The 288,358-nt window shown below is 39.5% G+C and overlaps 1 protein-coding gene across 4 annotated transcripts; it reads right to left on the bottom strand.

Moving 5' to 3' along the window:
- Positions 1–51,870: 51,870 nt before the first annotated feature.
- Positions 51,871–274,983, bottom strand: LOC149146967 (uncharacterized). Of its 4 annotated transcripts, none has more exons than XM_089440630.1 (12): positions 273,632–274,982; positions 272,207–272,288; positions 272,016–272,093; positions 244,472–244,536; positions 179,311–179,582; positions 179,089–179,174; positions 129,652–129,693; positions 119,346–119,419; positions 119,076–119,134; positions 84,098–84,265; positions 83,941–83,997; positions 51,871–52,154 (listed from the first exon to the last, which is right to left on the bottom strand). In XM_089440630.1, the coding sequence occupies exons 1-12, from the start codon at positions 274,371–274,373 to the stop codon at positions 52,056–52,058; spliced, it is 1,824 nt and encodes a 607-aa protein (XP_089296756.1). In that variant the 5' UTR covers positions 274,374–274,982; the 3' UTR covers positions 51,871–52,055. The 4 variants fall into 4 exon arrangements, 3 of the variants coding, with proteins under 3 accessions (XP_089296756.1, XP_089296758.1, XP_089296757.1); XM_089440632.1 differs by having other exon boundaries at positions 272,207–272,280; positions 273,632–273,821; XM_089440631.1 differs by lacking the exon at positions 129,652–129,693 and having other exon boundaries at positions 273,632–274,983.
- Between the last annotated feature and the right edge of the window lie 13,375 nt (positions 274,984–288,358).

The following is a 288,358-nucleotide window of genomic DNA, read 5'->3' as shown; positions in this document are numbered from 1 at the left end:
CGTTTCTGGTCTGAGTTTTGGTTACTGTATTCTGAATGATTAGATTGATGGGTTGTCAAAGTGATTGATTGTTTCGGTTGTGGTTGGTTCAAAAGGTGATTGGTTGATGCAGATATATTTGATGATTGAATTACACTTATGATGGTGTTGATGGATCCAGTCTGAAAATTCATGAAACGTGGTCCCTGGAAGAAAAAGAGAAGGTCGTAGCCTTTTGTAGGTCAGCGCCTACGTACTAAGCAAAAATACTGACTAGTACAAGAGCTAGGGGATTGTAGCTCCCTTCCAGCAGAAGCTAGAGAACGAGAGAAGGTTGTAGCCTTCTGCAGGTAGAAGATTGCACCAATACAAAAATTGTAAACAGAATTTTCTTATTATTAAAAGAAGACAGAAACGCTAGTAGCAGGTGGTTTCACCCACATTGGGTTTCCACCTTATATCTTGTTGTTCATGTGTGATGCTTTAATCTGTTTTTACTGCACTGTCTAATGAATTCCTGATATGCTGATTAAATTTCAATACATGATAATTTGGGTAAATCAACAGATCTCTGCATATATGCTGGTTGCATTAAGTACAGTTGCATATACATGCTAGTTCACTGAGCTGAAGTAACGTATACAAATCACTGTTGAAAATTAAATTATTGATCTGATAATACTGATTCACCCCCCCTCTCAGTATTATTTCCAACATGATGCTATACTTGAGTATCTTGTAACAAGATGCCCTCTTCTTGAAAATTTGCCGGTCTAAAGTTGTAATGGGCTTAATACGAAAATTTCTGCAGTGAATCTCAAGAATTTAGACTTTACAGACAATAACTGTCCAAGCTCACTGACACTGAACTGCCCACAGATGATGCGTATCGAAGTACAGGGTTTTCACCCTATATCGAGGTTTGAGCTTAATTGTTGTGGGTCTTTACATTTGTCCACAACGAAGATTCAGTTGCTTGAAGGGATTTTGAACAGGAACCTGCTGAGAAAGCTTACCCTTTGTCGATTCAGCAAATACTTGTCTTCTCACAGTTCTAAATAGTTTTCCCAACCTTGAAGAGCTCTTCATAGAAAATATTTCCCCATCTAAAGAATTTTTCAGTATTTCCCATCTTGAAGGACTTTCGTTTGAAGAGCTCTTGCAAGAACATTTCATTTTTTTTTCTCTTGAAGAACTCTCCATGCAAGTTAATAGTTTTTCCAATCTTGAAGAACCCTCCATGGAAAACAAGCATCTGAAGAAACAAGGAACAAACTTGGTGGGATCAAGCTCAACTCTTTCACTAAAAAAAATGAAGAAAGTGAATTTCAGGGTTTCAAGATTTAATGGAGAGGAAATTGCTCTGCTCAATTCTCTTCTCAGAAGTGCTCCACTGCTGCATAAAATGACAGTTATTCTACCGAGATGTTCTCAACATATCTATGTGCAGAGATTCGTGAAGCATTTTGTGGATTTGAAAATACTATATGATGAAGTAAGTATAATTATAATAGAAAAACATGACAAGGACTGCGGGGATGCGTGCCTTAAGATGCCAGATGGAAAACATAATAGCTTGAGAGAAATATATCCCAACAGTTTTGAGGAATGAATGCGTATTTCAGGTTACCTTCAATCTTTGGATGCTTTAGTCGTACATTGTGATGATTATTTTCTTCTGTTATTTTGATTTTCTTTACAGTCAATGTAGTGCAACATTTTATATGTATGCAAAGACAACTTTGTTTTAAGATATTTTGGATTATGTTTTATGAATTGGTGAATTATCACGTACAATAAAGGAGAAGATTAAAAAAAAAATGAACACAATACCGATAAATACCAATACACTCAAAAAAAAAAACCGCTATTGGCAGCATGTGAAGATTCCTATTGAATCGTTTTTAGTAAAATTGCCAAATCGTATGGTGAGCACTTTCTTGAAACAAATGTGAATTTTTCTAAACATTTGATGTACTTGTAACATGTGTAACGTGCTCGAAAATATATTATTTCTATGTTTTGTTTTTATAAATAGTTTAGGAACTTTTCTAAACATAGTCGCTCCTTTATCATGGGAATTTACCCATCACAGAGATGCACAAATGGAAATCCTTATAAAGAATTTTAGGGTCTATGACCCAGTTTTTAGGAATGGATTGGTTGGAACGACATGAGGCACTTCTAGACTGCAAAGACAAGATTCTACATTTCATATACGATGACAGCCAAAGAAAATCATTAAGGGGAAGGAACCGAGGGGTGTCCCTGAGGTTCATCTCCTCCACGCAACTAATGCAATTTAGGCGAAAGGGATGTCAAATGTTCTCGGTGTTAGCTCTAAATGATAAGGGTGATTATGAAAACCTTGATAAACATCCATTTCTTGTTGAATTTAAGGATGTATTTCCTGAAGAACTACCCAGGCTACCCCCAAAAAGGGAAATTGATTTCACCATTGACCTTAAACCAGGCACTGAGCCTATTGCAAAGGCACCCTATCATATGTCAGCTCCAGAGCTAAAGGAATTGCAGATCCAATTAAAGGAACTGTTGGACTTGGGGTTCATACGACCTAGCATATCTCCGTGGGGAGCCCCTGTGATTTTCGTTAAGAAGAAGGATGGGTCTTGGCAACTGTGCATTGACTACCGCCAGTTGAACAAAGTGACGATAAAAAAACCAATACCCTCTGCCAAGGATAGATGACTTGTTTGATCAAATGAGGGGGGAGACTATGTTTTCAAAGATAGATTTGAGGTCGGGATATCATCAGTTGAGAATCAAGGAAGAAGATATCCCAAAGACAGCCTTTAAGACAAGATTTGGGAATTATGAATTTGTAGTTTTACCCTTTGGACTGACAAATTCCCCGGGTGTGTTCATGAGTTTGATGAACATAATATTTCGGGATTACATAGAAAGTTTGTACAAGTATTTATCAATGACATTTTGATCTACTCAAAGACCCCAGAAGAGCATGATGAACACTCGAGGATAGTTCTACAATGTCTTAGAGAAAACCAATTATACAGGGAGTTGTCAAAGTGTTCCTTTTATCAAACCGAGATTCATTATCTTGGGCACATTATCTCTGGGGATGGTATCGCAGTAGACCCAATAAAGATAGAGGCCATCATAGAATGGCCAAAACCAACCAATGTTCATGAAATACGAAGTTTCATGGGCATGGCAGGGTATTATCGTAGATTTGTCGAAGGGTTTTCGAAGATAGCAAGCCCCATTACCGAGCTCCAAAGAAAGAACAAGAAATTCATTTGGAATGAAAAATGTGAAGAAGAATTCCAAAGGTTAAAGGTGTTATTAACGACAACACCAATTTTGAAGGTGCTAGATATGGAAAAAGAATTTTTGGTTTGCACTGATGCCTCCAAGAAAGGGCTCAGTTGTGTGTTGATGCAAGAAGGAAGAGAAATTTCTTATGCATCAAGGAAACTCAGAACCCATGAAGAAAACTACACAACCCATGATCTAGAAATAAAAACAATTGTTTATGTACTAAAGATTTGGAGACACTACCTTCTAGGAAGGAAGTTTGATCTTAGGACTGACCATTGTGGGCTACAACACATATTCACTCAAGAAAACTTAAATGCAAGACAAAGACGATGGTCTGAGCTAATTAGTGAATATGATTTTGATATCACTTAGATAAAAAGAACGGTAAATAGTATGGCTGATGCTTTAAGTAGGAGGCCTCAGATATTTTTAATGATTCCCTTAAAAACAAATTTGAGGGAGAAACTGCTTGATTTACAAATTAAAGACACCTAGTACCAGGAGGTTAGAAAAAGTTTGAGGGAGGAAGAAATGAGGGTCCCAAAATATGAAGAATACTCCCTTGATAATGATGGGCTACTATGATTTTGGGGAAGGATATATGTACCACCGAATGAATATATATGCCAATTAATCTTGAATGAAGCACATCGTGCAGTATACATGGCACACCCTGGTGTTAAAAAGATGAGTGCAGACCTGAAACCACTCTTCTTTTGGAAAGGGATGAAGAAGGACATCGTAAACTTGGTAGAAAGATGCTTAGAGTGTCAACGAATAAAAGCTGAACACAAATATCCAGCAGGATTATTGCAACCCCATGAGATACCAAAATTAAAATGGGAAGTTATATCAATGGACTTCATTGTGGGACTACCAATGACCTCAAGAAGACATTATTCCATATTTGTAGTTGTGGACACGTTGACCAAGAGCACCCATTTCATACCAGTTAAGACTACATATAAGGCACCGGAAATAGCCAGAGTTTTTATTGATGAGATTATGAGATTGCATGGAGTGCCTAGGAAGATCATATCCGATAGGGGGCAATGTTTACAGGAAGGTTTTGGACCAATTTCCAAGAAGCCTTGGGAACCCAGTTGAACTTCATTACTTCTTATCACCCTAAGACAGATGGGAAGAAAAAGAGGACTAATCAAATCCTCGGAGACATGCTTCAGATGTATGTGATGGACCAACAAAAGAGATGGGAGGAGTTTTACCTCTCATGAAATTTTATTACAATAATAGTTATTAGAGTTCCATTAAGATGGCGCCATTTGAGTTCTTATATGGAAGACCTTGCAGAACACCTCTCAGTTGGGACCGACTAGAGGACTGAGTATTAATAGGACCAGAAGTGGTGCAAGAGATGGAAGAAAAAATAACTTTGATTCGGGGAAGGCGAAAAGATGTACAAGATTGACCAAAGAGCTATGCTGATGCTCATCGAGTAGACCGAAGTTATAAAGTGGGAGATAGGGTGTTCCTGAGAGTAAGGCACCAAAAAAAAAAGGTCTATAAGATTTGGAAAGGGAGAAAAATTGTCTCCACGACTTGTGGGACCTTTTGAAATCTTAGAAAGGAAAGGGCTAGTGGCATATAAGATTGCCTTCCCTCCATCTTTAGCACGTATGCATGATGTGTTTCATACTTCTGTTTTGCGTCATTATATTTCAGATCCTTCGCATGTTATTGATTTTGGTCATTTGCAGGTTTCAGACGAGGAAACATTAATGGCCGAACCAATTCGCATACTAGACCAAAGAACCTTGCAGCTTAGATGATAGTTAGTGGACCAGGTTAAGGTCCAGTGGGACAACTATAGTCCCAGTTCAGCTACTTGGGAGGACACTGAGGAGATGCGTCACCGTTTTCCTTACCTATTCCAAGGACTTCGAGACAAAGTCTATTATTAAGAGGGGGTGTATGTAGTGCCCCGCTCTAGTTGACTGACAGTGATATGACATTAACATTTATTTAGCCCTAAGGCCCACACATTATTCTTTGAGGATCTCAGGTTGAGGATCCAAACACATGACTCTATTATTAGTGGTTGTGATATTAGTAGTTGTGATGTTTAGGTATGTTCTCCATTGATATTATGATGAAGATAACATTAATGGTTGTGCATGTTATATATTGGTATTATGATGATTGTAGCATTAATAGTTATGCATGTTCTCGATTGATATTATGATGATTGTAGAATAAATGGTTATGTTTGGTCTCTATTGAATTTATGATGATGATAGCAGTAAAGGATATGTATGCTCTCTATTGATATCATGATGATGATAGATTTGATGGATAGGTATGTTTTCTATTGATATTACGATTTCGATAACTTTGATAGATATGTATTATGATGATGATAGTCATGATAGATGTGTCCCCTATGTTACCTACTTGCATTAGTTCTGGTTCATAATGAACAATGATGCGAATGACTAGATGTTGTTGATGATGACTAACACTGACAAGCCTTATTACTGATGATTATTGAGTATGGCATGAAACCACCAGAGGCACTCGCATATGACGAGTTGACTGTTGAGCTAATTTATTAACACAAATATTTAATTATCAATCCAGGTTTGTAAAACTTAGAGGCAAGTCCACAGTGTATGGATATCAGATGTAGCCAAGCTTAGAAGATAAAATTTGAAGAGTTAAGGAAGTACATATTACAAATATAAACCTATTTTAACAATTTCTAATTCATTTATGTAATATGTGAGGGATGAGGCTCCTAACTTAGGAGAACCAGGTTGTCCTTCCCTACAATACTACTTTCATGGAGATAAATCCAAATCACTAATTAACAATGGTTTATGATGCAGAAGATGTAAGAGAAGAGGCTCCTAACTAAGGAAGACCAAATTGTCCTTCTTCACAATTCTACTATATCATAATCACCATTGCTTCAAACCAGAAATGAGAAATAACTTCAAATAAGAAAAATAGAATGAAATTCAGTTTTAGTTCAAGATCAAATAGAAGGGGAATTTAACTTAAATTCCTGTGTGTCCCTTCATATGTAGATTAGAATTAAACCAATATTCATTCAACAATTATCACACATCTAAATACATTTGAAACAAGAACTAATTTATGAAAACTATGAAAATTTAACCAAGAAGTGCACTTAGCTTGGTGTGCGGGCCCCCACCCTTGCCTTGCACATTTGAAGAAATCTCAGCTACAACAACTTCAGTAAATCAACCAAGCATGAACAACAAATTGAAATGAAACAGGTCCTTCAATTATCTTTCAATATTCAAAGAGTCTCAAAATCAAATTCTACATAAATTCTCCATTACATAAGCCTTCAAAGTTTTGGCTTAAATAGAAGGTAATGAAACAAACTGATCTACAGTCTCTCTAAAAACTATATATATTCATATCCATCTATCCAAGTCGAATCAATCCAATCTATCACTAGAAATATGGACAATCCCATGAAATCATAAAACTGCCCTATTTCCTAGGGATTTTCTAAATGACTAGTCATGTTTGACCAGCCTTGACCGGGCCTGATTTAGCTTGTTTTGATCGAACCAATTGGAATTAATTCAGTCCTAGTTCCCAAGATTTCCATTCATGTATCTAGCTCGAGCCCAAGTGTCCTGCAAATATGTCATCCACATAGCCATTACGAGAGTTTCTGATTCTGTCCAAAAATACTCTTAAAACCCAATTTTTGCAAAAATATCTAAAAATTGAAAAACATAATTTATTTGCTTGAATATGCATAATAAGGTCAAAATAAGGTATATATGGATGGTATATGGTGGAAAATGATAGAAATTAGGTGGATTTTAATAAGCAAAATTTGATAAAAAACGAGGGCCAACATTGACGACCCCTGGTTTGATGAAAATTTATATTTTGTCTTTGAAATTATAAGTCAATTTTGAAACTTGTTATATATATGTTTATCTATATTATGATGATATGTTAGTGGTTGCAAGCACATATTAGTTTCTTGGCTGAATGACTCACATATGGGTGATGGGGTTGTACAATTGGATGGAACTGCATGGTGTAGAAATTTTGAATAATATGACACTTATTCACAGAGATTATCCCGATTATACACTATTGCGGAATACATGCATAATACATAACCTCCTCTACGTTGATCATAAATTTAGCAGCATTAAAAACAATGAAACATCAATCGCATGTGCACATTAACACAGTATGTAACCCGGGGGAAGCATATAGCTGAAAACCCCACACTATCTGTATATTCTAATGATAGAGAACATCTAACAATACATAGTACAATACTCCTCCCAAGTACTCAGTACTATCTCCACCTGTTACACACAAACTAGCTCAGATCTGATGCCTCAAATCTCCTCCACTGTTTTCCTGCCTCCACTGCGCAATCCTGCAAGAGAATCAATCACTATGTGAATTCGAATTCCCTTGGTTATACTACACAAGCCTCATTGGCAATCTCCATCCATGCATGTGCAAATCTCATGCACAACTATAGTCACAACTGATAGCAATCTCAACCTCTAACACTTGTCTCCACTGAACTGTCCATGCACTGAGTTAACTGATGTATTCTTCAGTTGCTTTATGAGTTAATAATTACTGAATTAATTAATAATTAATTCACACAACTCATCACTAGTGTATTATTTAGTTAGACTAAAATACAACTAGTTTAACCAAGTCAAACTGAAAACAACTCCATCAACTCCACAATCAATTCCACCAAACTCAACCACATGAGTTCTAACTGAAGTCCTGCATGCAATAGCTCAACTGACCCACAAGAAAAGTGTATTTCCTTATGACAGCTGCATGTGCCACATCTATAGCTCAAACTAAAGTGCTCCAAGAGGATAAGATAATGTTTATAGTCCAAATATTATTATGAGCTAATAATATTCGACTGTTCTATTTTTCGCCTGGCAGTCTAAAAATAGAAACCGCCCATATGTCTAAAAATAGAAGTCCATCTATTTTTACCAACATGACCAATCATCCACAAATAGCATCCTGCAACTCATAGACCATGATCCATATGTCTAAAAATAGACATAGTCTAAAAATAGACTTTGCGCCAAAAATAGCCTGCGGGCCCACTTAGTGAAGGCGACTTCTTTCCACTAAGCTCCATCATCTTGTTGCATTCTCAACACTCCCTCTCAACAAGATATGGATTATATCAACAACCCCTATCCTGCCTCGGTGGTATTCAAACTTGCTCCTGGTGAGCGGCTTCGTCAAGATATCAGCATCCTGATCCTTCGTTGGAATGTATGAAAGTAACATGATTCTCCGCTGCTCACAATCTCTGATATGATGGTACCTGATGTCAATGTGCTTGGATCTATCATGAAATACTATATTAGCAGAGAGTTTAATGCAACTCTGGTTATCATAATAAATCACAGTAGGCTCCAAGTATGAACTGAACAACCCGACCAGGATCTTCCTCATCCATATAGCCTCACATGCAGCCAAACTAGCTGCCATATACTTGGCCTCTACTGAACTGAGTGCCACGGATCTCTGCTTCCTGCTGTACCAATAAACTGCTGTCGACCCGATACTGAAGACCCCTCCAGATGTGCTCTTTCTGTCCATTGGACTCCCTGCCCAATCTGCATCCGTGAAGCCACATAGATTCACCTCATCCTCTTGTCTGTACCACAATCCATATCCCGATGTGCCTCTAAGATAACGCAATACATGTTTGCCTGCCTTCCAGAAGAGCTTGGTTGGCTTAACCATAGCTTGTGAAAGCTGGTTAACAGCATAGCATATATCGGGTCGTGTATTGACCAAATACATAAGCGACCCCACCAACTGTCGATAAACAATGGCATCCACTACTTCCGCTGAAGTAGCATCCTCCTTCCTCCAACCTCCAGGAAGAGGAGTATCAACAGGCTTGCAGCCATGCATGTTGAACTTCTCGAGTATCTCCCGAGGATACTTACCCTGAGAAACAAATAGTCCATCATTGCGCTGCCAAATTTCCAATCCCAGGAAATAATGAAGGAGGCCCAAGTCCTTCATCTTAAACTCCTTAGCAAGATCATCCTTGCATGAAAGTATCAACAGCTCATCACTTGTTAGAATCAAATCATTTACATAAAGTACAATGATAAGCAACTTACCCTCAACCACAATCTGGTATAGGTTAGGATCCGCCTCACTCTTGGAGAATCCAAGTCCGGTGAAATAATTGTCTATCTGTGTGTACCAAGCACGTGGTGCTTGTTTCAACCCATACAACACTCTCTTGAGCCTGCACACATGTGACTCGCTGCTGAAGATCTCGAAACCTTCGGGCTGCTATATGTACACCTCCTCCTCAATGACTCCGTTGAGGAACGCAATCTTCACATCCATCTGATGAATGTGCCATCCCATCTGCGCTGAGAGAGAAAGAATCGTCTGTATGGAAGAATACCTTGCGATAGGTGCAAAGGTCTCCTCATAATCGATCCCCTCTATCTGTGAAAAGCCTCGGGCAACAAATCTTGCCTTGTACTTCTCCACACTCCCGTCAGCTGCTTGCTTAACTTTGTAGATCCATCTCGAACCCACCACTGATTTCCCTTCCGGTCTTGGGACAATCTCCCATGCACTATTTCTGACAATCGAATCATACTCTTCCACCATGGCATCTACCCATGCGGGATCCTCCACAGCTTCCTCGAAAGAGGATGGCTCAGTCACAACACATTTTCTCACAAGAGCCATGTATCCAGTGTACCGATCAGGTGACTGTCTCTGTCTACATTGAGCTGTAGGTGGTCCTACAACCTTCTCTGCATCTTGAGCCAGTCGCTCAGCTTCTATCAAGCGCTTTCGCCCTCTGATGGTTGGCGCTGCATGAGTGGTCTCTTCCACTCCATGAACTTCGTCCTGTGGCTGATCCACGTCCTGAAGCTCATCCTTAGGAACTAATAGCTCCTCATCTGCATGCAAGTGTGGCTCCCTCTCAAGCGAACACTTCATGGCTTTCTCCTCCTGAAATTTTATATCCCGTCGCACAATAGTCTTACCACTGTCTGGAAAATACACACGATAGTTGTGGGGCGTATTAGTGTACCCCACAAATATCCCAACCTCTGCGGTCGGCTCCAGCTTCTTCCTGGCATCCTTTGTCACATGCTTGTAAACATTAGAACCAAAAATCATCAAACGAGAATATCAGTCCTCTTACCAGAATAAGCCTCCTCGGGTGTACTCATGCCAGGTATCATGTGAGGACAACGGTTCTGCACATATACTGCAGTATTGCATGCTTCCGCCCACAAGTGAAGGGGTAGGCTCTGATCATGCAACATCGCCTGTGCAGCACCCACGATCGTTCTGTTCTTCCGCTCAGCAACCCCGTTCTACTGTGGGTTATGGGGAGCTATGAGCTCTCTTCGAATCCCTTCTGCAATGCAGAAGTCCTTGAACTCGCCAGAGATGAATTCACCACCATTGTCGCTCTTAAGAGCCTTCACCTTCTTCCCCGATTCCTTCTCGACCAGTGCTTTGAACTCATAGAACTTAGAGTATGTCTCGCTCTTCTTCTACATGAAGAAGATCCAACACTTTCGAGAGAAATCATCAACAAATATCACATAATACATGTGTTTTGCTATCGAAGCTACTGAGAAAGGTCCACACACGTCTATGTGAATTCTCTCAAGGATCGTCGTGGCGCGACTATCCTTCTCGTGAAAGGTGGCTTTCACAAACTTTCCCAAAGTACACCCCTTGCACTGATCTGACTGCGCAAGAGTGCCTTTAGGAAGCCCAGTAGTAATCTGCTGCAGTATCTTCAAGGCTCCATGGCGAAGGTGACCCAATCTCCTGTGCCACAGCTCGCCATCATCCCGACTCACCAATCCTTCTGCCTTGCATGCCATTGTTGCGCAACCATCTACATGCAACTGATAAAGGTTCCTCACTCGAACCCCTATCTTCTGGGTTTCTCCAGTTGTCTTACTGCGCAGGAAAGCCTTTCCCTCACTGAAAAAAACATCATATCCCTTGTCTTCTAACATCGCCACAAAGATAAGATTCTTCTTCAATCCTGGAACATGCATCACTTCCTTCAATACGAAGGGTTTACCAGACTCCCTCTCAAAGGAAATGGTACCAATACCAGTCGCACTGTATCTACCATCATCGCCCATCTCGATGTGCACTCCAAGATCTTTCTCCTCCAGATCAGAAAACAAATCTCGATCTCCTGTCATGTGAAAAGACACACCACTGTCCAAGAACCATACCGATCCCATCACACTTGATACCAAGCATGCGATCAATGAAAAATCAAGCTCAAACTGCGAGTCTAAGGCCTCTCCCACTGCAGATCCAGCAGCTTGCTTATTTTTCTTCTTCTGCGGACAATTTGTGGCATAGTGTCCGTGCTGGTGACAGTGAAAGAACTTCACCTTGGACATGTCCTGCTTCTTGCCTTTCGCAACGGAATGAGAAGCTTTCTTGTTCTTCCCCTTCTTTTCTTTGGCAGCCAAAGCGCAATTTTCTTCATCAGGTGCCTTTGATGAAGATTCGTCCCTGGTATTCCGCCTGATCTCCTCTTGCACAAGATCTGACCAAAGTCTCTTCCATCCTGGCAATTTCTCCCGACCATTGACAGAGTCCTGATAGGAATGCAAACTCTTCGGAAGACCAAGGAGAACCAAGCTCACCAAGTCCTCATCATCGACAGTCACCCCCACACTTCCCAGCTCATCCCTGCACTAAGTGAACTTCGTGAGATACTTGGGCATACTGTCTCCCTTCTCGCACTTAATGTTTCTGAGTTTATCCTTGAGCACCAACTTCCTCTGGTCGCTCTTGCTTTGGAATAGATTTGTCAACGCTTTCCACATCAAGTATGGAGAAGCCTTTCCATGCAGGCTGGACAAAATGTGATCCTTCACGCCCTCCAACGGAATCCTTCGACACTTTGTTGTCTTCTTTTGCCAAGCATCAACTTGCGCAGTATCAGTAGGCTTTGGGACCTCAGCCTCTATGAACTCCTTCAGCCCATTATCATTTAACACCACCTCCATCCTATCCTTCCATGCAATATAGTTCGAGCTGCCCTCAAGAGCATACTCTAATCGCAATCCGTTGAAAGACATTGCAACGTTGACACCAAGAAAACACTGCTGCAAATTCGAATTCCACCAGCTCAAAACTCAACCGCCTCTGATCTAAAATTCGTGAGAACAAAGTATTTCTCATACAGAGATTGACTATATGGGCTTTTACCGGATATCTCACCTTCCAAAGGAAGGATGAATCCAGAGGCTACCTGGCCCGATTACAGACTCTGCCTGAAGAAATAAAATGTAAACACTTTCTGAATAATAGATCTGATGATCAACAGCTCTGATACCATGTAAAATTTTTGAATAGTATGACACTTATTCACAGAGATTATCCCGATTATACACTATTGTGGAATACATTCATAATACATAACCCCCTCTACGTTGATCATCAATTTAGCAACATTAAAAACAATGAAACATCAATCGCATGCGCTCATTAACATAGTATGTAACCCGGGGAAAGCATACAGCTAAAAACCCCACACTATCTGTATATTATAATGATAGAGAACATGTAACAATACATAGTACAATACTCCTCACAAGTACTCAATACTATCTCCACCTGTTACACACAAACTAGCTCAGATCTGATGCCTCAAATCTCCTCCACTGTTTGCCTGCCTCCACTGCGCAATCCTGCAAGAGAATCAATCACTATGTGAATTAAAATTCCCTTGGTTATACTACGCAAGCCTCATTGGCAATCTCCTTCCATGCATTTGCAAATCTCATACACAATTATAGTCACAACTGATAGCAATTTCAACCTCTAACACCTATCTCCACTGAACTGTCCATGCACTGAGTTAACTGATGTATTCTTCAGTTACTTTATGAATAAATAATTAGTGAATTAATTAATAATTAATTCACACAACTCATCACTAGTGTATTCTTTAGTTAGACTAAAATACAACTAGTTTAACCAAGTCAAACTGAACACAACTCCATCAACACACAATCAACTCCACCAAACTCAACCACATGAGTTCTAACTGAAGTCCTGCATGCAATAGCTCAACTGACCCACAAAAAAAGCGCATTTCCTTCTGACAGCTGCATGTGCCACATCTGTAGCTCAAACTAAAGTGCTCCAAGAGGATAAGATAATGTTTATAGTCCAAATATTATTATGAGTTAATAATATTCGACTGTTCTATTTTTAGCCTGGCAATCTAAAAATAGAAACCACCCATATGTCTAAAAATAGAAGTCCATCTATTTTTACCAACATGACCAATCATCCACAAATAGCATCCTGCAACTCATAGACCATGATCCATATGTCTAAAAATAGACATAGTCTAAAAATAGACTTTGCGCCAAAAATAGCCTGCGGGCCCACTTAGTGAAGGCGACTTCTTTCCACTAAGCTCCATCATCTTGTTGCATTCTCAACACATGGAAGGGGTGGCACAATGTCCCCGATCTCACCCACTAGCACTCCCGCCGTGACTTAGGTTGGAAAGGTTGAAACACCTTTGCCTTGAAGATTACGATGTCATGAGGGCAGGTCCCAAAGTTGGGTCGCTCATGAGGATTTTACCGGGGGGCGCACATCAAGGCGGATTCCTTGATCCCTGACACCATTAGTCTCACTATAGCAGGCAACATAAGAGATGATAATGGTCTCTGTCGTTGCACCTATACTTTCCCCTCATAGCTACTGAATGCTTGAAGGGAAAGTGGCGTGGCACCCTTGGAACTTCAAGGGAATTTCTTGAAGGGCATCACCAACTTGGCACCCTTGGCATCACAAATAAATTGTTAGGCGTGGCACCCTTGGAACTTCAAGGGAAGTTTCTGAAGGGCACGACCAAACATGGCACCCTTGGAATCATTATAAATAAATAAATTAATAAATATAATCAAGAGGACTTTAGAGAGGGGACTCTTGAGCCAAAGAGTGCTCTCTACCAGCTAATACATTCCTTCATTGTACAACCCCATTGCAGCTTGAGGGTCCGCGGGGAAGGAAAGTACCCAAGGAGTAGGCTGGGAGGTCAACTGGTGGGTCATTGCATTCGGATTAAGCACGTCACTTGGAGGCGACCGACAACAAAGGAGGGAAAATAGCAGCAAGTCAAGTTGAATCTCATCTCCTAGTGAATGGTACCTATGTTGCTATAATATTCTTTTGTATGACTTCATTATGGTTTTAGTTAATAACATGTAAATTAGATGATATGTTCAATAAAGTGAAATTCATGAAAGTTTTATATAATGCTTAATAATTTTTGAGTTCCCAATGCTATTTTCTTATGGTTGTATTTTTAACATTTAAAAGAAAAGAAAAAAATTATAGGGTTGGTCCTTACAGAAGTAATGGTATTGACATTATCAAATCTGCTCACCAAACCAAGGTGGTTTCTTATAGCCAAAAGCTGTAATACAAGAGGTCTCATCACGAGACGACTTGTTCAATATCATTAATACTTGTGAATGACATTGTCAACATCTGGTTACCAAGCCAAGGCAATGACTTAAAAAAAAAACAAAATTTAAAAGTCTGAACTTGATGTCTCTAAAATCTGTTCTAGTGGATGGGATACTGGTATTTCTTGGTTAAATGGTAACCATGTCAACGCTATGGATGCCTACTGACAACAGTGTCACTACCAGTGATAACTGAGTCCATTTTAATTCAAAACTTCAAATAGTCTTTATTTCATCATTATAACTGATATTATCAAATGACCATAAGAGATAAATAAATTCTTTCATACCAACAAGTTGTGAAGTTTATAAGTAATGACTTATTTTATTCAGATTTTTTTTTATCAGAAATTTGGATTTCAACATTCTAATATTTTCATTTTTATTCCTTTATTTTTAAAATTTCATTAATATATTCAAAGATAATTGTTTTGCCTAGTGCATCACCAATTGTTGTAGTAAACAACAATCCCCCATTTTTACTTAGTTTCTAATAAATAATGGAGACCCTTTTTATTTTATTTAGTTTTTCAATTAAAAATATTTTGCTTTTATTCGATAAAAGGCAATAGGGAAATAAGTTATAAGTTCACTTGATTTTTTTTTATTATAAAAACTTAAAGTTTTTCCTTTATCAGAGAATATATCATCAAAGTTCCTTCATCAGAGCTTATTTCTAAAAGGTCATGAAATATAAAGTTGTGATGGGTCCGCTCTTCCAAGTTCCCTTTATACTTAAGTTATGCCATTGGGTCATCCATGTATCGGAACATATCATTTCATAAGTTTTATTTTAAATATGCTACAAAACTATTTTTCTCTTAAGTCTGACCCCCGATGTTATTATTTAAATGTTTCTTTATATCGGAACTTATGATATCGTAAGTGGAACTAAATTGAAACTTCAAAATTATATTCCCGATGTTATAATATCAGGCCCATTCATATCAGAACCTTTTTAAAGAATGCTCTGAAATGCCATCTTCTAAGTTTCAAACCCCCGATACTTTATGTTTAAAAGAACTTCAATTTGGGGAATTTTATTTCAAAACTCTACATTTCGGAAACACTATTTTTAAAATACTTGCGAAAACTATTTATTTCATATCATGAATATTCATTTCAAGATTTTCTATTATCAGAGCCTTTTGGAATTTCAGAGCTTCCCATTTTGAAGGACCGCGATATCAGAAGTTCAATTCAAATTGTTCCCCAATATTTCACTCCTGAAAATTTGACGTGGCCTCCTTCACATGGTTTCCCATTATATTTCTTATTAGATTTAAAGGTGATTTGAATGCGTCTAGAAAGAATAAATGATTTACATTTAATTCACTTTGATATTATTAATTCATTTCGAAAAGGGGATTTATTATTGTAAAGTTATTTTAACCAATGCTAATTTATTGATAGTTATTGTTTCTACTAAGTTCCTGTGCCTATCTATTACAGGTAAACTCTGATTCTCAACATTACGAAGACATGAAGAAGGGAGTACTGGGAAGGATGAATTGAAGAACAAATCAGATAAAATTGTTGTAATATCTTCTATTCCAGATAAGAAGGATGTTGAGGTTATTCTTGCTTTTCCCACCTCCGAAGTGATCCTAAATGTGGAAGAGATTCCTCCTCTAGACATTTTTTATAGTCCTCAACATAAATTTGTGGTAAAAAGAGGAAGGAAAAAGAGAAAGTTGGATCAGTCTCAGTCATTGATTTCTGATAAGGCCTCTTCCTTTGAAGTCTTATGGAGAGGATCTACTGCAACCCCAACAGATGAGTTGGGGAAATTGACTCAGTTCACTGATGCTTATGCATCAACTACCATTGATAAAGCCATAGAAGTCCAGGAACTTCTGAAGAAGAAAGAAGAAAGGATTTCCTTGCTTGAGCAAACTCATGAGGTTGAGAAACAAAAGGTCAATGAAAAATGGCATAACTAGGTGACAAAGTTGCAATAGAATCTTAATTCCCTGCAAATTCAACATGAGAAAGAGACGTAGATGAAAGATGATCAGATCAAGGGAATGCAAACAGAATTGAATAATTACATTTCAATCCCCAACTATCATAGTTCAAGAAGGAAGCCAAAGAATTAAATTCTTTGCTAAAGTATCAAAAACAAATGTTTTGCAATAAGCTTACAACAATCCAAGGTCAATATAAAACTGCAAATTGTTACGAATAAATATATAGGAAACAATGTAAAATAATGTAAATGATAATAACCATAAATAATTATTAGTTAATTAGTAATTAGGCTGAAGAGTCATGTATAAATGAGACATGACTCTCCATGAAGAGACACTTGCTTGGTATATAAGCAAGCCTCTCGTTCTCATTATAAATCATTCTCATTCTTATTCACACATTTAATATATAATATTTGTATCCTCATGGATATATTGATATCCCAAGTCTTTTGGAGTAATTAATCTCAGAATGAACTTTGTTCGCTTCATTTGGTATCAAAGGAGTCGATCCTTTGGCCGCTTTACTGCTGCACAGAGCTCGTTCTCCGGTCACCAGCGCTTGGCCATCAATAGTCATCAACCTTGTTGTTGTCATAGTCAAAGCGTTTCGCTACACATTGGAAGATTCTCCAAAAAATCAGAAAATTAAGTAAAAAGGAAAAAATAAGTATTAAAAACCATTATTCAACACCCAAGCCAACACCTCCGTCATAACATCCCTTGCTGCCGCCAGCAGCCAGCCATCCATTTGTTGCACCCACCACTGGAGCCCTAATCCCCATCGACAACGCTCAGCAAAATAGATACGTTGTCGCTATTCCATTAACCCTTCATTGTTCCATATGCTCGCTCCCCTATCGACTACCTGTACTACCATTCCTACGCTTCTTCCATTGTTTCCCATTCTCCCACGTTGTTGCTTCTACTTCCTCTGTTCCACAACCAGCCACCAGCATCACAGCCGCAATTAACCCTGTCAACGCTTCTCCCGATTGTGACACCGATCAGAAAGACAAAGAAATTTCGCTTCCCTGCTACTGCTCTAGCCTGTGTCCACGCTCACCACCTTCACGACCTGCGTACACAAACTCCTGCGACATCCCCGTCCACGTCCACGCTGCCTGGTCCACACTTTGTGTCGTGCTCCTCTGCCCCATCCTCGACCTCTTCCGCTATATTCCCATTTCAAAATAAAATCCACATTATCCATCCACATTTCAAAATAAAATCTCTCACATCGATTGGAGAATCGATGTCACCGTTTCATTAAAAACTATAGCTGCCTCTTCTGTGGGTAAGTCAAAAATTCATTTCCATGTGCATGAATTGAATTCTAAGTGGAACGATAAAATTCTAAGTGGAACTATTGAAGTATTAAAAGTATTAATTTTAAAGTTCAACTTAAAAAGAATTATAAACTAATTCCAAGCTCACTAGAGAAAAAAGTTAGAAGGGAGTAATTAAGTATATAAAAAAGGGACCAATTTATTAAAAAAAAAAATGAAAAATCAACATCTCAAAAAAAAAAATTAAAAATTAAATAATATTTAAAAAATTAAAAAAATATATAAAATTTGGAAAAAAAATATACGAATTCATATAAAAAAAAATGGAAGAAAAAAAAAATTGAGAAAAAACAAAAAGAGCAAAAATGGAGTCTAATACAAAAATGAAGGCCATAAGATTCCTAGAAACCTTACCCAAAGACGGTAAAGCGTTATTTAACATTAAAGGAAATCTCACAGGAAAAGATGTTATTATTTCTATTTCTCCGGCAGAAGATGCAAATTATATAACTCCTAAAATCGCAAACCAATTAGTGAACCCGGAGTCAAATATAACTGAAAAATTAGACTTTTTTCGCAATAAAATATATGACATAGCCAATTTACAGTTAAACATTGAAGATTATATATTTGTATCGCAATTATCAGTTCAGACCCTATGGAACAATCAAGGTGACATTATTTTGGGATCACCCTGGATGGAAACAGTAAGATCTGTCATCTTAAACACGAAGAAAAAGTTTCTAACATTTTCTTACAAGAAGAAGAAAATAACATTCCAAGATGTTACACTGAAACCAAATTCAGTAACGCCAGAAGATATATCAGATATTTCAAAAGTAATCTCTCAAGAAGGTAAAAAAGTATTACAAAATATGCAAAATGAAATTGACAAAATCACTATTGACAAAAATGAAGAAGTTTCTCGACTTAAAATCCATAGTGAAAAATTACTGAAGCAAATTAAGAAACTTAAGAGGGATAAGAAGTCATTAGAAAACAAGGTACAACAACTTATCGAGAAGGAAGCATCAAATGTAAGAATTCAAGTTGATGACAAAACAACAAATACCGATCCAGTGAATATCACAACTCAAGAAGAAGACAAGTCAGTTGAAGAAACAACACACTTAGATGTTGCAGTTCAGACAATGAATATCCGAAGTGAATGTTTCATAACCAACTCAACAACATCTTTGTCAGAAGAAAATATAAAAATTATCACATTCCCAATAATGGAAATTCAAACCAAAAAAGTTCCATATTGGCATCTGAATCACGAGAATATAAAAATCAACCACACTACATATCGGGACCATTCAAACCAGAAACAACAAACTAATGTTCCAGAGAATTGTGATGTAACCTCAATCAAGTCTTATGATGACAAGTCGTTACAAAATTCCAGTGATCATAATATTACACGGAAGATTAATCTGGGATGGTCTGATCCCTTCTCAGTGCGACAATTTTGTTTGTCACTTAGAAGATCATATCAACATGTATCGACAAAGATGACTTTTCCAAGACAGAAAGACTTTCGAAGCCAAAAAAGAGATCAAGCCTTTTTCATTAACAAGCTTTGAGGACAAAGCTTTTTGAGGAGGAAGACAATGTTACGAATAAATATATAGGAAACAATGTAAAATAATGTAAATGATAATAACCATAAATAATTATTGGTTAATTAGTAATTTGGCTGAAGAGTCATGTCTAAATGAGACATGACTCTCCATGAAAAGACACTTGCTTGGTATATAAGCAAGCCCTTCGTTCTCATTGTAAATCATTCTCATTCTTATTCACACATTTCATATATAATATTTGTATCCTCATGGATATCTTGATATTCCAAGTCTTTTATAGTAATTAATCTACATAAGGAACTTTGTTCACTTCACAAATTCTCTAACTGATTAGTTGTCGAACATGAAAATTTATTCTAAAGAAGTAAATTAACAACTTTATAATTTCTTGAACTGACAAAAAAGTGTTGAAGGCTCTGCAAACGAGCCTAAAATGGCTGAAACTCATAAAGTCATAATCTTTAGAGAATGGGAAATCAGAATGAAGCAAGCTCAAGTTGTTGTGCATGAAGCTTGAGACATTTCCAATTCAATCATAGAAATAGTCAATGATACATTGTTGTTATCGAATCTCATTCCCAACTGCTCCGAAGATTTGTTGCCAGATGCCAAGTTATTACTGAATACTTGGCAAGAACATAGTGCAACAATGGCATAAAGGATTGAACAATTATCTAAACTACATCTAGAGAATAATTGACAATTCTTGGTCAAGCCACATAGTCAATGGCTAGTTCTTTGATGCCTCTCAAATGCTTCCTCTCATATGTTGCCATCATTAAAGAATGATATTTTTACAAGTCAGATAAGGATTGAACCCAGGCACCCTCCGGAACTCACTATCTTGTCAGATATCTACAAATCATGACAACTAACTCTTGGAAAATCTTCTTCCTAAGCTTGGAAAGTTGTTGTAACTATTTCTCAATTTGTCTATTATTGTTGTTTTGTTTGAAGAGTTGTTAGGATAGCTTATCTTTATCTTTTGTATGTAAAGTTATAAATTCTGTCTCCGAGATGGAGAAGGGGTTATGAATTTTTGCAAGAACATACTTAAATTGCACTATTGTATTTAAGTTTTTCTTAATATTAAGCTGAACCACTTTCATTTCCGTGATGATCAAAGCTACAACGTATCAGGTGCTACTATCCTATTTATTTGTGTATTTTCATTGAATGGAATTGTTATATGTTATCGTTCACATATATATGTGTAAGTCAACGAGATCTGCAACGTGTGATGTGATAACAAATTAATTTAATTAACTATTTAATTAAATTAATTTTCTTTAATTGTGTTAATATCATGATTGCATAATGATCTATATTATTGTGTTAATTGTGAGATCTTTGTAGCACATATGTCACCATCTTATTGGGTGTAATAAGTACTTTATAATAGTTCTTATTTCAATTATTATTATATTTTAGAATACATTATCACCTTCCATCTCACTCCATATAATTTTGTTTAAGGGAAACCGGTCCCACAATTCCAGTCGGAGCACCATTCCAAATGGAAAAGGGTCTGATTTAAGATCCTGCTCGGGTAGTTTTCCCCAATGTTGATGAAGCCATTTAGGACCATCAACATGTTCTTAACCTCTCTGACAAAAATCAAGACTACAATACCTGTATGATGCTACAAAGCCTAACATTGTCAAGTTCTCTATAAAAGTGGTCAATTTCATTTCATCTACCCGAATTGTGTTATGTTTTACTTCTACTATGCTAGAAATTATTTGTCATGGAAAATTGTTCTTATACTACTTCAAGTCCTATACTATATTATTCCATTGTTGATAATCCATCTTTTTACTTTTAAAATGCTTGGTCCTATCTTAGGCATTTTTGTATTTTTAGAGAAAAAATGAGTATCACTCCAAAAATCGAGAGGTGATATTTTGATAACAAGGAATAACAAATCATAGATTGCATCCATAAAGAAAGAATTGAATAAGACTTTTGAAACGAAAAACATGGAACATATTCACTACTACTTGGATATTGAAGTAACTCAAAATTGAAAGCATGTATTCATCTCCCAAAAGAAGTACATTGAAGAGTTGTTGAATACACTTGGCTTTGTTGATTGTAATCCTAGCAATAGCATAGACTGGTTTTCAACTTGAACACCAAAATATTGATCACATCTTTACACTCAAGGGCATCATTGAGGAAGTTCATCATCACTCTTCAAAAGTTTATTGTTGTTTTCTACACTCTTAGAAAGTTTTGAGTCTCTCCCTTGTTGAGAAATCTAGGGTAGCTAGATTAAGTGATTTCTCTTACTTTGATAATTGCTTGTGATGTATTTTTACTTAACTTGATTAGCTTCTTCTTTCACTTGATTATTATTATTAATGTTCTTATCATCAAACAACTACCAAACAATGAAGGAACAATGAGACAAGAGGACACAAGATATAGGCTATTAGCCAAGACCAAAACCTCTCCTATTGAGAGGAAAACCCACAAGAACTCTTCTCTTCTTATAGAACTTCAAATGGTGAATTCGAAGACCTGTGACCATTGACCAAGACCAAGTCAAACTTCTCCTTTGAAGAAATTTCTTCTAGCAAAGTCAACCCAAGTCAAACCAACTTCACATTTGATGCAACTCTGTTCTTTGACCTTAACTTCAGACCTGCAATTTATGATTGCAATTTCAGCGACTGTAGAAACCCTAGTTTCTGCACGTGTGGGAGAATATAGTGTTTTTACCCTTCTCTCTTCGCTTGAGATGGCTTCTTCTCCTAGGTAATTCGACTTGCAAGGGAGATGCTTTTAGAGACAAATATCTGCTTCCTAGTGTGACTAAAATTCTGTACTTGATGCAGCAAGATTGATGCCCTAACTTCGCATGTGTGAGGAAAGAAATCCCAAAACAATCCTTGAAATACTTCGATTTACCTCTCTTCTTGTCTCCTCCTCCTCCTTCACTTGATATAGTACTTCTTCTTACCTTTGTGATCAAACTTCTTGATGAATGATTGATGTCCTTTGAATGAAGCCGAGTGCTTCTATTTATAGGCTTCTTTGAGTGCCCTAATAGGTCGACTTGTTCCTCGTGGAAGGTCGACTTGTTGTAGCACCATGACAAGGTCTTGGAGGGTCTTTGATTCAAATTTTAATAAATTTTCTTTACAATATACAATATGCCCAAAAAGGGTCTTCCATACATGACAATGACTCAATTGACTTGTTGAATTAATGAAAAGCCTTAAAAGCACTCAATGGGTGCTTGACCTATAAATCAAATAACCTTGAGCATGAAACCCATGCCTCAAGGATGATAATAATAATTTTATTTTTCTCTTTACATAAAATCATGATTACATATGTCATTATGAAGACTGAACCTAGTAACATATTTCAACACTCCATCTTAACTAGGGAGGTATTCATAATCCATACAAGGTACTTGGACACTCTCATACTGAATAATTCTCATAAGAAGAGTCAGATTGGCAAGCCATCTCATAAGCTATCTTATCAACTTATACTAGTGCATTTAATTATATCAACCAACATTGTCACATATCAAGGCTTGATTAACAACTCTCTCTCTCTCTCCACAAGATCAGAGCACAATGTTGGCGAGACCAATCACTGATATACACCATCATCATTGTCTCTCAAGGAACATACCCCACCTGGGTGTTCAAAGGGTATATCCTTTTAGGAAAATTCCTATCTAGAAATAACATATCCTAAAGGAATTTCCTCTTCGACTACTCTTGCCTATTGGATGCCCTACCACATCCTCAAAGAGTATCGAAATCAATCTCAGATGCTTAACCCATCCTCCATTATTTCTTCATAAAATGAAGACAAGAATGATGTGTCTATCTCTCCCTCTCAACTAGGAAGGATATACTCATTCCTATAAAAAGGATTATACTCAAGCTCCCTCTTAACTAGGGTCTTGTTTCAACAACAACTCTCGGCTCTTTGGTGGATATCAAGGTACTGTTAGTTTCTTGTAGGGCTCCTCTTCCCAATGTTATGAACTTGAACTTTTTCATCATGGAGCCTTCATCTTTTAGATGTTCTTTGAAGGGCATCAACCATCTCTTCATCACTTTCCCTTTAAGGAACCATGGTGTTAAACCAATAGCCATGTCATCCTTCTTTTCATCAGAAAGTGATATTTTAGTCCACATTTGGCTTTTCTTCATACAACTACCTCTTCCAAGTCATGTTTCTTTCAGGATCTTTTATCCAATCACATGAGTGCTAGTTGTAGGTGACATCTACAACTCTTTTTTGGTAGCCCTGTAACAACCTAACCAAACGTTTGCAAAAATAAAAAAATGAACATAAAATCAAAATTACCTTTTTATGATGGTCTTTCATCACGAAATTAGCTTTATGCAACATCAATATCTGCACATGTATGACTCTATCTCCAAGACATTCAATATCAAGAGTCTCCTTTTTTTTTTTCTTTTCAGACTTCATCAAGGTCTTCATATCTTCTCTATGGAGATGTCATGGCTAATTCTTCTAGTTATTGGATGTTGATCACTTATCATATCTTACTATAGTTTCGTCTTTTCACAAACTCTTCTCAAGAACTTTTTTTTTTCCAAGAAAAAGGCACAATTTTCATTAATAATAAGAAAATTACATGTTGTATCTTCAACATGTGTGATATGCAGTCACCAGCAAATGGAAAAGGCATTCAGTTCAGTACAATGTCATAGTACAATATTTACAATAACAACCTTTCTCAAGAACTTTTATACATAGTTCCTTCATCATAGGAACCATCATTTTCAACCACCTCATCTTCCATATGAGGTCATATTATGTTGATTTCATCTTTATCAATATCTAGAAGAGTTTAAGGCACATTATCTATATGCCTTCATGCTTCATTCGAATGGAAAATATCCTTCTTCTCCGATCATGCTCATGAGATCGAACATTCAACCATGCTATCTACAACTATATGATGACATGACACATACCTTTTCCTTCTCTTGGTCATCTAGACTTCCTTCTAGCAACTTCCTTTCCTTGCTTGAAGATGAAAGTACTTCAAATAACTCAACATGTTGCACATCTTTGTCATCATACCTTACTAGTCGACCCCAGACAAGGAGGATCATAGATTATCAACGAGACACTTTCTTCTTCCAAGTCAAGGTGAACCTTCTAATGAAGATTCCAATGGAGGATCTTGATTATCCTCATCCTACAAGGGCTCCTTCCTAATGATGATGATGGTGTCTTTTTATCTTCTATGCTAGATGACATTCTCTAATCTTATAGATTACTACTTTAGTTGTCCTTATATGATTCCAATGGAGATGCCATGAGCTACTTTCTTTCTATCACGATGACTGCCACAACCATGTAGACTTATTACTTCAGCTATACTTCCATGCTTATGATGATGTCATCTCTATTTCAGCTCTAATGCATCCTATCATTCTTGTGATGCTTCCTATCATGATAGCTATCTTTTTCAAAATTGAAAAGAACTAAGTGAGGGAGATTATCTTAGTCATAAGTAGAGATCTTTCACTTGCTCCTCCTTTGATTTCTTTTTTTCATATTCTTCCACTTCTTCGGTGATATGGGCTCCATTTCTTTCCTTTCTCTTCTTGTTGTCCTTCTTGAGTTTGGGACAATTCCTTTTAAAGTGCCCATATTCGTTACATTCATAGCATTGTATCTTTGACATATCGATCTTCTTCTTTTTCTGAGGACCAAACTTCCCAAACATTCCTTTTCTCTTGCCCATGACATCATATGCTTGAACTTGTTCGTTTGATCCAACATCGCTCTTTGCCTTCAACCTAGTTTCTTCAATCTTACATAATGACCAAAGTTCACTAAATGGAGTAGCTTCATGCTTATGATGATGTCATCTCCATTTCAGCGCTAATGCATCTTATCATTCTTGTGATGCTTCCTATCATGAAAACTATCTTTTTCAAAACTGAAAAGAACTAAGTGAAGGATATTATCCTAGTCACAATAGAGATCTTTCACTTCCTCCTCCTTTGATTTCGTCTTTTCATATTCTTCCACTTCTTTGGTGACATGGGCTCCATTTCTCTCCTCTCTCGTCTTGTTACCCTTATTGAGTTTGGAACAATTCTGTAACGAACAAGGTTCGTTCTTCACGTTAAATACTCTAGAAGACTTGGAATATATAGATCTCCATTGAGATACAAGAATATATATTAAATGTATGAATAAGAATGATAATACAAATGAGAGGGATGATCCTATATATATAGCCAGGTAAGTACCCTTTCATGAATAGGCATGTTTGTAGAGAGATGCCTCTTTGTTCAACTAATTATTATTTAATTACATATTATTATGATTATTATTTATTATCTTATTTTTATTATTTTTAGATAAATTATTTCATAACATTGCCTTCCCCTTCAAAAAGCTTTATCTTCAAAGTTTTGTGGATGGAGGAACTTGATCTCTTGTTCTGTTACAAATGTATTCTTGTCTTGGGACAATCATCTTTGTCGATACAAGTTGATATGATCCTTGGAGTGATATATAAAATTGTTGCACAAAGGAAGGATCTGACCATCCTAAATTAATCTTTTGCGAAATTTTTTGATTAGTAGAGATTTGTGATGAATTATTATCACTGTACTGAGTTGTGCGCACTTCAGTATTCTTTGGAACATAAGTTTGTTTTTTTATGTTCTGAGTGATACAAATTCGTATATAGATTGAAATGTTTGTCCTTGTGATTTGGATGTAGATAAATAGTTATCTTGGTTTCCCTTATCATGTGTGTGGCAAGATTCTGATTTACTTCAGGTTCCGATGTCATCGAGTTGGTTACAAAAGCTTCACTGGAATTTCCTTCATTTGAACTGCAACATCTGAATATGTCTTAACTTCTATTGGTTTCTCATTTTCTTGAGTTGTGATATTTTCTAAATCGGTATTCGTTCCTCTTTCTTCCACTTGGGCTAAAGATTTTGACACTTCTTTTGTTATAAGTTCTTGTAATTTGTTTTTCAATGATTTCTTATCGTCCTTAAGTTTCTTAATTTGAGTGAGTAGACTTTGTTTATGGCTTCTGAGACATAAAAGTTCCTCATTTCCTGAGTCAACTTTATTTTAGTATTCAAATTTCTCATCCTTTAAACAATTTGTTCTAATAATGTTTGATTAAGGTTCTTTAAATGTAAATTTTCTTCTTCTTGTTCCATCAAGTGTTTCTTGAGTTCCTTTTTTATGGCCTTAACTTTCTTGACTTGTTCAAGTAGTTTTTTTTTGTGATCTCTGAGATGTGAAATTTTTGTCTTTACTGCAGATGACTTCTTCAAGCACTTTTTGCTTCTTTGATATAGTTTTTTTATTATCTTGAAATATCAATTCTGAAATATCCGTAAAGTCTTCTAATGAAGATGTTATTGATTCTGATTTGCTTGTTATGTCTCGAAATGTGACCATCTTCCCCTTACAAGGAAACGTCAAAATTTGTTTCTCTATTTTTAACATGAATGTACCCAATTCCTTAAACCAAAGTTGACCAAGAACGATGTCAATCTTTCTATTATACATAGTTACAACACGAAATCGAGATATGTATTCATAATGACCTACTGTCACTTGTAAATCACTAATTTCATACTCTTTTTGGCCACAAATATCTTTTCTTTCACCAATGTTTGGCTCTAGAATTAATCATTGATTTACCAAATTAATGTTGATATAATTTTCCTCGTTGCTTGTGCTGATGGCAATATTAATTTCTTTTCCTTGGATACTTCCTTTTAATGTAATTAATCTGTGATCCACAACTGGAAGACTTTTATAGGAAAATCGTCCTTCCTTCAATTATGACTTGGGCCCCATGTTGTTTGTCAACTTTTCATCAAACAATATTTTGACTATGTTCACCAAAATTCATATTATTTCACTTAATCTTTAAACCTTTTATAATTTTAGGTATTTATTTATTTAATACCTTTTTTTTCTCTTTCACTTATATCACTATTATCCAAAAAAATATCTCTATAATGCTTTATATGTATATATGCCTTGGAAACTTTTTTTAACTATATGTCTTATGATTTTTCACATAAATTTATTATAACCCCTTAAACTCTTTAATAATTGTCGTGTTTGTTTTTTTTTTTAACTCTTTTAAAAATAAATTCTTAGAATGACTTCATTATTTTCTTTGTTCACTTTTAAACTACAGGTATTTATTTTCTTTCAATTTGGAAACAATACTTCTCCTCTTTTTTCCTTTTGATTTTATAAATACGTGTAAGTTTTTTTTTTAATCAAATACGTGTCATTATCAAAAGTTGCAAAGTTTGAATTTTCTTTGTTGTTCCTCTTCGAATTCGATTTAGAGAGTCTTAACCCGTGGTTAGATGGTAGAAAACTTTGGTGGAGGGAGTACGAAATCCGGTCGTGGATTAACAATAAGGATGGATGGTCAGCTGGAAATCAGCAGAGAGGTCAAGGTGTCAGCATTCAACAAGGCGTAGGGGTTCAATAGTGACGATAGTGCTAGCTTGTTTAACACCGTAGAGTTGTGGTTCACGATGTGAAAGGGAGATGATGGATTTGTTGGGAAGGGATGCAGACAAGAATGGATTGTTTGGTGGCGGAAATGTGCAACCGGTGCGGTGGATAGAGGCCTAACAACAGATATGGAGAAGGTCGGTTACAACTACAGTAGTGGAGAAGGCTAGTTGCGGCTGCGGTTTGTTGGACGCGCTATGTTGTCAAGGTTGTCTCTGGTGCTACATACAGGAGCAACGATCTAAAGGGAAGTTGTTGTTGTTGTTGTTTTTAATATATATATATATATATATATACTAAATTCAATTATATTTTTTTCTCTCTTTAAATGGCCAAAGTCCTTGTAGAATGGAGAATCCCCAAGATATGTAGTGAAACACTTCGATTATGATGACAACAAAGTTGACGAAAGATTGATGGCCAAGGGCCTAGTGATCAACTAATGTGGCTCTGATATCAATGTAATGAACAAGATTAGTTATTCATGTTAAATACTCCAAAAGACTTGGAATATGTAGATCTCCATTGAGATATAATAATATATATTAAATGTTTGAATAAGAATGATGATACAAATGAGAGAGAGGGTCATGTATATATAGTCAGGTAAGTACCATTTCACGAATAGAGATGTCTATAGAGACATGCCTCTTTGTTAACTAATTATTATTTAATTACATATTATTATGATTATTATTTATTATCTTATTTTATTATTTTTACATAAATTATATTCATAACAAATTCCTTTTGAAGTGTCCATATTCGTTACATTCATACCATTATATCTTTGACATATCGATCTCCTTCTTTTTTTGAGGACCAAACTTTCAAAACTTTCCTTTTCTCTTGCCCATGGCAGCATATGCTTGAACATGTTCATTTGATCCAACATCGCTTTGTGCCTTCAATCTTACATAATGACCAAAGTTCACTGAATGGAGTAGCTTCCTTCTTTCCATAAATACTTGATACAAAGTTACCCCATTCATTAGGTAGTGCATTGAGCACAATGGTGGTCATTTCTTTGTCAGACATTATTTCCCCTAACTCTTGTAGTTGGTCTCTTATTTGTGACACCCTCATAAGATATGAGGCTATCCCTTCTTCCTTTGATACCTTCATCTTGTATAGTTCGGTTCTCAAAGATATAACTTCTCCTGCAGTGCTTACGAAGAACAATTCTACCAACTTATCATAGATTTCTTTCGATTTCTCCAACTTTGCTACATAAGGGATGAGGGGATCCTTGATTGATTCTATAAGGATTCTTTGAGCCCTTATTTCTCCTTTCATATACTTCGACAATGCTTGAGCTTCCTCTAGTGATGGTTTGGAGATTGAACCCTTAACATGTCTAATAACGTCATTCTCTATGACGATTAAATCTATTCTCTTCTTCCATGTAAGGAATTTGATGACTCAACTAATTTATTACTTTCCTTGCAGAACGAAGTCAATTTGATAGGAGATTCAGACATAGATATAAATATACTTACTTGTTAAGTGAAGATGCTCCTTTGACGATGATATCTTCAATTTGATGCTTTCTTGATTTTGATGATGATTGATGATGCATGCTTCCTTGAAGATGACAATACTTCTTCTTTTAGAGATGTCTTTCTTCAGATATGCTTGAAATGTGATATTTTCTTTAAAGAGAGGGAGACCACCTTGATTTCTTTGATGATGATGGCAGTGTTTCTTCTTGTTTCCTTGGGATGTAGAAATGTCGAATATGGAGACTTCAAGATGCTTCAGATGTGTAGTCCTTCTTTCTTTGAGTGGAGGTAGAATCCTTGAAAGTAGAGTCTTTGAGGTCTTCTTCTTGTTGATGCTTCTAGATCGTATGATCCTTGAGATGAGATGGGTAGTCCTCCTTGATGCTTCTTAGATCCTTTCTTCAAGCTACCTTTTCTTGTCTTGTCACCTTAGCTCTGATACCATGTTGAGAAATCTAGGGCAGTTAGATTAAGTGTTTTCTCTTACTTTGATAACTGCTTGTGATGTGTTTTTAGTTAACTTGATTAACTTCTTCTTTCACTTGACTATTATTATTATTGTTCTTATCATCAAACAACTACCAAACAATGAAGGAACAATGCGATAAGAGGACACAAAATATAGGCTATCATCTAGGGCCAAAACCTCTCCTCTTGAGAAGAAAACCCAGAAGAACTCTTCTTTTCTTATAAAACTTCAAATGACAAATTCCAAGACCTATGACACTTACTAAGACCAAGTCAAACTTCTCCTTTGAAGAATTTTCTTCTAGCAAAGTCAACCCAAGTCAAACCAGCGTCACATATGTTGCAACTCTCTTCTTCAACCTCAACTTCGAACTTGCAATTTATGACTACAATTTCGGCTATTGTAGAAACCCTGGTTTCTGCACGTGTGGGAGAATATAGTGTTTTTACCCTTCTCTCTTCTTCACTTGAGATGGCCTCTTCTCCTAGGTAATTCGACTTGCAAGGGAGATTTCTTTTAGAGACAAATCTCGACTTCTTAGTATGACTGCAATTCACTATTTGATGTAGCAATATTGATGCCCTAACTTCGAACGTGTGAGAAAAGAAAGCCCAAAACAATCAATACTTTGATTTATCTCCCATCTTATTTCCTCCTCCTTCCCTTGATATAAGACTTCTTCTTGCCTTTGTGATCGAGCTCCTTGATGAATGATTGATGTCATTTGAATGAGGCTGAGTGCTTCTATTTATAAGCTTCTTTGAGTGCCCTAATAGGCCGACTTGTTGTAGCACTATGACAAGGTCTTGGAGGGTCTTTGACTCTAATTTGACTAAAATAAATTTTATTTACAATATACAACGTGCCCAAAAAGGGTCTTGCACACATGAGAATGACTCAATCGACTTGTTGACTTAATGACAAGCCCTAGAAGCACTCAATGGGTGCTTGACCTATAGATCAAATCACCTTGAGCATGAAACCCATGCCTCAAGAATGACAATAATAATTTTATTTTTCTCTTTACATAAAATCATGATTACATATGTCATTATGAAGACCCAACCCTAGGGAAGCTTTATTCTAGAGACTTGGAAACATTGACATCTCACATACCCTATAGTCATCCATCATGGATCTATATGACGCAGACCTTGGTCAAATTTCATCTAAAGTATTATTGGGGTTAAATGATGTTGCCCCCTATCCCTTGCATTATTTGGGATCTACATTGACGAGTTATAGTCTTTCTTGGCTAAGCAAATCCAACATAGTTATGGTTGTCTTCTACACCATGTCTTGATTTCTATCCTTTTGTTTTCAAATGTTATAGCCCTCCTAGCCTCATCCTTGGACAAATTGCAACAATAATTGTATGCCTCAACCCTTTTCTATGATCATCGTCAATTGATAGTCAACCTAGATAAAACCAGGGTCGTGATCTTGAACGCATCAAAGTAGATTCTCCTTGATCACCACTTCTTGTTCAAAGGTGAGGAGATCGAGATTAACATCACATATACCTATTTGGGGGTATTATTCATAGGTGCTCACTTCAGTTTGGGGCATGCACTTCAACCCTAAATCAATAAGGGTTATGGGTCATTGGCTCTTCTCAAGAGACAACGTTTTCAACATCACTTTTAGGACATATCATCCATATATCGCTCATGGACACTTTTGTCCACCCCACAGTTCCATATGGATTTGAGGTTTAAGGACCTAGTTTACTAAATTCTAATTAGGCCTCAATGGAGAGAATATAGGCCATCCTCCTTCGTTGTTTCATACAATGAAAATAGACGGTTCCGCAACAATCCATGCTCATAAAGTTTGGAGCTCACCCTTCCGACTTGAGGTAGTATTCAGTTTCGTCTCACTTCTACACCATGTTCTAAGTTTTGCTAACACAATACAAGTGTGACAAATATCCATACTTGGTCTAACATTCATTAAAGCCCATTGCAACAACTAGTCCTCCAGCTTGGTTTCGATGCTGGTACATCAACATCTTAGATCTTCTTACTTCAGTTGGTATTACATTGGATCAACTTCCTACATTTAGATATTCCTTAAGTGCACCTGACCACATCTTACCAACCAACTAGAAGATGAATGCAACCATTCACGAGGTTATCTACATGAAATATGTACAAGTCACTTGGATAAACCCTTAGGGTGGGTTACGTCCAAATATGGCTTTCTATGTCGAGAGACAAACTCATTGTTCATCCCCACTACATACTTCAACATTGGATAGTTAGGAGTTGGATCTCAACAACAACAAATTGAGATGAACCACCAGATAAACCATATAGATAGGATCCGCCAACTATGTCATCTCCAAGAGATTGAGTTAAGGGAGTACTTCATCTTCTATTGCCTTATTTATTATGAGATCTATGGAAGATTCATTGCTTGTTTAGAGAGATCCATACTCTTTCTAGTTTCTTCCAATACTCATACCAGAGATTTCTAACCCGTTGCATGTAGCGAGCCCCAAACTTCCTACACCCACTCTCTAACCTCCTCCTAGACTAAATCATGTTTAGTGGATTCCCTCCTTTATGATGCTCCCATCAATTAGGAGCACTAACAACATTGTTTCTAGCATCTAATCAATGTAGACCAAAGGGATCATTCACCCTCATCAAAGACCTTAGAGGCATTGTCAAACCAGATCCCTTACTAGCAAGGAAATTAGATCACCTAGACATCAGTAATCAGTTATAGTGAACACACAAAAGCGCAATAGAGGGTCCATATCTTTCCCTAGCTCTTCCTGAAAGCATCATACTATCCCGGGCTTTCTTCCCTTGACCTCAAATGTTAGCAGAGGTAGATCTAGTGGATCACAACCCAATCCCTAGATCATTTCTCTTTGCACATCTCCCTCCAATTGTAGTTGCCCTCACATAGATTTGAGGGTTTTCTCATGTTTTCACATATAGACTTCAAATTTTTATTTCTTGTTCTTTATATAGGAGAATCGTTAGTACTCCTATTTTGTATTGACATCATTGTACTCAACAGTCTCATTGACCTACTTTTGTGGTCGTTTGTTTAATATAATTATCTTATCTCTTCTTATATATTCCAATGCAAAAAAAAAGCTAACATCAAAAGAAAAGAATGAATTGACGATGCACCTAAATGTGGACAACTTGTGAGGAGTCCTATCTACCTTACCACTACTAGACAATATATTTCATTTGCAATTGGAATCCTTTGTAGGTTCATGCAAAAAGCTTGTGAATCCTAAGGTGGAGGACTTCAAACTAATTAGACATACAGATTGTTAAAATTGGCAACTAGGGCCAAACTCCATGTGGGTCATCTTATTTATGGCGGCAGACATTTTTCTTGGATTCCTCTTGTCGAGAGGTGTAGGATTGATCTAAAGATCATCTGATTCCGACATGTATTCTTGGAGATATGAATTTATTTGTGTTATGGGACAATTCGTCAAGGTCGGCAGCGACCAAATTTCCCCCACATGTGCTCAATGTTTTAGTATAAAAAGAGGTGGCTTCCTAGTCATTTGCACACACCTTCTTGTGATCTCTTCCTCTCCACTTGTCTTTGGATTTTGGTGGGAGGAGAGATCCTAAGAGATACGTTGCTCTAAGAAGAGCTTCCCTAGATGTTGCCATGGGGAAGAAGGATCTACGCAACTCCTAGAAGATGATGCCCTAGCTCTACGCGCTCTAGATCTAGGACGCTATCATGATGAAGCTGCCTAGGACGTGGTCATGTTGAAGATGCCCTAAACACAGTCAAGGTGGAGACCTAAATGCAACCCTATATGCAGTCAAGGTGGAGACCTAAACGTAGACCTAAACGCAGTCATAGTGAAGAATTTATCGTTGTACACGCTGCCTTATCTAGGCCCTAAAAGAGATCTCTCATACGTTGTTTGAGGAGGGTTTTCATGTGCCCTATCTGCCATCTCAAAGTCTGCCCTAGCCACAGTAAGGAAGTGTCTTATCTGGCCGCTATCCCAACCCTAGACACAGTTCCCTAATCCGCATTTAAGAGGGACACCTTCACGCAGGTAAAGGAGTTCTAACACAACATTTTGATGTGCCCTGACTTGTAACTATGATGCAACGTAGAAGGGCTGATAAGCAATAATCTATTCACTATAAAAGGGACCCTAAATACGCAGTTTGGAAGGACTTATATTTGTTGTCCCTAGCCGCAGCAAAGTAGCCTAAGTTAAGGGTCTGTTCCTTCTTAGGAGGCCGAGCATTGGATCAACTTGTTGGGGTATCATTGTGCTTCAAGAAAATTGTGTGTTAGGCCACAGGCCATAACACCACAATTATATATCTCTTATGGGCATTTGAGGGCTCAAATGATCATGATCTAAGGAGCTGTCAATAGACAGACAGTAATGATAGATGCAACATGCTGAATATAGCACATGTATGTTGGGTACAACATAGTGTAAATGGTAGCAGCATTATATTGCAACAACATGAGTGCAGCTAGTAGGATGTAGCAGTATGATGATAAATGTTGCAACATGATGGGCATAATGATGAAGTGTAGCATAAGAATGATTGGCACAGTGATGTACAACATGATGATGCAACATAGGGAGGTGCAACATGATGATAAGGTACAACAGGGTGATGCAGTACAGGGAGGTGCAACATGATGATGAGGTGCAACAATATGATGTGTGCATCATAGTAATGAGGTCCAACATGATGATTGGGTGAAACACAATGAGGTGCAACATGATGATAGAGTCACCTTGGATCAGTGGAAGCAGTATGCCTTCTACCTCATATGCCATCTTCTTAGAGAAGATCTATGCTCTTATTTAGATAAGTCAAAAGGTTGACTTCTGATGTATATGTACTATCTCTCTCTGCTGAACTATTGAAGAACATATAAGAAGAATTGATCAAGGATTTCCCCACATTGGGGTTTGTCCTTGGCTGGCGCCACATCTTGTGCCCTCTTGTCTTGGCTTGTCTTCTGCAATTTATGTTTATGTTCTATTTGCATTTTACTATCATGCTAAAGGTGATTGCTAATTTGGAATTGATATTGAGTTAATATGGAAAATTGAAGTAAATTTTCTTTCAGCATAGAACATAGCTAAAATTAACATGGTATCAGAGCTGAGGCGAAGACAAAGCCCAAGCAAGAGTGTAAGAGCAATCACCGAAGACAGTTGGAAAGGACAAAAGGCTCAATGGGTTCCTCATCCCACTTCAAATTCACCAAGGGTGAAGTCGAAGTAGAGAATATTATCCAAGTTGCGCAGTGGAAGCATTTGATGGCCTACCTAAAGATCACTTGAATGGGAAGTCTGGATCTAAGGATGGAAGGAAAGGCAGATGCCTTGCTTGCAATGAGTTCGACCATTATGCGAAGGCGTGTCCTAATAGAAGGGACATTATCACTTGATGATGATAACAATTATTCTAGGGGCATCTTCAATGATCAAAGAATGACAAGTACCACGACAAAGGAAAAAGGAATGCAGGTCATCAAGAAAATGGTCTACTCTTCAAAGAAAGTAAGGAACTCTGGGTATGAAGAATCAAATGTTGTTTCCGATAAGCTAATTAAGTATTATCTTATATTAGCCCTCTCCACTACTTCTCCTCCAGACTCGTTGGGAATTTGGCTTATTGATTGTAGTGCTTCAAGGCACTTCATCGGATATAAGGAAGCTCTCTCTAATTTGATAGAGAAAGAGGCCCTCAATTGAATGAGGGCAACACGATTCATTTACAAGAAGTTCTTTATGTACCTAATCTCAAGAAGAACCTGGTGTCCATTTCAGCAATGGACCCCAAACGATCGACAACCTTAAGCGACATATAAGTCATTGTATTTCAATACGTGATTGAACAAATCGTGGTTCATCGATGGTTGCGTCCGCCAGACAGGTAAGAAACTAATGACCAACAAAGTTCCACCTTGTTGACACCTAATCTTCATGATTGGGGAATTTGTAAATAAATAAATCAGGAATGTGAATAGTCATCGAAAGATGAACTGAACAATCACTCCTAATGTATAAAACAATAACCTACCTATGGAATAATCAGACGAATCAGTTTTTTCTGCCTTTGGAGAGTTACTGCCTGGCCTGACATGGTATCAGAGCCAGTCCTAAAAATAGTTGTAACTCCCTTCATTTTTGCCACTGCCTCTGTCCTGAGCGCTGCTCTGCCTCCATTGCATTGCATTCACCTGATTACTCTGTCCTATCTGACTGTTCTGCTCTCTGACATGCTGCGACTGTTCAACTTGTCGGATTCTGGTGAGCTGGTTCCGTTGCAAACTCACCTCTGTCCATAACGTGCTGCCTTTCCAGCGTTGCCTCTGCTGCAAACTCATCTGCTATCCATTTCCTGTTGAATGCTCATTGGAATATTCGTGGTGAAAGTGTCTGTTGGCTTTGCAGCTAACGAAGACATCGTGGAGGGCGCTCTGGAGAGAAGCCAAGGGCGTAGAATGTTTTCCATGGAATTTTATCAAGGGAAAACTAGTCGTCTTCTCGGCCTCCTCGGTGTTCTTTTCGTCATCTGATTTTTGGTTTACAGCAGATACAACAAGCCTTCTATGCTTTAAACGTAGAGGAGGGTGCCCGTTCCTATTGCAATTCCAGATAGGCAAATGCTCCGGGCAAGCATCTCTTCATAATTTCTGTACGACTGCTGCTTTTCCAATTTCATCTGTTCATGAAATTTGGCTATGAAAGCATCCGCCAATTTGTCAACCTCCTCCTCCCTCAACAATATACTGTTGTCTTCATCAATTCTCTGCAAATAACACGACACCGAATCCGGGTCTGCAGTTGTATCGACTGAAAAATTACTGTTGTACTGCTGACGACGATGAAACCAAGTTTCAGACATTACGGCAACGGCGCCCGAGCATCTTAAGGCATTCTTCTGCACTGTCAGCTACGATTTATTCTGCGCTCATCTCTGATTTGTGGATAGTGATAGTCTACTCTAAATACGTGGTATTAACGTTTGAATATTGAATGCGCAGTGGTATTATCGTTTTATTGAATGCGCAGTCGTATTAACGTTTGAATGCCTTTGCATTATTAACGTTTGAATGCCTTTGCATTATTAATGTTTGAATGCGTTTGCATTATTAACGCCGTTTTAAAGCTGAATCCGCTCACTATATTCGAGTATTGAATGTGTATTAAAGCTGAGCGCATCCGGGGAAAACACTGTGAGTATTAACGCTGAGCACTGTGGGTGTATATATATATATTGTCCAAGTTTGTGGTCCAGAGTATATATATATTGAATGGTTTTCTTGCTTAAAAGAAAATAAAAGGGGAGGTGATATGGAAAGGGGAGGATATTTTATAAATTTTGGAGACATTTGAAGAAAACTTAGTGCATAAAGAATTTGAAATCTGTTGCCCTTTTGAGTACAATTTCACTGTATATCAGCAGAAAGATTTTTATCAGCAGAAGTTTTTTATCAGCAGAAGTTTTTTTTATCAGCAACAATATTTTTTACAGAATGCATTCAATCATCTCTATGGTAGGAATAGTTCTCACTGGCAAGGAGAACTATCCTGAATGGTCCCGGATGATAAAACACACCCTCATCTTCAATGAGTTGTGGAAAGGAGTGTGTGTCGGAGAAGGAGACAATGACCCAGTACAGCGTACCTCAGAGAAAGAACTCGTCATTTGGGAAAACAAGAACAACAAAGCTTATGCATTAATCACAACATCTGTAAATGAAGAGGTGAGTCGCCATATTTCACCATATTCAACTGCCTTTGAAGCCTTACAAAAGCTGAAAGAACTCTATGACTCACATTCTGCACTTGAAGTTGTTCAGCGCATGATTAAACTCTTCACTCTTGAACTGAAAAATAATGATCCTCTTGCTCTTGCATCTGAAGTAAAATCTATAATGCATGATATCAAATCCACTAAGGTTGAGCTGGATATCCCTCTTATTGCTTTTCTCAAGGCACTTTATCCTACTTACTCGAATTATCTTGAGTCTTTACAAGCAAATGGAAATCTTAAAGATATAACCTTTGACTCTCTTGTGAAAAAGTTTGCTGAAAGAGAGAAAGCCTTTGGAAAGAACACAGTCCCTGAATCTTCTTAAGAGACTGTTTGCCTTGCTCATAAAGAAAAGCATCCTGCTCAAGATTCTACAAGAGGAAGAGGTGGACGAAGAGGAAGAGGAAGATACTTCAGAGGCAGGGGGGGCAGACATTCTCAAGGAGAAAAGGCAGATCTGCATTGCATTCGCTGCAAACGAAATGGATCACATGATGCTTCTACATGCAAGCTACCATGGGACAAAATTGAGCAGAAAAGAAACCAGTAGAAAGGTAAAACTGATGATACAGACAAAGGTAAAGCACCTGAATCCGCTCACTATATTGAGGCACAATGTAACATTGGAGTAAATGAAGATTTGTTTAATGCTTCACTTGCTTCTTCAAAAAATGATTGGTTGCTTGATTCAGGAGCAACCTGTCACATGACTCATAGAAAAGATTTTTTTGAAGATTTCACTGACAATGTTGATGGAGCAGTATACTTTGCAGATCAGTCAAAAATCAAGCCATCAGGGCTTGGCACAATCAGGCTTAAACTGCCTGGTCTTCCAGACTTTCTTCTGGATCATGTTCTATATCTCCCACAGCTCAAGAGAAACTTGCTGTCCTTGATCCACATCCGCCAACAAGGTCACTCCATTCATATGTTTGATGGCAAGCTTGACGTAAGAAAAGCATCTGACCACTCACTTGTCATGAGGGGAATAAAAGAAGAAAGACTTATCAAACTGCAAGGAACCTCTGCTCATGCACAACATTTCTCATATATTTCTCATCATGAAGAAGGTACACTTCCATCAAGTTTATTATGGCATGCTAGATTTGGACATTTAAACTATGACAGTGTCCGCTTATTGAAGAAAAATGGTGTTGCTGGTTTGCCTACAATTCCTAGGAAACATAAGCAATGTGATGCTTGCATTCTAGGAAAGCATAGCAAACAGTCTTTTCATGATTCACATTCAAGAGCACATAGAAGCTTGAACTCATTCATTCAGATTTATGTGGTCCAATGCCTGTTCCTTCTGCAAATGGAAATAAATATATCATGACATTTATTGATGATTACACCAGAATGTGTTGGGTTTATTTATTGAAGAACAAATCTGATGCTTTTCAAACATTCAAGAATTTTCATAAATGGATTGAAAATGATGCACAATCTCATATTGGGTCTATTCGCACTGATAATGGAAAAGAATATACATCAAATGAATTTGAAAACTATCTTCGCCAACGTGGGATCAAACATCAAACAACTGTGCCTTATAATCCCCAACAGAATGGTGTAGTTGAAAGAATGAATAGAACGATCTTGAATATGGTACGATCCATGCTTTTCTTCAAAAATGTAAAGATAATGTTTTGGGCTGATGCTGTTCTATGTGCTGCATATATAAAGAATAGATGTCCATCTAATGCTATAAGAAACAAGACTCCTTATGAATTGTGGTATGGACATGCTCCTTCGGTAAAACATCTCAGGATCTTTGGTTCCACCTGTTATGCTTTGATACCAAAGGTACATAGAAACAAACTTGGTGCTAGAAGTCGTAAGTGTATCTTCCTGGGGTATTCAAACACCTCTAAAGCATACCACCTCTATGATGAAGCAAATAAAAAGTTTGTTGTATCTAGAGATGTCATTTTTCTTGAATCATCCAAATCTGACAATGTTGTTGAGTGGCAACTTGATCGCTTGGATAGATTCGCAAAAACGAAATCATTTCAAGAATTTGATAATCAGATTCCACATCTTGAAGGGGGGATTCCTATACTAGATCAACATGTGAAATCTTCTTCTGAAGAACAATCTCCTCTGCATGAAACTCCAACAACGGATGATGCTTTAAGTGATGTAATTGATAGAATTGGGAGATTCAATCTTGATTCAGTCCCAACTCAATCAACAGAGCAGCCTGGACCATCTCAGAAAGGTCCCCCAAAGTGGCTGACAAAGACACTTGAAAGTGTTCATCCTGATGAAATTGGAAAAACAGGAACCAGAAATTCAAACGACAAAATGGAGGTGATGTAGATGACTCTAATTCAGCTGTTGATATGGATGTTACTTATGATTGTGAATTGAACTTGTCTACAGATTTTGAACCAACTTCCTTCAAAGAAGCTGCTTCTCATGATGAATGGAAAGAAGCGATGCAAAAGGAGTATGATGCCCTCATAAAGAATGGCACTTGGAAGCTGGTTGATCCTCCATTTGGAACCAAACCAATTGGCTGCAAGTGGGTCTACAAGAACAAGTACAAAGCTGATGGCTCCCTTGACAAGCACAAAGCTAGGCTTGTGGCAAAAGGTTTTGCACAGAAGGAAGGGGTCGATTATGAGGAAACTTTTGCCCCCACAGCAAAATGGGCCACCATTCGGACACTCTTTGCACTAGCAGCTCAGAACGGTTGGAAAGTCCATCAAATGGATGTAAAAACTGCATTCTTGAATGGAGATCTAAAAGAGAATGTTTTTATGTCCCAGCCTGAAGGATTTGCTGTGAAAGGACATGAACATAAAGTATGCAAATTTGTGAAGTCCTTGTATGGCCTCAAACAAGCATCGTGAGCCTGGTATGAAAAACTAACTGAGCATCTTCTGAAACTCAACTTCAATCATTTTGATCTTGATGATGCAACTTTATTTGTCAAGAAAGTTGGCAAAACAGTTGTGTATCTTGTGGTATATGTAGATGATCTTTTAATGACAGGGAACAATGAAAGCTACATTGCATCCATAAAGAAGGAATTGGGGAAAAGTTTTGAAATGACTGATTTGGGCTATGTTCATTACTATCTTGGCATTGAAGTAACCCAACATCCAAAATCCATATTTCTTTCTCAAAAGAAATACATTGGAGATTTGTTAAACAGATTTGGCATGACAAAGTGGAATCCTCTTTCTACTCCAATGGAACAAAACTTAAACCTCACATCTATTGAAGGAAAGGAATTTGAGGATGCAACAAAGTATAGACAGCTTGTAGGAAGTCTCATCTACCTCACTACTACCAGACCAGACATTTCATTTACTGTTGGAATCCTCTCCAGGTTCATGCAAAAGCCTTGTGAGGGACATTGATCTGCTGCAAAAAGAGTTCTAAGGTACTTGAAGGGAACTCAAGACCTTGGAATCAAGTATACACAGGTGGACGACTTCAACTTGATTGGATACTCTGATTCAGACTTCGATGGAGACAAAGAAACTGGGGTATCTACTTCAGGATATGCTATGAGTCTTGGATCAGGAGCTGTCTCCTGGAGATCACGCAAACAATCAGTTCCAGCAGATTCCACAACTGAAGCAGAATACGTGGCAGCAGCTGAAGCAATGAAAGAAATTGTGTGGCTCAGGAAAATTCTTGAAGATTTGCAGGTAAAACAAGTACAATCAACTCCACTCATGATTGATAACACCTCTGCAATAAAGTTGGCCAAGAATCCAAAGTTCCATGATCGAACAAAGCATATCAATACTAAATATCATCTGATTCGACATCATGTTGAGGCCAAAACAATCCATCTCCGTCATTGTTCCACAAATGAGCAAATTGCAGACATCTTCACCAAAGCACTTGGAAAGGAAAAGCTTGAACTATTCAGAATGATGCTTGGACTCACCAACATCCCTTCAGATTAAGGGGGGGAATGTTGACACCTAATCTTCATGATTGGGGAATTTGTAAATAAATAAATCAGGAATGTGAACAGTCATCGGAAGATGAACTGAACAATCACTCCTAATGTATATAACAATAACCTACCTATGGAATAATCAGACGAATCAGTTTTTTCTGCCTTTGGAGAGTTACTGCCTGGCCTGACATTCCAGTAATAGGATGATCCACCTTGAATAGAAGTAGCATTAGTTACGTAATTATCCAATCGTTGATGCCAGTGTAGGGGTAGGCTCTCACATCAATATAGACATTAGTACAGGTTCACAAGGGCTACCTTTCACACCGGTAGAGATCCGATTTCTCTCAGAATGCAATTAGCATGTGCTGTAGCCTTTAAGTATCAGAAATTTGTATCTATATATCAATCTTATAGCTGGTATCTAAATCACCGTGAAGGAATGATTGAATCGGACGACAGTTGCATTGACTAGGTACTATGACTGGGGACTACGACTAGGTCCTATGACTGGGGACTATGACTAGTTGCACTGAGTATAGCATCATTCATTCATGCACCATCAAAGGTTTCAAGGTGGCATTCATCGATGAAAAGGTACGTGTTTGAAAATGGAATTTTCAAAGATGCTTTTGAGTTCAAGGTTGGCAATTTGTATCAAGTTGCAGAAAGTCCATTGGGGACCATGTCAATTGACACATCTCTTCTATAGCACCGAAGGTCTACTTATTATGGGGCCCTATCCGATGTGAGTCAAATGGTGATAGGGATACCTGAATTCAAGAAGAGAATGAAGGTACATGTTCGAGATGTACCGAAAGAAAAATCTTACAAAGGGACCATTCCCCTCATGTAGCAATTCCACAGGTTTGGAACAACTCGAGGGGTTTGAGGTTCATGATCAAGAATCTCATGTACGTAGGTTGAAGAAAGCTCTCTATGATTTAGAGCTAACACCCCGGCTTGATATGAGAGGATTGATAGCTGTCTGATGAAGTTGAGATTCACTAAGAGTGAAGCCGATCCAAACCATTGCTTGAAGGTTATGGATGATAGACCAGACCTCTCATACCGGCACCTTATGAGGATGACCTCTTTTTGAGAGGTGCAGACCCTCTCATTTACAAAAGTAAGAGGGAGTTGGATTCCAGATTTGGAATGGTGAACTGCAAGCCCGTGACCACCTAGATGAAGCCTAACTTTAAGAAGTTATGCAGTAGTGCTGCTTGACCTGATTTGGGAAATGCCTCTGAGTTTCGTCAACTCATAATAACATTGATGTTCTTGGTGAACTTCCGTCCGGATATATGTTTTGCAGTTAGCATGCTGGGCTCATATATGGATGAGCCTCACTGAATTGGTGCCAAGAATCTTTTGAGATATCTTCAAGGCACAATCTCTCATGGAGTGAAATACACTGCTGGAAATGTGAAGCTACATGATTATTCGAACGCTGACTGGGCAGGCAACGTGGAGGATCGCAAGAGCACTTCTGGGTGCTGGTTCTCTTTAGGTTATGCTACGATATCCTGGATGAGCAGGAAGCATAAGTCAATTGCTTTGAGCACCATTGAGATCGAATACAAGGCTATGAATATGTCCTCGTGTGAAGCTGCCTGGTTGAGGAAGCTTTCCAATGCACTGTTTAGACACATGTTGGATACCACCGTGATCTTTTGTGACAACTAGAGGGGGATTTGATTGTTGAGGAATCTTGTATTCTATGATCGCTCCAAGCATATAGACATCAGGTACCACTTTATCTGGGATATGGTACATCGAGGTGCAAGAAGGCTCCATTAGATTGGGACTGATGTGCAAGTCGCCGACATTCTATCGAAGCCCCTAGGAAAGGTCAAATTTGTGACTTTCCGAGAACGACTAAGAGTCGTGGAGAGACTCTCTCCTAAGGGTCCTGTGTGATATGGACATTGAGCTCTGGGAGCTCTGGGGGCTTAGGGGTACATCTTGGAACAATGAGCAACCATAGGGTGAGTGGTTCAGCCTTCCCCTAATGGTTTGCTATGTAGGCAAAATGAGTGGTTCATCCTTCTCCTACTGAGACACAGTCATAGGGTGAGTGGTTCAACCTTCCCCTAGTGATTTGTTGTGTACAGGGTGAGTGGTTCAACCTTCCCCTAGGATACCCCTAGCGACATGTAGGCAAGATGAGTGGTTCATCCTTCTCCTGTCGAGACATCCTACCCATGTAGTTTGGGACTAATGGGAAGTACCTCTCATCTAGCCAATGAGCAAGGAAATGAGGATAGGGACCATAGTAGTACCAATGGACGAATTGTGTTACTACCATACTCCCTACGCTAGGATGATATTGATCTGGGATCAATTGGCACTGACTTCGGGTCAGTAAGAGTGATATAACTCACTCTCTTTTGGAACTGATTTCGGATCAGTAAGAGTGTTATGATACACTCTCTTTATTTGGAACTAATTTCATACCAGTAAGAGTGGTATGACACACTCTCTTCATTGGGACCGACTTCGGGTCAGTAAGAGTGGTATGAGACACTCTTTGTTATATGGAATTGACTTCTGGTCAGTAGAGGATGGTATGATACATTCTCGATCACTTCTTCTTCTTCTTCATGGTTCAATAGAGCACAACAGTGCAGGGCACTGATGGCAGAGATAGTACAGTCTGGCAGATGGATTAGTAGATGGAGTTCTCCCTAGTTGAGAGGGAGTGTTAAAACTGGCAACTAGGGCCAAACTCCATGTGGGTCATCTTATTTATGGCCGCTGACATTTTTCTTGGATTCCTCTCATCGAGAGGTGTAGGATTGATCTAAAGATCATCTGATTCCGACATGTATTCTTGGAGATATGAATTTATTTGTGTTATGGGACAGTTTGTCAAGGTCGACCAGCGACCAAATTGCCCCCACATGTGCTCAACGTTTTAGTATAAAAAGAGGTGGCTTGCTAGTCATTTGCACACACTCTTCTTGTGATCTCTTCCTCTCCACTTTCCTTTGGGTTTTGGTGGGAGGAGAGATCCTAAGAGATACACTGCGCTAAGAAGAGCTTCCCTAGATGCTGCCATGGGGAAGAAGGATCTACACAGCTCCTAGAAGATGATGCCCTAGCTCTACGTGCCCTAGATCTAGGACGCAGTCATGTGGAGAAGACATGCCCTAGATCTAGGACGTTGTCATGATGACGCTGCTTAGGACGTGGTCATGTTGAAGCTACCCTAAACACAGTCAAGGTGGAGACCTAAACGCAACCCTAAACGTAGTCAAGGTGGAGACCTAAATGCAGACCTAATGCAGTCATGGTGAAGACTTTATCGCTGTACACATTGCCTTATCTAGGCCCTAAAAGAGATCCCTCATACGCTGTTTGAGGAGGGTTTTCATGTGCCCTATCTATTGTCTCAAAGTATGCCTTAGCCGCTGTAAGGAAGTGTCTTATCTGGCCATTGTCCTAGACCTAGACACAGTTCCCTAATCCGCATTTAAGAGGGACACCTTCACGCAGGTAAAGGAGTTCTAACACAACATTTTGATGTGCCCTGACTTGCAGTTATGATGCAGTGTAGAAGGGCTGATAAGCAGTAATCTATTCACTATAAAAGGGACCCTAAATACGCAGTTTGGAAGGACTTATATTTGTTGTCCCTAGCTGCAACAAAGTAGCCTAAGTTAAGGGTTTGTTCCTTCTTAGGAGGCCGAGCATTGGATCAACCTACTGGGGTATCATTGTGCTTCAAGAAAACTGTGTTAGGCCATAGGCCATAACACCATAGTTATATATCTCTTATGGGCATTTGAGGGCTCAGATGATCATGATCTAAGGAGCTGTCAATAGACGGACAGTAATGATAGATGCAGCATGTTGAATATAGCACAGGTATGTTGGGTACAACATAGTGTAAATGGCAGCAACATTATATTGCAGTAGCATGAGTGCAGCTAGTAGGATGCAACAATATGATGATAAATGCTGCAACATGATGGGCATAGTGATGAAGTGTAGCATAAGCATGATTCCCACAGTGAGGTACAACATGATGATGCAACACAGGGAGGTGCAACATGATGATGCAGTACATGGAGGTGCAACATGATGATAAGGTGCAACAGTATGATGTGTGCAGCATAGTAATGAGGTCCAGCATGATGATTGGGTGCAGCACAATGAGGTGCAGCATGATGATGGAGTCACCTTGGATTAGTGGAAGTAGTATGCCTTCACCTGAGCTCAGATCAGCTAACTCATATGCCATATTCTTAGAGAATATCTCTGCTCTTATTTAGATAGGTCAAAAGGTTGACTTCTGATGTATATGTACTATCTCTCTCTTTGCTGAACTATTGAAGAACATATAAAAAGAATTGATCAAGGGTTTCCCCACATTGGGGTTTGTCCCTAGCTGGTGCCACATCTTGTGTCCTCTTGTCTTCTGCGATTTATGTTTATGTTCTATTTGCAATTTACTATCATGCTAAATGTGATTTCTAATCTGGAATTGATATTGAGCTAATATGGAAAATTGAAGTAAATTTGCTTTCAGCATAGAACATACCTAAAATTAACACAGATTCAAATGTCGATGGAGATAAGGTGAATGATGTATCTACTTCAAGATACCTTGTGAGTCTTAAATTAATAACTATTCTTGGACTATGCAAACAATCCATTCCAACAAATTCCATTACGAAGGTATACTATGTGGTTGTTGCAGAGGCAACAAAGGAGATTGCGTAGCTCATGAAGATACTAGAGGATTTGTAGGAAAAACAAGTGAATACAACTCTACTTTTTATTGACAACACTTTTGTAGTCTTGTTGGCCAAGAATCCTAGATTCCATGATCAAACAAAGCACATCAACATGAAGTACCATTTGATTCAACATCATGTTGGGGTTGAGACCATTCCACTGATACATTCTATAAGTGATCAAATGGCAGACATCTTCACCGAAGTGCTTGGAAGATAAAAGTTCGCAAAGTTTAGAAAGATGTTTGGACTTACAAACACCCCTTCGGATTAAGGGGGGAATGCCAAATATCTAATCCTTGAGATTATAGTACATACATATTAATTTAGAAGAAATATGAAGAATCATAGGTGAATAGAAAGAGTCACTAGACTTCTTGGAAGATGAAACCAAAGGCCACTTCCCATTGTATCGATGTATGGCTCACTTTAATGAAAATCAATTCAATGCATGGAGCTACTCATTGCCCAACTTGTCATTCATTGACCCAAAACTCCCAATTCTATGACACTTGGGGAAAATTCCACCAGCCAACAGTTTCACAAATCACTTAAATAACCAAAAAAATTACACTATTAGGACATCATTGAACCAAATATGAAAAGCGGGCCTCGCTAAAAGGCCTAAAGAAGAAATATGGCAAACGCTAAATACGCAACCCTTAGTGCAATTGTTCTAGCCAATAGCCTCCCGGATCTCTTGTAAAAGAATAATTCTGAATTCTTATTTTACAATGAGAATGCCACTAGCAAAAGCCTCAACAAAAAGCCCTGAAAAACAAGAGAAAACCACTCAAATACAGTGGAAAAACCAAGAACACCGAAAAGAGGAGGGTGTTGGTGATGGAAGGGGTAACAAACCATTAATAAAACGTTGTTGCCCTAAAGCACAGTTGAAAAAACACTGTTTCTATGTTACCTGGGAGCGGGAGCGAAAGCGGGGAGTGGGAGCGACATTTTAAGAAGCTTCCAGTTTGGGAGCAAATCCCGGAGCGATTTTTATATATATATATATATATATATATATATATATATATATATATATATTTTAATTTTTGATACATATATGTCAACAAAAACATGTAGAATGATGAATTAGATATAAAAAACATAAAAAAAACATAGATTGATCATTGAACCATATCACATCAATCATCTAGATTCTAGAAGTTATAATCTTCATCAACCATGTCCACAAGTTAGTAAAATACATATTACAACTGCAACATATTGAGGCTTATGAATCATGATTCATCAAATTCAATCTTAAAGTTTCAACTTCAAGCTTTCAAAATTGAAAATTCAATATCTAACATTTATCATCATTGATCACCAAAGTTGTACTTGTAAGCTAAGTTTAACCATTACAACAAATAATATCTTAGTCTTTAGATATTTCTAAGTCCTAACTTCTGAAACTGTTAACATGAAATGAAATGTTATAAAATGAAACATGAATAATGAAATGAAATGAAACAACTTTAGTCTTTCACAAAGCATCATATTCATAATTCACAATCATTACCAATGAGTTATAATTGCCAACTTCAAACTTCAAATTTTCATTGTCACAGTCATATATTGTTTACAAAAAATATCATTATGATATGAAAGAGTCAAGGACTCAAGACTCAACAGTTATGAAAACTAATAGAAACTAGAAAACACAATTAAACTGTAAATCTACATGTGGCCCTTGCCACGAGAGTCTCCAGGAGTATAAGCAGGCCATGGTGGTCTTCTAAGAGTCTCCTGCACAGACCGACGACCATAACTAGAAGGCACATGCCCTCCACCTGAGGGTGTAGATGGAGGTGGCGACAACTAAGGAACAAGACTTGAAACTCGAGCACTACTATTGGATGGTGGAGGTGGCATGGCTGCTGCAGCTGCTTCATTTTCATCCCTTATAAGTTCCTCTTCCAGTTCTTCAAGATGTATAGTGCCATCCTCCAAATTGTCATCCTTTGGGTGATTGTCCCAAATTTTATATGTGGGATCCTCATAAGCCCGATCACAGTAATGACTCAACAACCTCAAGTTGTAGTGCACATAAACCAAGCTTTTTGCTCGGTTTTCATTGAGTCTGTTTCTTTTTACATTATGTATGACGTTGTAGGTGCTCCAACACCTCTTTGCAGAAGAAGTATTTACAACATGTGATAGAACTTTTTTTGCCAATTTTGGCAAAAGTCCCTGGCCGCCATATGTTTCCCACCATGTAAGAGAATCAAATCTGTCTCTGTCTTCCATTGCATGGAAGTTACCAAACAAACTAGTGCCACTGAAGTATTTGCCTATTTCAAGGCGCACCACTGCACATTCCTCCCTGTCAGGTATCAACTTTTCTAATGCTTGCAAATATCCACTAGTTACCTGTGCATCTAAATGGGGTTTGGTCCTAATCCCACCCCCTAGTGCAGGTTGGCCCAACCAAGATGTAGAGTAGTATTTTGGCGTAAGGATATATGCCAAGCAATGTAGTGGAAGATTAAGTCTATTCCACCGTTCACACACAATCATGAATCAGTTTGTACAAGTCGGGATCTCTGTTATGAACAGTATCTTTTATTTGCCCCAACATGGTATCTATCTGCTCATACACCTCGCCAATCATTGGTTTATCTGTATCTGCAAACCGAATCATGTGATAAATGGGCTTGGTGAAATCCAATACTTGCCTCACACTTGTCCAAAACTGACCATCAAGAGCGGCCTCCTCCACCAGTTCAAAACCTTGCCTGTCAGTTGCATTTGTAGCCCTTTCCTTCAATACCTGCCAATGTGGACTTGATACCATGCTAGCCAATGACTCTCTTACCTTCAAAAGGCGCCTGAAGGTGAGGTAATAGCTATCAAATCTGGTCTTCGCAATCTTCAACAACTCCAATCTCGAGTGACTGCGGAAAAGGCCATGGGTATTGCTATGATTTGTAATAAATTTTATCATTTGTTTGCCTTTCTTGTACAAATCACCAATCCATTTGTATTGTGCATTTTTGTTCTTGACAACATCATGCATCAAAAGGTTCAATGTGTGAACCAAACATCTAGACCAAAATATGTTGGGTTATTTATCCTCAATAATTGCTCCCGCTGCCTTACAATTAGGAGCATTATCAGTGATGACTTGGATGACATTGTATGGCCCAATACGGTCAATTGTTTCAAGTAATGCTTCTGCAATGTTGATGGCGGTCCTGAACTTGTCTGAGTAATCATGTGCAGTTAGAAAGATGGCACCACTAACAGACACAGCATGAACATTTATCAATGGCTTGCCTTTTACATTTGTCCATCCATCAGATACAATGGACACCCCATGGTCAGTCCAAGAACTTGTCATTTTATTCAAAGAATGTGATATTTTTGCTTTTTCATGATCAAGTCCAACGGTTCTTGCCTTGTCATACCCAGGGCTCTTGTATCCTTTAGGGGCATCATTTATGGCAGAAACAATTTCGTGCCAATAAGGTGAGCGAAGAACATTGAATGGTATCTCACATGCATAGAGAAACTTGTAAACCTTTGAATCCACATCATTCCTACACCCCTCATCAAGGAAATCTGATATGGTTCTACGCCTTAAAGCTGATGACCCTGTGCCTCCATATCCACTGCCTTGGAAGGACGCTGAAGGAGTTCTTTGTGCTTGTGATTGTGAGCTTGGTTCAAAGAAACCCCTTGATTTTTTAGATTTGTATTGCATTTCCTCCTCTTCCCTTATGTATTTGGCTCTATCCGCTGCTGACACCGCTGGACAAGTTTTGATTCCTATTTGTTTATCTCCATCCCATGGCCTTTTCCCACAGAAGTGTTTTCTGGCACGGGTGTATGAACCTGTGTAATTATTGTTGCAATGGGGGCAATGAAATTTAGTGGTTCCACCCCCTCTCCCTGCTTCAGGCCTGTTAACATATTTCCACAATGGGGTTTGGTCTTGTTTAGTTTTTTGAGAGTCATGTTCACCCTCCTCCAGCTCCTCTTCACTGGGGTTTTCATCAAATCCACTTTCTCCAGCTTCTTCATCCCCCTCTTCATTTTGGCCCCTCCGTTTCCTACTCTCCAACACCATAATAATCATAAAAGGGACCAAGAAAAGGAAAATGTCAAGAAATATAGCCAGGTCCATGATATTTGATATTTGTAGGCTTTTGAATCTGCAAAATTTAATGGGAATGGGAATATGAATGGAAAATTTAATTTAATTAATTAGATTAATTAATTTAATTTAGATTCATGATTTTTTTACTAAATAAAGTTAATAAATTAAACTAAACTAAACTAAACTAAATTACTACCTAACTAAGATTTAAAATACTAAATTACTAAGTTACTAACCTCTTTGCAGGCTTGCTCTTTGCTCCTCGGCCTTTGCTCCTCGCTTCTCCTCGCTCCTTTGCTCTTGCTCTCCAGCTTCTACTCAACTCATTCAAGTGATAATTAAATTTTTTTTTGCCCCAAAGTGATTTTAAAACATTTTTTTTTTATTTTTTTTTTTCACGTTCGCGATTTTTTTTCCACGCGGAACGCTCCCCGCATCACTCAAATCGCTCCTGGAGCGAAAATTTAACGCTCGAGAGCAATCGGGAGCGATCGCAACCTGATCAATCCCAAGCTGTAATTTTCGCTCCTGGAGCGACGCTCCCGATTTTGGCAGGGAATGCAAATTTTTTTATCGGGAGCGCGCTCCCGACCCACTCCCGAGCCGGTCCCCCCCCGGAGCGCAGATTGGGAGCGGGTTCGAGGGGGGGGGGGGGGGAGCGCTCCCCCGCAACTCTGCGTTGTTTTAAGACTATTTTTCAAAGCACCATCTCTCTTGTTCTCTTCTTCATGGTTTCAATTTCATTTATGTGCTTTATGTTCAAAATTTATCGTGGACTAGGATTTGTTGTAGTGCTCACTGTAGATTTGACAATCTCTTTATCAAATCAAAGCCGTAAGTGAAGACTACCATCATCGAACAAAGTCGTCAGTTTTAAGGAGGCACTTACATGCCATAAACACACATTAAGTGTTTCTTTATAGTGCTCAGCTAACCATATGGATATAATTTCTGGCCAGTGATTTTGTTTAGATGCAATATGATGATCATATAGGACTAGAATCCCATTTAATTTGGCTTTAGACATACCGAGGTTCATCATTCACCATATGTTAAACCTGTACTACTACTAATCTTATGTCTATCTATGTGCATAAGGAGAAACCACAATATATACATAAAATAAGAAGCACTGACCCAAAATATATTACAGAAGGGATGAAGGGATGCCTGCGAGCACTTGTATACAATTTCAAAAGCAATCAAATGCTATTTCAAAAGCAATCAAATTGCTTTATTATTACTATAACTTAACTTACTGGTCCTGTTTCATTACATATATACTATATAGATACTTCATGCCTCGGGCTATATTAATAAAAAAGCATCCTCCCTTGAGGTTGGATCTAAATCATGTAGCATTGCCCCAACTGCTCCAGCATGTCCTCCATGTCGTAAGAATATTGCCTGGAACATATGTCAGTCAATTACTGCGTATTGAATCTATACAAGTTGCCAATGAAAATAAACACAAAAAATGGCAATACAAGAGAGTCCAGCATGGCAGAACTGGGTGGAAAGTTGCAAACAAAAGATCCAGAATAGATAACTAAGCCTGTGAAATTTCATAAAAAATAAAGTGTAATGTTATTTACGCAATTAAAGAATATAAAGATGAGACATAGATTGAAAAAATTGTCATTGTAAGTTGTGAAGACTAAAAGTGGGGGATTTCAACAACTTTCATGAACCGAGGACTCCATACTTGTAAATATTATAAAGAATTGCCAATCCTGGAACTCAGTGCAGTTGTAGGTGTATTATGGAGCAACATCAATCCCGTGAAATGTATACTCCAATTTCTTGTATGAATAATGTCAAAATGACATGTATAAATGTCTACGGAATAGATGCAGAAAATATTTTGTTATTCAAAATTTACCCAATATTCAATGAGACAAAGGTGTTACATATATGCCTTCACAAACGTGAAGCAACTTTTGTTATTCTAGCTGGTTAGGAACCGTTTTTTTTTAATGCAGCATAACTACTTTATTATAATGTCATGTCATAATAGTTTAATGAGGGTAACTTGACTTTATAACATGCCCTAAGACTCGATATATAATACAATTGTTGATGTTTGTAGCTTGGACAAGAACTTCCAAACAGGTTTTGTGTCAAATGTGCAATTGTAGGTGTATTATGGAGCAACATCAATCCCGTGAAATGTATACTCCAATTTCTTGTATGAATAATGTCAAAATGACATGTATAAATGTCTACGGAATAGATGCAGAAAATATTTTGTTATTCAAAATTTACCCAATAGCTAGGACAAGAACTTCCACACAGGTTTTGTGTCAAATTTGCAGTTGTAGGTGTATTATGGAGCAACATCAATCTCATGAAATGTATACTCCAATTTCTTGTATGAATAATGCCAAAATGACATGTATAAGTGTCTACGGAATAGATGCAGAAAATATTTTTTTATTCTAAATTTACCCAATATTCAACGAGACAAAGGTGTTACATATATGCCTTCACAAACGTGAAGCAAGTTTTGTTATTCTAGTTAGTTAGGAACCGTTCTTTTTTTTAATGCAGCATAACTACTTTAATGAGGCTAACTTGACTTTGTAACATGCCCTAAGACTCGATATATAATACAATTGTTGATATTTGTAGCTTGGACAAGAATTTCCATTCTATTTTTGAAATTCAGTTTATCAAAGTGGAGTCTTTTAATTTTAAGTTAACCAAAAATCTAATAAAGTGTAATTTAATTACACTAGTCATTTAGATAAATCTCCACCATTGATCTCTAGTTAAATTGGGATTTAATCTCAAGTGTTGATCTCAATGAAAGATTAGGTTGTGGAGACTTAGTCATCATCTCAAAATTGTGAAGGCAATGCAAGAAGAAGGAAATGGGACACAGTAACTCAATTGCACAAAGAGATAGAGTTCACTCAGTGTACAAGCCACAAAGAAGAGGGAAACAGAGCAGCAAAGGGAAATAGACTTCAGCCAGATTTATGGAGGCAATACGATTTCAAGAAAAGAGGAGGCTGTCTGAAATGGGCGTAGAAAGAGAAGTTCAACTCAGCAGTAAGCCATATGATCTCAGTTGATTTTCAGAGAGCAGGTCAAGTTTATCTCAGCACCATATAGGGCTGTATGAGTGCCAGGAATTTGTTGTAGATTTTCTTTTTCAGTGGGCAGAATTTCCTTATTGAAGAGCCCTCGTAAGTTTTGAGAAAATTAATGAAAAACTGATTTGAAGGACAGTAAAAATTTATCTTTTGGTTCTGCTGATTTATTTTCCAGCCAGTGTGCGTAATTTAATTCCATGATCTGAATTTTTTTTGTTTAAATTAAAAATTCAGCAAGTTTTATTTCCTAAGATCATAAAAAAGTTATTCACCTAGGATCTAGATAGATATTTTTTTAACATGGTATCAAAGCGAGCAAGTTTTATTTCCTAAGATCATAAAAAAGTTATTCACCTAGGATCTAGATAGATATTTTTTTAACATGGTATCAAAGCCACGTATCTGATTGAGATTTGCAAGTTTCCAGACTCCAGCAGAAGGATCTAGTGCAAATCTAGATTTATAACAGGCAAATCTTACAGACCTGAGTGACTAGTAGACAGATCTTGAAAGATCTAGTGCACATTTGTGCATAAAACACACAGATCTAGCAAATATGGGGACCAACAGTTATTTTTTGTTTGGTGCTTGAAGGACTAAATACATTTTCAGGGCAATTTGTTTAGATATGGGAATATTGCAACAACAAAGTCTTAGATTTGAGGACAAACTGGATGGAACCTCAAATTTCTCATCATGGAAAGCTAGGGTTACATTGTTGTTGGAGGAAAATGACCTCTGGGATATTATTGAGCACGCAGTTACATTGTTGACAGATCCATGGCAGTTGGAAGCCAAAAAGGAGGTTAAAGCCAACTGGGTGATCTTGGATGCTTAAGTATCACTTGATTCCTCACATTTCCAAGAAGGGTACATCCCAGGAGATGTTTGATGCCCTGGTAAGCCTCTACTAGAGTAAAAACACTGACAGGAAGATAATCCTGAAAAACAAGCTCTGATACATAAAGATGTTCAGATTTGACATAGTTACCAGTTACCTATGAAGATCACTTAGATCATTGATCAGCCTGCAACAGTCGGGGAGAAGGTGGAGGATGTTGAGCTAGTGAACATGGCATTGAACGGTTTCCCAAGTTCCTAGGAACCATTTGTTTAAGGGGTTTGTGCTCACGAGAAGCTTCCAAATTATGAGACTATGGGTTGTCTATATCAGGAGACTCAAATAGAGTCAAAAGCCAACAAGAAGGAAGGTGACAAAAACCTAGCCCTAATTTGTCAAATGAAGAAGGACAAAGCAAAGGGTTCTAGTAAAAGGTAATGGTAAAGGTGAAGAGTTAGTCTCATAGCAAGAGAAGGACTTGAGTAAAATCAAGTGTTTCATTAGACATAAGTATAGACATTATGCATTGTAGTGTCCAAAGAAGAAGAATGACAAAGTGAAGTAGCAGTAGAAGCAGGGGGCAGCATCAACAAAGAACTAGATGAGCAAGTTTGCTACAAAGTTCGAGAATCTCATTGGATTTTTGTCTTTCTACGAGCATAGTTCCAAGGGACATGTGGTATGTGGAGAATGGAGCATCTCCTCATGTGACATCAGCTTGATAGTTGTTTAGGAGTATAACAAAGCAAGGCTTAACAATGTAGTTGGATCTTGGTGATGATGCCAAGTATTTAGTAGCTGGAGTGGGTTCGATTTCATTCCAACTCGAGTGAAGGAGCTGTTTGGACTTGAAAGATGTATTGTTTGTTCCAGGGCTCAATAAGAATTTTCTTTTAGTTTTGATCATGGAGGATAAGGGTCTTGTAGTGGAGTTCAAGAAAGGGCAAGCATCTATCAAGCCGAAAGGATCTAGCCAAGACACAACTAAGGTGATTGGGGTTAGTGTTAAAATTGGCAACTATGGCCAAACTCCATGTGGGTCATCTTATTAATGGCAGCTGATATTATTCTTGGATCCCTCTCATCCGATTCCGACAAGTATTTCATCTTTTAGATCTCCGATTTGTTCTAATAAATTTTTATTAAAGTTCTTTAAGCGCAAAGTTTCCTCTTCTTGTTCTGATAAGTGCTTCTTGAGTTCTTTCTTTGTGATTTTAGTCTTCTTCACTTGTGCCAGCAATTTTTCGACATGGTCCTTGAGACGAGAAATTTCTTCGTCCTTTTCCATTATTTCTTTGTAATGTATATCCACAAGATTTGTATGTTCACCTTCTAACACTTCCTTGCTTTGTTGAATTTTGGCTATTTTGTCATTCTCGTGATCTTTTAGCTTCACTTTCTTGGTACACTAGATAACATCATTCTGTGGGAGTGATGATAGAAGTAGAGAATCGAAGAAGGAATCCATTCTCTTTCTCTTCTCAAGTCGCTCAAATATTGTAATTAATTGTTCTATATCTCTTGTGATTGATTGTCTTTGTTCCTTACTCATGGATTCCATTTTTTTTCTTTTTCTTCACTTCTTTTATCTTCCTTCTTTTTAAATTTTTATATGATATATTCTCTCTCTTTTTTCTTCTCTCTTTTTATATAGTTTATTTATTTATTTTAATCTATAAAATATATTTCCACTTCTTTCTTATAAAAATCTAAGATATATATATATATTTCAAATATTCTCTTCTTCTTCTTCTTTTGTTCACTCTTTTAATAAATTTTTTATATAATAATAATTTTTTTTAATATATATAATTATAAATTATATATATTATATAATTTTAATTTATATATATTATCAAATTTATATATACTTTTTTGAGACCCACTTTTCCTTTTTTTTTTTTCCAAGGAAAAAACGGTAACCTTTTATTAAAGAATTAATGAAAAAGTTACACCAGCTTATGCAATAGAGCAAAAACAGAGAGATGCCATATGGCCCGCATCGTTAGGAAACTAACGTGCACAAAGAAGTAAGAAGAGAGAAATAGAAGGACAAGAAAAGAGAAAAAAGCCTGAGTTTAGGCTTCAGGTTTTCCTCCCCTTTTTCTTTTCAACCTTGCGCCAATCTCCCACAATGGCCTCGGTTGAAGCAATGACTAACTGTGTTGTTACATTCGGATGTCCTGTTTCTTTATCTGAATCTGAAGTGTCTGAGTGATGTTGCCGTTTGATGCCTCCCATGCTTTGATCCACGCTTGTCATCTCTGCCTGATTTTGCTGGGACTCTGCCTGATTTGAGAGAGGCTGTGAATCCTTGTTGACTACTATTTTTTCCTTCTGGTTCTCTGTTTCAACTTCCTCTAGTGTGATATCATCCTCCTTTGCTTCTGTTTCATCTTCTTCTGATACTGAGGGAGCTTTCTTTCCCGCGGTTCTCTTCTTTGTTACAGAATCTATGTTCTGCCATCCTTTGTGCTTCCTTTGTTGTGGCTTGCTCTTGTTAAAGCTTTTGCATGCATTGAACAAATGGCCTGTTTGTTGACATCCTCTGCATCTGAAAGCTGTATTCTCATAGTCCAGAGGTTGTTTCCACTGAGTATTGTTGAAATGCAGAATGATGCTTTCCGGTAGACCTTGACTGAGATCTACCTCAACACATATTCTAGCAAAAGTAAAGATTCCTTTTAAATGTCTCTCAGTATCGATCTTTAACATCTTCCCCAGGGAGTTTCCTATAACTGATAAGGTCTTGAAGTGCCAAAAATGTATCGGAAGGTTATGCAACCTTACCCATACCGGCATCCCTGATACCACCATGGTGTTTGGATCAAACTCCGGAAACCAAGGGGTAACAAATAATCCCGCACTGCCCTAGAACCATGGTCCTTCAGTGAGTGCTTTTTCCCTTTCTTCTTCAACACGGAAGATTACTATGAAGAAACCCTTCGAGCATAGATGGATCTGGCAGTTTGTTGTCCAGACCGTGTGGATCCATTGGTACAAAGCATCCGTTTTGGGCCAGAATCCGTTAAATCTACAAATAACTGCTTTTTTTTGTAGATCTAAGAAAATGCCCTGTACCTCTGGGATATCCAGAGGTATGGAGGGGCTCTCTGGTACTTCATCCACGATATACTGCCCTGGAGGTGTATTAACAGCTGAGTGTTCTTTCCCCTTTTGAGGTTCTTTCCCTTTTGCTGCGTCGCGATAGGATCCTGTGGGTTTTGATGTAGATCCTCCCCTTGAGGAGTTTGACTGTCCCTGAGGCAGAGCCCCTCCTCTCAATCTGAGATTTAAAATAATGCTTGATCCTGGCCCAATCTCATAACTTCCCAGAGATCTACAGTCCTGAAGGGACCGTCTTCCACTGATCAGATGCTGGGCCTGAACTGGGTACCCCATTTCTGCACATATTTGTCGTTTTAGCTACATGGGGGTATCACCTGCATGCACCCATAGTAATCGAGATTTCCCCTGAGGGGGTTTAATCAGAATCTGAAAACAATTATTTGTTACCTGTCCCGTTTTTACTCGTTTGTCCTTTTGCATGACTGGTTCTGCGAAAGTTCTGCACGATCTATTGTTTGTGCCTTCGATCTTCTTCCTGGGCTTTGGCTGTACCCACATATGGGCTAGATCTTGTGATTCCAAGCCCATTCTGCAAAATTTATGCCCCTGCGTTACTGGGAGGAGCGGATCTACTCCATGCAGTCCCCAGGCTTTTTGGTCCGGCCCCGATCTGCTGTCTTTGTGGACAGGGTAGGCTGGATCTGAACCGTGCAGCCTAAAAATGCCAAGAAAGGGCAGATAAAACCAGATCTGCATTGTAGAGGGCTTGGGAAACTCGAGACGCCGTGGAGCCAGGGCCCTACACCTGCCCTCAGCTTGATCTGCGGCTTTTCCTCTGAATAAACTTCCTCGGTCGATATATCGAAACCACAGGGTGCCTAAATAGGCCATAAAGGCTTGCAGATGCCTCTTCCCTTCACAGTCGCCAGCAGATCTTCCATTGCTGTGCCAGAAATTCTCGTCCGACGGCATATCAAGACGTAACAGGATGAAGACCACTTGTCTTGGAGTATAAAACACCGGAAGAAAAGTTCCTGATGCCGCCGTGGAGTAGTCTCTCTACACCTTCGATGCATGAGAAACCTTTCCATCCGCATATTCGATCCAGTACCCAGAGGGGGCTCCATGCTCATAGCGTCCATCGATCAGATCTCTAGCCGATCCGGGGCGGATCTGTTCTTTTGGGTCCGCGGCGGCACTGTGAATATCTTCTGAAAACCTAAACGCCTTCATCGCCGCGCTCTCTTTAGGGAACATTGGTGTTGTTTAAGTCCTTTAAATTCAAACTTTTTTCCTTTTATATGTAACTATATAAGGCTTATATAGTATCCTTTTTTATAATTATAATAATTTTTTTTTCTCAGAGAATTTGGAGAATTTGGATGAGACGTGACTAATTTGGATGAGACATGACTCTTGGTACGGTCATAATCTTTAGATTTGAACAATTAAAATTATTTAGATCACACCTTTTTTCTCCAATGTCATCAAAATATCTTTTACTTTTAAAATACCATGGGCAATTACCATGGGTTGTTTTTAAAATTGCATGTAAAAAGTAATATTTACCTTTCACGTAAGAGCTTTTGTATCCTTGTTTTTTCTTTAACTTATAAAATACCATGGGCTATTACCATGGGTTGTTTTTAAAACCTTCGTTAAAATGTTCTCCACGTAAAAAGTTTTAAATATACTTGGTATGATATTTTGTATCCGTTTTGTTTTTTCTTTTACTTTTTTTCTTCTTCTTTTTTTAATTTATTTACTTATATATATATATATATATATATATATATATATATATATATATATATATATATATATATATATATATATATATATATTTTTGGTTAAAAAAATTTTATGGCCAAAGGCCTAGAAAAACGGAGAAAAGGAGAAACTCCCAAATATTGAGCAAAATGCTTCAATTATACGGCAACAAGATTGACGAATTTCGATAGTCAAAGACTTGGATAGGAGAACGAGCTTTGTGCACCGGTTAAACAACCTAGAGGACCGAACTGCTTTGATACCAAATGAAGTGAACAAAGTTCCTTCTAAAAATTAATTACTCCAGAAAACATGGAATATATAGATATCCATTAAGGATATAAATATTATATTAAAATGAATAAGAATAGAATGAATTACAAATGAGAACGAGAGGCTCGCTTATATACCAAGCAAGTGTCTCTTAATGAAGAGTCATGTCTCATTTAGACATGCCTCTTCAACCTAATTACTACTTAACTAATAATTAATTATGATTATTATCATATACATTATATTTATATTATTTATATATTTTATTCGTTACAGGAGATATGAATTTATTTGTGTTATGGGACAATTCGTCAAGGTCGGCCAACAACCAAATTGCACCCACTTGTGCTCAACGTTTTAGCATAAATAGAGATGCCTTGAAGGTCATTTGTACACACACTTCTTGTGATCTCTTCCTCTCCACTTGTCTTAGGTTTTGCTGGGAGGAGAGATCCCAAGAAGACAATGCTGCCCCTAATGGAGAAGATGCCTTAAAACACAGTAATGGAGATGATGCCCTAAAAAGCAGTCATGGAGAGGATGCCCTAGCTCAACGATGTCATGGAAGAAGGCATGTCCTAGATCTGAACGTTGCCATGGGAAGGTACAGTCTTGGATGTGCCCTAGCCGCAGTCAAGAGGGGCAGTAAAAGTGTAAGCCCTCAATGCAGCCAAGAAAAGGGTCTTATGTCTAAGGGAGTTTCAACGCTATCTAGGGAACCCTAAAGGAACCCTAAAGAGATCAGCTACCTTATATGTTATCTTCTTAGAGAAGATCTCTGCTCTTATTTAGATAAGTCAAAGGATTGACTTTTAATGTATATGTACTATCTCTCTCTTTGCTGAACTATTGAAGAACATATAAGACGAATTGATCAAGGGTTTCCCCACATTGGGGTTTGTCCCTAGCTAGCACCACATCTTGTGTCCTCTTGTCTTGGCTTGTCTTCTGCAATTTATATTTATGTTCTATCTGCAGTTTACTTTAATGCTGATGTGATTACTAATCTGGAAAAGATATTGAGCTTACTGTGAAAATTGAAATAAATTCCTCTAGCATAGAACATACCTAAACTTAACAGTTAGAGAAGGTAATTTGTACAAGTTACAGTGTGAGCTTGTTCAAGCTCTGGCTCATAGTAGTGACAACTTTTGTCAGTTGTGGCAGAAGAGGACGGGGCACCTTCATTATAGAGAGTTTCCTATTCTTAGGTACATGGCTATTGGACTTCCAAATTCCAGAAATGAGCAACAAGGCACATGTATTGATTGGAGTTAGAGCAAGAGTTTTGTCTAGTCTATGATACCTAGACTAGCAAAGGGACCCACAGATTTCCACTATTGCGGACCTAATCTATTTCCTATGTATTGACTTAGAAAAAATTTTATTTTCTTGTCAAATTATAAAGAGATTTCAGCCTTACAAATTAAAGTAAATCTCAACCATTGACTTTGCTAGGTGGGCCCCAGTCGAATTATAAAGAGGAGATGAAGCAACTAGTGGAGATATTGACTTAGTGCATCAAAAGTGTGTGTTCTGCTCAACAATTTCACAAGTGTGTTTAGCAATTAGGGCACTCAGACTAGTGCAGTGAGGGCAAGGAAAAGAGGTCATTCAACTCTCAGATTCTCCATCCAGTCGTCACTTTTAGCCAAACAGACTTTATCAACACAAAAGGGTCATATAGAGGGTTGTACAGACTCATATGAATTTTGTACAACATGCAAGCAAAGAGGGTCATGAGGGCCAAGACAGAGTCCACTTGGGAATTAGGTGAATTCAAGGGTTGCTAAGGCAAAGGGAAAGATTGCTGCCTTATGATCAAGTGGAAGACATCTTTAACGATGATCCATCGGGAGATATGCCTCATAGCATCACTGTTCATGTGTAACTCATTAGGGTTTCATAGGGCTCTTCACGAATAGCTTCTGCAAGAATAGTCAAGAATCACAAGCTCCCCCTAAGAGTATGCATGGTCTCCTTGTTGGCAGAATTTCATCCTCAAAACTTGGAATATCATATATGCCAAAGATGTACTCATTAGATCAACAGCATGAGTTGATGTCTTAAGTGTTCAAGAGGCTTTTTGATCCAATTTGCTTTCTTCTCCAAACTTGTTTGACTTTCTTCTCTTGCTTGGTAGTCATGTTTTTAGCTTGGCTAGGAACCCATGTCAAGTTACAAGAATGAGCCATATGTCCAATGTTATGACATTTGAAGCACTCCATCTTGTTCATTAATGAGGGAGCATGAATTCTTCTTGAAAAGTTGCTTCTAGAAGACTGATGAGGACCATTATATTTGTCCTTGTGGTATGCCCTACAATCCTTTGCCATATGCCCAAAATTTGTACAAGAATAGCAATAACCAAAAAATATACTTTTGTACCTAGAGGATGGAGATTGCCTTGATGTACTTCTAAGGTCATTTTGTCTTGGGATCCTTTGATCAAATTTATTGCCTCTTACATTCTTGACACCATCTGCATATCTTCTTGGAGTAGGGTTTCTTCCAATGTCATCTTGATTCTTCTCCTTGCTTTTGTTGGAACTGGGGGCATCAATATTTCTTCCAAGCTTCTCCACATCCTTGTTGTTTGAAGCATTAGGGTTTGCATCATTTTTGTTTGAGGGTTCACCTGCATATCCAAGACCTGATTTATCAAGAGGAGATCTTTGATGACTTAGGATGTCATCTAGGGTTTGAGAGCTCTTTAGACTCTTGTTCAGTTGATCAATTTCTTTCTTTAGGATATCAATTTCTTCTTTCATCATCTTGCATTCTTCATCCTTCTTTGCTTCCTTTCTCCATTTCTTCCTTCATTCTCGTTGCTTCACATAATTGGGCCTTAAGTGAGATGACTTCTGATTTTGATTTGGTGATGTCTTCATCCTTTTCTTCTAGTTGGCATATCATGGTATTTCTTTCCTTTTTAGCTTCATCGACTTGTCCTTCCAAGAGGTTCAAAAATTTGATCACCCTTTCAGCTCCTTGTGCTTGTTTCTTTGCTTCTTCTAGTTGAGATTTAAGGGAGGAGACCTCTTCCTTGTATTGACCAATTTTTGCTTCAAGTTTGTTCAAGTCTTCATGTCTTTTTTGAAGATGGCTTGACAAATTGTCTTCCCTTCTTCTTGCTTTGTCCAATTCATTTGTCATGGATATGACTTCTTCATGATGTCTTTTCTTGTTTTGATGAAGTTCTTCCTTAAGCTTGGTTAGCTCCTTATTTCTTTTATCAACTTCCTTCCTTGTCTTGTTATGGTCATGGTCACCATCTTGCGCTTGCTTCTTGAGCTCCTCATTTTCCCTTTTCAAACTGCTTATCTCTTCTAGTGCAGCTAAGAGTTTTGCCTTCAGATCTCTTCATTTTCTTCATCTTCTAGGTCCTCCTTGGTCTTGATGTCTTCATTCTTGTTTTCAGTTTCCTTCATGGGTTCTAGATTTCCTTCTTGCTTCCATCATCTTCTTGATTAGAGGTCATGGTCAATGCTCCTTTTCAGTGAAGATCTTGAAGTTTGTCCTACATACCTTTTGTCGATGAACATTTCTCCGTCTTGGCCTTTATAGGATCTGATAGCCCACTCAAGATTGCTTTTATTGCTTTTGCATTATATTCTCTGGATTCTTCTTCCATCGCGCTTTCAATAATCACTGATTCCCAAACTTCAAAACCTTGAGCCATTAAAAAATTCTTCATTCTTGCCTTCCATATATCAAAGTTTCCATTGAACAATGGAGTTTTCCCAATTTGATTATCTTTAGTTTTCACGGTTGAAGAAGAGACATCTTTAGAAGGATTGGAGGCCTTCCTCCTTGACTTTTCCATTTGTGTTATAAGGATCTACCTTCAAGTTGTTAGGCTTTGAGTGAAGGTATTGGCTTTGATACCAATTGTTGGAAATACTGAGAGGGGGGTGAATCAGTATTTCTCTTCAATTGTTAATTTTACCAATTAAGATTACTTATAATTAGAACACAAACTGAACAATGATAGAATAATAATTTTATTACTCAGAAATAACGAGGACTCCAATCCTCTTCTTTATAACAAATCAAGTACAATAATAATTAGAGCTCCAACCCTAGACGAAGACACCAATCTCTAATCCACCAAGCTCCAACCTGTATTTTGCCAAGCACCAACTTGGATTTCACGTCACACCAACCTCTAGGGCTCCAACCCTATCTTCCCAAGGTACCAACCTTGTCTCTATGAGGCCCCAACCTGGTCTTCTTGAGGACTCCTATCCTCTAGGGCTCCAACCCACTACTTCAATTTGTCAAGATAAGTTTAACGGTTCTTCATGGCTCCCAATATCTTCTACAATAAGCCCTGACAAAATCTTCACCTTCAACAATGCCTTCACTTAATCTGCAAATCACTTCATCAATGACAACTTTATCTTCTCAGAAGTTGTCACCACAACTCTTCATTTCACCCAAACAAATTCTCCAAGGTCACTTCATGATGACTTTAGCAATGCATCATGGTCTACAATTAATGTCTCCAAGAGGCTTCAATAGGTCTACATACAATGTCCTTCAACAAGTTGCTTTACCAAGACTTCAAAGATCCTTCAATAATGCTTTGGTGATGTGTCAAGCAAAGCCCAAACTGTCTTCAGATGTCTGCTCCAAAGTACTCTCCAAGGTATGCTCAAGGATATCTTCACAAAGTGTCTTCAACGGTACTCCAAGAGAAAACTTTTGAAGATGGTCCAAAATCTCTTTATAGACAATTCTGAGTCTGGTCCAATGTTTGCTTAAAAAGGGACTTCAAGACTATTCTAGAAATCTTCTAGGAACACTTCAATAATACTGCCTTTACACAACAATTCTCCTCCACCAAGTCCTCACATAGTCCCTTAACGTTCTTCAAAATCACTGTTCTAGGGCACACTTAGCAGCTTCCTGACAATGGTATTCACTCTCCAATATCACAGATAACTAAGCCTCTGCAATGCTACAGGTCTGAGCTTGTTAAAGTGACTATCCTTAAGGTTGCAACTTCTCCATAGGTGGGGATCTGATGTATAGGTGCTAAGTCTGAGATATCTATGGTTAGGTCTGAGGTAAGGTAGCAAAGAATATCCAATAGGTCTGAATCCTAAACCCGAGCCTCTTATTTTCTCCACAGAACTGTCCTTCTGCAATCCGAGTTCTTTAAATACTTCTCCACAACCAGGTCTGAAGCCAACACTTCTTCAACAAGTCTGAGATTCTAATCTCCAACAAGGGCTGCAATCTGAGCCTCAAAAAATTGTTTGTTCACTGGTCCGGGGTCTGCAAATTGAGCCTTTTATCACAGGTCCAAGAAAGTGAAACTACAGGTGCACAGGTGTAGGAGCTTCCAGGTGAATGTTTTGTTGTCCGAGCTTCTAGAGGTGACAGTCTATCACAGGTCCGAGTTTCATTAGCCTTCACACAAGTGTATACTGCTATATAGGCCGAATTTCTGAGCTTACAAAAGATACTCAATCACAGAAGTATGCCCAAACATAAATCTCTTTTGTTCTCCCCGACCTCTATTCTCCTTTTGTACTCTTCTCTGAATTTTTCACCGAATTAGATGGCTGAAATGATGAATTTTGACTTTATATTTATACACAATTTGACCTAAAATGAAGGAACGTGTCTTTTTGGAGGAGAGGCCGACTTGCTCATGTTGGATCATGTCAGCTAGCATAAAAAATGAATTATTCCAACTTGCAAATTCATTTTCTCTCAATCCAAGACAAGTAATAACTCGTTGGAAAGAGAAAAAAAAAAATCCTCTACAAGCCTATGCCAATTTCACCTTTAATGAGGTCATTTTTCCATCCATAAAATTATATTTCGTGAACTGTCATAATTATTTTATTCATGGCAGCCTTTAGTATTTTATGTCTATATGTTTTTGGCATTCAAGGTAAAGGCTCCATTAAGGTTTGACATTAATGGAATGGACCTATTAGGATTAGGGCTTCCAGAATCATGAGCATCATTAAATAAGGCTAGGGTGCCTTTTCAATATGTGTCTTCATGGGCATCATCTTATTTTCCAAGAATTTATAACAATGCTAGGGCTTCTTAGGGCTCCACGTGAGTTCTTTATTAGGATTAGGGCTTCATCTTATTTTTCAACCAACATAAGTCTTCATAAATCAAATATCATGGGCATCTTTAACAAAGCTAGGCTAGGGCATCATGAAACTAGAGCTTTAGGGTTTTATGATTTATCATGTAGCTAAGGAATATGCATCATCTTCATGCTTAGGGTTTTCTCCTAGGGTTTGCATGAGGTTATGGTTATTCCTGTATCACAAGAATATTTTCCATCTCAACAATGCCATATTGACATCAATGACAACTTTGACCAACATGTTTCCTTCTTTTTTCATTACATTGTTGTCAAATTTCCTCTTTATATCGAACATTATTTTTGCCACTTGATTATAATCCTTTACCTTGCGTTTTCCTTGGAAAGAAGGTTTGCAGGTATATTCTAAAGAACGTTTGAAAGTAAGGATTATGGCTAGAATCCAGATTTAGAGGAAGCCTTTTCAAGGTTTGTAGAAAGAAGAAACTCAAGGTATGTTTTAAGATTTGTAGAAAAAAGGTACGACCATTTTGTCTCTAAAATTGCTCCCTCATCTCTAGGGCTTTGCTACAAAATCATGAAGATTCGTATATTGTGAGGGTGTTTGATCTTTAGACTAAATCTACCCTTGTAATACCTATCTTTTGTTATTTGTTCACTTTGGTAAAACCCCAGCCTTTTGATTTTTTTTTAATTTTTGTTAATGATATCTAGGGCACACGATAAAACCCTAACTTTTTAGTGTTTGATGATAGTACATAAAGTTTATGACAAAACCCTTGTAGAAGTTGATAAAAAGGTCCTAGGGCATGAACAATGAAACCCTAGGTGTAAAATGCTTCTGACATGGTTAAAACCCTAACATGGTTTATTTGTTGAAGGTTTAATATTAAAGTTTTGATGATAATATCTAAGGTTTGTGACAAAACCCTAGCAAAGGTTGTTGTAAGGAACTAAGTCCCGAGGATGTAGTCCAATGGATAGGTGGGGAGATTTGGTCCCCCACAGGTCTTGTGGTCCAATCTAAGACAGGACTATGTATGCTTGAGAGCGACTCCCGACACAATTTCTTCAGTTGAAAAAAAAGGAACTAGGGCATGAAAGTGTAACCCTAGTTGATTTTTTCTACTATAATTAAAACCCTAACTAGGTTTAGGTTTCGAATATCTAATGTTTAAATTCAAAATTTTGATAACCCTAGATGCTAACCCTAATTTTATGCTCTTGTACATATATATTTGTGCTTTGTTGTACTTGTTAATGAGATTTGCAAGTACATAGTTTTCAAGAGGTTGTTGACCTCATACTTTATAATAACTTTATGATGATGTTGAGCATGCTAGAAAGAGGGAGCTGTAAGAATTCTGATGACATTGAAGTTTACATTGGTGATTGAAAGATGACTTTGTTGTCATATGAAGATAAAAGGAATGATGTTTTGGAAGATCGAAGTCCTTCGATGATATGATGATGCAAAAGAAAGAGCCCATGTAGCTGGAAGAATAAAGTTGTTGATGATGGACTCCCTAGTTGAAAGGGAGCTTGGATGAAGGAAAGTGTATATCCTCCATAGTTGAAAAGAAGAACATGATGTATAGTAAAGACTATGAAGAAAGAATAAGATTGGAGAATAGCTAAGGCACTATTGGTGGTTGATATTGATGTACTATGAATAAGATTCGGTTGTTTTGAGAAGTGTTGAAGCCGAGTTTAGTGCTACTGAAGAATTTGGAGAAGGAAGCTTCCGTCAAGATTTGTTTGGATATTATGATGAACTAAGCAGCATCAGAATAGTTGAAGACCCTGGAGATTGTGCTAGCATATCGATAATAAGAACAAATATATTGGAAGTGATTGGGGTCATGAAGCTACAGTATGTTCAAATGGATGAACAAGTAGCTGATGTGTTGATCTCTCCCTGAGAAGTTTGTGTATTTTAGAAGCATGATTGGATTGGTGGATATCTTTGATTTGGTTGAGAGGGAGAGATGAGTACCATAAGTTGCCTGTATGATGGTACTTGGGAGGACATCTTGGCCTAGTTGGTGTTGAGATCTCAATTATAGTTTGGCCTTGATGATGTCTAGATCTCGGTGTGGGAGGGTATCTTGGTCTTATGGAGCTCTGTTTTAGTGTTTGACCTTGATGATACCTAGATCCCTGTAAGGGTTGGTGTCTTGGCATGGAGGCCTAGATGGTATCTATATCCAGTTGGATTGATACCAGGGTTGTAGCCTGATGGTACTTATAGTGGCAAGTTGCCTTGATGACACCTTAGTCCTTGTTGGGAGGATACCTTAGTAGTATTGGTATCCTTAGCATTGCGTATGTTGTACTTTTCTTGGAACATTTCAAATTGTGGTCAACCTTGTACCAATTGAACAATTATGAATACCTCCCTAGTTAAGAGGGAGTGTTGAGAAATGTAACTAGTATCAGTCTTCATAATTGTTGTAATTCTCAAGTATTTGTCAAAAATAAAGAAAAAATAAAATTTATTGTCAAAGAAAAATGATTTATAAGCATGGATTTCATGCTTTATTTATTTTGTTTCTAGGTCAAAGCACCCATTGAGTGTTTTTTATGTCATCAGTCATTATGTACTAGACCCTTCTTGGGCTCATTGTATCAAAGAAGAAAATTATTATGTAAAAGGTGTCTCTTATCACTCCTCCACTAAGTCGGCCTCATTGAAGGATGTGACCACCTTGAAGAGACTATATATAGAAGTGTATTCAACCTCATTGTGATTCCATCTATCCAAGGAATTGGATCTAAAATTTTCAAGTGAAGAGAGAAGTGCAAAGAAGCCTAAAAGAGAAGTCTTTATCATTACAAAGGAAGAATAAACATAGCGAAGAAGAAAGGGATCGAGATTCATTGTTTTTCTACCACAAGTGCGATGAGGACTGAGGTGAATTGCAAGGCCGAAGGTACAGGCCTAATTGCAGAGTTGCAGAGAGGGACGAGACCCTTGTTGACTTATCTTGAAGAGTTGACTTGTGAAGAAATTGGCTAGAGTTTGAATGATCTTCATGGGAGGCTGACTTGGTGGATTGGAGGAGTTCTTATTGTTGGTCAAAGGGTCTCGGTTGTTTCATTTGATTTGGTTCTAAAAGAAGAGAAGAAGATTTTTTGGGTTTTCCCCTAGAAGAGGGGTTTTGCCTTGTCTAATGCCTATATCTTGTGTTATTTTGTTGTATTTGTGATCTTCATTATTTGACATTTGTCTTGATGATAAAAGATATAATAATTGCAAAGAACAATTAATAAGGAACATCACAAGAAAGTTTCAAGAAAGAGAAATCAAATTAAATAAAACCCTAACTATGTTGCCCTAATGATTTCTCAACACTTCGGTCTTCGGAGATTTTGATTTTATCCTTAATCTAAAGATGCCATAATCATCTTGTACCGGATTACCGTACTTAGAGAGGAGAAACAAACATAGATAACACAAGGACTCGACCCTTTTTCTCAGACTTCGGATAGACTTCATCATCAATATCCTCTACTCAAGTTACAAGGGATTTAATATACTCAACCTATAACAGAATTTAGGAGTATCGACCTTTCTTCAATAGCACAATCATTCCCCATACTTGGATACCTAGATCTTAGATATGATTCTTTTGGATCTCCTTAGGTTTAGATCTTGGATAGTCATGGAACAATCACTGAGAGATGTCAATCACGGATGTGTGTGTGTGTGTATATATATATAGCTTTAGACTTCATGTATAACAGGGGGATACTTAGGGTTCTTCTCCTCAATCATCATCAAGATTCTTCTCTTGTCATTTTACTTTGAGCGATCAAGACCTTCTTCACAATGGCTCAGCTACAGAAGAGCTTGGATCAACATACATCAACACTCGAATTATCATGATGCCACAGGACTTGTGTAGGAGGGGCATACGATGCCACAAAGATGAGTCTCAGAGGGATAATAATATCTGACATTTCATCAATTCAACAAAGATTCGCATGATAGAACTCGGTCTTCTTACTAGCATTAGAGGAATGATAATATCACAGAGAAATGATGGTATGATTGTAACTTATTTTGATTAGATTCTCATAAATGTGTATGGTTCCACAAATAGATATGTGGCCTCAAATCCACAAACTTTACGCAGAGAGTAGATATCTCAAGTCCGCAATTTTCATGGACAATTGGTGCCACAGGTATGCATGTATAACAAAGATATGGTGCCATAAGTGAGCTCGTATGAACGACAACCAAACTCGGCCTTCAAATGGAAAGAAAAACATGGACAAAATTGACTCTCAGTCCAAAAGAAGCTCAGAGAGTTCTAGTTCGGACAAGGAGCAACAGACCTTAGACTTGATCCATAGTAGCCCAATAAACGAAGACCTCTTTAACACTTGCAACTTGTAAACCTTCACATAAGAGGAGCCACAAAGCTCACATAAAAGAGATATTACAAAGCTTGTATAAGAAATCACCGAGCTCGCATAACACAAATTATTGACCCTTAGAAACTTGCATATCCATAGAGAAATGTGCCTCTGAAAATTCGGCCAAAATCCATAAGCCTTAGAAGACAATTCAAGGTGTTTTCTTCCTAAAACTGCTCTTCAACCCGCTTTGATACCATGCTGATTTTTCTAGGGCACAAGATAAAATTATTTTTTCTTCAACAAATAACTACTTCCAATGATCAGTTAACATTAGTTCCACATAATATTCAATTAATATTATTCAGAAGTTATACAGAAGAAAAATATCAACCATTTAAACATGAAACAATAGTAAAATAACCATGAGACAATGAAACAAAAGACACTAAGTTTTAGGCCTGAGGCCAGGGCAAAATCCACAAGGGGAAAACCCATAAATCTTTCCTTATGTGTGGAGAGAATTCAATGTTCATCAATACACCAGAAGTAACAACATCAAGAGAACAACCAAACCAGTTACCAAGATCAAGTGCCAAGCCCTCCTCCTTTTGATTTCATCCCCCTTCTTCATGTCTAATGCATTGGAACAAAGATCATTATTAGAGAATTCAATGTGTCCAAATGAGGAGAGGTGGTCTCCTTTTTATAGTCTTTCAAGGGGGGTCGAATGGGTGCCTCTTAGGGGCCCAACCGACTTAAACAAGGAGGCCCACTTGAATATTTTAGGAGGAAAATTTTAAATTAAAAATTTTCATTTCTTCCATGATGAAAATACTGACAATGGCTACTATTTTTCCAACAACAAAATCCTTAGAATGGCACTTGTTATCCTTGTATTTTATAATGCTCCATGTGGGGTTGCCTTATTGGTTACTCGTATGGAACTAGGTCTATTTTATGTTGGCCTCCCTCACTTGGTATATATATAAAGGGAGGAGAGAGCCTTTGTTATGACTACTATCGTTGTAGTCTTTATTCTATCTTTGTAATTATGTTGGAGAAATCTTTTAAGAAGAAAAACTTTGAGTTTGTGATAAAAGACCATGGGAGAAGACATGGAGAAGAAAGAAAACACTTGGATACTATTGGAGAGATTACTCTCGTGAGATGGATGAGGACACTATGGTTTTTACTATGCACGTAAACCATAGAGGAGAAAATAATGGTAAAGGAATTGTTGGTTGGTCTTGTAAAAGCCTTGGCTCTTGTTGTGAAATAAGAAGGTAGCACTAGTGTTCTGACCCTTGAGAATACATCTACAAGAGAGCTAATGCCTTGGCTGATATTGCCACCCTGTTCTTGTGTGATGCCTGGAGATTAGGCCAAGATCATGGAGGGCCTAACTCGATGAGTCTTGAACTTGGTGTGATACCTTTGTTGGAGGAAGACTCATTTATTATACTCCTGATGTTTCATGGAGGTCTAGGTGCTTATGTTGATTCAAGAGTTGAAGACCTAGGGTTTAAGGACTCAAGCCCTAGGATGGGCATCAAAACTTGCAAGCTAGTGGTGGAGTTGTCTTTTAAGCCATGTGCTTGTGTGATGCAAGATGGATAGCATTGGTAAACTCTAATGAAGACAAGAGCGTTGGTGTAGACACCTTGAGCTCGGTGAGATGCCTTACTTGCAGGACTTGAGCTTGATGTGATGCCATGTTTTGATAGAGCTTAGTGAGATGCTTTACTTGGCAAGTAATTGTCATGTGATGTGATGATATACCGTACACTTTATGTGAAATGACTGTTTTGAGTGGTCAACTTTAGTTGGGAATTATTCATAGCTAGGAGTTGGTGGCTAGGGTTTTCTTATAATTTTCATAGCTAGGGTTTGGAGTGCTTGCCTTGTACCAAGTTGAGATAAGTCGTTGGTATGTAAATGTACTTCTATTTTGTAATATTGTAGGGAAAATTTTTCCGTAGTTTTTTTCCTTTAAGTCACTAGGGTTTCAATACAATTCCATACGTTGTGTATAGTGATAGTGTCGCAATATGAAATTGTAATAATATGAATGCAATAACTTCAATAATGTAGTTCAACAGTTTATCAACAAATAGAGATCCAATGTAGTTCAACAGTTTATCAACAAATAGAGATCCAATGCCACCCAACATGCTACAACAAATTAGGAAATACAACAGTGCTTCAACAGAGAGTAAAACTACCTATAATTTAAATTCCAAACTGAGTTTTGTCTATAATAAACCCTAGGACCTGTAGTTATGACTAGGATCTTCAAGAGGACATGAATTTGCTTGTTGGGAAAAGACTATAGGAGACTTCTCACAGCTTTCAGAAGTTCGGATTCTGTAAACAAAGAGCTTTAGCCTTTAACGACCTTCTATTTGCCTTAGGAACATTCTTCACATTGACCTGCTACAAAAGAGCCTCAAGGATTGCGGCCTGATCTAAAAAGGTTCTAATTTGATGCTAGGACTTGACTTAACCGTTAGAGAATGTGGATGACCAATACGAAAAAAAATTGTCTGTCGAGAATCTTCCCTAAGCACTTCGGAAGCCACATAAAAGCCACAAGAGACCCAACTTCAGTCCTCCGCAGGCCTTAGGGCACGACGTCTGCATCAGAAATGGGTACAAAAGAATGTGTATGATTCTGGCTAAGTTTATTCACAGAAAATTGCTTCGATCTACCTCTCAATCACTTCACTGGCCTCAGAAAAGAATGTGAACTACTAGCAACGAATCCCAACAACAGAACAAGTCATGAAGAGCTTACTTCTAGAATTCGATCTACTTAGAAAATAACGCTCCTTGTTCTGCCCAAACAGAATCATGATAGGAAAGAATTGATCAACTAGAGTGGAATCTTTCACCACTGAAATCAATAGGGTGGAAGGGGTCTTAAAACCATCAGAGCTAATGCTCAAGAAAACAAATGAATTAATCAGTGTTCCACGAGGTCACGTCCCCCCACCTAGGGGTCGAGTTTCTTAGCTCCCTCGCGCTCCAGGGACTTGGGGACGACTAGGTGTCGTTTCCCCATGCTCCCAAAAAGCAGGGTATGCAAGGAAACTCGGAAGGGGTCGTTTTCTCTAATTTCGGGGTCGAATCCTCAAAAGGGGGTCGTTTGGGGTCGTTTTCTTGGACAAAATTCGAAAAAAAATTAATGAAATAATTTTTTTTAAAGACAACTAAGTATTTGAAGGGACCGACAAGACGATGGGATGTTGATCCAGAGAATGATGCACAGGTAGATATGGAGGAGAGCCTTAATAAACACAGATGGGATTGGTTGGTGTGCCACTTAGCATGTTTGAGAATGCAAGTGATTCTGATTCAGATGGTGACATGGTTGATCCCAATGTTGCTTGGGAGCGGGAGCGGGAGCGAAAACGGGAGTGGGAGCGACCATTTTCAGAAGCTCCCGGTTTGGGAGCAAATCCGGGAGCGATTTTTTAAAAATATATATATATTTTATATTTTTTAATTTTTGATACATATATGTCAACAAAAACATGTAGAATGATGAATTAGACATAAAAAAACATAAAAAAACATAGCTTGATCATTGAACCATATCACATCAATCATCTAGAAATTATAATCGTCATCAACCATGTCCACAAGTTAGTAAAATACATATTACAACTGCAACATATTGAGTCTTATAAATCATGATTCATCAAATTCAATATTAAAGTTTCAACTTCAAGCTTTCAGAATTGAAAATTCAATAACATTTATCATCATTGATCACCAAAGTTGTACTTGTAAGCTAAGTTTAACCATTACAAGAAGTAATATCGAAGATATTTCTAAGTCCTAACTTCTAACTGTTAACATGATATGAAATGTTAAAAATTTATAAAATGAAACATGAATAATGAGATGAAATGAAACAACTTTAGTCTTTCACAAAGCATCATATTCATAATTCACAATCATTACCAATGAATTATAATTGCCAAGGCCCAACTTCAAACTTCAAATTTTCATTGTCACAGTGATATAATGTTTACAAAAAATATCATTATGATATGAAAGAGTCAAGAGTCAAGAGTCAAGGACTCAAAACTCAATAGTTATGAAAACTAAAGTCTAATAGAAACTAAAAAAGACAAGTAAACTGTAAATCTACATGTGGCCCTTGCCACGAGAGTCTCCAGGCGTATAAGCAGGTCGTGGTGGTCTTCTAGGAGTCTCCCGCACAGACCGACGACCAGAACTAGAACCTCCACGCAAGGGTGTAGATGGAGGTGGCGACAACAAAGGAACAAGACTCGGACCTCGAGCACTGCTACTGGATGGTGGAGGTAGAGGTGGAGGTGGCATGGCTGCTGCTTCATTTTCATCCCTTACAAGTTCCTCTTCTAGTTCTTCAATATGTACAATGCCATCCTCCAAATTGTCATCCTCTGGGTGATTGTCCCAAATTTTATATGTGGGATCCTCATTAGCCCGATCACAGTAATGACTCAACAACCTCAAGTTGTAGTGCACATAAACCAAGTTTTCTGCTTGGTTTTCATTGAGTCTGTTTCTTTTCACATTATGTATATAGCTGTAGGTGCTCCAACACCTCTCTGCAGAAAAAGAATTTACAACCTGTGAAAGAACTTTTTTTGCCAATTTTGGCAAAAGTCCGTGGCCGCCATATGTTTCCCACCATGTGAGAGATTCAAATTTATCTTTGTCGTCCATTGCATGGAAGTTACCATACAAACCAGTGCCACTGAAGTATCTGCCTATTTCAAGGCGCACAGCTACACATTCCTCCCTGTCAGGTACCAACTTTTCTAATGCTTCCAAATATCCTTTAGTTACCTCTTGATCTAAATGGGGTTTGGTCCTAACCCCACCCCCTGCTGCAGGTTGGCCTAACCAAGATGTAGAGTAGTATTTTGGCGTAAGGATATACGCCGAGCAATGTAGTGGAAGGTTAAGCCTATTCCACCGTTCACACACACAATCATGAATCAGTTTGTACAAGTTGGGATCTCTATTATGAACAATGTCTTTTATTTCCCCCAACATGGTATCCATTTGCTCATACACCTCGCCAATCACTGGTTTGTCTGTATCTGCAAACCGAATCATGTGATAAATTGGCTTGGTGAAATCCAATACCTGCCTCACACTTGTCCAAAACTGCCCATCAAGAGCGGCCTCCTCCACCATTTCAAAACCTGCCATGTCAGCTACATTTGTAGCCCTTTCCTTTAACACCTGCCAATGTGGACTTGATACCATGCTAGCTAATGCCTCTCTTACCTTCAAAAGGCGCCTGAAGGTGAGGTAATAGCTACCAAATCTAGTCCTCGCAATCTTCAGCAACTCCAATCTCGAGTGACTGCGGAAAAGGCCATGGGTATTGCTATGATTTGTAATAAATTTTATCATTTGTTTGCCTTTCTTGTACAAATTACCAATCCATTGGTATTGTTCATTTTTGTTTTTGACAATATCATGCAACAGAAGGTTCAATGTGTAAACCAAACATCCAGACCAAAATATGTTCGGGTATTTATCCTCAATAATTGCTCCCGCTGCCTTACAATTAGGAGCATTATCAGTGATGACTTGGATGACATTGTATGGGCCAATACGCTCAATTGTTTCAAGTAATGCTTCTGCAATGTTGATGGCGGTCTTGAACTTGTCTGAGTAATCATGTGCAGCTAGAAAGATGGGACCACTAACAGACACAGCAAGAACACTTATCAATGGCTTGCCTTTTACATTTGTCCATCCATCAGATACAATGGACACCCCATGGTCAGTCCAAGAACTTGTCATTTTATTCAAAGAATGTGATATTTTTGCTTTTTCATGATCAAGGCCAACGGTTCTTGCCTTGTCATACCCAGGGCTCTTGTATCCTTTAGGGGCATCATTTATGGCAAAAACCATTTCGTGCCAATAAGGTGAGCGTAGAACATTTAATGGTATCCCACATGCATAGAGAAACCTGTAAACTTTTGAATCCACATCATTCCTACACCCCTCATCAAGGAAATCTGATATGGTTCTACGCCTTAAAGATGATGATCCTGTGCCTCCATGTCCATATCCACTGCCTTGGGAGGATGCTGAAGGAGTTCTTTGTGATTGTGAGCTTGGTTCAAAGAAACCCCTTGATTTTTTTGTTCTGTATTGGGCTTCCTCCTCTTCCCTTATGTATTTGGCTCTATCTGCTGTTGACACCGCTGTACAAGTTTTGATTCCTATTTGTTTCTCTCCATCCCATGGCCTTTTCCCGCAGAGGTGTCTTCTAGCACGGGTGTATGAACCTGTGTAATCAGTGTTGCAATGGGGGTAATGAAATTTAGTGGTTCCACCCCCTCTCCCTGTTTCAGCCCTGTGAACATATTTCCACAATGGAGTTTGGTCTTGTTTAGTTTTTTGAGGGTCATGTTCACCCTCCTCCAGCTCCTCCTCACTGGGGTTTTCACCCATTTGACTTTCTCCAGCTTCTTCATCCCCCTCTTCAGTTTGGGGCCCCCTCCGTTTCCTACTTTCCAGCACCATAATAACCATAAAAGGGACCAGGAAGAGGAAAATGCCAATAAATATAGCCAGGTCCATGGTGTTTGATGTTTGTAGGGTTTTGATTCTTGAATCTGCAAATTAATTTAATTTATTGGGATTAATTAATTTAATTTAAATACATGATCTTTAAACTCAAACAGCTATTTTAAATTAACTAAATTAACTACCTAACCAGCTAAACTAACTAAATTACTAAGTTACTTACCTCTGCAGGCTTGCTCCTTGCTCCTTGGCACTTGCTCCTCGCTCCTCAGCACTTGCTCCTCGCTCCTTTGCTCTTGCTCCAGCTCCAAACTCAAGCTCAATGAAGTTAGAATGAATTTTTTTTGGCCCATTGGGCTTATAAAACCAAAAAAAAATTCTAATTTTTTTTTTATTTTCGGGTCCGCCTCCCGGCCCGGCTCGAATCGCTCCTGGAGCGATTTTTAATGTCCGGGAGCGATCAGGGAGCGATCGCTCCCCGATCGCTCCCGGGCATTAAAAATCGCTCAAGGAGCGCCGGAGCGATCGCTCCCTATGTCGCTCCCTAACAGACCAGGGAGCGCAAATTTTTTTAAGGGAGCGCGCTCCCGAAAATCGCTCCCGGACGGGAGCGATTTTCGGGAGCACGCTCCCAAGCCGCTCCCGCCAGGAGCGCGATTCGGGAGCGGGTTCGAGGGGGGGGGGGGGGGCGCTCCCCCGCAACATGGGTTGATCCTCATTTATTCATGCAACAGCTAGATCCAGAGACTAGAGTAGCATTACCTTGAGCAATTATGCTCATTTATCTTTTGATATGTTCTTATGTTATTAACTTATTTGCTTTTTTGTTTCAGACTTCAGTTTATTTTGAATCTTGATATATGAATCATGATATATTGGACTTGAGTCTATAAAATTATCTCTTAATGTATTAGACTTGATTTTTATAATTTTATTTCAATAATCAGTATTCAATGTTCATAATTGGAACATCAATATGGTTTAAACTTTAAAACTTTAAACATTTATAATTTTATTTTCATTGTACATTGTTAGTAACTTAGTAGTTACACTGTAGAGTTACAAACTTATATGTATGATGTATGATTATATGATATCATGTTTTTTGTTTTAAATTTGTTTCAGTTATATGATTCATCGATTTATCATTTATCCTTCATGATGTAAGTGTTGTATTATATATATTATATAATGATAAAGACAATTAAATTATAAATATTAAAATTTCAATGATATATATTTTATATTTATAAGTTTTTAAGACCTTGACGTCCCAACACATTTCCTAAAAATTGGTGGGGAGCTTTTGCATAGGCCGCTCCTGTGTATCCCCACTCCCTCGCCTCCTCGTCCCGGAAACTTGGTGGAACATTGGAATTAATCCACACTTGATGCTCCAAAATGAATTCAACCCTCTTGTATTTATAGATTTTAGAGGAGTTTCTTCTTAATTGATTGAGTAAATTTTACTCCAAACCCCAATTTTGGGCTTCATTGCCCAACTACTCCAAAACTCGCCTAGACATTGGGTATTTTAGGGGTTTTCACCTTTATTAAGGATTGTAGCCTACGAGGATTGATCGACTATTTCGTCCTTCATTCATCCTCAATTAATAGAGGAAATTACAATCCCCCTTGTCCGAAATTGCTTGCCCTCAAACAATTGCAAATTTGAGTGTTGCAATATTCATTCTCCTTCCCATGTTGCGTCCTCTAGTAGATTCTTCCATCTGATAAGGTATTCTAAGATTACTCTCCCTCTTAACTTCTTTTCTCGCACCACCATGATCATTTCCGGAATCAGTTCCAATTGTCCCTCTTCGTCTAATGGCAGCAATTCGATAAAGGTGGTGACTTGCTATCCCACAACCTTCTTGAGGCATGACACATGGAATACATTATGGATTATGTTGTCCCTCGACATTTCTAACTCATATGCCACTTCGTCAATCTTTCGAAGAACTTTGTAAGGCCCATAAAGCCCAGGCTTCAACTTTTCTACACCACTTTTTCTTGAGTGTAGACTGCATATAGGGTTGCAATCTCAAGAAAACGAGGTCTCCTACCTCAAATTTGCGTTTTGTTCAATGCTAGGTTGCATACATCTTCTGCGGATTTTGAGCAACCTGCATATTTTCCTTGAGTACCCTGAGAATGTCCTAACTCTCCTATATCCAATCTTTAGCAATATGTGCCTTCTTGTCTCCAAAAATCGCGTCCATAAAGGATGGTCAATCATACCCATATAGTGCTTTGAAGGGTGTCATCCTAATGGATAAATGGTAGGTGGTGTTGTAGCAATGCTCCCCAAGGTACAACCATTTGATCCATGTCTTTTGCTAACTTGTCACGTAATTACGTAGGTACCCTTCAATCCACTTATTCATGATTTCTATCTGACCATCTATTTGTGGGAGATAGCTAGTACTAGGGGCTAATTATGTCCCCACTTTTCTGAAGAGCTCTTACCAAAAAGCACCCATAAACCTACTATCCCGATCGTTGACTATATTCTTTGGTAGTCCATGAAGTCTGAAGACCTCTTTGAAAAACAATTACGCTACTTGTCTAGCCAAATAGTCAGTTGAGATGGCAAAGAAGTGTGCAAATTTGGTCAACTTGTCCACCACAGTGTAGATGCAGTCCTTTCCTTGCGCTTTGGGTAACCCTATGATGAAATCCATCAAGATGCTCTCCCATTTTTGTACTGGGATTGGTAGAGGTTGGAGAAGACCTGCAGGGTGTGTGTGTTCGACCATATTCTGTTGGCATGTCACGCATTCTTTGACGTATTTCATCAAATCCTTCTTAAGACCTTTCCACGAAAAACGTTCCCTAATCTGTTGGTATGTTTTGAAGAACCCTTGATGTCCAGCTGAAGGAGTGTCATGCGTGATCTTCAAAATCTTCTCTTTGAGGGAAAATTCCAAAACCAAGTATATCATGTCCTTATAGTAAATGATGTCATCAATTACCTTGTACCAGTCATCTTGAACGAGCCTGTCAGTTAGTGCACAAGTGAACTGGTTTTTGGCATACTCTGCTAAGAGATGAGTCTTCCAATTTTCCGTAAGCGCCATAAGGGTACATGTTGCAGGCTTTCCGGAAAGTGCATCGGCCACAATATTCTATTCCCATTCACATACTCAATATCAAAATCATAGGCTTGGATCTTACTTACCCACTTTTGTTGTCGCTTGTTAGATCCCTTTGTCCCAAGAAATGACGCAGGTTGTTATGGTCTGTCCTAACTACGAACATGTTTCCTACCAAATATTATCTAAATTTTTCCAAAGCATGCATGATAGCTAACATCGCATTGTCGTATATAGAGTAAATTTTCTCTGAATCTTGGAGCTTTCAACTTTCAAATGCAATGGGATGGCCCTTTTGCATTAAAACAGGCCCAATTCCCTCTCCTGATGCATCACATTCTAATATAAAAGGTTGACTAAAGTCGGGGAGGGCCAAAACTGGACATGAGCTCATCACTTCCTTGAGCTTGTTAAACGCCATGTCGAATTCTTTTGTCCACCTGAATGTTGCCGTTTTGGTTAAATCCATCAAGGGTGCACTTAACTAAGACAAACCTTTGACAAACCGTTGCAAATCCCAAAGAATACTCGTAACTTAGTTAGGCTTTTGGATGTAGGCCAGTCCAATATTGCCTGAATCTTCTCTTGATGAACCTGTTCTCCCTTTGCACTAATTATGTGTCCCAAGTAAAGAATCTCTGCCAATCCAAACTCACACTTTGATGCCTTGGCATAAAGTGATTGTTCCTTCATGATGCTCAAGATTTTATCCAGATGTTCCAAATGATCATCCCAGGTCTTGGTATAGATGAGAAGGTTGTCAAAAACTACTAATAAAAATTTCCTTAGTTGCTTGTTGAAGATGTTGTTCATGCAAGATTGGAAAGTGGCAAGAACGTTGGTTAGTCCAAACTACATGACCAAAAGCTCAAAGTGTATGTAGTGGCACTAGAATGTTGTTTTTGGCATGTCTTGCACTTGAACTCGGATTTGATGATACCCTGATCGTAAGTCGATCTTCAAAAAATATACTGCTACATGAAGCTCGTCCAGTAATTCATCGGTCTTGGGAATAGGATACCTGTTTTTGATGGTTTCTTTTTGAGAGTTCTGTAATCAATACACATCCTCCATGTGCCACCCTTCTTCTTCACCAAAACTACGGATGAGGTGAACGGACTTGAGCTAGGTCTGATATGGCCCATTGCTATAATTCCCGAATGGTCTTCTCTATCTCATCCTTGAATTTCTTTGGATGTTGATATGGTGTGGTTATTACGGGCTTGGCCCTGCTTCCAATTCTATAGTATGTTGATGTTCAAACCCTATCTTAGGGGATAATCCTGGAGGAATGTCACCAAACACCTGAGCATGCTTCTCTAACACTTATTGAATATCTATCCTATATTGCAGTTTGTCATTGCTAGGGGTCTTTTGGCTCATAATCTTGCATTCTACTATGTATGCTACATCTCCATGCTTGAATAGGGCTTCCATTTCCTAGTTGAAACGATTTGTGGTTTGCCATTTCCATTTGGTGCTTTAAATTCCATCTCCTGTGCTTGGTAGTCCATCATCTGCTTGCCCAACAAATACAACCATTAAACCCCTAATACCATATTGAGGTCTACAAGATCTATTACATAGAAATGACTACTAAAAGTATAGTTACCGAGAGTTACACTCAAACTTGGGATCATTCGTGTGCAATCCAAGTTGTACCCATCTGCTACTATCACATTAAGGCCTTTGATTTCTTCTGTGGGAAGCACTCTCTTTGCTACTAATGTTGCATCAATGAAGTTGTGTGTAGCTCCCCCATCAATCAAAGTTATGATGCGTTGTCCCTTGATGACTCCCCTAACCCTAAAGGTGTAATATCTGGGTGTTCCTGATAGAGTCACAATCTTAACTTGTGGTTGGGATTTCTTTTCTTTTCAAGGTTTTTCCTCCTCTTTAGCTTCTTCTTGTGGTTGTTCTTCCTTGGGACTGTTAGGCTCAACGGGTTCTTCATTGTTAGGTGTGGGTTCTTCTCCTTCCTCTTCCTCGTCAAAGAGCACTTCGATGTAGTGAATCTTTCCCTTACCTAAACAGTGATGCCTAGGTTCCCATGGTACCATGCAAGTAAAACATAGCTTCTTCCTCCTTAACTCGGTTCAGGTTTCCCCATCTAATCTGCTTTTTGTGGGCCAATCACGTTGCAACTTGAAAGGCCTTTTTCTCCTTATCTTTTTGGGGAATGAAGGGCTTGGATGGAGCCTTACACTTAGTTGTTGCATTACCCATATCCCGAGTCTTCTTGATAGCCTCCTTAAGGGTGGCATGGTTGAATGTCTTGACCCAGCCTTGTAGAGTTGCGGCTAATGCCTCTGTGAAAAGCATGACTAATCGTTCTTCAGATATATCTGTCACCATGACTGTGATTCGATAGAATTCTGCAATAAATTCTTTGTGCTATCCAGTTTGTTTGAGCTATGGCGATTCTCTGAAGTGTATGTCTGGGTTCTTATTATCAAATCTATTTATCAAACTTTGTGTAAAGTCTTCATATGAACTGATGTTTGTATGCCCCAATGTAACTAGACCATGGTACCACCATTCATGCGCTTCTCCCTCAAGATGTAGAGTGGTGAATTTGATAGCGTCTGCCTCCAACATAGGGTTAAGCCTGAAGTAAGTGTCCAATTTTTGCACCCATGCTCTTGCTAAACATTTAGATGATCCATCAAATGAGGGGAGGGTAATTTTACTTACCTTGCGTGTGAGCTCAAAATTTGGTTGTCCTCTAGACCTAAAGTTGTTGTATATATTGAAAGTCATGGTTGCTCATGTGTTTTCTTCTTGTGTTGCATACTCCCGAAAGTATTCATCCAACAGTCTATTTGGCTCAATAACTTCTTGGTTTGTCACGGCTTGGTTATTTGTGAATCGAGGAAGTAACAGTTGATGACTCTTCTTAGTTGTCCTAGTGTTAGGGTGTATAGGGGAACCGGGGTTATGATTCCCACTACCTTCAATGGTGGTTTTCGATCTGCCTCTCAATCACTTCGCTAGCATCAAAAAATAATGCAGACTACTAGCAACGGATCCCAGCAACAGAGCAAGTCAGAGAGAGCTCAATTCCAGAATTTGATCTACTTAGAAAATAGTGCTCCTTGTTGTGCCCAAATAGAATAAATATAGGAAAGAATTGATCAACTAGGGTGGAATCTTTCACCACCGAAATTGATAGGGTAGAAGGGGTCTTAAAACCATCAGAGATAATGCTCAAAAAACAAATGAATTAATCCACACTTGACACTCCAAAATGAATTCAACCCTCTTGTATTTATAGATTTCTTAGAGGGGTCTCTTCCTCTTAATTGATTGAGTAAATTTTACTCCAAACTCCAATTTTGGGTTTCTTGGCCCAACTACCCCAAAACTCGCCCAGACATTGGGTATTTTGGGGGTTTCCCCTTTATTGAAGACTGTAGCCTACAGGGATTGATAGGCTATTTTGTCCTTCATTCATCCTCAATTTGTAGAGGACATTACATATTTATAGGAATTGTTCCAGCTGTCCAAATATTGTGTAGTTGCAGACTATATTTCAGCTTATGTTATCTTCTTGATTAAGTAGACTCTAGTCGTGGTTGTGCATGCTGATTTTGCATGACATAGAGCTGAATTGTCTAAGTGATTTAACACACATTTAAAAGATAAAACAGCAGATTTACTGATATTATAATATGTTGTAATAAGACATTTCAAAATCCAGATCCAGTATATATTCGGAAGTGTGCCCTAAGGACTGTAGAATTGTGGTATTGAAGTACACATGCTCATATTTATTTTCTTGAGCTGTCTGTTGAATTGGTTGGACTGTGAAATATACAATGTTGTAATTTATATTTCAGATTCGGCCCTAAGGCTGACGGTTCACAGAAAGTAGATCCTGCAAACCTCATGGTTGAGGTGAAATTTCTGAATCTGCAATAAAATTCAGATCCTCAAAATTTCAACTTTATTATTTTTTCAGCTCCTGCACACCATTTTTTCCTTTCTATAGACGCACTGTTTTTCCCTTTCTACACCCACAAACAACTTATAAAAAAAATACTTTTTGTCTCACCTTAATCAGGCCTTTGGACCAAAACTCCATGGCAACTGCTAAAAGCCTCATAGCTACCTGCCAAGAAATATATGTTATTGGCAAGAATAAATATAGTTGTTAAAGAAAACTGATAAAATTTAGAGATTCAAGTTTAATATGGTAAAAAGAATCCCACCTTATTACCATGCAGAAAACTGCCTGTAAACAAAACACGATCAACTCCTGCTGCACGAGCATGCAACATGGCAATTGAGCCAATATTATTTGTAATCATTAGCAATACTGCTTTTGCTAGATGCTCTGGTGTCTGCATTGCAGCATCCCTTTTCCTTGGTTCGACAAGCTAAATTCCATGAGAAGCCGCAAAGAAGTTATTACAAATAATATGAAAGATAAGGTTCCCTGGTTGTAATTGCATGTTACAAATTTTCTAAAAAGCTAGAATGCTGTGATATGATCGATGGCTTTATTAGCCCTCTACTGTACTATTCTATATATCATAACTTCATAGATGATCATTAAATTTGAAATTGAAGCATAATTACCAACTTGATCACAGATATGTTCAGATAAATTCCAAGTCATATCATAACTTCATAGATGATCATTAAATTTGAAATTGAAGCATAATTACCAACTTGATCACAGAAATGTTCAGACAAATTTCAAGTCTTCTCTCTTTGAAATCTTCAAGGTAAAGGAAAGTCATTATCTGGTTGTAACAGGAAACTATACTTTTCTTTTAATTTTTTTCAATAAAATGCTTCTTTTGACAATTAAACAGAGACTTACATATGTATATTTTATACAAAAAAAAGTGGGTCGCAAATGCAAATGCAACTGTCACAAGCACTAGCTAAAGCCCAAACACTGGGCTGCTTATAAAGTATAAACCAACACTCATTAAATTAATATTGGCCCTTGAGAACACATATAGCTTAAAAGCTCATGAAGTGTCCAAGAAACATCATAAACAAACAGCCTGAAGCCTGAGATTGAACACGTGAATTCATCAGGCTGCAATAGTGCTGCAGGGAGAGGCATAACAGTGGGCTGCAGATTATCAGTCCTGGGGGGTTCCAAGAACAACAAGCTTAAGGTCAGTAATGAACAGCTCAGAAACTATACTTCTAATTGAAACTTCTATGAATAATTCAACTGGCATTTGCGTCATCTCAGTTATTTTCTTTGACAAAGTAGCATGAGTCATGACAATGGGGTATGGTGTTAATCTCCAATAGTAAAGGTAAGTACACATGTTTTGATGCAACTCTTCTTAGTTATTCTATATGAAATAACTGTGAGCTTCAGATTTATCCTGTCATTATTAAAGGTGTCTGCAGGTATTCCAAATTCCAGAATAAGGACTCTATTTTTAATCCTGAATGAGTATTCAAGGACATGCCAATAACTCTACCTTTTTGTTCAAATGAGAGTGTTAATAGAATCTCAAGAAATGGAGATGAATGGAGAACCTTGGAACCCTCCCACTCAAAGAAGTCCTACTCTATTTGGGCCACCTTTCATTAGAAGCCACTTCTCCTTTATAAGGTAGTGTTCACTTAATTCCTGCTCATTGCAGAAGCAGCATGAATCAATTTAGCCAAGTCACAAATCTTGGCATGATTTGGTCAAGGGCTGATGGACATGACTTTAAACGCTGCAACAGGTGTCATGTTTGGATTCAGAAAAGAGCTCCAAGTGGTGTTCTGTGCTCCCAATTGATTAGATAAGAGTGGATTAAATTTGTCTGCAGACACAAGTTGCACAAGACGCCAAAACGTCAAGAAGTTCCCGAAACGGAGATGGCCTGAAATGTGGCCCCCAGAAAATGGAAAAACAGCCAAAACATCATAAATATATATATATATATAGTCAATATTAAATAACACATTATTCTGCAAGAAAATAAAGAATGAGATATATAAATGACATTTTAGAAGGAAATTCAAATTTATTTTAACTCCAACAGATGATTACATGATGCAAATGTCCAAAATTAGCCTTTATATGTGAGGCTATATGTGCTAAAACTGAAATAAAACACGAGCTAAAGACAATTATGGCTACATTAACATATCATTGCTAATAAAACTCCTCATCCACGTCAGCAAAGATAGAACAAGATGCTTGTTCAGAAGAAGAGGCAACTCTACTAGTACTTTTAGTTGAGCTTGCATCGCCATTGGCACAAATATCAAGAGCAGAAAAAGAGAGCTCTAAATCAGGACATTCTGCATCCACATCCCAATCTTTATGAGGTCCACTTGTATATTCTTCACCCCTACGAGACACAAGGCATAGGTTTGAATGCACATGTACAAGGTCCTCTGCCTTCTGCGATCCCAACTTGTTGCACTTCACACTATGAATGAAACTGTAGGTGCTCCAATTCCATTCTGTTGATGAAGAGCTTACCACTTGTGATAGAATACGAGTGGCAAGACTTTGCAAATGAACGCCACTTGCCCGATGACGTCCACCACTTAACTAGGTCCATGGTCCTCCTCATCCAAAGCTGATATTCTGCAAAATCCTCTAATCCAGCAGCAAAACAGGCAAATTCTTGCCTTACATCAGTTTGTAAAGAAGCTAGAAACATCCTTAGAAAGTCTGTCTTCACTCCATTGGCCACCTCCTTGTCCTTATGTGGAGCCTTCCTCTTCCCATTGCTTTCAACAATGAATTCTTCATCATAAAATTTTGGATTCAAAGCATGTGCCAAAGTGTGCAATGGAATGTTGAAGCTATTCCACCTAGTAACAATAATGGACCTCACTTGTTCAGCAAAATCAAAATCTAGAAAAAGAAGAGTGGGAGCCTCTTGTGTAATAAGTTCCATAGTTTTTTCAACCATGGTATCCATGCCATCATAAACCTCTCCTAGGAAAGGTTTCTCTATGTCTACATCTCGGAGAAGATCAAATGCAAGTGATGAAATATTCCAAATGGGAAAATTACCGTAGATAACAAAAGCAATGAACTAGCTACAACTACAAAATTCAAAAATGCATAACCATCTAAGAAACTGGATTTGCTGAAAAGGGGCCACATGTCCGAATCCCGCAAATCGAACACGATTCATTGGGGATTCGAATCCTAGAAGGGGACACGTCGTGACCTAACGGGACACGTACGAATCTCGTACGTGTCCCGTTAGGACACAACGTGTCCCGATTTTGGGATTTGAATCCCCAAAAATGAAACCCGCGGGCATAAAAAAGGCGTTGTTCTTTATGTTTTTTACCATTTCTCTCTTTCACTTTTGCATACTTTGAGCTGTGGGCAAGGAGCTAAGGGTTTGGAGCAAGGAGCTAAGGGTGTGGAGCGTTCGGCAAGGAGATTCAAGCACCAGGTAAGTGCATTTCATCTCTATTTTTTTGCATTTCTATTACAGCAGTTTGTATATGATTTTTTTTTACAAATTTGTGCATGTTTTGTTTATTTTTTTTACAGTATTCATGGCTCAATCAAGGGCAGCAGTTAGGGGGCAAAGGAAGGGGAAGAATGTCTCCATTGGAGATGCCCCTCCTCCCCCAATATCATCAGAGTCTGCTGCAAGTAATGTTGAGGGAAGAGGAGGACCTAAAGACAGCATTGAGAAATATCCCTTGTGGAAATATGTCACAAGAGAGGATGGGACAAGCACCAAGGGGAAGGGAGGAGGCAATGTGCAATGGAGATGCAACTTTTGCCACATTTCTTTCAAAAGCACATATTACCATGTGAAAGGCCATTTGTTGGCTTTACCAGGTTGTGGAATTGGAGCTTGTAAAGTTGTTCCTTTACAAAAGAGGAAAGAAATGGAAAAGGAGTTCACTGTTGGTATGGAAAATGTGGCTGCAAAATCAAGAAAAACCAAGAATGAAGACCCCCTTCCATTTTTGAGGAAAGGCACCACCAAATTTCCATTTGAGAGTTCTATTGGGGGACAAGCAGCAAAAAGAAGAGCAATTACACTTGGTCCAATGGACAAGATTTTTCAAAAAGAGAAACGGGAAGAGCTTGATCTCACCATTGCCTTCTTTTTCTATCAAAACTTCATATCATTTAATGTTGCACGCTCACCTCTATTTATTGAGATGTGTCGAGCTCTAACTCACGGGTCTCCATCATGGTATGTGCCTCCTGGTTCAGAGAAGCTTAGAACCACATTGTTGATGAAGGCAAAAAAAGAGGTGCAAAAAATGCTTGAGCCTATTGTAGCATCATGGCCAACATCTGGGGTTAGCATTGTTTCTGATGGATGGACAAATCCAGCATGACACCCAATCATCAACTTCATGGTGTCTTCCTTGAATGGTCCAGTTTTCTTGAAAGCAGTGGATACACTTGGAGAATACAAGGATGCACAATTTATGGGTGAGTTATTTATTAAAGTTATTGAAGATGTAGGTGTTGATTCTTGTGTGCAAATCATTACAGATAATGCACTTGTTTGCAAGGCTGTTGGCATGATTGTGGAAGCTAAATAGCCACAAGTGTTTTGGACACCTTGCATTGTCCATTCATTGAACTTAGCACCGAAATCCATTGCTTTTGATGTGCTTTAGATTGGTAACATTATTGAGGATGCACAACATATCCATAACTTTGTGCAAAATCATACAAATGCCCTCACTATCTACGAGGAGTATAACAATCTATCATTGTTGAAGATTGTCGATACACGGTTTGCCTCTTCATTCATGATGTTGAAGAGGTTGAGGGAGGTCAAGACCGCTCTTGGGGCCATGGTTATTTCTAAGTTTTGGTCTTTTTGGAGAAAGACAGATCAAGTAGCCTCTAAAAGAGTGAAGGACACAGTGCTAGATGATGCTTGGTGGGAGAGGGTAGATCTAATTATTCAGATCATGGACCCTATCATTTCTTTGCTTCGATTTGCAGATACAGACAAACCCATCCTAGGAGAGGTTTATGAGGGATGGGATTCCATGATTGAGTCTGTGAGGAGCATTATTCTACAGAGTGAGTGCCCCGAGTATGAGACATCACTAGAGGCCTTCTGTGGTACTATACAAGATATTCTTGTCAGCAGATGGGACAAGAATTGCACACCTTTACATTGTTTGGCTCACTCATTGAACCCAAAATACTACAACCATGAGTGGCTGAATGGTGGACCTTCCCGCAAATTCCCTCCTCACATGGATGGTGAAATCTCACAGGGGAGGAAAGATGCATTCAGGGGGGTTTTCTAGGACAGAGCATCCCTTGATGAGGTGGAGGATGCCTTTGCAGAGTTTTCCACTGGCACTAGTCAATTTGCAGGATATGATGTGATTAGAGACAGGGGGGCTAAGAAGCACTATTCTTGGTGGGCAAATCATGGGGCAACAAGCCCTCCTCTTCAGCAGTTAGCCATGAGGCTCCTCTCTCAAGTGACTTCATCCTCTTGTTGTGAGAGGAATTGGAGCACATATGGGAATTTGTATAGTGTGAAGAAGAGCAGGCTTGAGCAGTCCAGGGCAGAGACAATGGTGTATGTGCACACCAACCTTCGTCTTATTTACAGGCAGAGGGAAGAGTGGTTGAGGGGAAAGACAAAGATGTGGGATGTGTTATGCTTTTGACCTGCGAGAAGATACTAGAATACCAAATATGCGAAGAAATATACCCAGAACACAGAACTATAAGAAATAATAGCATGTATTTTATTATTCAGAAAGGAAAGCAGTGTTCACTTGCCTCTTCGAGGGGGCAACCTCCAATAGAGTTGGGCTCAATTACAAAATAAGACACGATGCTCCTCGAGGGGAGTCTCTATCCTTTATATAGGATTCATACATGCAATACCATGGGTCAATACCATGGTTCTTATTAATACCATCTATCTAATACCATGGCCCATTTGCAACTAACTGTGGTCCCTTCTTTAAATGCGGGTCAACCACTTACAATTATTAATATGGGCTTTATTGACTCTTTACTTAACTATAACTATGACTCGACCCTATTACATAAATAAGGGGGTTAGGGTTGGACCCTAATATGCCCTCCCCCATAAAAATAGCCTTGTCCTCAAGGCTGAAGCTACGGAAACTACTGCAGGATAGTGGCTGGTTCCCAAGTCGCATCTTCTGGAGAGGTGTCTTTCCACTTGACGAGGACTTCCTTGATAATGCAGTCGCGCAGGTGCCGTTCTCGCGTGTCAAGAACCTGTTCAAGTTGGAGCCATATTGAACCTTCTTCATCCAATTCTGGTAGACTGGTTTGAATTCAGCAATGGTTCCCAATCACTTTCTTGAGGCATGAGACATGGAAGACTGGATGGATTTTTGCAGTGGGTGGCAAAGCTAGCTTGTAGGCTACTTCTCCGATGCGCTGAAGTACTTGATACGGTCCATAGAATTTTGGAGATAATTTCTGACAACCCTTGTCTTTGAGTGATGTTTGCTTATATGGTTGCAGCCTCAAAAATACCTAATCCCCTTCTTGAAATTTGCGTTCTGAACGATGTTGATTTGCCTGTTGCTTCATGCGGTTTTGAGCTTGATGGAGATTCTCTCTAAGGTGGGCCAGCATGGTTGTGCGGTTTTGTAGGAGTTGATCCAATGCTTGTACCTTCGAGCATCACTGGATATAAGAAGTAGGTGAAGGAGTGAGTTGACTATAAACTGCTTCATATGGAGTCATTTTGGTGGTGGCATGATAGTTAGTGTTATACCATCATTCAGCTAGAGGTAACCACTGTACCCATAGATGTTGCTTTTTTGAAGTGAAACACCTAAGGTAGGTCTCCAGACATTTGTTGACTGCTTCAGTTTGACCATCAGTTTGGGGATGATAGGATGTACTGAGTTGTAGTTGGGTACCTTGTAGCCTGAAGAGTTCCTGCCAAAAGTTACTGATGAATATCGGGTCACGATCAGACACAATGGAAGTGGGCATGCCATGCAATTTGAAGATCTGGTCCATGAAAGATTGAGCCACCAAAGCCGGTGTAAAAGGGTGGGGTAGGGCGCAAAAATGAGCATACTTAGAAAGTCTGTCCACAACCACCATGATGACTGACTTGTTGCCTGACTTCAGAAGACCCGTAATGAAGTCCATATAAACCTCCGTCCAGATTGAGGCCGGGATGGGCAATGGCTGTAATGTGCCTGGGGATTTGACTGTTTCTCCTTTGTGGCACTGACATACGTCACACTCAACTACAAAAGTAAGAATGTCCTTTTTCATGCCTGTCCAAAAGAATGAACGTCGAGTGCAAGCATAAGTCTTCTGAAAACCTGAATGGCCTGCAGTGGGAGATGAGTGCAACTCTGCCAAAATGCAACTTTTGAGGGTGGATGTTGGTGATATCACGACTCTGTCCTTGTAGCAAAGAATCTCATCCTGCCAAGAGTAGCCCGCTGTGGAATTTGGATCCGCCTACAATTTATTAGTGAGTTGGGAGAGCAAAGGATGTGAAAACCATTCCTTGCAAGCCTCTTCAATCCATTCTGGAACGGGAAGGGAGATTGCAAGCAGGGTGCTTTCCTCCTCAAATTGGCGTGATAACGCATCTACTACAACTTTTTTGCGCCCTTTCTTGTAAATTATCTCATAATCATATCCCAACATTTTGGCGAGCCATTTATTTTGTTGTGGCGAGGATAGGCGTTGCTCCAAAAAATATTTACGGCTTTGATGGTCTGTGCAGATTTGGATAAGTCGCCCCAATAAGTATGGTCGCCAAGTATCTACTGCATGTAAGATGGCCATCATCTCCTTCTCATAGGTAGATTGTCCCAGATTTGTCCCACTTAGTTGTTGGCTAGTGAAGGCCAAGGGTCGACCTTCCTGCATTAAGACCACCCCAATACCCGTACCTGAAGCATCACATTCAATCACAAAAGATTTGGTGAAGTCGGGTAGTGCTAATACGGGAGTGGAACACATGGCATGTTTGAGAGCTATAAATGCCTGTTGCGCTTCATCATTCCAGAGAAATGAATTTTTCTTGAGAAGGTGAGTGAGGGGTCTAGCAATGCGACCATAATTGCGGACAAATTTGCAATAGTAGCCCGTGAGACCCAAAAATCCTCTCAAGCTCTTCAAGGTCTTTGGTTGAGGCCAATCCTGCATTGCCTGGATCTTTTTGGGGTCCACCCTGACACCTTCACGCCCCACAATGTGGCCCAAATACTCAACTTCTTCCATGCCAAAAGAGCACTTGGACATCTTGACAAATAATTTATGCTTCCGGAGCAGTTGCAAAAGCAGATCTACATGCTGAAGATGTGTGGCCCAGGTGCAGCTGTAGATGAGGATGTCATCAAAGAAAACAAGAACAAATTTTCTGAGATATGGTTTGAGCAGGTGGTTCATGAGGCTCTGAAAAGTGGATGGGGCATTACAAAGACCAAATGGTATGACCAGGAATTCATAATGGCCTTCATGAGTTCGGAAAGCAGTGTTTGGAATGTCTACTTCTTTCATGCGAATTTGGTGATAGCCTGAGCGAAGGTCGAGCTTAGTAAAGAATTGAGCCCCATTTAGTTCATCCAACAAATCATCGACAATCGGGATGGGAAATTTATCTTTGACCGTCAGCTTGTTGAGGGCCCTGAAGTCTGGACACATACGCCTTTCCTCATCTTTCTTGAGCACCATGACCACAGGGGATGAATAAGGACTAATGCTAGGACGAATGACGCCTGCTTCCAAGAGTTCCTTGATGATTTTTTCAATTTCATTCTTTTGGGCGAACGGATATCTATATGGGCACACATTTGGTGGTTGGGCCCCTGGGACCAAAGTAATGCTATGATCATGTTCCCCTCTCGAGGGTGGAAGCTCATGAGGCTTGTCAAAGACCGGAAGATGGTTGTTTAAGATCTGTTGCATCTCAGGATGAATATGAAGAGAAGTGGGTTTGAAGGCCTGGATGGCATTAAATTGGGCTATAACTCCACTGTGGCCCTTTTTTAACAATTTTTCCATCCTATGCGAGCTGATGATAGAGGGAGCACCCGCCTGGAGTCCGCGGAGGGTATGTGTGTGGTTGTTCTGCTTAAAGCTCATATATAACTCCTGGAAATCCATTGTGATTGGGCCGAGTGTGCGGAGCCATTCAGCACCCAAGACAATGTCACACCCTCCCATGTGTATGGCAAACATGTGGGTCTTTAGCTAATAATCCCCCATTTGAAGTTTGACATTTTCACAGTGGCCTTCACATTTCATTGTCCCCCCATCAGCAATTTGGACCTGGAAATTAGAGACTGCTCTAACAAAACAATGCACTGCTTCAGCGACTCTTTGATGGATAAAGTTATGCGTACTGCCACTATCAATCAAGACTACTACAGGGCGATGCTTAATAAAACCTCTGATTTTGAGAGTTTGGGGAGAAGAAATCCCTGCCAAAGCATGAAGCGAGATAACTAGTTCGTCAAGTGTAGCTAGGAGCGCATTGTCCGACTAGTTGTCCTCATCTTCCTCCTCTGGTTCCTCAAATGGTGGGGCTTCCTCCGATGAACTGTGATCAGTAGCATCAATTTGAAAGAATTTGGGTTCCTTGCATTTATGCCCCGGGGAGTATTTCTCATCACAGTAGTAACACAATCCTTGCTTTCTTCTTTCCACCATTTCTGCTGGTGACACGTTTTGAACCTTCAGTGTTTGGGTAGTGCTTGGAGCCTGGGTGGGGCGCCCCCTGGCTATGAAATTTGGACGAGTCGACTAGGCCGCTAACGTGCGTTCTACTTCACGAGCTATCTTGCAAGCATCTAGCCATGAGATTGGGTGTTGCAGTCGGACGTGGGCTTGTATGGCTTCTTTGAGACCACTGACAAAACATTCCAAGTAGAACTCATCTCGTAGACCTCTTGTGCGGAAGGCTAAGGCTTCAAAGGTTGTAATATATTCTTGCACTGTTCCTGTCTGTCGAAGCTTAGTAAGACGACCCAAAAAATTAGATTCATGGTCGAAGCGATCCGAAAGGGCTTTTGCGAATACCTGCCAAGTCACGGGCCTTCCATAGCAATGTTGATGCCACTGCCACCATTGCCATCTTTCATTGTCCAAGTACATGCTACCCACACTTAGCTGAGTCGCATCATCTCTGATGTGATTCAATGTGAAAATTTGCTCCATTTGTGCTAGCCAGGTGGTTGGATGAGAACCATCAAATTTATACATGTCCAGCTTAGGTGGCTGCCGCTGGGACTGTTGGTGGGTTCCAAAGAGGTGAAGAGAATGGCTAGACTCGCCCTCAATGTTTTCATTAAAAGCATATGCCTTCGATTGTTCCCCCGACTTGCCCTTTGTGATTGTGTCAGCTAAGGTCTGGATCGTCTTCATTAATGCGTCCAACTTTTGTTCAAGGGTGTCGATCTTCTCATTGGCCATAGCTTGAGCTCTGGTTTGTACCATGCACCAATCCGGTGCACTTGTCGTTACTGCGAAAAAAATAAATAAAATTTGGGACCACCCGAAATTTTGACGCTAACAAGTGAATGGTACCACCTTGCTCAGCCCGTCAACCTGATTCTTATGGGCTAAGTCTCCTATAAGCATCCCAGGAGGGTCTCAGACATTTTTTTTTTACTCCGAAAGGAGTTTTACTCCTCGCTTAGGAATACTGCAGTAGCCGAATCCTAGAAAAGTAAATTCTGCCCAATGTCCTGCGAGAATCACGCCCAAGTATAGGGGCCCACACAAATAGTCAGATCTGTCAGCGAACCCTCAACTGCAAAGTATGAGTAGGAATGTGGCAGTGATCGAACCCCTGCTGCTAGATCTAAATGGCAGATCTGATTGTGGCCATTGCTACAGAACCCAACGGCTAGATCTGAATGGCAAATCTGATAGATCTGAATGGCGGATCTGAGAGATCTGAATGGCGGATCTGAGAGATCTAAATGGCGGAACTGATTGTTGCGGCTACGACAGAACCCCACCTACTAAATCTGATCTAGCAAAGATGATGCGTGATCTAGAGAGAGACAAGGGAACTATGGTCTCAAGGAGTGTAAGGTGCTACAGATCGCAATATACATAAGGGTCTAACAGTAGTACTCGGCCTAATATTTCAGGGCACTAACCAAGGAGGATCAACCGTACCCTTAGCCGTACAACCTGACTACCCTATCGTACGCGCGAGTAATCTCCCCGAGTGTTGTTCTCGGTGTATTGTAGCAGCAAGACGACCGACGGTTTATCTATAGCGAGATTTCAAGAGAGCCTAAGGGGCTTCCGATATACCCAGAGGGTACTTGGAAGACAGTCTGTGCGCGGTTCTGTCTAATGCGCTACTACTAAAAGGGGTACCCACAAAGGTTACAAGGGAGTCCAACAAGCGTGACCACCTCTTGTATTTCATGTGTGCATGCCTCCCCAAATCCGCAAGTTTGTGCGCTCAACAATAGATCCCATGGTTTAAAGACGTCGGAACACGTCTCTAGCCAAAAAAAAAATTTGCTAAAAATGGAGATCCCACCGGCCCTGGAAAGTGCTCTAATACCACTTGTTATGCTCTTGACCTGCGAGAAGATACCAGAATACCAAATATGCGAAGAAATATACCCAGAACACAGAACAATAAGAAATAATAGCATGTACTTTATTATTCAGAAAGGAAAGCAATGTTCACTTGCCTCTTCGAGGGGCAACCTCCAATAGAGCTGAGCTCAATTACAAAATAAGACACAATGCTCCTCGAGGGGAGTCTCTATCCTTTATATAGGATTCATACATGCAATACCATGGATCAATACCATGGTTCTTATTAATACCATCTATCTAATACCATGGTCCATTTGCAACTAACTGTGGTCCCTTCTTTAAATGCAGGCCAACCACTTATAATTAATAATATGGGCTTTATTAACTCTTTACTTAACTATAACTATGACTCGACCCTTACATAAATAAGGGGGTTAGGGTTGGACCTTAACAGGATGTCTTTCCTGATGATATGGGTCTGGACAGCAGTGTTGAGTTGGCATTAGCCAACATGGATCTCAATGATCCAGTGCTAGACCCTGTTAGATTTGATGATGGTGATATTTTCGAGGGGTCATCCTCCACACCAGCGAATGCAGAGGTGACTATGGATACAGGGGAGGAAGACGATGCAGAGGAGGGCAGTGGTGACCATGATGATGAGGGCATTGATGTTGATTCTGATGATGACTATGAGGATTGTTGACTCATGAGTCATGGGCTCCGGCTACCTATTGCCTTGAGGCTTGTACACCTATAGTTGTTTTATATTTTCTATTTCTATTTGCCATTGCGGCATTGCCATTGCACTACCTATGTAACACATTTTGATTTGATGACTTAATGAGAAAACTACAGTTGTCAGTATCTTTATCTTACTATCTTGTAACTATAAGTTGTCTTTCATTTATGAATCATGATTTATCATTTTATGTGACATGTTGATGTATTTGAATTTGGTATGTACTATGCATGCTAATTGCTATAATGTTACTATTACTAACTTACTTTGTAAACAATAAAACTAACATCTAGATGATCTATGTTTGAAATCAATGAATTTGTAATTTTGTATCATTAATGAGAATTTTTGTAAGAAATATCTAGTTTTTAATATATATATATATATATATATATATATTTTAATAAAATAATATATAACGAATTGTACGTGTCCTGTTCCGGGGGGTCAACGTGTCCGAATCCGACTCTCGAATCCCCGTATCCTACGAATCCCAAATCCCCGTGTCAGGTGACTTAGATGACCATACATAATTGAACCCAGAAATATGGGCAAAAACTCTGAGATATTGTATTAATTCTAATAAATATGAGTACAATGAATGAGATCAGAGGAACCTGGGCTTGCTACTGCAAGCTATAGTAAGAACCTAGGTGTGACTACAATGCTCAAATGTTGGAAAGATTCCTCATGAAGAATTGTGCATGCCCAGGAAGAATCGTTAGCTATTGCTGGGAGGAAACTAGAAGAACTGCTCTAAAGAGTGCCTGGAATGAGTTGAAACTTTGATGGTGGCCTCCCCACTAAATATTCGGCAAGAACCAAAAAAATCTCAGGAACCCAAGTGGCGGAAATGGTCCCAGGTTAAATTGTGCCCTCCTCCAACAATTTCTATTGCTAAATGATGAATGGGACTAGAAATTCTACCCTCATAAGTACTCAAGAAATTCTGTAAAATTAATCCTAGCCTCCTCTCACCAAATCCACAAAATTGCAGAAAGGGCTTGGGCTGAATCCAACGTGCCTCGGTGACCCCAAGAAATGTGTATGGTTCTAAGTTCTAACTAGCTACAAAAACGCCCTGTAGAAAGAATTATGCTGTAGAAGGGCAATCAATATTTGGAAAAATCTCCTCCAACCCCTGCAAATCACTCCTCCAAACCTCCTTATTTCTCCTTAGCCCGAACTCCCCAAATCTCCCTGTCAAAATGTTTGCACAGTAGTTATCTAGAAACCCCTGCGCAGGCCCTAAAATAGATAAATTCGGCCCTCCAAAATGCAGCACTCTCGGCCCTGCAAATCACCAAGGAAAAACTCATCCTCCCTATGGATAAATCTCTGCAAATTCTCTGGCCAAAACTCCATTGTTTTCTAGCTTCTCTCAGCCCCTTCGAATTTCCTTTTGCACCCTAAGAGAAGCACGCTCCAGCTAGAAATAGTCTGCAATGTAGCTCCTAGAGAAGCCCTAATATGGACTCCTTCTTACTCCCCTAGGGTGACATTCGAAATTCACTGAAGGTAGAGTTGGAATTCCAGCTCAAAAATTCCTTGTGTTGAACAACATGGTTGTCTTGGCTAAGCAGCTCAAGAGAACTAACGTTGAAATTGTAAAATGGCAAAAGATACAAATGAAGGCCTCTTCTCCTTATTTATAATTGTTGGCCTCCTTTTCTCCATTGGTGCCCCCCACTCTTTCTCTCTCCTAATTCACACCCCCCTCCTCTCTCCCTCCTCCAAGAATGCAGGTTCACTTCTTGGGCCAATTTTCTCTCTTGTGGACCCCACATTCCACTAGAGCGGTGATTTCCCTTTTTCCTCCTAAGTCATAATGTCGAAATCGCCTCCTCTTCCAAAAATCATCACTAATGCAGAAAATCAAAATTAGGGATATTATAGTCCTCCCAGCCAAAAATTGTTTGTCCTCAAGCAATGCCTGAACAAGTGCCCCTCTGACTGTTGATACCACTGTCACCACCAGTAATACCTGGGTCCCAAATATGCCTGAGTCATCTCCGATCTCTGCACTGTCTGGTCATGAAGGAATCCCTCAATACCCAGATCCCAAGCCATCCTAATCACTGTGAAGCACACCTTGCTCCGCTCACTGTCCACCCAGGTATAGGTACCAAAATCCCTCTACATACTATCAATAAGTAGAGCATCATGATAATGTACGACTCTATTCAACTCCCCATGAATCTGCCCTATTGAGTAGTCCACCTCTTGCACTCCAAGGGTAAACTTCTGAAGATACAACCCACTCCCCGTGGGGATGACATCTCTCCCGCATGGGCTTCCCCTAATATCCTCTTGTTGACCAACCTGCCATGCTGATGAAGACCCCCATGCCATCAACGAGTCACAAAAGCCCAATTGAAGATCTGAATGATCTTTCCCTATAGAATCAACTCATCCCCAAGAGTAGTTGTACTGTCAAGTCCTACGATGCTCGGATCCCATGCTAGTCTAAAAAGGTTGCCACCATATTGTCGTTGTGCAACTCTGACCATGACGATATGCCCATCATGCGCAAGTTGTATCCTCCTCTTTTGGGACCTAATGGCAAAATATCTATAAAGTACCAATGCATCTGGCCCAGGCATCTCCACGATGTCACGGCCTACCCATCCAACACTCACCCTAATTCATAGCAACAAGGAGAACCAGCCTTGCTATGTGACAAAGGCCTCACAACATTCTCCCGCATGTCAAACCAAGTGCGAGTTCGATCATCCTCTGTCTTGATCCCGCTCATCACGAAACAGAGTGTCCAATCAACTAACCAAATCCCTAGATTCCACAACCAGAACGGCTACGACATAGTCCTGACAGCTGTCAACACCAACCTGTACTACATCTCAGGCCCTTGTGTGCAATCGATATATGGACTCCATACATCATGAACCAATCTGGTACGTGCGAAACTGCCCTGTGTCGGCCATACCACACAGTGGGATTTGTCATCTTGCCTCCTGAAAGCGCTCCCCAATACTCACTGGAGTCTAAACATTTGCCTACAAGTAAGGTCCACCAACCACTATAGATGCTCTTGAGACAAATTGGAATGTCTCGCCAAAAGGGGGTCATGCATTTCCCTGAGTGTGGGCTCAAGGGTGGTGCAAGTGCTACCTATGCAGAAGATTGGACTATGCCCAAGCCTACATCCACCAATTCGCGCCCTGACCATATGCCACAACTAGAAAGCCCCTCTCTCGATGCACCATGTCCCGTCCAACTGTCTAAGATAAACCTCCTAGGTCCTGTTTCTCGTGATGAGAGCATCAAGAGACGATATCCAAGTCCCCTGTGTCAGTGTACAATGTTGGAGATTGATAAATGGAAGTTCACAGTCGGCCTTGTGATCAACTCGCTCTCCAAATCAGAGTGTGCCAAACCCAATGGTGTGCCTAATGCGCCCATCGGGAGATCTCTCTGGTGACAACACTCCAACAACCTGTTGTGCATCATCATGCTCTGCTGCACACAAATACGTACCCCTACACTCCTCTGCATAGCACTAAATTCCGTGGCACAACTCCATGCACCATTGGATACCAACGCTCAATGCCATGACACCATGTACCATAGGACATCCCATATGCACCCATGCATCCACCACTTTGCTAGTACACCTACCACAATGGGATCTACACCTCATTTTCCCAAGTACACCTAAGTGGCCCAACTCCTCACATGCAATCAGGAATAACGCTACCATGTTGAACCTTAGTAACTCCGGTGCCCAATACATCAATGAGAGAGCACTATCTCCATATGATGCCCTGTCTGGTGGCCTGTCGATGCCACCTCCTCCTACCAACTCTTGCCAAAGTAGGCTAATCACCCTGTGATCCCACACTCGATCAATGTTTTTAAAATCGGAACCGGTGACCGGACCAGTCCACCTAATGAACCGGTTTACCAACCAGAACCAGTCTAACCGGGACTGGTTTGGTCTAAACGAACCGGTTTTAGAAAAATACATTAAATAATTAATTTTTAATGAAACAAAACTATGTTTAAGATTTAAAACCATGATTCCAAGCCAATAGAGACAAAATATGCAAAGTTTGCTCATTTATATACCATGTAAAGGTGAATATATCAAAATGGCACCAAGTGCTATACATATCATCGACAAAATAGCAAAATACATAAGCAATGAGGCTCTAAATGGCCTATAAAGTCCAAAACCAATGCTGCAAGCTATGAGGCCATTGGCCTACTACAAGTCTACATTGTACACATGATCAATCATCAAGTTCATCACCACTACTAGCCACAGGATAATCATTGGGAGCTACATAGACATCATCTGGTTCAGAGTCTGAGGATGCCTCAGCCTGATCTGCAACCTCAGTAGCAATGCCACCAATAACAATAGAAGTGGACCTAATGGAAGCATGAGTTTGTCGTCCTGCACAACTAGTGCCTTCCATTGGTTCTTTGCCTTTCCTTGATGCCACTACTGATCCTGGTTCTGATGCCGCCACAAAATCTGCTTCATCCCCCGCTAAAGCCATGTCAATGTCAAAATCATCCTCAAACACAGGATCTTCAGTCTCCTCCACCTGTTCTGATGTTGGAACAATATCGTCCAACACACTGGGATCTATATCAGGTGTTTTGTTCATCATTTGGTTCCTCCTCAGTCGAAGGTTGTATTGCACGAAAACAAGATCATTTAACCGTTTTTGTTCCAAACGGTTTCTCTTCTTCGTGTGTATGCGCTCAAAAACAGACCAATTGCGCTCACAACCTGAAGCACTGCAAGTTTGACTGAGGACTCTAATTGCAAACCTTTGCAATTGAGGACACTAGCCACCAAATGACTTCCACCAATGTGTTGCAAAGAAAAAGACATTAATTAGTAACTTAGTTTATAATTTGAATTGTAAAGAACGTAAACAATTTTAACTTGAAAAGAAAAACAAATTGGAAATTGGAATTGCTTACCTGGTTGATCCACATCTCTTGCCATCTTTGCCAAGTTTTTGCCAAAGGTACCACCTGCCATAGTGAAAACAGTAAGTTGTCTATGTATTTCCAACTAGTCTACATGGGTAGGGACCATGCGCTCCAAGCAATCAATCAATCCAGCTCTGACCTCCCCATCATGTAGATCTCCTAGCCGATCTTTATAATGATACTTTGGGTTCAAAAAATACCTAGCTGCATGTATAGGATGATGGAGTTGATTGTTCCATATGTTATCAATGATCTCCCATATACGACCACATTTAGCTAACCTGTCCTTGTAAGTTTCTCGTATCTGCTCCTTTGCCTGATCCATAGCCTCATAAATGTAGCCCATGGCCAATTTTTCCCCATCCACCATCCTTAGCACCTTAACAAGGGGCTTGGTAATTTTCATAAGCTCTACAAACCTTTTCCAAAAATAATTGTCAAACACTTTCCTTTTGGTGTCTTTTCCATCTTGTCTACGAGCCCACTGAGATTCAGACCATTCTTCAGAAGAAAATGTTTTCTACAAGTTTTTATGTTGACCATTAAGACATTGCAACGTGAGGAAGTGAGTTGCAAATCTCGTAGTTGCAGGCCTAACAAGCTCTTTGCCCCCAATGTTTTTCCTCATTAGGCTCAATACCCATGAGTAGTTGTAAATGTATTTTGTAATGCACTTAGCATGCTCTACAGTGTTTTTTACTCACTCCACTTTGCCTATGTCCTCAAGCATGAGGTCTGTTAGAGTCGGTCTAGTAGCCCTCCATCAGCGATCAAAGCTCTTTGCATTTGTATAAGTAGGTGTCTCATCAGTGTCATCTCATTGCATTCCATTAGGCATGCCATAACCCTGATGGAGGAGCTGGTGTCTTTATTCCCCTCTTGGCACTGCTGGATCAAGTTGTTTCAGTCAATAAACTCTTTCAAGGTTTCTTGTCTTGTCTTGAGGTCAAAAGTCCTAGGTCTAGGGTTTAGGTCCAATTTGTCTTTGAGGTCATGTCTTTAAAAGTCAATAAATGCCCAGCAGGCCAGAGGGATGACTATCAAAGTTTTTCTTCAAAAGATTTCATCTTGTACAACTAATTTTTACCTTGGATTTAAAAACCCTGTTTTTAAAGACAAGGTCATTTTCTCATATTTGTAAAAAGTTGTAAAAATTCAAAATTCTTCGAAAGTCAACATGCAGCCCTGGTCCCCTTTGCCAAGATTCCTCAGAAGCTATCCCTGCAAAAATTTTCAAGAAAAAGCATCAGTTCAACCAATTTCAAGACAAAAGGAAACCATAAAGTCAGCAGCATTTAAATTTTTAAAAAGTGTCAAGTTATAAACATTATAAAGAGGGTTTGAGGGGAAATTAATTTAAATCAAGCCTATAAATCCCCTCTCTCCCTCCATTTGATCATCATTTGCCTCAAAGCAATAGTGAAAAGCGATTTGGAGAGAAATTGAGTGAAATTGCAGACAGAGCCCGCGCGCGACCTGTCAAGACCTGCGCGCGACGTGTTGGGCAGGCGCGACCTGTTGGGAAATCATCCACAAAAAATTGCCTGTGAACTGCCAAACGATCCCAAATTTCTTCAAGATTGCAGGTAGGCCTCTAATCATCAAAGTATTTTGCTGGATAAAGAAAAATGGGCATGAGAAATGTGTTTTAATGTCATCAAGTTGAAATGAGAAGTTCATGTATATTTGCTTTAAAAATGTCAAAGTGCAAGTAGAGATAGGGTTTTGTTTTGCTGCTCTCAAGGTCATCCCTTTCACTCCCATTTTTTCCCCCACATCCCAACCATCTCCCTTATCATTTTTACCTAATCTCCCTACCAAAAAATATCAAAGTCCCTAAACCCTACCTCCTATGAAACCCCTACAAAATATGATTATGTGATGGTATATGTTTCATAATTGCTTCCCTAAATTCCCCTTTCATATGTATTTTCCCTAAATCCCTTCAAAAGTCCCCCTCCCTAACATCTCCCTTGTGTTTTTGTCCCCTTGGAGCAGCATTTAAACAGTCAAAACAGCAGGGTATCCCATGGGAGGATTTTATCTCTCGAGAGGCTATGCTTCTCCAGGTCAATGCTCATTTGGAGAGGTTGCTGGCCAAAGCACTAAAACGAAGGAAAAGGCCCGATCCCCTCCACATCTTGGCTGAGGCTTCCTTGAAGGAGCATGATACTAAATGACTTAACTTCAGCACAAATTTCAAAAAAATTTGAGCATTTTTGGTCACTTGTGAATTTTTGGGCAAAAAACAGGTTTTCTCCACCAACACGTCGCGCGCCGCGTGCGACCTATTCGATGGGCAACTCCATTTTGGGAAAACTCAGTATTTTTGGATTTGTCATGCAAAGATACACCTGCTCAACAATTACCAAGAGATTTAATCAAGTTTTGAGCCTCCAGAAGGTCAAAAAACATGCAAAAAATGACTTTCTGCCACCTTTTTGACACATAGGAAGCAGTCTTGGGAGATCGCAATTTTGGAGGGGCAAATGGCCACCAAATTCAGAAATTCCACTTGGGTTGGAAAGTAGACATCCAGACCTTTCCAACAAGCCCACTTTTGCCTCATTTGAACACCTGGAAGTGCCTCAAAAGCAGCTCCAAAGGCGCGCGACCTGTTCAGGATCAGGGCGCGACGTGTTGGGCAGTTTTCACAGAAATTCACCTACAGCTCAGCAAAACGCAGTTTTGACTGGATTTGACTTTTTGGAGTAGATTTTGATCCTCCTTGTTGTAAATGATGTAATTTTGTGATATTTTGACACTTATTTATCTCTTCTAGAAGATTCATTCATGAGATAGGCAAAACTTTAATGAATGAATTGGTTTCCTAGCTTATAGAGGCAAGTTGTTTTGACTGCCTAGTTTTTAGTGCTCAGTTTAGAATTGGTTGAAACAGCTCCTATGATAGTGAGCTCGACTCCTAGAGGCAAGGAAAGATGTTAGATTGCCTATATTATGTACTTTCTTGGTCATTTTCATGGTTGGACTCTTGAGGGAGAAGCTTCTATTGTATTACTCATTGTATCTCTGCAATTTTGGCAAAGGAAGAAAGACCAGGGTTTTGCAGTCCTTTTTGGGATTCCTGTGGTTACATGTATTGATGGTGTGTTTCTCTTTGTACTTGTAAGTTTGTTATGTGATTCATCTTCTTACTTTTCCTTCTGCAAATTAGGCAAATGAAGTGTTAAAGTAGAATTCATGATTGCAATGCTCTGCTTTTAAGTTTGCTTAATATTTATGTTTTCATCTATCTAAAGAGAACCCTTGAAGGTTTCTTGCTCTCTTTAGCTCCTCACCGGTCATTCCTATCCATTCACTTAATTCAAAGGCATCAGTACAGTCTCCTACCTTTCCCCAAAGAAACCCCTGCAAAAACTGTGTCCAATCCCCGCACCCAAAATTGCCTTTCCCCAACTTTCCACCAAAACCCTAAAAATCGCAATTCAAACCTTTTTATCAGTTTACTAGCCTAAAATCAGTGTTTCCTTATTGGTTATCTCACCCGTTGAAGATCTTTACCGAGATAGACCGGAGAGAGCCCTCTCCTGCCCCGTAGGGCTAGCTACGAGGCTAAGTGGTTTGATGTTGCCTTGGAGTTTACCTTTTTCAGCCTGAGGTGAAATTTCAAGCGCTAACAAGGTCTATGCAATGTGTAGCACATGGAGTCCAAAATAAGGTCTTATATTTGGACTCAAGCATATTTCCAGCAAGAACATAGTTTGAGGCATTATTGGTGATGACCTACACAACATTTTGCTCCCTAACTTCCTGAATAATGTCATCCAAAAGCTTAAATAGAAGGGCTGCATCCTTCACCTTATTAGATGCATCAACTGATCTCAAAAACATGGTTCCTTGAGGGCAAGAAACAAGGAAATTAATGATAGTGCGGTTCTTTCCATCGGTCCATCCATCTGACATGATGGAACAACCTGTTTTGAGCCATGAATCTTTAAACTCAACCAAATACTCATCAATGGAAGATATCTCTTTTTGCAAAAGAGCTCCCCTCAAGTCATGCATATTAGGGCCTTTGAAGCCCTTTCCTGCAGCTATAACAGAGTCCCACATAGCTTGGCCATAAGGTGAGCGAGTAGCATTAAATGGGATATCTGAATCATACCACCATCTAGCAATGTACTGATGAGAAGTTTCTTTGCATTGTGTTTTCCAATGTTGATCCAAAGTGGGTTGACGACTTGGCTGGGAGGAAGTGGGATTAGAAGAGGCAATGTTGGCAGAAGATGAGAAAAAACTTTGGATGTTTGTTCTCTTTGTTCCTTTTGATGGTTGGCCACAAGAAGGATGAACATAGTGAAAGGGGTCATTGGTGGAAGGCATAGAAGTTGAGTCTTGAATCTCATAATCATCATACCCACTCTCTTTCATGGCTTCTAATAATTCCCTCTTCCTTGCAATGTCATCTTGGATGGCCTTCTCCCTAGCCTTATCCTCATAAAACTTTTCAAGCTTGGAAATGTATTCTAATTTCTGCCCTAATAGGACCTAACACTGCATTTGGTGCACCACATGGCGTTACTTGGCCTCTTATCCCAGCCAAGTGTTGTTTAAATCTAAGAATACCCCCACCTCCAATAGATTTATGACATAATTTGCATATCATTTTTCCATCAATTACATCACAATTAGCCCATGCACTGTCCTTTCCTTTTGGAGCCATGTTTGCTTGAAATAATTACAATTTGCAAAGAAAGTTGCCATTAAAAAAAAAAATTGCAGCTAAGCAACATGGAAAACCAAAGCTAAATTTAGGAAAACAAATGCACATGTACGCTACAAAATTTGATAGCACAGAACTAGAGATTTGATAGCATAGATGATAGAAGTGAGAAGTTTATAAATTTATAACACAAAAAAAAATTAATTCATAGACAGCAGTCAAATGAGGAATTCTCAAGAAAATCCTTACCTGGAAATGCAAACTAGCTTCCTTAACCCCCTCTTGAAGATGCCAACTCCACTGACAGCGACAAACTATCTCCAAAATAGCTCCAACTCCAACTCCAAGATGACTACTCCAGCTAAAACTCAACACTCTCCAAGCTCCCAAGCAAACTCACAAACACTCATAAACACTCCAAATCAGATGTGTGAGACAAATGAGAGGGAGAGAGGTCTCTTAAAGGCTTGGAGAGGGTATTTTGGAGGGAAAGCACCCTTACTTTCCCTCCAACACCCCTAAACTTCATTGGAAAAGCTGCTCTGTGGGTCCTCAGTGGGCATGGCAGGTAACCGGCCGGTTCCATCCTAAATCGGACGGTTAGGACCAGTTAGGGCCAAATTCTCGCCAAACAACCTCCTTAACTAGGTTTTTCAACCGGTTCCAACCGATGGCCTTGCTGACCAGCCAGTTAGACCGGTAACTAGTTAGCTAGGCCGGTTTTAAAAACTATGCCCTCGATCAATCTACCAATATAACTTGTGAAATCTACTTGCTCTCCTGTCAAACCATCCTGTCACTAGTGCTAATGTAGATCCAAAATTGTGTGTGTGCCCAATCATCAAATCCATCACGCAACTACTACTACAACCTACCAGCTTTATGATGTGATGGGAAACCCCACCTGGATCCCAACAACAATCTGGCCCTCGAGCCCCTCCGGTAATCCATGGCCTTTGTTGAAATGCGGCCACGGATGTACCCAACTGCCTAACCTACTCCCTCGGGTACCAGCTCAGTACCTTTCACCATCCAATCTCAAAGGAGGGATCAAATGTACAATCTCCTATGTACGAAACAAGCCCTCCATGCTGACATTGTTCCATACTCAACTCAAATCGTTGGCCCCTACTGACCTGGTCATCCCCTATGATCTATCTCAACAACTCTACCTCTCTAAGTCCAATGTATAAGGGTGAGATAATAATAATGTAGGCCCCGTCAACGTGCTTCTGAAGCGAACTATGCTAAAAACCCAATGTGTGCTCTCCGCAAGGCCCCTCGTCAATGTCCAACCCAAAGGACAGTTGTGCATCCTCCTCCATCACGACCTCAACTTGAACCTCCAACTACTCCTCCATTGACAACCCATCATACAAAACATCCCCACCGGTCAGCTATAGGTGATTGTCGTCCGGTAACTCTGTCATAGATCTGGATCCCTGTGTACATATCAGCTCCTCGTCAAAGGTGGAGATGTCTCTTGACTCCTCATCAACTTGTTGTGAGCTGCTATCGACTGAAAACTCGATCACGACCCTGGATACTTCAACAACGGATGGGACCTCCTCAATGGTGAACACCTCTGTCTCCTGGCACCTCATCAATGAATGGCCCTATGGGTGTATGCTCTACTCTCTCCCCCAAGTTTTTAGTCAAAGCTATCAAAGGAATCTCCAACAAGGGTGATTTGTGCGTAACACTAAGTGTATCTACGTGCCCCTCACAACCGGGCGTGCCCTCAGCCTCATGCTCAACCTCTTGCTTAGGCTCTTGATATTTAAAGCCAAGTGTCCACTAGCAAAAGCGCCTCCTTCTCTCAACCTATAATTGTCCCCATCCTACCTGCTCATTTTGAGGAGATCCAGTGCCCTGAGTCCGTCGACATTCCCCACATGGTGTAGATGGTTGCACCCCCCACGGCCTGCGCACCTCTAGTGTCTCTATTGTAAGGATGACGATGGATCTAGTTCGACACCTTGCTCAATTGAGCCAATCTCTCATCGTTCAAATGGATTCCACCCCAGAATTCATACATACTAAATTTTCCTTAAGCCATGGGTTGTTTATGCTTTAACCCGTCAGTGTGCATACATGCCCACATCTTCAATGACCTAGTTGGCTATCCCACAACTAGCCAAGATCATGGCTCTGATACCACTGTAATATTCCAAATGCGAAAAATATCATAAATAACAGAAGTAACAAACTAGCTATAGCTACAAAATTAAAAAATGCACAACCATACATAATTGAACACAGAAATATGAGCAAAAACTTTGAGTCATTGTATTAAGTCTGATAAATATGAGTACAATGAATGAGATCAGAGGAACCTGGGCTTGCTACTGCAAGTTATGGCAAGAACCTTGGTGTGACTTTCCCCACATGGTGTAGATAGTTGCAGCCCCACAGCTTGCACACCACTAGTGTCTCTGTTGTATGGATGAGGATGGATCTGGCTCGACACCTTGCTCAATTGGGCCAATCTCTCATCGTTCCAGTGGATTCCACCCCAGAATTCCTACATACTAAATTTTCCTTAAGCCATGGGTTGTCTATGCTTTAACCCGTCACTGTGCATACATGCCCAAATCTTCAATGACCTAGTTGGCTACCCCACAGCTAGCCAAGATCATGGCTCTGATACCACTGTAATATTCCAAATGGGAAAAATATCGTAGATAACAGAAGCAATGAACTAGCTATAGCTACAAAATTCAGAAATGCACAACCATACATAATTGAAAACATAAATATGAGCAAAAACTTTGAGTCATTGTATTAATTCTGATAAATATTAAAATATGAGTACAATAAATGAGATCAAAGGAACCTGGGCTTGCTATTGCAAGTTATGGCAAGAACCTTGGTGTGACTACAATGCTCAAATGCTGGAAAGATTACCCATGAAGAATTGTGCATCCCAGGAAGAACTGCTAGCTGTTGTTGGGAGGAAATTGGAAGAACTACTATGAAGAGTGCCCGAAACGAGTTGAAACTCTGATGGTGCCCTCCCAACTAGATATTCAGCAAGCCTCAGAGAAATCTCACGAACCCAAGTGGCGGAAATGGTCCCAGGGTAAACTACGCCCTCCTCCAACAATTTCTATTGTTGGCTGCTGAATGGGACTAGGAATTTTGCCCTCAGAGGTGCTCAAAAAATTCTATAAAATTAATCCTAGTGTCCTCTCACCAAGCCCAGAAAGGGTTTGGGTTGAATCCAACATGCCCCAGTGACCCCAAAAAATGTGTATGGTTCTAACTAGATCGAAAATTTCCTGTAGAAAGAATTTTGTTGTAGAAGGCCAATCAATATCTTGAAAAATTTCCTCCAACCCCTGCAAATCACTCCTCCAAACCTCCTTATTTCTCCTTAGCCCGAACTCCCCAAATCTCCCTGTCAAAATGTCTGCGCAGTAGCTGTCCAGAAACCCCTATGCATGCCTTGAATTCGGCCCTCCAAAATGCAGCACTCTCGGCCCTGCAAACCACCAAGGAAAAACTCATCCTCCCTATGGATAAATCTTTGCAAATTCTTCGGCGAAAACTCCATTATTTGCTAGCTTCTCTCAGCCCCTTCGAATTTCCTTCTGTGCCCTAAGAGAAGCACGCTCCAGCTGGAAATAGTCTGCAATGTAACTCCTAGAGAAGCCCTGATATGGACTCCTTACTCCCATAGGGTGACACTCGAAGTTCACCAAAAGTAGAGTTGGAATTCTAGCTCGAAAATTCTTTGTGCTGAACAACATGATTGGCTTGGCTAAGCAGCTCAAGAGAACTAATGTTGAAATTGTAGAATGACAAAAGATACAAATGAAGGCCACTTCTCCTTATTTATAATTGTTGGCCTCCTTTTCTCCCTTGGTGGCCCCCACTCTTTCTCTCTCCTATTCCCACCCCCGTCCTCTCTCTCTCTCTCCTCCAAGAGTGCAAGTTCACTTCTTGGGCCAAATTTCTCTCTCTTGTGGGCCCCACATTCCACTAGAGCTGCAATTTCCCTTTTACCTCCTAAGTCAAAAAATTGGAATTGCCTCCTCTTCCAAAAATCATCTCTAATGCGGAAAATCAAAATTGAGGATATTACAGGTGATGTGAACTTGAGCAAGAAATCAACCTTCATCAACCAACACCCTTCTCACCATACTTCCCTTCTTTGAATCTACCTATCTCCACTCAGACCAAGTTGGACCCACCACCATACTCATTAATGCATTTTCAACTTCAACAAGGCAACACAAGATGATGAAGTTTGAGGCATACCTTGTCTCAACAACTTTCAACAACTCCAATTTGGAGTATTCTTGATATATTGCTTGAGATTGGTGGTGGATGGTGATGAATTTTATAATCTCCCTAGCTTGTCGTGTGACCTCCTTAATCCATTCCGTTTTTGCCTCAATCTTTTCTGAAATCATATTCAAATTGTGGACAATGCAAGAAGTCCAAAAGATGTGATTGTGTCTACTCTCAACAATTAAGCCTGCATCTTTGCAAACAGATGCATTATCTAATAACTTGCACCACAGTTTCTGGCCCTACTTGTTCAATGGAAAAAATTAAAATATCAGCAATGAACTTACTATCCTTTATCTCACCTAAACAAGCTTCTGCTTTGATGAACATGGCTCCTTTTGGTGATGATGCAATGACATTAATCAAAGGCATACGTCTTGTACCAGTCCAGCCATCTGAGATAATGGAAAAAACTATACTACCCCATGAGTTATGAATTGGTTTCAGAACATCGTCAAGAAGTTGCCTCTCTTTCTTCAGCAAAATTGTTCTTACTTTTTCATAGTTTGGCCTTTGTAATCTTGAGGGGCTTTGTTAGTCGCTCTCACCAAATCCTGCCAATATGGGGATCAAACCACATTAAAAGGGATGCCACAAGCAAAGATGGCCCTTGTCACTCTTGAGTCAGCTTCTCTCCCTTAATTATCAAGCATTTTCAACAATACGTTGTCTTGAATTGGAGTTGATGGCTTTGATAACTCCGCTTCTACTTCTGGTGCCCTCCTATTTCTTGCTTCCTGAACAATCTTTGGCTCAATGTTATTAGACATGCAAGGATTGGTAGTGCCCGTGCCAATTTTGTTTCTTTGATCCTTCAACCTTTGAGCATCATCCCTCTCTTTCTTGAATTTAGCCCTCATCTCTAGATTTTTGGTATGTGCCAGGGAAAATTTTAAGAACCCCCTCTAAATTTATAAATATAATAAATGGGCGAATCTCCATGGTATATAGGAAAAATGGAAGGCGATTTTATCAATAATATAATATGTATATATAATTTTTTGGCGAATCTCTCACCAGGCATGGCGAATATTTTACTCAATTATAAAATCTTGTAAGATCTTGGCGAGTCTTTCACTAAATAATAAAACTTTGTAAAGTCCTAGTGAATCTTAGCATAGGCTACATGCTGGTTTAATTCCCCCATTTAAATAGGCTACATTCCAGGTGAATACCATGGGTCAATACCATGTGCCATTTTGGTGAATACCATGGGTCAATACCATGTGCCATTTTGGTGAATACCATGGGTCAATACCATGTACCATTTTTATTTTTATTAATTCTAATATTAGGGTTAATAATGGTTTTTTGCATGGTATTAATAACAATCTAGTCCATGATATTTGTCCCATAGTATTTTGGCCATATGTTTCACCTAAATATAACCCATTTTTGAGTGTTCGTAAATATAAGGTGACTTATGGAGTAAATATAAAAAAATGTTTTATTTGTTTACCATACCTCTTGTTTATTTATATTTTTATTAATTTACCATACCTCTTTTACTAATATGGTATTTGGCCCATAGGATTCACTTAAATAAAACCTCTTTCTTGAGCCTTCATAAATAGAACGAGGGTTATGGACTAAATATAAAAAGAGGTTTTATTTATTTACGATACGTCTAGTTTATTTATATTTTTATTTATTTACCATACCGTTTGAGTAAGTATAAAAAGACGTTTTATTTATTTACCATACCTCCACTTTACTTATATTTTTATTTGTTTACACCGTTACATGTATATAAGGTGACTTATGGAGTAAATATAAAAAATGTTTTATTTATTTACCATACCTCTCATTTATTTATATTTTTATTAATTTACCATACCTCTTTTATAAATATGGTATTTGGCCCATAGGATTCACTTAAATAAAACCTATTCTTGAAAATGGGCGAATGGATTCACTTAAATAAAACCTATTCTTGAAAATGAGCGAATGGAAGGTTGTAAGTCCTAATTTCAAGGGCTAAATTTACCTTTTTTACCCTCTCCCTTAAAATAAGGTGGGCTATTTGAGGTGATTTGTAAAAATGTACTATGATACAAAATATTCGCCCACTAAAAATTTAAAACCCCTTAATTTCGCCAAAGGGCGAACATTCGCCCCTAAAATTATCCTTGGTATGTGCACACACATCAATACCCTTTATCTCTTCATGCAAAATGTGAGCCTTCACTCTCGTGTAAGAGCCCTTGAAGGTCTTTTCATTTTTGCATAAATTGCACTTCCATTCCCATGTACCATTAGAACCCATATGTTTCACTTTGGTAACATACTTCCATAGAGGATAATATTCTTGTTGCCTGGTTGCTTGAGTGGATTTAGGGGCACTTGGAACACAACTTTGAGAAGCCATGAATGCTGCAAAATTACAAAGTGAAAAACTCACCCAATTTAGGAGCACTTGAAACACAACTTTGAGAAGCCATGAATGCTGCAAAATTAGGAAATGAAAAACTCACCCAACTAGCTGTTGCCCAAGTGTTAAATTTAGGTATGTTCTATGCTTAGAGCAATTTATTTCAATTTTCATAGTTAGCTCAATATCTTTTCCAGATTAACAATCACATCAGCATTAAAGTAAACTGCAGATAACATAAACATAAATTGCAAAAAACAAGAGGACACAAGATGTGGCGCTAGCCAGGGACAAACCCCAATGTGGGGAAACCATTGATCAATTCTTCTTATATGTTCTTCAATAGTTCAACAGAGAGAGAGAGAGATAGTACATTTACAACAGAAGTCAACACTTTGACTTATCTAGATAAGAGCATAGATCATCTCTAAGAAGATGATACATGAAATCAGTTGAAGACATGCGGCTTCAACTGATTCTCCAAGGTGACTCCTTCACCTATCGTTGTGTTGCATTTCGTCATCATGTTGCACCTCACCGCGCTGCACCATGCTGCACCCATCATCACTATGCTGCATCTCATCACGCTTCATTAATCATGACTGTACCCATCACTGTACTGCATTATGTGCCATTGCTGCACCATGTTGCCATACTGACCTATGTGTAGGCTGCACCTTGCTTGCTTGTTGTCCTTAGCATGCTTGTTGTTGCATGCTAGCTGTAATACTGCATGCTTGGTGTATTTGCTGCTAAGTACCATACAACTGTCCCAATGTTAGTTAGTTGTCCCTTGCATGTTGCTCTCCTTTGGAGACAGATGCTCCGGCTGTTCAGCAATTCCTGACAGTTCCGGCTTCTACCCTCTGCATCAGCTTTCTCGGCAATTCTGGCTTCTGCCATCTACGTCAGCGTTCCCAGCTGTTCCGACTTCTACCCTCTACGTCAGCGTTCCCGGCTGTTCTGGCAGTTCCCGACAGTTCCGACTTCTGCCCTCTACGTCATCGTTCCCGGCTGTTCCGATTGTTCCGCCTTCTGCCCTCTGCGTCAGCTTTCCTCCCTATTTCGCCAGTTCCCAACAATTCCGGCTATTCCCGGCAGTTCCGGCTTCTGCCCTCTGTGTCAGCTTTCTCGGTTGTTCCGACAGTTCCAGCTTCTGCCCTCTGCGTCAGCTTTCCCCGCTGTTCTGGCAGTTTCAGCTATTCCCAGCAGTTCTGACAGCTCTGGCTTCTGCCCTCTGGATTAGGGCAGCATTATCCCTTAGGATCTCTCCTCATACTAAAACCCAAAGACAAGTAGAGAGGAAGAGATCCCAAGTGTGTTGAAATGACTTGAAAGCCACCTCTATTTATACTAAAATGTTGAGCACAATTGGGGTTTATTTGGTCGCTGGCCAACCTTGAAGAATTGTCCCATAACACAAATAAATTCATATCTCCATGAATACTTATCGGAATCGGATGATCTTTAGATTAGTCCTACACCTCTCGATGAGAGGGATCCAAGAAAAATATCAGCTTCCATTAATAAGATGACCCACATGGAGTTTGGCCCTAGTTTCCAATTTTAACACCAAACTCTTCCTCTTGCTGCCCATGCTCCAAAACACAAATAAACTCCTTGTTGCTGCTATAGGCCCTAGTTGCCAATTTTAACACCAAACCCTTCCTCTTGCAAGTTGCTGCCCATGCTCCAAAACACAAATAAACTCCTTGCTGCTGCTATAGGAAGCTCCTCTTGCAGGACAATGTGTGAGAAATGAGTGAATAAAGTGTCTTTTTTTTTTTAAAAAGAGGGTCATAGGGTTCTTAAAGAATTCGATTTTTTTCATCTTCTAGAGAATTCTATTTGTAATTTTTTTTATTAAATTTAGCGAACAGCCACATAAAAACTGTTATATTAGTGTATTTGAGTGTTAGAAGGGGACCACACCCTTCTTCACCCCTTGAGCTTTCCGAAAAAGGTAAAAAAAAAATCGCATTTCTGTTGCCCGAAACTCGGCCTATAGTGGCCGAAACGGCACCGGCCATACCGGACGACATTTCGAAAACGTGAAATGCCGTACGGTAGGGCCAGTGGCGTTTCAGGGCTGTTTCAGCATTTCGTGCTGTGCCCAGTACTAGTAGGCCACCCTTTTAGGCGTTTCCTGCAACAGAGTTGCAAAATCATTGAGAATAGATCTATTTTTGAAGACTCTCCTATTACTAATGAGATTAGCAATAGAAGTCAAGAAAATTATATATGGACTCGTTCCAGAAGATACAAATTTCATGACATTATGTGTAAAAGCTAAATTTAAGGTAATTGGGCACAATAAACAATTAGAAAAATCGAGGCTATTTTTATCTAATGAAGCATCTTTTACAGCCTCCTAATTGAAGTTCATAATTATATTTGAACTATGCTGGATACGGACAGAAGATCACAATAGGACTCGAAGTGTATTGTCTCCTTTTCTAGAGAAAAGTTATCTTTTTAGGTATGCTTTACCATGATATATATATTCAAAATAACTGTATAAACTATTATAAGATACCTGCATTTTACCTATAGAGACGCCTAGAAAATTAACCATTCAAGATAGAAATTTCATTTTATTGGTGAAAGAAAAAGGTACAAAGGACAAGCTTGTTTTTTCTAGCAACAAAATATCTATATATTTAGACCGGCCAAAATGTTTTCAACTTTTCTCCCACTCTGCAGTTGATATACCAAAGGGAATTCAGAGTCACTACTTACTGTGTTTACTCTTGCAGTTGCCATCGAAAATGTTGATCCCCTTAAATGAATTAAAGTGACACTGAAATGTCTTCGAAGTTGAAAAATTTGCTCTTGTTACACCAAAGGAAATTTGAAAGTTATTTTGTTGTTACACATTTTCTATGCATTTTTTTGATTGCATTTTAAGGTGTCAAGTGGGTAACTTGAGGTTGTGATGGTCATTACGGAGAGGTCGGCATTCAATCAACAACTCAGTTCACTCAAACAAAGATGTTCACTACATTGGTCTCAGTATATTATGAATTCACATAGAGGCCCCATTCTAAAAGTACATTGAGAGTGTTAAAATACCACTGTAGAGAACTAATTCAAAGACATACTTGTCAGTTCGTAAATGAAGTGATATCTATATAAGCATTGTTGTACAAGGAGTTGTGAAGTAAAATCGTAATAGGAATTATTACACAATTCCTATATTTTTTTAAATCCTCAAACAGAATAGGTATTATTTTTGAACTAGAGTAGATCACTTGTTCTACTATCACCACAGCACATTCTAAAATGCCAATTCGATTCAATGCTATTTTCTCCAATTCTTAGCAATGGGAGATGTAGCTAATATGATAATCAGCACAGACAAGGAGAGGTCGTGGGAGTGTACATCTTCGTCACATAGAACAAGGGACTGGACATACACAGTATGGGTCTTAGAGACTGCATTTATAGTATTTTGAGAAATAGGGTAACAACATATTTATAACCTTTACTGGCTCCTGTTGAAGGTTTTCTGGTCCGTGATTCTCCCTCTAGGGACCTTACTGATGCTCCAGTGGATCAAGGACAAACTCCCACTATTATCTCCTCTGATCAGGATTAGGCTAGATAGAAATTCAAGTTTTTTTGCTGTTATTTTTCGCTTAAAAGACTCATAGCTACAGTTAATATGTGAGTTCTCTTGTCTCAACATGTTCTGTTAAATTCAATTGTGGAAATCATGTTTTGTACAACTCTTCATAGTCTGATCAATGATGGTAAGCTATGTTGAACGAAACTTCTAGGAACCCGAGTCCCGACGTTTCGGGACGTACCCGTACCTAAAACTCCGAAACTTGACCAAAACTCGACCATTATGTAATCATCTATGAGAGTTAATATAGAATTGGTTTTCCTTCTAAATTGTCATCTATGGGTCTTATTACCTTTTTTCTTGCAAGATAATGTGTTATTCACTTATTTATAAATTTATTTTTATATATATCAACATATATTGCGTTTCAGCCAACGTTTTGGCCGATGTTTCCATTTTTGGGAGGTGACGTTTCTAAACGTACCCGTTTTGGAAACTCTGAAACGTTTCAGCATTTCATGCAACTTAGGTGGTAAGAGTATCTGGAGTGGCTCTATTTTGGTTTCGCTGTACTTGCTCTGGAGGTGGAGGTTTCCCATTGTTGGTGCAGATATAATGTTTACCTAGTCTTTTGCTGGTGGTTTATGTCTCTGCTTTTAATGACTCTGGGGGTTTTGCACCTGTAATTTGCATTTTTTCCAGTGTTACTTGGGATCAGGAGCAAAAGTGGAGACCAGGAGCGAAAACGGGTGTGGGAGCGACATTTTCAAAAGCTCCCGGTTTGGGAGCGAATCCCGGACCGTTTTTTATATAATATATATATTTTTTATATTTTTATATTTTGATACATATATGTCAACAAAAAACATGCAGAATTATGAATTAGATATAAAAAAACATAGATTGAACCATATAACAACAATCATCTAGAAGTTATAATCTTCATCAACCACGTCCACAAGTTAGTAACATAGTAACATACAACATATCGAGTCTCGTGATTCATCAATCTTAAAGTTTCAAGCTTTCAAAATTCAATATATAACATTTATCATCATTGATCACCAAAGTTGTACTTGTAAGCTAAGTGTAACCATTACAACAAATAATATCTAATATGAAATGAAATGTTATAAAATGAATGAAACAACCTTCAACTTTCATGAAGCATCATATTCATTATTCATTACTAATGAGTTATAATTGCCAACTTCAAACTTAAATTGTCATATATTATTTAAAAAAAATATCATAATCAATATGAAAGAGTCAATAGTTATAAAAACTACTAAAAACTAGAAAAGACAAGTAAATCTATTATCTATTTCTTATGCTTGGGCCTCTTGCCACCACGAGAAATGTCTAGTTTTTTAGTCTTGTTGGAAAATCAGGATCTTTGTCATTAATATCACCCTCTAAGCATTAATATCCAGAGGTATCTTTGTCATTACCTCTGTATCTGTGTAGGGATCTTTCACATTAATATCACCCTCTAAGCATTAACATAAGATAGAAAAGCATAGCATGTCAAGTCAAGATTTTGTTTGAGTGATGCGTACATTTTTAGGAGGGTCATGATAGAGGAGTTCGACAACCAAAGTCACTAACATCAAGGTACATAGAGGGATTGGTGCTCTGGATTAAATACGAGTTCCATACCCTAATACATGACAAAATTCAATGGAAACATTGCAATCCTGAAATCCTGAAAAACTAATAAGTCCACTGGATTTTGAATAAAATCTAAAATTCTACTTTCTCCATATGAAATCCAAGGAGATCGAAACCACTCTCAAACATCTTGAGTCATTTCATGGTACTGTTAAAAATTTAAGTAAAAGGATGAAAATGAAGATTAAGGAGAAGATTAAGGAGAATGCATTCTCCTTAATCTTCATTTTCATCCTTTTACTTTAAGAATTTAACATTACCATGAATCGCATATCAACTAGGGCCATAGGCTTGATCATTAAGTTGCCCCACTCAAAACTTATTTATTTCTTTGAAAAAAAATTGCATTGGAACATTACTACAAAAAATTTGCAAAAAAGGCTAAACACTCCTGAAAAGGCAATGAGCATTTTTTTTTTTTAGGGAGCGCGCTCCCGATTTGCTCCCGCCCGGAGCGCGGATTGGGAGCAGCATCAGGGGGGGGGGGGCGCTCCCCTGCAACACTGATTTTTCCAATTGAAGCCTTTCATTCAATGCTTTCAGCTTGGGTTGTTTTGGAATGAATGGGTATGTGTGCCTCTGAGTCTGTGGTTTCTCTTTTCATGCTGGAGGGAAGTCGAGATTTCATGTAATGGACACTCACGAAGACCAGTGCGCTCAGTGCGCTCATGTTATTCTCTGTCAAAGGATGCCCTGGATTCGGAGCTCTCGTCTCTTCTGGGTTTGGAGCTCTCATTTGTTCTGGTCTTCAAGACAATTAGTACTGAAGCGCATTTGTTTTCAGTTTATGCGCAGTCTTTCTCCGAATTTGTCTCATTTTAAGAGGAGCCTAAACTCCTGCTGCAAATCTTTAGCTACTGTTAAATTGGGACCTTGTTATTGTTGCAATGGCATTTTGGTGGTTCTGGAATCCTGCGACTGTTGGAGAAGCTGGTCATTTTGGAGATTATGAACTTGATGTTCAAGCGATCTATGTAAACCTGTTTTGAGATGAATATGAATTTGAAGTATTCTTATTCACAGAAAAAACCTTTTCCTCACTACATTAAGGTAAGGACCACCCCTTTTAACTAAAGTAATAAGAAATAAATTATTTATATATTGTGCCTGCAGACAGAAGAATTGGCAATGTTTTAAGCATTGGTTCTTTTACTGTTTTATTAAATTTTTCCCTTTTTTCAGTTTCTGAATTGTGGGGCACACCAATGCTTAATTTATAAAGATTAAAGAAAGATTGTTTTGCAGAACTAGAATCTCCCAATACAGAAAACTTTCAGAACACATTTCCTGTAACCAAACAAGCCCCAGAAGTTCTCAATTATACAAGTGTGCTTGTGTGTAATGAGAGAGAAAGGGTGTGTGTGTCTGTGTTTGCACGTGGGCGTGCACAAAAGAGAGAGAGAGAGAGAGAGAGAGAGACCTTCCCAAATGAGCTGGCCACTGTGGTTGCTGCTAGACCGATCTCTGTATAATCACCACCTGAGATAATTTCCCACATTTACCTCTTTACCTTTAATATCCAGGAAAACTGAAATTAGACAAATAGATAGATTGTAATAATAATGCCAGATGTGGAGATCTGAGAAATTTATCTTACTTCTATGGACATCTTGCAAATCATAATATCTTAAGGAAGAAAAATGATTACAATAATCCTATATTGAAAGACATGAACCAATACCAAACTAACCATAAATATCCCCAACTAGCATATCAATCTGTGTTGAGTCTCCTCGTGTAGCAAGATTAAGGGCTTCCTCAAAGCTGCATATTATAACACGTTTCAATGAGTCTCAAGAACTCTGAATTTCAAAATTATGACAAGTTATTAGACAAATGGAATTTACAAAACTAAATACTATGCTTATGTTTCGAACGAGTTTCTCTTTCTTTTTTTTCCTCTCTCTCTCCAAGGAAAGTCTCATGGGATCCCCCCCTCTTCCCCAGAATATCCGGATGGATGGCAGCTCAACGCCAGCCACAATAGTAACTGCTCACCCTGAGGGTCTCGACCGGATATGAACCTGCGAACTATCGCCTTCCCATTGGCAACATGTCTTAGGCAGATGGTTCAACTGATTAAGCTAACCCTTGGGGCTGTGGAACAGATTTACCTTATTAGACATAGTCACTCTTTAGAAGATGATGCTATTTTTAGGATCAATGATTACTAATTTCAAACGTTGGCTATTTTTAGCTGTGCTCTTTTTTTTTTGCAGAATGTATTTATAGCATGTGTATTTAGGTCATGTATATCATGCACATCCATGTCTTTCTATCGTATGTATTTGTGGCTAACTATTCAGTTAATTTGATCAGTATTGTAGGCAAACTCCAAAAGGGAACTTCACGTCCAAATCAACAACCATAATAGCAATGATAGAATGAATAACTCTATTTCTCTCAAGGCCTTCATTTATTAAATTTGTACGTAACACTTTCCATGCAGAATATTGGCAGAGAGAAGCAAGATATGATAAAATAAATATATTAATGTGCAGTGAAAGGAAAAAGTACAATAATCAGTAAGAAACTAAGGCTCTCTGAAAACATAAAGTAGGCTAAATTGTCCAATACATGAGAAATGTGTAAAAAGAGCATGATCAAGTAATGTTGGAAGAAAAAAAAGCAAGAAAAGGAGCAGGGGCTATTATTATTCCCCATATGAAAATCAGTACATAGACATTAATAAGTTTTAGGTGGCAGAGATACATTAAGTGGCCTCCACATCCTAATTATTAACCAGCGTAGATCCATCTTAATTCCAGATCTACCAAGCACTGAGAGGGATCAAATCTCTTTTCACTATAAAAAAGGTTTGCATCTCAAGAGCTTTGATCCCTTTCAGCGCTTGGTAGATCCGGAGTTAAGATGGATATAGGCTAGTTTAATTCCTTGCTTTAAATAGACAATATTCCACATGTATACCATGGGTTCTCATAAACTTGGAGCTCAAAAACCACCAGTAACTTGACCAAGTCAAGTTTATCTTACTATTTTAGTTTAAAATTATTTTTATTTTAACATAGGGTTATTTTTATTTATTTTGACCAAGTAAAAATGTTTACAGGACATTATATTACATTACAACATCTCTATCATAGTGGGCTGGAGAGCGCCTCTCAGCATTGTTGACACCTAATCATAGGGATTGGGTGAACAACTGTAAATAGTGTAAATAAATAATAAAGAAAATGGAGAGTCATGGGGAGATGAAACTCAACAGTCACTCCCTCTTGTATATAATAATGAACAGCCTACATGAATAATACAATCTCATTTTTGAGGATTAACCCCCTGGCCTGACATGATATCGGAGCCAACCCCATGTTTGTCTTCCTTTCTACTCTTGTAACTCCCTCTTTGTTCTGCATATTTTGCAGACTAACATCTCTGTCAAATCCCTGCAAAAGCCCATGCATTGTTGAATGCATTGGTCGAAATCTCTCTCTCTTTGCCTTGAGTGCGTTAAACACTACATGTCATGTTCTATTTTATCGCACTGTTGAAGGGGTCGTATTGTTGCATTGAGGCATTGCTTTGCAACCTGGTGCGTTGAAAAGTTTGAATCAGGTGAAGAATCGGTGTGGAGACTGGTCCATTAAACCCCTGATATGCATTGGAGATCGGTTTGAGGTATGCCAATCTGTTCGTTGTCTCTGTGTCAATGGTTGTTCTACATGATTGCTAGTAGAGCGCAATGGAAGGTCGTGGCTTATTTAATTAATGGTGAGTGTGGTGCATTGAACCATCGCATGATGTGTTGAATCGATATGTTGTAATTATCTCTGCACGCTGTGGTGTGTGTTGGTCTCTATCATACACTTTTTTCTTGTGCTGAATAATTTTGAAGGCAGTAAACATGAGTTTGGCATGCAAAAAAAAAAACTTTGTCCCTCTGCATTGATTCCTGAAGCATTGAATATCTTCCTACAAACTAATTTGTTGTTGCATTGAAAGGGCCATGACTATTACTTTCAATGGTGTGTACCTCTATGAAATTTAAACAATTAAATGGGTCAGTTTAGCTATTGAAGTCGTTGTTGCATTTAATGGTGCATTAAACTCTGGTTCCATCGTCGGGACACTGTGAAATTCTTGACTGGTTATATGTTGGAGAGTGTGTTAGACTCTGGTTTCGTTGGCGTTTAATGATATATGAGGCGAGGGTATCTTGTGCGTTGAATTTTTTATTGAAGGCTGATAATTACCCCCTGTTCGTGCAATAATGTTGGGTATGTAACTTCCCTTGCATTGCTGACTTTCTGCCTGAAAATATCTCCTAGTGTGGTCATTTATATATGGTACGTATGGTTTATTAAGAAGTGCGTTGAGTTCATGGTATATAATGTGTGATGGGCACATATATATGGAGAGTTTTTAAAGTAATGGCACATTAATATATTAAAAGGTGACATGATATGGTATAAAGGTGAAGTGAGTGGTATATAAAAGCATATGAAGTGTTATGTTATGGCATATGATGGTATAAAGTGACATTGTAAGGTTTTTAAAGTTTGGTGCTTTAATGAAGACTATGGCATATATGTGCTCTTTTACTTTATAAAGACCCTAAGTGGTATATGGTATGGTATGAGAGCATTATAGAGGTATATTTGAGAGACTACATATTTAATTGATGTTTTTTTGAAGACATAGTCAATCAACTTTACAAATACATCATTGTGTTGCAACCATTGTAATTATTTTGGGCCAAATCAGTTTTTATGATGCGTTCACCCGAGTCTACTCACTATGTTGTGGCCCATTGCAACATTGGAGTAACTGAAGACCTATTCAATGCTTCACTTGCTTCATGGAAGGATGATTGGTTGCTTGATTGAGGAGCAACTTGCCACATGACTTTCAAGAGAGATTTCTTTGAAGAATTCACTAACAATGTTGATGGAGCAGTATACTTTGCAGACAAATCAAAATCAAGCCATCAGGGCTTGGCACAATCAGGCTTAAATTGCCTGGTCTTCCAGACTTTCTTCTGCATCATGTTTTATATCTCCCACAGCTGAGGAAAAACTTGTTGTCCTTGGTCCACATCTGCTAGCAAGGACACGCCATTCACATGTTTGATGGCAAGGTTGAGGTGAGAAAAGCATCAACCCACTCACTTGTTATGACAGGGATAGAAGAAGAAAGGCTTCTCAAGCTGCAAGGTACCTCTACTCGTGCACAAAATTTCTCATACAATTCTCATTATGATGAAGGTACATTTCCATCAAGTTTATTATGGCATGCTAGATTTGGACACTTGAACTATAACAGCCTCCGCTTGTTGAAAAAAAAATGGTGTTACTGGTTTGCCTACAATTCCTCAGAAACATAAGCAATGTGATGCTTGTATTCTAGGAAAGCATAGCAAACAGTCTTTTCATGATTCACATTCCAGAGCACATAGAAAACTTGAACTCATTCATTCAGATTTATGTGGTCCCCGTCCAATGCCTGTTCCTTCTGCAACTAGAAATAAATATATGATGACATTTATTGATGACTACACCAGAATGTGTTGGGTTTATTTATTGAAGAACAAATCTAATGCTTTTCAAACATTCAAGAACTTTCATACATGGATTGAAAATGATGCACAATCTCATATCGGCTCTATTTGCACTAATAATGGAAAAGAATACACTTCAAATGAATTTGAAAACTATCTTCGCCAACATGCGATCAAACATCGAACAACTATGCCTTATAATCCCCAACAAAACGGAGTAGCTGAAAGAATGAATAGGACAATCTTAAATATGGTGCGCTCCAGGATGTTTTTCAAGAATGTAAAATTGATGTTTTGGGCTGATGTATTTCTATGTGTTGTATATGTAAAGAATAGATGTCCATCTAATGCTATTAGAAACAAGACTCCTTATGAAATGTGGTATGGGCACATTCTTTCGGTAAAGCATCTCAGGGTCTTTGGTTCCACATTTTATGCCTTGATACCAAAGGTACATAAAAACAAACTTGGTGCAAGGAGTCGTAAGTATATCTTCCTTGCGGTATTCAAACACCTCCAAAGCCTACCGTCTCTATGATGAAGTCAATAAAAAGTTTGTTGTATCTAGAAATGTAATCTTTCTTGAATCATCCAAAGCTGACAATGTTGTTGAGCGGCAACTTGATCGCTTGGATAGATTCACAAATGCAAAATCATTTCAAGAATTTGATAATCAGATTCCACATCTTGAAGGGGGGATTCCTATACTAGATCAACCTATGGAATCTTCTTCTAAAGCACTCTCTCCCCCGCATGAAACTCCAACAACGGATGATACTTTGAGTGATGTGATTGACATAATTGGGAGACTCAATCTTGATTTAGTCCCAACTCCATCAACGGAGCAGCCTGGACCATCTCAGAAAGGTTCCCCAAAGTGGCTGACAAAGACACGTGAAAGTGTTCATCCTGATGAGGTTGGAAAGACAGGAACTAGAAATTCAAACCAACAAAATGGAGGTGATGTAGATGACTCTGATTCACCTGTTGATATGGATGTTTCTTATGATTGTGAATTGAATTTGTCTACAGATTTTGAACCAACTTCCTTCAAAGAAGCTTCTTCTCATGATGAATGGAAAGAAGCGATGCAAAAGGAGTATGATGCCTTGATAAAGAATGGCACTTGGAAGCTGGTTGATCCTCCATTGGGAACCAAACCAATTGGCTACAAGTGGGTCCACAAGAACAAGTATAAAGTTGATGGCTCACTTGACAAGCACAAAGCCAGGGTAGTGGCAAAAGGTTTTACACAGAAGGAAGGTGTCGATTATAAGGAGGAAGGGGTCGATTATAAGGAGACTTTTTCCCCCACAGCAAAATGGGCTACCATCCAGACACCCTTTGCCCTAGCAGCTCAGAACGGTTGGAAAGTCCATCAAATGGATATAAAAACTGCTTTCTTGAATGGAGATCTAAAAGAGAATGTTTCTATGTCCCAGACTGAAGGATTTTCTGTGAAAGGACATGAAAGTATGCAAACTTGTGAAATCCTTATATGGCCTCAAACGATCACCAGGAGCCTGGTATGAAAAACTAACTGAGCATCTTCTGAAACTCAATTTTAAACATTATGATCTTGATGATGCAACTTTATTTGTCAAGAAAGTTGGCAAAACAGTTGTAGATCTTGTGGTATATGTAGATGATCTTTTAATGACAGGGAACAATGAAAGCTACATTGCATCCATAAAGAAGGAATTGAGGAAAGGTTTTGAAATGACTGATTTGGGCTATGTTCATTACTATCTTGGTATTGAAGTAACTCAACATCCGAAGTCCATATTCCTTTCTCAAAAGAAGTACATTGGAGATCTGTTGAACAGGTTTGGCATGGCTGAATGCAATCCTCTGACTACTCCAATGGAACAAAACTTAAAGCTCACATCCATTGAAGGAAAAGAATTTGAGGATGCAACAAAGTATAGACAGCTTGTAGGAAGTCTCAACTACCTGACTACTACCAGACCAAACATTTCGTTTGCTGTTGGAATCCTCTCCAGGTTTATGCAAAAGCCTTGTGAGGGACATTGGTCTGCTGCAAAAAGAGTTTCAAAGTACTTGAAGGGAACTCAAGACTTTGGAATCAAGTATACACAGGTGGGTGACTTCAGCTTGATTGGATACTAAGATTCAGACTTCTATGGAGACAAAGAAATTGGGGTATCTACTTCAGGTTATGCTATGAGTCTTGGATCAAGAGTTGTCTCCTGGAGAGCACGCAAACAATCAATTCTAGCAGATTCCACAACAGAGGTAGAATATGTGGCAGCAGCTGAGGCAAAAAAAAAAATTGTGGCTTAGGAAAATTCAGGAAGATTTGTAGGTAAAACAAGTACATTCGACTCCACTCATGATTGATAATACCTCGGCAATAAAGTTGGCCAAGAACCCAAAGTTCCATGATCGAACGAAGCACATCAATGCAAAATATCATCTGATTCGACATCATGTTGAGGCCGAAACCATCCATCTTCGCCATTGTTCCACTCATGAGCAAATTGCAGACATCTTCACCAAAGCGCTTGGAAGAAAAAAGCTTGAAAGATTCAGAACGATGCTTGGACTCACCAACATCCCTTCAGATTAAAGGGGGGAATGTTGACACCTAATCATAGGGATTGGGTGAACCCCTGTAAATAGTGTAAATAAATAATAGAAAAAATAGAGAGTCATCGGGAGATGAAACTCAACAGTCACTCCCTCTTGTATATAATAATGAACAACCTAAATGAATAATACAATCTCATTTTTTAGGAGTTACATCTTGGCCTGACAGGCGCAAACATGCATGACCTCCTTAATTTTTGGGCCACAAATTATAACATAACATAAAGTTCCTGACTTGAAACTTTTAAGCTAATATTTTATTACATTATATAATCATTATACTAAGCTAGCTCCTTGTGTTGTTGACATTCATATTAGAACATCCAGGTAACTAAATCTAAACTTACAATCATTGATGCAAGATCTCATGTCTATGTTCTAATATTAATGTTGTTAATTTTTGGTTGCTCCAAAAGTGCTTTCACCTACCTAGGAGAGTGCTTCATGGGATTTGAGGGGCTTGTGCTCTCCTATAGGCCCTTTGTTTATTTTTAACCTATATTTGGAGAGCTTAGATTGGGTGTCTGTTAACTTAGGGATGAATATCACAGAGGCACACTTATTGAAGTGGTAGTAGGCATTTGGCATATTGGTCTCTTCTACAAGGGCACACTTGTTGATGAGGATGGGCACTTGGCACATAACCACATTACACACAGTTTGAGGAGGAAAGCTTAAGCTAAGAAGCTATTGGTTGGAGGGTGCAGCATCTTGTAGGTGGAGCGTTTGACATGTGGACAAGTAGCTTGGAGGGAATAACACTTTGAGGGTTCAACAAACCCTAGAGTATTGTATGACATGTGAACACCTTCCTTTGAAGAGCACCCCATTTGGGGCTTTCTTTGGTGACTTTGGCTAGGGATATTTGTGGCCTTAGTTCATGTTTCGTTATTGGCCTCCCTCACCTTAGTCTATAAAAAAGATTGTTATGAAACCAGCTCACAAAAAGATAGAAAAGAGAGATCCACACCTTAGAATTCAGCCTCTTCGAGGGGGCAACCTCCTTTACATTACATAAATAAGCAATTCTTGGATGATACAAATGAAAAGACCTCAAAAGACCTCTTTTCTATATATAGGAGTCTAAGGGGTCATAACATAATCAGAGCCGACATAACAAAAATAATGTAAGGGCACAATAATAACAATAGTGGGCTTCTATGTGGCACAATAGTAACAATATGGGCACTACATGGGTACATCAATATAATAAGTGGGTTGTACTAATAACAATAAGGGGTTACACTAGTAGTATAGGGGCCTAACATGCCCCTCTCCTTCAAAAAGCGTTGTCCTCAACGCTTGAGTAGTTCTTGATGCTTCTGTATAAAATTCTTGTCCTCCCATGTGGAATATTCAGCAGGTAAGTTCTTCCACTTGATGAGATACTCTGGAATTGATCGATTTCGTAGTTGTCGAGTTCTTGTTTCTGTGACTGCTCCAGGTTCCAATATGATTTTTCCTTCCTCTTCAATTTCTGGCAATATTGTTTGAATTGGGATTTTTTGAAACTTTTGAATAAGTGGCCATACTTCTTCGTCCTTCTTCCATTCATACCTTGCTTCGTTTATCCAATCTGGTTGGATAATAGAAATAGCACAAAACAATGCTTCCACATCCTCATCCTTGAAGAGTCTTCCCATTCGGTAAGGTCGCCATTTTTTAAGTGCATGTAGTATTGCCAACATTTCCTTCTCATAAATAGCTTGCTTGAGATGTAGCAGTAAAAATACCCAATCACCTACATCAAAACATTTTTTACTACGATGTTGATCTACCTGTTGTTTCGTTTGATTTTGCACCGAAGTGGCGTTATCCTTTAAAAGTTGGAGAACTTGTTGTTGATGCTCGATGTGATCTTTCTCTGCTTGAACCTTTTTCTTCTTGATATGTCCTTCTATCTCTAGAGTTTGAGGAGTGGTAATTTCTTCCAATCCTTTACAAGATATGGTCGGATTCATTTCTTGATGCTCGATGTGATCTTTCACTTCTTGAACATTTTTCTTCTTGATATGTCCTTCTATCTTGATAGTTTGAGTGGTAATTTCGACCAATGAATTACAAGATATGGTTGGATTCATTTCTTCTTTCTCGATGTGATCTTTCACTTCTTGCACCTTTTTCTTCTTGATATGTCCTTCTATCTTGAGAGTTTGAGGAGTGGTAATTCTTGCCAATGCTTTACAAGATATGATCTGATTCATTTCTTCTTTCTCTGGGGTGGGGTCCTGGCGTATATCCTCTTCTTTTAATGTTTCTTGATCCTTTTCTTCCCCCTCTTCATATTCTATGTAAAATAATTTCTTCTCAGCACACTTATGACCTTTAGTGCATTTGCTATTACAATTGTAACAAAGCCCTTTTTCTCTTTTTTCTTCCAATTGTTGTGGTGTAACCCTTGAAGGTTGTGGAAGGCTGGGAGAAACAACACTTCCATCTTTATAGTTGTGAGGGGTATGCTTCCTAGTTTCCATAATTTTGCTTTCCAATATGTCACAAAGCTCTTTTACTCTTTCCAATTGTTGTGGTGTTGCTCTAAAGAAGGTGTTGCTCTTTGTATCCTCATAATGTGCTATCATTTCCTCTGTGAAAATTGACCACGTAACAAGTTGTTTACGAAAACAAAGCCCTTCATACCATAAAAATTGATCCGATTCTAAATATGAAGATGCAATACATACCTTTTGTAACAGTGGTACACCATGTAAATCAAAATATTGCTCCATCTGAAGTATCCAATTTATCGGATCCTTGCCATCAAACTTCCTCATCTTGTTTTTTCTTGATTTTAGGAGCTCGATCTTGAAATGACTGTAACTATGTACTTTCGGATCCTTAAGTTCTGAAATTTCGACCTGTAGTAGCCCTCTATGTCCTCTTTCCAATGCCACCAGTTTGATCCAAATTGGATTCTCCAAGAAAGAGTTATGCACAATCTCCCACAGTGACCTGATTATAGACTAGTTCAGTAGAGCGAACTTGTACGACGTGCCATGAGTCACTGTTTCGACCTTTGGCTCTAAAAAATATCTACAAGAAACTATAGTCCGACCTCTTTCTGTACCTTCTTACGAAATTTCAATCTGATGCTCAGAGAGAAAGTTATGACAATTTTCCCCAGGTCACCTGTTTGGAATGTAATTCAGGAGTCTGCAAAAAGACCAACTTCCTTAGATCATATCTCCGCAAATATAGCGAGAAAAACTCTGAAATTCGGCCGAGGTTCAGCGCGATTTCTTTTCAAATGGGTTTTTTTTGCAACTTCTGAAACGTCGCAGAAAAAAAGTTATAGCGAAAATGCCACGATGACCTGTTTGAAGCAGCGAAACCCTAGAATCCAAAGCTCTGATACCAAATGTTATGAAACTAGCTCACAAAAAGATAGAAAAGAGAGATGCATGCCTTAGAATTCAGCCTCTTTGAGGGGGCAACCTCCTTTACATTACATAAATAAGCAATTCTTGGATGATACAAATGAAAAGACCTCATTTCTATAAATAGGAGTCTGAGGGGTCATAACATAATCAGAGCCGACATAACAATAATAATGTAAGGGCATAATAATAACAATAGTGGGCTTCTATGTGGCACAATAGTAACAATATGGGCACTACATGGGTACATCAATATAATAAGTGGGTTGTACTAACAACAATAAGGGGTTACACTAGTAGTATAGGGGCCTAACAAGGATAGAGAGTGCCTTTGTTATCAACAACTACTTGTATTGTGTCAGACATTTAAGACTCTTGTGAATGAAACAAATATAAAGAACTGATTAGGAAAAGGATTCATTTTCAAAATAATTTTCTACTCTCTTTCTTATAAAATTCTCAAAATAACTCTGAGTTGAATTACAAAAAGAACTAACCTGTTACATCCTGTCAATGCTGATACAAGCCCCAAAAACGTGCTGCATATAAAATAAATTGTATTAAGTATACAATGGAAAAGATCACCACCTAACTCTTTATGCTGCTCCAAAAACATACATTGCCAAACACATGAATCTAATAACAAAATGTAAATCAACGTGTACGAATCTCCCAGCAAAAATTGCAGTCTAAATAATAATAGCAGTTCCACAAAAAACAATGAGAACAAAATATGTGGATATAGTAATAAATTTTAATTGAGAAGAACTATATAGAAAGTTTCTTTGTATTTCAAAAAATGATGAGACAATATGAATAGAGTTTTTCCAAAATACAACCGTCCAATGTCACCTTCCAATAACTTGATTTGTTGAAGAATCTAACCAACATAGATCCATCTTAATTCCAAATCTACCAAGCTCCGAGAGGCATCAAAACTCTTTTCACTCTAAAAGAGGTTTGCATGTCAAGAGAATTGATCCCTCTCGACATTTGGTAAATTCAGAGTTAAGATGTATCTACGTTGGGCTATATTCCACATGAATACCATTGGTCATTTTGATTTTTATTATTATTTTATTTTTATGTTGTTATTTTTATTTTTATTTTATTTTGACAGAGCTAAAATGTTTACATTACGTTACAACATTTCTACCATACTGGGCTAGAGAGCGCCTCTTGGCACAATGAACAAAGATTAACATACAAATGCATGTTGGACATCCAAAAATATCAACAATAGATGAAACATGCTAGACAAAAAAGATACGATCATAAGGCCAACATACTCCATTCGAAGTTGGATACATTTAGATAAGACAAGATAATTTTATTAATGTCCAACAAATGACCACAAAAGTAGGTCAATGGGACTAAAGAGTACGCCCGGTATGAATACAATATGGTGTTGGAGAATGTAACTAGATTTAGTGTTCATAATGACTTTTGTAATCATGACATTGTATATTTTATATAAAAAGAGAAAAATAATTTTTATTTATTCAAGCATGGGTTTCATGCTCAAAGTCTAGGTCAAAGCATGTTCTTCATGCTTCTAGGGCTTGTTGAGTCAAAGAAGAATTTTTGTCATGTATTGTAGTCCTATTTGGACTTAAAAGAAAATCACTATTTTTGGGTCTAGAAAGTCAATTTGTCCTCCAAGACCAATTCGCCCCTACCAAGGAGAAGTCGACCTAAAAGAAGCCTATTTGACCTCTTGAGAAGTGTATATATAGAAGAGACTTCGGCTCATTTGAAAGACACTTCACAAGTGCGATCTAAAGCAAGACAAGAAGGCATTTCAAGAGCAAAAGTTAAGGAAGAAGAAGCAAATCAAGAAGAAGAAGATGATTTGTCTTTTCAACCCATTTATGTTCACACGTGCAAGCAAATATAAGGTGTATGCAGTGGCTGGGGGCCAAAAGTTGTAGGTCGAATTGCAGACCTAAAGTTGCAGGACCGAAACTTTGATTGGGGCGGATTTTAGAGAGTTTAACCTTCATTGACTTTGGGAGACTTTGACTTGTTTGGAAGAGATCTTATTTGAGGGTTGACTTTATGCTTGGAAGGAATCTTGACTTTGGTCTTTAGATCTTGGAGGTCTCATTTTGTTTTTATTCTATAAGAAAATATCTATTCTTTTTGGGTTTTTCCCTTGGAGGTGTTTTGCCCTAGCTTGGAGCCTATATCTTTGTGACCTTCATTGTTTTGGTAATTGCTTGATGAAGAAGAAATAAAATTAATAATAGGCCAACTAATATCACAAGTAATTATCAAGTAAGGAAAGTCAACTCTAATATACAAATACTTTGATTTTCCAACATGTGGGAGTACCAACGCAACTGCTAGAAAATGCCAAAAAATACTACAAAGAAAGAAACCTACATAAGTATACCATAAAAAGATATGTATAAAACCCTGACAAAGGAATGGTGATACAAATCACTACTTGAGCTTGTCCAAGACTAGAAAGGTGGACAACCCAACCCAATAACTTATCAAGATAGAAAGTGAGAGAGGGAGATTGGACAATGGGGCTGATGATGTCAAGGTCTCCTAAGTCTTATGGTCAAGGGCGAGGGGTTGAACTATGCACTGACTTGCTATCAGAGTCTTCTAGAACCATTGAGGAGTCTAGCCACACAATCTAGGGGGTGGGGGGCTGTACGAGCGAGGTATACTTCTAACTTTCGAGATCAAAAGAAGTAAACTCCAATGGATCTTTGGTTACTCCTCTGGACTTGGGAGGTAGTCCAACAAGCAAGGCGTGCTCTAGTTTGGATCCATCTGGAGTTGATTTATCTAGTGCTCTGAGGACCTATGAACATGTCTCAATAGTATTGGTGGTCTACCAGAGAGGAAGGTTGATGATCCAGGTCTGGGTGTGACAAAGAACCCTTCCAAGACCTTTTACTTTCGTGATGTGTTAAATTGCATTTTAAAAGAACATAAAGGAATACATGTGCATGTTGTAAAGAAGAGGAACATGTCAATCATCAGCAACATAAAAACATAAGCCATTGATAACGAAGTTCATCTAGGAGGGGCTACGTCTCCGGGCCTCGGTGTCAAGATGGTGTAGGCCACTGCATTAAGTGTTGTCAATAGTGATGATGTACATAAGAGGTGATGTCGTTATCATACAAGGAAAATGCCCTCACGCCGGAGTGGCTCCAGGAGATGTTCCGCTATAGGAACTCTCAGTAAAAAAAGGACTCCTATTAGTATGACAAACTCATGCATGATGAGCATCCTGCCAACATGGCATAAAAGGGATCTCAATGCAAAACATGCATGACGACAACATGAGTATCCCATCAACATACAACAAAGGGATCTCAAAACATAACATGACAAGTCATGACAACAAGTACATCACATAAACGATTCTGTGTCACATCAAGCAGGAACCATAAAAACAAGTAATAAACAAGATCCCACATCAAACATCAAACAGGGATCTATGCAACACAATGGATAACAAAAGAAGTACATGAACACACTGCATATACTTCACAACCAAGGGCCATTTGAAGAAGCGGATGTCAAACTGCTAAAGCTGTTCGTGCCATCGATCTCACGGCATCAATCGCATGGAAATGGATGCTCACACCTGCATTCCACTTAGAAAAGTGGCTGGAAAATGAAATGAGCAAATGAGAAATCTGAATGCACCATCAGATTTGTGGCGTCGAATAGTGCAAAATCAACTGTCGAATTTCTAAATTCTGAGAAATTGAGAATCTGGGGCTCAAGGAATCTTTTAGATTCCTCAAAGATTCTGCTCCATGGGTGGACTGGAAATCTGCAACTCAAATGGCGACTCTGACCTCGCCATTGCGATCCCTGCGGAAAACCGTGAAAAACGACTATAAACTTTACTATATTCCGACATGGAGAAAAATTACCTCCTCGGGAAAATTTCAAGGATCGTCGTTCTGCTCCCTGTTTCTGTTAGGATATTCCGACACATAGGAAATAGTTAAGTTCAACTTGGTCTAGTATAGAGTTAGGTATAGAGTTAGGTAAAGTGTGTTTCTTTACCGTTGTACATTTTGTAACTTACAATCCGACGGTCACGATATGTAGTGATCCGACGGTTCATTCTCTCCTCGGTATTACCGACACTTGATCCGTGGCTTGACACCCGATTGGTCCATGAGTTCTATTTAAAGCGCATGGAGGGTCATTGTTCGGGTAATCCGTGCATGAGAGAAGCTTATGTAAATTTTCATTCTTTGATTAATAAATTGCCTGTAGTACCCACGTTGGGACAGGCCGTGGACTGTTTCCCTCTTTGAGGGTTTTAACCACGTCAAAAATACTGGTGTATTGATCTGTGATCTGGTTGTGAGCGGTGTCCTTTTGGTGTTCTTTCTGAGGAACTTACCCTGTAAATTCCTACATGGTATCAGAGCTATTTGAGGGCCGCGTCCGTTGGTGATCCAAATCTGAAGCCGGTAGAACTGCATGCGGCTGTCGTTTCCTAGATCTGCTGTTTCTGACTGCTTTCGGGCCGAGAGGACTGCTCTGTTGCGTTCGGAGCATCTGTTCCAGTGAGGAACCCCTTTCGTTTCACGCGAAAAGGTTTCCGGTAGCCCTAGCTGCGTCATTTTTCAAATCGGGAGGTATACAGTGTTTTTGCAGTTTACTGTTATTTTCTCTCTGCTTATTTCGGTTTCGGTTTATTTAGCCTTTTTTTTAACCGGATCTATACCTTTCATTTCTGCGTATGCTCTTTGCCCTGCGACTCTGTGCGATCTGGGCAAATCAGAAACAGAAAGGAAGGATTTTTCTCATGCGTATGCTCTTTTCCCTGCACCTTAGTGTGATCTCGGAAAATCAGAAACATTGAGAAAAATATTTAGTTTCCGGCCAAAGCTAACTTTGAGCCGCAAGGTTCATTTTTGAAAATATCTAGTTTTTTGGCTAAAGCTAACTTCGAGCCATAAGGTTCGTTTTCTTTGCATGTCCGTGTTGGGTTTTGTGTTTTGTGTTTTGTAGGGAAAAAGAGCTTTCTCAAGCCAAGCACGCAAACCAAGGCCCCCCCCCCCTCTCTCTCTCTCTCTCTCTCTCAAATTTTTTGTATAGATCAATTGGTTCAAAGCTATTTTAAGAGAATAGAGGTCTTGGGTTCAAGTCTCCATTTTGTGGGGGCGGATTTTTTCATTCCCGCACATTCGCGCACCTTGCCGGCAACTTCAACAATTTTTTTTCAAAAAGCCATAACTTCTTCATCCGGAAGCCTTTTTCAGAGCCGTTTTTTTTAAAACAGCCTAATTTTTCGAGATCTATCCATTGGAACACTTACTTTCAGCATCTTCAGCTTCAGTTTTTTTTTTTTTTTAAATGGAAAGTCCATGCCAAGTCATTCTTGACAGCACTAACTACTTCCAATGGATAGCCTACATGGAAGATTTACTTAGAAGTAAAGGTCTCTACAGAATAGCCACAGACCAAGAGAAGAAACCAAAAGATGAAGACAACGCTGCAAAATGGGAAAATAGACAAGATCAAGCCCATGGTTTGATAGGGATGTCTATTTCTCCTGATCTTAGATTCCATATTGCAGAACTTGAGACTCCTCATGAAGCATTGGAAAAAATCACTAAAGTTTTTGGGATTAAAAATGAAATTAGAGCCCATCAACTTGAAAATGAGTTGCTTACTTTGGATCCTAATAATTTTTCTTGCATTGAAGATTTCTTGTCCAAATTCAAGACCCTTAGATATCTCTTGGAAGGTGTTAAGGTTAAGAAAGAAGATAGTAACCTTATTTATTCCATCCTTACTAAGTTGGGACCAGCCTACTCTGTATTTGTTTCCACTTTCCATTCTACAAGGGAAGCTTTCATTTGTCAAGGAAAAGACTACAAGGCCCCTTCCTTTGACTCCTTTTGTGATTCCTTAATAAGAGAACAAGAAAAACTCTTACACCTTGGTCTTCTTAATCTTGGAAACTCTTCCAAGAAAGCGTTAGCCGCCCAGCAGCAACCAAATTCAAAGAATCCTAAGTAGTCATATCCTAAAAAGAATGGTCCTAAACCAAACAAGGGTCCTAAGCAAACTCAGCCTCAAAATGAAAGATCATTTCAGCAAAATGATAAGACCAATAAAAACAAATGGAAGAAGACTGATAGACATTGTAACTTTTGTAATCGAGATGGCCACTTAGAATCTAAATGCTTTAAGAAGATGGAAGCCTTGGAAGCCGCAATGAAGAAACATAACATCCATGTGGAGCATACTTCAACTTCAACTTCCGGAATGGCACTTTCTGCATGTCGTTGTCAATCATCTCAGTCTGGTTATGCATTAAATGTATCTTCTTCTTCTCCTTCTCATGAGTGGCTCATTGATTCTGGAGCCTCTTATCACATGGCCAAAAACCAAGCCATGTTTTCTTCTTTAAATGATTGTAACACCAAAAATATCTATGTTGGTGATGATAGATCTCTTAATGTTGTAGGGACTGGAACTGTTCATCTAGACAATGGTCAGTTTAATGATGTATTATGTGTTCCAACCTTATCCTGCAACCTTCTATCTGTATATCAGATAACTCATTCAGGTGAAGGTAAAATTGTTGAATTTTCACCTCATGATGTTGTAATCAAGGATCTAAGAGATCCTAAACAGATTCTAGCTACTGGTATTGCTGATGATTCCACAAGGTTGTATAAGTTTCACAACTTTGGGTCATCAAATCTTCCCTCAGTATTTGTTGCTCATAATGATGAAGTGAGCAAACTTTGGCATGAGCGATTTGGTCACTTAAACTATCGCTCCCTTCAGCATCTATGTAAAGAAAATATGGTGACAGGTCTTCCTATGGTATCTTGCAGAGATGGTGTTTGTTCCGGATGTGTACTCGGAAAACATCATCGGGACAGTTTTGAAAAACGTGCCTCTTGGCACGCCTCAGCCCCTTTACAGCTTGTGCACAGTGATTTATGTGGTCCACTTCCTGTTGCTTCATTCTCTGGCTGCAAGTATTTCTTAACTTTCATTGATGATTTCTCCAAACGCACTTGGGTATACTTCTTAAAACTCAAGAGCGAAGTATTTAACACATTTTTGGCCTTCAAAGCCTTTGTTGAAAAACAATCTGGACATCAAATTCTTAAGCTAAGAACTGATAATGGTGGAGAATATGTTAAAAACACATTCATCAACTTTTGCACCGAAAATGGAATTCAAATGCAACATACTGTTCCATACACTCCACAACAAAATGGTGTAGCTGAAAGGAAAAATCGCACCTTAAAGGAAATGGCTAATTGTATGCTGCAATCTAAAGGACTCAGTCTTAGTTTTTGGGCCGAAGCAATTAATTGTGCAAATTATATAATCAATCGCACTCCTACTAAGGTTCTAAATAATATCACTCCAGAAGAAGCTTGGAGTTCCATTAAACCAGATGTAAGTCACTTTCGTGTTTTTGGAAGTGAAGCATGGGCCCATATTCCAGATAAAAAGCATAAAGCTTTAGAACCTAAGAGTGAGAAATGTACTTTTGTTGGATATTCTGAAGATGTAAAAGGTTATAGACTTATTCCATTTAAGTCCAAAAATGTTATCATTAGAAGAGATGTAAAATTTGATGAAAATAAATCGGCCTGCGAGCCTAGTCCGGCGGATGTGCCACCTCTTCCTATCTCTTCTACCTTTGAAAACATTTCTTCTTCAGATGATGAAAGTGAGGATGACAATCCTCCCCCACCTTCTCAGGATCCTCAACTTCCAAGATGGGTCCGTGCTACTCGGGATGCAGCAGGTGATCTTGCCGGTGATCCTACAGATCAGCGACGTACACGTTCTCAGTTTGAAAGAGCCTCTTCTTTACTGGCTCAAGCTCCAGTAAATCATGATCCTGACACTTTTGCAGAAGCTTCAGGCCATCCACATTGGGAAGCAGCTATGAATGAAGAATATCATTCATTGTTGGCAAATGATACATGGGATCTTGTTCCTCTACCAAAGGGACGCAAACTTGTTAGATGTAAATGGGTTTACAAAACCAAGTATGGACCAGATGGGAAAGTTGATAAACATAAAGCTCGTCTTGTTGCTAAGGGCTTTTCACAGGTTGAAGGCATTGACTACACTGAAACCTTCTCCCCTGTTGCCAAAATGAACTCTATCCGCCTTGTTCTTTCCCTTGCTGCCTCTTTAAAATGGGAAGTCCATCAGATGGATGTTAAATCTGCCTTCTTGCATGGGGACTTGCATGAAGAAATCTATATGGAACAACCCATTGGCTTCATCCAAACAGACTCCAGCCTTGTATGTCGACTTAAGAAATCTCTCTATGGTCTCAAGCAAGCTCCTCGGGCTTGGTATGCCAAAATGGATAGCTTTCTTTTAGAATCTGGCTTTTCTAGGTGTTATTCTGACAATACTGTCTACACCAAGAAAGTGGGCAACTCTCTTATCATCCTTGTTCTTTATGTTGATGATCTTATTCTTACTGGTAGTGATCCCAACCTTATCAACCATGTGAAGTCCAGCCTTAAAAAGAAATTTGAAATGACAGACTTAGGACACTTACACTATTTTCTCGGTCTTCAAGTCTTGCAATCCAAGGAGGGTATTTCCCTTTCCCAGTCCAAGTATGCTTGTGATATTCTTCGTCATTTTCACATGGAAGACTGTAAGCCAGCCCCTTCTCCCTTTCAGTCTGGAGTCAAACTTTCAGTCTCTTGTACTTCTCCTGAAGTTGATGCTACCTTATACCGTCAACTTGTAGGAAAACTCTTGTATTTAACCCATACTCGTCCTGATCTTTCCTTTGCTGTTGGCCTTGTTGCTCGTTTTATGCAAAACCCCCGTGAAAGTCATTGGAAAGCAGCTAAAAGAATACTTCGTTATGTTCGAGGTACAGTACAGTTTGGGATTCATTACAATGCCAAAGCAGCTCCTCTATTAGTTGGTTTCACTGATTCTGATTGGGCTGGTGACCCTGATGATCGGAAGTCTACTGCCGGTTATGTCTTCACTCTTGGTTCAGGACCTATTACATGGGCTTGTAAGAAACAGGCTGCCATTTCTCTTTCGTCAGCAGAAGCAGAGTATCGTGGTGCCGTGGAAGCTAGTAAGGAAGCCTTGTGGCTTCGTCAGATCCTATCAGAGTTTGGCTTTGAGCAGCAGCATCCAACCACACTTTGGTGTGATAATCAAAGTGCCATTCAGCTATGCAAAGATCCAGTCCAGCATCAGCGCAGCAAACACATTGAACTACACATGCACTTCATCAGAAAGCTCATTCATGACCATGTTCTTGAAGTGCAATATTGTTCAACAGATGATCAGGTTGCAGACATCTTCACAAAGGCTCTCACAGAGGCGAAGTTCACTAAACTTCGATATATGCTTGGAGTTCAGGAAGTTGTCACTAAGGGGGGATAGGCTCTAGTGCCTCCTTCCTTCTCCTATTGTGTCATATTTGTAAATCCTTCAATCCTATCCCAAGTTGTTCTTAAGGGGGGATGTTAGGATATTCCAACACATAGGAAATAGTTAAGTTCAACTTGGTCTAGTATAGAGTTAGGTATAGAGTTAGGTAAAGTGTGTTTCTTTACCGTTGTACATTTTGTAACTTACAATCCGACGGTCACGATATGTAGTGATCCGACGGTTCATTCTCTCCTCGGTATTACCGACACTTGATCCGTGGCTTGACACCCAATTGGTCCATGAGTTCTATTTAAAGCGCATGGAGGGTCATTGTTCGGGTAATCCGTGCATGAGAGAAGCTTATGTAAATTTTCATTCTTTGATTAATAAATTGCCTGTAGTACCCACGTTGGGACAGGCCGTGGACTGTTTCCCTCTTTGAGGGTTTTAACCACGTCAAAAATACTGGTGTATTGATCTGTGATCTGGTTGTGAGCGGTGTCCTTTTGGTGTTCTTTCTGAGGAACTTACCCTGTAAATTCCTACAGTTTCTGCAGCAATCATGGTTCCACCTGCATACTGAAAAATGGCCAAAAAGTGCAGAACTCTGATGTAGAAACGGACAGCGCCATTGCGTGCGTGGCATCGAGAAGAGTTGAAACCATATAAAATTTGTCAAAATCTGACAAAGTGAAATTTCACCCCTCCTACAAAATGTTGCCTTGAACTGCGTGCCAAGATTTTGCCTCCTCTGTCTCGAAATCCGTGCCCGCTCCTGGTTCCTCCATCTGTCCTGTGCACTGTTCAAATGAGGTTAATATACATTTCTAGGTGAATTAACCAAGTGGATTGGTTGGCACAGTGGTAAATTTGGTAATTTGTTGAGGAGGGGTCAGGGGATCAAATCCCGCCCTTCCCTATTTTATCACATATTCGTTTTGGTTTAAAAAATGAACTTAAATGGGGGGGTTCGGGTCCACATTGGGCGACCCGCCTCCATAATTCCCGCTGCTCCTTGTTGATTTGTTTGATTGTGCGTTGGTTTTCATGGGCCGTATTAAATGTTAATGGTTTTGTGTCACATGGGGCAGCCACGTGGGTGGGGTCGGACCTCTCGCTGGCCGTGGGTTCAACTCCCACCGGCCCCCTCAAATTAATGAGTTATGTTTGGTGGCTGGTTGGGGGGTGGCGAGGTTGGTGGCCCGCCACCCAAAACTTTATTATTTTTTTATTTTATTTTTAATAGTAATGGCCCATTTTAACATTATTCGGATTTTAGGCCGAAGGAGTGAATTTAATGAGGTGACAATTTTGCCTAGAATTTGGCCGGAGTTGGACGGATTCCGTCTGCCAGAAAAGTCTAAATTGTGGCCTCCTTAAACCTGCCCAGTGAGCAAAAATTCAACCCAACTTTGACTGCTTCTAACTTTCGCATACGGACACGGTTTGATGAACCATTCGCACCGCCGCGATCAGGACGAGGAGATCTACGCTTTGGCCCTGGTTCGAGCATAATCCAAACACTTTGATTTTTGAGCTTTCCTGAGTCCTCTTTGTCCTATGTGTGTCTCTGGAGCCACCTAGATCAATCCTCCCCACTGAGGAGCTTTTGGTCCTCCAAAAGCATGAAAACACTCGTCTGCATCACAAGCGTCTTGAAAGGTCTCGCTTCCCTCTCCTTCACCTTTGTTCTTCGAAGCCTTAAGCGATGAACTGACACCTGCAACCTCTGCAGACCTGTAGTACAATTCTGCAAATTACATGCTTACATGACCAACTAATGACCCAAGCATCCCATACTTGCCACGAGTTTATAACACATACTCATTGGTCAGGTTTACATCAAATGGAAACAATACCCCAACTGCGACAACAAGGCCGAAATTTCATTGTTGCTTCAACAAGTGATGGAAAGCACATCATCACTGCAACACATGATTTACAAAGATAAGGCCAAACACTATTTTTGTTTTGACAAGTGATGGAAACACAACATCACTTTCACAGTTTATCATGTAACTCAAAATAAAACCAAACATCATTGTTGCTTAACAAGTGATGGAAACACATCATCACTTTTACATCTTAAAGTGCAACAAAATAAGACCAGACATCATTGTTGCTTAACAAGTGATGGAAAACACATCATCACTTTTACATTTTAAAATGCAACAAATGATTTACAAAAGTACGACCATGAAATGCTAACATGTCTAGAAACCATTTTTCATTTATCAAGGTGAATCGGTTGCCTCTTTGTGGTGGTTTTGCTTGTCGAACAACTACTTCACCTGGTTCATGCACCGATACTTTGTCTTTCAGGTGTTGTTCTGGATGGAGCCTCCAACAAGTGGCTCTTTGATGGCCATTTCTATCGCAATGACTGCAATAAATCTTCTTCCTCCATATTTTCTTAACATGTTTCTTTACCTACTATTGAGAGGGTCTTTCACGGCTCATCCTTTTGTGTGCTGCCATTCTTTTCCAACACTTAGAAAATGTAAGGTTATGTAATCCACAAAAGGTACATGTTTTTCGATGCCATGATTTACTTTCATCTTTAAAAACATGATTATAATTGAAATGAACATTCGAAGATCGAGAGTGGTTATACCTTCCCTTGCTATCTCTGGTGTAAGTATGGTGATGAGATCTTTCCTCAGCTCTTTCCCTGCAATGGAAACTGCCATGGGATGATGGGGATGTGTTCCCATCATTCTCTTTTCTCAATGATTTCAACGATGTCTCGAAAGAATCTGACACCTTCGAGCATTCTCCTTTGGTGTATCTCGAGCCTGCAAATTGAGGTCTTTGCCCAACCTCCAATGGTTGAGTCATGCCTTGGTTATTAACACCAATTTTTTCTTCCTCCTCGTGCCTCGTCCTTGTAAGGAGCCTCATGTTTGTCCCTGTAATTGGGATCTCCAAATCTCCCACAGAAACCATACTATGTGAAGACGAAACCGAAAGGAAATCAACATCTTTTACCTCCTCTGTCGATTTGGAAAGAACTGATGAGGGCTTCTCATCATCTGTTGTTGGTGGTTCACTGGCTATCACGGTGCATTCCCCAACTTCTTCCCTGACATACCCAAGTCCTGCCTGACGAGGTAATTCTTCTACTTTGATGGGGTTGACAATGCCTTGGCCATTAACGCCCAAGCCCTTTCCTTCATACCCCATTTTCTTCAACAATTTGGAGCCAATTCCAGTGGTATGATTTTCGAAAACAACGAAATCATCATCAGGACACATACATGAATTTAGAAAATTACATTTTACCTCACATGGGTCATGCTGCAGCGTTTCCAAGACCTCGTCCTTTGCTTACAACTGTTGTATCAAAATATGTTTCTCCTCTTTCTCTTCATGTAGACGCATCTTCAATTCAGCATTCGTTGTTTGAAGATTCTGCTTGTTGTGCTTTAGTTCTTCTAGTGCCTCTTCTGTGGTTTGCAATTGAAGCTGCAATCACTTCTTTTCCTCTATCTCTTTCTGTAGAGTTACATACATTATCTCCACTCCTTTGGAAATTTTGAGCATGGTTTCGTACATCGCTTTTTCATCCTATGTCGCTGCACGTTCCATTGTTCACGCTGCAATTCACATCAACGCAAAGACCGCTCTAATACCACTTGATCCAGGTCCGGATGTGACAAAGGACCCTTCCAAGACCTTTTACTTTCGTGATGTGTTAAATTGCATTTTAAAAGAACATAAAGGAATACATGTGCATGCTGTAAAGAAGAGGAACATGTCAATCATCAACAACATAAAAACATAAGCCATTGATAACGGATTTCGTCCAGGAGGGACTACGTCTCCGGGCCCCGGTGTCAAAATGGTGTAGGTCGCTGCATTAAGTGCTGTCAATAGTGATGATGTACATAAGAGGTGATGTCGCTATCATACAAGGAAAATGCCCTCACGCCGGAGTGGCTCCAAGAGATGTTTTGTTACAGGAACTCTCAGTAAAAAAAGGACTCCTATTAGTATGACATAAACTCATGCATGATGAACATCCTGCCAACATTGCATAAAAGGGATCTCAATGCAAAACATGCATGACGACAGCATGAGTATCCCATCAACATACAACAAAGGATTTCAAAACATAACATGACAAGTCATGACAACAAGTACATCACATAGACGATTCCGCGTCACATCAAGCAGGAATCATAAAAACAAGTAATAAACAAGATCCCACATCAAACATCAAACAGGGATCTGTGCAACACAATGCATAACAAAAGAAGTACATGAACACACTGCATATACCTCACAACCAAGGGCCATCTGAAGAAGCGGATGTCAAACTGCTGAAGTTGTTCGTGCCATCGATCTCACGACATTAATCGCATGGAAATGGTTGCTTGCACATGAATGCTGACACCTACATTCCACTTAGAAAAGTGGCTGGAAAATGAAATGAGCAAATGAGAAATCTGAATGCACCATCAGATTTGTGGCGTCGAATAGTGCAAAATCGACTGTCAAATTTCTGAATTTTGAGAAATTGAGAATCTGGGGCTCAAGGAATCTTTTAGATTCCCCCTAGATTCCTTAAAGATTTTGCTCCATGGGTGGACTGGAAATTTGCAACTCAAATGGCGACTCTGACCTCGCCATTGCGATCCCTGTGGAAAACCGTGAAAAACGATTATAAACTTGACTATATTCTGACATGGAGAAAAATTACCTCCTCAGGAAAATTTCAAGGATCGTGGTTCTGCTTCCTGTTTCTACAGCAATGATGGTTCCCCCTGCATACTGAAAAAAGGCCAAAAAATGCAGAACTCTAATGAAGAAACAGACAACGCCATTGTGTTCGTGGTGTCGAGAAGTGCTGAAACCATATTAAAATTTGTCGAAATCTGACAAAGTGAAATTTCACCCCTCCTGCGAAATGTTGCCTTGAACTGCGTGCCAAGATTCTACCTCCTCTATCTCAAAATCCGTGCCCGCTCCTGGTTCCTCCATCTGTCCGGTGCACTGTTCAAATGAGGTTAATATACATTTCTGGGCGGATTAACCAAGTGGATTGGTTGGCGCAGTGCTAAATTTGGTAATTTGTTGAGGAGGGGTCAGGGGATCAAATCCTGCCCTTCCCTATTTTATCACATATTCGTTTTGGTTAAAAAAATAAGTTTAATTGGGGGCGTCGGGTCCGCATTGGGCGACCCGCCCCCATAACTCCCGCTGCTCCTTGTTGATTTGTTTGATTGTGTGTTGGTTTTCATGGGCCGTATTAAATGTTAATGGTTTTGTGTCACATGGGGCTGCCACGTGGGCGGGGCCGGCCCTCCTGCCAGCCGTGGGTTCAACTCCCACCGGCCCCCTCAAATTACTGCGTTATGTTTGGTGGTTGGTTGGGGCGTGGTATTATTATTTTTTTATTTTTAACAGTAATGGCCCATTTTAACATTATTCGAATTTTAGGCCGAAGGAGTGAATTTAACGAGGCGACAATTTCGCCCGGAATCTGGCCAAAGTTGGCCGGATTCGGTCCGCCAAAAAAGTCGAAATTGCGGCCTCCTTAAGCCTGCCCAGCCAGCAAAAAGTCAACCAAACTTTGACTGCTTCTAACTTTTGCATACGAACACGGTTTGACGAACCGTTCGCACCGCCACGATCAGGATGAGCATAATCCAAACACTTTGATTTTTGAGCTTTCTTGAGTCTTCTTTGTCCTGTGTGTGTCTCTGGAGCCACCTGGATCAGTTGATGTCTCACCATCCTACTATTTGATGCGCTCTGGAACTCTACTTATTGTTTGTTGCTCCGATCTAATGGATCAATATGGAAGTGTGAGGTAATCGGATTGGTCATCCTAGGGTGGGGCATGGTGCATAGAAAATAATATCTATGGTTGAACATCTCTTTGATGAAGAGGGCTAAGCATTTCTAATCCTGGTATGGGAAGAGAGTTGTAAGGGAGCCTCCTGAATCCCTATAGAGGCAATGATAGCATGATCTCATAGTATAGGCCCTAAAGGGCACTGAGAAATGAGGTGCATCACAGTCTCTGACTCCTTAAGGTGACACATGTAGCAGATCCTATCAAATAGTGGTATATGGTGATTTGTCTCTATCCAAATTCTATGGGAGTTGACTTGGAGTTGTCCCAAAGACATCCTAAGCGAGTGCATCCAATGTCTGCATGTATAAGCAAGGCGAATGATCATGCCATCACATAGCTCCAAAAAGTTCTCTAGGTAGAAAGACATCTTTGAGCCAAGGCTCATCAGGGATGAGATTCAAATGACCTATGTACAATTTGTAGATATCTCCAGTAATAGCCTAGTTCAATACCTGTCTAGTGGGCAAAAGATGGCGTGGCTCATAAATTTATTCCTAAAAATGAGAAGAATACCAGTTGAACTTCCAATTAATTTAAAGCAAGAAAATTCAAAAATTGATTTTCAACATTCTCCAAAAATGGCAACAATTATGGCATGAAGGATTCATATATCTATGGCATGAAATAGTAAATTCGAAATATAACATATATGCCTTTTATAGTAGTAGATTCATGATAGAGTTTGAGTTTTGTAGTGTGGAAACAATTGCAGAATATAGAAAGAAGGGGGACGAAGACACAACCAAACGAATCACACATCACCATTACACAAGAATAAGTAACCCTGATATCTTTTTATTATAGTAGCATATATAAGGGGATCATATTTGCATCATATAATCTCAATACAAGACAAACAATAACAACTGTAAAGATACTAGTACAAGGAAAAGTAATGGATGTCAATTTTCTCTTAAAACTTTGCAACTACTTAGATGAATCACTGAAAACAAGGAAATTGAGATCGGAAACCAAATTTACTTTCGCCAAGATACCGAGTTTCTTAAAAATTTATAAGCAGCGGAAAATAATCGAGAGATAAAAACACAATCACACAAATTGACACACTTGTTTACCTAAGAAACCCAAAAGGAAAAACTTGCTTTTTTTGTTGTGGTATTTTATTGATAGTTCTTGAGCAATTGGATCTATTACAAAGCAATTTGTCTCTCTAAGAATACACTTGTTTTCGTGCTAAACTAGCCTTGACTTGCCCTGAAAATCCCTTAATACCTTCTCTTATTTCCTTGTGCACTTCCTCCTATTTCCTCGCGCACAAGGGAGCTCATATTTCCCAACACAAATCCCCTATTTCTTTGCGCACTTGCCGCCTCCTATTTTCTAGCGCACAAGCTCCTCAAATCTACACACACACAAAGAATGATCTCACAAGAATGATGATCATGTGCCTTCATCCTCCTCTTTATAGACCGAATTTGAGCATCCAAGAAGGCCCAGTCCAATTTAGAAGTTTGAGTTCTAATTGCGAGCTAACTGAGGGTTCTACTCGTCCTCTCTCCAATCAACACTTCGAGTCTTAACTCGTTCTCTCTCCAATCAATGTTGAAGACTAATTCATTTTAACTGAACTTGTAATTGCCACCTCGTTATGTAGTCAAACTGAAGAAGACTCCACATAACTGAAGCTCCAACTCTACGCATGCAATCTAGATGATCATTCCAATAAACTAGAAATAAACTCATTGTAACTAAAGTCTATTTCATGAACTCGCACTCATGCTAGATGTTGTCGTGCAGAGTGTCTAGGCACCGCGACAATGCTCAGATCGGGGGCTGTCACCCTGATCCCCGATCTCTACGTTTAAACCGTCTCCCTAGGCTAAGGGGGGTAGACCCTACGGGATAAAGGAAGACCAACTGGTAATTAGCTGGCTTGGGAGACACAGCGAGGGAAACAAACACTTGATTGATTTTAAAACTTGGTTAGATCTTTAGATGTTTAGTACCAGTGCCTTTGCTAGATGAAGTGGAAATTGAATAATTGATTCGCTGCTTAGAAAATATAAAAATGAACAAATCTTTCAACAATTGCTTGAAAATATTTACTGAAATGTCTAACATACAATGAGCATTAAAACATTCAAGAAATAACGATCAATTTCAATGACTTAGCAAGGCTCCAACAATAAAATTTTCAAAAGATAGAATACTTTGGACGACCAGACAATGCTAACCAGTTCATAAAATGAATCCCCACTTTCAGATAGCTAATCTTCAAATAAAATCTTTAAGCACTTTTAGCTATATCAAATACCACAAAAAAATTTCTTTCAAATTATATATATATATATATATATATATATATATATAATCTGAACAAAAAAAAATCAAAACCCTAACAATAACTTTTATGCCTTTTTAAGGATTTTTATATTTTTTTATTATTATTTTTATGAATAAACAAAGCTAAACCTAAATATATCTAAAAAAAACTAGAACTTAAGCTAAAAAAAATCAGAAGTAAATAAATAAAAGTCTAACTCTAAAACTATATAACAAGATGAAAATCGAATTTTTATTTTATTTTTTATATATTAACATACTTCATAAAAAAAGAAAACATAGGCTAACCTAAAACTAAATTAATCTAAACCAAAACCTAAAAAACTTTTTGTGATTTTTATATTTTCTATTTTTTTTTTTTTATGATATAAAGTTCTAGATTTAAAATTAAAATGAACAAAACTTAAAATAAAATAAATCTAACTAAAATTTTATTCTAAACTAAAATTTAATTCTAAAACTAAGACCTAAACTAAATAAAATCAAACGATGAATAATTAAAATCTAATTCCAAATCTAATCATATCAAATATATGAAGAAAGAAGAGAGTAGAAATGCGTTGAGTTTTTATTGTGCAGGCTTGGATGCTTGATGGTGGAATGGCACCAACAGATCAGCGTGAGGAGCTCATATGGCAGAGGACGAGGAGATGGACGCTGCGAGACAGCACGCTGGTTATGGCAGCGTTGGATCTGCGTGAGGGAGTGCATGGAGAGGGTTTGGAGCAGGGAGGACGCAGGTAAGGAGGCACAGCGTGCAAATGAGTATGGCAGTGTGGAGCGTAGCAGCAAATGAGTGTTTTGGAAGGGCTGCGGGCAGCATGAGACGCAGCGTTAGGAGCTTGGGGATGATGAATGGAGGGGATGAGGCTGCGAACAGCAAGGAGTATGGGTGCGGATTTCTGGCAGCGTGAAGATGGAGACAATGACAACCAGAAAAATGACGTGGAGGAGCTAGATGACAGATGGGTGAGGGTGCCAGGGAGAGGAAGTCGCAGAGAGGTTTAATGGGGCAGCGGATCAATAGATTCGCTGTGGGTGATAGTCGAGTTAGAGAAAACCACAGCACTGAAGGCGAGTTGAGGGAGCAGCATGAGAATGGGGAGAGAAAACACGTGGAGGTGAAACAGCAATCCCACAACTGTCTTAAAAAAAATTCAAAAAATTTTCTATGAAATGAAACCCCAAGATGCAACAACATTAACAAACAAACAAACAAAAAATCAAAAAAATTTGTCGAAATGAAATCGCAGGCAGCAAACAGATAGCCTGGAAAAGCCCCACAATTCTCCAGAAACCTTAAAAAAATTTGAATCTTTTCGCTTCAGATTTCCTTGATGAAAACTCCACAAGAAATTTCCAGATCTGAAGTAAATATTCCTACCAAAGCTGATCCTGAGGCCAGATCTTACCCTCCAGGGCCTAGATCTGGCTTCAGACAAAATGTTTTCTTCCGACCTGCAACCTGCAATAACAAAAACCGAACACCCAGAAATAAAATGTGCAAGAAACAAAACTAAAAACCCTAAAACCAGCTAAATAATTACAGTATTCACAGTTTAAAGGCTCTAAATAGCCAGATTTGTCAGTATGCCACAGAAATATTTTTTTAAGATTTTAAGTTCGATATGAGGTGCTTCAGAAAACCCTTCATGCATCTGCAACAGAAATTCTAATGATAAGCCCGGGATCAAAACCAGCTGGGCTCTTCAGAAAATGCAATCCGAGAGTTGGTTGGTTCAGCCGAGAACTTCCCCGAACGCCCGATAAACTCGAAATCAAGATTTTTCTGCACAACTTACTTCAACCATTAACAAAGAGGGAGAAAACAATACTAAAATCCAGATCTAATGGAGATACCTGCTATCATATTCAGAAATTTAACTACCATTCAAACCCTAGTGACTAAACAAGATACCTATGTCTAAAATCACTCTTCATCAAGCTATCATCAACGGCTGAAATTAAATTTATGCACAGAAATAAAACATCTTACAGCATCTCCAGAAGAGTAACACCAGCAAGATTTCAACCCCAAAGTCTTTCTTTATTGCACATGAAAAATGACTACAAGAGAGCTTTCTTTAACACAAGACTCCCAGATCGAATGATCTCAAATGACCCCTGACACCCTATTTAAAGGAAAATTTCCCAACGGCTAGTTCGAGTGATCCATGTCAAAGTGATCTCGACCATTGATGAGGATCAAAATTTCTTTTAATCTCATCCGTCGAAATTTTAAATGTTGAAGAAATTTCACATTTTTTTAAATTAAATGCATTTTAATATATTAAAAAAATATAATTTTTCATTTATTTCCTCAAAACTGACTTATTATTATTTTTTTATTATTATTATTATTTTTTTTTTTTTTATTTTATATTTTATATTTTTTAATTTTATTAGACCCTCAAACTTAGCCTTTGGAAATTTTACCTAAGACCTATGAGGGGATTAATTATTTTCTAACCCTCAAGATATTTTACATCATGATTTTTACATTTTTACATCTCAAGGGGGAAATCCATTTGACATAGACCCTCATAGACCGCCCAGTTCTGCGACACAAACATAATCTAGCAGATCAAGCAATTTGTAATAGAATAACCTAACCAAATAGTTAAGATTATTCCCAAATCACTTTTACATAGACTCGATCTAGCACACCAAGACTCCCCTAAGATTCTAATGACAAAATCCATTTCGGCTTTGGGGTTAAGCTGAAGGAAAACTCTACCGATCATGGATCGGTGAGACAAAGAACCTTTCGGAATGTAGATCATCACTAGAAAATTAGGTTTACCTAGGCAATTACATGCATGACACAGATCTACTAAGATTATTTACAATTTACACATGCAGACTGGATTTACAAAATAACATGAATAGGCTGATGATGATAGTTGAATGGCACAGACACGTTGATCAAGCAATATCCCCTTTGTGAAAAAAGGGGTGTACTGCTATGGGTAGTTGACACGTAGTGGTCAACATTTGGCTCTACTTGGCGACACGTTGCTGCACTGTAGGAATGTGAGAATCCAAAATCTGCATCTACGCAACACACAATAAAACATCAGTAGCGTCCATCCAAAAATCATCACATAACATTAAGCACAGGAAAGATATAAGCTCTTCATTTATTAACTATCTAGTAACATGAAAAGTAAATCTAATCCTAAAACAGAAATGAAAATGCTGAAAAAAACAAGGAGTAGGGTTAAAAATACAGAGGATGCCCCATGGCATCAGATGCGTTCAATATAGTGTATACTGAGCATTTGCCTGCTTTCAGGCAAATCTGTCGGCTGCTTCTCGGATGTGCCATGTCCAATCCTGCATATCGTAGGACTTTTTCCTATCCAACAACCAAGTTGCTCGCGGCCATCTGATGCATCAAATCTTTTTCTCATTCTCTTGCGCTTTTTCTTTGTGGCACGCTGTATCACTAATGATGTGGAACATTCTGCTTCGAAACTCTCAGATGAAGTATGTAAGATATGCATGACATGTCTTTCTTCATTCTGCATCTGATTATTAATTTCCATTTTATCCAGGTCACCTTCAATTAGCCACTTTTCAATGGAACAAAGGACCTCATAATAAGATGGAGCTTGTTGCAGCAGATAATGAGGCTTCTGATCTATTGACATCTTGTTTCTTTCATCCTCTGATTGATGCTAATATTTTTGTACCTGTATTGTTATGGCATCCATCTGGCTAGAGTGTTCAACCTTCATATTACTTATTTCCCTGGCATGGTCTTCCTCCATGGTCAATAACTTATTCTGAAGACTTATCTGACTAGCTTCCATATCTTTTATTACTTTGTCGTCCTTTGCCTTTATGGTCATCAAGCAACGTTGCATAGAGTTTATCTCTTTCTTATGATTTGCTTGCATGGTAGCCAACTAATTATTATAATTGAATCTCATGATGGTCATTTCATCATCCATAGTTGACAACTTGTTCTAAATAGCACTTATTTCTTCCTGATAACTTGCTTCCATGGCAGTCACTTGATTTGAATGATTGAGTTCCATGATCGTCATATTTTCCTCTAAGCCTGATAACTTGCTTTGCATAAAATTAATTTCTCTGTCATGATTAGCTTTCATGGTCTCAATTTCCTTAGCATGCTGACTTTGCATGTCGATTACGTGATCAGAGTGTTTAATTTTCATGATTTCCATCTCCTTATCACGTTTTTCTAGGTGGGTGCATAAAGTTCTCATATCATGTAATCAGTTACAAATTTTTCTTGATTGATCTCCATATTTTTTACCAGCCACATTAGTTCTTCTATAATTTGCTTCTGATTTTCCCTTTCATGGATTTGATCTGCAATGGTACAGGTGGATGGCACATTCTGATATGAAGAATTGTCTTGAAATCTTTCATTGACAGCTGGACCTTTCATAAGATTACTTTCATTCTGTTGCACAATTTTAGGGGCACAATGCAAGTTGTCTTGATAACCATATCTATCTTTAAAAGCATTGACAATGTCTTGTAAAGAAGTGAAAGAGTCTTCAGGGCAATTATTAAACCAATTCAAAGCATCACCCTCTAAAGAAAAGACAAATACATGCATTTTGACATCTTCATGATTATACTAAGGAGGTCTACAATATATGAACATTATACGAGAAAAATTGCGTAGATGCTTTCTAACAGCGACTAAATCACCACCCGAGAACAAAGACAATTTAGAAATGGACACTTCCAGAATATCATGGAGAACATCAGTAAAGTGACACGGCATAAACGAATAATCCATGATGAATAATGAGGGACCAAATGGATGATATAGAGAGATCTCTGCTCAAGAAAATCAAGAGATGAAAGAAGTGGAGTCACCACTTGAACATGAATCTAACTCTAGGATCCAAAAAGCAACAAACAATCAGATATGAGAAAGGGCTTCTTGTCTGAGAATAAATGAATGAAAAGAAATGGAGTCGCCACCCAAACAAGAAATGAACCGAGATGTCCAGGTGCTAAAGGTACGATTAAATGATATGACGAAAGAGAGGGCGATGAAAAGATCAAATGATGCCAGGAAATGTTGGCCGATTGACAAGCTAATGAATGGCAGAAAAGATGAGATGTGCAAAAAAATGTTGACTTTGCCGGCTCGAATGAGAGATGAGAAAGATGAAAGATGAATGGTGAAAAGTCATTGAAACACTGAGAATAAAGTGTCCCCAGCAACAGCGCCAAAAAATGTTGTCGCGCAGAGTGTCTAGGCACCGCGACAACGCTCAAACCGGGGGCTGTCACCCTGATCCCCAATCTCTTCATTTAAGCTGTCTCCCTAGGCTAAGGGGGGTAGACCCTATGGGATAAAGGAAGACCAACTGGTAATCAGCTGGCTTGGGAGACACAGCGAGGGAAACAAACACTTGATTGATTTTAAAACATGGTTAGATCTTTAAATGTTTAGTACCAGTGCCTTTGCTAGATGAAGTGGAAATCGAATAACTGATTCGCTGCTTAGAAAATATAAAAATGAACAAATCTTTCAACAATTGCTTGAAAATATTTACTGAAATGTCTAACATACAATGAGCATTAAAACATTCAAGCAATAACGATCAATTTCAATGACTTAGCAAAGCTCCAGCGATTAAATTTTCAAAAGATAGAATACTTTGGACGACCACAAAATGCTAACCAATTCATAAAATGAATCCCCACTTTCAGATAGCTAATCTTCAAATAAAATCTTTAAGCACTTTTAGCTATATCAAATACACAAAAAATTTCTTTCAAAATTTTTTTTAATATTTTTTAATAGATAATCGAACAAAAAATAAATCAAAACCCTAACATTAACTTTTATGCCTTTTTAAGGATTTTTATATTTTTTATTATTATTTTTATGAATAAAACAAAGCTAAACCTAAATATATCTAAAAAAAAACTAGAACTTAAGCTAAAAAAAATCAGAAGTAAATAAATAAAAGTCTAACTCTAAAACTATATAACAAAATGAAAATCGAATTTTTATTTTATTTTTTATATATTAACATACTTCATAAAAAAAGAAAACATAGGCTAACCTAAAACTAAATTAATCTAAACCAAAACCTAAAAAACTTTTTATGATTTCTATGTTTTTTATTTTTATTTTTTATGATATAAAGTTCTAGATTTAAAATTAAAATGAACAAAACTTCAAATAAAATAAATCTAAAACCAAAATCTAACTAAAATTTTATTCTAAACTAAAATTTAATTCTAAAACTAAGACCTAAACTAAATAAAATCAAAAGATGAATAATTAAAATCTAATTCCAAATCTAATCGTATCAAATATATGAAGAAAGGAGAAAGTAGAAATGCGTTGAGTTTTTATTGTGCAGGCTTGGACACTTGACGGTGGAATGGCACAAACAAATCAGCGTGTGGAGCTCGTATGGCAGAGGACGAGGAGATGGAGGCTGCAGGACAGCACAAGGGTTATGGCAGCGTTGGAGCTGCATGAGGGAGTGCGTGGAGAGGGTTTGGAGCAAGGAGGACGCAGGTAAGGAGGCACAGCGTGCAGATGAGTATGGCAGCTTGGAGCATAGCAGCAAATGAGTATTTTGGAAGCGCTGTGGGCAGCATGAGACGCAGCGTTAGGAGCTTGGGGATGATGAATGGAGGGGATGAGGCTGCGAAAAGCGAGGAGTATGGGTGCGAATTTCTGGCAACGTGAAGATGGAGGCAACGGCAACCAAAGAAATGACATGGAGGAGCTAGATAACAGATGGGTGAGGGTGTCAGGGAGAGGAAGCAGCAGAGAGGTTTAATGGGGCAGCGGATCAATAGATCAGCTATGGGTGATAGTCGAGTTAGAGAAAACCACAGCACTGAAGGCAAGTTGAGGGAGCAGCGTGAGAATGGGGAGAGAAAACGCGTGGAGGTGAAACAACAATCCCACAACCTATCTTAAAAATTAATTCGGAAAAATTTCTATGAAATGAAACACCAGGATGCAACAACATAAATAAAAAAAAAAATAAATAAAAATTAAAAAAAAAAAAAATCGAAAATTTCTGTCAAAATGAAATCCCAGGCAGCAAACAGATAGCCTGGAAAACCCCCACAATTCTCCAGAAACCTTAAAAAAATTTGAATCTTATCCTGAGGCCAGATCTTACCCTCCAGGGCCTAGATCTGGCTTCAGACAAAATGCTTTCTTCCGACTTGCAACCTGCAATAACAAAAACCAAACACCCAAAAATAAGATGTGCAAGAAACAAAACTAAAAACCCTAAAATCAGCTAAATAATTACAGTATTCACAGTTTAAAGGCTCTAAATAGCCAGATTTGTCAGTATGCTACAGAAATATTTTTTTAAGATTTTAAGTTTGATATGAGGTGCTTCAGAAAACCCTTCATGCATCCGCAACAGAAATTCTAATGATAAGCCCGGGATCAAAACTAGTTGGGCTCTTCAGAAAATGCAATCCAGGAGTTGATTGGTTCAGCCGAGAACTTCCCTGAATGCCCGGTAAACTCGAAATCAAGATTTTCCTGCACAACTTACTTCAACCATTAACAAAGAGGGAGAAAACGACACTGAAATCTAGATCTAATGGAGATACCTGCCATCATATTCAAAAATTTAACTACCATTCAAACCCTAGTGACTAAACAAGATTCCTGTGTTTAAAATCACTCTTCATTAAGCTATCATCAATGGCTGAAATTAAATTTATGCACAGAAATAAAACATCTTACCAGCGAGATTTCAACCCCAAAGTCTTTCTTTATTGCACATGAAAAATGACTACAAGAGAGCTTTCTTTATCACAAGACTCCCAAATCGAATGATCTCAAATGACCCCTGACACCCTATTTAAATGAAAATTTCCCAACGGCTAGTTCGAGTGATCCATGTCAAAGTGATCTCGATAGTCGATGAGGATCAAAATCTCTTTTAATCTCATCCGTCAAAATTTTAAATGTTGAGGAAATTTCACATTTTTTAAATTAAATGCATTATAATATATTAAAAAATTAAAATTTTGCATTTATTTCCTCAGAACTTTGACTTATTATTATTTTATTATTTTATTTTATTTTTATTTTTTATTATTATTATTTTTTTTTATTTTTTTTATACCCTCGAACTTAGCCTTTGGGAATTTTACCTAGGACCTAGGACCTATGAGGGGATTAATTATTTTCTAACCCTCAAGACATTTTACATCATGATTTTTACATTTTTACATCTCAAGGGGGAAATCCATTTGACATAGACCCTCATAGACTACTCAGTTCTGCGACACAAACATAATCTAGCAGATCAAGCAATTTGTAATAGAATAACCTAACCAAATAGTTAGGATTATTCCCAAATCACCTTTACATAGACTCGATCTAGCACACCAGGACTCCCCTAAGATTCTAATGACAAAATCCATTCCGGCTTTGGGGTTAGGCTGAAGGAAAACTCTACCGATCATGGATCGGTGAGACAAAAAACCTTCCGGAATGTAGATCATCACTAGAAAATTAGGTTTACCTAGACAATTACATGCATGACATAGATCTGCTAAGATTATTTACAATTTACACATGCAGACTGGGTTTACAAAATAACATGAATAGGCTGATGATGATAGTCGAATGGCACGGACAAGTTGATCAAGCGATATCCCCTTTGCGAAAAAAAGGGGGTGTACTGCTATGGGTAGTTGACACGTAGTGGTCAACACTAGAGAAAGGCAAATTGAGGTCTTCACTGGCTAAGGTACAAACCAGAAGACCTTCACTCGCTACATTTTCAACACAGCCTCTTAGCAAGGAAGGGATTCTATACAACTCCCAACTTATCTCTGAAATACATGAAACTGCCTATTGCCAATGCCTTGGTTTAGATATTTGTTGTCTCCTCCTCTATTAGAATGTACGGTAGCTTCACTATCCCTTTCTGTACACAAATCCTGAGATGATGATACTTGATCTCGATACGATTGGAACGATCATGAAACATTGGATTCTCAAACAACTTAATGCAACTCTGATTGTCACAGTGTATCACGATAGGCTCCATCCCCAGCCGGAAAAGTCCCACAAGCAACTTCCTCATCCATATAGCCGCACACACTTTTAAACTAGCAGCCATGTATTCGACCTCTGCTGAACTGAGTGCAACTAATCTCTGCTTCCTGCTAAACCAAGAAACAACTGTTGACCCAATGTTGAAGACGCAACCTAAAGCACTCTTCTGATCTATGGAGCTCCTTGCCCAATCTGCATCTGTGAAGCCCTCAAGCCTCATTCCATCTTGTTTGTAGCATAATCCATAATATGTTGGGCCTCTAAGATACTGTAGGAATTTACAAGGCAAGTTTGTTAATTTTAGGTATGTTCTATGCTAGAGCAATTTATTTCAGTTTTCACAGTTAGCTCATTATCTTTTCCAGATTAGCAATCACATCAGCATTAAAGTAAACTACAGATAGAACATAAATATAAATCGCAGAAGACAAGCCAAGACAAGAGGACACAGGATGTGGCGCTAGCCAGGGACAAACCCCACAATGTGGGGAAACCCTTGATCAATTCTTCTTTTATGTTCTTCAAAGTTCGGCAGAGAAAGAGAGAGAGAGAGATAGTACATTTACAACAGAAGTCAACACTTTGACTTATCTAGATCTAGCATAGATCATTTCGTATAACGATGAGATTAGTAGAAGACATTCTGCTTCAACTGATTCTCAAGGTGACTCCTTCACCTATCATCGTGCTGCATCTGATCCTCTTGCTGCACCATTGCATACTGCACCATGTTGCACTAATCATGATAATCATCATGCTGCCCATGTCCATGATCTTATCATGCTGCCCTTCGTGTTTATGATCTTATCATGCTCAGTGTTGCACGAAGCGCCCCCCCCCCCCGGTTCCAAGCCCCAAAGCGCGTCCCGTACGGAAGCGCCTAGGAAGCTTGGCCGGAAGCGGCGCTTCCGAATTCGGAAGCGCCGCTTCGGCTTTTTTAGCCGCTTCCTGGAAATTTGGAAGCGCTGTACGGAAGCGCCGCTTCCGAAGCGCCGAAGCGCGCTTCGGGCGTCGGAAGCGTGGCGCTTCGGAGGAGGAAGCGTACGCTTCCCAGACGCTTCCGTACGCTTCCAGAAAAGCTTTTGGAAAAGCGTTTAGAAAATCGTTTTTTTTTCAATTTTTTTTTAAATTTTAGGTGAGTTTGCTTGTTGGAGGTGGGTCCACCTTGGGTTAGGGTGACGAATGAAGGCAAAAAAAATATAAATATAGCAGATGCTCTCTCATGGTAATGTTAAATTCTTAAAGTAAAAGTGACATTCTCCTTTATTTTTCATTTTCATCCTTTTACTTAAATTTTTAACATTACCATGAAATGACTCAGGATGTTTGAGAGTGGTTCCAGCCTCATTGGACTTCATATGGAGAAAATAGAATTTCATATCCTATTCAAAATTCAACAGACTTAACAGTTTCCAGGTATCCAGGATCAATGGGATTGTGGCATTTCATTAGATTATATCAAGTATGAAGGTATGCGACTAGCATTTAATCAAGAGCACCAAGCCCTATATGTACCCTGGTGTTGGTGGTGTTAATTGTTGAACTCCTTTGTCACGCAGCACGCCCTTAGCAAAAAATTACCTTTCAATCAAGTCAAAATCATCGATCAAACATGTTAAGCTTTTTCTACCATATTTTAAGTCTTGAATTAGGTAGTTTGATCAAAATTGGGCAAGTTTGACTAATATCCCTAGACAATCGAGGTAGAGGCAAAGGCTAGACAAGAGGAGAAGAATCTAGATTCTAGATCATTAATGTACAATGGATGTTATATCTATCTTGATTTATGCAAAAATATGCATGTTTTCATGTCTTCTACAATTAATTTGGTATTTGGGATGTTTGTTTTGAGTATAAATGCAAAAAAATATAAAAATATATATATATATAGCAGACGCTTCCGCGGACGCTTCGCTTCCTAGATTTTTGGAAAATGACGCTTCGGCGTCCCCGCTTCCAAAAAACGCTTCCGCTTCGTGCAACATTGATCATGCTGCCCATACTAATATGCATCATCATCATGCTGCTGTCCTTACAGATGTGTATTATCATTATGTTGTTGTCCTTACAGATGTGTATTATCATTATGTTGTTGCCCTTGCAAATGTGCATCATCATCATGCTGTTGTCCATCATGTCCATGTTCTCATTCAACTTCATGCTGCCCATGTCCATGATCTTATCCATCATCATGTTGTCCTTCATGTCCATGATCTCATTTATCATGATGTTGTCCATGCTCCATGTCATCATGCATCATTATACATCATGCAGTCCATTCATACATCATGCTGCCAACAGACCTAATTTGACATGCTGTTACCTACAGCAATCCTTCCTCTGCCTGCGTATAAGGAGTTACTATTTACAGCAGAATAGGTGACTATATATATCAGCGTATATGCCTCTATTTACATTGGAATATCCTTATGATGAACAGCGTATATTTTCTCTTCATGAACTATATATAGGTCTCCATGATTAGCATAAGAATATTCCATAATGAACAGCGTATAAGTGTCTTCAAGGACAGCGTGTAAGATAGCTTCATTGACTGCGTTGAGATGCCTTCATGACTGCAGCTAGTATACTCGGAGGCCAAGTGTTACATGTTTCCCTTGGCTGCGTTTTACTTCTGGACAGCGTAGTGTATTAGGCTTCTTGACAGTGTGTTAGGGCCTGTTCTTGACAGCAATAATTCTTTTCTTAGCTGCGTTATAGAGGCTTCATAGACAGCATAGATTAGGCCTCACTTTAACCACATATGAGCTCCCTTCACTGTGGCTAGGGCATGGCTAGGTGTCTCTGTTTGCTGCATATATCAACCTGCAGCTAGGGCATGGCTAGGTGTCTCTATTTGCTACATAGATCAACCTGCAGCTAGGGCATCACCATAAGGCCAGCGTATTACTTTTGGTGTCTCACTCCTTCTCCAAAAACACAAGACATGGAAAGGAGGAGATCACTCAAGAATGTGTGTTCAAATGACATCAAATCCTCATCTATTTATACCAAAAACATATAGGTTGAATAAACATGACGTTTGGGCTTCTAGAGCCTACATAAGCGTTGCTCGGCTTGATAATAATTACATAATCAAAATAAATTCATATCTCCATAAATATTTATCGGAATTGGATGATCTTAGGATCAATCCTACACCTCTCGACGACAGGGATCCAATAAAAATATCAGTTGCCATAAATAAGTTGACCCACATGGAGTTTGGCCTTAGTTGCCAATTTTAACAAAGTTCCTCAGATAGAACACCAAAGGACACCGCTCACAAACAGATCACAGATCAATACACCAGTATTCTTGACGTGGTTAAATCCCTCAAAGAGGGAAACAGCCCATGGCCTGAGCCAATGCGGTCACTTCAGGGAATTTATTAATAAAAGAAAGAAAATTTACACAAGCTTCTCTCATGAATGGTCACCTTACAAATGACCTTCCACGCTCTTTAAATAGAGATCATGAACCAATCGGGTGCTAAGCCACGGATCAAGTGTCAGTAATACCGATGAGAGAATGAATCGTTGGATCACTTCATGTCTAGAACATATCGTGACCGTCAGATTGTAAGTTACAAAAGTACATAGTAAAGAAACACACTTTACCTAACTCTATATTAGACCAAGTTATACTTAACTATTTCCTGTGTCGAAATATCCTAACATCCCCCCTTAAGAACAACTTGGAATAGGATTGAAGGATGTACAAATATGACACAATAGGAGAAAGAATGAGGCATTAGAGCCTATCCCCCCTTAGGGACAACTTCTTGAACTCCAACCATAAATCGAAGTTTAGTAAACTTCGCCTCTGTGAGAGCCTTTGTAAAGATGTCTGCAACTTGATCATCGGTTGAACAATATTGCACTTCAAGAACATGATCATGAATGAGCTTTCTGATGAAGTGCATGTGTAGTTCAATGTGTTTGTTGCGCTGATGGTGGACTAGATCTTTGCATAGTTGAATGGCACTTTGATTATCACACCAAAGTGTAGTCGGATGCTGTTGCTAAAAGCCAAACTGTGACAGGATCTGACAAAGCCACGGGGCTTCCTTACTAGCTTCTATGGCGCCACGATACTCTGCTTTTGCTGAAGAAAGAGAAATGGCACTTTGTTTCTTGCAAGCCCATGTAATAGGTCCAGAACCAAGAGTGAAGACATAACCTGCAGTAGACTTCTGATCATCATGGTCACCAGCCCAATCAAAATCAATGAAACCAACCAATAGAGGAGATGCTTCTGCCCTATAATGAATCCCAAACTGAACTGTACCTCGAACATAACGAAGTATTCTTTTAGCTGCTTTTTAATGACTTTCATGTGGGTTTTGCATAAACCAAGCAATAAGGCCAATAGCAAAGGAAAGTTCAGGACGAGTATGGGTCAGATACAAAAGTTTTCCTACAAGCTGACGGTATAAGGTAGCATCAACTTTAGGGGAAGTACAAGTGACTGAAAGTTTGGCTCTAGACTGAAAAGGAGAAGGGGCTGGCTTACAGTCTTCCATGTGAAAGTGGAATAGAAGATCACAGGCATACTTGGACTGGGAAAGGGAAATACCTTCCTTGGATTGCAAGACTTGAAGACCAAGAAAATAATTCAAGTGTCCTAAGTCTGTCATTTCAAACTGCTTTTTGAGGCTAGACTTCACATGGTTTATAAAGTTGGGATCACTACCAGTAAGGATAAGATCATCAACATAAAGAACAAGAATGATACGAGACTTACCCACTTTCTTGGTGTAGACAATATTGTCAGAATGACACCTAGAAAAGGCAATATCTAAAAGAAAGCTATCCATTTTGGCATACCAAGCCTGAGGGGCTTGCTTGAGACCATAAAGAGATTTCTTAAGCCGACATACAAGGCTAGAGTCTGTTTGTATAAAACCATGAGGTTGTTCCATATATATTTCTTCATGCAAAAAGACGGATTTAACATCCATCTGATGCACTTCCCATTTGAAAGAGGCAGCAAGGGAAAGAACAAGGCGGATAGAGTTCATTTTGGCAACAGAGGAGAAGGTTTCAGTATAGTCAATGCCTTCAACTTGTAAAAAACCCTTAGCAGCAAGACGAACTTTATGTTTATCAACTTTTCCATCCGGTCCAAACTTGGTTCTATAAACCCATTTGCATCTAACAAGTCTTCGTCCCTTTGGAAGAGGAACAAAATCCCATGTATCATTTGCTAATAATGAACGATATTCTTCATTCACAGCTGCGTCCCAATCTGGATGGCCTGAAGCTTTTGCAAAGGTGTTAGAATCATAATTCGCTAAAGCTTGAGCTAGTAAAGAAGAGGCTCTATCGAACTGAGAACGTGTACGTCACTGATCTGTAGGATCACTTGCAAGAGCACCTGCTACATCCTGAGTAGCACGAACCCATTTTAGAAGCTGAGGAGCTGAAGGAGGATCCTGAGAAGGTGGGGGAGGATTGTCATCCTCGCTGTCATCATCTGAAGAAGAAATATTTTCAGAAGTAGAAGGGATAGAGAGAGGTGGCACATCCGCCGAACTAGGCTCGTAGGCCGATATATTTTCAGCAAACTTTGCATCTCTTCTAATGATAACATTTTTGGACTTAAGTGGAATAATTCTATATCCTTTAACATCTTCAGAATATCCAACAAAAATACATTTTTTACTCTTAGGTTCTAAAGCTTTATGTTTCCCATCTGGAATATGGGCCCAGGCTTCACTTCCAAAAACACAAAAGTGACTTACATCTGGTTTAATTGAGCTCCATGCTTCTTCTGGAGTGATATTCTTTAAAACCTTAGTAGGAGTGCGATTTACTATGTAATTTGCACAGTTAATTCCTTCTGCCCAAAAATTAAGACTAAGTCCTTTAGATTGAAGCATACAATTAGCCATTTCCTTTAAAGTGCAATTCTTCCTTTCAGCTACACCATTTTGTTGTGGAGTATATGGAACAGTATGTTGCATTTGAATTCCATTCTTAGTGCAAAGGTTGATGAATTTGTTGTTAACATATTCTCCGCCATTATCAGATCTTAGCTTAAGAATTTGATGTCCATATTGTTTTTCAACAAAGGCCTTAAAGGCCAAGAACATGTTAAATACTTCACTCTTGAGTTTTAAGAAGTATACCCAAGTGCATCTGGAGAAATCATCAATGAAAGTTAAGAAATACTTGTAGCCAAAGAATGAAACAACAGGAAGTGGACCACATAAATCACTATGCACAAGCTATAAAGGCGCTGACGCATGCCAAGAGGCACGTTTTTCAAAACTATCCCGATGATGTTTTTCGAGTACACATCTGGAACAAACACCATCTCTGCAAGATACCATAGGAAGACCTGTCACCATATTTTCTTTACATAGATTTTGAATGGAACGATAGTTTAAGAGATCCTAAAATCTGTTTAGGATCTCTTAGGTCCTTAATTACAACATCATGAGGTGAAAATTCAATGGTTTTACCTTCACCTGAATGAGTTATTTGATATACAGATAGAAGGTTGCAGGATAAGGTTGGAACACATAATATATCATTAAATTGACCATTGTCTAGATGAACAATTCTAGTCCCTACAACACTAAGAGATCTATCATCACCAACATATATGGTTTTGGTGTTACAATCATTTAAAGAAGAAAACATGGCTTTGTTTTTGGCCATGTGATAAGAAGCTCCAGAATCAATGAGCCACTCATGAGAATGAGAAGAAGAAGATACATTTAATGCATAACCAGACCGAGATGCTTGACAGCCACATGCAGAAAGTGCTATTCCTGAAGATGAAGTTGAAGAGTGCTCCAAATGGATGTTATGCTTCTTCATTGTTGTTTCCAAGGCTTCCATCTTCTTAAGCATTTGGATTCTAAGTGGCCATCTGAATTACAAAAGTGGCAATGTCTATCAGTCTTCTTCCCTTTGTTTTTATTTGCCTTATCATTTTGTTGAAATGATTTTTCATTTTGAGACTGAAATTGCTTAGGACCCTTGTTTGGTTTAGGACCATTCTTTTTAGGATACTGCGTCTTAGGATTCTTTGAATTTGGTTGTTACTGGGCGACTAAGGCTTTCTTAGAAGACTTTCCAAGATTAAGAAGACCAAGATGTAAGAGTTTTTCTTGTTCTCTTATTAAAGAATCACAAAAAGCATCAAAAGAAGGGAACTTGTAGTCTTGTCCTTGAGAAATAAAGGCTTCTCCAGTAGAATGGAAGGTGGAAACAAACACAGAGTAGGTCGGTCCCAACTTAGTAAGAATGGAATAGATAAGGCTACCATTAAAGGAATTATTAGAGTGAAATGCCTTTTATAAAAGTGAGTTTAATCTAATGAAATGTAAGGGTTTTCACATTAGTGAATTAAATGAATCTAAATCGTTAATCATGACTTAATCTCAATTGTCAATCTAATTGAAAGATCAGGTTTATGGAGACTTAGTCATCAATGATTAATTGATTCAATCAATAACTCAAGATGATAAAAGCAAGGCTAAGTGAAAGAGAAAGACATAAACGAACTCACAGTGAGTGATTAAGGCACAAAGGACAATGATGTTGAGAAATGTAACTAGGTTCGGTCTTCATAATGATTCATGTACTCTTGATATTGTATATTTGATGTAAAAGAAAAATAAACATTATTGTAAAAGAAAAAATTATTTATAGGCATGCGTTTCATGCTTTATTCATTTTGTTTCTAGGTCAAAACACCCATTGAGTGCTTTTAGGGCTTGTGTCATGAGTCATAGTCCTTGTCATAATATAATAAACCATTCTTGGGCTTTGTATATCAAGAAACAAATTTGTAATTGAGTCCAAATTGTAAGTTTAGCCTCCTCCACCAATTCGACCTGCCCTCTCCTAATGTCGGCCTCATTAAGGAGCTTCAACCACTTTATATAGCTATGCATTCGACCTATTGTGAATTTTCAAGTGAAGAAAGAAGTGTGAAGAAGCCTAAAAGAGAAGTCTTCAACATTAAAAAGGAAGAATAAACATAGCGAAGAAGAAAGAGATTTTTATCTAGCAAAGGGAGCCGAGATTCTCTGTTTTTCTGCCACACGTGCAAAAACCACTGAGGTGAATTGGAGGGCCGAAGGTACATGCTGAATTTTAGAGTTGCAAAGAGGGTCGAGACCCTTATTGACTTACTTTGAACAGCTGACTTGTGTTGACTTGTGAAGAAATTGGCTAGAGTTTGACTAATCTTCTTTGGACGCTGACTTGGAGGATTGGAGGAGGTCTTTGTCTTGGTCAAAGGATCTTGGTCATCTAATTTGATTTGGTTCTTGAAGAAGAAGAGAATTTTGTTGGGTTATCCCCTAGGAGAGGGCTTTTCCCTGGATGAGAGCCTACATCCTGTGTCCTTGTTGTTTTGATCTTCATGTATTTATGTTTTGGCAGTTGCTTGATGATAAGAAGATAAAAGAAAGATGTAAAAGAAGTTAATAAGAACTCAAATACATCACAAGTAATTATCAAGATAAGAAAATATTTTTGCCTTTTTTATTTTCTGTTGGGAATCACGATTGTTAACGATCACATCGCCAGAGATAAGGATCCACAAGAGGTTGTTAGTCCATGTCACGAAACACACAGGGAGCGTTGGTTTATCCAATGTCCAACAATCTCCTCCCCAACGCGAGTCGGGTGTGTATCAAACTCGTGGCCTACGCTCTGATACCACTTGTTGGGAATCACGATTGCCGTTAGACCAAAACCCACAGGTGTTAATTAATGATTGCATCGTCAGAGATAAGGATCCGCGAGAGGCTATTAGTCCATGTCACGAAACACACGAGGAGCATTGGTTTATCCAATGCCCAACAATTTCTAACAAATGACTCAAGCCCAAAGAAGACAAAAGCAATGAATAACAGCAATAGAGATCAACGAAGTGTAGCCCATACGCTTCAGAGGGAGAGAGGACGACGGTATTTGTTAAGTCGATGTAATGTTTCTAAATGGAAATTAATAGAAAATACCAAGCAATGTACAAGGAACAACGAAATGAATAACAATCACAGCCACTAATTAGCACACAATAGACACATGCAAATGCTCTAAGCCAATTTATTAATAACAGGGAACTGGTTACATAAAATGAGTTGAAATGATAGAACCTGGGCTTGCCAAGCAAGCTTAGAAAAACGCAAAAAGGAGTCTCCAACCTAAGTAAAGAATAGCCCTGGCAGAGAAATGTGCACTGCCAAGAAAATAGTCTATTGTTGGCTGCCAACTGAAATGAGGATTTCTACTCAATAGCTGCTCAAATCAAGTTGAAACTCCACCCTTGAACTCCTCTCCAAAAACCCGGCAAGGGTTTGGCTCTACTCCAACTAGGGAGGGAGCCCACTAAATGGTGCAAATTGCCCAGCTGGCTACTGGTGCATACTACTGGAGAAACTCATTGTTGAAGTAATACTCAACCCCTCTACTTAAGGATCCACCCATCAAATCCAATTCTCCCTTCCAAAATGCCAAACCCTTCAGCCCTTTTACCCATCGAACTAGCTCACTCCAATGCCTGCACAAGTTTGTCCAGAGAGCTCCACACATTGCCAGAAAAGAAGAACTTGACCCTCAAAAATGGCCCCCAAACACTACTACAAATTGTCACCAAAACCCAGCTTCTCCGACAAGAGAAAACTCCTGAAAATTTTATCTCCCACTCTCCTCTTCAATCTGCGCAAGTGGCCAAGTTGATCTTCCTTCTGCACCCAGGAAATGTGCATTGTTGATCAAATGATGAAGGTTAAGCTCTGTAGAAGCCCTGACACATACTCCTTTAATCTCCAGCTAGGGAGGCACTCAAAGTCCTTTGAAACCAGCTTGGGTTTCACTTGAAACCCTCATGCCAAACAACACTCCAACCCTTGCGCTAAACAGCTCCAAGAGAAGATGAATTGTTAAGTGTAATAGTCAAAAGATACACTCAAGTGCTCCCTCCTTACCTTTAAATAAGTTTGGCCCCATACGCTGTCCTTGGTGGCCCCCACTTTGCCTCCAAAATTGCACTCCCTCTCTATTGGTGTGCATTGCATCCTTGGTGGCCCCCACTTTGTCACCCAAAATCACACTTCTCTCTCTAGTGGTGCGCATGGCCTCCTTGTGGCCCCCACTTGAGCATGGGACCTCCTACGATTGTTGGCACAACCCCAAGAGTTGTTGCTAACCTCCTCAAATAGTAAATAAAAAAATTAGGGACATTACAGTCCTCCCTTCCCAAAATTGCTTGTCCTTAAGCAATGCTCGAACAAGCGTTCTCTCTAACCGCTAATCCAAACTGTCACTGCAACCAATATCAGGTTCCCAATTGTGCCACTGAGCCACCTCAGATCCATGCACTATCTTGTCATAAAGGAATCCCTCAATACTAGAATCCCAAGTCATCCTGCTCAATGTGTGGCACCCCTCACTCCACGCATAGACCAAAAGTGAATGGGTGCAAGACTCCTCCCACCTACTGTCGATAAGCAAAGTGCCGCAATACTGCCAAACCCCTATCAAATCTTCGGAAAGTTGTCCCATTGGGAAATCGATCCTATGTACCTCAAGATTGAACTCCTGAAGATACAACACAAGTCTCATATAATAGATCCCTTGTCCCTACAAGTCAATCATGGCCACCTCCTACGTGGCATATAGCCACCCAAGTGAAATGTTATCCCATCTCAACTAGTCCCTGAGAAGTGAAGTGTTTGTTTCCAAACATACACCTAATGGAAGATCTGGGTGACCTCCCCTTGTAAGAACCCACTCTCCCAATCTGTAACCCAACTGCTCAGCCCTATAGCTCCTGGGTCCTAGACTAATCTCGAAGTGAGTCCACCATGTGGATGTTGTGTCGGTCTAGTCATAACTCTGACCCTCTCGTGCTCCTGCACTGTCATCCACTTTGGTAATCCTCCCACCTACTGTCGATAAGCAAAGTGCCGCAATACTGCCAAACCCCTATCAAATCTTCGGAAAGTTGTCCCATTGGGAAATCGATCCTATGTACCTCAAGATTGAACTCCTGAAGATACAACACAAGTCTCATATAATAGATCCCTTGTCCCTACAAGTCAATCATGGCCACCTCCTACGTGGCATATAGCCACCCAAGTGAAATGTTATCCCATCTCAACTAGTCCCTGAGAAGTGAAGTGTTTGTTTCCAAACATACACCTAATGGAAGATCTGGGTGACCTCCCCTTGTAAGAACCCACTCTCCCCAATCTGTAACCCAACTGCTCAGCCCTATAGCTCCTGGGTCCTAGACTAATCTCGAAGTGAGTCCACCATGTGGATGTTGTGTCGGTCTAGTCATAACTCTGACCCTCTCGTGCTCCTGCACTGTCATCCACTTTGGTAATCCTTTGTCACAACTCCAATAAGGGACAACTCTACTGCATGGAGGTTTAGCCTACAAGGGCATCCCGTCAAGGCCATAACTACTAACCCACGTCCAATCTTCGGCCGAAATAATAGTAGGGAAAACCTTCCTCGACCCATAGTGATAATCCTGACAATCCCTAACCTGCCATCCCAAGGAAGATGCAGTCCTGTCACTGTCATCTCCACGATCCTTCGGAAAAGAAGTGGTCAACTAGCCTAATGGATCCCTAGATCCCATAGCCAGATTTGAACCCCACCACTTCTAATTCTTGTTGCCTGCCATTGTGTAGTACCAATGGTTGTTGGAAACCACATGTGCATAAAGCTACTCCATGAATGTCGCTAATAGACGAATATTTGATCCCTGCAATTGACTCGGAGCATGCAAATCGGTCCTGCCCCTGCCAACCATAACTGTTGAGTTTGTTGTCCCTACTCTCGACAAGGTACCAATACAGTGTCTGGAATCGGGACACCTAATGGAAAATTGCCTCAGTCATACACGGTATCTTTTGCTCATGAAGGATCCTGAATGTCCTACGGAAGGAGTGGCATATGTCTCCCCCATGATCATCTCCCTAAGTGTGGACTCAAGGATGGAATGTATACCACCTCCCTTAAAGGTCACCTCATCCCCCAACCTATGGTTGCCAACTTGTGCACTGACCCCGCTCCACTGGAAAACCTCTATCGTGTCCCTGATGCACTAAATCGCAAGGAGTTGTCTAAGGAAAATCTTTAAAGTCGTACTACCAACACTAAGGATATCGATCGGACACAACAAGGCTCCCCTCAATTGTACGGGATGTTAGAGAGTAATAGATGCATGTGCTTTGATGGGTGTCTGCAAGAACCCATATGGATCCTCACGGCTAGCCCTATGACCAACCTACTCTCCAAACTTGGGTATGCCCACTCCAATGGGATGCCTGAAATCCTTGTCAAAAAATCTCCTTACTAGTCGCACTCCTCCAATCCGTTGTGCAGCCTCGTACACTCTTGCATACAACCCTATATCTCTGTGCCCCTTGGCATACAATCACACCCAATTGCACACCTTTGTGCACCACTAGACACCACTGCATGCTGCCATATCACATAATCAACCGGTCTCCCTCCTTTGTCTATGTATCCAACACTGCATGAGGAAATTCATTGCAACGTAAATTGCCCCTCCTGCTCACAGTGCAACGCCACACACCCTTGCACGACACCATGCACCTTTGTTCTCCTTTACATACCATTGCTCACTGTGGCATATCCCTATGCACCATTGGATGCCACGACCTAAGAATGAGTTAGTAAGCATCAACCTGCATCCTGTCAGTGTCACCATATCCACTCTCTCATCTCCATAACCTCAAACGAGTGGACCTCCACTCCTGATCCTCCCTGAGAAATCTGACAAGCGAATCTCCCTACGTGCTAGTGGCGGCTTCACTATGATGCTTCTCCTCGGTGACCCCTGTGCCCCATATACCCATGGGAAATGCATGTCGCCATACAAAGCGTTGTTTGGTGGCCTATCAATGCCACCTCCTCCAACAAGCTCTTGCCAGAGTACGTTGATCATCCAATGACCCCATGCACGACCAACATACCAGAAGAACAACTCACGAAATCTGCATGTTCCCCTGTCAATCCCACCTGTCACTAGTGTTGTCTGAGGCTTTGATGGAGATATGGAAGTGTGTGTGCGCTTGGTCACAATATCCACCACTCTGCTAATACCATTACTGACCAAACCTATGATAGGATGGGGAATCTCACCTGGATCCTAAGGCCCCCACGGCCAATCATCACTCATACCCTACGGCTCTAGCTGTGCTTTTGTCTCTGGCCATATAGATGTTGCTCCAACAATAGAATACCAACTCATCAATTCTCTCCACTCCAACCCGTGACTAAGAATCACACCCCATCAATAGGATACCAACTTAATGTCTCTTGCCACCCAATCCCATGAGGGATCAAATGCAAGAACACTTGTACATGTGGCAACTCCACCATGCAAATGTTGCGCCCTGTGAAACTCGTGTCGCCTTATCTCACTGGCCTAGTCAATACACAGGACTTGTCTAGGTAACTCTACTCTCTCTCTCCAATGTGCAGAGGTAACCCAACAATGCTACAAACCCCATCTATGTACCCCTGAAGAGGGTTGCTCTGACACCCCAACATATACTCCTCTCGCAACATCATTAGGGATTTGAACTATTCCCCAACACGAGTCAACCTGGCCACTGACTTGGCACAAATCGCTCTCATGTCCTCCAACTCAACATCCTGTTATAATATGGTTGCCCGGACTGTCTTGGCCTTCTTCTTCATCGCTAGAAGGCTTGCCTGAAGCTGCTGAATCTGTTGTTGGTGGCTACGGTCTAGAAACTCTATCATGGCTTTGGATGCCCCTGTGCCTACTAGCACCTCATCAATGGATGACCATAAGGGTGCATGCTCTACTCTCTCTGTCAATGTCCCAACCTGAGCCATCAATGAGCTCTCCACTGGTTGTGACTCCTGAGTCACACTAGGCAAATTTAGATGCTCCTCACAACCATTGGAGTTATCTGTCGCACGCTCCACCTCCTCCTTGGGCTTGCTGTCAGGAAACACCTCTATGTAGTGGACCTTGCACTTAGTGTTGGTCATACTTGTCATTGATGTCAATATGGCATTTTTGGAGATGGAAAATATTCTTATGATGCATGAAGAACCCTTTTGTGATGTTTCCCTAACCTCATGCAATCCTTAGGAACCCTAAACCCTAACTACTTGACTAGACCCTAGGTGAAAACCCTAATGCCCTAAACCCTAACTACTTCACTAACCCTAAGTGAAAACCCTAGATTCTTAATGTCAACATAATGAAAACCATAATGGTTGGCATAAACTCTAAAGTGTTAAACCTTGATGTAACCCTAACCCTAGCCAAACACTAACTCTAAACCCTAATCCTAATCCTAATGATACCCTAACAATTTAAAGACCTTAACCATAACCCTAATTCAGAAAATCCCTGAATCCTACCATACATTATTTAAAAAATAATAATAATAAAAATAGCTTTATTATAAAGTCATATAGTCTCCTAAGTACATAAATACATCCACGACATACATTCTTTTAAAAGAGATGCTATATATAACCTTGGACGTTGGACGCTATATAACTTTGGAAACGTTGGATGTTGGACACTATATAACTTTGGACGTTGGACGTTTGAAGCTAAACGTATTCAGGTGAACTCTTCCATCATGTCGGCTCCACCGCTTCACCAGTTCATGTCGGCTCCCTTATATGACGAATCCCTTTAATATTTGGTGTAAATGATATATATACATGGCTATATAAAATTCCAAATAGCATATCTAGGAAACACATATACGCAGAGCATGAAAAGAAATATATTCAATAGTTGGAAGCACAAATCGAAAAAAAAGCCTTGTGTATCTGTCAAACCTGTGGAGAGTAATCGGCCCTGTGGAGAAATCATACGAATGGACTCCTACAATTCATCGAACTCGGTTTAGATTATATAGATGAGCAGTACCCTCAGACCTGTGGACAACAATAGCCTCGGATCTGCAGACAATAAAAAATTCCGAAGTTGTGACAACAAAAGATCGATTCTTTTTGGGCAGAATCTTTTGAAAGCTCAGACCAGTAATGAACTTGATGTGCTACCCGTGGCACTAAACATCTCAGATCTGTGGAGCAGTGTTGACCATTGCGTTGGACAGACTTGTGTGTAGTCACCTAGATAGACCTAGCATTTACACCTCTAATCTTTGGTGAACTAACACATGAACAGTTATGCCTAAATTGGTTGAGATCTAGAAGCAGTCTTGTATTGTGCCTTAGACCTGTGTGTGACAGTCACCAGCGAGAAAAGTTTGTGGGTAGTCATTCTTACAGTACGAATCTCTTCATCTTGGTAACTCTATTTATGAGAATCAGATTTGTGACATCTTGAAGAAGGGACCAAACCAGTGGACAGTCACACTTGTGAACAAACCTCAGGCTCGGAGCTAATTGCAGAAGCTAGAAGCTTTACTAGTGGTGTTGGGACTATACATCAGTGGATATTGAGACCTGTGTTCAATGAAGACCTCAGATAGCTAAGAGCTGTGGAAAGTTTCTAAAACCTCAGATCTTGGAGGCTCATCGAAACTTGGATCTGTCACCTAATCTCGGATCTATGGTAAGCCATTTGTGAAGGAACTTGGATCTAAGTTACACTGAAGATTTGCCTGTATCACCTATGAGAGCCTGCATTCCTTGAAGACTTATGATGACCTGCTGATTTGAAGTATCACTTTCTTGTAGACAGTTTGAGACCTATACTTGAAGTTTAGTGGTGATTTGTTGAAAGAAATTGTTGTTGGCCTTTGAAGCTTTAAAGACTATTTTGGAGCCTTGGAACCTTGTAGATCTTGGAGAGTGCCTTGGAGCTGACATTGAAGTCTTGGAGACTTCCTTGGAGATCATGATGCATTGAAGCCATCATGAGGTGACCTTGGAGATTTTACTTGGGTGCCAATGAAGAGTTGTGGAGACACCTTCATGTGAAGAAAAAGTTGTCATTGTTGAGCTAAGTGCCTTGGAGATAATTTGAGGATAGTGTTAAAGGTGAAGATATTGTCAAGGCACGTTGCAGATGATATTGGGAGCTGCGAAGAACTAGTGATCTTATCTCGACGAATTGAAGTTGTGGGTTGGAGCCCTAGAGGATAGGGGTCATCAAGAAGACCAAGTTGGTGCATGTACCAGAGATAGGGTTGGAGCCCTAGAGGTTGGAGCCTCAAAGTGACAAGATTGGAGCCTTGGGAAGATAGGGTCGGAGCCTCGTGAAGTCCAAGTCGGTGCTTGGAAAAATACAAGTTATTCCCTGGTAGGATTGAAGATTGGTGTCTTCATCTAGGGTTGGAGCCCTACACACTATTGTATTTGATTTATTGTAAAAAAGAGGATTGAAGTCCTCGTTATATCTGACTAATAAAAGTATTCATTCTTATTGTTCATCTTGTGTTCTAATTATAAGTGAATTCACCCCCCCTCTCAGTATTTCCAACACTTAGTGTACCTATGCCCTAGGACCCACAGCTCCAAACAAGTGAAGTGAGGTTTCCTCCTTCAGAGGTCTCTCCTGGTCTCATCACCCAACTGTCTTAGTCCTGTCCACTCCCTTTGAGGAGGTCTGGTGTCCTTCCGGTCAAATCTCTATGAGCCTCTGCGTGAACTCTATGTATGACGTGATGCTTGCATGACCCAAAGTGATCAACCCATGATACCACCACTCTTGTGCATCTCCATCCAAATGTAAGGTGGCATACTTAATAGCATCCACCTCTCTCATGGGGTTTTGTTGGAGGTATGTGTCTAGTTTCTGCACCCACTCTTTGGTAGAGCTCCTAGCTGAACCATCAAAGCTGGGGAGGGTTATTTTTCCCACTGTCTTTTGTATGTCCTGATTCGGCTGAACTTCCCTATATGGTGTAAATGGCTTCACCCCCACAGCATGCGCACCTCTAGGGTCTTTGTCATGAGGATGGCTCTAGCTTATCACCTTACCACTACACAATTGGGCCAACATTTCTATCAGTTTCTCATTGTTCCTGAGGATCTCGTCCATGATTCCCTATGTGCTCATTCCTTGAGTCACGGGAATGTATACAATTCTACCAATTACTATGCATACATGCTCCACTCTTCCATGATCTTGTTGGCTTCCCCACAGCTAGCCAAGATTATGCTCGGATACCACTATAATGTTCCTAAATGGAAATTGACAGCAAATACCAAGCAATGTATAAGGAACAACAAAATGAATAAAAATCACAACCACTAATTAGCACACAATAGACACCAACAAATGCTCTGACCCATTTTATTAATAACAGGGAACTGGGCATATAAAATGAGTTGAAATGATAGAACTTGGGCTTTCCAAGCAAGCTGAGCAAAACCCAGAAAGGAGTCTTCAACCCAAGTGAAGAATAGCCCTGAAAGAAAAATGTGCACTGCCTAGGAAATAGTTTGTTGATGGCTGCCAACTAAAAAGAGGATTTCTACTCAATGGTTGCTCGGATCAAGCTGAAACTCCACCCCTGAACTCCTCTCCAAAAACCCACAATAAATCATCAAGGGTTTGTCAGTCAAGGTTGTCATTGATGTCAATATGGCATTGACGACTTTGGGAGTCGTGAAACCAAACATATCTTGACAAAGTGAAGCTATAGGATTGGTGTCCTTGGAGTTGGTGCTCCTAAAATCAAGGTTGGTGCCTTGGATAAGATAGGGTTGAAGCCCTAGAGGTCGAAGCCTCACTAATGTCCAAGTAGGTGCTTGGCACATCCCAGGTTGGAGCCCGAGTGTCTTCTTCTAGGGTTGGAGCCCTACTTGTATTGTACTTAATTTATTGTAAAGACTATATTAATAAAAGCATTTATTTCTATTTCATTTTGTGTTCTAAATATAAGTGATCTAACTAGTAAAAGTAACAATTGAAAAGAAACATTGATTCATCCCCCCTCTCAGTATTTCCAACAGGGTTTGGTTCAACTCCAAGCAGGGAGGGAGCCCACGAAATGGTGTGAATTGTCCAGCTGGCTACTAGTGCATAACGCTGTAGAAACTCACTGTTGAAGCAATCCTCAACCCATCTACTAAAGAATCCACCCACCAAATCCAATTCTCCCTTCTGGAATGCCAAATCCTTCAGCCCTTTTTCCCTTCGAACTGCCTCACTCCAATGCTTGCTTAGGCTTGTCCATAGAGGTCCACGCACTACCAAAAAAGAAGAAATCAGCCCTCAAAAATGCCCCCCAAACACTACTACAAATTGTCACCAAAACCCAGCTTCTCCAACAAGAGAAAATCCCTGCAAAATTTATCTCCCACTCTCCTCTTCAGTCTGTGCAAATGGCCAAGTTGATCTTCGTTCTGCAAAAATAGACTCCTCTAATCTCCAACTAGGGAGGCACTCGAAGTCCTCCAGAACCAGCTTGGGTTTCGCTTGAAACCCTTGTGCTAAACAACACTCCAACCCTTGCACTAAATAGCTCCAAGAGAAGATGAATTGTTAAGTGTAATAGTCAAAAGATACTCTCAAGTGTTCCCTCCTTGCCTTTAAATAAGCTTGGACCCATATGCTCTCCTTGGTGGCCCCCACTTTGCCTCCAAATTTCCACTCCCTCTCCATTGGTGCGCATTGCCTCTTTGGTGGCCCCCACCTTGTCTCCCAAAATCACACTTCTCTCTAGTGTTGCGCATGGCCTCCTTGTGGCCCCCACTTGAGCATGGGACCTATGATTGTCGTCACAACCCCAACAGTCTCTGCTAACATCCTTAGATAGTAAACCAAAAATTGGGGACCTTACATTTGATTTGCAAAGGACGCAAAGCAAGTCGTATGATGACCATACAATAGGTCAAGGGCATAAAGTGGAGGTCAAGGGTGGTTGTACAATGTCCAACACATGTCGTACAGACTATAGGAATTGTAGAGAAGCCAACAACAAGTTGAGGGTTGATTCAAGGGTTTTTGGAGAGGCCATACAGGTTTGAGGGCCTCCTTCCTTGTAAGGGAGCCCTTGTAAGCTTTGATATTATTTTAAGGAGAAGTCGATATGAAGGGTGGAAATTGATTTCATTTGCTTCCGCTATAATTGTAATTTGCTAGTTAAAATCCTCGTCTGTGCATTTTATTTAGTACACTAAATTTAAAATTTATTTTTAGCAAGGAAATTACAAGTAATTTGTTTATTTACTAGAGTTAGAAAAATGTATCATCGTATCAAAGCTCACACTCTAAAGAGGAGGCCGTTTTCCAAATCTAAATTGCAAATCACAACACATTTATAAGCCATCAATAAATCATATGGGCGCTTAAAGTGCCGAGCACAAATCCACGACAATTTGTTCAATTCTAAAAAATGGAAGCATGGAGTCTCAGGTTTGAATACATATTGGATGGGGCATCAAACTTCCTCCTAGAAAGCAAGGGTTTCTTTTCTTTTGAAGGAAAATGAGCTTTGGGAAATAGTTGACAAGGTAATTCCTTCAACGATAGATCCACAACAATTAGTAGCTCATGAGAAGGAGGATATTAGAGCCTCGCAAGTGATTTTAGATGCAATGAAGGATCATTTGATTCCTCACTTATTTGAGAAATAGTTGGTTAGAGAGATGTTTAAAGCTCTAGTGGATCTCTTCCAAAATGATAACAAGAACAAGAAAATGATATTGAGGAATAAGCTCAAATCTGTGCAGATGTCCAATCTTCACAACGTTACCAACTACCTCATGAGAATCACTTAAATATGTAATCAACTTGCAGTAGTGCAGGAAAAGGTGGGTGATGTAAAACTAGTTAGTACAACACTGAATGGTTTCTCAAAGTCTTGGAAACCATTTGTAAAGTTATCTATGCTTAGGAGAAGCTTCCCCCTTTTGAGAAGCCTTGGGATGCTTGCATCCAGGAAGAGACACAAGGGGAGTCCAAATCCAATAGGAAAGGAGGAGATGAGAACCTAGCCCTTGTTAGTTAGCAAAAAATGGCAAAGGAAAATACTCCAGCATGAAGGGTAAAGATGAGAGGTCAACCTCACAGGCTGGGGAAGAAGAACCCCTCAGCAAAATCAAGTGCTTTCATATGCCACAAGAATTGACGTTATGCATCTCAGTCTCCAAAGAAGGGCAAGGGAAAAACTCATCATCTAGTAGCATAAGCATAAGCTTAGTTGGATGAGTTCACTATGAAGTTTGAAAAAGACTTCTCGCTTGTCCCCTACCTTTCTACCAACACAACCATAAGGAGTGCATGGTACTTGGACAATGGTGCATCTCATCGCATGACAATGGCACGGGAGCCATTTTGCATTCTATGAAGAAGGACCCAAATATTCATGTGAGGCTTGGTAATGATGCCAAATATGTAGCGATAGGGGTGGTGTCTAGTTTGTTCCAACTCATGTCAGGTGGTTCATTGAAAGCCAAGGATGTGCTATAGCCACCAGGACTTAGGAAAAATCTACTCTCAATCTTAGTTATGGAGGACAAAGGTTTTGTCATTATGTTTCTGAAAGGGAAAGTACTCATTTTTTTGGGAAGAGGTCATTGGGGTTAGAGACGGAAATCTATATAGGTTACAGGGTAAGCCAGTTCAAGCCTTGTTACACAACAATGACAACTAATATGAGTTATGGCACACAAGGATGGGAAACTCGCACTATAGGGCATTGCCAATTCCTAGGTAAATTGTCAATGGTTTTCCAAATTTCAGCATCGAGCAACAGGGAGTGTGTAGAGGGTGTGCAACTAAAAAGAATGTGGAGGCTTATTTTCCAAGCAGTGGGCATAGGTCCAAGAGGATCTTGGATCTAATTCATTCAAATCTTTCAGGAACGATGTCAGTGACATCAATGCAAGGATCATTGTACTATGTGACATTCAATGACAACTTCTCTAGTAAAAGCTGGATCTACTTTATGAAGACCAAGGATGAGTTCTTCCATCAATTCCAAGAGTTTAAGGCTCTTGTGGAAAACTAGGTATAAACAAAGATCAAGGTCTTGAGGTCTAACAATGGGTGTGAGTACACCTCCAATGACTTCAAGGATTTCTTCAAGAAGGCAGAGATCAAGAGGGAGTTAATAATCTCATACAACAGATATCAGAATGGGGTTGCGAATAAAAAGAACAGGTCCATCATCAGAGTTGCAAAGGCTATGATTCAAAGGCATGTAATATGTCAATGTACGTTCAAAACAAGAGTCCTCAGAAGAACTTGGGGGACAAGACTCCAAAGGAGGCATTCACTAGTGTGAAGCCATAGATAAGGCACTTCCACATCTTTGGTTGTCTAGTATACATCGATGTGCCAGTGGAGAAGAGGATAAAGTTGGGGCTCTCAAGCGAGAAGGGCATTTTTGTGGGGTGCAATGAGACTTCAAAGGCATACAAGAGATCTTCATTCGGCGTAGGCGAAGATAGTTGTGAGTTGTGATGTGAAGTTCAAGAACTTGGCATCTGGGAAGTCTCATGAACCCTTACCAATGAAAAAGGACAACGAGCAAGAGGCTCTAAAGGGTCAACATTGTTCAGAAGCTTCTAGTTCAGGGTGTCAACCTTTAGGTGGGGAGGAGTCAGTAGCCCCTTCTAGTTCTATTAGGCGACCTCGATGGTTCACACAAACACTGAGGGACGCTTGTTACAAAGTATTTTGTCACACCTCCTGTTCCATATCCCGAAGTGCCAAAACGTTGACAATTGTGAAGTATATCCATCATGATACACCGACAAAACCATCCTTGAAAAACCAAAGGAAAACTGCACTGAGTCAATTCTGAAGAAGGTTCGCTGAAACCCTAACTTTTAGGGCCAACGCGCTTTGCTCCATTGCCTGCCCATGCTAATGGCAGGTTGCACTGTTTTACCCTAGCGCTGTCAGCACAGGTTTTGATATGAAAACCCATGCTGAACTTCTTCTAGCAGGTTCAGGTCCAGGCGAGCACGACTGAGATAGAGATGGAAGACTGGCAAATCCTCGTGTCGGACCCTAGATACACTCGCGGGTGAGTGACTCAGTTTAAGCAGACCCTTTATCTATATTGGCTGATGAAAAGTCTCCTGGGCAAGGCCACGGAGCAGATTTCAGTGAGCATGGCAGCAGCGGCTCAAGATTTCCCGAACTACAAACAAGATTTTCAAAAGCTGCAATTTCAAATGCACAAACAAGAAGGAAGCCTCGGCTGCATTGAGAAACACCTTCCTTGTCTGCGAGAGCAGACAGAGCTGCTAGGCTCCAATGCCAAAGATCTGGCTCCAGTTGAATCTTCCTCTACTAAGCAAGAAGATTAGAATGTTTGCTTACTGTTAGTTTTGTTCAGTATTTATGCGGATAGCTTTTACTTTTCAGTATGCAGTTATATATGAGTATAAGAAACTAGAGTATGGTTGTGGACATGAGAATCAAACTTATATAGCTTGGGTAGAAAGACTCGTAATTTTTTGCTACTGAATGGCTTATCATGCGGTTAGGTGGCCAATAGACTTGGTTTCCCACTAGGCAAGTTGAGGCCACCTAACCTGTTTTATGTGGTGTTAATTTGCTTATTATTAATGAAAAGGGAGGATCTACCAAGCTTACAAAAAAAAAAAGATCAAGTGCCAAAGGTTCAATAAATCAGTCCAGCAGTAATAATGTGCTCTTGCCATGATGAAGACTTAGGTTTAAATGCCACTAGACATGTGCCCCCTTGTTTATATGGGCCATGTTAATACAGGGCAAGCATATAATGCCAGCTGCAAGTCCTGGGTGGCTTATAATTGCATAGAAGCTCCTAAGGCATGGAAGCTTAGCCAAAAGGACTTGCACTCAACAATGTGTGATCAGTGTGTTAACGCAGGGAGTATTTCCAACATTTTCCTACGAGAAAAACAAAAACGCAATGCCCAGTGAATCTGAAAAGCAATTTGGTTTGACAATACCTAATGTGTTTATTTTAGAACAAATACAGGTTGCATGAAAATGTGATATTATTTTCCATTTAGCATAAGTATTCTGAAATAACTACAGCATTACAATATGAATGCTCTAAATTCATGAATTAGAATGTCATTTTTAACTACTCATGAAATTTTGGTTCCCGTCTCAGTTAGAATAGAAGCCAGCTACACTGACAATTTAATCTTGCTCATTTTAGAGCTATGGAACGGATCTATTCCCTGAAAGTTTAGTAGGCAATTGCACCTATCCTACTCAACACTTCAATAAAAGACAGAAAAAGCATATTCAGTGGTCTGTGGTTATGTTAAGGGTTTTAATGTTAAACATGCATTCTAGCCACCAAACACTTCTGATGTAATTATGGATAAAAGCCAGGTATTACATCTATTTGTAAACAGAGTATTTGAAATATAATCATACCTTCCACCAAGGCTTGTTCCACCAACACGCTGAAACTGATCAGGAGAATCAACTCTTAGAATGCCAACACCTGATCCAATGTTTACCTGCCATTTTTACAAAATTGAGTTCATAATAACAAGTCAGACTAACTGATATCCAACAACACCAATAAAGCAGTGATAAACTAAGCTTTCACAAATTGTTTGAACTAAGCTTAGGACTTGAAAAATAATTCTTTACCACAAGATATGGGTACAAGCTCTGGCTTCCATCTAATACTGCAGCATTAACATCTCTTCCAAGAAGAGGACTCTTTGAAACAGCCGTAGTGCTCATCTTCTTTCTACCATTACACCCTCCAATGGTATCCTCCTTACAATCACTGTTCACGATACTCTCATCATCACCTTGTTGCTTACCTTTCTCCCTTGGACAGACATCATTGTCATCATCATCATTACAGTTCTCAGATGATTTCCAGGGCCGCTGTATGCGTCCTGCTCTGTATGAACCTGCAATATTAATCAACTGTTAAATCCATTCTAATAGTTAATGCCTAAACTAAATAATGGTTATTCTGTTAAAAATGTTTCTTTTATCTAATAACATTTGCAAAATATTGACATACAGGCCATTTTTATTTTTAAAAAAGGCAATACAGATGGCCACCACAGGCCAGAGCACAGGAAGTTTAAAAGCCATGAATGCTACCAAAATCACCCTATATCATCCAACAAAAATATAATTCCACATGACCATTCAAGATATAACTGAACATCCCCAAGGCAATTGCTCTTAAGGCACAAAAAGGCATAAAATAAAAAATCAAGAAAAATTTTCATTATTATCATGATGAGTTTAGTAAAGTTAAATTATACTTTTAGTTTCATACAATAATGTGACTAAGTGTAATGTAAAAAATTAGTAATTTTGTAACTATAGATTAATTAGGCAAAAGGGCACGATTAGAAGATCATGCCCTTTCACCAAGGGGGACCCGAGGCGGTATATAAGCCAGAGACCTTTCTATGTAACAATCTCATTCAAGTATAATAAAATATATATGTATTTTTGTCAATCAATGAGCTTATTCGCTCCATCTGGTATCAGAGCATACCATTGAAGTATACGAACTTTGTTCGTTACATTGGTATCAGAGTTGTTCGATCCTCTAGCCGCTCCACCGCTGCACAAAGTCGCGTTCTCTTATCCAGGTCCTTGGCCGTCAAATTCATCGACCTTGTTGTCGTTGAAGCATTTTTCTACAAGAGTTTGGAGTTTCCCCAACTTGCATAGGCCTTTGGCCATAAAAAATAAAAAAGGAAAAAACTAAGGAAAAGACTAAAAACAAGATAAGCAGAAAAAAAAGATATATAGAAGAAAAAAAAAAAAAAAAATTAGAAAACAAGGTGAAAAAAAAAAAAATATATATATATATATATATATATAAAGAGAAATATAGCTATAGAAAAAAATCCAAATACATAAAAAAAATTAATAAAAATTAAAAATAAAATATATTATTAAAAAAAATAAAGGTTATAAAATAATAATAAAATATTATCTGCGCCTTTCGTTACTGTCGTCACAATCCAAGCCTGCAAGCTACCACTGCCAAAGCTCAAACGCCCAATTTTTGACCATCCAATTTCAGCAGGTCCTATGCCCATTCCCCCTCTGTTGCCTCTGCCATCTCCAACCAATGCAACGTCCGCTAGCTACCATCCCCAACCACTCTGATCGAGCCACAGACCATTGTTCCCGTCAGCCCTACGATCCACACCCGTTCCCGCGCTGTTAGTATCGTTTGCAGTAACAACGCCACACAACCACCACGGCCATTCGTAGCCGACCTCTCCACTCCTAACATAGACGACTGTAGTTGCTCAAAGAGCTACCGGCCACCAAAAAAACATTTGTGCCGCCACGATTCTCTCTGCTCGCCGCCTTATCCAATCTGCACGCGTTTTTACTTGTCTTACTGTCCATCAAATTGTCGAACTGAGAATCAAAGGTATTCGCAGTGCATTGAAATCAACCAAATAATTTAGCACTAAGATCAAGGAATAACTAAAAGTCGCATCCAAGATTGAAGGGTCACATTGATCAAGAACGACTCTATTAAGTGAACCCAATTTTTATTGAAGGTATATATACATATGGTATTAGAGAATAATTAACGTACAAGTACTTTTCATTAGAATGCAAAGGATCACACAAAAAAAAGGATTATTTAAAAATAAAAATTAGAAGATATATCAAAAAGGGAAGATTAAAAATAGAGCCAACTTTTTTTTTAATCAAAAAGAGGTTTGTTTTAAGCTAATAAAAGGGAAAGTTTTATTATATACTTAGAGGGAAAAAATAGAGCATTATTATCAAAAAAATAAAAGAAGACCGAGAAGGGTATTTAACAAAAATAATAATTTAAGAAGGCCTCGTCGACCATTATACCAAAGTACCTTATTTTTGTATACCCCAAAAGTTATAAAGTGGATATTAAGGTGTGATGTGATTCAATAAACATAAGGGTATACATTAATATGCTTTGAGTAAGCGAAACAATAAGTAATGTATTTTTTATAAATATTATAAAATATCAAATCTTCCTTTTGAGAAAAAGAGAGGACAAAAAAAAGGGAAGTCTAAATAAAAAGGAATATTTTATTGATATTTAGTGTATTTTTATAAACCAAAAAAAAGGGAATTACTTTTAAACCCTAAAGCTCATCCTGGAAAAGAAAAAATGGAGACCAGTAATGAAAAATTTCCTAAAACCTTTAGTCAATGTGTTAGTACACTATTTAAAATCAAAGGATCACTCACAGGAAGAAATATTATAATCTCTATCAGTGCTACTGAAGATAGTAATTATGTTAGTACTAAATGTGCTAACCAATTAGTGATTTCTAAATTGAATATAACTGAAACGAATTTTGTTGACACAAGTGACAAACAATACGACATAAACAATCTACAACTAAATATTTGGGATTATACTTTTATCCCACAATTCACCGTGAAAACCTTATTTTTGGACGATAGTGACATTGTTTTGGGCTCACCCTGGATGGAAACTCTAGGGTCCTTTATCCTAAATGTGAAAAAGAAGTTTATGACATTTTCCCACAAAAAGAAAAAAAAGAAATGCTACATGGCGTTAATTTGAACCCAGATTCAGTGACACCAGAAAACATACAAGAAATCTCAAAAGTAATTCTTCAAGAAAGTAAAAAAGCGATACAAAATATGCAAAGGGAAGTTGACAAAATCACCACTGACAAAAACGAAGAAATTACTCGTCTTAAGGACCATAGCGAGAAATTACTAACTCAAATTAAGAAACTTAAAAATGATAAGCAATCTTTGAAAAATAAATTAGAAGAACTCATCACGAAAGATGTATCAAAGTTGTCAGATGTAACCGTCCAAATTGAAGATAAGGGAACAAATACCGATCCAGTCAATATCACAACTCAAAAAGAGGACAAACTAGTTGAAGGAAAAACATATTCCAATGTTGCAGTTCAAATGATGGAAATTACAAGTGACGATTCGGTATCCAACTCAACATCGACACCTAAAGTAAATCACGAAATTGCCAAACAAATAATAAAGGAAAATCAAACCACCAGCACTCCTTATCGACATCTGAACCACAAGAGCAGACATCCCAATTAGGCTACATATCTGTATTTCTCAAAACAGAAATAACAAACGTATGTTCCGAAGAATATTGAAGTGTGCACAATTCAATTGAGTGATAACAATTCATCACAAATTTCTAGTAACCTAAAGATTCCACAGGATGGTCAGATCCTTTCTCAGTGCACCAATTTTGTTTATCACTTAAAGGATCATATCGTCTTGTATCAACGAAGATGACATTTTCGAGACAAGAAGACATTCAAAACAAAAAAAGAGATCAAACCTTTTCATCAGTAAACTTTGAGGACAAAGCTTTTTGAAGAGGAAGGCAATGTTATGAATAAAATATATAGAAAACAATACAAATAATGTAAACAATAATAATAATAAATAATGATTAATTAGGTAGTAATTAGTTAATGAAGAGGTATGTCCCTAAGGACATGATCGTTGGTGAAGAGGTATCTTCCTAGGTGTATACGCAGGCCCTCACCTGCACTTGTATTCAAATATTCTTACATAATATATTATTTGTCCCAAGATGGACATTTTATATACTAGATCGACTGAGTATTTTGTTGTGTATACAAACCTCTATGTTGCAGGAAACGTTGGGCCTGAGCCTGTTTCTAGGCAGAAACAATACGAAAATGCGGAAATGCATTTGGTACAGCCTAGAAATGCGTTTCAGGTCATACTGCCACATTTCACATGGGGGAAACGTGGCCCAATATGGCCTGAAACACGTTTCTAGGTCGTACAGTCACGTTTCAGCGATAAAGTTACTTTTTTCAGTTTTTTCTTTTGATTTTTCATTTTTATTTTTTTATTTTCACTTCTTGCCAATTCAAGAGTAATAAAGGGAGCTATTGAAGATTGGAAGGAAATTGTTTTGAGTGGGGCAACCTAATGTTCAAGCCTATGGCCCTAATGTTGATATGCAGTTCATGGTAATGTTAATCTTCAAGTAAAAGTGACATTCTCTTTCATTTTCATCCTTTTACTTAAATTTTTAACATTACCATAAAATGACTTAGGATGTTTGTGAGTGGTTTCGCCCTCATTGGATTTCATATGGAGAAAGTAGAATTTTAGATCTCACTCAAAATCCAACAAACTTGTCATTTTTTCAGAATTTCTAGAACGAACAAAGTTTGTTCTTCAACTTAAATACTCTAGAAGACTTCGAATATAAAGATCTCCATTGAAGATACAAGAATATATATTAAAATGTATGAATGAGAATGATGTTACAAATGAGAGTGAGAGGTCTGCTTATATACTAGGCAGGTGCCTCTTCATGGAGAGTCATGTCCCATTTAGACATGCCTCTTCAACCTAGTTCCTAATGAACTAATCATTATTATAATTATCATCATTATTTATATCTAGTATATATTATTCATAACATTGCCTTCCTCTTCAAAAAGCTTTGTCCTCAAAACTCACTAATGAAAAGGCTTGATCTCTTTTTTTGTTTCGAGTATCTTCTCGTCTCGGAACTATTATCTTCGTTGATACAAGTTGATATGATCCTCTAAGTGACAAACTAAATTGTCGCACTGAGAAGGGATCAAACCATCCTAGATGAATCTTCTGTGGAACCTTGTGGTGACTGGAAACTTGTGATGAATTGTTATCACATGAGTGGATTGCACTGACATTAGTAATCTTCGAAACATCAGTTTGTTGTTTCTGTTCTGAATACGTCGCTTGATTGAGTTGTCTACTCTCGTGATTCGAATGTCGATAAGGTATTCTAGTGATTTGATTTTCACTTATCTTGTTTGTGTTGTTTTCTTAATTTATTTGAAGTACCTGATTTCCTTTAGCTACGGAAGTTGAATGGTTAATTTCTTAAGATAATCACTTGAATCTTTTGTTGCTGGAACTGCAACTTCTGAGTACATCTTTACTTCAGCTATTTGTCCTCTTCTTGAGTTGTGATATTGACTAGATCGGTATTCGTTGTTTTTTCGTCAACATGAATTTCTACATTTGATGCTTCCTTCTCGACAAGTTGTTGTACATTGTTTTCTAACGACTTTTTGTCCTTATTAAGCTTCTTAATTTGTGTTAATAATTTTTCTCTTTGGTCTTTAAGTCGAGAAACTTCTTCATTTTGATTAGAAGTGATTTTGTCAAATTCTTTTTGCATATTTTGTAATACCTTTTTACCTTCTTGAAAAATTAATTTTGAAATATCTTGTATGTCTTCGGGTGTGACTGAATTTGGCTTCAGTGTAACATCCTGAAGTGTTATTTTCTTCTTCCTGTAGGAAAATGTTAAAAACTTCTTTTTCGTATTCAAGATGAAGGAACCAAGGGTTTCCATCCAGGGTGAACCTAAAATAATGTCACCTTGATTGCTCCATAGGATTTGAACTAAGAATTGTGATGCAAATGTATAATCCCCAATATTTAATTGTAAATTGGTTATGTCATACATTTTGTTGCCAAAACAATCTAATTTTTCAATTATATTTGACTCAGGAATCACTAATCGGTTTGCGATTTTAGGCTTTATATAATTTTTATCTCCAGCTGGCGAGATAGCGATAGTAACATCTTTTCCCGCAATAGACCCTTTAATTCTAAATAGCACTAAAGCATAGTTATATATAGTTTATGGAAATCTTTCGGCCTTCATTTCCGTATTAGGCTCCATTTTGCTTCACAAGATGAACTTCGTCAATGATATTTTGATTATAACTTTATATATTCTTCGTATGAGATGCCCTTGCTCGGAATTATAACAAGTCTTTCTTTTTTTTCTTTCTTTTTTAATATATATATATATATATATATATATATATTTTTATATATATACTCCTCTTTTTTTTAATATACTTCTCTTTTTTTTTAAATAACCTCTTGACCGTTTTTTTTTAATATCAATAATCCTTTTAAAATATATATATATATATATATATATTATTCTTATTATTTATTTATTTTTTATATTTTCACTTTTCCCATATGTCCAACCAATTCTTTAATAAATAAGATTTTAATTAACTACATAAATATAATCAATTTTTTAAGTTAATTTATTTAAATAATTAATTAAATAAAATCTGCAGTTAATGGTTGACCAACAAATAGGAGGAAAAACACTAACTGAAAAGGCAAGACGAGGGACACGATGGTGGTCGAGGAAGGTGTGTCAGTTGGATTTGGGAGAAAACGGTGTCAACAGATCACTGGGGTATGGCAGAGCAGACGAAAGGCGGCGTTAGATAAAATGAGAACGACCGACAAGGGTTTATATAATTTGTTCCTTTCAACTTCTAATGTAACCAATGTAATGAAAAGAAGGGTGGCACTGTACGCAAGCGGAGATTGGACTGATGGCGGTTGCAGTTCGATGGGAGGGTCGAGTAAAGTGCCCTGTGACAAATCCCACTAACTTGGGTAAATGGTTTTGGTTTCACGCATAGTGAGTTAAGAGAGAGTGATCGTGACGATGCGGCATCCAAAAACACAAAGGATTGGTTGTTGGCCGTCAGTGGATAGAATAGTGTTGCGGCTGTGTATGGTTTCCGATGGTTGCAGAACAGCATGGTCCAACGGCCACTTAGACGGCGGTTTGGCAAGTAAGCTGGTAAGTCGTTTTTGTTTGATTTTTTATTTATTTATTTTTATTTTTTTAAATATATTTTATTTTAATTTTGTTTTTTAATAATATTTTTTATAATTTATTATTTTATTTTTTTCTATAATTTTTCTTTTGTTTTGTTTTTTTATAGATAGGTATATTCCTTTTTTTAATAATATTTATTTTATTTTATTTTTTTAAATGGCCAAGGGCCTCTAATGAAATCAGTGATGGAGAAACTCCAAGCTTGTTGTAGCGAATGCTTCAGTCACAACGACAACAAAGTTGACGATTTTTATGGCCAAAGACCTGGATCGAAGAACGAGGTTTTGTGCAGCGTGTTAGTGTCAGTCAGTTCTATCTATCACCAGTGATCAAATATGCTCTTACAAGGTTTTGTTAGGGATCTCAAAGTCAACTTTTAATCATTTCATTAGGTTTTTAGAATAAAATTTGGTCACTTGCTAGTGTGTCTAAGTCTATTGCTGCTCCTATAAAATCTTCATGTTTCGGTCACTGTCATCACTGAAAGGTCATTATCATCATCTCAGTCATATCACCATGGTCTTCATTCACCTCAGTGTCACCATTAGGTCATTAGGGTTAGAGTCATCAAAATTTGTCATGTCATTCATAAATCCGACAAATGAAGGAGTAGTAGTAAGGTTTTGCTCAAAAGGTTATGTTCCAAAGTGTAACTTATTTCAAAATGATGTAATAAATTTAATGTTCTAACGCTGCATTTGAAAGGTCCAAAGTTACAAAGTTTCCAAAATCAAAGTGAAAACACATAGTGGGCCACCCTACCATTATGAAATTGATTTCCACAAGCTATAAAGACCATCTTATTTCATTTCTCTCCCTCATATTCATTGGTAGAGAACTCTCATTCACCAACAAGTCATCTCCTCAGCATTTTCGCAGGCAAAAATACTCCAAAAAGCAATCCAAACACCTACGTTGCATTTTCCAGAATTTCGCTAGGTTTTCTCTCCTACAATCACAAAACGGTTTTCAAAGGTTTCCAAAGGGTAATTGAAGTCTTCAACGGCTTTCTACAAGTAAGTTCAAGTCTATTTGACCCCTCCATAAGTTTGTTTTCCTTGATTTCATGGTGCATATCCTCAAATTTACCCATACATCGCATTTTCACAGTTTTCCTAGTTGGATTGTGTAAAAATTCTCCTAACGAGATCCTAGACTCCTACTTCCTAAACATTCTTAAAACCCTTACCTACTTCCCTAAATTTTCCTACCCTCTTTTCCCTTCCCTAAACCCTTCATCCTATCCCCTCATCCAATTCCCCTGTTTTCCTAATTAGGGTTTTCTCTTGCATCAAAAGGGAGGAGGAAAGGAAATATTATAATAAGGGAGGCCAAATTTCAAGGTTTGAACCACTAAACCCTGATGAGTTGATGTCTTCCCCACTATCCAAACAATGCTTTCAAAATGTAGGGTGTTTAGGGTTTTGTGAGCTGGTTCAAAGATCAAATACCATGCCAAGTTGACCAGTTTGTTTGCCACTCATCTTAGGAGAGCTAAGGTCATTGTTGGAGGTGTTAGTTTCACTATTTCAACTGAATTCATAGCAGCAACCACAGGGATACCCAACAGTGGAGAAAAATGGTTTTAAGAATCAGGACTTGGACCTGCAAAGCTATCAACCTTTCATCAAAGGTCACTATAAACACGGCATTAAGAAGGTTTTTCCTTTTGGACAGCTCCTCGAAAAATTTACCCCACTGGTGAGGGTTATTATGAAGTACTTTACATGTGAGGGCAGATTTTCTAGACTATACAAATATCATATTAGACTGCTCATGCATTTCACAGAGGTAAAGCCACTAAATCTACCCTACTACCTCTACAAAAGTTTGGCTAAAATGGTAGAGAAGGTGCAGCATAGACAGAGTGATCATCAAAAAAGCCTTTTTCACCATGCCCTCATCAAAATTATTGTATTACATCAGCTTGCTCAAAAGAACATCACTTGGGAGACATTCATTCAGTCAAATGTCTTGTTGTCTTCTGCTAGTCAATCTACACGCTCAAGTACACCATCAGCGCCATCTACGAATGTGAAGAGTGGCTCATCTAGAAGACCCGCAGTTGAGAGGACACCTAGGCCTGAGGTAACTCAAACATATCAGAGAGGCAATAGGCTTTTGTTTACTCCACATGTTGTGGAAGGAGCCAAGCTTACATCAGCAACATCAGCAAAGCAGGGATCACAATCACAGCATGAAACACCTTTGCAGGATGAGGAGCCATTCCATCTTGACACTGATATGGTTGAATTGAAGGTTAATGAGGAGCATAAGACAATAGAGTAGGTTATCATGGAGAAATATGTTGAGATTAAAGAGCTTAAGGATAGTTTATCAAAGGCCAATTTCATGATCTCATTCTTAGAGCAGGAAAATCAGCAATTGAAGGTAAAACAGCGACTCTTGGAAAAGTATGAGGTTGATGTTGGCAAAGAGGATGTAAAGGGAAAAGCGGTGATTGATACAAAGGATTCAGATGAGCATCAGGAGCAGGTGACAAGAAAAAGGCCAAAGACTAGAGGCCTCAAAAGGGCACTTCAGCAACAAAGCAAACAAATGACTTCAGTTCACCTAATTACAGCAAAAATCAATGAGAATAGAGAGTTTTTGCTTGATAAGGTGAATTGTCATTTGGAAAAACTTCTGATGAGGGCTAACAGAGACAACAAGTTGCAAAGACACATGGCCATGCATTACTACACAAAGAACAGGGTATCCCAAGTCAGAATCAAGCAGTTGAAGGAAAAACTCAAGGAAACCCTAATCAGGGAAAAAGAGAATGATAAGTTGGATTTCCTTGCTGATGCCTCCCTCAGAGCATAGCATAGCACTTCAAGACTTCACGAACCAATTTTGAAGAGATTTTGAGGATTTTTGGTTTTTTGTGAATTTTTGCAAATTTTGACACGGTCATGGAGTCAAAAAGGGGCACATTGCGCTTTTGATAGAGAGCTCCAAAACACATTTTGTTTGCATATCTGGATTCCTCATGACTTGTATATTACATCTAGCCTTTGGGAGCAAACATTCAACAGGTTTTGATAGGTAGAAATGGCTAAAAACTACCTAAAAATCACCTTTATGCCCTCCTGTTGAAGAGCACGCTGCACTTTTGAGAGTACCTCTGGTAGAATAGAGTTTTGAGGGGCTAGAAGTGACCTTTTCAGCTCTTGAAGAGTCCATCATGTAGCAGACATCCACAACTTTCCAATGAGCCATCAAGATCAGAATTTGGACCTCGGGAAGGCCTTCAAAAATCAGTTCTCCCAAATTCGCTGCATTTTCCCCTGGCACGCTGTGTTTTTCACTGATTTCACTGTGTTTTTGTCTGTAACAATTTTTCCTCAGTTTTTCCAGTTGGATTCGACCTTTGATGATGTAATTATTTGATTTTGATGTAACTATGATGTAATTATGGGTAAATAGGCTTGTTAAGATGGTTTTAGATAAATTTAGGCTTCATTAATGAGAGTAGTTTGAGTCAAAGTTTAAATGAAGGAATTGTTTTAACCTCCCTAGACATTAGGGTTTGGTTGAAATACCTCATGTATTAGTTCCTAGACTCATGGATTCGACCCCTAAGAGAAGGGAGATGTTGTTTTGATCTATATGTATCATTTTCTCAGTCATAGAACAGGTTGGACATCAGAGGTGGGAACACTTGTAGCTTGTACTTCAACTCTTTATTTAGGAAATCAAAGGAGCAGTTGCAGCTATTATCTAGGAATTCATGTGCAGTGAGTTTGTGATGATGTATTTTCTCTGTTATAGTTTTATATGAATGATATACATCTCTCCTTTCCATATCTTATTTCTTCAGTGATTTTCCTTAAAGGTTATAAGCAGAATTCTTTTCATTAAAGCTTTGTTTTGATGGGAATATCATTTTGTGTAATTTTCCTTCTTACTTAATGAATTCATGGTGCACATGCTCATTAAGACCTTTTTCCTCTTTCAAACCCTACACTACATCGACAAAACCTTAAAGTCATCACAAAAGCATTGCTACCTTGCTCCTCTATATATTTGTTGTTGTAACCCTTTGATCCTTTGACCTAGTTACATGGTTTTCATCCCTAATCCAACATCAAAACCTAAAACTCAAAACCCTACCTTAGCCTAGCATATCTAGCTTAAAATATTTTCTATTCCAGTCATCATTGGTTGTGAATTCATAGAGAGATCCCTATTTGGTTTAGCAGGGCTAGCTACTAAACCCTAAGTGGTTTGAGGTTACCTCCTTCAATCTCCCTTCTCAGCCTTGGGATATTGTGGAGGATAACACAGCGGTTGAGCAACCAGAGGATCGAACAACGTTGATACCAAATGGAACGAACAAAGTTCGTTCTTCAAGTTAAATACTCCAGAAAACTTGGAATGTAAAGATCTCCATTGAAGATACAAGAATATATATTAAAATGTATGAATGAGAATGATGTCACAAATGAGAGTGAGAGGCATGCTTATATATTAGGCACGTGCCTCTTCATGGAGAGTCATGTCCCATTTAGACATGCCTGTTCAACCTAATTACTAATTAACTACTCATTAGTTATATTTAGTATATATTATTCATAAAAATTTCAGGATTTGGGGGATTGCGATGTTTCCATTGGATTTTGTCATGTACTACGATATAGAACTTGTATTTAACCAAAAGAACCAAGCCCTCTATGCAGGGGAGAGTCCCAATAATCAAGAGCACCTAGGGTACTAGGGTATGGAACTTGTATTTAATCAAGAGCAGTAAGGTCATTCGACTATGCACGAGGAGACTCCCCATCAAGCACGAGACAAGAAATTAGAAATTTCTCGTGGTTGTTTTCATTATGCGATCATTCATGAGTAAATGTGATGTAAATTTAGAGACTTATAGTTTATGCATTGACATTGGACAATTTTATCATAATGTAATAAATTAGTATGTATCATGTATGCTTTATGATTGCACATATTTCTTAAATGTCCTAACACACACACACACACACATATATATATATATTGCTTTTCCCCATTTCCAAAATTTAGGGGGGTCAAGTTTCGTACCATACCCATTTTGGAAACGGTATATTGGTATCAAAGCATACCATTTAAGTATACGAACTTTGTTCGTTACACTAAGTTATTTAAGTCACATGCTATTAAGACTCAAGAGCATTAAGTTATATTTAGAATTGGATCAGCAACAAAGATGCATGGTTCATAAAATGCTCAATACACAGAAGGAGTTGACGGTTAATGAGGGTTGAATGAAAAATCAAAAGACAATGCGACAATTAAAAATTAAATTAAAATTAAGAAAAGAAGGAAAAAAAATAAATAAGAAAATGAAAATGAAATAGGAGAAAAGAATTTTGGGGATGGGAAACAACGGGGAAAGGATGTTTGGCCTTCCCTTTACCTTAGTACTCTATATATTCTTGAATCTAACTTCAAAAGGAATCTTTGGGGTGTAGAGAGGAGAGGATGCAGAAGAGGACCTAGCAATGTAATTGTGGAAAGGCCCACAGAACCATGAGCCTAGATTTTAACCCTGCGATTGTTGAAAATAAAGATTAAGCATCATCATTTGAAGTTGGTTTTCGCCTTTCCCATTCCGACTTCCAGGGTAAATACCATGTTCATGTGAAAATTCTATCACTGCAGCAACTGATTTACTTTTCCTACTTATTTCATCATAAGTTATTCATGAAATTACTTCAACTAACATTAATATAAATACTGCTGCAGATATGACATCGTAATACAGAAACAAAAATATGCACACATTGACACAGTTATTTTGGACTAATGTCCCCGGAAAAACCCAATGTGGGAAAATCGGTGCAGCAAGGGGGGATTTAATTATTCAGCAATTTTCTTGTACAACAGGGTGCCAAACTGGCTTACCCACAGATAGACAAACTTCCAACACTTTCCTAAACCCAGCGTAGGCCCTACTAACCTCTACTACAGCCTGAAACCCTTTGCGTCAGCCTACTGAGGCTCTGCGCAGCCTCTCTGGGCTTCTGCGTCACTCCTGCAGCCTCTGCATGGATGACGCAAGGCCCTTCTCGCTCTGCGCAGTCTTTGCTGCCTCTGCGTGGCTTCCTCTGGCTCTGCGTTTGTCTCTTCTGCGTTGATCTCCCATCTCTCTGTTCCATACTTGTTGCCTCCTGACTGCTCTCCAGACCACTGGTTCAATTTCTCAGTAAACTCACTCCAGAAATTGAACTAAATGGTCTCCCTCAGTGTGTTCTCCAAGTGCCCCTCAAGCCTCCTCTTATACTTTTTCTGTTGACATCTCAATGGCCAAGATTAAGTCCCTAATCAACGGCTAAGATTAGATCTGGCTTGATCCATGTCTTTTGGACCATTCTAACACAGATTCATATTAATACACATTAATATTTTATTTTCCCTAAGTTTAGACTTAGGAACTCCATTAAAAAAATTAATTATTTTAATATCTCCTGATCTGTTTAGAATTTGCCCAACCCTTTCTGGGTATTGGAGATCTCATGTGCCCCAACCTCTCCACCAAATTTCGTGGCTAGAGCACATTTGATGCTACCCCAAATCAACACTCCCTCTTAGCGAGGACTGTGCTCTAGCAATACTCCTCACTGAGTATTACTTTGATCATCCGCATCGGTACCTGTGTTGATGCTAGGCCTCCCTGTCCAACATCCTCTGCATTGTTGCATCCTGTATTGCTGCCCATGGTTTTGCCACTGCCACTGTTGCATCTGTACGACAGCTCCCTCTACATCTGTGCTGCTGCTAGTCCTTTCTCCCAGTACTGCATTTGCACTACACCTTCCTCTGCATCTATGCTGCTATTGGTCCTTTCTCCCAACACTGCAACTCCCTGTGCATTTGTGCTATTGTTGGTCCTTTCTCCCAACACCGCATCTGCACTGCAAATCCCTCTTCATTCTTGCTACTAACACACTACTTTTGAAAGGGGTTCCTTACCATCCCCATCTTTTCTCTGAAGTAGTCAAATTTTGACTTTCCAAGGGCCTTGGTGAGGATATCTGCCACTTGTTCCCCTATAGGAGTGTAGCTCAACTGTACAGCTCCATGTTGGACACAATCTTTGACAAAGTGACACAGGATATCAATATGCTTTGACTTTGACCTATCATGAAATACTGGATTCTCAAAGAGTTTGATGCAACTCTGATTATCACACATGATCCTAGTCGCCTCCATATTTCTTCTGAATAGGTTTACCTGCAATTTTCTAACCCATATGGCCTCACACGAAGCTGCGCTTGCTGCCATATATTCTGCCTCAAAAGAGCTCAGAGCCACGGACTTCTGTTTCCTACTGCAGCAGGAGGTTATTCCTGATCCAATGTTGAAATAGTACCCAAAGATACTTTTCCAATCCACTGAACTTCCTGCCCAATCTGCATCAGTAAATCCACTCAACCTGATATCCTTCCCCTTGTTGGACAAGAGCCCATAATCAATTGTTCCCTGTAAATACCTGAGAACGTGTTTGGCTGCTGCCTAGTGAGCCATCTTTGGTTCCACCATGAACTGACTGAGGGTGTTGACAACGTAGCAAATATCTGGCCTGGTATTGACTAGATACATCAGGGACCCTATGAGTTATCTATATAGGGTGGGATCGACATCCTTGTCTTCTGATGCATCAATCTTCTTCTAGTTGGTGATCATTGGCGTAGCCATAGGTCTACAGTGTCCCATCCCAAACCTTTTCAGAATTTCTGTAGCATACCTTCCTTGGCCAAGGAAGATTTCTCCTTTCTACTACCAAACTTCCAACCCTAAAAAATAGTGCATTCATCCCAGATCCTTCATATCGAACTCTGTGGCTAGATTCTTCTTGCAGTTTCAATGAGACTGGATGATCCTGTCAAGAAAATATCATCCACATATAATACTAAGATAAGTGGCTCGCTCTCTACGACCAGATAGTAGAGATTCGGATCCGCGTCACTCTTGACAAACCCCATCTTCTGCAAGTAGCCATCTATTCAACCATACCATGCTCTTGGTGCCTGCTTCAGCCCATACAAGGCTTTCTTCAGTCTGCATACATGAGACTTCTTCTCATGAGTTTCAAAGCCCTCTGGTTGTTCAATGTATACTTCTTCTTCTATTACTCCATTCAGAAATATCGTCTTAACATCCATCTAATGGATCTCCCATCCCATCTAGGTTACAAGAGATATCACGGTCCTAATAGATGTATACTTGGCTACCGGGGCGAAGGTTTCCTCATAGTCAATCCCTTCCTTTTGAGCATACCCCTTAGCCACAAACCTGGCCTTGTATTTTTCAATACTGTTGTCCGCAACATATTTGATCTTGTAGATCCATCTTGAACCTACCACAGATCTGTCTTGAGGCCTTGACACCACCTCCCAGACATCGTTTACCATTAAGGAGTTATACTCCTCCACCATCGCATCTACCCAGACCTGATGTTGAGCTCCCTCCTTGAAGCTACAGGCTCTCCATCCTGAGCTACTAATGCCTAATACCTGTCTAGCTGTTTTCGCTCCCTTTTACTATTCCTTGGCTCTTTAATGAAGTTCTCTACATCACACAGAATCTGACAAAGTTCCCTGCTGGTTCTTCCTCTGCCAACAAGTGCTTCTGTTTGCTCCTCTTCCTCATCCTAAGAATCTTCCTGATCTGAGGAAGGATTCTTCACTTTCATTGGTTGAAGAGGCATGACCAACGAATCCTCTTTCGACTGCTCCTTGGAAGGCATTTCGCGAGATCTTCTGAAAGCTATGTCCTCCATGAACTTTACATCTCGTCGTACTACTACCTTCCTGCTCCCTGGAAGATAGATCCTATATGCCTTAGCGTTCTCACCAGTGTTGACAATATTGCCGATATTCGCAAATATCGCGATATTTTCGAGGAGACGAGATATCAACGAGGAAATATCGCGATATTTTGTCTCCCCAAAAATATCGCGATATTTCCGAAATATCGGCGATATCTCGGGAAAATATCGCGCTACGATTGAAAATATCGCCTGAGCACAACAAAAAATTGTCACCGTGGCTATAAAAGGCCAATTTTGTTTTTTTTCACTCATTTTCATTTATGATTGCTAAAAAAGGAAAGGGAGAGCTATGTGCTTGCTACCAAGGAGAATTTGAGTGTTGAATAGCCATTATCGCCACCAACAACGAAGATTCTGTTGATCTAAGATTGGAGAACAGTGAGACAATTTCATTTCTCCCATTAACAGGTATGTTCAAATAAACCCCTATGTTAATGAATTTTTTGATAGTTTTAGGATTATTCTTGCTTGCCTATTTGCCTACAAACATTTTGCTTTTTTTTTTTCATTTGCTATGATTTTCATGCCCATGAGCAAATGCAAGGGTTTTCTCCATATTTGGACAGCAAACTCTATTTTTTTTTTTAACTTTCAAATGCACCCTCTTATTGTCATTTATGGTTTTTTATTGAATTCACATTGCAAATAATGTAGCAAAAAAAATATTTTGTAAAATGAGGTGGTTATTACTTATTAATTCCAATTTTTTTTTGGTGCCCTAGGTTTGAGTTAGCTCACTACAAAATTCAAATATGCCAAAAGCCTTGGACCCATTTTGGGAGTATGGGGAGCCTGATGGTGGGACAAATCGGGCATATCTTACATGCAAATTGTGTGGGACCAGGATGACAGGAGGGGTTACACGATTGAAATACCATCTGGCTAGACTCACTGGACATGATGTTGGGATTTGTACAGTTTCTAGTCCGGAGCTTATACAAAAAGCTCTTGAGGCAATTGATGAAAAAGACAGAAAGAAACAAGGTTGAACGTGCAAGTAAATATTTTAGGATGTCTTCTCCTAATTTTGATGTTGAGGGTAGTGGGAGGTCATCATTTTTTGTTCCATGAACAGGACATGGATCAGACCCTGGCATAAAATCACTTGTTAAAAAAAGGAGAAGCAAGAAGCAGATAGAGTCATGGGGAGGTGTCTTTCGGGAGTGACTTACCTCTCAGCATCACCAAACCCAATCCATTTTGGGAACCAATGTGTGATGCTATTGTTGTTGTGGGCCCAGGGTACAAAAGTGCTACATATGAGGAGTTGCGGGGGCCAATTCTTCAAGCAGAAAATTCGGACATCAATTCTAGATTGGCAGAGTTGAAAAAAACATGGGAAGTTACTGGATGCACAATGATGTCTGATGATTGGACAAATGGGAAGGGTAGGACCCTTCTAAATTTCTTTGTACATTGTCCTAAAGGTGCCATGTTTATTAAATCAGTGGATGCATCAGAACATATCAAAGATGCAGCAATGATATGTGAGTTGTTAGATGGGTTCATTCGGGAGATTGGTGTGCAGATTCGCAGAATGTGGTGCAAGTCATAACAGACAATGCAGCTAATTATGTGTCTGCCGGCAAGATGCTTATGGAGAGGCATCGCACATTGTTCTAGACTCCGTGTGCAGCACATTGTCTCGATTTGCTGCTTGAGGATATGGGGAAACTCTCTTTCATCAAGGAGGCGGTTGATATGGCTAGGAGCGTCCCCAAGTTTATTTATAACCATGCTTTTGTTCTTAGCCTCATAAGGAAGTTCACTAGAAACAAGGAGTTGCGACGTCCTGCGATCACACGTTTTGCCACAAACTTTATTACTCTTTAGTCTTTGCTTCGATGTCAGTTCAAGTTGAAGCAAATGTTTGTGTCTGATGATTGGCGTAATTGTAGATACAGCAAGAGACAGGACGGGAAAGCCATTGCAAAAATGGGGTACTCTAAAACGTTTTGGCGTGGAGTAGAAGAAGCATGCTCAGTTAGTGAACCTATAGTAAAGGTTCTCAGATTGGTAGATGGGGAGAAGCCTGCAATGGCTTATTTATATGAGGCCATGGATAGGGCCAAGGAGGCCATTCGTTCTTATTATGTAGACAAGGGTTCTGCTGGCCTTGATAGGCATATGATGTTATGGGATGTGATTGATAGTCGGTGGACAGGAATGCTTCATCGACCCATTCATGCAGCAGCACTCTTCCTCAACCCCGCATTTTCATACAAATGCTGTAGGAATTTACAGGGTAAGTTCCTCAGACAGAACACCAAAGGACACCGCTCACAACCAGATCGCAAATCAATACACCAGTATTTTTGACGTGGTTAAAACCCTCAAAGAGGGAAACAGTCCACGGCCTGAGCCAACGCGGCCACTTCAGGGAATTTATTAATGAAAGAATGAAAATTTACATATGCTTCTCTCATGCACGGATTACCTTACAAATGACCCTCCATGCGCTTTAAATAGAAATCACGGACCAATCGGGTGTCATGCCACGGATCAAGTGTCGGTAATACCGAGGAGAGAATGAACCGTCGGATCACTACATATCGTGACCGTCGGATTGTAAGTTACAAAATGTACAAGGTAAAGAAACACACTTTACCTAACTCTATACCTAACTCTATACTAGACCAAGTTGTACTTAACTATTTCCTATGTGTCGGAATATCCTAACATCCCCCCTTAAGAACAACTTGGGATAGGATTGAAGGATTTACAAATATGACACAATAGGAGAAGGAAGGATGCACTAGAGCCTATCCCCCCTTAGTGACAACTTCCTGAACTCCAACACTAAATCGAAGTTTAGTGAACTTCGCCTCTGTGAGAGCCTTTGTGAAGATGTCTGCAACTTGATCATCTGTTGAACAATATTGCACTTCAAGAACATGGTCATGGATGAGCTTTCTGATGAAGTGCATGTGTAGTTCAATGTGTTTGCTGCGCTGATGTTGGACTGGATCTTTGCATAGCTGAATGGCACTTTGATTATCACACCAAAGTGTAGTCGGATGCTGCTGCTGAAAGCCAAACTCTGACAGGATCTGACGAAGCCACAAGGCTTCCTTACTAGCTTCTACGGCACCACGATACTCTGCTTCTGCTGATGAAAGAGAAATGGCACCTTGTTTCTTGCAAGCCCATGTAATAGGTCCTGAACCAAGAGTGAACACATAACCGGCAGTAGACTTCCGATCATCAGGGTCACCAGCCCAATCGGAATCAGTGAAACCAACCAATAGAGGAGATGCTTCGGCACTGTAATGAATCCCAAACTGAACTGTACCTCAAACATAACGGAGTATTCTTTTAGCTGCTTTCCAATGACTTTCACATGGGTTTTGCATGAACCGAGCAACAAGGCCAACAGCAAAGGAAAGGTCAGGACGAGTATGGGTTAGATACAAAAGTTTTCCTACAAGTTGACGGTATAAGGTAGCATCAACTTCAGGAGAAGTACAAGTGACTGAAAGTTTGACTCCAGACTGAAAGGGAGAAGGGGCTGGCTTACAGTCTTCCATGTGAAAATGGCGTAGAATATCACAGGCATACTTGGACTGGGAAAGGGAAATACCCTCCTTGGATTGCAAGACTTGAAGACCGAGAAAATAATGTAAGTGTCCTAAGTCTGTCATTTCAAATTTCTTTTTAAGGCTGGACTTCACATGGTTTATAAGGTTGGGATCACTACCGGTAAGGATAAGATCATCAACATAAAGAACAAGAATGATAAGAGACTTGACCACTGTCTTGGTGTAGACAGTATTGTCAGAATGACAGCTAGAAAAGCCAGATTCTAAAAGAAAGCTATCCATTTTGGCATACCAAGCTCGAGGAGCTTGCTTGAGACCATAAAGGGATTTCTTAAGCCGACATACAAGGCTGGAGTCTGTTTTTATGAAGCCAATGGGTTGTTCCATGTAGATTTCTTCATGCAAGTCCCCATGCAAGAAGGCAGATTTAACATCCATCTGATGGACTTCCCATTTGAACGAGGCAGCAAGGGAAAGAACAAGGCGGATAGAGTTCATTTTGGCAACAGGGGAGAAGGTTTCAGTGTATTCAATGCCTTCAACCTGTGAAAAACCTTTAGCAACAAGACGAGCTTTATGTTTATCAACTTTCCCATTTGGTCCATACTTGGTTCTGTAAACCCATTTGCATCTAACAAGTTTTCGTCCCTTTGGTAGAGGAACAAGATCCCATGTATCATTTGACAATAATGAATGATATTCTTCATTCATAGCTGCTTCCCAATCTGGATGGCCTGAAGCTTCTACAAAGGTGTCAGGATCATAATTTACTGGAGCTTGAGCCAGTAAAGAAGAGGCTCTCTCAAACTGAGAACGTGTGCGTCGCTGATCTGTAGGATCACTGGCAAGATCACCTGCTGCATCTCGAGTAGCACGAACCCATTTTGGAAGCTGAGGAGCTGAAGGAGGATCCTGAGATGGTGGGGGAGGATTGTCATCCTCACTTTCATCATCTGAAGAAGAAATGTTTTCAAAAGTAGAAGAGATAGGGAGAGGTGGCACATCCGCCGGACTAGGCTCGTAGGCCGATATATTTTCATCAAATTTTATATCTCTTCTAATGATAACATTTTTGGACTTAAATGGAATAAGTCTATAGCCCTTGATATCTTCAGAATATCCAACAAAAGTACATTTTTCACTCTTAGGTTCTAAAGCTTTATGCTTTTCATCTTAAATATGGGCCCACGCTTCACTTCCAAAAACACGAAAGTGACTTACATCTGGTTTGATTGAGCTCCATGCTTCTTCTGGAGTGATATTCTTCAAAGCCTTAGTAGGAGTGCGATTTATTATGTAATTTGCACAGTTAATTGCTTCTGCCCAAAAACTAAGACCAAGTCCTTTAGATTGTAGCATACAATTAGCCATTTCCTTTAAGGTGCGATTCTTCCTTTCAGCTACACCATTTTGTTATGGAGTATATGGAACAGTATGGTGCATTTGAATTCCATTCTCAGTGCAAAAGTTGATGAATGTGTTTTTAACATATTCTCGGCCATTATCAGATCTTAGCTTAAGAATTTGATGTCCAGATTGTTTTTCAACAAAGGCTTTGAAGGCCAAAAATGTGTTAAATACTTCACTCTTGAGTTTTAAGAAGTATACCCAAGTGCGTCTGGAGAAATCATCAATGAAAGTTAAGAAATACTTGCAGCCAGAGAATGAAACAACAGGAAGTGGACCACATAAATCACTATGCACAAGTTGTAAAGGGGCTGAGGCGTGCCAAGAGGTACATTTTTCAAAACTGTCCCGATGATGTTTTCCAAGTACACATCCGGAACAAACACCATCTCTGCAAGATACCATAGGAAGACCTGTCACCATATTTTCTTTACCTAGATGCTGAAGGGAGCGATAGTTTAAGTGACCAAATCGCTCATGCCAAAGTTTGCTCACTTCATCGTTATGAGCAACAAATACTGAGGGAAGATTTAATGACCCAAAGTTGTGAAACTTATACAACCTTGTAGAATCATCAGCAATGCCAGTAGCCAAAATCTTTTTAGGATCTCTTAAGTCCTTGGTTACAACATCATGAGGTGAAAATTCAACGATTTTACCTTCACCTGAATGAGTTATCTGATATACAGATAGAAGGTTGCAGGATAAGGTTGGAACACATAATACATCATTAAACTGACCATTGTCTAGATGAACAGTTCCAGTCCCTACAACACTAAGAGATCTATCATCACCAACATATATATTTTTGGTGTTACAATCATTTAAAGAAGAAAACATGGCTTTGTTTTTGGCCATGTGATAAGAAGCTCCAGAATCAATGAGCCACTCATGAGAATGAGAAGAAGAAGATACATTTAATGCATAACCAGACCGAGATGATTGACAACCACATGTAGAAAGTGCCATTCCTGAAGATGAAGTTGAAGGTGAAGAATGCTCCAAATGGATGTTATGTTTCTTCATCGCTGCTTCCAAGGCTTCCATCTTCTTAAAGCATTTGGATTCTAAGTGGCCATCTCGATTACAAAAGTTGCAATGTCTATCAGTTTTCTTCCATTTGTTTTTATTTGTCTTATCATTTTGTTGAAATGATTTTTCATTTTGAGGCTGAGATTGCTTAGGACCCTTGTTTGGTTTAGGACCATTCTTTTTAGGATATGACTTCTTAGGATTCTTTGAATTTGGTTGCTGCTGGGCGGCTAACGCTTTCTTGGAAGAGTTTCCAAGATTAAGAAGACCAAGGTGTAAGAGTTTTTCTTGTTCTCTTATTAAAGAATCACAAAAAGAGTCAAAGGAAGGGGACTTGTAGTCTGTTCCTTGAGAAATGAAGGCTTCTCTTGTAGAATGGAAGGTGGAAACAAACACAGAGTAGGCTCGTCCCAACTTAGTAAGAATGGAATAGATAAGGTTACTATCTTCTTTCTTAACTTTAACACCTTCCAAAAGATATTTAAGGGTCTTGAACTTGGACAAGAAATCTTCAATGCAAGAAAAATTATTAGGGTCCAATGTAAGCAACTCATTTTCAAGTTGATGGGCTCTAAGTTCATTTTTAATCCCAAAAACTTTATTGATTTGTTTCATTGCTTCATCAGGAGTATCAAGTTCTGCAATATGGAATCTAAGATCTGGAGAAATAGACATCCCTATCAATCCACGTGCTTGATCTTGCCTATTTTCCCATTTAGCAGCCTTATCTTCATCCTTTGGTTTCTTTTCTTGGCCTGAGGCTATTCTGTAGAGACCTTTACTTCTAAGTAAATCTTCAATGTAGGACAACCATTGGAAGTAGTTAGTGTTGTCAAGGGTAACTTGGTATTGACTTTCCATTTCAACGGAAACTTAAGCTAAAGATGCTGAAAATAAGTGTTCCAATGGATAGATCTCGAAAAATTAGGCTGGTTTAAAAAAAACGGCTCTGAGAACGGCTTCCGGATGAAGAAGTTATGGCTTTTTGAAAAAAAGTTGATGAAGTTGCCGACGAAGTGCGGAAATGAAAAAGTCCGCCCCCACAAAATGGAGACTTGAACCCAAGACCTCCACTCTCTTAAAATAGCTTTGAACCAATTGAGCTATAAAAAAAATTTGAGAGAGGGGGGGGTGCTTTGGGTTGCGTGCTTGCTTTGAGAAAGCTCTTTTTCCCTACAAAACAAAAAACACAAAACTCAACACGGACATGCAAAGAAAACGAACCTTACGGCTCGAAGTTAGCTTTAGCCGAAAAACTAAATATTTTCAAAAAAGAATCTTGCGGCTCAAAGTTAGCTTTACCTGGAAACTAAATATTTTTCTCAATGTTTCTGATTTTCCGAGATCACACTAAAGCGCAGGGAAAAGAGCATACGCATGAGAAAAATCCTTCCTTTCTGTTTCTGATTTGCCCAGATCGCACAGAGTCGCAGGGCAAAGAGCATACGCAGAAATGAAAGGTATAGATTCGGTAATAAAAAAAGGCTAAATAAACAGAGAGAAAATAACTGTAAATTGCAAATAAACACTATATACCTCCAGATCTTAAAAATGACGCAGCTAGGGCTACCGGAAACCTTTTCGCGTGAAACGAAAGGGGTTCCTCACTAGAACAGATGCTCCCAACACAACAGAGCAGTCCTCTCGGCCCGAAAGCAGTCAGAAACAGCAGATCTAGGAAACGGCAGTCGGATGCAGTTCTACCGGCTTCAGATTTGGATCACCAACGGACGCGGCCCTCAAATAGCTCTGATACCATGTAGGAATTTACAGGGTAAGTTCCTCAGACAGAACACCAAAGGACACCGCTCACAACCAGATCGCAAATCAATACACCAGTATTTTTGACGTGGTTAAAACCCTCAACGAGGGAAACAGTCCACGGCCTGAGCCAACGCGGCCACTTCAAGCAATTTATTAATAAAAGAATGAAAATTTACATATGCTTCTCTCATGCACGGATTACCCTACAAATGACCCTCCATGCGCTTTAAATAGAAATCATGGACCAATCGGGTGTCAAGCCATGGATCAGGTGTCGGTAATACCGAGGAGAGAATGAACCGTCAGATCACTACATATCGTGACCGTCGGATTGTAAGTTACAAAATGTACAAGGTAAAGAAACACACTTTACCTAACTCTATACCTAACTCTATACTAGACCAAGTTGTACTTAACTATTTCCTATGTGTCGGAATATCCTAACAAATGCGGCTTTGATTCTGATGGTGAGGTGATGGAAGGGCTCCATTCCTGTATTCATAGGATGGTACCTGATCCTGAGCTTCGTAGAAAAATCAATCGCGAGATACAGTTTTAGCGAGATTGTGTTTGTTGGACACAGATTGTCATTGATGTCAATATGGCAATATTCGAAGAGCAAAAGGAGCCAAGAGGAGCAGAACAGAGGACGCAGACAGCCATCGCAGCAACAGAGGAACAAGCAGAGCTATAAGGAAGCAGACAGAGCCATCAGAGGAGCAATGGGTGCATTTATATTATCGGGAGCTATCGGGCCACAAAAGAATTATATGCATGGAGATACAGGCGGAGGAGCATATATTATACATAGGCTTAACACTATCGGAGGCGGAAGACTTGGCTCTAGGGCAAATACACTATCGGAGGCGGATTGCGGACTTGAAACTCTATACATGGGAGTGTTGAGTTGTATCGGGTTCGGCACATCGCATCGCTATGAGGGGTCTACGTTAACGTCGAGCCCTGACCCTGTGCGACTTTCGATCGCCAATAGCGAGTATCGCATCGGCACTTCGGAAGTGGGAGCTACAATATGTCAAGCGGTCCATTGCAATCACCGATAGTGATATCACATCGGACCTCCGCCAGGGGAAACTCCCGACTACGATGCATATCCACGCGGACTCGCTGCACTTTACAAATATGACTTAATCTATGATCGCATCCGTCGCATATCGCAAGCCGTAAAGCCTTGCCACATTGGAAGTGCCAACTGCAATAGGTTGTGGACCCGACAGGCATATTAACTATGGTTTAATACCATATCGCATCCGGTCCATCGGAGCAGTGGAGGATCAGTCGTCGGCCATCGGCGGAGTCATGGGTCCGATATATAAAGGACCCCCAGGAGTCACGAATCGCCGATTGCGATTTAAGCGCAAACCCGATACAGGAATAGGTGCGATTGTAATATTTCCTGAAGTCCGCCTTTTAGTCTATTTGACTGTTTTTTTCTCATATTCGCGGGGTGTTTTAAGCCGAAAGGCTTACGATGGTTGTTCCGACGGTTCAGAAGGCTAAATGTCAGTGAAAAGGGGTGAATCATGGCAATTATGATTGCGATCGAGACAAAACATCTCTGTTTAATTGAAAGAACTCTGTGTACGCCGCAATCATTCCCAAAAAAGCACTGTTACGGTAAACCGGGAAGATGTGTTCTCCGTGGATCATTTGGACCAGTCTAATGAATCTATGTATCCCCATAAACTCAGTGAACTTGCATAGTGCAGAGGAAGCCGCAGCGACCGAGGAGGAAGCCTAAGAGGCGGTGTAAGCGGAAACGAATGGACAGAGGCATGGGAATTTATAAAACAGAGAACTGTTTGTGCTGTTGGTGTGGTGAAGAACCAGAGCGAGAGGCAACAGAAGTAGTAGAAGTAGCAGAGGCAGCAGAAGCAGCAGAGGCAGCAGAGGTAGGAGAGTAGGAGTGAAGGAGAACCTCAGCAGAACAGAGATCAGCAGCATACCTGTTTATACCAGGTTTGGGTTGGAGCCCAAGAGGTTGGAGCCTCAGAACTGAACAGGACTGACATCCTTAGGGATTGGTGCTCCTAAGTGCAAAACCATTGCAAAATAGAGTTGGTGCTCTAGAGGTTGGTGTAAAAAGTTCTCATTTCCCACCCCAGTTTTCAGTTTCACCTTATTTCTCCCATATAGTTAAATGCCCTTTCCCATATCCATACATTCAACAATTAAAAAATAGATTTTTGCTGAAAACACAAATTCTTGAAATTTTACAGAATGCTGGAAAATGCAGAAATAAAAATCAACAGGTACAAACAGCCATTTAACACATTTGAACACAGTGATTTTTGGTCATTGTGACCCTAGAAAAACCCCCTACAACTCTTGGGGAAAACCAGTTCGAGAACTCTTTCTTATTTCTAAAAAATGCTTTTACAGTGAGAAATATTCAGCAAAAAATCAGCAAGCAAATTTTACAACTTATCTCGTTTTTCGTGCCTCACAGCGAACTGGAAAATACTAGCAAACAGCAAAACAGGACAGCAATAAATGTTGTACGGCCTCCTCGATTTTCGTGCCCACTTTCAGCCTTAAATGTTGTTGTACGGCCTGCAATAAATACGCTGTACAGACCTCGATTTGCGTGCAAAAAAACAGCAATATGCTGTACGGATTTCCTTGGAAAATGTGCTAGCAAACTGCTCCTCGATTTCTGTGCAACCAGCTGTACGGATTTCTAGAAAATCGTGCCAAAAGTCTGCCTTTCACTGTGTGCTAACTCAGCTGTACGGATTTGCTAAACTGCTGCCTTGGAATGTGTGCCAAGCTGCTGTCTCCTTCTCCTCCCTGTCCAGAAATCTCCCTTGCTCTCTTGCTCTCCTTCTCTCAATCTGCTCATGAAAGAATGAATGACATTTTCCTCCTTTTCCTCCTTTAATCTAACCTAAGTGACTTTTGAGTGATCTCTAAATCCAATGGCTGAAATAGATTTAGATCTAGGGCTAAGATTAAATGCTCATTTAAATCTCACTTTCTATTTTTTAATTCACCCCACTTTAATCAAGACCCACTTAGTCATTTATTTCCAAAGTCACTTTTCCTTTCTAATTTCACATTGACTTTATTAAAGTCACTTTAAAATTAGACTTTAGTAACTTTATCACTTAAAGTCACTTTTAAATTAGATTTGACTTCATAAAAATTATAAAGTCACTTTAGGAGAAAAATTAAATTCTTTTTGGACACTTTTTCCCTAGGCCAAAGATCAAAGCCTTAGGGAACCACCTGTCCTCTGGTACCAAATTTCAACACTCCCTTTTACCGAGGAAGGTGCTCCTCACCACACCCATCTTGTCTCTAAAGTAGTCATGCTTGCCCCGTGGTAAGGCTTTGGTAAGAATATCTGCAACCTGCTCATCAGTGGGAATATACTCAAGCTTCACAGCTCCTTTCTGAACACAGTCTTTGATGAAATGATATTTGATCCCGATATGCTTTGACCTGTCATGAACTATAGGATTCTCCATGAGTTTAATGCAACTCTGATTATCACAGTAAATCACTGAAGGTCTCAACGGCTGACCAAATAAGCCAAACAACATCTTGCGAAGCCAAATGGCCTCACAACTAGCTAGACTGGCTACCATATACTCTACTTCCGCTGAACTCAATGCTACTGACTACTGCTTCCGACTGAACCATGACACTACTGCCGAACCCAACCCAAAACAGCACCCTGAAGTGCTCTTCCTATCAAAAGCACAACCTACCCAATCAGAATCAGTATAACCTGCCAATCTCACTCCATCCCCCTGCCTGTAGTCCAGACCATAATCCATTGTCCCCTGCAAGTACCGCAAAATGTGTTTTGCAGCCACCCAGTGAACCTTCCTAGGCTCACACATAAACTGGCTCATCGTGTTGACTGCAAAACAAATATCTGGTCTAGTGTTGACCAAATACATCAAGGAACCAATCAGCTGCCTGTACAATGTGGGATCCACCAACTCGAAATCCGAAGCATGAAGCTTCTTCCAGTTGCTGATCATCGGTGTCGACTTGGGTCTACAATCCTCCATGTGGAATCTGCCAAGGATGTCCACAATATACTTACTTCCCCTGCCCCAGGAAGAAATGCCCCTCCTCTTGCCACACCTCCAAACCCAAAAAGTAATGCATCAAGCCGATTACCCTTCATCTCAAACTCCGCCGCAAGATCTCTCTTGCAGTGCTCTATGAGTCTCTCTGCATCTGTAATGACCAAGTCATCCACATACAGCACCAAAATGAGAGGCTCCTCACCTATCACAATATAGTAAAGGTTCGGATCTGCCTCACTCTTTGTGAAACCCATCCCCTGCAAGTATGTATCTATCCTGGAGTACCAAGCTCTAGGAGCTTGCTTCAGGCCATAAAGGGCCTTTTTCAGTCTACACACATGGGACTCCTTCCCATGCACCTCAAAGCCCTGTGGCTGCTCAATGTACACCTCCTCCTGTATGAAGCCATTGAGAAATGCAGTCTTCACATCCATCTAGTGGATCTTCTAACCCATCTCTGCTGTTATCGATATAATGGAGCGGATCGAAGTATATCGAGCCACGGAAGCAAAGGTCTCCTCATAATCAACTCCCTCTACCTGGGAGAACCCTCTAGCCACAAACCTCGCTTTGAATTTCTCAATGCTGCTATCTGCAGCATGCTTTACCTTGTAAAGCCATCTGGATGTAACCACGGATTTGCCCTCAGGCCTCGGCACCACCTCCCAAACATCATTCTTCATAATAAGAAGAATACTCCTCCAGCATGGCCTCTCTCCAGACCTGCTGGCTAGCTGCCTCCTCATAGCTAGAAGGCTCAGAGTCAAGGATGCTGGTAGCCATTGCCATATAGCTACAAAACCTCTCAGGTGGTCTACTCTCTCTGACCGGCCTCTTAGGCTCAGCAACAGATGTGGCATCTCTCAAGGTGTCCTAAAGCCACTTGGGCTTCCTCTTCCCTAAGCGTATTTCTCCCATAGGAGAATGAAACTCCTCCTCCTCATCATCATCAGGAGCCTGAACTCCTGGATGTCTGTCTGCTGTCCTCCTGCCTGCACCTGTAGAAGCTAAGGTACCTGTAGAAGCTAAGGTACCGTGTGAACTGTCCATCAGTGGACTCCCTGTGAACTGCTCTGCATGCTGCCCGGAGCACCACCCCTCTGGCTCGGCGAGCCACTGCTCACTGACGGATCTGACATCCTCATAGATGTACCTCCGGATCCTCCTGATCCCTGCCCACTAGATCCCTGCGACTGACTCAACTGCTGCTGAGGGTCTGGCTGATCCAAATACTCTAACTCTCGTGACCTCTTGAACGCCCTGTCCTCCTCGAACTTCACATCCCGCCTGACAACAACTCTCCTCTGTGCAGGAATGTAAATCCGAAAGGGCTTTGAGGTCTCACTGTAGCCCACAAAGATACCCTTCTCTGCGGTGGGCTCTAGTTTGGTCCTTTTCTCTTTGGGTATGTAGGAGTATGTAATGCATCCAAAGATACGAAGATGACCAATATCAGGGTTCTTCCCAGAAAAAGCCTCCTTCTGAGTCATGTGCCCCAAGGCACGATGCGGACTCCTGTTCTGCAAATAAACAGCTGTGTTGCAGGCCTCTGCCCACAAAAACAATGGCAACCCCTGATCATGTAACATGTCTTTGGCAGCCCCTACAATGGATCTGTTCTTCCTCTCCGCAACACCATTCTGTTGGGGGTTGTAAGGAACAGTGAACTCCCTCCTAATGCCTGCCTCCACATAATAGTCAACAAACTCTCCAAGGGTGTACTCTCCTCCATTGTCCGACCTCAGGGACTTGATCTTCCGACCTGTCTATGTCTCCACAAGAGCTCTAAACTCTTGAAACCGCTTGAAAACCTCACTCTTGGTCTTCAAGAAATAAATCCAGGTCCTCCTGGAGTGATCATCAATGAATAAAACATAGTACTCATATCCACTCAAGAAAACATGAGACATCCGACCGCTCACATCGGAATGAATCAAATCAAGTATCCCAGTCGCTCTGTTGTCACTGCTGGGAAAAGGGGATTTGGCAAACTTGCCCATCGCACATCCTCTGCAAGTATCAAAGTGATCAGTATTGAAATCTGGTACACCTGTAGTGGATCTCCCGCAATGTCCTCAAGGCTCCATGATACATATGTCCCATCTTGTGGTGCCAAATCTCACACAGCTTAGAACTGCTAGCTCTGCTGTCGAAACTACTGCTCAATGCCAAAAGGGACTGGAATGCAAACTTGTACACCTTTGCATGGCGTACACCTATCACTCTAGCTGAATCAGCTGGAGTGCCCCTGGGATACATCAACACCTGTCATCCCCTGAACAGTACCTCATATCCTCTGTCCTCCAAAGCTGATACGGATATGAGGTTCTTCCTCATCCCTGGCACATAAAGAACATCTGACACCTTCAAAGGAGGTTTGGACTCCCTCTGAAATGTCAATGTCCCCACCCCGACTGCTCTAACAACTCTGTCATCACCGAGTACTACCTCTATATCAGTGCCACTCTCTGAAAGCTCTGAGAAGTACTCACGGACTCCTGTCATGTGACGTGAAGCCCCACTGTCCACATACCAGATACCCGAAGATGCTCCACTAATCGAGGGAAAATCATGCTCCCTTTGAACCTGTCTAGCAGGTAATCCTGCACTAGAGGACTCATACGCAGTGAACCCAAACTCCCGGTCAAAACGAACTGCAAAGTCCTCAACCTCTGCTGAAGCTGCCACGTTCTGGTTCTTCCCTTTCTTCTTCTTCTTCTCCGGACACACAACTGCATAGCGTCCCATCTTTTGACAATTCCAACACTTCACCTTGGAATAGTCCTTCTGTGTGTTACCCTGTTTACCTTTACCTTTGCCTTTGCCCCCACCATTGCTTGTGGAAGCTTGCTTCTTCCCTTTGCCTTTCTTGCCTCCTGCCGACAGTGCTACATCCTCATCCTACTCAACTGGCTTGGCTGCCCCAAGCTAACCTTTCATGATCTCTGTTTGAATGCAATCATCCCAAAACCTCTCCCATGTGGGAAGGGTCTCTTTTGACAATTCCAACACTTACCTTGGAATAGTCCTTCTGTGTGTTACCCTGTTTACCTTTACCTTTGCCTTTGCCCCCACCATTGCTTGTGGAAGCCTGCTTCTTCCCTTTGCCTTTCTTGCCTCCTGTCGACAGTGCTACATCCTCATCCTACTCAACTGGCTTGGCTGCCCCAAGCTAACCTTTCATGATCTCTGTTTGAATGCAATCATCCCAAAACCTCTCCCATGTGGGAAGGGTCTCACGTGCACAAACCCCATCAGCAAAGTTCATCCATGAACAGGGGAGGCCATTCACTGCAATCCGCACCAACTCAGTGGGTGGAATGTCCTCTCCAACTGCTGCCAACTCATCTCTCACATTAGTAATCTTTGTGAGATATCCAGCTGCACTGTCATTACCCATCTTAATGGTCTTCAGCTTCTCCTTCAGAACCATTTTCCGGTTCTCATTGGTACTCTGGTAGAGATTGGACAATGCTGTCCACATCTCATGGGCATTTCTCTTTCCTCTCACATGAGGAATGTAATGGTCTTTGACTCCGTCTAGAATCAGTTTCTTACCCTTGTTGTTCTTTTTATTATACTCAGCCAACTGAGTAGCATCAGTAGGCACAACAACGAGGTTCTGTGTGGTATGCATCATGATGTCCCAGACTTCTGCCTCCTCAAATATACTCTGCATTCTCCTTCCAAACGTTGTAGTTTGTATGCCCATCCAACCTATCCTCCACCCTCAATCCCAATGACATCCTGCTATCCTAAAACTGAAAAATAGCACTGTTGTAGTAAAGATAAAAACTGTTGTTTGTGAAAAATCAGCTTGCTGGAATTTTCTGAGTGAAAAACCAGCAGGCTGTAATTTTCCTCCTTGCTGTCCCAAACTGCACTTCAGCACTCAAGCTCTGATACCATGTAAAAATTTCTCATTTCCCACCCCAGTTTTCAGTTTCACCTTATTTCTCCCATATAGTTAAATGCCCTTTCCCATATCCATACATTCAACAACTGAAAAATAAATTTTTGCTGCAAACACAAATTCTGGAAATTTTACAGAATGTTGGAAAATGCAGAAATAAAATCAGCAGGTACAAACAGCCATTTAACACATTTGAACACAGTGATTTTTTGTCAATGTGACCTGGAAAAACCCCCTACAACTCTTGGGGAAAACCAATTCGAGAGCTCTTTCTTATTTCTGAAAAATGTTTTTACAGTGAGAAATATTCAGCAAACAAATTTTTACAACTTATCTCGTTTTCCGTGCCTCACAGCCAATTGGAAAATACTAGCAAACAGCAAAACAGGACAGCAATAAATGTTGTACGGCCTCCTCGATTTTCATGCCCACTTTCAGCCTTAAATGCTATTGTACGACCTGCAATAAATACGTTGTATGGACCTCAATTTGCGTGCAGAAAAACAGAAATACGATGTATGGATTTCCTTGGAAAATGTGCCAGCAAACTGCTCGATTTCTGTGCAACCAGCTGTACGGATTTCTAGAAAATCGTGCCAAAAATCTGCCTTTCACTGTGTGCTAACTCAGCTGTATGGATTTGTTAAACTGCTGCCTTGGAATGTGTGCCAAGCTGCTATCTCCTTCTCTTCCCTGTCCAGAAATCTCCCTTGCTCTCTTGCTGTCCTTCTCTCAATCTGCTCATGAAAGAATGAATGACCTTTTCCTCCTTTTCCTCATTTAATCTAACCCTAAGTGACTTTTAGGTGATCTCCAAATCCAATGGCTGAAATAGATTTAGATCTAGGGCTAAGATTAAATGCTCATTTAAATCTCACTTTCTATTTTTTAATTCACCCCACTTTAATAAAGACCCACTTAGTCATTTATTTCCAAAGTCACTTTTCCCTTCTAATTTCACATTGACTTTATTAAAGTCACTTTAAAATTAGACTTTAGTAACTTTATCACTTAAAGTCACTTTTAAATTAGATTTGACTTTATAAAAATTATAAAGTCACTTTAGGAGAAAAATTAAATTCTTTTTGGACACTTTTCCCTAGGCCAAAGATCAAAGCCTTAGGGAACCACCTATCCTCCGGTACCAAATCTCAACAGTTGGAGCCTCACTGAAGTCCAAGTTGGAGCTTGGCAACTAATCACAACCAGATATATACTTATATTGTATTTACTTCATTGCACTGTTTTGTGTTAATAAAATCATTAATTCCAGCTGTCGATTTCTGTGTTCTATATATATACATATATATATGCTTTTGGTAATAACTAGAACAATTAAAAAGAAATACTGATTCACTCCCCCCCAGTATTTCCAACAGTGTTGGCCTATTTGGCTTTGATGATGCTATTAGGGAAAGGACCCTCTTCATGCCACGTAAGTGACAAGTCGTCACTCATTAGAAATTAGAATTTTCAATTTAGAATTTCCTTACTTATAATTCTATTTTTTTTAAATTCAATTATGTAACTTTTATTTGAAAGTTTAATTATGTTTTAAGTTTTTTAATTTTTTTTTTTTTTATTTTGTTGTAGATATTTGGTGGCGAAACTATGGTGTAAGGGCACCAAATTTGCAGAAATTGGCCATAAGAATCTTGAGTCAAACATGTAGCTCTTTGGGGTGTGAACGCAATTGGACTGTATTTGAGAAAATACACAAAAAAATGCAACAGGGATAACTTTCAGCTCCAGCCTTCAGTTGAGCAATTACACTTATTGTAATTTTTAATTTTTAATTTATGACCTTCAAGTGTCAAGAGTCAAGACTCATTAGTTTTTTTGACACTCTTACAGGTTGGAGTTCGCCGCCTCAATGATTTAGTGTATGTGCATTACAACATCCGACTTTGAGTGAGGCAAATTGAAGCACCAATGGATCTAGATGCCATTTTCTTAAACAACATTGATGTATTGTCTCAGTGGAGGGTGGAGTCTGAGGAGCCCATCTTGGAGGAGTCACCTTCATGGTTAGAGCCAGATGATCCATTAGAACAGGGGCACCAAGAGGAGGACTCGAAGGAGGAGCAACACTCGGAGGAGGAGCAGCAGGAGGAGGACACTGTGGGAGCATCAGCATCAACACCGTCTACTATAGATATAGGAGAGCACAGCTCCATACCTAGCACTCATTATTTGACATTAGGTGCAGAAGCAGGGCCAGGGCCTTCTACTACTAGGGGTAGGCCTGGCAAACAGCCCATCATGTTTTCCCGTAAAAGGGGGAGAGGGAAGTGATTTCAGATAGATAGCTACTAGTTTTATTTGTTTTGCTACATATAACTCATGATGATGAGATAATTTTATATATGTGATGTTATTTTGTATTGGTTCTCCACATTTGAGTCCTTGAATGGACAATTATCAGGGATCAGCAGGATTTGGTATCGCCTTTGATGTATCATTTCTATTTGACATCATATATATCAGTGCTTTCTTCATATTTATGTGCCAATGTGTTTATTTCATGTTGTTATTGCTTTATATGTTTAAAAATTTGGAAAAAAATGAATATATTATGCATTTTTTATGCTTGCCGATATTTGCTGATATTTTCGCCAATATTGCCAATAAGATGTTTTTTGGACCCTCGCCGATATTTTCAACACTAGTTCTCGCTATATCCTGCCAGATACCCCTTTTCTGCAATCTAATTCAGCTTCCCCTATTTTCTTCAGGTATGCGACAATATGCCAAACTCCCAAATATCCTGAAATGACTGACTTCAGGTGTCTTCCCAATGAAGACTTTATCTGGAGTAATCTTGCCCAATGCCTGATGAGGAGTCCTGTTTTGAACGTAGACAGTGGTGTTGCATACTTCTGCCCACAGGAATTTTGGCATATCCTGATCATACAGCATGGCCCTAGCTGCTTCTACAATAGTCCTGTTTTTCCTTTCTGCCGCCCCATTCTACTCCAAATTGTAGGGAGTTTTCCACTCTCTACTGATGCTCTCTTTAGTGCAAAAATCATTGAAGTCCTTAGCGACATATTCTCCACCATTATCTGAGCGCAAGACTATTATTTTCTTACCTGTCAGATTCCCCACTAGAGCCTTGAACTCCTTGAATCGACAGAAAACCTCATCCTTGGTTTTCAAAAAATAGATCCAAGTTTTCCTCGAGTGGTCATCAATGAAAGTAAGGAAATACTCAGCACCGTTGAGAGCTTTGACGGACATAGGTCCGCAGATATCTAAGTGGATCAATCCTAGTACATTCTTGGCCATGTGGTTGCTCCTAGGAAATGTCGCCTTGGCATACTTTCCTAGAGCGCATCCCCTGCATACATCATCTCATTCCGTACTCAGATCCGAAACTCCTATTACAGTGCTCCTGAGAATTCACAGAGCTCCATGGTGCATGTGACCCATCCTTATGTGCCATAGTTCATTCGAGTCTTTGTCCCCATGACTACCTATTAGTGCCATTGGAGATTCTAGTTGTAATCTGTACAACCGATTACTTTTGATCCCAATCTGCACTTTCTTTTTCTAGCTCGAATGTTTGACGTATACCTTTTCCTTGATGAAGTAGACGTCATAGCCCTTGCCTTGTAGTTGTGACACGGAAAGTGAGTTCATCCCCAATCCTGGCACATGCAGCACATTGTGGCACGGAACCGCTCTCCCGATTCTGTCTAAAAATCTATGGTACGCTTTCCTACTGGAGTACACTTTGCCTTGTTCCCCATGGTGATCTGAAAGTTCATCTTCTCCTCTCAATATTCTGAGAAACACTACCTGATTCCCATAATATGCCACGAGGCTCCACTGTCTATATACCATACCTCTGATGATGCAGCACTAGTCATGCACGCCACTTCTTCTTCCAACCTGGAAGCCAACAAAGAGAAATCGAAATCTCTCTCTCTTGTGCAATCTTCTGAAAATCTGCGTGAGTCCCTTGAGGTGGATGCCTCTGCATCGTGGTCTCAACCCATAACTGATTTTCCCTTTCTGTCTCTGATTACTGGCTCTAATACCATGTGAAAATTCTATCACTGTAGCAACTGATTTACTTTTCCTACTTATTTCATCATAGGTTATTCATGAAATTACATCAACAAACATTAAAATAAATACTGCTACAGATATCACATCGTAATACAGAAACAAAAATATGCACACATTGACATAGTTATTTTGGACTAATGTCCCCAGAAAAACCCAATGTGGGAAAACCGATGCAGCAAGGGAGGATTTTATTATTCAGCAAATTTCTTGTACAACAAGGTGTCAAACAGGCTTACCCACAGATAGACAAACTTCCAACACTTTCCTAAACCCAGCGTAGCCCCTACTGACCTCTGCTACAGCCTGAAACCCTCTGTGTCAGCCTACTGAGGCTCTGCGTAGCCTCTCTGGGCTTCTGCGTCACTCATGCAACCTCTACGTGGATGACGCAGGCCCTTCTGGCTCTGCGCAATCTCTGATGCCTCTGCGTGGCTTCCTCTAGCTCTGCGTCTGTCTCTTCTGCGCTGATCTCCCGTCTCTCTGTTCTGTACTTGTTGCTTCTTGACTACTCTCTAGACCACTGGTTTAATTTCTCAGCAAACCCTGCTCCAGAATTGAAGTGACTAGTCTCCCTCAGTGTGTTCTCCAAGTGCCCTCAAGCCTCCTCTTATACTTTTTCTGTTGACATCTCAACCGCTGAGATTAAGTCCCTAATCAACGACTAAGATTAGATCTGGCTTGATCCATGACTTTTTGAAAAATTCATATTAATACACATTAATATTTTATTTTCCCTAAGTTTAGACTTAGGGACTCCATTAAAAATATTAATTATTTTAATATCTCCTGATCTGTTTAGAATCTGCCCAAACCCTTTCTGGGTATTGGAGATCTCATGTGCCCCAACCTCTCCACCAAATTTCGTGGCTAGAGCACATCCGATGCTACCCCAAATCAACAATTCATTGTCTTCAATTGCTATGTGGATCCATTAATTTTCCAAGGTTCAATACTCTGCATTGTGGATGTTGCATTTCTTGTTGATATGGTTATGCTAATTGATTGATGAAATCATGGTTTGAATAGCTACAGCCAATCTTGCAATTGCAACCTTGTTTCTAGTCCTTTGTTTTGTTAAGAAATGAATAAACCACATGCTATACATAGATTGCATTGATCTTAATTCTTGTCTTCATTTAAATAATCCCAACAAATAACATACAATAAGATAAGATAATTTTATTAATGTCCCATAAATGACCACAAAATTAGGTCAAGAGGGCTAAACAATACACAGTGTGAATACAGTGTGCGAGTGCAAAAGCAGCGCTTCTATAATGAGAGAAAGAAAGATACAAGAGAGTCAAAAGTACAATTTATTTGACAAAGCTAAGCAATAAGCCTATCAACGGCCAAAAATAAAGAGCATATAATAGTTGCATAGGTGAGTTGATACAAAGTGAGAGTGTGAAAGGTAGGAGTTGCACAAATCAATACTAGTCAACAAGGAGAGAGAAATATTTGATTGAAGCCAATGAGGTCAAGGTCTCCTGGATCTGATGATCAATGGTGAGGGAGGCAACGAGGATTGCACTAGCTCGTTGTCGAAGTCCTCAACCATAAGGGTATCTGGTCCATGTCCCTTGGGGGGTGTAGAAGCAAGGAAGCTCGATTCTCCCGATTTTCCTACAATCCAAGGTTGAAGGAAAGAAACTCTAAATAGATCTCTAACTACTCTATTGAGGCTAGGAGGCAATTTGATGGGTGAGAGGTGCCCGTCTAGATCTATTTGGAGTTGAAACCTTTATCACTATGAGGATGTGTGATCAAATGTATGGTCCTACATCTACGAATTGGTCTCAAACATATCGGTCAATTTCCCGAGGGGGAGGCTAAGGGGAGACTCGAGGTCTTACCACTCTATGATATGTACTCTAGAACTCATCATATCGCTTGTTGCTTTGATCTAATGGAGGAACATAAAAGTGTGAAGCGATCCTCCTAGTCTACCCAAGTTTGGGGATGCGCGCAAGAGTTTAGATCTGTAACTAAAAATCTCCCTGATGAAATGAGCTACGCACCTCTAATCTTGATATAGGAAGATAGTAGAGAGGGAGCCCCCTTAGTCCTTGTAGAAATAGGAGTAACATCCTCTTATCTAATAGTGTATACAAAGAACCAAAAAATGAGGTGCATCTCTGTCTCTAGCTCTTATAGGTGGCGCATTTGGTAGACCCTATCAAAACGCGGCATATGTTGATTATTATCTACTCGAAATCGATGATAACCAACCCAAAGTTGTCCCAAAGTGACCCTAAGTGAATGCATCCAATGTTTATAAAATATAAGGAGGGAAGACAATGATACCATCCCACAACTCCAAAAAGTGATCTAAGTAGAGAGACATCTGTGAGCTTTGGCTCATCGAAGGTGAGCTCGAGGTGACCTGAATATATAAACTGTATATGTCCTCTCTGATGTTCCGATTCACTATCTATCTAGGTGACAGGAGATGGACCGCCACATCTAAGGAGTACCTAAAAGGGGTAAGTTGATCTAGGGAGATGGTCATTAATTGGAGAAGTCGGGACACCTAAAAAAGCACTGTGCATGGCCTGTGGAGTGATCTGAAGCGAGGACCTTAGAGGAGCAAAGTGCAAGGTAAGGGTACCACTCTCAACTTATCGCTAATCGTGGTCTTCTTCCATATAAGAATATGACAATTTAGAACATTAATATTGCAATAATGTACAAATAAAATTAGTAATAAACTACCTCATATCATCATAAGAATGTTGATATGGAAAACACGTGTTGAATTGTATTGATTACATTCCAATTTGAACACAATGATAAATACTAAACGCATCTAAAAGGTTTGCATGTCTTGCCTGAATATTGTATAAGATTGCTTGATTACTGCTTTCCTTTCCCATCTACGACTAATTACTTCTAAGTTCAGCTATCCTACTACCTAATAAATGGGTTATTAATTATATCAACAATTACAATACATTATATCAGTACCAAAATTATCCCATATTAGATATTTGGCAATAATATTGTAACTATTAACAATGACCATAGGCATGCCAGAATGAAAGACCCTTAACAGTAAATAATATTAAAATGTAATGAGTCTTGCAAGTATTTTGACAAGTAAAATTAGTTAATCTGTCCATCTAATTTGACCATCAGATTACAACCACTTTTGCTGAGTTGGTTTTCATTCTAAAGATATTAACATATTTAAATGTTAACCATATTACTGGTTGATGTTTGTAGCATCAGACAGGAACTTACATATCAGACTAGTGTCAAACATGTGGAAGTCATCCAAAAAGGCCCTTTCTATTTTGTAACTTTAATTAAAGTTAATTATTAAGTGAAGAATCTTTTATTTGTGAGTTGAATAATGTCTAATAAAATGTAAAATATTTACATTAGTGATTTAGATTAATCTCCACCGTCAATTGGGATTTAATCTCAACTATCAATCATTGAGAAATTAGGGTTATGGAGACCTGGTCAACAACTCAACGTTATAAAAGACAGACAAAGTAAAAAGAAAACAAACAAAGAGATGATACATGGAGAGTGTTACAAAAAAGCACAAGTGAGAGAGCGATAAAGGATTTTCACTCGGTATGCAAGTCTAAAGGAGAAAAGAGGAAATAGTGTGAGCAGCAAAAGGAGATTAACACAGCTTCAAAAATTGAAGGGGCCATACACAGCAGGTGCAGAGGCAACTTCATGGGGCTCTACAACCCGCGCAAAGGCAACTTCATGGGGCTGTACAACCCAAAAAAAGAGTAGGGCAGCCATACAAATTTCAAGGACATATTTCAGCAGCAACAGGAGGGTTTTTACAACAGGTTTTCGCAAAGTCATACAAGCTGTATGGTGCACCAAAACAACAAGGTTTTGCTGTAAATTTTCTTATTTGTCTGGTTTGGGAGCCCTTATAAGCTTCGAATAATTTTAACGAAGACAGATCCATATTAACCAGCAAGATCAAAGGACAGATCTGCAAAGAGATTTGATTAGCTGGGATAACTCTAGGTTTCTCGTCGTATTTGTATTTTCCTAGATGTACCATTATCCCAAGAAGGGAGCCCTCGTAAGTTTTGAAGTTATTTGAATGAAGAACTGATTTGAAAGGCAAAAATCTGTGTGTGTGTGATTGAGATTGATAGTTTGATTTTGTTTCCGTTGTCTATTTCGTTTACGTGTTAAAATCCCAAATGTGCATTACATTCAATAGATCTACATAATGAATATTTTACTGCAAGGAAATCCGCTAGGAAATATTAGCCAGGTTGTTAGGGTCAGTGTCACAGGGTTTGGTGAACTTAAACTTTCAGGTTCGAAATTCAGCGAACCTCAAAAAAAATTTGAAATTTGTTCAAGTTCGCCGAACCTGAAAGCTGAACCTGTTCGAACTCGAACCTGAAAGTGAACTTTAAGCCGAATTTAATCGAATTCGAAATTTTTTGTTGAGGTTCGAATTAGGTTTGGCAGTTGATTTTCGGCAATCTTCCCATCAAAAAAATCCTTTATAAACAACGTTGCGTTAAGGATTTAGCACATCGAGTGTCGAGTGAATTCTGACTCTTGAGTGAGCGAGTGAGATCTACGTGCAACCGTGAGTGAGTTGGTGAGATATACGTGCAGCGTGAGTGAGTTCGTGAGTTCTGCGTGCAGCGTGAGTGAGTTCTGCGTGAGTCGAGGAGTCTGAAGACTGCCGAGTGTCCACTGTGCAGTCACGCAGTGTCAAGTGCGGCGTGCCCACTGCCTAGTGCCGACTCCTGAGTCACTGCGGAGGCTGTCGACTGGTCAAGCGAAGCTGCGAAAGCCGGAGTGGAGTCGTGGACAGTGGATTCTCATTCGGTTAAGCTCCTACCATCGACAATAAGTGCATTGTGCAACTTGATTTTTCTCCGTATGCAGCTATGGAGTAATAGTAAATACCAGTAATTCTGTTCTGTTTTTAATATTTACTGTTTGATCTTGTTTTGTCATTTTCTATGCAGATTTGAAAGTTGTATTGCATTTGTTGTATTGATCTTGTTTTGTCATTTTACCTTAAGGCTTGGTTGTAGCCTGTAGGATATAATCATTGAAAGTATGTTACATAGGAGTGATTAAGTTATGAGTGGTTTATGATACCTCTCAAGTTCCTCCAAGCTTCCAGCGATCTCTTCCTTTAGTCCTTTGCCCAGGATATTCATTCCTGGCTTACCACATAGGTTCGATGGTAAAGTGGTTTTCTCTCCAAATTCCATTTTTGTTTTTCTTTCTGGGCTTAGAATGTTTCCTAAGATTAGCAGAGGCTAGGTTGTAGAAACTTGAGGAAAGATTCAGATTATTTGTTTGCAGCAAAGGTTTCTCAGTTGAGATGCTGCTTCCTGTACTGGGCTTTCCCTAATGTTCTTCTTGATATGCTTGAAATTTGAATTAATGAACACTGACTTGACAGACTGTAGGTTGTTTGATGTCCACCTGAAGCCTTTAAGTGAGCAGTTGGTCCCATATTGCCAAGGTGGTGGTTAGTCTATGTGATCAATTCCCAAAGATGCGGCAATTAGTCCAACAAGGATATATGGAAACATGATGCCCATATGTTTAAAGACACCTCTCAATTTCAGAACACTATTATGTATGGTGGGGGTTAATATATCCTCTCATGCGTGATTCAAGCCTAATCTAGAACATATATCAAATATAAATTTGAAAATCCAAAAATTATTGTGAATTTTTTCATCAATGGTTAATGATTAAATAGCAAACAATGAATCACAAATAACTTACATTAGAAAACACAAACTAAAATTATCATTTATGAAAGCAACAACATTTCATAGGCTTGAGAAATGGTCAGGTGTAAACAATTTGCAAGTGGGTTTTAGTCTCAGGGAAAAAAATACTTCTGTTTCTTTTTTCCAGTTACTGTTCCAATGATAAATTAACAAAATTCCATTCCCTACTTCTGCCTACCAGAAAGCTATAAATCAAGCTTAGAATTCTCCTTAATGATGGTCAATATCTCGATTCTCATTAGTGAAAAGACGCCAGAAATTCTCTGCTGTTATGAGTTTTCAATCACGAAGTAAAAAGTTTCCAGACTGCTTAGAAGTTAGAACCATCAATCTTGAACATGATATTTTGTATTGGTTCAATGTTTCTGATGGGGTTTATCTGTGTAAGAACGCAGGTGGGGTTGGCTGAAGGTTGTACAACAACTTTATATGTCCATTTGCCATTGTCTCATTGTGTTTGCTGAACTGTTTTCTCACCCTCGGGCCTCAACTGCAGCATGAATGGAACCAATAGATATATTAGAAAGGGTGACTAGAGAAGGAAAGCTCCTAGCAAGATCCATGACTAGTTCATAAAGCATATTGAAGTCTGTTTCCAATTTAACTATTGGATCACTTTGACAAGCCACAACTTCTGATAACTTTGCATTCCTAGATCTCTGAGATTCTATTTCACTTCCCATTCTGCTGCTATGATGAGAAAAGGCCACCTTTATATCCTGTATCCGATCACTGCAATAATATATATGGTAGCATCATCACATATTTCAATTTTCTGGTTATCTTCCCTTTCGACGGCTCTTTCATTTCTTTCCAAACCATTTGAGTTTACTTTCTTTTTATCAAATTCGACTGTTTTCTTGGTCAGACCACATTTTTTTATGCCTTTTCTATAAACAAAAGCATATAGAGCAAATACTGCCTTTTTCTGTATGAAGCTATGAATCATGATAGAGATTATAAGGCCTATTTTGAATCGTAATTTAGTTTTCTCACCACATTTTAAAAACTTATTTCAGTTTTATCCTCATTTGTTTGCATATGGAGGTTTTGAGAGTGACTTATTCTTACTGTTTGTAACTTTGTTGTATTGTAATTTACCAGTGGTTTGTGTCTTATGTCTGTACATTAGCTTCTGCATCTTCTTCAGTTTGAAAAGACTAGCCACTACACTACTACCTGATCCGCGCTGCCTTCACATATTTCAAACATAGATAGTTGTTGGGCTGTGAGCCTGTGACAATGTGATTGATTGTAAAATCCCCCCAGCTGATAAGAGTTGATTTATTGTAGCCCAAGTTGTTTTTACCCCTGCTTCTTTACTCATTTAATTTCATTATTTTCTTTATGAGAAAACCATGCTCGAAATGGTCAACAGAACCTAGTTTTTTCCAATTTCTTCAGGCTCAAATTCACTCTAAAAACCTGTAATAGTGTAATGGGCTGCAACTTTCTGTTTTTATATTGTAATCTCTCTTTTTTCTTGGTGAAAAAGTAATATTTTTAACATGAGAATCTCTCGAATTTCATGCGCATGCTTTACATAGCAGTTACGAATGAGATTCATGTGCTAATTGAAGTTTTATTTGTATTTGAATTTCACTATTTTATCATCTATTTAAATTGTAATCCTAATATGCCAACAAAAATGCAGACATGTTTGTCATGGCACCTCCAAAGTCAACTGCGGAAGGATGGAAATATGTGGAGAAATTGGACGGGCCTCATGGGAGGCAATTGAAATGCAAGCTATGTAATGATGAGTTTTTTGGATCTTTAACTAGAGTGATAGACCACTTACTTTCTGTCACTAATGGCAAAGGAGGTGGTGTTTAAGGTTGCAAGAATGTGCCTGCAGAGCTCAAGGAGACACTTCAGAAAGATTATGACAATATACAAAAGGCTAAGAAAATGAATGAAAACAAAAGACAATGTGTTCAAACAGAAATTACAATGAATTATAATTCATTTTCTACACTTTTTTCAAGCATGGTTGGTGTTGGGAGTTCATCTCAGTCAAAGATCGGTAAATCAAGTGGAACAACTACATTAAATTCTCTTTGGAAGTCCATGTAGAAACGAGAGGATGATGATGTTGTAGGTGATATGTTCTTTGAATCTGCAATTCCATTTAATGTGGCAAGAAGCCCTTACTTCATCAATGCGTGTAAGATGATGGCAGGTTTTGGTAAAGGATATGTCCCTCCTAGTTCTGAGACTATAAGGACCACTCTTTTGAATAGGTCAAAAGAAAGAGTTACAAACAATTTGCAGAAGATCAAAGACTCTTGGAAGGAAACAGGGTGCACACTTTTATCAGATGGTTGGTCAGATATGAATCATAGACCTCTTATTAATGTGTTGGTTTGCCACATATTACATTACTATCAAAAGGCTAGTTTAAGAAAAAGGGAGTATAAGAGGTGTTTTTTGCAACAATGAGTGGGAAAAGTCTCATCTTTCAAAGGAAGCTAAAGGAAAGGAGTTGGAACAGGTGATTTTAGGGAATGCTTTTTGGGACAATGCTCCGAAGGTCTTAAAAGTATGTGAACCAATTGTCGATATGCTTCACATGGTTGATGGTGATACCCCTTCCATGGGTTTTGTTTATGAGGGCATGGATCGTGCTTAAGAAACCATTGCAAAATCTTTTAATAATGAGAAAAATGAGTACACTGCAATATGGGAGGTGATTGATGAAAGATGGAAGATGTTGCATAGTCCTTTACATGCAGCAGCTTGTTATTTGGATCCTAGACTCTTTGGGATAGAAAGAACAAATGACGTAGAAGTCATGAATGGCTTTTATGATGCAGTTGAACGGTTTGTTCCTGATCTAGAAGAATGCAGAAGAACTAGAGAGCAGCTCCGAGCATACAGGTTGGAAGAGGGAATATTTTCAAGGTCTAGTGCAGTACAAGATAGGCCCAATATTCCTCCAGGGAGATGGTGATAGTTTTATGGATCAGAGACTCCTGAATTGCAACATTTTGCAATTTGTATTCTGAGCCAGGGATCAAGTGCCTCTACTTGTGAAAGGAACTGGAGTAGCTTTAACCATATCCAGCCCAAGAAAAGAAACAAATTATTGTCTACAAGGTTGGAAGACCTTGTTTATGTTCGCAATAATTTGAAGTTGGCCTTGAGTAGTGTGGCCAAAGATGCATTTAGTTCCTCTCAGCCATGGTTTGATGTTGATCCAGGGCCAGAAGAAGATGATATTAGCACTGATGATGACTCACTAGATGAGCCAAATGTTGGAATTCCATCTATTGATGACTCTGATGATCACCACTCTAGTGCCTTTACTATGCCATCTGCACATGATGATTTAGAGGTTTTTGATGATACAAGCAGGCCATAAGTATAGATTATCTATGTTTTTGAATTTCCTAGAACAATTTTATGGATTATAACTACTTGGCATTATGACTTCCTTATTATATTAGCATTGATGGTGACTCACTAGATGAGCCAAATGATGGAATTCCATGTGTTGATGACTTTGATGATATTATGATGACTTTGATGACATTATCATGATCACCTGTCTAGTGGCTTTACTAGGCCATTTGCTCATGATGATTTAGAGCTTTTTGATGTTACAAGTAGGCCATAATCATAGATTATCTATGTTTTTGAGTTTCATAGAACAATTTTATGGATTATAACAAAATGAGTACATTATGACTTCCTTTTTTAAATTTTTAAATTTGAAGATCTTCCACAATGAGTTCTTAATATAGTTGTATTGTAATGTGTATGTTTAAATTTTGATTATGTTTTAATTATGTGATTTTTTAAAAGATTACCAGTATTTGGCATTCATTTAATTTTGAAGACTGAAAATTATGTCATTTCTTTTTGCAAACTACTATTGTGTATGTTTACATTTAACTGGATGTTAGAATGATTACATTATTCATGTATGTTTACTAATAAGAATTTGTATTCATGTGTTTATGGATCGATTTGAATTTTTTAGTGTTTTGTCATATATAGATATATATAGATATTGAAAAATATGTATAGTCGAACCTAATGTCAAACCTCATTCGAACCTAACCGGAAAATTCGAATTCGAATCGAACTTAATCGTTGTCGAACTCAAAATTCGAACCCGAACCGTGTGACATAGCATATATGTTGCAATAACCATCAGATTTGTTGTTGTAGCCTTCAAATCTGCTGCTATAACTTCCTTGAAATGGACTTCTGTTAATTTTCCTAACCCTAACCTATGTCACACGATTTGGGTTCGAATTCGAGTTCAACAATGATTAAGTTTGATTCGAATTCGAATTTTCCGATTAGGTTTGAATGAGGTTTGACATTAGGTTCGACTATACATATTTTTCAATATATATATATATGACAAAATAATAAGAAATTTAAAATCAATCCATAAACACATGAATACAAATTCTTATTAGTAAACATACATGAATAATGTAATCATTCTAACATCCAGTTAAATGTAAACATACACAATAGTAGTTTGCAAAAAGAAATGACATAATTTTTAGTCTTCAAAATTTAAATGAATGTCAAATACTAGTAATCTTTTAAAAAATCACATAATTAAAACATAATCAAAATTTAAACATTGGACTCAGGTACAGAAATCAAGAACAACGAAGCAGAACAACAAGAACAAAGGGAAAGCCTTGTCCACTGGGAGGGGTGCTCCCCCCGAAGCCCAAGCTGAAAAAAGCACAGCCCCTCCAAGAGCAGACATACCCACAAATCCCTTTGAAATACTCAACACACCAGAAAAACTTCAAGATCCAGCAGACAAAGAGGTTGAACAACATGCTAACAATATGGAAGAAAACAAAAGGCAAGAGGAAACAGCCCCTCCCCAAACTGAAACCCCAAAAGGTGCCTCTAGCTCCCCATCCTATGCAGATATGACAAGGAAGAAGACCCCAGAGACATCGGGATCCTCGGAAGATGAAACAAATGAGAGGCCCTCGAAAAGAGTGGGGAGGAAATCTCACAGAGAGGCCAGAGAAGAGGAAGCAGAGAGACAAAAAATGCAAGGCAGTCAGGCCACTATAGAGATGTCTATCGGCAGAAATACCAAAACCAGGCCTCCCAAGGGAGGTGCTGCCCCAACCCATAACAGTAAATAATGCAATTAGTCTCTTAGAACTGCAAAGGACTGGGGAATCCATCAAAATCGGAAGTAGTCAAGAGCCTATTGAAATCAGAACTCCCCGAGATCCTCATGCTCCAGGAGACTAAAATAGAAGGCGAAGCCCTTCTAGAACTTAGCAAAGCAAAATGGAAAACAAAAGCTAGAAAAGCGGTAAGTGCCAGAGGAACATGCGGCGGGATAGCCACACTCTGGGAGGCAGACAAGTTTTAGCTTGAGAGCTCTTTCCAGACGCAACACTAGATTTACACCGAACTCCGCCACCTCCCAAGTAAGATAAACTTTGCTCTCTTTAATCTCTATGTACTTGTCCTCTATACAAAAAAGGAAGAATGCTAGCAAACACTGACTGAATTTCTGGAAGCATACTCCCTCAAGAACATAATTATTGCGGGAGACTTCAATCTAATCCTCGACCCAAAGGAAAAAAGAGGAGGAACCAGCAACAGGGACCGCTTTCTTCCCTTGGTGGAAAATTTGATTCAACAATGGGATTTACTGGATTTCAAGCCAAAAAAAGGGCTTTACACATGGACAAATAACAGAACAGGGGAGGAGCACATATCAGCCAGGCTGGATAGATTCCTACTCCAGAGCTCCTTCCTCTCTGAGAAGATGATCATTTCCACGAAAATTCTGCCAAAGTGGAAGTCAGATCATAAACCCATCCTCCTTCTGCTGGAAGAAGAAGAAAACCTGGGGCCAATCCCCTTTCGATTCTGCCCACTATGGGCAAATAGAGAAGGGTTTCTGGATATAGTGAAGAAGGCATGGTCCATCCATGTTCTTGGTTCGCCCAACTATGTGTGGGAGCAAAAGATAAAAGCCACCAAAGCAGCCCTGAAACAATGGATAAAAAATCCCATAGATTCCCCCACTACCCAACGAAAACAGAGCACAAAGAAGCTGTTGGATCTGCAAATGGGCCTAGAGAAGCAAGTCATAACCAGCGCAGAAATCCATAGCAAGCAAGAACATCAAACCAGAACCCTCCGAACATTCAAAGAGGAGGAAGAATACTTGAGACTCAAGTCTCACAATCTCTGGCTTGCGTCTGGAGACAAAAACACAGCCTTCTTCCACAAGCAAATTCGAACCCGTCTATCTAGAAACCACATTGCTGAAATCACCTCGCCAGACGAGGTTGTACTCAAAGGCACAACTCAGATAAAAGAGGCGGCAACCTCTCATTTTCAGCTGTTGTTCAAAGAAGAAGGTGCGGTGGATGGTGAGGAAGCTCATGACTTCCTCAAGCACATCCCAAGGTTGGTAAATGAGGAGGACAACGCAACACTCCTTAAGCCATTCACTGAAGACGAAATTAGCAATGTAATATGGAAGATGGAACCAGACAAAGCCCTAGGACCAGATGGATTCTCCATTCACTTCTATAGAATCTACTAGGACACTATCAAGGCTGATTTGTACCAAATGATCAAAGGCTTCCTCCGAAAAGCCAAAGTGGGAGGAAGCACAAATTCCACCTTCCTAGCTCTAATTCCCAAAGAAGCCAACCCGGAGGCGTTCAACAGATTCAAGCCAATCTCACTTTGTAATGCGTCCTACAAAATTCTCACCAAGTTACTTGCAAATAGAATAAAGCCTTTGTTGGAAAAACTCATCTCAACCAACCAAGGAGGGTTTGTCAAAGGCAGGCATATCCTGGATAATGTGATTCTGGTGTAGGAAATCATCCACTCCAGCAATCAACGCAAAGAGCAAGGTATGCTCATCAAACTGGACATGGCGAACGCCTTCGATCGAGTAAGGCACTCTTTCCTCCTCCAAGTTCTTTCTGCATTTGGATTCAGTTCTGAATTTGTTAAATTAATTAAAGCATGCATTGGAGAACCTTGGATAGCCCCCCTAGTAAATGGCAAACCGGCAGAATACTTCAAAGCTTCGAGGGGAATCAGGCAAGGCTTCCCTCTGTCCCCCTTCCTGTATATTCTGATGGCAGACTCTCTCAGCAGAAAGCTCACAGCTGAGAAGCTCAAGGGGACTCTTCCTGGCATCAGGGCCATAACTGGAACAACCCCAATCAATCATGCCTTGTTCGCCGATGACTCCATCCTTATGGGGGGAGCCTCCATTAAAATAGCAAGAGCCTTCAATGGAGTAATCCAAAGCTTCTGCAGAGTCTCCGGAGCAATGGTCAACAAGAGGAAAAGTGTAGTGTACGGTTGGGCGGTAGACCAGCAAACTATACTTAGGATTGCCCAAGCCCTGGGCTTCACCGACTATGTCTCCTGGGAAAAATTCAAGTACCTTGGCCTGCCTTTAACCTTGGGTACCAGCAAGGCCCCTCATTGGATGGAAATTATCAGCAAAATTAAGGCTAAAATGACTTCTTGGGGTGGACAGTGGCTCACCACAGCAAGGAAGCTCACTCTAGTCAAGTCAGTTCTCTCATCCCTTCCTATATACCAGGCCTTATTCCTTTTAGCTCGAAAAATGATCACCAAACAGCTAGCAAAGCTGATTTGAAACTTTCTATGGCAAGGAGGAAAGGGGAACCAAAAAAAATTTCATATAGTAAACTAGGACATAGTGAAAAGGCCAATATCTGAAGGTGGACTACAAGTAAGAGATCCTGGGTTGGCCAATTTGGCAATGGGAGGCAAGATCCTCTGGAAAATCTTCTCAAATCAAAGACACCCTGTTAGTCAAGTTCTAATTAAAAAATATATGCACAGACTCTCAATAAGGAATATGGAAGAAGGAGCCTCCCACAAAGGAACCACGTTGTGGAAGCTATGCAGCCAAGGCTGGAAGTTTTTCAAAGAACAGCTCTACAGAATACCAGGAAACAGAAAAAGAATTAGATTGTGGGATGACAAGATCATGGGCCTCCAACCCCTAAATCTTGCACCGGAAATCGTAGACCTACACAACTGGCTCATTCAAAAAGGTATCCATAATCTTGCTGACATCTGCACTTGGGATACAGCAGGAAACTGGAGTAATTGGGCCCTCCAACGTCCCCCTGACTGGATGCTCCCTCAACTCCATCAATTACTTGCTAAACTCAATGGTTTGGCTCTTGTGCATCTCCAGTCGAAGGACAAGTGGGGTTGGGGGAAGACAGGAGCTTACTCAGCAAGGCTAGGTTTTGCATCTCTACAAGAACAACATCATCAAATCCACACTACAAAGCTTTGGCAACATGTTTGGGACCCATTTGGACTCCCATAAATCAACTTCTTCTGCTGGACTCTCACTGGAGATAATTTAGAGAAAAGAGGAATCATTGGACCCCATAGATGCCCTTTCTGCTGCAAGGCTCAGGAAACGATCGAACACTTATTCATAGACTGCCCCTTCTCTCAAGAAGTCTGGTTTCAAGCAATGATGGGGCTCAACGCCCAAATCCCTGAGCAGACATCAGTTGTTAGTCTCTTTGCAACATGGAAAGAATGTTATCCACACACTCTAAAAAGAAAATCTACATGGTCTAAAATCTGGAATGCAATCCCAAAATATATCTGCTGGGGAATCTGGTTAGCTAGGAATGAAGCCATCTTTAACAACAGACTTCAATCCACCAACTCAGTGTCAGTCAAGGCCAAAGCTCTGCTGCTGGAAACTTTTGAAAACAGACCTTATAAGCATGACAACTCCCTACTACCTGAAGAACTCAGCTGGCTAGGTGAATCCCTGAGACGGGCCAGCATCAAAAAGAACATCTCCCTGCCTAGCCATAATCCAGAGTGGCGGCTTCAGAATTCTGAGGAGGACTTTAAAAAGTGGTGGAAAAATCAGGGCAAAGTCACGATATTCTTCGATGGAGCCTCCAAAGGAAACCCGGGGACATCAGGGGCAGGAGGAATAATTTACTCCACAAATGGGCACAAAAAGGATAGGTTCAGTTGGGGTCTAGGACAGAGCACTAATAACCAGGCCGAGATTCTTGGACTACTCAAAGCGTGTCAGCTGGCTCAGAGGAACAGAGTGGAAAATCTTCAAATCTTCGGTGACTCCGAAATCCTGATAAAAGTCCTTAATACTGGTGACCAACTCAATAGCTCTGCTCTAAACAAGACCCTTGAAAGAATAAGAAAGATTACTCAAAATTTCACTTCCTGCTCATTCTACCATGTCCTGAGAACTCTTAACAAGGAAGCTGACATAATGGCTAATAAAGGGTGTCTTCTAGCTCAAGGAATGCTGGCAAAGAACGAAGAAGAAGTTGAAATGCACCCAATTCCTTAACAGAACAGGTGAGCGGTACAAGGACAGGTTAGACAAGGCAGTGGGCCTTAGTCCCAATGCTTTTGTCCAATTCCGCTTTGAGGGCAGAAGAATTATGCAGATTCAAGGCTCTAGCGCAGGTAATTGGATCATGGGATGGTTTATCCCCAAGTGGAGTAGACAGGTAAATGGTTTATTGCATGGACCATCGAAGGTATGGTGATTAAACAGGGCACAGAACAGAAGTCAAACAGAGAACGGTTGCTTTTATGACACGGGGAGTGGTAAGCGGTCTTATCGCACCGCTTATGGAGGCTGGGCAGTATTCCTCATTTGGATGCAATGTGCCTGAGGGACTGACGCGTGGCTGGGAAAAACCGCCCTTTTCGCGTGCTTCAGAGGTGTTAAGGGTCAGACAGTGAGGGACGCGAAAAGCGTTGGATCTGGGCAGACGAAGATCTGACGGTTATCGCACTTGGAACATAGTGGGGTGTTAATGAAGCGGGGAGCGGTTTGCGGTTTTCATCGCACCACTTATGGTTGTTGGGTGGTTTTTTCTTAATCGGACGCGATGTACCTGAGGGCTCGACGCGTGGCGGGACAAAACCGCCCATATCGCGTGCTTCCGAGGTGTTAAGGGTCGGACAGTAAAGGACGCGAAAAGCGTCGAATCTTGGCGGGTGAAGATCTGACGGTCATCGCGCGAGTATCATGGTGGGGAGTTAATGACGCGGGGAGCAGTAAGCGGATTTCATCGCACCGCTTTTGGCTGCTGGGTAGTTTTTTATGAATCGACGCGATGTACCTGAGGGCTCGACGCGTGGCGGGACAAAACCGCCCATATCGCGCGCTCCTGAGGAGTTAAGAGCTGGACAGTGAAGGACGTGATAAGCGTCGAATCTGGGCAAGGGAAGATCTACGGTTATCGCGCATTGAACAAGGAGGGAAGTTAACCCTGACGTGGGGTCGGGAATAGAAGAATAGCCCAACTTATTGGAGGTGGGGCCAAGTTATTTAACAATATAGTTTAAATTGGGCGGGCAAGTATAGGCTTGGGATTAATATTTATCCAGGAATTATTGTAAGGTAGGCAATATTCAAATTACCAAAGGAAAGCGGAAATGTAAGAAAGGATACTCAGAATCCAAGAGAAAATCAAGGAACACTCAGCCATACCAAAAGAATCAAAAGCGACAGCTAAGCTCTGATACAAAAGCCAGAATATGAGGACTCTAAAAGCTAGAATCTCTCAAATGACTGTAATCGAGGTTGATTGGCCATGCCCAACCTCTCCTTATAAATAAAACTCAACCGTTTCTGTTAAAAAAAAAAATTAAACATACACATTAAAATACAACTATATTAAGAACTCATTGTAGAACATCTTCAAATTTCAAAATTTTAAAAAGGAAGTCATAATGTACTCATTTTGTTAAAATCCATAAAATTGTTCTATGAAACTCAAAAACATAGATAATCTATGATTATGGCCTACTTGTAACATCAAAAAGCTCTAAATCATCATGAGCAAATGGCCTAGTAAAGCCACTAGACAGGTGATCATGATAATGTCATCAAAGTCATCATAATCAGTGATGCCAAAATGCGTTTTTAATAAATCAACGATATTATCGCCCGATTTTTATGTGTATTTTCGATAATTTAAAAAAATCGCGATAAAAAATGAAATTATCGTGATTCGATGGCGGTTTTATCGTCGAGCCAGCGAACAGCGGGTTTATAACACCAAAAAAAAAATTGATTCATTTCGACAGACAGCGGCATCGGTGGATTGGGAGTGACCTAGGAGAAAAACCTTGGTCGATTGGGCACTAATTGGAGGAGAAAAATGATTCAAAAACCCTGGTGGATTGAGAGCTAAAGAGGAGAGGATCAATTTTCTCCGACAAACCGGTATGGGCACCAAATTTATGTGTTTTGTTTTGGTTTTTCTTTTGTTTTTGGTTGGGTTTGGATAACCCATTATTTATCAAATATTTTTGAGTTGATTTGATGGTGTTTTTGTTTTGTTAAATTGTCAAAATTCAATGTGTTTTGTCATGTTACTCATGTATGTAATTTTTTTTAATTTTTGTAACTTGCAATCCTTATTTTGCCATAGGTTCACTATTCAACTTCAACTTCAAAGTTCAAACTTCAAACTTCATCTTACAAATTTAAAACTCAAGAGTCAAGAGTTCAACCAAGTTACAAACATGCCAAGGAAATTGGACCCTCTGTGGGAATTTGGTGAACCTGGTAGAGAGTTTGATAGAATAAACTTGAGTTGCAAGTTGTGTGGGCATCATATGTCAAAGGGGGTTTATAGATTGAAGTATCACCTTGCACAAATCCCTGGATTTAATGTAGAGCCTTGCACAAATACAAATCCGGAAATCATTCAAAAAGCCATGAGATCATTGGAAGAATTAGAGCACGATAGAGAGGCCAAAGTAGAAATGAAGAAGCAACTAGCAAAGAGGGTGTTAGGCTCAGGTGAACAAGGAAGTGGCACTAGTTCTACTTCAGCATCAATATCTACAACCAACCCGGTAGCTGCCTCATCATTTTTTGTTCCTAAAACCATGCCTGGTTCACACCCATCTATCACTTCAATGCTTAAAAAAACTGAGAAAAAACAAGTTGACAAGTTGTTGGCCAAATTTCTCCTTTGGAGTGATATTCCTTTCAACATTGCAAGGAATAATCCATTTTTCCAGCCTACTGTTGATGCTATTGCAACTGTTGGCCCAGGGTACAAAATCCCTTCTTATGATGACTTTAGAAGCCAGATTCTTCAAAATGAAAAGGTTGACTGCACCAAAAGATTGGAGTTTAGGGCATCATGGGCACAAACAGGATCCACTGTGATGTCAGATGGTTGGACCGACCAAAAGGGGAGAACCCTTATAAACTTCTTGGTTAGTTGTCCCAAGGGGACAACGTTTATGAAATCTATTGATGCATCTTCACATATCAAAGATGCAAAAACTTTATGTGATTTGTTGGATGTGTTTATTTTGGAAGTGGGTGCAGAACATGTTGTCCAAGTTATAACGGACAATGCTGCAAATTATGTTGCTGTTGGCAGGATGCTTATGGAGAGGCATCCTACTTTATTTTGGACACCTTGTGCTGCACATTGTATTGATTTGATGTTGGAGGACATAGGAAAAATTTCCTTTGTCAAAGATATTGTTAACTCATCAAAAAGCATTACAAAATTTATATATAATCATACATCTGTGCTTAATTTGATGAGAAAATTCACCAACAAGGAGTTGGTGTGCCCCGCCATTACACGGTTTGCCACCAGTTTCATATCTCTTCAATACCTCTTGAATTCTATGTGGGATGTGAAGAGAATGTTTCTTTCAGAGAAGTGGCGTGCTTTGACAATGAGCCACAAACCAGAGGGAGAGGCCATATGCAGATTAGTTTCATACCAGGAAGACTTATGGGCAGGAGTGCAGGAGGTGTGCACCGTTACTGAACCTTTGGTAAAGGTTCTTCGATTAGTTGATGGTGAGAAGCCCGCAATGGGCTATTTGTATGAGGCCATGGACAGGGCCAAAGAATCCATTCGGGCCTACTATGATGATAAGAGAAATGAGGGGTTTCAGAAACAACTCCTCCTATGGGAAGTGATTGATGAACGATGGAACAACACACCCCATCGTCCCATTCATGCTGCAAGGATCTACCTAAACCCCGCATTTTCTTACCCTTGTGGGTTCGTATTTAATGTTGAGATCATGGATGGATTCTTAACCTATGTTCATAGGATGGTGCGATCTCCAGCAAAACGTACAGAAATATCCAAAGAAATTGAGACATACAGGATGGCAAGTGGCACATTTGGCTTTGACATGGTTGTGACTAATAGGACGACTAAAATGCCAAGTATTTTTTAGTTTGTTTCAAATTTCATTGTCTGTTCAAGTTCATAACTTCATACTTTGCTTCAACTTTCAAATTTCATTTTTTTTTCTTATGTTTATTTAAAATTTTATTTGTGATTTTGTTGTAGATGCATGGTGGAGAATGTATGGTGCCAGGGTACCACAAGAATAAGCGCAACAAGTTAAACTTAAAACTTAAAATATTGCAAATTTCCAAATAATTTGTTGAATTCATTAAACAATATTTTTTTATAAATATTATTTTATGATCTTTGTATAGGTTGGAGTCCCAGCAACTTAATGACATGGTCTACGTCTACTACAATCTTCAATTGTGGGTGAGACAACTCGAGAGGATACCTGATATGGAGGTCATCTCATTGGATGGGATTGACACCACTGCTGCATGGAGGGTTGAGGCCGAGAGGCCTCTCATGGAGTCTGTCGATGATTGGTTAGAGCAGGAGGTAGTGGAAGGCGTAGAGCGGGAGGAGGAGGAGGAGGAGCAACAAGAGGAGGAAGTGACACCACCTACCCGGGCTACCCCTGCCACCAGTAGAGGACGTGGTCTACCTCTTATAGCTCCTATTTTTCAACTTCTAGAGCACAGCAGAGTCCACTTCCAACTCCACCGGCATCTACATCTAGAGGGAAAGGGAACGCTATTGCATTTTCTCGCAAGAGGGGCAGAGGAAATCAGTAGTATTAGACTTTAGTTATTTGGTTCATTTCATTGTATATGACATTATGACTTATGATATGGGATACATTATTATATTTTTTGTTGATATTTTGAGGCTGAGTTGGGACTCAGGAGTCAGGACTTACTATTCAGGACATGATTCACTGTTATGTGTGATGTAGCACTAGAAATGATATTACACATCTTATATATTAGTTCTTTTATCATATTTATGTGTCAATGTATTTATTTTATGTTGTAGATGCTTTAGATATTAAAAAAATGAATATTTTTGTATTTTACGATTTTTTCCCGATTTTTACGATTTTTTCCAATTTTTTCCCGATTTTTTCCCTTGCCGATAATATCCCGATAACGATAACTGCATGATTGATCATAATATCATCAAAGTCATCAACACATGGAATTCCATCATTTGGCTCATCTAGTGAGCCACCATCAATGCTAATATAATAAGGAAGTCATAATGCCAAGTTGTTATAATCCATAAAATTGTTCTAGGAAATTCAAAAACATAGATAATCTATACTTATGGCCTACTTGTATCATCAAAAACCTCTAAATCATCATGTATAGATGGCATAGTAAAGGCACTAGAGTGGTGATCATCAAAGTCATCAATAGATGGAATTCCAACATTTGGCTCATCTAGTGAGTCACCATCAATGCTAATATCATCTTCTTCTGGCCCTGGATCAACATCAAATCATGGCTAAGAGGAACTAGATGCATCTTTGGCCACACTACTCAAGGCCAACTTCAAATTACTGCGAACATAAACAAGGTCTTCCAACCTTGTAGACAATAATTTGTTTCTTTTCTTGGACTGGATATCGTTAAAGCTACTCCAGTTCCTTTCACAAGCAGATGCACTTGATCCCTGGCTCAGAATACGAATTGCAAAACATTGCAATTCAGGAGTCTCTAATCCATAAAACTGCCACCATCTCCCTGGAGGAATATTGGGCCTATCTTGTACTGCACTAGATTTTGCAAATATTCCCTCTTCCAACCTGTATGCTCGGAGTTGCTCTCTAATTCTTCTGCATTCTTCTAGATCAAGAACCAACCGTTCAAATGCATCATAAAGGCCATTCATGACTTCTGCGTCATTTGTTCTTTCTATCCCAAAGAGTTTAGGATCCAAATAACAAGTTGCTGCATGTAAAGGACTATGCAACATCTTCCATTTTTCATCAATCACCTCCCATATTGCAGTGTCCTCATTTTCCTCATTATTAAAAGATTTTGCAATGGCTTCTTTAGCACGATCCATGCCCTCATAAACAAACCCATGGAAGGGGTATCACTATCAACCATGTGAAGCATATCAACAGTTAGTTCACATACTTTTAAGACCTTCTGAGCATTGTCCCAAAAAGCATTCCCTAAAACCACCTGTTCCAACTCCTTTCCTTTAGCTTCCTTTGAAAGATGAGACTTTTCCCACTCATTGTTGCAAAAAACACCTCTTACACTCCCTTTTTCTTCAACTAGCCTTTTGATAGTAATGTAATATGTGGCAAACCTGGTGTCACAGGGCCTGAGCAACTCTCTAGGTGTGTTACTCCTGTACAAGCTCAATGTGAATTGATGGTTAAATATGAAATGAGAAATTTGTTTCCCCCTCCGAACTGTCTCGTTAATCCATGGAAACTTTGCCAAGTCATGTAACAATAAGTCAAGACAATGAGCAGCACAAGGTGTCTAATATATTTTTCTATATTTATCCATGATCATTTTTTTTGCTCCGACATAATTTGAAGCACTATTAGTTATAACCTGGACCACATTTTCTTCTCCAACCTCAAGAATAGCTTCCTCTAAAATCTTGAAAATTAATTCAGAGGTCTTTTTATTCCTTGATGCATCAACTGCTTTCAAAAAAAGTACCCCTTTAGGGCAATAAACCAACACATTAATAAGAGGTCTATGATTCATATCTGACCAACCATCTGATAAAAGTGTGCACCATGTTTCCTTCCAAGAGTCTTTGATCTTCTGCAAATTGTTTGTAACTCTTTCTTTTGACCTCTTCAAAAAAGTGGTCCTTATAGCCTCAGAACTAGGAGGGACATATCCTTTACCAAAATCTGCCATCATCTTACACGCATTGATGAAGTAAGGGCTTCTTGCCACATTAAATGGAATTTCATATTCAAAGAACATATCACATACAGCATCATCAACTTCTTGTTTCTACATGGGCTTCCAAAGAGAATTTAATGTAGCTGTCCCACTTGATTTACCGATCTTTGACTAAGATGAACTTCCAACACCAACCATGCTTGAAGAAAGCGCAGAAAATGAATTGTAATTCATTGTAATTTCTGTTTGAACACATTGTCTTTTGTTTTCATTCATTTTCTTGGCCTTTTGTATATTGTCATAATCTTTCTGAAGTGTCTCCTTGAGCTCTACAGGCACATTCTTGCAACCTTCAACACCACCTCCTTTGCCATTAGTGACAGAAAGTAAGTGGTCCATCACTCTAGTTAAAGATCCAAAAAACTCATCATTACATAGCTTGCATTTCAATTGCCTCCCATGAGGCCCATCCAATTTCTCCACATATTTCCATCATTTTGTCGTTGACTTTGGAGGTGCCATGACAAATATGTCTGCATTTATGTTGGCATATTAGGATTACAATTTAAATAGATGATAAAATAGTGAAATTCAAATACAAATAAAACTTCAATTAGCACATGAATCTCATTCGTAACTGCTATGTAAAGCATGAGCATGAAATTCGAGAAATTCTCATGTTAAAAATATTACTTTTTCACCAAGAAAAAAGAGAGATTACAATATAAAAACAGAAAGTTGCAGCCCATTACACTACTACAGGTTTTTAGAGTGAATTTGAGCCTGAAGAAATTGGAAAAAACTAGGTTCTGTTGACCATTTCAAGCATGGTTTTCTCATAAAGAAAATAATGAAATTAAATGAGTAAAGAAGCAGGGGTGAAAACAACTTGGGCTACAATAAATCAACTCTTATCAGCTGGGGGGATTTTACAATCAATCACATTGTCACAGGCTCACAGCCCAGCAACTATCTATGTTTGAAATATGTGAAGGCAGAGCAGATCAGGTAGTAGTGTAGTGGCTAGTCTTTTCAAACTGAAGAAGATGCAGAAGCTAATGTACAGACATAAGACACAAACCACTGGTAAATTACAATACAACAAAGTTACAAACAGTAAGAATAAGTCACTCTCAAAACCTCCATATGCAAACAAATGAGGATAAAACTGAAATAAGTTTTTAAAATGTGGTGAGAAAACTAAATTACGATACAAAATAGGCCTTATAATCTCTATTATGATTCATAGCTTCATACAGAAAAAGACAGTATTTGCTCTATATGCTTTTGTTTATAGAAAAGGCATAAAAAAATATAGCCTGACCAAGAAAACAGTCAAATTTGATAAAAAGAAAGTAAACTCAAATTCTTTGGAAAGAAATGAAAGAGCCGTCAAAAGGGAAGATAACCAGAAAATTGAAATATGTGATGATGCTACCATATATATTATTGCAGTGATCGGATACAGGATATAAAGGTGGCCTTTTCTCATTATAGCAGCAGAATGGGAAGTCAAATAGAATCTCAAAGATCCAGGAATGCAAAGTTATCAGAAGTTGTGGCTTGTCAAAGTGAGCCGATAGTTAAATTGGAAACAGACTTCAATATGCTTTAAGAACTAGTCATGGATCTTGCTAGGAGCTTTCCTTCTCTAGTCACCCTTTCTAATATATCTATTGGTTCCATTCATGCTGCAGTTGAGGCCCGAGGGTGAGAAAACAGTTCAGCAAACACAATGAGACAATGGCAAATGGACATATGAAGTTGCTGTACAACCTTTAGCCTACCCCACCTGCATTCTTACACAAATAAACCCCATCAGAAACATTGAACCAATACAAAATATCATGTTCAAGATTGATGGTTCTAACTTCTAAGCAGTCTGGAAACTTTTTACTTCGTGACTGAAAACTCATAACAGCAGAGAATTTCAGGCGTCTTTTCACTAATGAGAATCGAGATATTGACCATCATTAAGGAGAATTATAAGCTTGATTTATAGCTTTCTTCTAGGCAGAAGTAGGAAATGGAATTTTGTTAATTTATCACTAGAACAGTAACTGGAAAAAAGAAACAGAAGTATTTTTTTCCCTGAGACAAAAACCCACTTGCAAATTGTTTACACCTGACCATTTCTCAAGCCTATGAAAAGTTGTTGCTTTCATAAATGATAATTTTAGTTTGTGTTTTCTAATGTAATTTATTTGTGATTCATTGTTTGATATTTAATCATTAACCATTGATTCAAAAATTCACAATAATTTTTGGATTTTCAAATTTATATTTGATAATATGTTCTACATTAGGCTTGAATCACACGAGAGGATATATTAACCCCATCATACATAATAGTGTTCTGAAATTGAGAGGTGTCTTTAAACATATGGGCATCATGTTTCCATATATCCTTGTTGGACTAATTGCCGCATCTTTGGGAATTGATCACATAGACTAACCACCACCCTAGGAATATGGGACCAACTGCTCACTCAAAGGCTTCAGGTGGACGTCAAACAACCTACAGTCTGTCAAGCAGTGTTCATTAATTCAAATTTCAAACATATCAAGAAGAACATTAGGGAAAGCCCAGTACAAGAAGTAGCATCTCAACTGAGAAACCTCTGTCGCAAACAAATAACCTGAATCTTTCCTCAAGTTTCTACAACCTAGCCTCTGCTAATCTTAGGAAACATTCTAAGCCCAGAAAGAAAAACAGAAATGGAATCTAGAGAGAAAACCATTTTACCATCGGACCTATGTGGTAAGCCAGGAATGAATATCCTGGGCAAAGGACTAAAGGAAGAGATAGCTGGAATCTTGGAGGAACTTGAGAGATATCAAAACCACTCATAACTTAATCACTCCTATGTAACATACTTTCAATGATTATAGCCTACAGGGTACAACCAAGCCTCAAGTTAAAATGACAAAACAAGATCAATACAACAAATGCAATACAACTTTCGAGTCTACATAGAAAATGACAAAACAAGATCAAACAGTAAATACTAAAAACAGAACAGAATTACTGGTATTTACTATTACTCCATACCTTCACACGGAGACAAATCAAGGTGCACAGTGCACTTACCGTAGCTGGTAGGAGCTTAACCGAATGAGAATCCACTGTCCACGACTCCACTCGGGCTTCTGCAGCGCCGCTTGACCAGTCGACAGTCTCCGCAGTGACTCGGGAGTCGGCACTAGGCAGTGGGCAGTGAGCACGCCGCACTCAACACTACGTGACTACACAATGGACACTCAGCAGTCTTCAGAGTCCTCAACTCACGCAAAACTCACGAACGCACTCACGCTGCACGCAGATCTCACCAACTCACTCACGGTTGCACGCAAATCTCACTCGCTCCCTCAGGAGTCGGAACTCACTCGACACTCGTTGTGCTAAATCCTTAACGCAATGTTGTTTATAAAGGATTTTTTTCGCCGGAAGATTGTCGAAAACCAACTACCAAACCTAATTCGAACCTCAACAAAAAAAATTGAATTCGATTAAATTCGGCTTAAGGTTCGCTTTCAGGTTCGAGTTAGAATAGGTTCGAGTTCGAACAGGTTTGGCGAACCTGAACGAATTTCAAAAATTTTTTAAGGTTTGCCGAATTTCGAACCTAAAGGTTTAAGTTCATCGAACCCTGTGACACTGCATATATGGTGGTTATAGCAACATATATGAAGGCTATAGTTGCAGATCTGAGAGACCAACAAACAGATCTAGTGCAAATCTAGGTTTATAGTACGCATATCTTGCAAATCTAATTGACCAACAGATAGGATCTCTTGCAAATTTGGGTATGCAGCAAGCAAAATTTGCAGATTTGAGTGACCAATAGACAAATCTAGTACAGATCTGCGTTTACAGCAGGCAGATCTTGTAGATCTATGTGACCATCAAACAGATCTAGTGCAGATCTAGGTATACAACAGGCAGATCTAGTAAATATGGGGACCACAAGTTACTTTTTACTGGGTCCTTGAAAGACTAAGCACATTCGCAGAGCAATTTTATTTAGATCTAGAATGGCAGCAGCTAGTCTCAGGTTTAAGGACAAATTAGATGGAGCTTCAAACTTCCTTCACCGGAAAGCAATAGTTACTTTGCTTTTGAAGGAAAATGATCTTTGGGAGATTGTTGACAAAGTAGTTCCTTCATTGACAAATCTGCAACAATTGGTAGCTCAGGAGAAGGAGATCAAAGCCATGCGAGTAATCTTGGATGTAGTGAAGGATCATCTAATTCATCACTTGTCAAAAAAGAAGACAACCAAGGAGATGTTCAATGCCCTGGTAAGTCTCTACCAGAGCGAAAAAATAAACAGGAAGATGGTATTAACAAAGAAGATCAGATCCATGCAGATGTCCAGATCAGACTCAATTATTAGTTAACTCATGAAGATCACTAAGATCCACGACCAACTTGCAACAATTGGGGAGAAGGGGACCAATGCAGAATTGGTAATTATGGCACTGAATGGATTCTCAAAGCCTTGGGAACCATTTACCAAAGGTAGCTATGCATGGGAGAACCTACCCACTTTTGAGAGGCTTTGGGATGATTGTGTCCAAGAAGAGACTCAGGAACAGATATGAAGGTAATGAGAACTTGGCCCTTGTCAAATAGACAAGGAAAGGCAAAGGAAAGGGTTCGAGTAAAGGAGAGAGTAAGGAGTTAGCCTTACAACCAAGGAAGAACAAAGACTTGTGTAAAATCGAGTGTTTCATAAGTCACAAGCATGGTCTCTATGCATCACAATGTCCAGAAAGGAAGAAGGGCAAAGGGAAGTTGTAGCAGCAAAGTAGCATCCTCAGCAGAAATTTAGATGAGCGAGTTTGTTGCAAAAATTGAGGATGACTTCTCATTTGTTTCCTATCGTTTTACCAACACAATTTCCAGGAATGGACAGTACATGGGCAGTGGTGCATCTCACCATATGACATCAGCAAATGACTTGTTTACTAGTCTGATGGAGCAGGACTCAGGGGTACACATGGAGCTTGGTAATGATGTCGAGTGTGAAATAAAAGGTGGGACAATTCCATTTCAACTCAAGTCAAGAAGCTCGTTGGAAGTCAAGGATGTGATGTATATTACAAGGCTTAAGAAGAACCTTCTCTTAGTCTCTGTCGTGGAAGACAAGGGTTTTGTCGTGGATTTCCAGAAAGGGAAAACACTTAGCAAACAAGAAGGATCTAACCCTGAAACAACTCAATTATTGGGGTTATATAGGGCAACTTGGACAGGTTACGAGGTGAGCCTATTTGAGCCTTGGTTCATAGAAGTGACAATTTGTGTGAGTTGTGGCATAGGAGGATGGGGCACCTGCATTACAGTTTGTTACCAATTATGAGGGAGATTGTCACTGATATTCCAAAATTCAGTGTTGAGCAACAAGAGGTGTGCAGAGGGTATGCACTTGGCAAGCATGACAAGGTTGTTTTCCCAAACATTATGGATCTGTTACATTCAGATGTATGCGGGTCGATGCCAGTAGCTAGGGAGGCATGTATTATGTGTCTTTTATTGATGACTTTTGTAGGTAGACATTGATCTACTTCCTAATGACAAAGGATGAGGTCTTCAGTTAGTTTCAAGAGTTCAAGACTCTTGTGGAGAACCAGATAGGGAAGAAAATCAATGTCCTGAGGTTACGTTAGACAATCGGGGTGAGTATACCTCTAATGACTTTAAGGATATCTACAAGGAGGTAGGAACTAAAATGGAGCTGATAGTATCTTACAACACCCAACATAATGGAATTGATGAGAAAAAGAACAGGTCAATCATAGGGGTCGATAAGGCCATGATCCATGATCAAGAATTGCCCATGTTATTTTCGATAGAGGCATCCAATACAGTGGTCTACATCTAGAATAGAAGTCCTCACAGAATCTTGGAGGACAAGACACCAGAAGAAACATTCACTGGTGTCAAGCCAAAGGTGAGTTACTTATGTATCTTTGTTTATCTAGTGTATATACATGTACCAAAAGAGAAGAGGGCCAAGAAAGAGCCCTCCAACATAAAGAGTGTGTTTATGGGATATAGTGTGGCTTAGGAGGCTTACAAGATTTTCATTTTAGCACAGCAAAGAACTATGGTGAGCTAAGATGTGACGTTTGAGAAGAACCTTGCATCCAGGAAATCACATGAGACCCTACAAGTGACAAAAGACAAGTAGGAAGCTCCAAAGGTTGAGTCTAAAACAACAACTTCCAGATCAGGAACTCAACCTTCAGATGAGGTCGAGCAGAAATCAACTCGTTCTAGTTTTGTCACAACACCACAATGCTTCATGCAAATATTGAGAGATGCTCAACAGCATGAGGAGGGTCCTAGGAGGGCTGTCAGGAAGAACAAGCCTTTGAAGGAGTTTCCAAACTATATGGCACTAATAAGTAGCATCATTGAAGAAGCAATAGACCAGCATGTTTGGAGGAATGCCATGGTGTAGGACAATGTGTGGGACATTGTGCCAAGATTGAAAGGAAATCCAATCCCGATTCCCAAGCGGTTTTTCAAGAAGTTCCTTCCTCACTAAGAGGTAGTGTTGATGTTTATAGCATCGGATAGGAACTTCCACACAAGTCTAGTGTTGAATGTGTGTACGTCGTCCAAAAAGGTCCATTCTATTTGTACTTCACTTTAATTAAAATTAATTATTAAAGTGAAGAATATTTCATTACTGAGTTGATTAATTTTGAATAAAATGTAAAGTATCTACATGAGTAATTTAATTGTAATCTCCCTCGTCAATTGGGATTTAATCCCAACCGTCAATCTCAGTGAGAGATTAGGGTTATGAAGACTTAGTCATTAACTCAACGTTATAAAATGAAAGGAAAAGACACAAAGAGTATGATACAAAGAGTGTTAAAAAAAACAAAAGTAAAAGAGTGATAAAGGGTTTTCACTTTGTGTGCAAGTCCAAAGGAGAAAAAAAGAAATAGTGTGTGCAGCGAAAGGAGATTAATCCAGCTCTCATAAATTGAAGGAGCCATATATAGCAAGTGCAGAGGCAACTTCAGGAGGCCATACAACCTAGCAAAAGAGAAGTATGGACATACAAATTTCTGGGACAGATTTCAGCAGCAGCAAGAGGGTTTTTCAGGAGGTTTTGGCAGGGCCATGCAGGCTATAATTTTGCACCATAACAGCCAGGTTTTGCTGTAATTTTTCTTATGTTCACATTTTGGGAGCCCTTGTAAGATTGAAGTAAATTTAATAAAAAGCAGATATTTGAAGGGCAGAAATTTCTCTGCATTTTGGAGATTGGTTTCCTGTAGCTTCTGCTGATTTTTTTATTTCCAGTTAAATTTCCAGTAAGTGTATTTTATTCTATGAGCTGAAGGATTCAAAATCCAGTTAAGGAAATCATAAAGAATTAATTTACCTAGGTTGCTGGAATAGAGATTATAACAATTACATGCACTGCAAGCAAGAAACAATGTATCGTATCTAATAGGCAGTATATTTCAAACAAGTTCATGTATGCCGTAAAATGCACTTGTAATGATCAAATCTGCATTTGTGCAATTTCTTTGTTTAACTATATTGAAATAAGAAACCTGTGGAATATTCATGCCTATGCCATCAGTTGAAGGACATAAATAATCGTACAATGCCATCAATATCGCATCAATTACTTGCAGAAAGCTAATGGCTCAAAAGGAACAAGATACCTATAGGATACTCAAAGCTTTCATGTTGAGCAATCTTGACCAAAAATTCAATCCCCCGCACCAAGCTGTAGAGTGTAATGGAATACCATTAGCAACTGATAAAAATATAAAAAAAACCCACCTTCAGATAAGAATACAACAGGTTGAGCATTGCTTATAAATCTTGTTACCAATATTTCACATACTCTCTGATGAATCTGTTAATAGGCAGTTATCTCACGCACACCAGATCTAAATTGTGTCAACCATAAGCTCAGAAGAAATCTGTACATAGGTAATGCATTACCCTTCCTTTACATAAGTCAAGATAAGTATGTCTGAACTCCCAAGTGATATAAAACAATTACTATTCAAAACTTTTCATTGTGTTAAAAAACATGGATTTTGAAATTGACAAAATGCCTAGCCACAAACTAAACAAAATTATCAAACTGGAAGGAATAGAATAAAGCAAGACAGGTTGGTCAATGTTGTGAGATACAATAACAACAAATAATAAACAGACAGTTTAGCAGGTAAATTCAAAGACAATAAATAACTCCTCTAGCAGAAGAGCTATAGCATATTAAGCGGAAATTTATACCAGAACCTAGTAGTAGCCACACTAACCCAGAAGGTAAAATGCTTCCAAGTGAATCTAATCCCATTTCTTTAACAAAATGTAGCCTACATTGTCTGATACGTGCATGAGGATGACAGCAATGGAAACACTTACATAAGAAGTGAACATGCAGGAGAAGAATTGCTGCAACTGAACAAATTGTACACTCGATATTCCGTATATATATATAGAGAGAGAGAGGGGGGGGGGGCAATGAAGAGTAGGCAAAGACTGAGGTGAGATCTACAACTGCTAGGTTAGTTGGGTGGAGTAGTAGCTGAGATTTCCATGTGTTTTCCAAAATAGGAGTTAAGAAATATAAATGTACAAATATAAGAGATTATCCACTTTTCAACCACTAAGTCTAATTATTTCTTTCTTATATATATATATAGATAGAGAGAGAGAGAGAGAGAGGCAATGAAGAGTAGGCAAAGACTGAGGTGAGATCTACAACTGGTAGGTTAGTTGGGTGGAGTAGTAGCTGAGATTTACATGTGTTTCCCAAAATAGGAATTAAGAAATATAAATGCACAAATATAAGATATTATCCACTTTTCAACCATTAAGTCTAATTATTTTCTTCCTGATTATGGAAAATTGTCCCCAGTGTCTGTAGGTAAGGAAAGTGTTACAGAAAGAGCTGATTGGGAAAGTCACTTTGTTTCATCAGTTCATGTAAGTCCCAGATCCATCAAAATACAAATATTTCAGTGCAGATAAGGTAAATTTTTTGTTTCGTTAATGTGATCATCAGTCAGAATATTAAAAATTCTCGCACACATCATGAATCCAACTAGATATATTTCTTGTCCCTCTATTAAGTATGATGAGAAGCATGGTCAGTATGATCAAAAATATAGTTCTATTTTTTATTTTATAATGGAAGGATTATTAGATAATTAAAATAACAAAATCAGGTGAGTAAAGGGTGCCTTTGCAGCCAACGATGTGGTTTTCTATTTCTGTCTAGTGGTTTCAGAATGAACATCAAGCAGAGTGACGTTAGACAAAGGTTGCCGAATATATGGAACAGTTGCATCCAGATGCGTAGCTGGAACCTCTCCCTCCAATTGTGAAGGCTCATAAGGCTTGAGTTGACAAATGTTGACAACATCATGAATACCAAAGTCCATAGACAAGAGTTTCGGCCAAGACTAACAACATTGAGAAGAGGTGCCCCAACAAGGGCATCAACAAAGGCTATGCCGACAAGGGTTGTACCAAGACATGCGTTGTTGACAAGAAGTACGCCAACGAGTATGTCATCTATAGAGCATCAATCGACAAGAGTCTTGTTGTTGTCAGCAACATCAACATGGTGTCTATCAACAAAAATATGCCACCAAGGACCTTGTTGTTGCTAATGTGAGCAACAAGAAGCTCAATTCCGTTGATGTCAATGTCAAGGAATTTGATGTTGTTGATGTTGTCGAAAAGGAACATGATGTTGTCAACAAGTTACAATGATGAAATGTCGGGATCAACAATGAATGGACATAAGATGAGATAATTTACTATAGTCCAACAAGTGACCAAAGAGTTAGTTAATGGGACTCGAAAATTAGTCAATGGGACTTGTTACAGCAAAATCTCGCACTTCTCAAGATAAAGTCCAAAAGCTTAAGTGTGAAACCCACCGCACCTTAAAGAGGACCACTATCACCTCACCAACCCTCTTCTTGCTTCTAGCGAGCTCTCCTTCAACTCAAGGAGGGCTTCTCCATAGGTTAGGATTGCTAGGTTTTGGAAATTCCAGGATTTGAGTTCAAAGAGGAGCTCCCCAGACACACAATATTAAGGTATTATCAGATGATCTTGTGAAAATTTCATCTATCACAGCAACTAGAAATTATTTTTCTAATTGTTAATTTATTTAACAATTTATCTGTTGTCTACTACAACAAATATCAAATAATTCACACTGTGATTTTTACAAATAAACTGCGGAAGAAAATAGCATTGGAAACTGAGAAAATCTAGCACACACACATAAATTTTACACAGTTATTTTTGGACAAATGTCCCCGAAAAAACCCAATGTGGGAAAACCAGTGTAGGAGTCAGGGTTTTTATTATTATGAGTAGTGAAATTCAGAGTACAATGTGGATGTCGAAAAATGGCCATGCACAGCAAGAAAATCTGGCAAAGATATTCCCTAAGCAACCCTAGCACTCGTGTTCCCTGCACTCACGCATTGATGCACTTGCGCGTTGTTGCACTCACGTTCCTGTAGTGGGAATATTTCAGCCTCTTGCTGTTGCCTCTCCAGATCTAGAAATCTTCCTCTAGATCACTATCCCTGCTCCTCACTAATACTACGTACCTCTCTGGCTCGAACTCTACTGTTGCTAGCTCGATTTGCACAAGGAATTGTTTCTCAAGTGTCTCATCCCCATCACCACATCGATCCCTTCTTATATCTTCCTATTGGGACTCCAAAGACCAAGATTAAATCTTAATCAATGGCTCAGATCATTTCTGGATCAATGCGTGTGAGTTTCTAGAGAATTCTCACCTTGACTTAATCAATTCTAATTAATTAACCAGAAATTAAAAAATAGGTTAATAATCTAATTAAGCCATTTCAAGTTGGGATTTCCAGAAACGATTTCTAGGTTATGGAGATCTCATGTCTTCTAGCCTCTCCACCAAGCTTCATGACTAGAACACATCCGATGCTACAAAAACTAACACTCCCTCTTAGCGAGGACTGTGTTCTAGTGTTGCACATCCTGCCACAACACCCTGTCTCTATACCATCTCCTGTCACGCTGCTGATGTCTGACCATATTGCCCACCAACCACTGCGCAACTCTAATGTTGCATCTGTGTTGTTGCTAACACTGCTATACTGCTGCCCACTTTGCATCTGCATTGCAACTCCCTCTCATCTATTGTTGCTGCAACTGCAACTGAGAAGCATCCAAAAAACTGAATCCACTGCATTCAGTATGATGCATCTGTCTCCCGAGTCCTAATTGCTACTAGCCTCTGCACTGTCACTGAAGAATCTGCACTGCTGCCAACTCTGCATTTGGCTCCCCAGCACTTGACGCTACTAGTCTGCAACTGTCACTCTGGAATGTGACTGCATCTCTAACACTAATCCATCCTGCTATTCAATATTGTGGGCCCCCGTAGCCAAGTAATGATCCATGAGGAGGATACCTCAATGGACCATGCCCAACTCTGCAATTCTAGGACTACAGTGCCAAATCGCCCCACCTCACTTCTGGGGGTATAACAACAAACATAGCAAAATTTGATCTACTCATATTGTTGCTACTACTGCTCTATTGATGTTTCCACACTGCTACTTCAACTATTGCAATAACGAGTATGATCTCCCCAAATCCTGAAGCGCTAGCTTCCATATGGCTGCTCCCTCTATGCTAGACAGTCTCGATCTCCCTATGGGAAATCTCTTTGCTCCCTCCTGGCAGCTCGCATTGTCCTCCTGTACTGGAAATATGACCGCGTAGCTTTGCGCTATGAATCTTTTGGCTGGAACTGCACCTACATACTGCAACTGGGCAATTCACACTACCAGTGTCACTGCATCTGGCTCTGCAACTATATCTCATGTACTGACTGCAACTAGATTTGCAACTGTCTAATGACAGATTGTGTCTGCTGACACTAAACCTACTACTATGATATTTTGGGCTCCTGTAGCAAAAGTGATGGTCCAGCTACAACAATCTGGAACTGATCTGACTAATCTCCTTGTTGCAACTGTGTTGGACCCTACCCATTCGGCACACTGGAGTTTCATACTCCTCCTCCCCATGGATTTGGTGCCTCATTATCTCCTTTCAAGCCTAGTCCTTGCCCATTCAGCACGCTGGAGTTTCATATTCCTCCTCCTCCTGGATCTGGTAGCTCATTATCTCCTTTCAAGCCTAGTCCCTGGCTGGGACCCTTCCTTTCTTTGCAAATCACACTAGACAACTCGCACTTCCTCTGGCACTTGTTTTTGGCAACTGGAAGTCGAACTACTGCCCAGATCTACATTTTGGCTAACTCGTACGACCTCCTCTGCCAATTTCATACAATCATTCCTGCAGAGCTGCAAAATCTGGAAACTCAAAACTGGAGAAAATAAACCCGAAAATCTCCCTCTTTCCAGTTGCTCGACTGTCGAGTCTGCTACTCACAATCCCTCCTGGAGTGAAAAGATCTGTTCACAACTACTGCCAATCTGCAATTGGTAGATTAGATCTTTAAAACTCTAGATCCCCTGAGAGAAATTTTCCCTCTGTGTGTGTTTTTCTCTTCCACCTGACGCTAATTCTGTTGCTGCAAAACCCTCTGCGTCCAACCAAAAATCTGCTCAGCGAAAATCTGAGTTGTTGCGGCTCCCTCTAACTGTTGGAATCACTGTCATAGGCAAATCAAATTTTTATGCCACCCTGCACTAAAAAATCGAACTCCTGCCCTAGCAATTCGAACTGCCAATCTAGGTAATACATAGCCTCTGAGAATTTTGGCCTACTGCTCCCTCTAAACAGCAAAATTCTCTCCTCCGCTTCTGAGCTTCCCGGCTGATCACTCACGCTCTGATACCATGTGAAAATTTCATCTATCACAGCAACTGGAAATTATTTTTCTAGTTTTTAATTTATTTAACAATTTATCTATTATTTGCTACGACAAATATCAAATAATTCACACTGTGATTTTCACAAATAAACTGTGGAAGAAAATAGCACTAGAAACTGAGAAAATCTAGCACACACACACACACATAAATTTTACACAGCTATTTTTGGACAAATGTCGCCAGAAAAACCAAATCTGGGAAAACTGGTGCAGCAGTGAGGGTTTTTATTTTTATGCAGCAGCGAAATTTTGCGTACAATTTGGATGTCGAAAAATGGCAATCCACAGCAAGAAAATCGAGCAAAGGTATTCTGATTCCCTAAGCAACCCTGGCACTCACATTGCCTGCACTAGTGTTGCTTGCACTCGTGTTCCTCCACTCACGCATCACTGCACTTGCGCATTCCTGCAGTCATATTCCTGCACTCGCGCGTTGCTGCACTTGTATTCTTGCACTGGGAATAACTTAGCCTCTTGTTGTTGCCTCTCCGAATCTGGAAATCTTCCTCTGGATCACTGTCCCTGCCCCTCACTGACACTGCGTCCCTCTCTCGCTCGAACTCTACTACTGCTAGCTCGATTTGTACAAGGAACTGTTGTTCAAGTGTCTCATCTCCATCACCACATTGATCCCTTCTTATATCTTACTGTTGGGACTCCAACGGCCAAGATTAAATCTTAATCGATGGCTCATATCATTTCTGGATTGATTCGTGTGAGTTCTTAGAGAATTCTCACCTTGAATTAATTAATTCTAATTAATTAACCAGAACATTAAAAAATAGGTTAATAGTCTAATTAAGCCATCTCAAAGTGGAATTTCCAGAAATGATTTATGGGTTATGGAGATCTCATGTATTTTAGCCTCTGCACGAAGCTTCATGACTAGAACACATCCAATGCTACAAAAACTAACAGATCTTGGAGAGGAACCCCTAGAAAAATAGTTTAAAAGAATTTAAAGGAAAAATGGGTGATGGAGGATGGAATTCCAAAACCTTAGCTTGCCAATATATTTTTCAGGCATATCGGATCAAGGAACAACAATCTTGAAAGACTTGGACTAGATACAAGACTCAAGAACAACTAGGAAATAAACCAACTTACCTTAAGGTTTTGAATCAAGGGTCTCAAATTTCAAAATGAATTAAGGGAAGGAGCCAACCTACTACTTCCTTAAAGACTTGGAAGAAGAATTAATTTAACAAGGATCATAAAGCAAATACCATGGGAACCTGCTTAATACATGATTCATCCATCCAATAAAACCAAGATAAAAGGAGTTAAAACTACTTCATTTACCATTCATTCATCCAAGCTTCACCATAAATCACCATGAAAAGAGATCAAAATCTACATCAACAAGATCCCCAAGAAAATCACTCAACTCATCCATCCATATCCAAATTTACAAGAGAAAAATCGCAAAAATTCAAGAATGAGAAAATGAGAGGAAGTGGAACTATATATATAGAGGAGGTGTTCAACTTCCATTATAATAAAACATTAATTTTTAAGCTAAAATTCCCTATTCTCGCCTATTAAGGGGCAAAAGACCCTTCCAACAAATAAATAATAAAAAATAATACAATTTAGGGGTATTCATGTCATATGTGTAAAACAAAGGGGCACAATCCCACAAAGGTGACCCATCTTCAACAAATGGGGGCAAACGAGGGGCTTTCGGTGTAGCATCCAGCCTCCAAAAGCCATCCAATGCTCCTCTTCCATGAAATCAACAAGTATCATCCCAAAGTGTGGGCAAGAGAGCTTCAAAATGCTTCTACAAGCCTCCATGTCACCATCACATTAACAGGTGGGCATACGATGTGAGGGAAGGAAGGAAGTATTGAGAACGTGATTAAATCAAAGGGATGTAGGGGGAGATCAAGAGGCATACGATGTGAGGGAGTGGAGCTTGGTTAACTAGGATATTTGGCACTACCACTCGAGGAGAATGGGTGAAGTTGTCAAATCTAGGTGGCAAGAGAGGTTGTTGAGGAATAAATCATTTGATGTATCACTTGAAATAAATAACCTTGCCATTATGTAAGTACCTATAAAAGTTGCCCATTCAAAAATGTCATTCCAAATGCCATTGAAAATGCAAAAGTGAGGAGACAAATTGTCAAATTGAATCAATGTTTTAAGAAACAGCCGGCTTGGAACCGACTCGACTGAGTTGGTCCGAGCCATAGCCTCCCCCAGTCAACCCAACCAATGAAACGGTTCGGTCGGTCGGGTTAATACAGAGTCGGCCGAGTTGCAGCCCATGAACCCAAAAACAACGTTTTCTTTTTTCTTTTTTTTTTTGTAGGACTCCAAACAGGTTTATACAGGTTTATAATTTGTCTATTGTGTATTTGGGGTCCATTCCCCTCTCCTCAACCCTATTTAACCCACCCAACCCCTCTCATTTCCTCACAGCCATCTCATGCATTTGAGTGAGAATTTCAATGAGAGTTTATGAAGAGTTGTTGAGTTTGTTTTTGGAGCAGCAGTGAGGAATCTTGGGCAAGCATTGTAGCTGAAGTGAGGAGCTTCTTGGGCAGCCATTTGGGGCAGCATTGAGGAGTTGGTTTCTTGAAGCAACCTTGAGGAATCAATTTGCGCCTAGAGATATTTTCTTTCACTTGTAAAAATCTGTTTTTGCTTATTAAATTTTATGTGCAAATCTGGAAATTGAAAAGAGTGTTTTTTTTGAAAGAAATGAACATTGAATCAATGTTATTTTTTTTGTTTTCATTTTCAGATTTTTTGCTTTCATTTCCAAGTCAAAAAATGGCACCTAGAGTGAAAGATGTTGCTTGGGCATATGTTGAAATGGTTGATAGTCAAATGCATTGCAAATTTTGCCATAGAAAAATTAAGGATGGTCTTGGGGGCATTAATAGGCTGAAACAACACTTGGCAAGGATTAGAAGCCAAATTACTCCATGTACCTCACCAGAAATTGGGGAGATTAGAAAGGATTTGTTAGCCAACTTTGAGAAGTTTAAAGAAGATAAGGCTAGGCAAAAAGAGTTAGAGGCTGAAATTGGGAGGAAGAAGAATATACAAAAAATGTTGGCTACCAACCCCCATTTTGATTTTGAGGGTTCTTCCTCTATCCCTTGTACTGATGCATCCAACCCCTTCTGATATGTTCCTCCCTCTTTTGAGTCTATTCAAGAAAAGGGTAAGGGTAAAATGAAAAAGGGTGATATGAATATCAAAAATTATTTCACTATCACACCCTCCTCTCCATCAGATGCACATGGTCCTCAAGCTAGTAGAAGTCATTGTTGGAAATAATACTAAGAGGGGGGGGTGAATCAGTATTAGCAAATCAAACACTTTTTCATTTTCATATTCTGATTCATATACGCTACTTCAGTTAAGGATATCCGTGTATATACGCGACTGTGTTAAAAGCAACTAGCGTACATCCAGTAAACTTTATGATTTAGTTAGTTCATCTTTAGGGAATGCATCAGAACATTTTTAACCATATGAACAGTAAACAAAACAGAACATCACACATAAAGAGCACACATGAACACCATGATATAAGGTGGAAACCCAATGTGGGTGAAAACCACCTGCTGCAATTTGTTTCTATCTTCCTTTAATAAGAAACTTCTTTTACAATGTACTGGTGCAGTCCTTTACCAATACGCAGGCTGCAACCTACAGAGGGCTACAACCCTCTTTTCTTCCAGGGACCACGTTTCATCAATTTTCAGACTAGATCCATAAGTACAAAACAATCACTGCTGCAATACAATCATCAACTTATACCTGTATCATAAATCTCTAAATCACCCAATACTGAATCACTGAAACCCTGTCACCAGAACACAGACCAGAGCCCAGAACTCTGCAACAACCACTAGAACCAACAGCAACCTGAAACTCCAAATCCCATAATGCATATGCTACTTGACTATATCAGAACCGCGTGTATACGCGCTTTCACCAGAGACAACCCGCGTACAGATCTAAAGATAATTACTTATACCTTCGCTGTCATTTCCAACTTGAGCCAAGCATCACAAACCCATAACCAGCATACTAGATCTTCACACTTCGTCAGACATACATTCCTTGCTCATCAATCTTTGCCTAATGATCTTCTCCTTATATAGGTTTAGGCTTCTCTCAATACCATGGTCCAAAACCATGTAGAAACAATACCATGGACCCAATACTTGGGATCAACACTTTAGACGAGATACCATGGTCCACAACCATAGGTTCAAATACCAAGGACTAAATACCACGGACCAAAACATAAGTTCTCCCACATGTACGCGCTTTTCCTTGCGTGAAAGTGCGTGTATACGCATACGCGTCTTTGGAACGTCTAACCCGCGTGTATACGCGGCTTTGTCACAATGAACCTGCGTATATCTCTCTCTTGACCTGCTGTACTAAGATCTGTCCTCTGATTGAGTTACCATCACCTGTATCAACCTCTGAGTGAGTTGCCATCAAGGACAACACTTGTATCATAATGCCAACAATCTCCCCCTTTGAACTTCATGGCAACCACCACACCAAGACACTCTCCCCCTTTGACATCAAGGGCAAAGGGCAGACCAAGAAGTTCTTTCCCTCTGCTGTCCATACTCCCCCTGAGTACCTATTGAAATCTCTGATTGGGCTCCCCCTTTGTATATGCCAAGTTGTATCAATCCATCCATGCTCCCCCTGAGCAGATGCAAGTTCAAAGACCAGCAATCCATTCAAGACCATGATAGTCATTAGCCACTATCATACATCATATATGATCTGCACCATAAGCATCAGCATCCAAACCTGCAATACCATTCCTTTGATCAAACAGCAAGATGTATCATTTAGCTTCATAAACTTCATCAACGACTTCTAACCATAATGCCAACAATGCATTATTTGAAGTATATGCTCCCCCTGAGCCTGTGCCAACCATTACATATCATGACCGAACCATTTCCTGAGTCTGTTCTGCTGCCTTTTCTTCTGAACTCCATATACGCGACTCTGCAGCCTCTAACTCGCGTATATACGCGACTTATCTTCATTATATCAGCGTATGCAAGATGGAATACTGAAGGTCTTCACTTTCAGTTTCCCCTGTGTCTGTTATGTCAGCTAACTGAGTTATGTCACACCTTTCTGTCTCTAATTCTGTCTTCTTCAATTCCTGGAATTGTGATGATGTATGGTCCTCTTGCTTTGAATTTTGAAATTTGCTCCTGCATTCCCTTGCTTTATGTCCAAGCTTGTTGCATGTATAACATCTTACATATTTCATGTTCCTTCTATTGCAATCAATTGCTTTGTGTCCAAACACATTGCAGGCAAAACAATATCCTCTGAAATGTGATGATCTTGTGTGATGGTCTTGAACCATTCTACTTCTACATCTGGCTGCAACATGTCCAAGATTATGACATACATAACATTCAATATTATTCAATGGAGGAAATAATCGTCTATCACTTCCATAGTTAGGAGCAAAGGATTTTCTTTGAGGAATTTCTTTCCTTGGTTGTTCCTTGTTGAGCATCTCATTAGAGTTCCTTGCCTCACCTTGTGAGCTAGATTCACCTTCAACAGATTCATAAAAGCCAAGACCAGTTTTGATAGTAGGGGATCTTTGACTACCAAGAATGTCATCCAAAATCTTAGTACTATCTTGAAATCGTAACAATTTATCCTTTTCTTCTAATTTACTTTTTAAGATATTTACCTCAACCTGATGTTGTTCTTCCTTTTCCAGATACTGTTTCCTTATGTTTTCTTCAGCTTTTCTTCCTTCTTCCACTTGTTGCCTTAATTCGATCACTTCTTGTTCTTGTTCCTCAAGAGCTTGCTTCTTTGATTTTTCAAGATCTTCTTTTAGAGAGAGGATCTTCGATTCAAGTCTTTGAATTGTTATGCTCTTATCTTTTACTATATCCTGCAATTGCTCCCTTACTCTGGTTACTGACACTAATTGTTCGTTTAATCTCGTAACTTCTTCAGTTTCTACATCCTTCTTTTCATATGCCATGAGACTTCTAATGTCTTCACTACCATTGAATGAGTCATTACTTTTAACATGGGTATAATAGCTTCTATTACCTTCTTCAGACATCTTTCCTTTGTTATGAGGGCATCTAGCAGCGTAGTGACCAACTCTACCACATGAAAAGCATTTGAAAGGTAGCTTACCTTTGAACCGTCCAGTTCCCCGTTCAAGATTCTTGACAAAATTTACCTCATCTTCTTCTTCTGACATGTATCCTGATGCTTCGAATGCGGCTTCTGATGGTCCCTCTTTTCTCATCTCAAAAGCAGTTAAGATTCCGTGAAGCTGCGACATGGTGATTTTCTGCAGATCCTCCTTTTCTTCTATGGCAGACACTTTGGAATCAAATTTAGCAGACAGGGATCTCAAAACCTTTTCAACTAAGACAACTTCCTTAAATTCTTCACCCAGATTCCTCATACAATTTACAATCTCATCTATACGCAGGAAGTAATTAGCTATGCTTTCATTACTATGCATCTTAAGATTTTCATACCAGATTCTGAGAGTTTGAAGCTTTGCTCTTTTTACCTATTCATCTCCTTCGTAGCTTAGAATGATTTTGTCCCATATTTCCTTAGCTGATTTGAAATGCATGACCTTCATAAATTTTGATTGTGTCAAACTTCCCAATAAGACAGTAACAGCTTTGGCATTGAGTTCATATTGTTTTCTCTCTGTTGTATCTGTAGGAATTGCTGATGGGTATGTGTATCCTCCTTCCACGATTCCCCAAACTTCTGCTCCAAGCGGTTGTAGATATGCTGTGGTTCTTATCTTCCAGTGGGTAAAGTTGTTCCCGTCAAAGATTGGTGGCCTGATGGATGCCTCTCTTTCTAGATTAGCCATTCTGATGGATCTTTCCTTCAAGCGATCAAGCTTCTTCTAAAGGACCTGCTCTGATACCAATTGTTGGAAATAATACTGAGAGCGGGGGGGGTGAATCAGTATTAGCAAATCAAACACTTTTTCATTTTCATATTCTAATTCATATACGCTACTTCAGTTAAGGATATCTGCGTATATACGCGACTGTGTTAAAATCAACTAGCATACATCCAGTAAACTTTATGATTTAGTTAGTTCATCTTTAGGGAATGCATCAGAACATTATTAACCATATGAACAGTAAACAGAACAGATCATCACACATAAAGAGCACACATGAACACTATGATATAAGGTAGAAACCCAATGTGGGTGAAAACCACCTGCTGCAATTTGTTTCTATCTTCCTTTAATAAGAAACTTCTTTTACAATGTACTGGTGCAGTCCTTTACCAGCACGCAGGCTGCAACCTGCAGAGGGCTACAACCCTCTTTTCTTCCAGGGACCACGTTTCATCATTTTCAAACTGGATCCATAAGTACAAAACAATCACTGCTGCAATACAATCATCAACTTATACCTGTATCATAAATCTCTAAATCACCCAATACTGAATCACTGAAACCCTGTCATCAAAACACAGTTACCAGAACACAAACCAGAGCCCAGAACTCTGCAACAACCACTAGAACCAACAGCAACCTGAAACTCCAAATCCCATAATGCATACGCTACTGGACTATATCAGAACTGCGTGTATACGCGCTTTCACCAGAGACAACCCGCGAACAGATCTAAAGATAATTACTTAAACCTTCGCTGTCATTACCAACTTGAGCCAAGCATCACAAACCCATAACCAGCATACTAGATCTTCACACTTCGTCAGACATACATTCCTTGCTCATCAATCTTTGGCTAATGATCTTCTCCTTATATAGGTTTAGGCTTCTCTCGATACCATGGTCCAAAACCATGTAGAAACAATATCATGGACCCAATACTTGGGATCAACACTTTAGACGAGATACCATGGTCCACAACCATAGGTTCAAATACCAAGGACTAAATACCACGGACCAAAACATAAGTTCTCCCACATGTATGGGCTTTTACTAGCGTGAAAGTGCGTGTATACGCATACGCGTCTTCGGAACGTCTAACCCGCGTGTATACGTGGCTTTGTCACAATGAACCTGCGTATATCTCTCTCTTGACCTGCTGTACTAAGATCTGTCCTCTGATTGAGTTACCATCACCTGTATCAACCTCTGAGTGAGTTGCCATCAAGGACAACACTTGTATCATAATGCCAACAGCGATATGCAGCCCACTTTAGATGACAATTGGAAGAAAGAATTGAGGGAGACTGCTTGTGATTACATATGTAGATGGTGGTATGATGTTGATATCCCCTTCAATGCTTCCCGTTCACCATATTATGAGCCTATGTTTGATGCCATACATGCTGCTGGAAAAGGCTTCAAAGGCCCTACTATGCATGAGATAAGGGGGTATCGTTTGCAGAAAGAAATTGCCTCCATTAATGAGTATTTGAAAGATTTCAAGGACTCATGGGCAAGAACAGGATGTACCATCATGTCCGATGGATGGACTAATCAAAGAAACTGTACCATCATAAACTTTCTTATCTTTTTCCCACAGGGAACATGTTTCTAAAATCAGTTGATGCATCTGATAAGGTAAAAGATGGACAATTGTTGTTTCAGCTATTGGATAAGGTTGTTGAGGAGGTGGGGGTGGCTAATGTTGTTCAAGTCACCACAGATAATGCCTCTAACTATGTTCTTGCTGGTAAACTGTTAAAAGAAAAACACAAAACCATATTTTGGACCCCATGTGCTGCACATTACATAGACCTCATGCTTGAGGATATTGGCAAATTAGATTGGGTCAAAAACACTGTAGATCATGCCAAAAGCATAAAAAAAATTATCTACAATCATTCATGGATTTTGAGCCTGATGAGGAAACACACAGGGGCAGGGATATTATTAGGCCTGCCATCACTAGATTTGCTACTCATTTTTTAACATTGCAATCTATGCTTTCACAACATAGAAACTTGCTAAAGATTTTTTCCAGTGAAGAATGGAATCAAAGCCAATGGTCTCACAAACTGGAAGGCAAAGAATTGAAAAAGAAAGTTAATGAAGAAATATTTTGGAGAAAGGCAGCAAAGATTGTGAAGCTTGTTGAGCCACTAGTTAAGGTGTCGCGGTTGGTGGATGGGGAAAGATTGACTATGGGCTTCATTTATGAGGCTATGGATCAAGCAAATGAGCAAATAAAGAGGGCATACAAAGATAAAGTGGCTAAGTATGGGCCCATTTGGGCAATCATTGATGAAAGATGGAACAATCAACTCCATCGCCCTATACATGCAGCTGGGTATTTTTTGAACCCATGGTATCATTATAAAGCTAAGGCGACATGAGCTTTAAGGGGGGAGGTTAGAGATGGATTGATTGACTGCATTGATCGCATGATCCCATTGGAGTGTGATCAGCTAGAGATACACCAACAGGTCACAACCTTCAGCAATGCCTCAGGGAAGCAGATGAGCCAGGTAAACAAAAATTTCAATTTTCAAATTCTTAATACTTATTTTGTTAAATCGTTTATAATTTGAAAGTTGGATATAATTTGTAATTTTGTTGAGCTAACTCATTACACTCCTATGTTTTTTGCAGCACAATGGTGGGAGGCTTTTGGTAGCCATTGTCCTGAATTGCAGAAGTTTGCAATTCGTATTTTGAGTCAAACTTGCAGTGCTACTGGGTATGAGCGCAATTGGTCTGTCTTTGAGAGGATTCACACAAAGAAGAGAAATCGTTTGGATCAAAAACAATTAAATGATCTAGTCTATGTCCAATACAACCTCCGGCTCAGATGCAACCAATTGCTGAACAAAAGCCTTGATTCAGATCCCATTGTGTTGGAAGACATTGATCCAACATCAGATTGGGTAGTGGAGAGTCATCCAGCAAAGTTTGCTTCTGATGAGGATATTGATTATGAATTACAGACGATAGCATCACTCGAACAAAATGTTCAGTTGAATGCAGATCCTGATCCACTTGTACTAGCCTCAGCCTCAGAGCCAGCAAGTCCTCTAGTTGCAGGCGCTTCCTCTGCTCAGCCACGACAGAAGCGCATATCTCATCTATCTCAGCTTGCAGCTGCTACACAGCCTACTAGTGCTACCACTTCTACAGTTGCGGTTGGAGATGATGATGAGGAGCCATGGGGCCCCATGTCTGACTCTGATCCAGAGATTGATCCAGATGATCTTGGCTCCTCTAGCAGTAGCCAGTAGTACTGGTCACAGTTTACTTTTGTTGTAGAGGCCATTTCTAGCCTCCTTGGTTATGTGTTTTTGTTTTGATCTCTATATCATCATCATGTATGTATTGGACAGTGCACTGGGTGCCATTTTGATATAATGGATATATTCATGAGCCTACTTTGATCATATGTTGTCTTCTATCTATATTCTGATGCTGTGTGTTTGGAAACATGAATGAAAATCTTTAAAATTATGTTTTTTTATAAAAAAATAAATATTTAATGTATTTTTTACAATGACCGAGTCATTGAAATCGAGCCGACCGAGTCGATACCGAGTCAGAGTCAGAGTCGGAGTTGACCCTCGGCCGAGTCAGAGTTGGAGTTATTAGAATATTCCTATTTAGTATTTAATACTCAGTCTTTTAGCTGTTGCTATTTTTTTCGTTTAAGCAGTTTCTTAGATGAAACTGAGTGTTTCCATATTTTACATAGAAACCTGATGTTTCTATTATTGTAAATATCTCTGTATTATCATTGAGATGTTTTGCTCATTTGGAATTAATTCATTCAACATTCTTTTATGGTATCAGAGCGAGGTTAAGAGATTTCTTGAACAGTTATTCTCTCTGCATCCTAATCTCTTGAGTCCTTTCTAAGGTCGAGCCCTCTGTAAGCCAGGTAGCCTTCACTGAGTCTTAGCCTCGGCTTTGCTCACTGTGATAAAAGCTTACAGTCGTCCATCTCGATACAGAAATGGATTCTTCCCCTGCATTATCATTTTTTCTGAGAAATTAACTTTGTGGCGGTGACCGTTTCGTGGGAGCGGGATTCGTTTTTTGGCTGGCCAGTTTGCTCGGAATCGTGAATTAAAACTGGACGGCTTTCCGGCTCGGAATAGTGAAATCGTCTTGAAACTAAAGCCCGACATTTCGAATCCGGCTATTTCTTCGACAAAGGTGACCCAGGTCCAGGTTGCATGGTTCGTCTGGTCTGAAAATACGGCCTGCGTGTTATGGGCAGCAGTCTATCTGTCGATTTGAACTGTCTATTTGTTTTTTGAACCCTTGTCGTCTCATCGTGGCCCTCGTCTTTTCTATTTGTCTCATCGTGATACGTCTGACGTCAGCGATCCAGCATTACGTGAAGCTTTGACGGCATTCGACGGCTCACTGTGTCGGGTTCGAAACGCAAAATTTACTATTTCAATTGCCTTCTTTGTCTGTTTCGGGCTCCTGGAGCTTAGAGATTCTGCCCGCCGCTTTAAGTTTATTATCAAACTGCTCGGTACGGGGTTCTTTCTTCGACTACGCAGGTTTTGGAGACGGCTGGTTCAAAGAGCTGAATTTGAAGTTACAGAAAAATAAATTGAAGGCTGCGTGGCAAGTTTTGATGCAGAAACTTAGTTTTTCGAAATCGTGGGCCCATAACCTTTGTTAGTTTTTCGAAATCTGCCTGTTATTTTAATTTTCAGGCACTATCTGGCCAGTGAAATACCCCTGAGACTCCACCTGAGGCAGCAGCCTATCTTGAAGGTGTTATCTGTGACAGCGCATCATTTCTAAGGCCTCATCTGTGGTATGTCTGAGGCACTGTAGTAGCACCAAATTAAAGGAGTCTGTAGAAAGTTAAAGCTGAGGAGGACATTGGTTCCAGCGTGATTATTTATTGTAAAATTTAAAAGAAGGGTACAGCTACAGCAGTGGAACCTGCTCTATTGCTATTTTTTAGACTGGGGAGATATATTTTTGCTGGGTAAATATATCTCAGGCAGCTACATTTTTCTTTGTGTCAGACTTCTGTATTTTCTTTGGGAAAATGGCCACGCTCACCAATCTGATGTTAGAAGGAAATCAACGCTTTAATGGCAGCAACTATAACATTTGGAAACAAAGAATGTTGACCATTTTTTAATACAGGCGTCTTGATCAGCTCATTTTGGGCAAAGAGCTTCGTCCCGGTACAGCTGGTATCGATCAAGATAAATTTGATGATCGAAATCGAGAGGCTGTTATGCTTCTCAAGCTCTCTGTCGTTGATGATCAGTTACCACAGATTCCTTCTGGCAAGACAGCTGCCGAAATCTGGCAACAGTTGAAAGAACTGCACGAGACATCTGACAAAAGCAGAGCTTTTTTTCTCAAAAATCAGTTGTTCTCCATCATGATGGATGAACATATGTCTTTACAGGAACATCTCAACAAAATTAAAGACATTCGAGATCAGCTCGAAGCCATTGGTCGGACCATGGAGGAAGAAGATATGGTAGTCATTACTTTGAAAAGTCTACCGAAATCTTATGAACACTTTATAGAAACACTCAACATTACCACCGCAAATGTTGATCTAAAGTTTCCAGAGTTATGTACCAAACTTCTGCAGCAGGATCGGTGGAAACAGCAGTTTGGTAGTGGTGCTTCATCAGTGTCCTCGGAAAATGCATTTGCTGCAAAATACCAGTCCTTTCAGCAGAAAGGCTCTTCTCAGCCTTTTGATCCTGCTAGGAAGAAAAGTGTGCAGTGTAATTACTATCACAGGTTCGGTCACATGAAGAAAGATTGCCGATAGAGGATTGCTTTTGAACAGAAGAAACAGGGAGGGTCACATCAGATAGCAAATGTTGCAGAACATTCAGAGCAGACAAATTCTGCCTTTTACGCCTTTATGGCTAAAAGGTCTTCAGATCATGTTCCTTCCTCTGCATGGTACATTGATTCTGGTGCATCACGCCACTTCTCTCACAAGCGTGACTGGTTTATTGACTTATCACCATTCAGTGATTCCGTGGTATTTGGCGGAGGTGAAAAGTACACAGTAGCTGGCAGGGGTACAATTCAAATTCAGTCTGGTGGACGCACACTCATATTTCTGAATGTATACTATGTTCCTGGTATGGAAATTAATCTGCTATCTGTCAGCCAGATTATGAGGAATTCTCCTCAGCTTGATGTTGTGTTCAGTGCACACAAGTGCTCCATTATTGACAGGGAGACTAGTCTAACAGTTGCTGTTGGCCTAGAGGACCATGGTCTATACAGGCTACTTGACACCGGTGACTCTTCAGAAGTGGCTCTAGCAGCACGTGTCTCTCCCATCAGCACTCTATGGCATCAACGATATGGGCATCTAAATATGCAGTATCTCCCTCAGCTCTCTCGGGAGGGACTTGTGTCAGGATTACCTGATATTCAGACTCAGCAGTTGGGGGTATGCAGCGCCTGTCAAGCGGGAAAGCAACATCGGTCTTCATTCAAAGATGGAGAATCTTGGCGCGCATCTAAGGTACTTCAGTTACTTCATGCTGATATTTGTGGTCCTATGAATACAGCTTCTATCACTGCTTGCAAATATTTTTTACTCATTGTAGATGATTTCAGTAGAAAGATGTGGGTGTATTTTCTAAACAATAAATCTGATGCTCTTAGTACCTTTCAGAAGTTTAAAACCTTAGTTGAAAAAGAATCTGGTTGTAACATCATGACCCTTAGGACCGACAATGGGGGGGAATTTTGTTCCTCAGCTTTTGCCAACTTCTATGATATTCATGGCATCAAACGTCAATTAACCACCCCTTACACTCCCCAGCAGAACAGTGTCGTCGAGCATCGCAACCGCACGGTTGTTGAAATGGCTCGTTCCATGTTACAACACAGGAGTGTTCCAAACAAATTCTGGGCTGAAGCAGTATTTACTGCTGTTTATCTTCTTAACCGATCACCTACTCAGGTTGTTAAAGGGAAGACTCCTGAAGAGGTTTGGTCTGGTCGTAAGCCTAAGATCAGTCACCTCAAAGTATTTGGCTCAGTTGCATATGTTTGGATTCCACCTGCTAAGCGCTCTAAGTTGGATTCCAAAAGCCAGAAACTCATGATGACAGGTTACAGTGATCATCACAAGGCCTATAGGCTGATAGATATAGCCACCGGTCGTCTTAGCTTCAGTCGGGATGTAGTATTTGATGAAGACAGAGGATTTTTTTAGTCTTCTTCTTCTAAGCAGTGTTCTGAGGATCAGCCTCACAGTGTTCTTCTTCTGGTCGGTCCACCTGATGGGAGGGATGATATAGCATCAGTATTTGATAATACTCTATCTGAGCTTCCTCCAGAAAACAACCCTCCTCTTGATGCTCCTATTACTCTTGAGTCTTCTCCTCCTCCTCCTGATATTGGTTCCTCTACTCTTCGGCCTAAATGGTGGGCAAAAACCATTGGTGATCTCCGAGATGATGAGCTTCTTGAAGGTAGAACTTCTAGACATAAGAACAAACAACAGTCTACAGTCAACTTTGCTCTTATGGCTAACCTTCACAGTATTTTTGAGCCTCAAACTTATTCAGAGGCTAAGGGTACATCTGAGTGGGAACAGGCTATGGAAGCCGAATTCCAGAGTCTTCAGAAGAATCACACCTGGACACTTTCTGATCTTCCTGCAGGGAAAAAGCCCATAGGCTGCAAATGGGTGTATAAAGTGAAATACAAAGTTGATGGAACCATAGACAAGTATAAAGCTCGTCTTGTGGCTCGAGGGTTCTCACAGAAGGAAGGCATCGACTATGAAGAGACTTTTGCTCCTACTGCCAAGATGAGTACCATAAGGCTTGTCCTTGCCCTAGCAGCTCAGTTCAATTGGAAAGTTCATCAGATGGATGTAAAGAGTGCTTTCCTAAATGGTGATCTCCAAGAAGAAGTCTACATGACGCAGCCTTCAGGATTCAAGGTTGTTGGTCAAGAACAGAAAGTGTGTCGATTAGCTAAAGCTATTTATGGATTGAAGCAAGCTCCTCGGGCTTGGTACATGAAAATTGATCAGTATCTGACAGATCAGGGTTTTCAGCGGAGTCCATCTGATGCAAACCTGTATATCAAGCATACTGCTGATGATATCTTGCTTGTGGTTGTCTATGTGGATGACCTTATCATTACTGGCAGCTCTGCACATTTGATCCATGGGATCAAACAAGATTTATGCAGAACTTTTGAGATGACAGACTTGGGGCTTCTTCATTACTGTCTGGGGGTTGAAGTTTGGCAGACTGAAAATCATATTTTTCTCTCTCAGTCCAAGTATGCAAAAAATCTTGTGGACAGGTTCAGAATGCAGGATTGCAAACCAGCCACGACTCCTATGGAACCAGGGCTCAAACTTTCATCACAGTCATCCTCTCCCCTTGTTGATGAAACTTTATTCAGGCAACTAGTGGGCAGTCTCATCTATCTTACTGCCACCAGACCTGACATCAGTTTTGCAGTAAGCTATATCTCCCGCTTTATGTCAGCTCCTAAAGCTGATCATTGGATAGCAACAAAGCGTGTGCTACGATATGTGCGTGGTACTTCTGATTATGGCCTCTTATATACTCGCAGTTCCAATCCTATTCTCAGTGGCTACACTGACTCTGACTGGGCAGGTTCGGTTGATGACCGTAAATCTACAGCTGGGTATGTGTTTAGTCTAGGATCTGGTGCTGTTACTTGGACTAGTAAGAAGCAACAGGCAGTGGCTCTCTCCTCAACAGAAGCAGAGTATCGGGGAGCAGTTAAGGCATCCTGTGAGGCAGTTTGGCTTTGACGTATGCTTGCAGATATGCATGTTTCCCAGACCGGGCCTACTCCTTTGTTTTGTGATAAGCAGGGAGTTCTCAAACTTGCCAAAAATCCAGTCTTTCATGAAAGAACAAAGCATGTGGAAACTCATTGCCACTACATTCGCCAGCTTGTTGAAGACGGCTCAGTTCAGTTGCAATATGTTCCCACAACAGAGCAGCCCGCCGACATCTTCACCAAGCCTCTTGGTCCTGATAAATTTGTAAAATTCAGAGGGTCTATTGGTGTTGTAAATAGATTGAGTATTAAGGGAGGGTATTAGAATATTCATATTTAGTATTTAATACTCAGTCTTTTAGCTGTTGCTATTTTTTCCGTTTAAGCAGTTTCTTAGATGAAACTGAGTGTTTCCATATTTTACATAGAAACCTGATGTTTCTATTATTGTAAATATCTCTGTATTATCATTGAGCTGTTTTGCTCATTTGGAATTAATTCATTCAACATTCTTTTAGGAGTCGGAGTTTTAAAAGTTAAAACATTGAATTGAATACAAGCTTCAACTTTTGCATCCAATCCACCTCTTGATGCTAAAAATGGTTGATTCTTTGACTCTCCTACGATTACTCCATAATCATCACCTCTTTTTCCCTCCCAACTAAGAGCCTCTCCTAACTAGTGGTGGTTTTGTGCACAATGTTTTAACTCATATTACACCCAAATCTTACGCTTCCCTAGAGAGCACAAGATGGATGAAATCTATCCATGATAAAGGAAAGAAAGCCATAGGGAATTTTTCGTTTTATTTAGATATATCTTGAAATGATTCTAAATACTCATATTGAAAAAACATTATTAAAGCTACCTCCATTTGTGGCCTAGATTCTAAAGCCCCTACTTCTAAAGTTCTTGGGATTTTGACAAAGGTTTCCTAGGAATGAAGTAGGTAATATCCTTGTAGACAATTGTTCTTATGGGACAAAGACAAGTTTCACTATTATGTTTGATGGGTGGGCCCATGGTAAAATAGAACATTATTGAATATTGAATCTCTTTGTCTCTTGTCCTATGTGTATAATGTTTCTTCAATTTATTGAAGCTTCTAACCAAAAATGCCTAATTGTTTTGTTAGAGTTGATTGTGATAAAGGAGGGGAAGGAAGATGTCCAATTTGTGATTGGTAATTCTCAAACAATGCGTTCATTGGAACACTTCTAATTGGGAAGGCATCGCGCTAATTTTTCCAGCATGTATAACCCATTATTTAGATCCCATCCTAGATAAGATAAGATAATTTTATTTATGTCCAACGAATGACCACAAAAGTAGGTCAATGGGACTAGAGGATACATCTAGTAAGAGAACGAGTACAATGTGGGAGTGCAAATGCCACTCCTAGTAAAGCTAAATCTAATAATATATGTGCGTGTGTGTGTGCAAGATGAGGTAATGAAAAGTACAAACAATAAGACGTCCTCATGAACATGAACATGTATAAAATCGTATTAATGGCACGGGTAAAGAGCCCATGGAGAGAGAGAGAGCGAAACATGAGGTCCATGATGTCAAGAATGCTAGAGTCTAATAACTAACAACAAGGAGGGTGAGGGGGTGCTGGCTCACTATCTGAATCCTTTGAAGCTATCTGGGAATTTGGTTGCGTGATCATGGGGGGCGGGAATGAGCTACGAATACTCCTAACATTCGAGGCCAAAAGAAAAAAGCTTTGGATAAGTCTAGAGGATTTTGGAAATTGATTAGGTTATGTCTACTATGGAAAAGGCAAAGTATATAAAAGAAATCATTTACATTCAAGCACACAAGTCTTCAACTTGATGAAAAAATATATAGATAACAAGGGGCTTTGGCATCCTATCACCCCAATTACCACCAATTTCATCCTCTTGTAGCTTGTTAGTACCAATAGTTGAATTTGAAGAGAATGTTTATATGTAAGGATTGAACAAGATCAAAATATAACAAGTCAACAAATGGTATTGAGATTCCATCACTTGTATTCCATGATATCCTTCGGAGGGATGCTAAGGAAGTGATTACAATACATAAGGATTTGGCCAAATATAAATATAGCAAGTCAAGAAATGGCATTGAGATTCTGTCACGTGTATTCCATGATATATTCTGGAGGGATACTGACAAAGTGATTGCAATTTCAGAGCCTATAGTAGTGCTAGCCCTTAGGATGATCAATAGGGAAAACCCCCATGCAGTCTATATATGAGGCCATGGATATGGCCAAGGAGGCTGTTTGGGGGGGGATAAATACATGTCTTTGTGATATATCATTGACTCCATTTGATAACAACAGCTCCAAAGACCTTTGTATGTTGTTGGTCGTCATATAAAACTACGTTTCTTTTATGATGTGTCCTTCAATTTTGATTCAGAGGCGATGGAAGCTATACTCAAGTGTTTGAAAGATGTTCTTTGAAGTGAGGGCTCAAGATTCAATGCATCTGCAACTATAGAAGTAAGAATGTAGGGTGATTAATATTATTTGGCTATGATATGGTTGTTTCTGCAAGAAGAACCATCTCACCAGGTACTTTGATCTATTTTCAATCTTGATTTATTAAAAATATATTTTCAATCTAGATTTCTTTTGAGATTTGAGTTTTCCGGCTAATTTAGTCTTTAAATATTTTCTTGGTACTATTATGGCATATGCTAGGAGTATGGTGGGAAGACTTCAGTGGCGATACTCGTGAGCTTAAAGGGAAAGCTATCTGAGTGCTGATTTAAAGCTGCAATGTTTTCATTTGTGAGTGTGATTGGGAATGCTCTCGCAAATACACTCCAAGAAATATAACTGGTTAGCACAAAAGGAGATATATTATTTTGTTCTCCTGCTCTATAATCTTTGACTCCATAATAAAGAATTAGAAGGTTGTACTCTTTTTATCTAGAACATTTTTATTGTTTTCAAAACATCTTTGATTTTTTTAGGCTTCACTGAAAACTAGGACGTACTTCAATGTCATCAACACCTAGGAGTGTTGATGCAATCAAATTGTACAAGTATATTTTAATCAATGTCCCACTACGATTCCTACAATTGCTTTCCTCCTTGAGTTTTCAAATCGAATTCAAAAATTGTCACACAATTCCTAATATACTCCTTCCATAGATCATAGTAGTTGAAGTAAATCATTCCATTAAGTGAATGAAGATTGTGATGCTAATTTTTGGGCACTAAAGTTACTCCTAATCTTAAATTGAGATAACCATTAATGTTAAATTTTGGAATTTCAAAAAAAAATGCAAAAGCATAAAAAAAAAACACAATGTGGCAGTATTAAACATTTCAAAAATGATGAAAATCGTTAGAAAAAATCATGATATTTTGCAAACAACATATGTTTGAAAATGATATTCAATATACAATAAAGTACAACTGGAGTGCAAAAATATGTCAATACTTAAGATTAAAGATCAAAGTTCAGAGTCAAAGATTTAACATGCAGCATATCTATTCACTTAAACAATGGATCGCAGTCATTTTTCCAAGCTTAATTGAAAGAACTTGGAACTAGACTATATATGCAATGGCAATGTGAAATTGCAGACGAGATAATAGAATGCAGATCCTTGTAAAAAAATAATGCAGAACAAGCATGGGAGAATTACTACCCTTTTTCCAAAAGGCTTGACCTATCTGTAATATTCCTAATGGAAAAATTAAGTGGATAACAATAACATATACTGTGAACAGCAACCAAATTTTTCACGCACACAGGAAATGGCACCAAAAATCTAAGTCATCTTATTAATTGGAGCAGGATGAATACAATCTAGATAGAGAAAGAAGAACCTGGGCTTGCTACAGAAAGCAAAGCAAAACCCAGGTTGCAAATTGAATGCCCAAGTGCCGGATAATCTGCCCACCAAAGTTCTGCGCTGCCCCAGAATTTTTTTCTTTTGCTGCTGGGAGGAAATCAGGAAATCTGCTTTGAATGTGCTCAAAAACTCCAGAAATTTTAGCTGGCACCTCTCTTCAATAAGCCCAACCAAACCCAGAAATATCTCATGGACCGAAGTGGTGGAAATGGTCCTAAAGTGAATTGTGCCCTCCTCCAGTAACTTATGTTGCTAGGTGCTGACTAGAACATTGATTTCTGCCAGAAATACCACCCAGAAAATTCTGCGAAATTAACCCCGGACTCCTCTCACAAAACCCCATAAAAGGTTTGGGAAAATTTTACTGACCACCCAATTTTAAGCTTACTCTTCTCAACTGACTGCCAAATAGCTACAGAAATTTTTTGTTGCAATAGAGCTGAAATCCACCTCCAAATTTATCCCAACTCCTAAGGGAAATTTCTCCTCATCACCCAATGAATTTCCAGCTCCCAAACTCCCAACAAAAGCAACTCCCAATCTATTACAAAAATGCCTAAACTGCCCCTGCACAAGCCCAAATTAGAGTAGCTCAGCTGGCTCAAAATATCACAGCTCCAGCCCCGGAAATTCACCAGATATCTCTGCTCTCCTGGTAGGTGATTTCCATGCAAAAACTCCTCCACCAATTGCCCCAATTTGCTGCCCCAACTCAACTCCACAAACTGCTCCCGTGTCCTTGGAGAAACACACCCTTGCTGATGGATGTACTTGAAATCTGCTTCTCCAATGCCTGCAGTAATCTCCCTACAACTCTCCTAGGGTGACACTCAAGGTTCACCGAAGAAAGTTGGAATTTCCGCCCGGAAACTCCTTGTGCTAAACAGCACTGGTAGTCTTGGCTAAACAGCACAAGAGAACTCTAATTCAGATGTCAAATTGTCAAAAGCCCCCAAAATGTGTTCATATCCTTCTATTTAGCCATAGTCTAACTAGACTACTTTTTTGCCCTGAAAATCATGAAAATTATGGCAATATTTTGATAAATTCCGGCAGGAAATTTTGTAAATCCAGATTAAATTTGTTAAACTTCAAGATTTTGGGTGCCCTAGAGGTTTTTGATGGTGCTGAATCTATTGCCACCTTCAAAAACATGATTTAAACACTGCTTCTGCAAGATTTGTTGAAATTTTTTTGCCCGGATTCTGGCCAAAAGTGGTCGTCCGGGCAATTCCTCTGCCTCGGTAGACTTGTCCTTCTAATTATGCTTGCTGGTCCCTTTTCCTTGTGGGCTCCACCAAATTCGAATTCCTCCTTCTCCACAAGTGTGAGTTGCCTAAGGGTGCGAATTTCCCTTTTGGGTGGCCCCCACCATCCACCAACACTTTAATTTTTCCTTTTTCCTTATGTTTGAGGCCTCCTCTTTGCCAAAAATCAAGTGGTGTCTCCTCAGCCCACTTTTCCTATGTTTTAATGCCAAAATATCTCCCAATTGCCAAAATTGCAGAAATAGAAATTATTCTTAACAAAATTAACTAATTGGGGATATTACACTATAAAACTATGATTATCAATTGACGCAGCATCCCCGAGAAAGGTAAAAACAGAATATACACTATTTTTCTGAAAAGGAGTTATAACTTGTATCTTGTGACTGTGCCTAAGACCTTTACTACGATAAACAACAACACACATATCACTAAGTCTAACCTAGCAGGTGAGTGGCATGAGTGGATCCTTAAGTAGAGTACACCTATTAGGCAGCATATTTAGACTGTCATATATAGTAATAGAACACTCATGTGGTGACACAATTGGATTTGCACATATATGCATTGGTAGCTTAAGATTCCTTTACAGAATTGATATTATATCATGAACAAGGGGAAGAAATCTAACAGTCTTACTGACAAGTGTACCAAGATCTCCTTGCACATTAAGGGATCTGTAACTCTGCCTGTTGCTTTTGAAATTTGCACGCATGCAACGTTGGACTGTATCCGGTAATTTAAAGGAAGGTTGCCTAGAAGAATTTATTGTCAAGAATATCAGATGCAACTAGTAGACTTCAACATGTGCTAAGAAACCAGATCTGCAACCCCTGGAAGTCTTACATGTATGAAATGTGGCAGGTCCAACTACCAGACTCTGGACATTTCTGGTGGAATTCTTATATGCAAGACATGCAAGTCTGATGCACCAAGACTGGGAAGATTGTAAAGTATGCTCTTCACAACATGCCTAAACCTGGGATACTTACGACTTTCAAAACTTTTCCAAGTTTCTGGCTACTTGTTTGATGTGCTAATGATATAAGCCTGTTGAAGAGTCTTCTTGTGCAGCGTACACATGTCAACCAGCTCGTGATGGCGCTAGTACCCAGGTAGCATTGATCACTGATATGGGGTACATTGACTTGTTTCTAAACACAACTGATGCTTGTAAGCATTATCAATGGTTTCTGTGTAAGTGAACCAAACTAAACCTAACCTGAGATCATGACAAATTAGCAAAACGTAGGTAGATCTTGCAATGAAACTTGGAATCTAAAACAAACTGGTATTCTGATTGTTGCTTTGTTGCATACAAGTAGCTCAGCTTATTCTGGAATAGAAGAAAGTTATGTACATTTTAATTTATCTTGAAGAAAAATTCAGAAATGACCAAATCAGCAAATTTGTTTCACTGTCTATTTATTAAAAATCTGGAAGAGACGTTGCTTACATCCAGGCCAAAATAGGGGTAAGATCCTTTGCAATACCTCTTCAATTCATCATTGTGCTCAAGCCGCAAGCCAGCAATTTCAGAAAACCGGGCAAGAAATTTGCAAGCTCCGCCACTGAAACCAAATGGAAGCATTCTCTATTACTAAATGACATTACCACACAAAACAACAAATACGAAGAAACCAAGACCAGGCAAAGACAAATTTCATATGGTAAACGACATTACCCAGTTGCTCCAATGGCTCTATCCTGACAAACAAGAGAGTGTTCCCTTGTGAGTCTCAAAAATTCCTCCATTCTCTGAGTCTCTGGCCAGATGAACAATATTAAGGAACAGAGTAACGAGAATTTTCACAATCCAATTCAAAATCTTTCTTTATCATAATTAGGGCCCATCACCTAAAGTAGAATACTTGAATTCTAAGAAGCTTTGATGGTAATCAAACTGTCGGTAAACACAAACCTCCGATGAGAATAATCTTGTATATGTTAGATTTTCTGCAATGAATGAACCTAAACAAATTGTGCTTCAAAATATGAATGCACTTAAGCTGCTTATTTAAGGATGTATTCCAAAGAGAGATCAGATCGCATTCCCTTGTTAACCAATTTATATATAGATTGTATCCATTGCCCGTTCTCAATACTTTTCCTCTCTAAATGTGCATTTGAAGATCACTGACCATCAGACAAAAGTAGTGAAAAAGGGAATATTCTGTAAGCATGGGTATTGCTTTTTACAACTGAGCATCTGCATCACAAAGTGATGCTCCTTGTATAAGCCCCATGGGTTAGCTCGAGTAGTCTAGAGCCAGAAGGTCGAGGGCACAGGTTCAACTCACTTAATCCCTTCAGGGTTAGGTACCATAATTGGCGCTGAAAGTTTACCCCAGTTGCCATCTGTGAATCACAGGGAAGTTCTCAGAGGGTTTTCCACAAGGTTTTCCATGGAAAAGAAAAAGTAATGCTCGTTGTGTAAGGGTATCATCTATAAACAAACTGGCCCCAAAAATAAATCAGAAAAATTAAATGTTCATTCACATTTCTTCAAAACTTACCAGAATTCCATTGTTGTTATGATTTTTACTTGCAACCATACACTCTCACAGCAAATGACCATATTTGAGAACATTCATCCTAAAAGTTTGTATCTCCTCTAGTTTTTAATGTTTCTTGACAATATTGAAATGCAGATTAAAATTATCTTAAGTCACTGACTCAGTTAGAATCATTCAACTTTGCTACTTCATAGAAAGATGGAATTTAGTTGTAGAAATTGAGTGGGCTGAAACTGCAGGGACAAAAAAAACACTTATTCCATGTTTCACCTAAAATCCCTTGGGAAGAAAAAAAAAGCCCTCGTGCTGACTTTGTTCTAGATAGCATACAAGCTCTCCTATTGACCACAATTTGTTTTGTTAAGTTTTTCATTATTTTTTTGGCTTCTTCTTTCTGACCAGTACTAAGGTGCAAGTTATATTGCATGCGTGTAACAGTGTATTCAGATTTCATTTTAAGGCAAGCAATAAATGCCAAAAGTATAGTACATGACAAAGTCATTCAGACAACCAAATAAGCAGCCATCGCAGAAAACCATTGTCAATTTTGGTAAGACAGGAAATAAGTCATCAGCATGCCACTTGAAACTCACCAAAACATTTGAAATGAAGCGTTCCACGACCTGGCAGAACAATAGGAGCATAACTGGAAAGCCATATTTTGCGGACGTTCCTTACTTGATAGTTAGCAGAATGATTTCCTTCATTTGTCAGTTTTTCTGTAAGTGCATAAAAAGAAGTTTTAATACTATTAAAATCAATACATCCTGGCGAGGTTTTTCCATGTCTTCCATCCTGCATATTAGAATCTGTATATTCTGAATTTTGCAGCGGTTCCTGTGATTTGCTCGAATCAGGGTTCATTTCGAAAGAGCGATCAGTCTGTGTCTCAATTCTGGCAGCAGGTTGGGCACCACAAGCACCGATCTCCTTATGGGACTTTTCTCCTTTACCTGAAGGTGGCTCTGAATACATATCTTCAGATGGTTTACCAAATGCCCTTCCCTTGCTTTTGTCCATTTTGGTTGTATCATTTTCACAGAGTTTCTCAGATTTGGTATCATTCCTACTCTGGCCAAAAGTCACACCTGGAGAAAACAATTCTCTAGCTGGCTCAAAGTAGACAACTTTGCAGAGTGTGCCACCTATATCCATGCCAAACCGTGCTGAAGGAGATGCTCTCTCCAATATCTCAAAATCAATGGGGCTTTCCAGTTTCAACGGACTTGTTTCAACAGAAACAGGACTTGTGAACCAAGTCTTTGGGGTCTTGTAACACGTCTCGGATTTAGGGACTGACAATGGCTGGAGCTGACTTGCTCTTGAGTTGCTCATCTTGTCAATGGAGAATCAGGAGAGCGAACCTTTAAATTAGATCTTTTGTAAACTATCTCAACATCTTGTCCAACAAGACAATTATGTTTTCAAAATCAATAGAAATGACATGATCGACCAAATGGCAGGCAATTGGATTCATGGCTCGAGGACTGAGCGAGACAAAGCAAGAGTATGCACACTGAAGAAATTGGCTGGTAATCTGACTCTCGTAATTGATGAAATTTTGGGCAGACTAAGATTTGCAGATGCACTGAGGACATATACATCTGCTAAATTAGGCCCAGATATTAGAAGCCAATTAGATCCCTCCATCGAACAAAAATCGCAAGATTAACCAAATTTGACACAATTCAGTTTGACAATTGACTCCAAAATCATGAGCCAACAACTACTCATCCCAAAAATCAACCACAATTCTCATGTTCGCAAACTCAAGCAAGCGATTAACTAGAAGAAAACCCCAGTTAAAACTAAAGAAACAGGATTCAGATAGTTGGGATTTTGACCAGCGAGGTTTTAGTTAACAGGTTAGGTCTATGACAGTAATTGAACGTTTTGACTACACAAAGGTCTTTCATGGCGCTAACCCAACCGGGTATTTTAAACCTAAACAAATTACGAATCACCAAAAATTGAAAACCCAATTAAAATATCATAGGGGTTTTCAGGGAAAAATAACGTTCTGAGCAAAAATATTTGCGTGAAAAGACCTCTGACTCTATTGGGTTATCTTACGACTAGCAGGTAGGTATACGTATACGCGGATCCATAATGACTATTTTACAACACAGCCACGGTTGGTAACTCTGTGTGACACGTACAAACACCCAATAGAAATGAAATGATATTTTAAGGGTTATGAGACTAAAAATAGTCTATGAGACCATTAGTTCTTTGTTTTTTGTTTTTGCAATTCAATTTTTATCCGATTCAAATTGATGATGCGCTGACCCAACCTTCCAACAATCCTATCGCTAAAAAAACAATGCCAAGACACTGATGCTAACATGTTCTCATAATTTTCTCTGATGTCTTTGAATATATCACATTCCAAAATGAAATATTTTTCTGATTCCACAGCGCCAGACGTGCAAAATGTACACACTCGTTCTTCCCAAGCGTCGTTAAGCTTTTTCCACTGTCCTGTTTCACACCGAAGTTGATGTGAGTTGGTCCTTAATTGAACAATAAGAACCTCCACCGTCCTGTGAAGTGAACAAAGTTCTTTCTAAAAATTAACTACTCCAGAAAACTTGGAATATAAAGATATCCATGAGGATACAATTATTATATATTAAAATGAATAAGAATGATAATGAATTTACAAATGAGAACGAAAGGTTCGCTTATAAATAAAGCAAATGTCTCTTCATGAAAAGTCATGTCTCATTTAGACATGCCTCTTCAGCCTAATTACTAGTTAAATAATAATTAATTATTATTATTATCATTTACATTATATTTATATTATTTATATATTTTATTCGTTACATTGCCTCCTTCCTCAAAGAGCTTTGTCCTCAAAGCTTGTCGATGAAAAAAGGCTTGATCTCTTTTTCGTCTTCGAACGTCTTTCTCTCTTGGAATAGTCATCCTCGTCAATACAAGTTGATATGATCTTCTTAGTGACAAACAAAATTGTCACACTGAGAAGGGATTAGACCATCCCAGATTAATCTTCTATATAGTATTTTGATCACTGGAATTTTGTAACGACTTGTTAGCATAAGACTGGATTGATTTTACGTCATTATTCTCTGGAACATCAGTTTGTTATTTCTGGTCTGAATGGTACCGATACGTAGCTTGGTTGATTTGTCTACTCTTGTGATTTGGATGCCGATATAAAGTTTTTAGATTTTCTTCTGGCGAAGATGATGTTGAATTGGTTATAGAACATTCACTTGGGATGTCTATTGTCTGAACTGCAACATCCAAGCGCGTTGATCCGGATTTAAACAGGAACGCAACAAATTACAGAGATAACCATATACACAAAGATGCAGCGGAAATAATACTTCATTTCATTAATGGAAAATACTGAAATATGCTTACAAACAGAAATGGAAATAAACTAGCTAGGGCGATGGTAGCTTATCTCTGAGAAGAGATGTGATGGCTACATGCCTCTGAACTGTGTTACAATGAGGCTCGAAGGCCTATTTATTGTTGAGAAACAATGGAAAAAACCCTTATCATTCCAAAACCTAACCCTAGGAGATGAAACGCCAAACTGTGGGCCCCGTTTGGGGGTAAGTTGGTACATCAACTTCCCGGGGTCGTAACTTTGGCATATGATCTCCGTTTGACGCGTACAATAGCTCATTAGAAAGATCTATCCGAGCACTATCATTGTTGGAACGGGCAACACCAGTCCATTCCATGGACTCGTGTTGCCCCCGGATTCCCCAAAAAACGTCGTTTAGGGCCTCAAAACGGCTCCGAAAGTTCAGGACCCGAAAAACTGCTAAAAATAGTAAGTTGTGCTACAATTAAGGAAACTGAAAATGCTGAGAAAGACAATGGTGGGGGTCCAGGTGGACTTGGCAGGTGGCCACCAATATCCACCTGGATCATTCCTCCCCCCTTAGGAAGCAATGGTCCCCATTGCGTTGAGCTCCTCCATGAGATGAGGAAACTTCTGCTGAACTTGTTCCTTGGTGAGCCACTTGCCCTGCTGAAGGAGTTGGCCCGCTTTGACAACTCGATACAGTTGGATATTCTGTTGGCGAGTGTTCTTGATCTGTGTGTCCATGATCCGATCAGTTGCAGCTTGTTCCATGCAATCTGGATTTAATTCTGTGGGTTTGAGCTATTCTGCAATGTCGGATGTGTCTAGCAATGGTGGAAAGTATGGCCGAAGGCGATCCACATTGAATACTGGGTGCAGGCCAAGGAATGGGGGAATGCTGAGCTCAAATGCATTGTCTCCCATAGCCTTAGTAATGGTGTAAGGACCATATCGGAGTGGTCTCAATTTCCGATAGGCTCCAGTAAGGCGTTCCTTTTGCAAATGCAACCAGACTTTGTCGCCCACCTGAAACTTGTGTGGCACCCGATGTTGATCATGTCGCTGCTTGTACTTGGCATTTGATTTCTCAAGAATGTCATGGACCTGCTGGCGAATATGTTGGATGCGCTCAATGAAGCTGGTGGCCTTATCTGTTTCGGACTGGACATGAGCTGAATTCATGTGAGTAGCTGCAAGTGGCATGGCCACATCAATGGGGCATAGTGGCTGGAATCCCAAACCCACCTGAAAAGGGCTATGGCCAGTGGAGCTGTGAAGAGCTCGGTTGTAGCTGTGCTGAACGTAGGGGAGGCTCTCGTCCCATGTGCGTGGATGCTTTGAGTTATACATGCGCAGAATGTGCACAATCATCCTATTGACAACCTCTGTCTGGCCATCAGTTTGAGGATGGAAGGCTGTGGACTTCGTGAGTTTGGTGTCCAGCATTGACCAGAGACTGGACCAAAAGGTGCTGAGAAACCGACTGTCTCGATCTGAGATGATAGACTGTGGGATCCCAAAGTGCACCCACACTCGTTCAAAGAAGAGTTTAGCAGTGGCTTCTGCTGTGATATTCTTCTTGCAGGCCATCATAATGGCCATCTTTTAGAACCTGTCGACGACCACAAAAACACAGTCATTTCCATGCTTAGTGGAAGGAAGGCCTGACATGTAATCCATGGAGATGGATTCCCAAGGTCGACTAGGGGTAGGCAACGGGGTATAGAGGCCTTGCTTCTTAATGGTCGGTTTGGCAATGGCACAGGCAGTACATGATCGGATGTACTTCCCAACATCCTGTCGAAGATTCGGCCAATAGAAATAGTTTTGCAGTACTGCCACTGTTTTCTCGACCCCGAAATGCCCAGCAGCCCGACTGTAGTGTGCTTCCCAAATCATCTTGGCACGCTCGCTTGAAGGAACACAAAGGTGACCGAGGTGGCATAACAGGGCATCCTGGAGGTGAAAATCTGCAACCTGCCGACCCTCCAAGAGTGTCTGGTATGTGTGGCCGAATTCTCGGTCGCTTTTGTAGAGAAGTGGCCAATCAGAAGTCTCGTGCCCGCAAGAGTTGAGCACGGTGGTTAGCGCCATGATCGGTGGTCGACTGAGGCAATCTGCAACATTATTGGTGCTGCCCTTTTTATACTTGATATTCAAGTGAAACTGTTGCAGGTATGTAGACCACTTCTGATGGTGATCATTCTGCAATTTCCCTTGGGTCTGTATGAACTGCAGAGGTCGGTGGTCTGTGTGGATGACCGTTTCCTTCCCCAAAATGTAATGCTTCCATTGTCGGCAGGCCTGTACAATGGAATACATCTCTTTATCATAAGTGGGGTACTTCCAGACTGTGTCTGAAAGTGTTTCACTGTGATATGCCACTGGATGTCCATGTTGAGTAAGGACTGCCCCAATAGCATAGTCAGAGGCATCTGTCTCGACCTCAAATGGTTGTTGTAAATCTGGTAACGCGAGCACTGGTGCCGTGCAGGGGCGATCCTTCAACTCCCTGAATGCCTTCTGTTGAGATTCAGACCAAAAGAATTTTGCTTTCGCCCCGCCCTTGGTGACTTGACTCAAGGGCCAAGAAATATGAGAAAATCCCAACACAAACCTGCGGTAGAAGTTGGCAAGACCTAGAAAGCTGCGGAGCTCTGTTAGAGTGGTTGGAGAGGGCCAATCCTGAATGACTTGGACCTTGGCTGGATCAACATGCACCCCCTGTTCATCAATGATGTATCCCAGATACTGAACCTCGGTCATGCCAAAAGTGCATTTCTCCAAATTGGCACATAGCTTGTGTTGCCGCAGTGTTTGGAGAACCTGTCGGATGTGGTGGAGGTGCTCTTCCCAACTCTGGCTGAAGATCAGAATGTCATCCAAGTATACTACTACAAAGGAGTTGGTGAATGGCCGCAAGATGTCATCCATTAGCCTCATAAAGGTTGCAGGAGCATTCGTCAATCCGAAAGGCATGACCAACCATTCGAAGAGGCCCTCCTTGGATTTGAAGGCAGTCTTCCACACATCTGAGGGTTCAATTGGTACCTGGTGATATCCTGACTTCAGATCGATCTTGCTGAAATATTTCGCCCCCTTTAGTTGGTCTAGGAGGTCATCAATCCGCGGGATCGGGTACCTATTACGGACAGTGATCTTGTTCAGCGCCCGATAGTCAATACAGAGTCTCCACGTCCCATCCTTCTTCTGTACCAACACTATCGGGCTCCCACAGGGCGAAGAACTCGGACGGATGTGACCTTTCTGCAGGAGCTCCTGAATCTGCCTCTTGATTTCATTGTTCTCCAGAACGGAGCGCCGATAAATTGGTCCATTGGGTAGCGGCGCACCTGGGGTCAGATCGATGGAGTGCTTGACTTGACAGTGCAGAGGAACCCCTGCCGGGGAGGTGAAGATGTCTTCGTACTCCTCCACAATCTTGTCCATCTGTAGCTGTCGTGCAGAGGGACCCCGTTTGGAGGCCGCGGCCACTGTCTTCTTCTTCCCTTGAGGGCGTATCATCAGGAAAACAAATTTCCTGGTTTTGGAAATGATCTTACTGCATTGTTTTGCAGTAATCAAAGAGATGGCGGTAGGTGGTGCTACCTCTGGTATCCTGAACAACTTTCCCAATGTAATAATAACAGCACGGGGCCTTGATTCATACACGGCATGTCGCTTCCACAAGTATGGTTGTCCTAGTAATACATCACAAACTTCAAGGGGAGCAATGTCACACAATACCTCATCCGTGAAGGGCTTGATGTTGTATGGAAGGCGACACTGCTGGCTCACGCGAAGATCTCGCCCTTGGTGAAGCCACCCAATGGTGTATGGTTGTGGATGTGCTGTGGTCGGTAAGCCCAACCGCTTCACGACCTCTGCCGAAATGAGGTTCTTTTGACTCCCGCTATCAACAATGAACTGTATCGGGGAGCCCTTTACCCACATCTGAGAGTGGAAGAGACGCTCCTCCTCCTCTGGATCTTCGGGTTCATTTTTCTGGATCTTTGCGGTAGCAACAGTGGCGCTGGGATCCGCATCAATGATCTGCTTCCCTTTTTCATACCCCTTATCGGGTTCTGACTCAGAGTCGGAACATGCATCTGATTCTGAAACCTTTAGCTCAGCCACCAGTGACTGCTTGGCCCGACACTCACTTGTGTTGTGAGTGGAGCTCTTATGGAACTCGCACCATTTTCCAGTGTCCTTTCTCGGCTTCGCGGCGTTGCTCTTTGCTTGCAGCTTCGGCTGGTTGTCTTGGGCTGTCCCGCCTTGGCTTTGTCCTTTGTTCTGTGGTTTAGGGGCACCTTTCCCCTGCTTTGGATTCGCAGATCCAAAGTCTCGCTTCTTTTGTTTAAACTTCTGCTCGACCTTGACGGCATACCGGTATGCTGCGCCGAGCGAGGGGATGTTTAGGAACTGTATTTCTTCCTGGATGTACTTGTGCAGGCAGCCACGGTATTTGAGTATCAAATGTTGCTCTGAATCCTTGATACCCAACTTTGTGCGAAGGGTATGGAAAAGATTGGTGAACTCCGGCACGTCTTGGTCCCTTCCCTGCCGCAGCGTGGTCCACTTTATGTATTCATCCTCATAGCTTCCGACAGGGTAGTACTGCTCCTTGATGGCATCCCGGAACGAATCCCAGGTGGGTGCGGCTGAAAATAGTGAGCCAGTACTTTCATCCTTCTGCTCGCAGTAGGTTTCCCACCAGTCCTTGACGTGGGGGGCTGCTTTGAGAAGAGCAAAAACAATCTTTTCCCGACTCGAAAATTCATGAACAGAAAAGTAACCCTCTAGCAGATTTAACCATTTATCTACGGCATCGGCGTCTATCTGACCCTCGAATATGGGGATTTCAAAATTAACTTGTACCTTAAAGGGTGTGGCGTTTCCAGAGGAGCTGCTGGAAGCCGATGCGCCGCTTCTGGGTAGCCGCTGAAGGATCTGCGCAAAGCTGTCCATCATCGCGTTCCGTTGTCGCTCGAGCGCTTCTTCGAGCAAGATTTTGATGGGATCTCCTGCCCCCTCGTCTTTCTTCTCGTCCGCCATGGGAGGCCGTCGGGATTTGCGAGGCTGGTCTTGCAAAGGTTCAACCAGTTCAAGCCCTAACTCCTTATATCCCGACCTTGTTGGGGACATGCAAAGAAAAACAGAGAAAAAGCAGACCGCTCTGATACCACTGATCCGGATTTAAACAGGAACGCAACAAATTACAGAGATAACCATATACACAAAGATGCAGCGGAAATAATACTTCATTTCATTAATGGAAAATACTGAAATATGCTTACAAACAGAAATGGAAATAAACTAGCTAGGGCGATGGTAGCTTATCTCTGAGAAGAGATGTGATGGCTACATGCCTCTGAACTGTGTTACAATGAGGCTCGAAGGCCTATTTATTCTTGAGAAACAATGGAAAAAACCCTTATCATTCCAAAACCTAACCCTAGGAGATGAAACGCCAAACTGTGGGCCCCGTTTGGGGGTAAGTTGGTACATCAACTTCCCGGGGTCGTAACTTTGGCATATGATCTCCGTTTGACGCGTACAATAGCTCATTAGAAAGATCTATCCGAGCACTATCATTGTTGGAACAGGCAACACCAGTCCATTCCATGGACTCGTGTTGCCCCCGGATTCCCCAAAAAACGTCGTTTAGGGCCTCAAAACGGCTCCGGAAGTTCAGGACCCGAAAAACTGCTAAAAATAGTAAGTTGTGCTACAATTAAGGAAACTGAAAATGCTGAGAAAGACAATGGTGGGGGTCCAGGTGGACTTGGCAGGTGGCCACCAATATCCACCTGGATCACGCGTCTTTTCTTCAACTTGCTTGTCTTCTTCCTGAGTTGTGACATTCACTGAATCGATATTTGTTGTTTTGTCATCAACTACATTTGATGCTTCCTTCTTGATAAGTTGTTGTACCTAATTTTCTAATAACTTTTTATCTTTCTTAAGTTTCTTAATTTGTGTCAGCTATTTTTCACTATGGTTTTTAAGTCGGGAAACTTCTTCATTTTTGTCAACAATGATTTTGTCAATTTCTTTTTGCATATTTTGTAATACTTTTTTAACTTTTTGAGAAATTACTTTTGAAATATCTGAGATATCTTCTGGCGTTATTGAATTTGGTTTCAATGTAAAATCTTGAAGCGTTATTTTCTTCTTTTTGTAAGAAAATGTCAAATACTTCTTCTTTGTATTTAGAATAAAGGAACCTGGAGTTTCTATCCAAGGTAAACCCAAAACAATGTCACTATCGTTAAAACATAAGGTTTTCACCATGAATTGTGAGGTAAAAGTGTAATCTCCAATATTTAGGTGTAAATTGTTTATATCGTATTGTTTGTTACATGTGCCAAAAATATTCGTTTCAACTATATTTGATTCAGGAATCACCAATTGGTTAGCGTTATCACCCCAAGAAACTCACCTAGGTTGTAAATCAGTGATGCTCAAGAACATTACAAATTCAACAATTATGTTGGATAAGATGATGGATAAATGGAGATATGCTACACATTTAAGCCAAATAACCACTCCTACTATGATCATCCACAGACATGGGTGAAGACCCCCAAACTACAAGGCTTTTAACTACCAATTACTCACAGTTTAAGGTAAAGGTGATGATGGAGAAGACTAATTACACCAGCAGATGCACAGGACCTTGTGATGGCCAGCTGCAACCAGTTAGAAGATCTGTAAAACTATTGTTTAATACACAGACAGGATGACAGCTCCCTGATATTAAAACAACAACAATCTGCAAGCAATTTCAATGAACCACTAAATTATAGCACAGAGGTGGGATGACAGCCCCTCTGATGTTAAACATTTACAGCACATCAAATAAATGCAAGCAGGCACAACCTGGAATAAGAAAGAGAAGTGGAAAGTGAGCAAATGACAGCAAAAGAAGCTTGTATTAGTTGGAAATCAAGACCAAAAGCTGCAGGTCTCATAGTATTTACAGTCTCCAGAAGTTAAAGGCTACAACAAACTATCATTCATAAAACACTCATCAACCTCATTACATCTGTGTTCTCAGTATATATGGTGTCTCATTACACAATATCTCTGCTAAACATGCGTGGAGGCGCCAATAAATGGTCAGCAACCACATTTACATTCAAAAATGGGCCTCTGATATAAATCTGGCTGTGTTGTAAATGGATTTGACCCCTCTGGTGCTCTACAGTCCTCCTTTGAGTAGGCGGCATGAAATACAAATGAAACCATAACCATTTGACTGCCCTGAACTGATCAGCGGTGTCCTGTTTCCTTCTCGGCCATACTGTGAATTAATTGCAGCCGCTGAACATTAAAACGGCTCCATCATGACTGTTTTGCTTATAAACAGTGAAACGCTGCCAAACTGCCCATTCCCGCCCATCACTGCTTCAATTTGGACTTTTAAAAGGTTCAGGCATGGTTCAATCATTTATCGAGTCCGCCTTTCGGGTCGCAATGCATGTCTTAACAGGCCAATCCTCTGTTTCTTTTATATTTGAAAATACTCATAAAACTGCTGCAAAATCACGAAAAATGGCTTTGGCGGATTTGAATAATATATATATTTTACTTCCGAACCCTTTCAGATCCGAGACCCATCGCAATCGGCACCTGCCCAGGCATCCTTTGTATTTTCTTATATTTCATTATATAAAGAAAATGCGCCCAAAACCATTGAAAATGGCTTTAGCGCGGATTTGAAATTTTATGAGAAATCATTCATAAACCATCGGGTCCGGGCTTCATCGCTATCGGCACCCACCAAGGCTTCCTTTGTATTTTCTTTATACATTGAAAATACACAAAAAAACATTGAAAATGGCCCAAGTGCGGACTTGAAATTTTATGAAATAGAGCATTGTACAACCGTCGGATCCGGCCCATCGCATCGCAACATGACTTATGTTAAAGCCCCGCCCCTTTGGAAACGCCGATAGCGATACGCCGATGCGATATCGGCGATCGCAAATATATATGCGAAAGGCCCTGCCCCCTTTGAAAGCGCCGATGCGATATCGGCGATCGCTCATCGGCGAAATATAAAAGCCCAAATCTTTTGTAAGTTCTCCATTGCGATACGCCGATGCGATATCGGCGATCGCTCATCGACGATATTCCACCTCGCTGCCGCTGCCTGCCTCCTCCGATTGCGATATGCCGACGCGATCTGGACCGTTGATTGGCCAGATCCAACGACTGATATGAATTCGGATCTTTAAGCCTGCAATTTTGATTTCTGCATGGTTTTTGGAGTGTTTTTGCCTCCCGATAGTGTATTTCCGCCCTCCTAAGGGCTTTCCTCTTGCAAATTTTTCAATCGGTGGAAGGCTTTTAGTCAAAATTTGAAGATTTCAACAGCATCAATGGGTCCTTTGGCATGATTATAAGTGTATTTGCAGCCTTTGAGAGTGTTTTGAATCCATTTTTGATCCTTTTGCATAGCAAAGCTAACACTGGCTCCTTCTGGGGATGAGATCCTCCCTGTGAGGTCTCAAGAACCTATAGATCAATGCCTTTCCAGCAACAAACAAATTAGCCAAAATTCCTAATGTTCCATTGGGCATGGAGTCTACTACAGTGATACTAAAAACTGCTAAAAGCACAATATTTACAGCTTTAAGGCCAAAGACCTTAAATCACATAGTTTTTTAAAAACCGCCCATTAACTGGGCCATCAAAAACTGGTTCTTCTTCCATACTTTTCAGTATGAAGGTGTTGTTTCCTTGAATCTGTGAAATGATGAAAGGGCCTGTCTAGAGAGCATCAAACTTCCCATGATTGCCTTTCTTTTCTTTAAATGTATCCCATTTTAGAACCAAATCCCCAACCTGCAAATTTTTTCTTTTTGCCTTCTTGTCAAAGACTTCCTTGATCTTTTTCTGATGTGTTGTAGCTTTTTCAATTAACTGCTCTCTGATCTGATACAATTCTGTTAAATCAGTAATTCTATTGGCCATATCATCTTCTTCATTCTGTGCTGTTTGGAGCAACTTTGCCATAGGGAGGGTAAGTTGAATTGGAAAAACGGCATCGGTACCATATACTAGCTTGAAAGGAGAGCAGCCTATAGATCTCTTGATGGTCACTCTGTCTGCCCAAAGCGCATACTTGAGCTTGGCATCCCAATTCTTCTTATTTTCCTCTAACAGCTTCTTAATTATCCTGATGAGACTTTTATTAGAGGATTCTGCTAGACCATTCCCTTGGGGGTAATAGGAGGTGGAATAAACAAGTTTAATGCCCATTGAATCACACATTTCCACCAACTCCTTTGCCCTAAAGGCTGCTGCATTATCTGTTATAAGCTTATGTGGGCAACCAAATCTGCTGAAAATGTTTTCTGATAAGAATTTTATGACCACATTATGATCAGCCCTCCTTGTTGGGATTGCTTCAATCCATTTTGTAAAATAATCAGTGGCAACTAATATCCACCTGTGCTGGCCACTAGAGTGTGGGTTGATTTCACCAATGAAATCCAAGCCCCACTGCTGAAAAGGTCCTTTTGCAATTATTGGCTTTAGGGGCAGGGATTTTAACTGCTGCTTACCTTCAAATCTTTGGCACCTGTCACAAGATTTAACAAAAGCAAATGCATCAGAAAATAAAGAGGGCCAATAGTACCCAGCTCTGAGAATCTTATGGGCTGTAGTTCTCCAATAATGATGTCCTCCACACATGTTGTTATGGAATTGCTGCATAACTTCTATTGACTGTTCTTTGTCTAGGCATCTTAAAAGCACTCCAGATGGATCCCTCCAATAAAGCAAGCTATCATTGATGCAATATTTCATTGCCTTGAGCTTTAACGTTCTTGCTTGAATTTGAGAAAATTCTGAAGGAACTTCTAGCTTTAGAAGGAAATTAATTATTGCAGCATACCAGCTACATGAAGCTAGGTTCTCGGCCACTGACTGTCCTCTCTGCGATTCAGTTGTTTCATGCTCTTCTATTTGACCATTTTCTGCTACAGTTAACAAGAAATCAATGTCCAAAGACCTGCAATTTTCTTCAGCCAACAATTTAGCAAGCCCCTAACCTCTTACCAGCTTGGAGGGCTTCAACTCTATGTTGAATTCTATCATTTTTGCAATCCATTTCGCTCTTTTTCCATCAGCATCAGGCTGCGTTAAGACATCCTTTATTGCAGCAGAAGGCACATATGCAACTATTTTGGAATGCAAGATGTACACTTTGAAAGCTTTCAAAGATTTGATAAGAGCATAAGCCTGCTTTTCAATAATATCATACCTTAGTTCAACATCCCTCAGATTCTTGCTGAAAAAGGCCACTAGATGCTCTTGACTTGCTTCATCTTGCTGCAACAGGACAACTGCAATGGTATCCTTAGAGGCGAATGAAAATAAGTGAAACTCCTTGCTACAGTCAGGGCTTATTAAAGTAGGAGCTTCCACAATAGCCATCTTAATGGACTCAAAAGATTTTCTGGCCGCATCAGTCCACTTTACCTCTGCTCCCTTTTTCAACATAGAGGTTACGTGCTTAACCAGCTCTGCAAAATTTGGGATGAACCTCCTTACAAAATTAATTTTGCCCAGAAAAGACTGTATGTCTTTCTTTGATCTTGGGAGAGCCAAGGCCTAAATCGCTTTGACTCTTTCTGGGTCAATTTGAACACCTGCAGCAGACACTACATGCCCCAATAGTTTGCCTTCTTCCAAAGCAAATTGGGATTTTTTTGGATTGAGTGAAATTCCAAATTTCCTGCACTTCAAAAACACCTTTTTTAAATGCTGTAGATGATCATGATGGCTGTCGGAATAAACAGTTATGTCATCAAGGTAAATTAGCACAAATTTATCTTTTCACCCACAAAAGCAATATCCATAGCGCGCTGAAAGGTGGCTTCAACATTCATCAGCCCAAATGGCATTTTGGCATACATGAACGTGCCCCAAGGAGTGGTAAATGTTGTCTTCTCTTGATCATCTGGATGCACAACGATTTGATTAAAACCTGAAAATCCATCTATAAAAGACATTACTTTGGCACTTGAGACTTGTTGCAACAAATGCTCCATTTTTGGCAGGGAATAATTATCCTTTTTGGAACATTTATTTAGATTCCTGAAATCAACACACAGTCTAATTTCTCCATTCTTCTTCCTCACAACAACCAGATTGGCCACCCATTTAGAATATCTGAGAGGCACTATAATCTTAGCAGCCAACAACTTTTTAATTTCTTTCTCAACCAGAGGAAGGAGCATAGGATTCATTGGTCTCAGCTTCTGTTTGAAAGGAATAGTGTCTTTCTCAAGCGGAATTTTATGCTGAATTATATTCTTGTCATATGTTTTCAGATCACTGTACTCCCAAGCGAACACATCAGCAAATTGCCTCATTAACTTGCAGTATTCGGCATTCTGATCAGCAGATAGATTAGTGGACAGATTTATGAATTTGGGCTGACCTGGACTTCCTATATCATGCTTACAAATTGCAGATTGATCTTCTTTTTGGGCAGCTTTGTAAGGCACATCATTGTGATCAAACAATCTCTCAAGAGGAATTAGACCCTTAGGGATATGGTTACTAGGAAGCTGGACTATGCTATTCTTGCCAATCTTATTTCTAAGCTGGGACTTGGGATCTTCTAACAAAGCATCATTATTTTGGTCAATTTGCATTTCAGAGAACTCATCAATGACTTGAAGGAACCTATTTAACTCATCATCATCATCAAAAACCTTCCAATGGTGGACATTATCAGGCAAGGAGGGTCTATACTTCATTTGTACCTCATAAACTAGTTTGGGAGGCGATGGAGGGATGAACAAACTAGCTGAAACAACAAGGGAAAATTTTGGGCTCTACGAATATATGAAATGCAGAAAAAATCAAAGAACTCTTTGACTCTCCAAACCTCATCTCTGTAGCTCTTAGCCTTGGATGCTTTGCTTGGAATGTTTTATTTACTTGC

Source organism: Pinus tabuliformis, chromosome 9 (genome assembly GCF_031772625.1).
Source record: "Pinus tabuliformis cultivar Carrire ecotype Pingquan chromosome 9, CPIR1, whole genome shotgun sequence".
NCBI lineage: Eukaryota > Viridiplantae > Streptophyta > Pinopsida > Pinales > Pinaceae > Pinus > Pinus tabuliformis.
This window is presented reverse-complemented; position numbering and strand designations above follow the sequence as displayed.

Coding starts and splice junctions, on each gene's coding strand:
- LOC149146967 (XM_089440630.1), bottom strand. CDS start 274,373: ATGAGCAACTCAAGAGCAAGTCAGCTCCAGCCATTGTCAGTCCCTAAA. Junction 272,289..273,631: donor GCTTCATTTCAAATGTTTTG/GTGAGTTTCAAG, acceptor TCATCTGGCCAG/AGACTCAGAGAATGGAGGAA. Junction 244,537..272,015: donor CACAATGATGAATTGAAGAG/GTATTGCAAAGG, acceptor TACACTCTACAG/CTTGGTGCGGGGGATTGAAT.